The 288358-nt window shown below is 39.4% G+C and overlaps 3 protein-coding genes across 3 annotated transcripts; 1 reads left to right on the forward strand and 2 right to left on the reverse strand.

Annotated features, from left to right (window-relative positions):
* The first annotated feature begins 212 nt into the window (after window positions 1-212).
* On the forward strand, window positions 213-38344 carry SMARCA5 (SWI/SNF related, matrix associated, actin dependent regulator of chromatin, subfamily a, member 5). The gene is made up of 24 exons (XM_061142415.1): window positions 213-806; window positions 4336-4410; window positions 9444-9610; window positions 11623-11723; window positions 13451-13551; window positions 14328-14507; window positions 15771-15926; window positions 16024-16155; window positions 18332-18400; window positions 21141-21250; window positions 22960-23186; window positions 24733-24854; window positions 24936-25088; window positions 26341-26473; window positions 29672-29820; window positions 29998-30117; window positions 30967-31077; window positions 31415-31528; window positions 31711-31833; window positions 32581-32713; window positions 33694-33812; window positions 34239-34451; window positions 36180-36287; window positions 37069-38344. The coding sequence occupies exons 1-24, from the start codon at window positions 630-632 to the stop codon at window positions 37132-37134; spliced, it is 3159 nt and encodes a 1052-aa protein (XP_060998398.1). The 5' UTR covers window positions 213-629; the 3' UTR covers window positions 37135-38344.
* A 4060-nt stretch (window positions 38345-42404) lies between these two features.
* On the reverse strand, window positions 42405-145131 carry FREM3 (FRAS1 related extracellular matrix 3). Its single transcript, XM_061140713.1, has 8 exons — window positions 139950-145131; window positions 138258-138347; window positions 80693-80839; window positions 73035-73265; window positions 69928-70053; window positions 55834-56085; window positions 46891-47040; window positions 42405-42646 (listed from the first exon to the last, which is right to left on the reverse strand). Exons 1-8 carry the CDS (start codon window positions 145129-145131, stop codon window positions 42405-42407), a joined length of 6420 nt encoding a protein of 2139 aa, XP_060996696.1.
* On the reverse strand, window positions 107719-108425 carry LOC133055801 (malignant T-cell-amplified sequence 1-like). Its single transcript, XM_061140904.1, has one exon. The coding sequence runs from the start codon at window positions 108345-108347 to the stop codon at window positions 107841-107843; it is 507 nt and encodes a 168-aa protein (XP_060996887.1). The 5' UTR covers window positions 108348-108425; the 3' UTR covers window positions 107719-107840.
* Window positions 145132-288358: the final 143227 nt, after the last annotated feature.

Here is a 288358-nt window from a genome sequence, read left to right on the forward strand (position 1 = left end):
CCGAGGAGCCGACGCACAAACCTACGTCTCCAAGCTCTCCCTCGAGGCCCCGCCCACCCCTTACCCAAGAGCCCTGTGGTGGTCTCGGAGGAGGCGTGGCCAAGGGCAAGGAGGGGAGAATGCGCATGCGCACTGGGAACCCAGTCTTGTAGCCAACTATCAATCTCGCGAGTGTTGATAGTCGGTGGCGTAGGTAGTAGACCTGAATGCTGGCGAGATAGATGATATCTACCAGAGGAAGAAGAGGAGGCAGCCAAACCAGTTCCCAGACTCTTCCCCTCTTTTGCTTTCCTTTCTTTTTCCCCCAACCCTCCGCCCTCCTTGAATCGGCCCGCCTTCCCTGACCTCAGTGACCCGAGTGGCCCCGCCCACTCTCGTCGACGTGATTCCCGCCGTGGGGTAAAGCGCCGGTCGAACCCGGAGCCCCGCGGAAGAGGAGGACGACTAGAGGGGGAGGTTGCTGGGCCTGGTCTGGGCTCGTCGCCGAGCCGCGGCGCAGGGGGCTTTCGGGTAGTCCTCTCGCTTCTCCATCTGCTCGTTGCGACGCAGCCACCCAGGCCTAGGCCTCCTCCTCCTCCTCCCTGCCGGGCCCGGCCTCTGGCAGCAGCGGGTGACGCAGACGGAACATCATGTCGTCCGCGGCCGACCCTCCGCCACCCCCGCCTCCCGAGAGCGCGCCCTCCAAGCCCGCAGCCTCGGCCGCCGGCAGCGGGAGCAACAGCAGCAACAAAGGCGGCCCCGAGGGCGTCGCAGCCCAGGCGGCTCCCTCTGTGGCCAGCGCCGGCCCCGCGGACTCGGAGATGGAGGTGAGGGCGGCTCGTGGCGTGGAAAGAGGGCAGGATGGGGAGGAGGAACTGGTTCCCTCGCCTCTGTAGCAGTAATGAGACGCAGAGCCAAACTTCACCCCTTCCCACTCCAACTCGGCCTCAGACCCTTTGGGTCGGAAATGATGCTCTCACCCTTGGGCTTAAGCTACGCAGGCAACCTCAAGTGGATTTCTGGCACTTCACATTTATATTATTTGTCTCTTTGGCGAACCTTACCAAATCCTCGAACGCTCTCATTAGACACATGTTCTTGATTACTGAGGCCGAGTGAGGAGCTACCCTTTTTTTCTTTTTTTTTTTTTAAGAGCTGGACTCCCATAATTCCCTCGCGCATCTCTGAATCTCGATTTTACTTTCCGCTAAACTTGGGGGGAGGGCGAGGGAAATTTCCCTCTAGGAACGGGGGTAGACAGGCGGGGTGGGGAAGGCATTTAAAAGCAGCGCATCCGAGGACTTGGGCCTCCTTTTCTTCATCCCTTTCTTTGCGGGGGCGGTATCTGTTCCGCAGAAACAATGGCGAGGGCTGGATGGCCGAGGGCGCAGTGGGGATATGCGGGGCACAGCTGCTCCCTTGGAGGGAGAGGAGGCTCCTCCCAGGCACTGTTCCGTGGGGAAGGAAAGCGACCAAGGCGGCAGCAGCTGTCTTGAACCCCCCATTTCATTTTTTGTGTGGGGGGGTGTGGTGGATGGATGGATGAATGAATTAGTGAGTGAGGGGGCGGGTAGTTTGCTCTCAGACCAGCGCATTTCCTCTTCGGGGGCCTTGGCCTTATTTTGAAAATTAGTGCCGCGCTCTATGGCTCCCTACCTTCTGGCCTGGGGCTGGCGGGTCAGGGAATGGTAACTACTGCGAGGGTGGAGAGATTGGGGAACTGCCAGGCGGGTCTCTTGGGTGTGCTCCAAGGTTTTGCGTTGTCTGGGAACAAAGTGTTGCTTGCTCCTTCCAATTTTATTCTTGGCCTTCGATCTGTTTTGAGATATTTTATAGTCGCAGCCCAGAGATTTCTGGAATTTTTCCATCCTTGGATAGATTGAGCAAAGGTAATACTGCTTTAAAAGGGAATGTTGCTGCAGAATTAACACAGTAAGGAAATGGTAGGGCAGTTTACCATAGAGCATTTGGCTCAGTAGTTTTATTTGGGTGCTGTACTAAGTCAGTTCAGTTGTGTCCTCTCTGCAACCAGCGGCCTTATCTAGGGTGAAGTAACGTGTTATTAGTTTTTGAGAGAACTTTTAGGTCAGAGTGGGTTTTGGTGGACTAGGACCTCTGGTATTCTATAGCTTTCAGCGACTTGAAATTTGTTTTCAGTCCATATCAGTGTTGCTTGTTTTCTTTTTCTTTAGGTTTTAAATGATTCTTTTGAATTGCCAGGGTTAACTTGGATTCCCGCTTCCTGGTTTAAAGGGGTTTGAAAGTTTGACACTGAAAGCAATGGTATGAAATACGCAGCTCTCAGGGCTTCCCAGGTGGCGCTAGTGGTAAAGAACCCGCCTGCCAGTGCAAGAGACAAAAGAGACGCGGGTTCGATCCCTGGGTTGGGAAGATCCCCTGGAGGTGGGGTATGGCAACACACTCCAGTGTTCTTGCCTGAAGAATCGCATGGATGGAAGAGCCTGGCGAGCTACAAAGAGCCTGGCCGGATGGCAAAGAGTCAGACAAGGCTGAAGCGACTGAGCACGCACTGCACTTCTCTGCAAATTGCTGTCCACTATTGTCAGCCTCTCAAGAGGCTGTCATTCAAATTTTGGAGTAGCAACCAAAGTCTCACTAGAAGTGTTAAGGAAATATCAGAAAGCAGAATAATTTAAAGCCTAAACTAAATATTTTGGCTTTCAGTTGCTGTTTTTAAGGTAAAGTGGAATTAGTGTTTAACTATAAATATTAATGTTGTAACAAGTACTGGATGACTGTCAGTAATATTTTTGCCAAATGGGTAAATTGAGTCTTCTTGTAAGTAGAATCTGTGATAGAACCCACATCTGGCTCTGAAGCTGCTGCTGCTAAATCGCTTCAGTCATGTCCGACTCTGTGCGACCCCATAGACAGCAGCCCTCTAGGCTCCCCTGTCCCTGGGATTCTCCAGGCAAGAACACTGGAGTGGGTGGCTCTGAAGCTGACCCTTTCCCAAATATCTTGCCCTGTCATATTTTTACCAAAAATGTGTTGTTTAACAATTTCATTTATTGAAAAATGGCTTCATTATTTTTCCCCTTCTCAGGATAGTAACATCAGTGATTTTATATTTTACCAGTCTTTTCACTGACTAGTTTTTGTTTTTTCCTTCACGTTATAGTGTGATTTTTTTTTTCAAGTTGCATTTTTCCAAAATCATTTAATTTCTGACAAAGCCCACTTTCCTAGGAATATTAGTTAGCTTTCCTGTGTATTAGATTAATTTTTTCTTTTTGGTTGGTATTGGTAGGCGTTGGGAGCAGTCACATTTTTTTATTAGTGTGATCTTTTTGGCAACCTGAATGGGGCCTGTCTTGGTCATTCTCATTTCTCATACCTATCTGGACTGATACATAGGTACACTATATACTAATAGCCATATGACCTCAAGAGTACTAAATCCAAATCGTTTGCCTGTTTAAGACTGTGAAAGAAATATTCAACTTTTCATGGTATCCCAGTACCACTTTAGGAATTATTCTAGAGAGGTGGCTTTGTCACTTTTACTCTGGAGACCAGAGATTTGTGATGAGCTTAAGGTCACACATGTTCATAAAGGTCTTAGCGCTGAAGTTAGACTTGAATTTGGGTCATTTGATTTCGTAATATTAGTGCTGTACCAGGCCCATCCCCTCAGCTTTTTAATCATAGGTAACTTTGTTTTGGTATGTAGCACCACAGACCAGCATATCATTAATGAAAATTGTACTTTTCACCAGCTGTTCTTGTGTTCTTTTAATGGATGGGTGGAACTTTGCAGTGAAGTTGGTGCTGTTTTTTTGGTTTTTGTGCCTTTCTGAATGTCAGGGTGAATAAACTTGCAAAAATAGCACATTTATTATCAATTAATCAAATTGTAGTTAAAGTATTCACTTTAGGGTGCATGATGAATTTTTTTAATGTTTTAGATGGAAATTCAGGGTGACTGTGACTTCCCAGGTATACATTTGGGTAGTAGTACAGTAGATACTGCAGTTTTATTAAAGGGGGACATTTCCTTCACAATTTATATTGTTCAATTTCACTTTATAATTTTTGGTTAGAAAACAAAACAGATTTGCTTTAAGTATTTTTGTTCTAGGATGTTGGAGATAATAACCTTGTGCTATAATCTTGGCAGTGGCCATGCGGTTTATGTATTTGGGTTAAGTGAATTGTTATTATTGTCATATTCTGCATCAAGGTTTCCTATGAGATAGGATGGCTGCCATTTAGGTATCTAGGAAATTCAGGACGGGAGTGGATTACTTTGAATGTGTTTTGGGCTGAAATCAGTGTAATAATGGTATGTTGAGTATTCTTGAAGAACAAACCATGGTTTTTCCCTCTTACCAGGAAGTATTTGACAATGCATCTCCTGGAAAGCAAAAAGAAATCCAAGAACCAGATCCCACCTATGAAGAAAAAATGGTATGTTCTAGGTATATGAATAGTCATAATAGTTTTTTATTAGGTGATTAAATTTACTGAAGTTGAGGCACAGATATCTAATTTAAATATGTGTAACATGGAGTACTGTAACTTTTTTATCTTACTCGACTTACTTGATTACGTAAAGCAAATACAGATGTATTTCATGAATTCACATAGTATATAAATATGTGGATTATATTAATACTCCTTTTTAGATTTAGCATTGGGAGTGAGATGAGTTAAAAGACCAGAGAAGTAACTATTCAAGATGTGTTTATTCTGCATCTGTCTAGCATTGTACTCTACTGGTTATAAAGCGAGTAAGACATGTGTAATTTATAATAACATATATAGTATATAATGAGCTTCCCAGGTGGTTCAGTGGGTAAAGAATCTACCTACAATGCAGGAGACACACATTTGATCGCTGGTTAGGGAACATCCCCTGGAGGAGAGCATGGCAACCCACTCCAGTGATCTTGCCTGGCAAGTCTCATGGACAGAGGCGCTGACAGTCCATAGGGTTGCAGAGTCTGACATGACTGAAGCAACTGAGCGCGCACTCACGCACGTATGCTCACAACAGAAAATACAAAGACATGTAGTATGTAGGAGAGGAATATTTCTTGCCTACTGACGCACGTATGCTTACAATAGAAAATACAAAAACATGTAGTATGTAGAAGGGTAATATTTCTTGCCTACTGCCTTTTTATAATATGGATGAAAGCTTTACAAAAGAGAATATGAATATTATACTTGCAAAAGATCCAGATCACGTTTCACATCCTCTTGGGAATCTTTATTTTACCATGAGTTGACCAGTACCTACAAAGAGCTTTGAATTTAAATTTAGATTAAATAATAATGACTAACAGTGAATGAATAGTATGTACCGGGCCCTGTTCTATGTGCTTTATATAGATTAAACTTAATTTTTTTTTTTTAATCTTAAAAAGTTAAAATAGCGTGTGTAAGAATATCATCACTACATAATACAGTATCCTCCTTAAGAGTGGAAACAGTGTCTTAGTCTCTCTGTCTTCAGCATCCAGAATAGTATCTGGCACATAGAATACTGATTTTAACAAGTATTACTTTCCCCTTGTTCTTTGACTTTCTCATCAATATCAGCAAATATTTTTGAAATTTCTAAAAATAGCTTCAAAGTCCTAAAAGTTTGCATATATGTATCTGTATACACATATATAATGTGCATAATGCATATTGTAATATGTGCAGTATAAGTGATGTATTACTCTATATGATTTCTGTTAGGTTTTGTTTATATACATTTTGTGTATATCTGTAACTGTCCTGTCACCTTTCTTTGCTGTCAGTCTTATTTGAAGAAAAGATGTTTTTCCATTTTTACTTTTCCCAGTCATTCCTCTAAACCTTCACAACTTAGATTCTGTCATTAACACTATATTAGTGATTCTCTACTTGATCTTAGCCAAAAGGCTAGGAAATGATACACTAGTAATTTTAATGGCCAATTCTTTGGCTTATTTTTAGTTACATTCTCCTTAATCATACTTGTATTTGACACCATTGGCCACTCCACAAAATTTTTTCTTACTTTGAGAGACCTTTTTTCTTTGATGATACCTTATTTACTTGATTATTCGTTTGTCCTTCATTGCATTTTGAACATTTGTTCTTGGACAGTTTTAGCCTTGTCACTGGTTTTCATCTGCCACGTTTAAATGAGTACTTCTGGATATTTAGCTCAGATGCCGCCAATCATTGTATTTTCATTTGCTTGTTGAACATTTAAATCCCTTTGGTAAGTCTTATTTAGGAATATCCAAAATTGAATTCATTATCTCTTTCCCACGCAGTTATGTAGTGTTCTCTCAATGAATGAAAGTTTTTCATAATAAATGCCCAAGCTGTTTATGACAGTGTGTCATAGTTTTAATAGTCTTGGCAGATTTAACTTCACAAATATTTCTTTTATCTTTTCCCCATCACCCTAGTTCATTATTCTCTGTTTCATGAATTATTTCATTGGCATCTTCATTTGGCTCCTTTCTCATGATCTAGCTTCTTCCAGATCTGTTTTTGTGAAGTCTGTGACACTGATCTGATTATATAATGGAGGTTTTCAGTGATTCTTTACAATGCTTCTCATCTCCACAGCTCCCTTTATTGCAATTTTTTTCTCACTTCCTACGAATTTTTCAGCCTCCTACTTTAATTTCCTTTTTCAAAATCATGACCTTGACAAGCAGTTTTCTTCTGAGCAGACTCCTTACCATCTGCTAGATCCTATTCATAGGTAAGTCTTGATACTCACTTTTTATTCTTGAACCCAAGATGCCAAGTACTGCTTGCGAAAACTAAAGTAATTACTCTGATTGGTACTGGGATAAATTTATGGTTTTCACTTTGTTTGGCTTTCACTGTGTTATTTCTAACAATCCTTTAGCCATTCTAAGACTTTGCCACTCTGATTAAGTTTCTTCTACTTTTCTGTCATGCTCTCACTTTCAGTCTTCCTCCACAAAGAATTACAGGCCCATTGTCAATTTATTTCCTCTTTATTTCCAAACATGCATGGCTTCTACTATCCTGGTCATTTTCTTAGAGAAAGATGCTTTTTCCAAGGCTATTGATTTTAACCTTTGGTTTAATTTTACGATTCATTTTTTTTTTTTTTAGGTTCTTGATCTTATTGTTTCTGCTCTTTAGGAAGTAGTTTTTCCTCCTTACACCTCTTATTTTAATTGAAGTATAGTTGATTTATAATGTGTCTATCTCTGCTATACAGAAGAGTGATTCAGTTTAACAGGTGTATACAATCTTTTAAATATTCTTTTCTGTTATGGTTTATTTGAGGGAAGTTGGATATAGTTCCCTGTGTTATACAGTAGGACCTTTAATGTTTATTCATTCTAAATGTAACACTTTGCAACTGTCAGCTCCAAATTCTCCATGCATCCCTCTCCTCCCCTCCTCTGCCTTGGCAACCGCAAGTCACATCTCTGTGTCTGTTTTGTAGATAGGTTCGTTTTCTTTACACCTCTTTTGTCATTTTTATCTTAACGTTTTCATTTTTCAAGCAATGAGGTCTTTGCCCGTTAATCCCCTTAAACCTTTGCTGCAGTTCTACTGAAAGCTTACTCTGTAAATGTTCTAAACTCCTTGTTTTTTTGCAACAGTTTGTAACTCCACCACTACTTGAATCAGTGAGAGGATTTTGGAAATTATGATATCTTTTGTAGAGCTCTGGTGAAGTTTATACTTTGTTCTTTAAGGTAGTAGTTCTCAGACTTGACCTTGTAGAAGATAACAAAGATTTTGGATATTTCTGATCTAATGGATTGTGAACCACAGTTTGAAAAAATACCATCTTAAGACAGCTAGAACCATTAAAAGATCTTGAGCACTAGAGAGGTGTGATAAGGTCTAAGAATTGGGAGGACTCCTCCCTTCTCTGAAACATCATCTCTTGGCATTTTCCTAATCATCCTGCTTAAAATTTGGTGCTATTCCCACTTCCCATGTGTTCTTACTGTGCTTTATTTTTACTTCTGAGTTTTTGTTTTCTGACAGTCTTCATAATTTACTTGTTATGTTTTATTTTCAATATTGTACTATAATGAAAACTTCATAAACAAAATACTTTTTCTGGTCTGCACACAAAAGTATTTTTTGAATTGAGTAGACATTTAAGAAGAAAATGTTGATTTGAAAACGTTTTTAAAGAAGAGAATATATATTCAGTGACTTGAGTACTGTAGAGTAACTTTTGCTTTAAAATATTTTACACTCTGATCTATCTGAATTTATTTCCAGAGCTTATTTATCTTGATCCAAACATAATTACAATAATAGAATAGTCTTTTTAAAATAGCATCATTTTCTCATTGCATGTTTTTGGTTTTTCTTTTACTATATATGTATTAGAAAATAAAATTGTGCAAAATACGTATATATGGATCTCAGTTCATTACTTTAAAACAGAAACGACTGAAGCTTGTCGTTGGTAGGACATTACTAAGGAGAAGCACGCTGACAGCCTGTTGTCCATGGTATGGATTGGGCTGCATTTCATCCAGCGACACGCTGTCTGCACGTGGCTTCAGTATCAAACTGGGCTTCAGTTTTACATTGGTGTGATGTTTACAATTATGTTTTCATGTAAAAAGCACATCCTTTGGTGGTTGCTAGGTAAAATGTTTTGTGATTCATTGTAAAGTTGACATTTTAAACATCTATAGGTAGAGATACTGAGTAACTAGTTTCTCTTTATTGAACTCTTGTCTTCTTGTTTCTCCTTATTTAAAATCAAATTATTGATGTGTCTGTAAAAAGTCTGTTGTCTAAAGGCTCTAGATTTCCATTGTTTATTTTGATAAGAACTTGATTTCAAGGTCTTAAGTTTTTTTGGTCTTCCGTTCTCTTTGTGTGATAATAGGAAACACTCAAATTAGCAGATCTTAGATATGAAAATAAGAAATGGTATTAAGAACTACATAGGGTTAAGGAATATTTCATGAATTTAATAGATGTTTTTCAAGCCTGATAGCGTTTTAAAATTTGGCACAGCATATCCCCCTCTTCTGAATAAATACACCTGTATTGCAGTGTCTTTATTTTTTTGATATTTTTTTCTTCAACTACATTCAAGTATAACTAACACGCAGTAGTTTTATGTTTTTAATTCAGTGAGTTTTGGCAAATAGCTGAGGCCATTTAAACATCGTACAGTCAAGATGTAGAACAGTTCTATCATCCCCGAAACGATTGCTCCTGCTCTCATCCCTTTGACGCTTCAGATCTCCTTTCTGAGAAATCACGATTTAGAATTTCATAGAGAAAATCACTACTTAGAATTTTGGATCATATAATACGTAGTTTCATGTTTGCTTTCTTTCACATAGTATAATACTTTTGAATCTCATCTATATTGTTGCAGTAGTTCCTTTTTATTGCTGAGATTGTTGTATGGAGATGTTGAAATTTTGATTTCTGAATTTTTATTGATATTCTGATAAAATGTTTTTTCACATTTCTTCCAGCAAACTGACCGGGCAAATAGATTTGAGTATTTATTAAAGCAGACAGAACTGTTTGCACATTTCATTCAGCCTGCTGCTCAGAAGACTCCAACCTCACCTTTGAAGATGAAACCAGGGCGTCCACGAATAAAAAAGGATGAGAAACAGAACTTGCTATCAGTTGGCGAGTGAGTAATAGTTGATAGTTAATAGTTGAACCAGACTTCATTAGAAGCACAAGATCATTTTATTAAAAAAATAGTTACAGTGCTGTTATTTATTTGGCCCAGTTGGCTTGGCAGGATATAGCCATACATGTATAAATAAATAAAAATAGGCATAATGGTTTTATTTTTATATGGATTGAGTAGGGAATTCAGATGTTACCTTCTCCTTGGAGTGGAAACAAATGCAGAGGTTAAGTGGCCTACTTAATATCATCTAGAAGGAATTAGAATAATCTGACTTTGAACTTAGATCTGACTTGGGGCATTCTCTAGTCTCCTAAACCATGTATGTGAATTGAGAGTACTGCTGTTATCTGAAGTCTGTGTTTGTGTGTAGATGGTATGATGATTTATGTCATGGTAGTCTGCTTAAAATTTTTGTTATATACTTAGTTTCTTTATATAAAGGGAGATGTCAAGTTGTATGGTGCCATTGTTAGGTGGTGGTGCAAAATTTTTAAAGTACTTCTTACATGTTGAATTATAGATTATTTCTTAGAATTTGTGCTGGTTGGATAACTAAGATGTTTGGTAGTGATTTAGTTGCTAAGTTGTGTCCGACTCTTGCAACCCCATGGACTGTAGCCTGCCAGGCTCCTCTCTGTCCATGGGATTTTCCAGGCAAGAATACTGGAGTGGGTTGCCATTTTCTTCTCCAGGGGATCTTCCTGACCCAGGAATTGAACCTGCGTCTCCTGTATTGCAGGCGTAGTCTTTACCAATTGAGCTATGAGGGAAGCCCTAACTAAGATGTTTGGTTAGTAATAATAAATTTAGGGCAATCTCATTGCTTGAAAGTAAGTGTTAATTGAAGTAACAAAGCATATGCCAACTTTTATCTTTAGTTTAACAACCATAATAATCAGTCATCTTGATAATACATTATGAAGGAGATTTTATTTTTTAAAAACAAAGTTAAGATTCTTTCTTAGTTTATGGAGAGTAACTCGGGGGTGAGGGGTAGATCTTTGAGTTAAGTTTTCATAAGATTGGAGTGCAGAGAAGCACAAGAAGTAAACACATGTGACAAGCAGGAAGGAACTTCCCAGGTGGTCCAGTGGCTGAGACTCCACACCTCCAATGCAAAGGGCCCGGGGTCCACTCCTGGTCAGGAAACTGGATCCCACATGCCGCAACTAAGAGTTTGCATGCCACAGCAAAGATCAGAGATCCTACATGCCACAGCCAAGATCCGGTGCAGCCAGATAAATATGAAAAAAAAAGCGCTGTTAAAAAAAAATTCTTGGATTTTTATTGCCTTCGCTTGCATTTCTGAGGAATGTTTCTCTATCTGGGAAGGCTGATTATCTTTCCCACAAAGCATGTAGTTTTAATAAAAATCAAGCAATAATTTAGATTTAGAGACCCACAAGAGTGGAATATAATCTACTGTTTTCTAATTTAAATGAAAATATTTGTTGAAAGTATACAGGTATAATTGGAAATTTGAAAACTGGGGAGTAAGTAGTTTTACTAACAGAGTCCTTTAGAGATTAAGAAATCTGGCAATATTATAGCTACAAAAATTTAGTTTTTAGGAAACTGTATCTGACTCTGTTGGGATGTAAAATCTGGGCATGTGTATTTAACAAGTTTCAAGTAGTTCTGATGAATCTGTAGTTAAAGAGTCATTGCCTAAGCCCTAAGTCTCTGTTCTGCAAATTCTGCAGCTTTTGGTGAAAGTTGTAGTTTTTAAAATGTGATTTCTGGGGGAACTATTTTTGGGGTGGGAGCAAAATACTTAACATTAAAATATAAACTATGAAATATTTTCTTACTGCAGTTTTCATTGAAATTAAGTTATCACATTTATGTTTATCAGGTTTTGGTTAACCTAAGGTATTACTCTATAGTCTTCATTTACATGCCTTTTAAGATACTGTGAAATATTGGTCAGCCTGTTGACTATTATGTTGAAAGCTGGTAATTAAAGCCAAGACTCAAATCGCTTGATTTCATTTTAAACTTGGCAGCTATCGACACCGAAGAACAGAGCAAGAAGAAGATGAAGAATTATTAACAGAAAGCTCCAAAGCAACCAATGTTTGCACTCGGTTTGAAGACTCTCCATCATGTATGTTGTGTATATTTAATTACTTCATCTTTAAAACATCTCCTTGTAGCCTTTGGTTAATGTTGGGGTTTTTCTTGGCTATAATTTATAAAGGGAATTTTAAGTAATCTTTTGAAATTTATTGATTGTAAAATGAACTTCAGATACTTTTTGGCTAGAAGTGATAGTATATCATTATGATAGTGATGCTATATTTCAAAAGGGCATAAAACACCATTGTGCTTGTTTCCTGAATGTATATGTAAAAATGGGAATGGAATTTGCCGTATATTTGCCCCAGGAAGAAAGATGTGTAGGAAAAGGTACTTGTTAAAGACTTTGTTTACTCATCTCCTGATTTTGTATTTGTTTTAAAGTTTATAAATGGTTTTCAAAAAGAAAACATGGTTAACCAGGTTTAGATTTTACTTATATATAATCTTGGGTTTCCCAAGTGGCATTAGTCGTAAAGAGCCTGCCTGCCAGTGCAAGAGACTGACATATTGGTTCGATCCCTGGGTCAGGAGGTCCCCTGGAGGAGGGCACGGTAACCCACTCCAGCGTTCTTGCCTGGAGAGTCCCATGGACAGAGGAGTCTGACAGGCTACAGTCCATGAAGTTGCAAAGAGTAGGATACGACTGAAGCGGCATAGCATGCATGCATGTATAATCTTGGTTGTCTGGTGGCATAGTTTTCTTTACTGAAGGCCAATAATTTTTTTCCCTGACCTCCTTTGTCTTTCTCACTTGATGACAAGTTTGTATGATCATAGTGGTTGTGAGCAAAAAAACAAATTTTATAATAGTATAGAATTTATAATTTGGATTGGTTGTTTTAATAATTAACTGTCACCTTGAACTCTTAGCAGACTAAACTTCAGGGAGGATAGGATCTGGTTAGAAATGCATCAGTCTGGTTAAAGTATGTATCTCCAAATTTTTTTTTTTTTTTCTTTTGGCTACAGAGTACCCAGTTTTCATTTCTTATAATGAAGCTAGAGGCCAGGGCCAGGTTTGTGGTGCAGAGAGAAAGGAAATTTGAAGTACTTGAGTTGTCTCTTCCTCACATTCTCACAGTGTAACCAGTTTTCCTAGTGTTGATTAACATTTCATCTCAGAGCAGTGTTTGTCAAAGGGGATGGAGTATAGAATATATGTTTTTTAAAAGATGTATTTTTTTTTAAAGTTGGGTTATTTGTGATCCATATATTTAGCAATTATTCTGGGATGGGAAATGTATAGTAAACCCTGAAAAAGATATTGTTCCTCTTTGTAGGACCTCTTGGAAGGGTAAAGGAAAAACAGTCTTTTATTAATAATTTCTATTTATTTCCCCTTGTTAAGAGAAAAACACAGTCCCCAGTGAACTTCTGATTTGGTCATCAGGGAACGTGAAAAACACTTGTTTAGAAACAATTGTGCAGACATTGAAAAAGGAACTCGGTCAGAGAGTCCCTAGGACCGATACATGATAACGTAAGGCGTGAGTGGCCGGGCACTCTGATGCCTTCCGTCGTGTTTCTTGTCTTCCGTATCCATCTGCTCCTTCTCTGCTCCACACCACAGCAGCTACCTTTCCTAACGTGGGACTTTGCAAAACTCGCATTCTTAAAATCTAGTGGAGAAGGCACAGTCAGAATAAAGATGTGTAGGCCTACGTTAAACCTCTGCGTATCAAATGAAGGAAGGGCTGCCCACTTGTATTTCTTGTCTTTAAAATGTGCTTGTCATTTTTCTTTTGTTCTTAGATGTAAAATGGGGTAAACTGAGAGATTATCAGGTCCGAGGATTAAATTGGCTCATTTCTTTGTATGAGAACGGCATCAATGGTATCCTTGCAGATGAAATGGTATGTGTTTGGTAGCTTTTGTAGAGGTCCACATTTTATAATTTAAAACCTTATACACCATTTAGATTTATAAAAGTTAAAATTTGTAAGATATAGTTTATTGATTATACTATAGACTGTTAGCAAAATAATCCTGTGTCACACTAATAAACCTCACTTTAGTTGCCTAAGTGGGATCTATATCTATACTTCAATTGTGAGAAATTACTACCTATGAAAGTGTAATAAATTTAAAAATAATACATTTTGAGAAGCATGCCTTTGGTTGACTTTTGTAATATAATGATTTGACCATCTCCCCTTGCTCCCTTCCCCCCACTTCTGAGAGACACAGGGGGGATTAATGGAATGTTACCAACAAATATTTTCTCTGTGATGGCACGTTGTACAGTTCTATCTTGTAAAACATTATATCTTGTTTACTGTTGACTAGTTATATAGTGAATGTTTTAAGTTTCTCTATAGCTACAGTGCTAAGACAACTGCTTGGAGAAAGTAATGGAGTCAGAAGAAATAGGTCTCAATTCTAGCTCTGCTGGGTGACCCTGGAAAAGCTTGTATCTGAGCTTTGTGGAGGTGGTAATGGTACATCCTTCACAGACTGGTGAAGGTTAAATGCCATAATGCTTGCACACTTGACACATATCAAGTTCTTGCTATTTGTTAGGTGTACATATAGCTTTTCTTTTAAATGTTTCTGTACCAGTCAGGAAATATAAATACAGGAGTCTGTTTTGTTCTCTGTTTCATTGCTTTATGGTTATTTTCTCTTTCAGGGCCTGGGAAAGACACTTCAAACTATTTCTCTTCTTGGGTACATGAAACACTATAGAAACATTCCTGGTCCTCATATGGTTTTGGTGCCTAAGTCTACGTTACACAACTGGATGAGTGAATTCAAGAGATGGGTACCAACACTTAGATCTGTTTGTTTAATAGGAGATAAAGAACAAAGGGTAAGCTTCTCATATTTCATTACATGTTTGCTATTAAAAGAATTTGAATTTAGGTTTGGGGAAAGGGGATAACTAGAGGAGGGATAAAAGAAGAGGAAGGGTCCCAGTAATAAGCCTGGTCTTCATAAATATTAGTAATTTGTAAGTGGAATGTTATCTTGATGGCTAAGATTCATACTGGGGAAAAAGGAATTGTAGACTATAGAAAGCTATAAGAGTATAGTTTGTTTCTCCTGCTCTTTGGGGGTGGTTATAAAGTTGAAGGCTTTATTCCCATTGTAGAGCAATTTCTTCATAATAAGGTAAGTGGTAAAAATGTAAATAGTAACTTGACAAGTTGGTATCATATTGATCAGAATAAGTTAAAATATTGATCAGTTAACACATCCTTTTTGGGAGTGGAAATGGAAATAATATGGGCTTCCCTAGTGGCACAGCGGTAAAGAATGTTTGATCCTTGAGTCAGGAAGATCCACTGGAGAAGGAAATGGCAACACACTCCATATTCTTGCCTTGGAGATCCTGTGGACAGAGGAGCCTTGTGGGTTACAGTCCATGGAGTCACAAAATCAGGCAACTTAGCGACTAAAATAGCACCACCAACAATGGAAATAATTGACACTATTAAGAATATAAAATTTGGATTAAAAAATGGACTCAATGTATTGAAGGACTATGTATTAAATTTTGTTTGCCCTTCATTCAGCTGTCAGTGATGACTAGATTTCTTTTCTTTTCTCCCTTTTTAACTGCTTCAGGTATTTTAAGTTACAGAATCCTTACTATGCTTTGAAACCCAGTGGTTTAACCAGTCTTTGCTTTAGTTTCCTCAGCTGTAAAATGAGAAAATTCATAGCAATGTCTTAATAGATCTATAAACTTAAAATGAATGAAAATGCTTACTGGAAACTAACCTTTAGTCCTTATCTATCTTTATGTCAGAAAACTCTTTATCCTTTTCTAAACCTGTGTCCAAAAAATTTCAACACTCAGTGGCATTGTGGAAAGAGACATTTTAAGAATTAGTCTATTGACTTTTGCACCAAAGAATTTTGTCAGTTATTTATTACATGGCTGTGACAAGATTAATGAAGTTACTTTGAGCTAGTTCTAGCTACTTGTGTACTATAGATAACTCTTAATTCTTTTTTCTTTTTTAATATTCCCACCCCCCTTTACATAGTAGATTATGTCCTTGTCATCAGTAAATTTAATATATAGTTTATTTCTGCATGATGGAATTTTTTTTCTTTTGTTAAACAGGCTGCTTTTGTCAGAGATGTTTTGTTACCAGGAGAATGGGATGTATGTGTAACTTCTTATGAAATGCTTATTAAAGAAAAGTCTGTTTTCAAAAAATTTAATTGGAGGTACTTAGTTATTGATGAAGCTCACAGGATCAAAAATGAGAAATCCAAGGTAATTTGATATTTAGATTCGAAAATCATTTGTGCCTTAGTTTAGAATTTGATCAATATGCAGAATATTCATTCTAATGATGAATTTGTTTTTTCAGCTGTCAGAAATAGTGAGGGAATTCAAGACTACAAATCGACTATTATTAACTGGAACACCTCTTCAAAACAACTTGCATGAGCTTTGGTCACTTCTTAATTTTTTGTTACCAGATGTCTTTAATTCAGCTGATGTAAGTATTTTGTATTATTTTCTTGGAGTAATTTTTTGATACTAAATATTTTTGTAAAAGAACTGGCCTGCTTCAAGAAACATACAAACTTATATAGAAAGAGATCAGAATATTGGTTACCAGAGGTGGGAACGAGGGGAGAAGCAGAATTGGATGAAGGCAGTTAAAAGGTACAAAGTTCATTGTGCTTATTTATCTTCCATTTATAAGGTAATTAAGTACTTGAGATGTACAGCATGATAAATGTAACACTGCTGCATGTTATATATGAAAATTGTTAAGAGTAAATAACAATAAATCCCAAAGTTCTCTTCACAATATTTTTTCTATTTATCAAAAATTTTGTATCTGTATTAAATGATGGATGTTCTCTAAACATTGTCATTGCGCTCTACACTTCAAACGTCATCCAAAGCTGTCAGTTTATCTCAGTAAAACCAGAAGAATTAAGGAGTTTGGCCTACCTTTTCGTACTGCGGAGTTTGGCCTACCTTTTTGTACTGCTTGAGATAATCATTACTTTTTCACTCTTTTAGGTAGTTAACCTCATGTAACCAACCAAGTTTTGTTTGCATCCCGAGAATTTATTTACTTTTGTGCCTTTGATTTCAGTCTCATTTTTGAAGTCATGGCTTGTTCTCTCAGGAATGTCCTAGGTTCGCATTCTTATTGGGTGGTCATGTTGGCCTGACACTGCTCTAGGTGGACTGCTTTTGTTCTTAAGGTGGTGCTCAGGATATTCCCCAAGGGAATTTGGGTACTTCCTGTTGTCTGAGTTTTAAGTCCCCAGGATGGCCTCTTCCTAGGATGGCCTTCAAATTTGGTGAAGTCTGTCTAGCCATATTTTCTTATGGTCTAACAAGCATAGAGACTAATTCTTACCTTTGATAGGTTATTTGTGGTGATAGAAATGATTGATTGATAATTTGAAATCTTGGTTGCATGTAACAAAATGTACATTATGTCGACAGTCTGTGCAATTAGTAATTTTGGTTTTCTGTCAGGCTCGACTTCATTTTTGAACCTTTGCTCCCATTTCTGGAGAGAGAGAGTGTGTGTGTGTGGCTTTGAAGAGCTTATTCAAATAAGTTCCAAAAAGGTGTTAATTTTGATTGGGTGTGTTATGTAAGGATCATTTTAAGAGTAGATTTTATTATTTTTATTTTTACTTTTTAAAATTTTTTTGAGAAGATTGTATTCTTGAAAGGCAATTTAATCAGTGTCAGCCAGCTCCTTTAGTTCTGCTTTTACGTATTTTGATTTTTCTTTTTGAGATAATTTTTCTTACCCCATTGACGTGTTTATTTGTTTAATAATCTCTGTTAAAACTTTGTTTTAGTTGACACAGTTCTAAGATTTTGTTTACTAATACAGCAAATACAGTTAATGCTTGAATGGTAGAAGTGGGTGGGTCCACGTGCACGAATTTTTTTCCAGTGGTAAATACTACAGTTCTGCATGATATGCAGTGGTTAACCTGACTATAAGTTACATGTGGATTTTCAGTTGCATGGAGTGTTGGTGCTGCTAACCTCTGTGGTGGTCAGGGGCCAACTGTATATAATACACATGCTAAAGAGGTAAAGCTAGGGAAACTGTCCTTTTTAAATCCTACCCAAATACTAATGAAATGTTGGTATTCTCAATTTTACTTTGAGTAAGTTTAACAAAAATTGACGTTGCTCTAGAAAAATTGTGTTTGAGGTATATGAGTGGTCTTAGAGAGCAAACTGTAAAGTGGTTTTAACTTTTAAGATTTTCTGAAACAAACTTTTTTTCAAGAATATTGATTTTCATATCTACAAACTGTCTCCAGTTATTTTCTTTTCATTTTGAAACTTGTCATCTTGATGTTTAGGAAATACATGATTCTAAAATGAATTGCTAACAATAACACACATTAAAAAAAGGAACTAAGTGATTTTTGCAGTTCACAGTTCAAATATTAATTTAGAAGTTGTTATGTGCTATATAACCTAGCACATAACAAATATAAGGTATTTGCAGTTACTATTATGGACATGAATTTGAGCAAACGGGGAGGTAGTGAAGGCCTGGAGGCTTGGTGTGCTGCAGTCCATGGGATCGCAAAGACTTGGACATGCCTTAGCGACTGAACACACATAACGTTACTATTATCTCTAATCTTGATGAATTTTTTTGTTTGTTAATCTAGGACTTTGATTCCTGGTTTGATACAAATAATTGCCTTGGGGATCAAAAGCTAGTTGAGAGGCTTCATATGGTAAGTATTTTGGAGTAGGGTTAAAAAAGCATGTTTCTAATGGGAAAAATGATACAGATTAGTAGATTATTTTTCTGTTAACAAAAAGCACAGTGGCTTTAGAGTCAGATCTGTTTGAATCTGCCCACTTTCGTTCTTATTCTTATGATGTGAGGAGGGGGTAATGTATGGCAGTTTCAGTCTTAGAACCTAGGGTGAAATTCTAACTTAGTAAATTAATTAATTAATCCCTTAGGGTTAACGTACAGTGAGGGGAAGAAGAGTTGCATAAGAACTTAACATGACCAAGTTTTGGAATCTTTAGTTCTATTTACCTTCCATAGGAGAATCTAACAGATTTGCTTCTGAAAGGCTAAAGGTCCATCTGTTGCTCTTAAATCAACTGATTGTGTACAAGCAACTGCTAATAGGGCAGTGTGAACAGAGTTGTTTTTACTGTGACATACAGCTTTGTTCCTTCCTGTGAAGATTCACAAGTGAAAGTTGGTAGGAAGATAGAAATTTCTCTAACAGACCCCAGATTATCATACCAGGACCAGCAGGATAAAGCATGTAAGCATGACATACAAGGCCTTTCATGACCTAACTCAGGGTTTCTCAACTTGTGTTGACATTTTGGTGCAGTTTTTGGAGGATGGGAAGGTGGTTTTCTTGTTGAGTAGCAGCATCCTGGAGATTTCTGCTCAGTATGTGCCAGTAGTGTGCCCTCACTTGTGACGATCAGAAATGTTTCAAGGCCCTAGAAACATGTCCTGTGGGGCACCATCACTCCTCCTTCAGAGAGCTAATGTTCCTGTTAGCAGTGTTCTCCAGCTGCTGTTTGACTTCTTAGTCAAGCTTTACTTCGCTAAAATTGCTGGCCCCACTGTCGGGTTTCTGTAGCCACTGTGCTAATTTCTGCGTCTCTGCTTATCTTTTCTTCCACATCTAGTATTCTCTTCCCTGCCTTTACGAATAATACTTCAGCCAGGATTCGGTGGTGATGTCACCTTCTCCATGAGTACCCAGGCTGAGGCCAGCCTAGAGTCTCCTCTCTAGCCTGTCTTTAATAATCCAACATTCTAACATTATAGGACTTTGCACAGGCTACTGAAATGACTCCTTTACAAATGCTTTCCCTCTGGATTGTAAACACAAAGCCAGGATGTGTCTTCTATTTGCCTTTGTATCCCTAGCATAATGCCTGGCTCAAAGTGGATATTTGATGAAGGGGAAAAAATTTAAAACTTTTGAGTATTCAGATATTTGTGTATAAATTAATTTTAAGGTTCTCTAAAATTCTGTGTACTGAAATTTTATTTTTCTACATGTTTGAAGGTAATGGTCTCCTAGACACCTTTGTTTCAGTTTAGATGGCATTCATGCATGTAAGCACTCAATTTAGATTTATTTGTTCAGAGGGTTGTGGGGTGTATGCGTAGACTTTGCTTAATAAATAGATAGGTACATGTAGGTAAAGCATACTAAAGCACAACAGAATACCAGTTTTGGCATTTGTTTATTTCATTTAGATAGTAGCATGAAGATGCTTCTCAAATCGGGCTGGGGCGGGGGGTACAGGTCCGGTAGCTGCCTCTCCACGTTGTCCTGAGATTCCCACCATAGCTCCTGTGTCTTGTAATGAAAGAGTGTGTTCACAATCACATGGTGTACTTGGGCATGAGAGAATTCTTCCTTGATAAAGCAGTTTTCTTTGGTTGTAACCAGTCCCGCACCAGAGCCTAACTTGTGCATGTTAGCCCCAGAAGTCACGAGTCAGCTGAGTAAGTTCTTTGCTGGTTTTGCCCGGTTTTGCCCAGCTGCACACACACAGACAGCGCTGGAAGAGGGCTCGTGGGACCGAAGGTCCTCGCTCACGTGCTGGCAGCTGGCGCCAGCCTTTGGCTGGGCTGCACCAGCTTCCTTACGGGATGATACTCGAGAAGCGTTGCTTATTTTCTCAACAATTTTTGTTCTTTGATCACATTTTTATAAGCTAGTGGTAAATAGAACAAAGGAAGACATAAAAGGGTATCTTTTGCTTTATAGCTGTCTTAAAATTACTTTATGAAAATTAATTAGCTATATGCAACAGGGGTATGTCTCACAAATATAATACTGTGTAAAAGAAACCAGGTATAAATTGGGCATATACTGTGAGTCTTTGTATATAAATAAAGTTAAAAACCGGCAAAACTAATGTATGATGTTAAAAACTGAATATTGCTTACCTTTGGGAAGGAAGGTGAGGGGATTGTGACTGGAAAGGTTACAGAAGGATTTATGGGATGTTCTATTTATCTAAGAGATAGTTATATGGCTATGTTTGCTTGATTAAAATGTATTGAACTATATATTTACAATTTGTATACTTTATATTTGTCTACTTCCATGAGAAAAAGATAAGAAATGAGGGAACAGGAACCATGATGACATCATAATGTGGACCTAGCCTTTTCTTAAGTAACTAGTTTTTAAATTTGAAAGGCAGTGAATGTTGAAAATATCATCTTTAAAATTTACTACTTTTTTTTACACTTTATGACAAGTGTATCAAGTGTTTACTTATTACATATTGAATAATCCTCAACATACTCTTTAGGAAGTCTGTAATAATAAATTACATATTTAGAAAGAAGTCCTAAGAATCTTTTGATATTCAAGAGGCACATTTCTGTGTACTTAATGGACACTTTTGAGATCCTGAAATATTACTTATGTTACCAATAAGGTCATCTCCATTTCTTTCTGCTCTTTTAAGGTTTTGCGTCCATTCCTCCTTCGTCGAATTAAGGCTGATGTTGAAAAGAGTTTACCTCCAAAGAAGGAAGTAAAAATCTATGTGGGCCTCAGCAAAATGCAAAGGGAATGGTATGTGTTTTGAGACGTTTTTGAAATCATTCTTAATTCTTCACTGACTTTCATTTGTACTTTGCTTTTGTGCTTGTGTCGTCAAGGGATTCAGTCTGCTGGTGTGCGCTCAGCCTGACCAGTTTCCCGGATATAGAACCTAGGACTTCTCATCAAATTTATGATACCAAGTCTTTGTTAAAGATGACAGTCAGCTTGGGAAGTTTATGAATTCAAAAGTTAAACTTGGCATTTAACAGAGATGGGTGTAAAGCCCTCTACATGGGTTTTTAAAAAAGAAACTATGGTGGCATGGATGGGAGACGTGGTTAATGTGGTGGGTCATAAATACCGGCCCATGGGCTCCTGCTAGTCCCTGATGAAGTTGGAGATTGTAGAGGTCTGAGAAAAGTTAGGAGCTTTCTCTTATCTCAGAAAGCTATATTTATTTAGTTTATAAGTCCATTTTGAGCTGATGTTTTGTTTTAGGTAAGATTAAAATGTCCTTTTGTGAAGTTACAGTAATGACACATGATAGCTATTTTAAAAGCACCTAAACAGGGCATACTGAGAAAACTGAAAACCTTCTAAGTTTCTGTTGTTTTTGTCTTTTCTGTTTTCCTTTTTTAAAAGTTTTATGGGTGTATGAAATCTTAAAAGGCTAGAAACTGCTGATTTAAGTGTTCAGAGGCGGGAAATAATCTAGCCACTCTGTTCTTACTGCATCTCAAGTATGTTCAGTTCAGTGCTCAGCATTGATACGTATTTTTAAGGGGCTGGAGTTGTTGGTAAACGGACAGAAAAGATACAAAGCAAAGAAATGGGCAAAAGGTAGTCCATTCTAAATGTCCTCAAAAATTTTGAAAGGTTTTAATAGAGTAGCAAAGAGTTAGGCTTGTCTTATATGGCTCTAAAATACAGAATTAAGACATGAATCAGTGCTGAGGTAAAGCAAACTTTTTTTTCATTTATAACCACATTGGTGAATTTTACATTAGAATTGTGATGGAAAGGTCTGCCTTGAATATTTTGTGCCTCCTCATTGGAGTTGTTAAGCATAGATGGCTTTGGTTATTTAAGTTGTTGCTCAGAGAATTCAGGGTCCTGAAACTTTGGTATTTGGACAGATTACTCTTTCCTTTAGGATAGTGTCTAACTTTTTAGTGTATACAGTCAAGGCTTTTCATAATCCAACCTTAGCCTAACTGCCCCCTTCTCTCCCCTTAGCCCATGCACTTTTAACATTTAAAGCTATTGTATTTTATTTTCATCATCATGCCTTATGCTCTCATAATTCTTATTTTCTCCTTACCCAAATGCTATACTGGCTACACTGAATAATAATGGATAGTAGCATTCTTCTTTTGGAAAAGACTACAGATTAAAATTATGTTTAAAACTTAACTTTTAAAGTTTGGCTTTATTACTTAAAAATGTTGTATCATTATAGTTTTGTTTCCGTTCATCCCAAGAAGATGAATTTACTCTTTTGGGCCTCTAGGCCCAAGCATTATAGGTGCACATTAGAACACTGAGAGTGGGGTCGGGGAAGGCAGCAAGGAGAAACAGAAGAAAAAGAAGTTCGGGTAATACACTCCTCAGCACACAATAGAAGTTGATGTGTTGTTTCGTATTGGTATTTTGGGGTTGAGATGGGATTAAGTATATAAAATGGCGGGGACCTGTCCAGGAACATTTGAGCCATCGTAAAATGTTTTTCTTTTCACTAGGTACACTCGGATATTAATGAAGGATATAGATATACTGAACTCTGCAGGGAAGATGGATAAAATGCGGCTGCTGAACATTCTGATGCAGTTGAGGAAGTGCTGTAATCACCCCTATCTCTTTGATGGGGCTGAGCCGGGTCCACCTTACACAACAGACATGCATCTGGTCACCAACAGTGGCAAAATGGTGGTGCTAGACAAGCTGCTCCCTAAATTAAAGGAACAAGGTACCTCTTGCTGGCATCAAACGGAGAAGCAGTGGTAACTTAAGATTCTGATGTTAAAGTGAGGGAGCTCCCCTACACTGGCACTTTGTAAATTTGAAGTTTGGACATTGAAAAACTCCTATCCATTGATCTGAGCTTCACACCCCACCCTGCCAACCCCCCAGTTTTAAGCCTCAAATTTTTCAGAAAGCGATCTGTAGTTAGGGCAGTCACACTCACTGGATTTTGAGGGAAAATTCTCATTTTCTATACACGTTCCTAGAAATACCATTTTTTTGTTATAATATGTCAAGAGTGCTCTTCCCACTCATACAGTTCACAGAGCCTTTGATAGACAGTGGTGGTGTGTTCATGGTGGTGGTCTTCACTTGTTTATGTGTGTTTTTAATTTAATTAAACATTATATGCATGGACCCAAAGCAATTTTATTTACAATATGCTGAGTTTTATATGAAAATGAGTATGTGTACAGATTTATTTAAATTACATGAGTGTAGAGCGAATTTTATATGAAGCCAGCTTCAACCAACTATAAACTAATGGCAAAACTTGTTTTCATCTGTACTGTACCTATTTCCTCCTTTTGGACTCTTGAACCATATCCTAGACATCAAGGCATTTCATGAACAAATTATTCATTCTATAAAATGAAGTACACCAGTTTCAAATTTCTCCATTTGTGTTTCTCTGTATATTTTTATAAGAATGATAATTGTACCAGTAGATGAATCTGTTTTAGGATATTGACTGTTGAAAACATTATTAGAGTTGTCAGTGAATTTGTTTTCTTTTTATACCTTTCTTGGGAAATGTATTTTCTAAAATGCTTTCTTTAAAAGTTAAGTAACTGAAGAAATTGAGTATGCAGGGAAGGGTGGCAAGAACTTGGTAGGAGACTACTGAACATCCTTACGCATTTCGGGCATGAGAACGTGGAACATGAGCAGATTATCAGCCTCAGATTCTGAGACAAGATAGTTTCATAGTTATTATTTTCGAAAATGATCCACTGGTCTTCTATCCTACTGAAGGCATTGTGCAGCTAGCTAAAGAAATGGAAGCATTGGATAATTTGAGTTGTGGCCTAAATGAAGGATGATGGTGCAGGTGTTAGGCACACCTGGATGGTCCTTCCATCTGGAGTGGGTCTTCAGAACTAGAGTGAAATCAGGGTACTGGATGTGTTTCGAGGGATGCCTGGGGCCTTGCACAGGGAAGGGTTGTTGTGGTGGAGGGTTATTTTTAAGTATGTGGGATATAAAGATGTCTTTGGGATGGTGAGATTTCCCAGGCCAGAGGCAAATAGCCTTTCTTGTTTACTTTAGTGTGTTTTTATAAATACTACTCTTTTCTGTTTGTGCCTTGATGGAAAAAATGTGGGGAGTGACTGGCTTGGATAATAAATGATGTGTAGTCTTTTCCTTGTAACTACATTACCTGAAATTAAGGGGTAATTGGTTAGTCTTGGTTTTGGTTAGCCGTAAATTTAAATAAATTTGTTTTACTTCCGAAGCTTCTGATAGTGGTCTGTTACATTTGCCAACAGGTTCGCGAGTACTGATCTTCAGTCAGATGACCAGGGTATTGGATATTTTGGAAGATTATTGCATGTGGAGGAATTATGAGTACTGTAGATTGGATGGACAGACACCCCATGATGAGAGACAAGTGAGTAGAATCTGGGGAGGGAGGGGAGATTACAAAATTACCAGATAAAATACTTTTCTGACTTGTATTTTGTATCATTAGGAGTCCATCAATGCGTACAATGAACCAAACAGCACAAAGTTTGTTTTCATGTTAAGCACACGAGCTGGTGGCCTTGGCATCAATCTTGCTACTGCTGATGTTGTGATTTTGTATGACTCAGATTGGAATCCCCAAGTAGATCTTCAGGCCATGGTAAGAGATAACAAATATTCTCTGTGCTTAATAGATGTTTTCACTTAAAGTAAGCTAACGAGCAGTCTACAAATGTCAGTGACTGAATCCAATAGAATTGTACTTTCTCTGACTTAATAGTTCAGTGAGGGTATTTTGCAGGTGATCATCCATCTAAATCAAGGTATTTCCATCTTACATCTTTGCCATATCTTAGGACCTTAGAGTCTTAGTATATCCTTTGCATCAGGAGAGAAAACTGGGAATTGCCCAGGGAATTTTTTATGGGTCAGAACTGACAGTGTCCCCACTTTCATTGGCCAGCACTTAATCACACAGTATAACTTACTGCATAGGAGTTGGTAACTAATAGTATAGTTGTGTCCTAGGAGAGACGGTAAACAGGTTTGGGGAGCTGCTAAACTGCCTGTCATGTTTGATTTTTAAACTTTTAGACCCATGCATCTTGAGTATCTTGGCCAGATCAAGAGAATCGTTCTTATGTTGAGAAAACTTATTGATCTATAGAGTAATACAAAAACATAAAAGTTCGTAAGTTGGTACTGCTAATAACTTGACCTGTGGTGTTTACATCTTTCTTGACCTGTGGTGTTTAATCTTTCTTGTTGGCCACTTTCATCCTGTGACTCTTTGTAAAGGTGGCTGGGGGAAATCGATAAATTAGAAATAGGGATTCTTTATAAGAATGTGTTTTCTGAACTTAACAGAAGTGAAACAGAAAATGGAATTCAAATTAGTTTGACTTCTTATATGGAGTTGATTGGGTACTATTTAGACTAGGATTTTTATATTGTTTGTGGAGTTTGTTTATTCATGTCACTTTTTCCCCTTAATTGGGGTGAAAATTTAGATTTGATTTAGTAGAAAAACATTTTGAATTTAAACTTAAAAAGAAAGTTTTAAAAAGTTTTATTGTCATACTTAAAGATTATAATTTTGTCTGTGTTGTCTGAAGACACTGTATTTTATTTCCATATAACCTAGTAAAATTAATATGGTAGTTTCTCACAGATTCAACATGTTCTATACTTCTGGAAGGATTTCTTGTGAGATAACTGATTAATTTGATTGAAATTGAGACTTGAAGAAATGTTAATGAAATGTTAATGAATATGAATTCATCAGTGTTTTTCATATTTCTAAAACCATCTTGTACTTGAGAATATTTTCATTTTCTTTCTCAAGATACACATTCAAATGTTATTTATGTGAATTTTCAACTGGATTCAGAGTAACCTAGTTATTTTCCTAGGACCGAGCACACAGAATTGGACAGACCAAGACAGTCAGAGTGTTCCGTTTCATAACCGACAACACTGTAGAAGAGAGAATAGTGGAGCGCGCTGAGATGAAGCTCCGGCTGGATTCAATCGTCATCCAGCAGGGTGAGCCTAGGACTTTGAACACTTACCAAGTTGAATTTATAACACTTTCCCCTGGATTTCCTAGTTCAGAATTATTTATTGAACAACCACAGATGCCAGGCGTTGTTCTCAGTGCTGAGAATACAAAGGTGACTTGAAACCAACCAGTGTTCTTACTTTCAAGGCATTTATAATTCAGTGAGAGTGAGATACATATATGTAAGTAGGACTAGATGGTGAGAGTGGGATTTTATTTTGGATGAACTGAAGGGAACTGCAGGTTCTTGTGCCAGATCAGCTTTCAAGGAAGACATTTGTGTTTTCATGAAGCTTAAGATAACATCTTTTAGTGATGGGATATGTAAAATGTAAAAATGAAAACAAACCCTCAGCCTCTTGCCCACATTGGTGTCTTTTCCTCCCAAACTGTTGTGACCAAATACATTTTCTCTGTCCCTGAAGTGGAGAGGTATACTGTCGTGTTGTCGTGGCAGTCGCTTGGTCTTGTCCAGCTCTTTGCGACCCCGTGACTGTCGCCCACCAGGCTCTCTGCCCTTGGAATCTCCAGGCAAGAATACTGGAGTGGGTAGAAATTCCCTTCTCCAGGGGAATCTTCCCAGCCTAGGGATGGAACCTGACTCTTCTGCACTGCAGGCAGATTCTTTACTGCCTGAGCCCCCAGGGAAGCCCCCAGGGGACGCTGTGACAGCGAATGTGGGCCTCCCACGTGGCAGGCGAGAACTCTCCACTGAACCGCCGGTACACCACAAGTGTTAGTCGCTCAGTCGTGTCCACCTCTTTGCTACCCCATGGACTGTAGCCCACCAGGCTCCTCTGTCCATGGAATTTTCCAGGCAAGAATACTGGAGTGCGTTGCCTTTCCTTTCTCCATGGCATCTTCCCTACCCAGGGGTTGAACCTGTGTCTCCCGTATTGCAGGCAAATTCTTTACCGTCTGAGCCACCAGAGAAGTCCAAATGAACTTTGTTGAAATTAGAAAATTCTGTACATCAGAACTTCTTTTTTTTTTTGCCATGTAGTTTGTGGAATCTCAGTTCCCCGACCAGGGATTGAACCCAGGCTGCAGAAGTGAAAGCCCAGAATCCTAACCTCTGGGCCCCCAGGGAGCTGTCATGTTATCTACTGATTATTCTGTTTGTGTGTTTTGGTTTTGTCAGCCAGTGTCTTAGGTTCCTTGTAAGGAAGGGAATGTTACATTTCTTTGATATCCCATAATGCGCCATCACTTCAAGGCAAATAGATGGAGAAACAGTGGAAACAATGAGAGACTTTATTTTTGGAGGCTCCAAAATTACTGCAGATGGTGACTAAAGCCATGAAATTAAAAGACCCTTGCTCCTTGGAAGAGAAGTTATGACCAACCTAGACAGCATATTAAAAAACAGACATTACTTTGCCAACAAAGGTCCATCTAGTCAAAGCTGTGGTTTTTCCAGTAGTCCTATATGGATGTGAGAGTTGGACTAGATAAAGAAGGCTGAGCGCTGAAGAATTGATGCTTTTGAACTGTGGTGTTGGAGAAGACTCTTGAGAGTCCTTTGGACTACAAGGAGATCCAACTAGTCCATCCTAAAGGAAATCAGTCCTGAATAGTCATTGGAAGGATGAAACTTCCCAGTACCTCTGGCCATCTGATAACGAAGAACTGACACATTGGAAAAGACCCTGATGCTGGGAAAGATTGAAGGCAGGAGGAGAAGGGGACGACAGAGGATGAGATGGTTGGATGGCATCAGCGACTCAATGAACATGAGTTTGAGTAAACTGGGAGTTGGTGATGGACAGGGAGGCCTGGCGTGCTGCAGTCGTTGGGGTCGCAAAGAGTAGGAGATGACTGAACTGAACTGAATTGAATGCCATCCATAGAGTTAGCCATGTGTCGTATACATAAAGACAATACATGATTGTATACTGTTAGTTATTTTTGTTAATAATTGCTTAACATAATGGGCTTATTTTGTACCAAGTGATGTGCTCAATATTTAAATACAGAGTACTATCTTTAGTCTTCATGGCAGCTGGAGGTTGGCGTCAGAGATAGAAGTGAGTTGCTTCTCTGTCATGTATACGGCTAGGAAGTGACTCATCCAGGGCCTCCAAAGCTGTATAAATTATTACAGTGAAATGTCTAATTACGAAAGTCTCTGGGGACTTCTGGGGACTGCCAAACAGTGAAATTTCTCATGAGTGATGTAATGGTCCTCACACTCATCCATGGTTTTAGAAAGATACCTGCCTTGTGGTTCTTGTCAATTATTTTCATCTCTGAAACAGCCTTTTTTTTTTTTTTTTTTTTAAAAAGGTTAAAAAACTAATTCTTTTACAGTCAGCTGAGAGAAAGTCTTTTGACTTTTTTTTTTTTTTCTAGGGCAAATTTTGGAACAAATTTGTGCTAATAGCTTTATTAATCCCATTTATAGACATACTAGTCAAACAGCAAGCCTTTGGTGTATGCGTCTGGGTTATGTTTTGTGTGCTAAGGGATATAATAAAAAAATATGGGAATATGTAGAAGTACTTACATCTGAAAAGTTCCTTCCCACCAAGAGGAAAGTAATTCCTGTAAGCTTAAGAACATTTTTGTAGCATTGAGATAGCTTTCAAGAGTCATGTTCTTTATATTAAATATGTGTCTTAACTTTGAAAGTCACAAATATTTGATGGTGTATTCTGTGAGGGACCTAAAACCATGATACAAGGATTTAAGATCCCAGAAAACAACTTGTATCTTTATCCACTCATTACAAGTTGATTGAAGTAGAAAAATTGAAACACAAGTAAATGTGAATAGCTCTTGTAGTTTGGCAATGTGAAGGTTTTTGTACTTCATTTTCTAAGTAGAAAAGGCTGATTTGGGATTATTAGTAATAATACTAATCAGTTTCTGCTTATCAGAAACTTCCTGTGTTTATAATACTCTCATCTAGGTTTTGGTAATTGGATTTTCAGATATCCCAAATTACTGTTATTCTCACACGCGAATAATTTTATTGAGATGGTATTCAGTAGACTTCATTACATAACATGTAAGCTTTAAGAAATATTTTAAATATTTACAACTTAAAATTTGGCATTTTCTGTAAAAGTGAAAATTATCAAATGTAAATAAACAGAAATGATTAAGAAATGATTGAGGGCTTGTATCTAACATTTAAAATTCCAGAAGTTTGATTAACATTACACAACATCTTTTTTCAGGAAGACTTGTGGATCAGAATCTGAACAAAATTGGGAAAGATGAAATGCTTCAAATGATAAGGCATGGGGCAACACATGTATTTGCTTCAAAGGAGAGTGAGATTACTGATGAGGATATTGATGGTATTTTGGAAAGAGGTGCAAAGAAGGTGAGATGCAGATTAAATGATATTTCTAGTATATAAAATATTTTAAACCAGAACTGAGGAAATGGCTATGTAAGTTATACTTCCACAGAAGTTATAAAGTCCAATTCATTTTGACTACAGTTCTCATGCTTTTTTAAAATTCTCAAACCTAATAAGATGTTTCTTTTGTTTCCTTAGACCGCAGAGATGAATGAAAAGCTCTCCAAGATGGGTGAAAGCTCACTTAGAAATTTTACAATGGATACAGAGTCGAGTGTTTATAACTTTGAAGGAGAAGATTATAGAGAAAAACAAAAGGTAATTTAGAAAGAGATTTTGGTTACTTTAAGACTTAATATTTTAGTCTGGAATTTAAGTGGAATATTAAGTCTGGAATATTAAGACTTAATATTTTAGCCTGGAATTTAAGTGTTAGGTGTGATGCCTTATCTCAAATAGCAGTCAATTCTGGTTACTCACATCTAAATTATTTTCATTTGTGTGTTAAATTTAATGCCACATTTTCAGTTGGTAAACGCTGAAATGTTATAAAAATGTATGTATACTGTTACAGTAAAGTATATTGTGTGGGGTGATTATAGTAATTGGGGATATTTGGAAATTAAAACTACTGCCAAAAGTAAAATCTGTCACAACCTTATTAGTTTTGGGGTTTGTTTTTTTTTTTTTAAGCAGAATTGGCTATTAATAATTAAAGGGATGAACTTCTCATTTCTAAATTGCTATTTCCTTCCTAATTGGTATTATATAGTGAAATTAGAAAATACCTGCTGGGCAGAAGGAAAATAATTCTACCTAATGATTTCCCTTTTAACATTTAGACATTTATATCCTTTGAATTTTTTCTAGGCTAAATATTTATCTGCATTTCTCTCCTAATTTTGGTTCTAGCATACCGTCCGTAGCATTTCTTTTTTCAGCCAGTTATCATTCATTTGGTCAGGAAATAATCACTGAATGTTTGTGCTGTTCCCTAGACACCCTCTTGTGTGTTGGTTGCATAGTCCCTAGCCTCGTGTAGTCTAGGGTGTGTGGATGTCTGCATTCATAGATAGGTCCTATTGATGTTCAGTAGGAGGTGTGTTCATGTAACACTTGTGACTGTGTAATACAAGCTGGTGATCTGAATCGTCTCCCGGGGGCCAGATTGCTTTCACAGAGTGGATCGAGCCTCCTAAGCGGGAGAGAAAAGCCAACTATGCTGTCGATGCCTACTTCAGGGAAGCGCTTCGCGTCAGTGAGCCTAAAGCACCCAAGGTGAGTTGACGGAGCACAAATATCTAAAAATATTGGAAGTGCAGATTATTTTTCTTGTTATATTCTTGCAATAAAATCAGATTGAGAATTAAATTTTATGTGGTTTCTTCCAGTGTACCTCCTTCAACTTTTGTTGAAAGTTTTCTAAAAGTTAGTTTTAAATGTAAGCATTTAACATTTGCTTGATGTTTGTTAAATTTTATGGAAGATGCATTCAGTTGCTTGGAGAATTGGCTGTCATGGTTTTATAGAGTGCAAAAAGATTTCAGATAGATTTAAAGCAAAATAGGTTTGTGTTTTTCTTTTTTATTTTTACAAACAATGCTTTTTTTTTTAGGCTCCTCGACCTCCAAAACAACCCAATGTTCAGGATTTCCAGTTCTTTCCTCCACGTCTATTTGAATTATTGGAAAAAGAAATTCTATATTACAGAAAAACAATTGGTTACAAGGTAACAGAAGTAACACTTTGTAACTAATCTCATTTGTTTTTATTTACTAAATGCATGATATCAATATATTTTCTTGGATTAAAACTTATAAAATTTCATGTAGTTGGTTAAGAGTTTAGTTCATCACATATTTCCTGAAATATATTGACTGATGACATAGAAAAAAATACGTATATTTTTAGGTCCCTCGAAATCCTGACCTACCAAATGCAGCACAGGCACAGAAGGAAGAACAGCTTAAAATTGATGAAGCTGAACCCCTTAATGATGAAGAGTTAGAGGAGAAAGAGAAGCTTCTGACGCAGGTAGAGCTTTCAATCAAAACCAGATTTAGTAATGGGTATTTTGTAGGTACCCTGTTAGGTTCTGTGGGGATAAACAAAAGAAGTAAAGTTTCTGCTTTCAGAAGTGGAATAATTGGAGATGATGAGCATGGGCATATGGGTATAAGCTGCGTTGTGATTGTTGTTAGTTGTGGAGGTAGAAGAAAAGAGGGTAAATTTGCACCAAATCTATTGTTGTGGAGTCAGTATCTTTGATCACCTTTCTTCCAGCGCTCCCAACTCCCCTTTTCCTGGGGATCTTCTCATTTTTACTATGTCGTTGTTCTCAATTACAAGTATCTGCTTGGTGCTTTTTTTTAAACATCCTTTAGGATTCAATCAAGGCCTTTGAGAATCTAGCTTTAACCTACCTTTAAAGCTTTATTATTACTTTGTTTTGCCGCTTGGTTTATGTTTGCTCTTACATTCATTCTGGCTCTTTACATTCTTTCCTCCTGACAAACAATTTCTCCTTGAAAACGCAGTGAAATTGTCACTTTTTTGTGCAGCATTTCTTACTCTCTGACTCAGACTTGGTTGGTTGGCTGTCTAATGTATTTGATGTATAGCTAAAGTGCACATCTATGTATATGAATAGTTACCACTTTAAAATAACTTAGAACTTGGAGCAACTGAAATTTTTCTATAATACTTAGCAGGATTGGTAAAGTTTTAATAGCTTTTCCCCCAAGCTCAGTGACTATATGCTTTGTTTCCTTGGCTTTGAAGGGATTTACCAATTGGAATAAGAGAGATTTTAACCAGTTTATCAAAGCTAATGAGAAGTGGGGTCGTGATGATATTGAAAATATAGCAAGAGAAGTGGAAGGCAAAACTCCAGAAGAAGTCATTGAATACTCAGGTACTTCTGTTATTTTAATAGGTATAAGAATGTTCTCAGGCTTTTGGAGGGCGGTTGGAAAGTTGAGATTTTCTTACTCTGAATGATGTATTTGTTTTCCTAATTTTTAAAAAATTTTGGCCACACATGTGGCATGTGGACTTCCTGGTGGCTCAGATGGTAAAGAATCTGCCTGCAGTGCGGGAGGCCTAGTTGCGATCCCTGGGTTGGGAAGATCCCCTGGAGGAGGACATGGCAACCCACTCCAGTATTCTTGCCTGGAGAATCCCCATGGACAGACCAGCCTGCGGGCTACAGTCCTGGGGGTCACAGAGTCAGACACGCCTGAGAGGCTGGGCACAGCACACATGTGGCGTGTGGAGTCTTGGCCCCCTGGCCAGGGATTGAACCCACACCTCCTGGGCTGGAAGCACAGAGTCTGAGCCTCTGAACCACCAGGGGAGTGCGTGAATGATGTTTTGATAAGCTAAAGTTTGCCACAATGGTGTCTCATTTTGTTTTTTAAAAATTGAGTTAGAAAATCTCCCCTTTAAAATGGCATCATTAATTTTTCTTTTTTTACCCTCGTTAACTAACTGTAGCCAAGAAAACAAGAATAGGCCACTGGATAATTGTGCTTCCTTTTTACTTCATTTCTCTTTATAACTTTTCAAATACTATATAATTCTGTTTCCTGAAGTCTGTTGGGTTGACAAGTGGATATGTGTAGTTGTGCTGTGGTGATTGCTGAAAATTTCAAAAAGCAGAGAATTAAATGTTGGGAGATACTTAAGTCATGCAGTTCACCTTTTTTTTTTTTTTTTTTTTACAGTTAAGGGAAGAGAGATAATTGTGTGACTTACTAGTGTTAGATGTGGGAAGAAGGGAAACATTTCTTAATCCTTAGCAAATAAAATAGGTGAGAGCATTTATAAAAACAAGCTACTTATATTTCTTCCCTTTCTCCACCTATCCCCTCTGCCCAATTTTACTCTTAACAGCTGTGTTCTGGGAAAGATGCAATGAGCTGCAGGACATAGAGAAGATTATGGCTCAGATTGAAAGAGGAGAGGCAAGAATTCAAAGAAGAATTAGCATCAAAAAAGCACTTGACACGAAGGTACTTTGAACATTAATAAGTATTGTGGTTAATAAAGTAACTCCTGTCTGTAAGTATAAGAGTTAAAGTAACTTTTTAAAAGGAAAAGAAATGATTTAAAATTAAAAATTTCTTCAGAGAACAACATTCAAACTTCATGGGGATTCTCGACAGAATTTACCTCAGTATTTCATTTGTTATGTGTGAGTCAGAGTCTCTGTGATTTAGCTCTTTGCTACATAGTACTAGAAAGTCTGAGTCTGTATTTCTTTTTAGAATAATAAAGACCAAAGTTGTTTCAGGACAAAGGTTACGAATGATGGAAGTGCTTTGGATAGAAAATGGATGTGAAATACAACATTTATAGCTAACTTTACTAAAACTGAGTTTGAAATATATGTTATGTAGGATTTGTATTTTATATAATGGGAAATCTGATTTTCATAGATTGGACGGTACAAAGCACCTTTTCATCAGCTGAGAATATCTTACGGTACTAACAAAGGAAAAAACTATACTGAAGAGGAAGACCGCTTTCTGATCTGTATGCTTCACAAGCTTGGATTCGACAAAGAAAATGTGTATGATGAATTGCGACAGTGTATTCGCAATTCTCCTCAGTTCAGATTTGACTGGTTTCTAAAGTCCAGAACTGCAATGGTGAGTACTGGGGGCCTTTTTGTGGAATGAAGCAAATAATTCAGAGGAAGTAGATAATGTAATATTGTTTAAGGTAACTTTTAAAATTTTATTAAGAGAAAATTTGTGTATCTTTGAAGTAAATTTTTGTTAGATTTCTGTTTGTATCATAGGTTAAAGTAGTTCCTTAAGAAACAGTTCACCTCCACAGTTATAAACCTAATGTTATAAGTCACTTACAAAGTTTATTTTTTCCATCGTTTGATAGCACTTCTTTTAACATCACTATATACAATAGGATTAGTTTTTTTGTGTGAATTTTAATCAAGCTTTAAGTAGAAGGAAAAGTCGCATCAATTAACTTGTGAATAAGATGGTCACAATTTAAAATTTGACTTTTGCTTTGTAAATAATACACATTTTTATAAAGAAAGGACTTCTACTCATGTATCTGCCCGTCGGAATACTGAATTTTCAGTTAATTAAAAAGAGCTTAGTGTGGTGAAACAGTACTGTTTTAATGCTAGGTTCTGATCAGCAACTTCCATTTTTATGACCTAAAATTAGAATTCAGAAAAATAGCTTTGATGAGTTGCTCTTCCCTTATGTATTTTACCACCTTTGAATTTTTAGCTTCATCTTTTGTTCTTCAGGATTATATTAATGCCAAAAAAAGTTCTGTAGTCTTACTTTTGAGACTTAATTTCTCTCAGTGTATCTAAAATACATTTTTGCTCTTCAAGATGTGATAGTTTGCAATCTCTAAGTGTTTGACCACTGAAGGATTTTTTTTTTCCATTAAATGTCATTGGAGGCTGGTGTTTTAAGAAACTCTAGGTTGGGAAATGTTGCACTATAAATGCATTATAAATACACAGTCAGAGGAGACAGATTCAGTTGCTGTAAGCTCTGTTTTGTGTCTTTTAAAGTAGGAACAATTTATAGTTAGTGAGTGATTTTATATTAAGTGAAGCAAGGTGCAGTGTCACATTAATTTACTGGTATAATACCATGGTCTAACACTGTGTTATTTCCTAACTTGTTTCATGTAAGGCACACATACAAAATGATAATATGTGTATGGCCCCTTCCCCTTGTGATGAAACAGTTGAGGCATAATCTTTGTCTGTAAGCCAAGCAGATTCATACCATAGCACATCTGTAAAACATTCTGGTGTGTGTATCTCAGTAAATTCAGAACTTGGATGTAGTGTACCTTCTCTCTATATGTACTATTGCAGATATTTCCAAACCTTGTATGGTTGTGTCCTATATGATATTTTTAAATGATTTTGCTGTGATTGTTTGTGTAGTAATGTCACAACAAGGAAAACAACAGTTTTACAGTTTATGTTGGTTTTAACCCTCAAATATTAATATTAATTGGCAGTATTTTAAGTTTATATATAGATGACAGTTCTCAGGCATTGATGCTAGTAGCAGTATTGCACATATTAAGAGATGGTCATTTTCACTGCTTCAGTTCCTGAGTGAAGGAAGGATGTATGTGGAATACACAGTAGCATGGCCTTAAATAATGAAGTGAAAGATGTACACATCTTTTTTTTATCCTCCTGGCATGGAATGTGTATGAAAATTAGTAGTTTTTTGCTTTTAAAAATTTTAATCTATTGGGGGTGTAAGTGATATTATGCTACTAAAACATACCTTTGGTTTTGAAATTGTATTCATGAAAACTTACAGATGGAGAATACAGATTTATCATGTAAAGTTGTGTTTATAACTTAGGAACTGCAGAGGAGGTGTAACACCTTAATTACCTTGATTGAAAGAGAAAATATGGAACTAGAAGAAAAGGAGAAAGCAGAGAAAAAGAAAAGAGGACCAAAACCTTCAGTAAGTACTGATGAAAAATGTAAATGTTTTCTTGGGAGACTTAACTATTTTCAAGAATTTGAATATTACTTGGCTTACCACTGATGCATTAATCTTTTTTTTTGGTAGATAGCATAACCTAAATTGCTTAAAAAGTATAAACAAACTTGATTGCATTGTGTGGGGAATATCATGTTATGGTAATTCACAATGTGGGGATTTGTAAAAATTTGATAAGGTCTGTCTTGTGAATGCCATGAGTCTACCCTTGACTATGAGAATACAGGTTACAATGTTAGAATATTTAAAGAAATATTAGGAAAGCAGTGACCTTTACAACCTTTATTGTTTACTTCTAAACTATGATTTCTTTCCCCAGTGATCTCTTAGCATTGTGAAGACAAAAATTACGAGAGAGAAAGTTTTAATTTTGTTATTTAGTAATAAGTTACAGGGTCATGAATAAATGAACATCTGCAGAAAATCTGGTGTTTATGTAACCTCATGAAGTATTTCTCATTACTGCTTTTTTTAATAAGAAGCATGTGTTGTACATTTGTTTGGTGTATTGACTTACTGTTGCTAATTGTAAATTACTCATTACTTCATTAATAGCAGTAAAATTTTTGTGTTAGTAAAATATGTAGATAAGATTATTTAGAGAATTAAGGTTCTTCGGGTTAAGAAAATTAATACCTGTTACCAAGTGGCAGTTATTAGTAAAGTGCTATCATGTGTCTTCCAGTGTATTTCATGTTAATATTACTCGTGTGATGAAGGAAATCCTTTTGTTTGTTTCTAGACACAGAAGCGTAAAATGGATGGAGCACCTGATGGCCGAGGAAGAAAAAAGAAGCTGAAACTATGAATACATATTTGTTTCATAATCACTAACTTTAAACCAGTAGTTCTTTAATTTACGGGTCTTCATAAGATGTACTGTACAATGCTCAATTGTTATGTCATTCAACGACATCAGGTTCATCTGTTTACCGAGCTAGAAACATAGTATGTAGTTTCACTTTTTTAAATGCAACAGCTGTGCTGAAATTTTTTTATCATTAACACTTGAAGTAATAAAATAGGCTTCATTTATTAATAAATGTTTCAGTTGATTTATTTTTCTATTATAGTTCCATTTGTGAGGATTGTGACTTTGTTTATGAGCTATAATTTCTATACTTGTGACGCTTAAAAAGAAGCAAACAAGTTAAAAAAAGAAAATTGCAGATAACACTTGTCCCTTCAGTCTTCACTTAGTTGTGTAATTGTTTTAATTCACTTTGCCTTTGCAGAAGTTTGGGTATCTTCTTTGTAGTGCTATTGAGTCTCATCCAGGAAGATTATGTACATTGCATTCTCCTTGCTTGTTATATGGGTAGAATGGGAAAAAAAGGCAAGACAAATTCTCATTAAATTCTATGCATATTTCTGTTGCGCTGTTTCTATAGTTCTGAGGTGAATATGCCCTATTCTGTTTGGAAGAATGGCCTTTTAGTTGTATAGCCAAAGACATTTAGTATTTTCTGGTTCCTTAAGGTGTTATTGTACCATTTTGTAAAAGGAATATTATTATTATTTTTTTTTAATTGTTTGGTAAATATTTTTGACAAATTACCTTCTGAAGCAGCCACAACTTGGAAAGATAATGTCAAAACTTAAAGATGATTGTTCTTTTTTTAAAAAGACCCAGCCAAAATAAGATGTCAATTTGTCATACTGTTAAATTGAAATTGGTAACAAAATGTATCCCCTTCCGGTTTAACCATTTTTGGGTTTTAGAGTAATTGAAAATTTTATTTTATTATATTTAAAATAATTTCTAAGTGTGAACAGCAAGAATGACTGAATTCCAGTTTTTATTTTCTATGGACAGACTTGATAAACTGGAGACCCTGAAGCAGGATTACCCAAATTGTAGTGTCAGGATTTTAGCTGTACCAGAGGCCTTTATGTGCTACACATAATTTGTATAAAGTTTTATATGTGCAAATTGGGTACCTAAATAGTTCTCCATTTTTCTAAGGGAATGCAATAAATGTAGCATCGTGAATAAATATAACTTTTATAATCCTTAAGTGGTCTTTTCTTTCCATTTCTTTAATTTTCTTTTCTCATTTGATTTTTATTCACTTTTTTTCCCTTGGGATGTTATCTTTTTTCCTTAGATTTCCTCCCCATATCAGTTGCTTTTATCTGCCCACACTTAATTGAGATTTCTATTTATAATGCTGATTTCTATAATATTACTAATACTGCTTACTTCTAAAAAGCGGGATTGTTGCCGGCGGTGTCAAGCAGAATGCAGTGTTTATAGCAATTTGTGGAGTGATCTGCGTGTGTTTTCTGTCCGCCCCCCCCAACCCCCCATTGACTTCTCACCTTGGATTCGTAAAAACAACAATTACAGATCTAATGTATGGAAAATTGAGGAATGGTTACTCTTTCCATGGAAAAAGCTACTAAGAGTGGTGGCTTTATTTTGGAAGAAATAATGGGGAAAAACAAGGTTGAAGAAAACTTTACAGAGATCACAGGAAAAGTGTTTTCAAGACAAAAACAGCCTAATGCCGGGTGTGTGTGTGGTGGTGGTGGTGGTGGAGATGGGAGGGAAGTAGAGAGTGGAAATGTAAAAGGAAGCAAGTGCCAGCCCTTCAGAGCTCAGGGACACTGGGAAGTACATGTGTAAATTGAAACACTTGAAAAAAGCATGAAAAGAAACAACTTATCAAAGTTTAGCATTGTGGTTCACAGGTCAGTTAGGGTATCACTGTTGCACGTTTATCTAGAATAAAGCCAAGTTTTTATTTATATTGCTAATTAAGGAAAAATGATGACTAAGTCCAACCAACTATTTTAAAAGAGGAATTGATGGTAGAGGAGACTCAAAATTGGAACCCATTTGATTTCCTCAGTTTACAGTTGAGGAATAGGAAGTTTAAATGGGTGAAATGAATGGTCCTAAAGCCAGCTTAGAAGAGGCTGGGTGTTTACCTAGGTGACCACAGGGTCACAGTCAGTTGTTAGACTATTTCATTTAATAAATAATTATGTATTACTCTGTTGGGAAGATTATATTTTATTGGGCAGGTATCTAGTAAAATTAATGTTATCATTTCAACTTCAGTATTTTAAATATTAAAGTAACCTTGGAGGAAAAAATGGAAAAATTTCCAGTAGCAAACTTTTTTTTAATTTAGGGTATTTCAAATTCATATAGTAGACTTAAATAAAGTATGTGCTTCAATTTTATTGCAGGGCTTACATATGCTCATTATAATGTGTTAATAATCTGAACTCAATACCCTAATATAGGGTAAGTGGCGTTTATGGATACCTAAATGTTGGTCTTTGTAGAACATTCAGTATCAAGTGTGACAGATACATGATAGACAGTAAAAAGGGTCAATATGTTAATATTAAACCAGCTAATACCAATTTGTTGGTTTTAAGTAATTATTTCAAATGTGATTACGCTTTATAATATTTGACTCTGTGAACATGTGATTTTAAAAAATGGTTAAAGACGTCTTAGTGTTGTGGATAAGTTCAGTTGTAGTGACATTTTAAGGAACATACATAAATCTCATTTCTGAGAAACCACCAGTCCTTAACACTGGACACTGTTCCTGTCAGTTTCCCTGGGGGAATTAACTCTGGACAGGCAGGTTCAAATTGGGAAAATTAGGAAGAGACAATCAAGTCCAAAATAATGCACTTGTTTCAGGCATAGAACAGTTATCCTGGTTCCTGTAGCCATTTTAAAGGCAGGGGCAGCTCTTCGTAAAAATAATAGCATAACCTATCTCTGTCTGAAGCCAGAATACAGCATAGCCCTCACACGTGGATTTGTGCACGTTTAACGTTACTGCGTGTGTTTAGGCAGTCACTCACTGAACATTGGCGGAACTTGACAGCAGACACCATCAGGGTAGGCCTCTGCTATCCTCACCATGTATACCTCTCTCTGAAGCCACTTTTCTGCTTGTGTCTCAGGTATCACTCAGTACTGCAAGTTTCACTTGGAAAAATGTATCACCCTGAATCTGATGTATTTTGAAAACGAAGAACATGGTCATCTTTGTACTTGCAGTGATAGACTAAAACCTTCACATGGGAGCTTGTTAGAAATGTAGAATCTAAGGCCTCATGTCAGACCTGCTGCACTAGAATCTGCATTTTAATAAGATGCTCAAAGGTGACTCATGCACAGGAAAATTTGAAAAGTACTGCTTTAAACTCATTTTACCAAAGCAAAATAATGAAACCTTAATAGTTGTTTAATCCAAGTGTCTTCATATTAATGTGAAGATTAACATATAACAACAGGGTAACATTTTTTTAGTTTAGGTGAGGAAGATCCAGTATTTCAGAGTGAAAGACTGACTTCAGTCATGTTCAACCCTGCCACCCTGTGAACTGTAGCTTGCCAGGCTCCTCTGTCTGGGATTCTCTAGGCATGAATACTGGAGTGGGTTGCCAAGCCCTTCTTCAGGGGATCTTCCTGACCCAGGGATAGAACCCACATCTCACGTCTCCTGCAATGGCAGGGTGGGTTCTTTAGCACCACCTGGGAAACCCCAAGATGCTTTGATGTTGAATTTTGGATCTGCAGATAATTTTAGAAGAGATTTTTCTGGTGAGTTGTAATGGTACTAGCATCAAAGTCATTACCTCTCAGTTACCTTGGGACAGTTATGTGGTTGGAGGAACAGCAGCAGTGGCAACACCTGGGAGCTTGTTAAAATTACAGATGCTCACTCAGATCGTCCTCGATTTTGCTGAACTGAAATCTGGTGGAGAGGCTTTGCATTTCTGTCTCAAGCCCTCCCGGTGATGCTTTACCGAAGTTGGAGATGCACCGAGTTAGCACCTCTCACTACACTTGTTGGTTTCCCTTTCCTTTACGTGGGACAAATGTTACATAACTTTGGATTGTGACTTGCTTTTTTCTACTCAATTTTGTAAATCCAGTTATGAAACTATAAAAGGCAGCATGCTGAGTGTGTGGGTCATTAAATAAATGATAGCTGAGTCATCTCATTTTTATAGCGAAGATGAGATGTTCATTGGTAGAGCGAAAAGCGCCTCTCCTTATAGGGATGATGTGATGGATAGACAGTGGTCAACTGGACTTGGTGACAGAATGCTTTTGGTTGATTGTGTCATCTTTCACAGAAAGGACCATTTTTTTTTTTTTTTTTTTTTTACCATTTTTACCATTCTCAGCACGTTTTCCCTGTGTATTGTCACTTTGGAGACATGATTGATCTGGTCTGAAGTCAGAAACATGTCTCTGTGTTGATGCACAGACAACAATATCTCCTTCTAGGGATGGCCAAGGTCAACTTGGAGAGAAGACCTTTCACCCTGCAGCGCAGAGTGTGCGCTGACTTCTGGGGAGTCACCGTAACCTCCAAGCAGAGTTACTGTCTGGTTGCTGCTAAAGCAGCTTACAGATAGGTCATTTTCCTCATCTGTGGCATCAGCCTTAGGTCTGAGGAGAAGGGAGGCCGGTGACAGGAGGCAGCTCAAGAGCAGGAGCCCAGATGCACCCCACAAATGGACATGGTGCTGCCTGAAGGATCCCAACTGACAGCTTCCATTCCTGTTTGCTGATGAGCCGCGCCACCTGGGAACCAGTCTGGGAGGAAGTCTGGCTTTTTTAGAGTGGTTCAGGGTGATATGCTGAGTATAGTGCCCTTGTTTTTATCAGCTCCTGTATCTGGAGAGAGAGTCAGGAACGAGTGCTAAGGGCACTCTCAGCACTATAACCTGAAAAGCTGGAAGAGGCTGAGGGCATCACTGTAGTTGAAATGTGCTTTTTGTCCAGCATCAGTGGACAAAGAAAGGTTCAGCCTTTTGTTCTTAACTGTTGATTTAATTGACGACAATGGGTTTCACTGGCCTTGGTGACAAAAGAAAAAAGGAAAAAACAGAGCCCAGTCTAATAATGCTTTGTAGGCTTATTCTTCCTCTTTATGTTTTCATACAGTCGTATAAACTACACTTGCACACATCACCAGAATATATGTAACACCAAGGACAGTACAATACCAATGATATCCCAGGGTTGCAGTGATCTGGAAACTGTTGTTCGGAGAACTGTTCTGGCTGCTTCCTCTCCTTTAAAGTCTTTCAACCAAAAGGAGGACAAGCACTCTGCTTACAGTCAGCGATGGTGTCATTGATGAAAATGGTGGTTTTACTGGGTTCTCCAAGTGCTGCACCCAGCGGCATCTGAAGAAGTAATTCAAACCGCTCTGAATCCTCAAAGATGGGCTGTCCCAGGTCAGCAAGGATTGTCACTCGGAACATCTGAACACGCACTCCTGGAGCGAAGTTCAGTTTTTGGCTGACGCCAATATAATCTAATCCAGCTAGTGGGAAAGGAAAAGCCAAGAGTAAGATGCAGGAGTCACCACCCGAAGTTTTCCTTCAGAGAAAGATGGGTGGTCCTTAGCATTGTCCTATGTATATGGCACCTTCAAACTCATATTTTTTGGCTTGATCCTCAGAAAGGGGCAATTTCCACATTCTACAAAATGCCACAACATCCACACATCCGTCACCACGTGCGATCCCCACCAATGCTCTCCATCAGCTTCCAAGCACTTCCACAAAAATCCCACCGATACACTGAAGGCTCTCAAGGCAACTTCAGTTTTAATGAAGGCATTTCCCTTTTCTATTTGGAACCCTTAAGACAACGATTGTGACTTTCGTTTTGACCAGGTTTCACTCATTCACCTTTCCCAGACATCTAGTTTAAACTTAACAATATTCTGCTCAGTTTTATTGGGCCATGAAGTTCCTGCCATTTTCTCAATTATTAATCATTTTGTAAGCTGGCTCACCTCATTGTATCACTTATTTGCTATTTATTTAAAAAGTCATCCAATTTGTCATGACAAATTATAGTCAAAGAGAATAGAATAAGAAACCCTGAGTAATATACATGGATAAATGGAAGAATAGAATATTTACATTGTCTCAAATTATCTCCCCATAAAAGACTTCTTGGGGGCTACCCTTGTGGCCCAGATGGTAAAGAATCTGCCTGCAATGTGGGAGACCTGGGTTTGACCCCTGGGTTGGGAAGATCCCCTGGAGAAGGGGATGGCAACCCACTCCAGTATTCTTGCCCAGAGAATCCCCATGGACAGAGGAGCCTGGCAGGTCCATGGGGCTGCAAAGAGTCAGATGCGACTGAGCGACTAACACAAAAAGACTTCTCAATTACAAAGGAAGAAAAGTAACTTCATAGTAAAGAAACCTGGCACATACCACCTTAACCACCCTAGCCAAGTGATCAAAGTTAATATCACCAATGGCGGGATAAATGGCAATTGTGTCCCACTGGCTAGAAGGCAGTGAAAAGGCAGTACCATTTCTGTGATATTCCTTCTGAAGATGCAGAGCCTGAATCTAATGATGAGAAAAATCAGACACGCCCAACCTGCTGGGTATTTTACAAAACGAATTTGTAATATTTCTTTTAGATTTTTATTTTATATTAGAGTATGGTATAGTTGTGTCTGACTCTGTGACCCCATGCACAGAGGAGCCGGGTGGGTTACAGCAGCCCACCCGACTCCTCTGTCCATGGGATTCCCAGGCAAGAATACTGGAGTGGTCACCATTCCTTACACCAGGGGATCTTCCTGACCCAAGCCTCGAACCCAGGTCTCCCACAATGCAGGCAGACTCCTTACTGTCTGAGCCCCCAGGGAAGCCCCGTAGTTGGTTCACAATGCTGTTAGTTTCAGGTGTATAGCAGGGCATTTCAGTTACACATACATGCGTATCTATTCTCTCCCAAAGTCTTTTCCCACTTAGGTCATTACAAGACTATTAAATACAATTCTTTGTGCTATACAGTAGGTCCTTGTCGATCATCTATTTTTATATATAGTAGTGTCCATCTGTTAATGCCAAACTCCTAATTTATCCCTCCCCCTGGTTTATAATCTTGAAAAATATAAAAGTCGTGAAAGTCAAAGAAAGGCAAGAAACTGTCCAGATGGTATACAAAACTAAACGACATGGTACTAAATACAATGTGATTTTGAACTGAACTTTTTTGCTTTACAGATGATTTGGGGGACAACTGGTAGAATTTGAATGAGGTCTGAAGATGAGGGTGTAGTCATGTATCAATATCCTGATTTTAAGCTTATATTGTGGGTACACAGGAGAATGTCTCTATAGGAGTTGACCTCCACATTTTTGAAGAGATGGTTCCAGATTTATTGGCAACCTGCTCTCAATGGTTCAAGAAAAACAAAGTTTTTTTTTTTTACTGTACTTATTTCTTTTCTGTAAGTTTGAGATAAGAAAAAAATAAGACAAGATGATGGTGAAAAGCACCAAGGCAGGAGAGTAAAGGAAAGGGGATTTGGGATCTTATGAGTTTTGGTTCACATGTTAATTCTGCTGTTTACTTGTATAAGCTATTTCATTGTTTGAGTCTCAATTTCTTTAACATCAAAATGGGGAAGATTATTGCTATTTTCTAAAGTTGTTGTGAAGACTAGAGATAATACAGCAAGGATGCTAGCACAGAGTCTGTCAAATAGCAAGCATTCAGTACATAGAAATTATAATTATTATTTATGTCATAAATAATAATGATATATGTATGCATCATTATTATTGCTAATTCACCAGCCTGAGCAGATGTCATTTTCTAGACTCTAGAGATTATCAAGTCTAAACTGTTACCTTTGCATAGCTCCGGTTCGAACCCATGAGTCATGACCTCAAGCATAGATCACTTCTGTCTGTCCATCCCTCTCTGAGGGCTAGCAGAGAGTCATTACTGGTATAAAAAGGAATTCACCTAAATAAATTTTAATTTTTTTTCCAACCATAAAAATAGTCCAAGGAGCCCACTGGTCTATTCACTTTTGGTTTCACAAATATGTATAGAGTGAGAAAGAGCCTGGCCTGAAAATTAAGCAAAGAAGGAAGGAAGAAAGAAAAGCCAAAAAAAAAAGCAAGACAACAACAAAAGAACTCAACAGAAGCCCCATCACTGGCGTCATGTACAGTATGATGTGATATATTCACTTATAATATGGTAATTCTCCCAAGAGCAAGTTGTCTTCCATTCCCTTAACAGTTTCTTGGGTACATGTTGAAACCGGGCAGACATTTTCATAGGCACATTTTCTCTTCATGTCCTGTTCCTGCAGGTTTTTAGATTGCTGGGTTTTATTTGCAAGATTTGTGCTTTGACTTAGTTTTTATCTTAACGTATCCTCATGTGTCTTGGACTGTACGATACTAATCCTATGCTCCCTGTCACATCCCAGGAGATTAAGGTCCCTGGTAGCAATGAAAAAAATGTGGATTTCAACGCAGATGGAAATTTCCCTTTCTCTTCCTGAATCCCACTGTGTGTTTTTTTTTGTCTTTGTTTATTTGTTTTGGTTGGTAAAGCAGCTGACAGCCTCAACACAGGGAAAGTGATGTTCAGAACCATTTAACTCTACTGCCAGCCAGGCTTTGATTGTCCACATCAGGAAAGGCAAAGGGGAGTGGGGTGTGAGAACATGCTGCCTGAAGCCAAGGAAAATGCTGGAGAGTCAGACGTGAGAGCCTCCTACCCTCCCGGGGGTCCAATAAGTGCCTGGAGACTCCCAGGAGCTGGCATACCTGCTCAGTCATCACAGGGACACCTTGGTATGACATAGTATTTCTGAGCAGCTTCTAGTATCTACAAGTACTCTTTTTTAAATTAGTTAATTTTGGGCTGTGCTGGTCCTTGTTCCTCCACGCGTGCATTCCCTAGTTGCGGAGAACGGGCTCCTCGCTGTGTGGCTTCTCTCGCTGGGGGCACAGGCTCCAGGGCACGTGGTCTCAGCGGTCGTGGTGCGCAGGCTTAGCTGCCCCGCGGTGCGTGCAATCCCCCCGGCCCAGCGAGGGACCCATGTCCCCTGCTTTGGCAGGTGCAGTCTTACCTGCTGGGTCACCAGTGAAGTCCTACAAATATTCCTTTTTCAAAAATTTATTTATTTTTAATTGGAGCGTAATTGCTTCACAATATTGTGCTGTTTTATGCAAATAAATCAACATGGATATACTTATGTCCCCTCCCTCTTGAGTCTCCCTCCACTTCCCACCCCATTCTACCTACGCCTCTAGGTTGTCGCAGCAAATAGCTCCGGAAGTCCCAAGCAAGTAGTTAGTGGGACTTCCCTCGTGGCTCAGACGGTAAAGCGTCTGCCTACAATGCAGGAGACCTGGGTTCAATCCCTGGGTCAGAAAGATCTCCTGGAGAAAGAAGTGGCAACCCACTCCAGTATTCTTGTCTGGAAAATTCCAAACTCCCATGGACGGAGGAGCCTGGTGGGCTACAGTCCATGGGGTCGTAGAGTCGGACACGACTGAGCTACTTCACTTTCCTAAGTAGTTAATGAATGAATCAGCAAGTCATAAGGCTGCTACTTGAATATTCTGTTTCTTCCGTAAACAACAGAAGTCATTCTATATGCCCAGGGAAGAGAAAATTTAAATCAGAGCCTCTCCACAAAGACTTGGCATGCTACACTTGAACAGACTAGACCTCACCCTATAGGAATGTCGGGATGATGACACATTTTAAAAATGGGCTGCTCACCTTCTGCTGAGGCCGGCTCTGTTCTCTTGGAACGCACGGTGACAGAGGACGCTTGGGAAAGGTCCGTGCCTGTCCTCCGGACGCAAACCTCCACGGAGCCAGCACTTTCATCAACGTGATATTCAGCGTCCCCAAAGTGCAAGGCAGGCTCTGGGGAGACATGAAGGGACCAGTAAGAATGCTGCAGCCTCCCAGGACCCTCTTCTCCTCTGGCCCTGCGTGAGCCTGGGCGTTTCTCACAATCACCAGACTTGACAGGTCCCACAGGCTTGAGAGGAAACAGGCAAAGCACACAAAAGACCACATCAAGGAGTCTCATGCCATGATGGCTTAGATTCCAGGAAGTGCAGTGAGAGAAAATCACAATTCTATTCATTTTCCTCCTTTAAGAGAGATCTGTCGTGCAAAGAAGTTTCCCAGTTGGGGGAAACTGGTCAACTAGCTGTTAACTCCGGCAAGCCAGCTATCGTTTGGGAAGAGATGGTGGGGAATTAGGGAGGCTTTTTTTCTCAAGGGAGAAGGGCCCTTCATGCTGAGGCACAGTCCAGCCAGGGGTCTGAACTCGGAGTCTGCTGCTGCACCTTATCCCATATGTTTGTTTATCACAAAGACAGACAGAAATTCTATTCCTGAACTGCTACCTGCAGAGGCAGGGAAGGGGTCCCCTGAGGGCAGCCAGGGTGGGCATCATGCTCTGAGAGCAGGTAAAAGTGAATGTGTTAGTTGCTGAGTCATGTCCGGCTCTGTGTGACCCATGGTCTGTAGTCCACCAGGCTTCTCTGTCCCTGGAAATTCTCCAGGCAAGAATACTGGAGTGGGTAGCCATTGCTGTCTCCAGGGGATCTTCCCCACCCAGGGATCGAACCCGGGTCTCCTGCATTGCAGGCAGCCACTTTACCGTCTGAGGCACCAGGGAAGCCCAAGAGTAGGTGGAAGAGAGGAAAACATCTAATGGGGGGAAAAGTTTGACAAGCCAAGACTTAGCCAAGCAGATGTACTCATCCACTGCCAGCTCTCTCGGTTCTAAAACGCAGCCTATGAGCTTAGCTGACTCTTCAAAGCTTACACAAGGTCCAGCTGTTACATTTGACATGATAAAGGTCAGAAACGAATGCTTTTCCTCAGACTGTGAAATTCAGAGGCAAAAAGATATCATCAACACCAGGCAGCAGCTTCACCACAGAGGCATGACCACTGAGATGATAAATGGAAAATCAACATGACAGAGACGAAACCTCGGCAAGCACGATACAACACAGAAGCATGTCAGAATGGAATTTGGATTTTGGAAGGTAGAAATCCACTGTAACAAGCAGTATTTGCCCAAGATATATTTTAGCAGATCTCTTCGTGCTGCAGAGAGTTTTACCAAACATTTGACGGTAGTGTGCAAGAGCTCTCATAATCTGACTAGCGTCTGTTCTTTCTGGAGTCTTCATGTAACATTCCTGACCCTGTTACACAGAATAGCTCTCCAGGCAGCCAGCACTGCATGTGGTCAGGGCCTCCATCTTCACTGGTGATGTCCTCTGAGCTGAAACTCCCTTCTCAACATGTTAATTTCACACACTCCTTTTGTAAGACTTTGACTGAGTAACCTGCTCTGGGAGGTCATGTGCGTGCGTGCGTGCATGCTAAGTCGTTCAGTTGTGTCCGACTCTTTGCGATCCTATGGACTGTGTAGCCTGCCAGGCTCCTCAGTCCATGGGATTCTCCAGGCAAGAATACTGGATTGGGTTGCCATGCTCTCTTCCTGACCCAGGGATTGAACCCGTGTCTCTTGTGTCTCCTGCATTGGCAATCAGGTTCTTTACCCCTAGTGTCACCTGGGAAGCCCCTGGGAGGCCGTATATGCCCTTAAGGGGGGAGTTGTTCCTTATCCCGTGCTCCCCTGACACTCTGCACAGCTCACTAGTTGCAGTGATGGGTCACTCTGGCTATTTGCTGTCCTCAGCTGCATCGCAGGTGTGGGTCTGCACTCAGAAAAGGGTGTGGGGGAGGTCATTCTCTCTTAAGACTTTTTGTTTCTTTTTTTGGCTGCACCATGTCTTGGTTGCGGCATGCAGGATCTTCAGTTGCTGCAGGTGGGGTCTAGTTCCCTGACCACGGATGGAAGCCAGACCCCCAGCACTGGAAACACGCCAAGTCTTAGCCTCTGGATCACCAGCCAAGTCCCCATCCTCTCTTTTTGACTCAAAAGTTTCATCCACCTCCCCATTGTTGCTGGCGGATGTTTTGGAGGCCTCTAAGCTTGGACAGGAAACAGGGTGGAGAAGCAAGAGAAGCAGACAAGATCTTGATGGGTTTTTTTATGGTGACCACACTCTTGGGTCTTAGAAGATGGAAGAAAGCAGATTCTGTTTCTCATGGGCACTTTGGTGTGTTCTTTGGAGATCTCTCATTCCCATGGTTGAGTGCTTCTCATCTGCCATCCCCTTGATAAGGATGTGTGCGTGCTAAGCCCCTTCAGTCTGTATCCCTGTCCTGGCTGATCACTAAACCTTCTTCATATATTAGGGTTTGGCGGTGCTTCTGTGGGGATTGTTCATCCCTCTAGATGGCGCTGTTGGACAAGACCTAAGACGGTCCATTCTGGATCTCTGCTGCGTGCGTGGCTCACAGCTGGTCCAGGACAAGCTTCCTGCATCCTTTGCTTGATACACCCAAGGGATACTGCCTCATCTTAATGCATCTCTTGTTTGCTCATCTATCAGAGCAGCTAATCAGCATATCTCCTACACTGAGATTTTCCAGATAGAGCCAGTTTCCTCCACACTGCAGGTGACACACATCACCCTTATCACCGTCTCGTGACTCAGCACCTCTTTAAAAAGTTAAAATGTTAAAGCCGCCATACTCACACACTGTTCTGTGTTATCAGAGCCTTACCAATACCTCAAGACCAGGGACCACATTCCACATCCCCTTAGAAACAGTTCGGTTGCTGTGTTATAAGTATTAAAGAATTTGTCGAGTGGCTAACTTTAACTCACTTCTGATATACTTTGAACTTACTATAAATAATATTTTTTAAAGTTGAGACTAATGGATCTGCTTATTTAGCAGAGAATTTACTGTGTGTGGTATTAGGGAAGGAAGAAAGGTAAGAAAGATAAAAAAAATTGAGTTATGTCGCTGTTCAGAAAAAAAAAAAGTAAGAATCAAGCCTCTCTGAATACCTTAAGATACAGAATATAAGAGGAGGACAGCGTTACTTAGAAGAGAAATCACGAAATTATTCTGAGATGCTCTGTATACTGAGCATAAGGAGATTTGTTCAAACAGAGGAAAGAGATGCCCTGTGCAGCCCGCAGCATCTCTAAGTAGTTGTCACTCAAGGTCTGTTTAAAAATCTGAGATGCTGGCAATGATTCTTATGGGTGGGCAGTTATGAGAGTAGAATGTGTTGGCCACTTATGTTAAGTGGATTCCACAGCCATAGCGGTGTTTTTCTCTCCTTTAAAAGAAAATGTCCCTTAAATGGAAATAAGTAAAAGAAATATGACCAAGTGGAAAGGGAAACTTTCGAAAGAGATATGACCATCATTTTAAAATGAGCTCACTGTGCACATTCAGAGAAATTTCACACCAAGATCCAAAGAGGACTTACAGGTGAAGGCACAGACATGCTGCTATTAAACTTTGACAAACCACCCTGAACAGAATAGATGCCGAGAGATGGAAGATTGCAAAACGTTTTTTAAGTTACCTCGGAAGACAAAATAGATTCTGGAAACAAGAAGGTAAGCTTAATCACTAGAAAAATTCTGAAACAATTTATTTCAACAGTTTCTGGATCTTTAGAAATGGAAGAGGTAATGCCGATGAGTCAGTATCGGTTTTTTAACATCTGGTTTCATGAAGTTAAGTTTAGTGTTTTTTAGTTCAGCTAAACAGACATCTTTTGAGCATCCTCTATGTGTTCTAACTATGGGGATGTAAAGAGATGTATGTTCTTCCTGTTAAAGTGTTTCTGGTATAACAGGGCAGCCACACTCATGCCCATCAGCTAACCCTGAACGCTCTGACAAAAGAAGGAACCACCTCAAGGCTCAGAAGGAGGAGTCTTGGAAGAAAATAACTGTGCTAGACTCAAAAAATGAATGAGAATTGATCCAGGAGAAAGGTGGGAAGAATGTCCCCAACAGAGTGGCTCATATGAAAAAGTAAAGCCCAGAAGCACGACAAAGCCTAGTGTTTGGGAAGGAATAAAAGAGGGCATTTCTTGGAAATGTTTAAGGTGACAGTGGATGAATGAGGGGATGAGTTTTGAGAGGAAGGGAGAAATCAGATCCTACAGAAACTTGGATCCACGTTAAGTAGATAGGACTTCACATTCTAGACTCTGCTTAGAATATAGGGGCCAATTTGAAGCAGTGGAAAGGTGGTTGGTTTTTTTGTTTTCTGTAAATCTGTCCAACTTTGGTTTGGGTCACAGATTTAAGGAAGAGCTAGGGCTACTGATTAGGAAGCTATTGCAATTATCCAGGTGAGACATGAGGATGGTTTGAAGTGTTCACTGGTGTGTATACTAGTGATGGAGTGGGAGAGATGGATGTAGTTAGTGTCCTGAGCAGCATCCAGTGATTGGACATAGATGGCTTCTAGGATGCCCCACCAGTGTGCGGATGGGATCATCATAGACTCAGTTGGGAAGATAGGCGGGGAAACAGTCTTGGCTAGGGGTGGAAAGGCTTTAATGTGTGAATCTGGAGTTCGAGAATCAAGTAAGGGCTGGAGATTTAGGAGCCGCTAGTGTACAAGTTGTGGACAATCTCGTACTGTTTTAGAGGGTATGATCATCCAACGTGAATGAGTAAAGAGAAAGGTTGTAGGGGTGTCAACCACTGGGGAGACTGGCAGAGGGGAAGGAGCTCAACAACAGAGACAGAGGAAGAGTGATGGAGACAAGAGTGGGTCCAGGAAAATCGAGAGAGTAGGAAAAATTGAGAAATATAAGTGACCACAATGTTAAATTCAGCAAGTATAGGCAGAAAGATGTGTGTAAGCCAACAGTGGTAATCAGTGGCACAACAACCAAAATACACCTTATTAAACTTAAAACTGTGTCAACTGAACTATAATGCCTAAATTTAAAAATAAGAAACGAAATAATTTTTTTTTTTCTGCATTTAAAACCTTTAACATGGGTAGAGAGGGAGGTGGGAGGGAGGATCGGGATGGAGAATACATGTAAATCCATGGCTGATTCATGTCAATGTATGACAAAACCCACTACAATATTGTAAAGTAACTAGCCTCCAACTAATAAAAATAAATGAAAAAAAAAATGAAACCTTTGACAACTGTATTATAATATGACTAACCTTCTAAAGCATAGTGTTACAGTTTCTTCCAAACAGTTTTCTGGGTTTTACAGTACAGCAATCTGTCTTTCTAGTTTTAAAAACATTTTGTGTTGAAGTTTATCTTGGCACATAGCAATAGTATTAACCACACCGAAAAAAAAAAACAAAAAACTGGATGTGATTTCACCAAAATAACACTTTGTTTCTGTGCAAGTTTTCCTTGCAGCGTTTTCTTAAATCTGTCATTATTCTGTTAAATGCCCATTACTGACAAAGACACTAATCTAGCTGGCAATCTTTACAGGCAAATTTAAACTTAATTTTTTTTTGTATTGTGGTATAGCCAATTAACAACGTTGTGATAGTTTCAGGTGAAGAGCAAAGGAACTCAGCCATATACATACATGTATTTATTCTTCGCCAAACTCCCCTCCCATATAGGCAAATTTTATGCATGTTTATACAAATCTTATTACCTCAGGACAAAACTAAGAGCCATCTGAAATTGGACGTCAATTCTTTTTTGTGGCAGATACAAGAATTTTCAAATTGCATGTTAAAAGTGCAATGTCTTCAGCAGCTAGGTGGAGACCTGCTACAACCTGTTTACAAACAGAACAGACACATTGTGCTAATTAACTAGGGTCTTTAGTTTCATCTTGACCTTGTGAAGTGCAAGTGGAAGCTAAGGTCTTTAGTAGGTGAATGCACAGGAAGCTCACTATGCATTAGTTCAGTTAACACTTACTGGCCATATTCTGTGGCCTCTGTCTGCACGGAGCTGACGTATCATGACTTTCCTGTCAGTGCAGGGCCAGGGTCTTGAGCTGTTAGATCGTCTCTGCTCCTGTGCCATTTCTTTGCTTAGCATCACTCCATAGTAGTTGCCCTTACAAATACATTCCTGCAGGTGACCCATTTGACAAGGGGATAGTTGATCTCTGTTTAAGGAAGCTAAACATTTCCCAGAGTCTAGCTAAAGAGAATAAAAACATTTCATCCCAGTTCTAACTCTTGAGCTGCTTGGCTACACCTTTATGTTGCTAGATAGCATGTCATCACTTGGCCTAAAGGAAAACCAGCTTTTGCTATAGGATGATGGACTTAATACTTCTGAATAAAGGAAGCATTGCTGGTATTTAACATGTGCTCAGACTGACCTTCTAGACACAAATACTTAGCCAGAAAATGAGTGTGGACTTCTCCCAATTTCTTTCAAGTAGCCCGTTTTGTAGGACACATGTTTTCATTCCTGGTTGAAAGGGCAATGGAACTACTTCCTGAGCTATGATAGAATTTGATCAATGTTTTTGCTTAAACGCTGAATTAGGGGACTTGTCATTTCACAAAAGTCGTCCAAAAGATGATAATCATGTAGTAGGTGTGCTAGTAACCACTGTGGTTGTTTCCTCAAGGCCAAAATACAATGGCACCATTCAAAGGAACCATTAGTGTCATGAATAGCGAAATTTGTTCTTAGTAGTCAGCCCCTAATATGTCTTTGGTTTCACAGAGAATATAATAGAAATTCTAAATTTCTGTTGAGTATACTGAAAATTGAGTACACTGAGCAATATTCCGTGGTATGTGTATACACACCACATCTTTATCCATTCATTGGCTGATGGACGTTCAGGTTGCTTCCATGTCTTGGCTATTGTAATCAGTGCTGCGTTCAACACTGGGAAGCATGTATCTTTTCGAATTACAATTTTCTCCGGATTTAGCCAGAAATAGGAATGCAGGATCCTATGACAACTGTGTTTTTGATTTCTTCAGGGACCGCCATACTGTGCTCCGTAGCGGCTACACCAATTTGCATTCCCACCAACAGTGTAGGGGGGCTTCTTTTTCTCCACACCCTCTCCAGCATTTGTTAGTTGTAGGCTTTTTGATGGTGGTCATTCTGACTGGAGTGAGGTGATGTCTCATTGCAGTTTTGACTTGCCATTTCTAATAGTTAGCGACATTGAGCAATTTTTCATGTATTTATTGGCCATCTGTATGTCTTCTTTGGCTACTGCTGCTAGGTCACTTCAGTCATGTCTGACTCTGTGCGACCCAACGGACAGCAGCCCACCAGGCTCCTCTGTCCACAGGATTCTCTAGGCAAGAATACTGGAGTGAGTTGCTACTTCCTTCTCCATGTCTTCTTCGGAGAAATGTCTATTTAGATCTGCTTATTTTTTGATTGAGCTGTTAGCATCTTTTATATTGAACTGTCATATGTGTTATTTTAAGAAAAACGACAGTTATCTTAATTCTAAGGGGGCAATTTTTAAAAAGAAATTACACAATGAAGAATGCGTAGACATGAGAGTCTATACTTACTCTTAGCTCTTGAGACTTGTGAAAATATATTTGGGAATTGAACTTAGTCCCTGGCAATTTTTTTTTAAGTAGAGCAAAATTGGCCTTTCACAGCATTCTGAGATCTTGTCTACAGGATGTAATATCAAGAAACAAAATTTAGGAGACCAAACAAACAAAAACCAAACCAATTTTAATCTCACTCATATTTTCCTTTGTCCTAGAACAATAGGACCCTTGGACTGTAGCCCTCCAGGCTCCACTGTCTGTGGGATTTCCCAGGCAAAAATACTGTAGTGGGCTGCCATTTCCTTTTCCAGGGGATCTTCCTGACCCAGGGATCAAACCTGGGCCTCCTGCTTTGCAGGCAGATTCTTTACCATCTGAGCCACCAGGGAAGCCCCAGAATGATATAATACATGATAAATTTTCATTCCCAACTAAACAGCGCATACACTTTTCAGCCTCTGCTCCATCTGGTTTATCTCTTGACATGGCTCTCAGTTTCATGGAAGCTCTGCACTGTATCTACGCATTCACACAAATTTTGGGTCTGTGATAGCTGCCCAGTCTGATCCTATCTAGATCTGAACACAGCAACGCACAGCCACTCAAATCCTGACAGAAGTATATTTGAGAGATGAAGTGGTCAATCGAATTTGAGACTCATAATAAAATAGTCAGATCCTGGCCTTGTCTTTATCAATATTTTCTCTTAAAAGTGCCTTTTATAGAAAGGGCAATTAATAAGAAAGTAATACTGGGCTTAGTATTGGGAGTCAGGGGTTGGGAGGGGTTGGTTTCGAGGCGTGAAGAGCATCCTATTCTTTTCTGGTTCTGTGCTTCAGCTGGGACTAGAGCCAAACTCCCAGCTGGGTAGGGCTAGGAAAAGAGATCTGGATGCCTGCTCATGGGAGCTTCATGGTACCCCATACCACTTGTAGACTCCTGCTCCTGTTGTTGGAGGGAGGGTCCTTGGATGGCTAGGATGAGTGTCCTGTGGGGCAGTCCTGGTTGGGTGATCATTTAACCTAGGTCCTCTTCTTGGCTTCCTGAAAGGCTTAGGTCACTTCCTTGGGATGTTCTTTTTAAAAATAATTTAACACACTCACACACAAATATTTAATCTTTCTGCATTGCTGCATTGTCCTCGGTATTGGTGAAAACTATGTATCTGACAAGCCACTCAGAGATGTTAGAGAAGGAGCAACATCAACAATTCCTTTCATAGATCAGTTAAGCTTGATTTATCTCTCAGCTGTTGAGGGAAAGCATGAGAAAAAAGCAGCTATTACTAAGAGTGGAAAACAGGAAATAGGCTTACCATCATCACGATCAGCCAGGATAATCACCTTGGCGGTGGGGAATTGGGCCCCCAGTTGCCCTCCCTTTGGCAGGCTCAGTGAAACGCTGAAGGATTCCTCCTCTTCATAGAGAGAGTCATTGATGATCAGGACCCGGCAGGTGTTCTCAGCCTCATCCTTGTCAAAGCGGAGGATGCTGGTGTGGTCTTTCGGACGTGAGATGTAGTCAGAGAAAGATAAACCTGCAGAAGAAATGGTGCCTATGGCAGAACCTATGGAGACAGGAGATAGAACAGAGGAAGTAAGAAGAAACAATTCTGAACAGGAAACCTGTTCCCCATGGGGTTTTCAAACTATTTTTAGATAATAGAGAATGAGAATAGTTGCTCAACCGTGTTTGACTTGTGTTCAACTGTAGCTGCCAGACTCCTTCGTCCAAGGGATTCTCTAGGGGAGAGTACTGGGGTGGATTGCCATTCCCTTCTCCAGGGGATCTTCCTGACCCAGGGATTGAATCCAGGACTCCTGCGTTGCACGCAGATTCTTTATTGTCTGAGCCACCAGGAAATGGCATTTTTAAAATAACAGCTCTATGAATTATAAGGCACACTTATCCCTTACAGTCATGAATATTAATATGGTAATTAGAAGACTTGGCTATTTTGGCACGATTCACAGTGGTCTTTGAACTGTTGTTATTCAGTCGCTAAGTCTTGTCTGACTCTTTGCGACCCCATGGACTGCAGCACGCCAGGCCTCCCTGTCCTTCACCATCTCCTGGAGTTTGCTCAAACTCATGTCCATTGAGTCGGTGATCCCATCCAACCATCTCATCCTGCCCTTTCTCCTCCTGCCCTCAGTCTTTCCCAACATCAGGATCTTTGAATAAGGTATACACTGAATAAGTTTTGTTTAGATTAGGGGCTAAATAAACTGAAGGATCAGAGGGTGGTTTAGCTTAATTTGTTCATATTATAGACTGGAAAACTGAAGTACAGATAAATTATGACCAGAGAATCTATACCATGATAATGTGTAGATTTGCTCCCGCCCCTGCCCTTCCCATGGCAGCAGAGCTGTAAGTTGTCATTCTTGTTCAGTCTCTAAGTTGTGTCTGACTTTGTGACTCCATGGATTGTAGCATGCCAGGCTACCCTGCCCTTCACTATCTCCCTGAGTTTGCTCAAACTCATATCCATTGAGTCAGTGATGCCATCCAACCCTCTTGTCCTCTGTTGCCTCCCTCTTCTCTTGCCCTCAATTTTTCCCAGCATCAGGGTCTTTTCCAATGTGTTGCATCTCAGTAATCTGACTCTCACGCCCTGATGGAGTTCTTTGTGTGATACTATAATATAGTATCACACTATAATAATTATATAATAATTCCATGGAATTATTTGTTATTTTATAAAGAATACAAGATTGACTGACTTTCAGTTTAGAGACAGTGCATTGAAAATTTTACTATAGTAATTTACATATGTCAAGATTCCCTAATTTAAATGCACTATTTGATGAGTTTTAACAAATACATATAATCATGCACCCATTACCAGAAGCATAGTATAGAATATTTTTTATCCACCAACACATGTACCCCTTGTAATCCATCTTCTTCCCTGTCTCCAAGCCCTGGAAACCACTCATCCATTTTCTTTCTCTCTAACCCTAACCCCAATCTTAACCCTAATTTTTTCTGGTGCTATAGATTTTTTCTGTCACTATAGATTTATTGGCTTGATGAGAATTCCGTGTAAATAAAATCATGCATTTTTTTAGTCTTTTGATTCTGATTTGTTTCATTTAGCATAATGCATTTAAGATTCATCAATGTGTCAGGATTTTATTCCTTCTTACTCTTGAATAGGGTTCTCCATTGTGTGGTTATATCACAATTTGTTTTTCCATTTACCAGTTGATAATTTAGGTTGTTCCCAGTTTTTTTTAGCTATTCTGAATAATAGCTAAGATATAATGCCACAGATATCCAAGTTCAGGTCTTTGAGTCAGTATGTCATTTTTATTTCTCTTAAGTAAATACTTAGGAGTGGGATTTCTGGGATCTAGTGCATTATTTTCCTTGTGATAAAATAAACATACCCTAGATGTACCATCTTAGCTATTTTTAAGTGTATAGTTCGGTAGGATTGTCTGTTCATGTTATTTAACAGATCTTCATATCTTTTTTCATCTTACAAAAATACTGAAAGTACATGCCCATTAAACACCTTGCCACTCCCTCCTGCCGCCATCTCTGGCAGCCACCTTTCTACTTTTTGTCTCTATGAATTTGTCTCCTCTGGGTACTTCAGTTAAGTGGAATCTTACAGTCCTTGTCTTTGTGTTACTGGCTTATTTCACTTAGTGTAATGTCTTCAAGTTTCACCTATGTTGCAAGAATTTTCCTTCTTTCTTAAGGTTGAACAATGTTTCATTGTATGGATGTTTATCTATTCATCCGGTCATGGATACTTGGGTGGTTTCACCTCTTGGTTATTACGAATAATGTTGCTACAAACACAGGTGTGCAAATATATTGAGACCTTGCTTTTATTTTTCTGGATATATACCTAGATGTATAGGTATATGTATTGGGCTTCCCTGGTGGCTCAGCTGGTAAAGAATCTGCCTGCAATGAGGGAGACCTGGGTTCAATCCCTGGGTTGGGAAGATCCCCTGGAGAAGGGAACACCTATTGCCTCCAGTATTCTGGCCTGAAGAACTCCATGGACTGTATAGTATAGTCCATGGGGTTGCAAAGAGTCAGACATGACTGAGCAATTTTCACTCACCTAGATGTAGAATTGCTGGACCATGAAAGTGAAAGTCGCTCAATCGTGTCTGACTCTTTCGGACCCCATGGATTATACAGTCTATGGATTCTCCAGGCCAGAATACTGGAGTGGGTAGCCTTTCCCTTCTCCAGGGTATCTCCCCAACCCAGGGATCAAACCCCAGTCTCCTGCATTGCAGGTGGATTTCTTTACCAGCTGAGCCACAAGGGAAGCCCAGGAATACTGGAGTGGGTAGCCTATCCCTTCTCCAGCAGATCTTCCTGACCCAGGAATTGAACTGGGGTCTCCTGAATTGCAGGCAGATTTTTTACCTACTGAGCTATCAGGGAAGCCATATGGTAGGTCTATGTTTAATTTTTTGAGGCCCCTTTGTACTGTTTTCCATAGCAATTAGATACCATGTTACAATCCCACCAACAGTGCAATTTAATGCATTTTTTTCGGTGTTAAAAACATAGTAACACACAAGTATAGAGCTAAAAGACTAGAGAGTAGTCACAGTAATTGAAATGTTTTACAACAGTTTTAGGAGACAAAGACTGTTTAAAATAATTCCACAGGGACTTCTTTGGTGGTCCAGTGGTTAAGACTCCATACTTCCACTGCAGGGGACACAGTTTTGAATTCTTGCTGGGAAATTAAGATCCCACATGCTGTGTGTGGGGAGCAGGGTGAGGGGGGAGACTCTGACTCCAGAATATACAATGAACTCCTACAATCCGATATCAAAACTGGAAACACCCATTTAAGAAAAAAAATAACTCAATATATCAAATAAGTGATTTTTGTAAAGCACAGTTATTTCCCACCACACTTCTTAACAAGAAGCAATGGGGATATGACAGTGAGCTTCTAGATGGGGCATTCTAGGTCCTGCAAGGGTCTGTCTTGCTTATAGCTCAGGTAAGTGCATATATGCATGCTGACACAAATATCCACCTTCTTTTTGCTAATATGAATCAACACACGTGCAAGTTGACGCCTGTGAGTGTGCACTACACATATAAATATGGCTTGTTAAAAAATAAGAATTGTTTCCAAATTGACTTCAGAGGACGTGCCCAGAAGGGCACTGACTCACAGAGCGTCTCAGGATGATTTTTCGATGGAACAAGTTTTAAGAATTAATAGGAAACAACAAATTAACTGTTTTGTCATTCCAGGAACCTAGAAAAGACTAGAGCTGGAAAAATCAATGAGCGTAAAACACATTGGCTAGGGCAGAGAGAGAAACTGTTAGAAATGGATGGCTTACAAGGGGGATTATCACGCGGTGAGGAAATCAGCCACGTTCCAGGGCCAGCCTGTGCTCTGAAATTTTATTCCTGTATGACATTTCCACCCTGCTCAGTCCTGGGATATCTACTTATGAAAGCGCTCTCTAAGCTCAAGTAAGGAAGGAGAAGCTGGTTCTTAGGATGTCAGAGGCAAGAGCTATCAAGTACTAGAGACAGGCAGTCCCCAAGTAAATAAGAAAGTAAGTGGCTGGCAATCTAGAAAGCCCATAGGAAGTGATGAGAGGCTCTGTCAAGGAGACTTTTTATGTTCCAAGGTATACACACAAAAAGGAAAAAAGTCATAAATTCTTAAAACAATCTGATTAAGTGACAAGCAATGGTTGATATGCTTTTTATGAGCCTGAAATTTAAAAAGACACATACATTGGAGAGTATACTTTTTTATTTTCCCCTAGTCATCTAGAATGCAGAATGTTGGTAAGAAAGGTGGTGTAAAAAAAATCCCTGTCAGAAACTACACATTTAGCCATTTTGAATAAATATTAAAAGCAGATACACACTAGATACACACTAGACTTGCAGATACCCAATACTATCTCTATAAATCTTTATTAAATATATTTCTCAATATATTTCACCTAATGAATAGTCAAATATTGATTTATCACAATTCATGAAACAAAAGTGATTGGTATTTTTCCCCTTCCTGTTTAACTTTCTTTCAGCTGACAGCTCCACTGGTTGAAATACAAATGCATTTAAGTAGGTAGATTTCTGGGTTAAATAATAAGGCTGAAATATAACTCTTATTGAAAATTATGACTTGAAGAATTCTGCTAAAACAGAAAGCAAAACAATCCATACAAGCTTTTAACAATGAGAGTTGACAGGGGAAAAAAGATAGTTTAATTATGTCTCAGGTAATCAAAATATTCACTTTGCCTAAATGGCCCATTCTTCCTAGGATTCTGGAAATTTTACTTTGGGAAACCATTTGATCAGTTATATGGAACAGTCAAGAACATGGAATACTGGTATTTATTTTAGTTATAAAAAAGGCTCTATTTTATGGATAGCAAATTAAGAATCCCCAAGAGCTAGAGGAGAAAGTTTTGTTCCCAAAATATCAAATGTAACTTGAGATATAAACTGAGGTCTCTGGTTATGATCTGGACAAATCCCTTATTTAACAGAGTCTCCAAGGAGTGCTGGTGTGTCATTTCCAGGCTGTTTTCATAAAGACACGTTAGCAGCTGGGTCTCAAGCTGTGAGGGAAGCTTCTCAGGTGGCGCTGTTGGTAAAGAATCCACCTGCCAATGCAGGACATGCAGGAGACACGGGTTCGGTCCCTGGGTCAGGAAGATCCCCTGGAGGAGGAAATGGCAACCCACTCCAGTATTCTTGCCTGGAGAATCTCACGGACAGGGAAGCCTGGTGGGCTACAGTCTGAAGGGTCCTAAAGAGTTGGACATGACTGAGCGACTAAGCATGCAGGGTATTTTATCAGTGAAGAAACTGAGGCAGAGAACACCCCAGTGTCTTGTCCAGGAGTCAAAGCTTCATCTTCTGATTAGAGTATTTTTTAACTTCCCCACTTTGTCTTACTATATTACTTGATTATACAATCTTGATTATACATTATACATTCTTTTAAGCACACAAAATTCCTTTAATATGTATTTTTAATAGAGCAGTGAGACAAGAAATCACCTTTCTTTTAAAGCACAGCATCTAATTCCTGATTAAATCAGACAGTGTTAGAAGCCCCCGGCACAGTTCATTTCATGTCTAGAAAAGTCCATGACTTGGGGGAGACAGGGGACAGGGTTGGAGCAGCATGGGACTGTCTGTCTGGAGGAGTCTTTGAGACTTCTGTTCCCAGCAATTTGGCTTGGCTAGGTATGCTGAGATGCTCTTCCACTACAAAATATCTAGAAGAACTAATTATTCCACCTTTTCTGTGCTCATAGGAAGTAAGAGAAATTATCAAGGGGGCAAAACAAAACAAAAACAATACCCTAAAACCACAGAGCCCTAACCCCTCTATAGCTAGAGAAGCAAATCCCACTCCAGCTGGAATTCAGAGTTGACACTGAAGGGAGATTGTGCTGTGGCCCATCAGGGAGCTGAGCCTGAAACTCTGGGATCTGGTCCGGGATGCAAGGGAGCAGGAGTGTTTCTGGGTCAGCATTGTTCTCAGATGCCAGATGAAGCAATGCAAATCCTCCTTGGAGAAAAACTTTCTCAAGGAAAGCCCCCAGATCTTTCATAGATTCAGATCAAATCATGTGAGAAATATCTTAAATGCATAAAAAAGACAATTCATTACAAGGATGACTTTTAGACTAAAAGCAGACTTCTTGACAAGACAATGGAAGCTGGAAGACAATGGAATAATAACTTCAAAGTGGTTTGAGATAGTAACTGTCAATCTAGAGTTTCAAGAATGAGGTTGAAATAAAGACATGTTTTGATATGCAAGAGCATTTACCCTCAGTAGACTAGAGTCAAGGAGCTTTTAAATCATCCAAAGAACTCCTCTGAGGTGCAAGGTATAACTTCTATAACTTAACATACACAACTATGACTAAATAAATAAACAGATTTTTTTTAAAGGAAAGAAAAAAGAAAGTCTTTTGCTGAATGTGCTTGGAAACTGCTGTTCACTTCCTCCTTAACTTTACCCAGAGACACAGCCAACAGAGAAACAGCCAATCAGAGAAGTGGGGTGACACATGACTGTGGCTGACCACACCATCCCTTTCAGCTGGATGAAGTTGATTATTTAAAAGCCTCAGCATGTTTGACTTGGGGTTGACCAAAACCACAGGATGATTCAACACTGTTCCTGTTCTCTCGGTTTTACATCCTGTGGTTTGCTCTTCACTGGCTGTCTTTCTAATAAGAGCAATCTCCTAATGAGAAAGTGACTAATGAGAAGAAACAGACAGATGACATTTATCTTGAGAATAAGACAGGGCTAAGAAGTGTCTAATTTGCATGTTCTTTTCCAACATAGCCAATGAGGGAGAATTTATTCCTCTAGCTCTTTTCCTCTCCCAAACAGTTTTTTTTTTTTTTTAACAATACCTCTACATCATTGTCTGAGAACACTGATAACATTTTGGGACCTTGAGGTTCCCATGAAATCACAGCATAAAACTAGTTACTTCTTTCACCTCTTGTAAGTATAATACAGGTTTAGCATCTGTAAATTATTATTAATGTACAAAGAATAAGCCTGCTTTCCATTCAACTGTTTATACATCAGCTCATGCTTATTTTAGTCATGAAAATAAGTAATTGGTAAGGATTTATTTTAGCAAGACTTTCAGAAAGGTTTAAATAGCCAAATTAAACTTTTATGTATTGAGATACTTAAGTATCTATGGAGAGTAGGTGACGATGACTACCACAATGCTACTTGAATGTGCATGCAAACTGTACAAGTCTTGCTGTCTTATAATCTCACAGAGGGGTAGAAGAATCAGGATGTGACTATGCATGTCCTGGTTTCATACTCGAGGTAAGGACCCTGGCTCTGTTATACTGTCTCTCTTTAAACTTTTTACTGTAGGCATTAGAACAGTCCTTAGGGTAAGGAATCAAAGGTTAAAGCTCTGGTGCCAAGCGGTCTGAGTTGTGTGTGTCAGCTATGCAGGGAGTTTTCTGGGAACACCAGCTCTTTTGAACCTAATGCTCTTGTGGGGAGGCGAGTTTGTGTGTAACTTTTCCCACTTGAGGTGGAGACATCTCCATATCACACTTTCAGGCCCTCTGAGCTCTCTATTTCCTCTGCATGTCATCCCACAGGGTAGCTCTTTCCAGAGGCAGAGGGGTGGCCTCTCACATTTTAGCAATTATATACAATCTTCCAAATTGGATTGTTTATCACTTTATTTCTCCCATGCATAGAATCATTGTCCTCCAGACACTCTGCTTGTGGACTCAAAATATGCCACTGGTACCGGAAGTAGCCCAGCGGGAATCCTGAGCGGAGGATGAGGGCACTTCCTCCATCAGCGGCTCCGCCCACCTGCAGCCACTGTCCCAAAGACCCAGGCTCTTGTTCCTCTGCAAAGACTCTGACTGAAGCTCTGTGTGGACTTGGGAGAGAGGGCTGGCACATCCTTCTGAGGATCAACTAGCCAAGAAGTCCTCAAGGACTACCTCACCTTGTTTTTCTTGCTGCCTTTCCCGCATGGGGTAATATCAGGGAAAAAGTTGAGTCATCCTGGAGTGTGAAGTCAAGTAGGCCTTAGGAAGCATTACTACAAACAAAGCTAGTGGAAGTAATGGAATTCCAGCTGAGCTATTTAAAATCCTAAACGATGATGCTGTTAAAGTGCTGCATTCAATACATCAGCAAATTTGGAAAACTCAGCAGTAGCTACAGGACTGGAAAAGGTCAGTTTTCATTCAAGTCTCAAAGGAATGCCAAGGAACATGCCAAGCAATGTTCAAACTACTGCACAATTGCACTCATTTCACATGCTAGCAAGGTTATGCTCAAAATTCTTCAGGATAGGCTTTAACAGTGCATAACTGAGAACTTCCAGATGTACAAGCTGGGTTTCAAAGAGGCAGAGGAACCAGAGATGAAATTGCCAGCATTCGTTGGATCATGGGGAAAGCAAGGGAGTTGCAGAAAAACACCTACTTCTGCTTCATTGATTACACTAAAGCTTTGACAGTGTGGATCACAACAAACTGGAAAATTCTTAGAGAGATGGGAGTACCAGACCACCTTACTATCTCTTGAGAAACCTGTATGGAGGCCAAGAAAGAACAGTTAGAACAAGACATGGAACAATTGACTGGTTCCAAATTGGGAAAGTAGTATGACAAGGCTGTATAGTGTCAACCTGTTTTTTTAACTTCTGTGCAGAGTACATCATGAGAAATGCCAGGCTGCATGATTCACAAGCTGGAATCAAGACTGCTGGGAGATTTATCAACAATCTCAGATATGCAGATGATAACACTTTAATGGCAGAAAGTGAAGAAGAACTAAAGAGTCTCTTGATAAGGGTGAAAGAGAAGAATGTAAAAGCTGCCTAAAAACTCAGCTTAAGAAAACTAAGATCCTGGCATCCAATCCCATCAATTCATAGGGGCAAATAGATGGGGAAACAATGGTAACAGTGACAGATTTCATTTTCTTGGGCTCCAAAATCACTATGGATTGTGATTGCAGCCATAAAATTAAAAGACACTTGCTTTTTGCAAGGAAAGCTATGACAAACCTAAACAGCATATTAAAAAGTAGAGACATTACTTGGCCAATAAAGATCCATACAGTCAAGCTATGGGTTTTCCAGTAGTCATGTATGGACGTGAGAGTTGAACCATAAAAAAAGCTGAGCACCAAAGAATTGATGCTTTTGAACTGTGGTGCTAGAGAAGACTCTTGAGAGTCCCTTGGATAGCAAGGAGATCAAACCAGTAAATCCTAAAATAAAGTAACCCTGTATATTCATTGGAAGGACTGATGCTAAAGCTTCAATACTTTAGCCACCTGATGTGAAGAGCCAACTCATTGAAAAAGACTCTGGATGCTGGGAAAGATTGAGGACAAGAGGAAAATCGGTGGCAGAGGATGAGATGCTTGGATGGCATCACTGACTCAATGGACATGCATTTGAGCAAACTCTGGGAGATAGTGAAGGACAGGGAAGCCTGGCACACTGCAGTCCATGGGGTTGCAGAGAGTTGGACACAACTTAGCAACTGAACAACAGCAGCAAAACTTGAGTTGCTGAAGTTACAGGTAGTTAGCATATCTGGTGCATTTGTGAGGGGAGTAGACTATAGGGTTACCCCTCTAAACATAGCCAAACACAAACATGAAGATCCTGAAGATCTTGTCCTTGTCCTTGTATTTGGTTATGTCCTATGTAATAAGGTAGTAGTCATGAAACAGTGCAGGACCCTATGGTCCTTACCTCCCCACTGTGTCCTTTACCTGCCTTTTGTCTGTGAAAACCTTTAGTCAAAAATAATAAATTTAATCAGAGAAGTGAAAAATGCAGAAACAAAGGAAAACAGTCAAAGGAGACAAAATAAGAATAATGTAGTCATGAAGCAAAGTCAGGGACCTTTGGTTCTTTCTCAAGGGCTATAGATAATACTTTGAGCCATATCCTATCAATGGTCTTATGCATATTAGAACACCAGGGTGAAGAAGCTAATACATGATGACCAGACCATACCCACGGCATAAGCTGCCACAATTCTGAGAACTGGTCTCAAAGTAATGGGAACAAACAGATCCTGGAACTGAAGATTAACTGTGCCTCAAACAATCAAGATGATGCTGGTCAGACCACCGACAACCAAGTTGAAGATGACTGTCAGAGCTAACTGTGCTATTTCTGCAGGTAGCCCCCTCCCTCTGTCTATAAAAGCTCTTGCCACTCTGGATGCCAGTTGGGGGAGAGTAGGCCTTTGGACAGATGCCTGCCATCCACCCACCCCAGTTGCTGGCGTCTGAAATAAAGCAAACTTTCTTTTCTACCAACCTGACTTGTCTCGTGGCTTTTGAGTGGCAAGCAGCTGGACCCTACCTCACTCTTTCAGTAATAGCTGATATTTCAAAATAAATTCCTGACTTACTGCCAAATCCCCTGCCCCCTGGGGCAGAGGAGAATTTATTCCTATTTCTCTGCTCAACTTGGGCACTACTGATATTTTAGACAGTAGTCGTGTTAGTTTCTCAGTTGTGTCCGACTCTTTGTGACGCCATGGACTGTAGCCCATCAGGCTCCTCTGTCCATGGGATTCTCCAGGCCAGAATACTGGAGTGGGCAGCCTTTCCCTTCTCCAGGGGGTCTTCCCAACCCAGGGATTGAACCCGGGTCTCCTGCATTGCAGGCGGATTCTTTACAGTATGAGCTACCAGGAAGTCCCTGTATTTTAGATAGATAATTGTTTATTGCTGTGGCTATGCTGTGTGTTGTCAAATGTTTAGCGAGCGTAAGCATAGATTCTGGCAGAATGGACACATGGAAGGTCGGATCATGTATAAAAATAGAACTCTGACACATAATCTGCAGCAGCTAGCATAGGACGTCAAACCACAGCCTCTATTAATCATCTGCCCCGAGTTGTCAGAACCTAATCAATAACCCCAGCTTTCCTGACTCACGCCTGGCTTCCAATTTGGGAGCAACCAGAGAAAGCCAAATGTGCTCCCCTGTCCATCCACAGGCTGCCTCCAGTTTACCCACGATGACAGCATCTAATCAGGGCATACCCTTTCTTCACTACGAAGCTTCCCACTCCTCTGCCTACCTTTGTCATTATTGTCATTCAACCACTAAGACTCCTCTGTCCTTCACCATCTCCCGGAACTTGTTCAAACTCATGTCCATTGAGTCAGTGATTCCATCCCACCACCTCATCCTCTGTCACCCGCTTCTCCTCCTGCCCTCAGTCTTTCCCAGCATTAGGATATTTTCCAATGAGTCAGCTCTTCCCAACAGGTGGTCAAAGTATTTGAGCTTCAGCTTCAGCATCAGTCCTTCCAATGAATATTCAGAGTTGATTTCCTTTAGGATTCTCTGATTTGATCTCCTTGCTGTCCAGGAGATTATCAAGAGTCTTCTCTAGCACCACAATTCAAAAGCATCAGTTCTTCAGCACTCAGTCTTCTTTATGGTCCAACTCACATCCGTGCATGACTACTGGAAAAACTGTAGCTTTCACTTATATGGACTTTGTTGGCAAAGTGATGTCTCTGCTTTTTAATACATTGTCTAGGCTTGTCATAGCTTTTCTTGCAAGGAACAAGTGTCTTTTAATTTGATGGCTATGGTCACTGTCCGCATTGATTTTGAAATTCAAGAAAATGAAATCTGTCACTGTTTCTACTTTTCCCAGTCTATTTGCCTGAAGTGATGCCTGTCTTTGAGTCTCTGCCAAGTGCAGTGATGGTGTTTGACCCTCTGGCTATAGTGAACTCTGAATAAATTAGCCTGTGATGTAATAAAGTTTTGGTTTTTGTCCCAATTTCCTGACACACAGTTCATAAGTCTTTGAAGCCAGGTACCTTTTGTATTCTAATGAAATGATGGGCTTACCTTGTGGCTTAGGAGTAAAGAATCTGCCTGCCAATGAAGGAGACATTGGTTCAATCCCTGGGTCAGGAAGATCCCCTGGAGAAGGAAATAGCAACTCGCTCCAGCGTATTCTGGCCTAGGAAATCCCGTGGACAGAGGAGCCTAGCAGGCTACAGTCCATGGAGTGGCAAAAGAGTCACGACTTAGCGACTGAAAACAATGAAATGACTGGTAGCTGGCGCTCTCAGGGAGCCACTGGATGGGGACTGGTTGCCAGGGAAACCAACCAGGTGATCATTGTAGCTTTCAGTCCCGCTCCCTGACCTCCAGGGAGAGGAAGGGCTGGAGGTTGAGTTAATCACCAATCGTGCCTAAGTAACGAAGCCTCCATAAAATAGTCCTCGTGAACAAGTTCAGAGAGCTTCTAGGTTGCTGGGAGGGTGACTTACTCAGAGGGCATGAAAGTTCTGTGTCCCTTCCACCCACCTTATGTATCTCTTCCTTCTGCCAATACTGAGGCTCCTCTGTTCATGGGATTCTCCAGGCAAGAATACTGGAGTGGATAGCCATTCCCTTCTCCAGGGGATCTTCCTGACCCAGGAACCGAACCCAGGTCTCCTGAACTGTCGGCAGATTCTTTACCGTCTGAGCCACCAGGGAAGCCCAACCTTTCTATAAACCTGTAATCTAATAAGTGATCTGTTTTCCCAGGTTATGTTAGCTGTTCTAGAAAATCACTGGACCCAAAGAAGAGGTGGTGGGAACCTCCAATTTATACCCCATCAATTAGAAGCATAGGTGAGAACTTGGACTTGCTTTTGGCATCTGAAGTGGGAGCAGTCTTGTGGGACTGAGTCTTTAAACTTTGGGTTCTCTGTTGTCTCTGGGGAGATAGTGTCAGAATTGAATAGAATTTTAGGATACCCACTTGGAGTCTGCATAAACTGGAGAATTACTTGGTGTGGGAAAAACCTGCACACATCTGGTGTCAGAAGTGAAATGAGTACAGGAAAGTGTAGCTAACTTTTACAGAATTTGCATGTGGTTCCATCATTTTTGCCCATCATATAATTCTAATGAGCTAGAAAACATGACCTTTAGGGAGTGGACACAGAATAGCTAAATTCTGACTGTACAGTAGTGGTGAGGTCAGAAAGAACAGGGCGTTGTGGCCTATAATTGGGGGGCATTTTTAGTTATTGGGGGGCTGGAGGGAGGAGAAGAAAGAGACTGAGTATATAGAGACTATTTCACATTGTTTCCAAGATGCAAACATGACTATTAAAAATAAGAATCCTTATTATATTTTCCACCAGCATATATAAACTAGTTTACATAAAATGTCTCATTTGACCCTCACAAAATTTTGTGGGTATTCATAATTGAAGTTTTTTTTATTACTGTTATTATTACTGGCTGCACTGGGTCTTTGCTGTGATAAGCGGGCTTCTATACTTGTGGCCCATGGGCTTCGTTGCTCTACAGCACATGGGATCTTATTAATAGTTTCCTGACCAGGAATCGAACCTGCATCCCTGGCATTACAAGCTCAGAGTCTTAACGACTAGACCACCATGGAAATCTCACAACAGAGGGGCTTATATTTTAAATTATTTTGCTTTGCAATATTGTGATGGTTTTTGCCATACATCAATATGGATTGACCATAGGCACACATGTGTCCCCCACATCCTGAATCCCTCCCTTCCCATCTCCCTCTTCACCCAATCCCTCCAGGTTGTCACAGAGCACCTGCTTTGGGTGCCCTGCATCCTACATCACACTTCCCCTGGCTATCTATGTCACCTATGGTAATGTAATGTAATTCTGATTTTGAATACAATTTTATCCCTGATCTCGGAGACCAGGTATCTTAGGATACCTTCACGGGGTTGCATGGGAGTCACCGTGAATGGTCCAGGCTTCCCTGTCCTCCCCAGCATCTGACTCACCACCCAGCCACGCCCAGCATCACCGCCAGGACCCTGTTCCTGGATATCAGTACCAGCAAAGTCTCATACCTTGATGTGTAGCGCAAATGACTGTGAGTTCCTGGCTTATGTCTCCAGACCGTCTTACAGGAATCAAAAGCTCCCCAGCATCCTCCTCTATTTTGTATTCTGCCTCTGGAATATAAACTGTTGATTCTAGAAAAGAGGATAGATAACTTTTTAGCAAGACTTAAGTTTGATTGGTGATATTGGTGATATTTCAACCTGAGTGGAAATGTACATGATCTTGACCTCTATATATTCCAACTCTATGGAATATAGTAAGAATAGGAAATATCTGTCATTAAGTGGAGCTGGGGAGGTAGTGAAATTAAGTTTAGGAGGTTCCCTTTGAAATGTTAAAAGGGTTATCGAGCACTGAAATGGGAAGGAATATCAGCAATCTGGTTTCTTTTTTGGAGGTCACATTTCAGGTTTTCTAAATAAAGATCACAGATTTCCGTGTTTTACTTTTAATGTTTATTTTTTTAAATGCTTTTGAACAATCAAGTCATCTATTCATGAGTATAAAGAAATGTTTTCTGCTTTATTCAACAAACACTTGATTCAACACTTATCAAGCAGACACCATGGGTAAGACACAGGGCTGAGAAAAATAAGCTACTCATTCTGCTCTTAATTCTTAAGATAATATTCCCATTGAAATTTTCTGAGCTGGATGTGTGTGTGTGAACACCTGTTACATTACCGTTCTCTGTCATGCAGTTTGGGATGTAAAAACATACACATAGGCATCATCAGAACAGTTGCTGCAATATGAGTATGAATACTGGTCACTTCTTGATGTGTACTATTTTTCTTGGGGTTTTTCAATGTTTTCCAAGGCTTTACATTAAGAATGCAATGCATAGTTAAAATACCTGTGTTTGTTTTTTAAAAAAAATAAAAATTTGAAGTGGATTGTTTCTACTCATAGAATCAAGTGGCGAACTGAAGTGACTTTCTGAGTGAAACCACATTTAATAGACTGAAATATCTCCTCTGTATATATACATTTATTTATTTATATTATATATATACATATACACAAACAGTGTCCAGTCTGCTCAGTCATCTTTGACTCTTAGCGACCCGAGGCACCTTTGTCCATAGGATTCTCCAGGCAAGAATACTGGAGAGGGTTGCCATGACCTCCTCCAGGGGATCTTCCTGACTCAGGGATAGAACCTGCTTCTCTTGGCAGGCAGATTCTTTACCACTGCACCATATGCACATACACAAATTCTTCCTCTTGACAATGGAAGCATGAAGGAAAAATACTGTAGTACACCATCTGTTCTTCTTTTGGAACTGAGTTTGGGCTTCCCTATGGCTCAGTTGGTAAAGAATCTGCCTGCAATGCGGGAGACCTGAGTTCAGTCCCTGGGTTGGGAAGACCCCTTGGAGAAGGGAAAGGCTACCCACTCGAGTATTCTGGCCTGGAGAATTCCATGCAATGTATAATCCTGGGGTTGCAAAGAGTCAGATAGGACTGAGTGACTTTCATTTTGCTTCACTACAAGTTTACCCAGAATTCAATGTTGAATTATCTAGTTATCATATGTTAAGTTTTTTCTCCTTTATTTTCCTGCCTAAAATGATCCTCTGTGGTATTCTACTGTCTGGACATCTCTTGATTCAAAAGATTGTCACCACGGAAGAAGCTAAAAGTAATGTTATTAATGTTAAGTGAAAAAAACTGATACGTTGGGACTCAGTTATCCAGCCACGTTCTCTATTTTCCCATTCTGAAAAGCTGCTCCTATCCATCTATGAATCCAAATCCCATTTTATTCTTCAAGATTCAGCTGGAATCCTGCCTACTACAAAAAGCTTAATAGTTTGAAATGATGGTGATCTTTCCAGTTTCTTAGCTCAGAACACTGTTTTTGCCATGTTCCCTCACACGTAGCTTTCTTAATTGATTAATGTGTTTAAGCATTGTTATCAATAAAACTCATGAAATACCTTCATTGGGTGGTGAGGGCCGTGATTTCTATTTTTGTCTACTGGAGTGCCAAGCATGTGAAAAACAGTGTTTCTCAAATTGTGTTTCAAGAAAACTAGAACTTAAAGATTTTAAAAGATATTCCTTGGGTACAACAAATTAAAAAAAAAAAATCTATATTCTAATTTGAGAAAACTGGTTAAACAAAGTCAAACAGATTTCTTTTTTTTTTTTTTAAATTGAGATATAATTGATTTACAATGTTGCCTTAGTTTAAACAGGTTTCTTTGTAGAAGAGTTTTCTCAGGAATCTAATAACCTAGTGTGAATTATGATGCTTCAAAGGAGATATTTGAAAAGTTTCCTAGACTTCTTTGGTCCATGGAAAGTTTACTGACCATACTGTATAAATTGTATTATATTCTCTGCTCTGCAGTTTGGGACATGCTGATACAGGGGATTCTTCAACGATTCTTATGGCATTTAACCAAGACTTCCTTTCTGATAGTTAAGTCACCCACTTCTGGGGGGTATGCAAATTCTTTCAGTTCTCATGATAATCGATACGTCTAACATTCAGATGTGAATACTGAAATCCTCTTTTAGGACCTATTCTTCTACTTTCACAAAAAGGAGCAGGAAAAAAAGTCACAATCACTGGCTAATTACTTTTCTTTTTTAATTTCTCTGGGGAGATATTTGCTGAATGAATGAACCGATAATGAACTGATGAATTTAAGAGTGTTATGCAGAGCTATAACAGAACTTTGTGGAACGCATGCTAAAGTGAATCAGTTGGCTGGTTCCCAGCAGCCGCATCTAGGGTGAGGGATATGTGAGGTCCCCACCTGATCTGGTGGGGAGCTCCCAGAAAATTGTGAGAAGATGGAGCAAGCCCTGAGGCTTAGCCATTTGGGGTCAAAGCTCTGCCATACTGAGTGTGCAGATACTGGGAGGGAGGATTGGGCATTTGCTAGAGTAAGCTTGGCAAAGTCTTGTCTGTTTCACTCTCCTACATCCCTATTCAAAGATCCTAAAAACAAAAATGACTGCATTGAGGTGCTTTACTTAATTTGAAATCCTAAGTGATATGAATGTGTCCAGTGGCTTATGGAGCTTGGTGGAGATACAAATATCTGAAATGAACCCAAGAACCCATTAATAGATTGTACCAATAGGAATCACATACCGTCTTCAGGGTCCACAATTTCAACAACTGCCATTTCTGGAAACTCCAGTACAGCCCTGACAGGGTTTGTCAGAATGATCTGGAAGGTCTCTGAAGCCTCGTATTCATTGTCTGATAGAATTCTCACTTTCCACGTGGCTGTAGTCTGTCCGGGATTGAACTGGACTTCTTTCTGGGCCTTTCCTTTAAAATCTTTATCTTTTTTTGCAGTTTCATCTTTCATTACAATGCCTGAACAAAAATCAGGAAACTATGAATATAAAGCCAAGTACCTGAAGGGAGGATTTCACAGTGGGTTCTACTGTTGATGAAATGTTAACAGCACAGAAATTGCTTCTTTTAATGTTCTCAGCAGACACTTGTAAGCTAAATATATATTTTGGCTGTGTGGCATGTGAAATCCCAGATCCCTATCCAGGGACCGAACCCAGGTCATAGCAGTGAAAGTCTGGAATCCTAACCACAGAGCCACCAGAAGCTACCACTCTTGTGATTTTTTTGGATTGAAATATAGTTGATTTACAATATTGTGTTAGTTTCCCATGTATAGCAAAGTGGTTCAGTTATATATATCTATAATATATATTTCAGATTATTTCTGATTATATGTTATCATGAGATATGGAATATAGTTTCCTGTGATATGCAGTAACTCCTTGTTGCTAATCTAGTTTATGTATAGTTGTTTGTTAATCCCATACTCCTAACTTATCCCTCCCCACTCCCTTCCTCCTTTGCTAACTATAAAGTTACTTTCTGTGTCTGTGAGCCTGCTTCTATTTTATATATCGTTTTATTATTTTTTAGATTTATTATTTACTATTTATAGATATATTTCATTATTTTTTAGATTCTATACATAAATGGTATAACACAGTATTTGTCTTTCTCTGTCTGACTTACTCAACCAAGTACAATATTCTCTAGGTTCATTCACGTGGCTGAAAATGGCATTATTTCATTCTTTTTTAGTGGCTGAGTAATTCATGCATTGGAGAAGGAAATGGCAACCCACTCCAGTGTTCTTGCCTGGAAAATCCCAGGGACGGCAGAGCCTGGTGGGCTGCCATCTATGGGGTTGCACAGAGTCAGACACGACTGAAGTGACTTAGCAGCAGCAATATTGTATATACATGTACTCACATATATATATACATGTACATCCTCTTAATCCAATTGTCTTTTGATAGGCACTTGGGCTGCTTCCACATCTTGGCTATTGTAAATGGTGCTGCTAGGAACACTGGGGTACTTATATCTTTTTGAGTTAGAGTTATAAACTACTTTTGGCTAAGAGAGTGTATCTAAGCAGAGGGGCAGACAAAAAGAGGAGCGACAGAAAAAGGGAACAGGCATTCATAAAATAAGGATATTTTATCAAATGTCTACTGAGAGCATCTGATGTGCCACACTCTGCTGGATGCTTGGGATTCAGAAATGAGTATGAAAATGCCCCAGCTCTGGAAAGCTCAGAGCCTCTGTGAGTGAGGAGATGAACAGGCTGAGCTCACTCCATCTTGAAAAAGAAGGAAACTCGATCTTGCCCTTTCAGTGACCTTGGTACTATGTGCCTGGTAGCCATGGGGATAACATATGTACAGCTGAACTGGCCTCCCAAACTGATAACCACCAGATTCCATACCCAGGTTTCCCGTTGCCAAAAAGAATGTAATAACCCCTTGTGCAGTCAATCAGCTTTGTAATCTTCATGGTGTAGGCTACAATGAATGCATAACCAGCTGACCCTTCTGATTGTGAATCACGGCTATAACCTGATTGTGTCTCCCTTTAACACTTTCCAGCCTCGGTTTAAGGAATCTGGGGATGTGGGCTTGAGCAGTACACTTAAGGTATGTAAGATTTTCACAAAAGTCGCTCGGGGTGCTTGGCTAAGAGGAGACTCTGCCTTGGACCCGCCGGTGTAATAAACTGCACTCCACTATCTGCATTGTCCTTCTGAGTGAGTTGTTTCCCGGAAAGCACGGCTACAACATCTGGACTCTAGCATGTGAACCCCATGGAGGTAGAGACCTTGGGCTGTTTGTTTCACTGGAGGACTCCCGGTGACTACAACAGTGCTGGGCATTTTTGAGTTAATATTTTGTATCTGATCATTTCTGCAATCCCTGAGAGTATTTATTGTTTAGTCTCTTAAGTCGAGTCTAACTGTGACTCCATGGACCATATCCCGCCAGACACCTCTGTCCATGGGATTTCCCAGGCAAGAATACTGGAGTGGATTGCCATTTCCTTCTGTAGGGATCTTCTGACCCAGGGATTGAATGCACATCTCCTGCATTGCAGGCAAATTCTTTACCACTGAGCCACTTGGGAAGCCCTTCTGGGAGGATAAATATAGGTTATTTTATCAGACAGACATTTAGTCATGGTGGCTTGATTTTTCATGCGTTTACTGATTTTTTTTGTCTTAATCTACTGATGTGTTTCTTTTGTGTGTGATTTTTTTTTTTTTAAACCTTTGTAGTCATATTTTTTTAAAGAAAAACTTTATTTTTACTTATTTATTTATTTGGGATCTTAGTTCCCTGACCAGGGATCGAACTCCTGTCCTTGCAGAGGAAGAGCAGAGCCCCTATCACACTCACTAGACTGCCAAGGATTTCCCCTATGTGTGATTTTTTTAACCATTTAAAAAATTGAAGCATAGTTACTTTACAGTGTTGTGTGCTTACTGATTTTTGATGGTGAGAAAATCGTTAGTAATTTTCTAGACAATTAGGGCACTGTTGGTGGAGATGGAGAGCTGGGAATAGATTTCAGCAGTGTTAGGAAATAAGAACTAACCAATTACTGAAGCAAATGAACAACAACACAGTAGTTTTAAAATGACCACTGTGAGTGGTTAAGACTCTACCTTTCAATGCAGGGAACATGGGTTCGATCCCTGTTTAGGGAATTAAGATCCAACATGTGGCACGAGGCAGCCAAAAATAAATAAATAAATACATTAAAAAAAAATCAAGGGGCTTCCCCGGTGGCTCAGTGGTAAAGAATCTGCGTGCGGATGCAGGAGACGTGGGTTCAATCCCTGGTCTGGGAAGATGCCCCATGACGCAGAGCAGCCAGGGTAGTTAGTGCGCCATGACTATTGAGCCTGTGGTCTAGAGCCTAGCAAACACAAATACTGAGGCCATGTGCTGCATCTACAGAAGCCCAGCACCCTTGAGCTTGTGCTCCACAAAAAGAGAAGCTGTGCTCCCTGCAATGAGAAGCTGGCATACAACAGCTAGAAAGTAGCCCTCCCTCGCCACAGCTAAAGAAAGGCCCGAGCTGCAATGAAGACCCAACACAGCCAAAAATAAGTAGTTTTTTAAAAATCAAGAAAAATACTCAGTGTGAGATACAAGGGTGGCAGATGGTAGCCCCTCAAGCCTGAATTGATCATCCCCTCTCCACACAATGTTCAAGAAGTATTCTAGTATCATTTGGCTTTGATTTGACACCCCAGTGAATACCCAATGGAGCACAAACACCCATGTCTCATCACTTCAGGCTTCATTATAAGGTTTAGATTCTGCAGTTGTTTGAATGTGTGAAATCAGATATCATGACCTGACGCCAGTTATCACGAAAAAAGCTTTACATAAAATGAGCCTCATAACCCCTTTGCCATTCGCTCTGTCTCATTCTCAGAGAATCTGATCTCATGTAAAAGATACCCAAAGCTCTAATGTGTGAAAATAATTTCCAGGATAGAAGAGCTGGAGATGACTTTTAAAAAGTGTTGAAGAAAGTCTGCATTAATCCTGGTTTGGTAACTGAGAATGGATGTACAGTTTTGAAGCGCCTCCTTTGGTCCCATGTTGAGGTGAAGAAGATATGGAAGAGGGGTGTATCCTCAGCTACACTTTATTTTTACTCATTTTTAAAAATTGGAGGACAGTTGTTGTACAATATTATATAGGTTACAGATGTACAGTGAGGTACATGTACAAAATAGTCACAATTTTTAAAGGTAATTCTCCATTTATAGTTATAAAATATTTGCTATATTCCCCAAGTTGTACAGTATATCCTTTTAGCTATTTTACATGTAATAGTTCCTATCTCTTACTCCTCTATCCCTATACTACTCCAACCCCTACAGATAACCTACTAATTTGTTCTCTGTATCTGAATGGTTTCTCTTTTGTTATATTCACTAGCTTGTCTATATATATAGTGTCTATATATATATCAGTTCAGTTCAGTCACTCAGTCGTGTCCGACTTTGCGACCCCATGAATCGCAGCACTCCAGGCCTCCCTGTCCATCACAAACTCCCAGAGTTTACTCAAACTCATGTCCATCGAGTCGGTGATGCCATCCAGCCATCTCACCCTCTGTCGTCCCCTTCTCCTCCTGCCCCCAATCCCTCCCAGCATCAGGGTCTTTTCCAATGAATTAACTCTTCGCATGAGGTGGCCAAAGTATTGGAGTTTCAGCTTCAGCATCAGTCCTTCCAATGAACACCCAGGACTGATCTCCTTTATATGTATCTATACACACATACACACACACACACACACACACATATGTACACACAACACATCTTTATCCATTCATCTTTTGATGGACACTTTGCTTGCTTCCATGACTTGGTAATTGTAAATAATGCTGCTAAGAACATTGGGGTGCATGTATCTTTTTGAATTAGAGTTTTTGTTTTTTCTAGGTACATACTCAAAAGTGGAATTGCTAGGTCATATGATAGCTGTATTTTTAGTTTTCTGAGAAACTTCCATACTGTTTTCTTCAGTGTCCAGCCAGAGTTTAAACAGAGCTAGTGAGCACTGCTATATAAATTGTGTGGACAGGTGGCTGCTTACTTAATTTTTGGTGGGTACTGGCTACCAGGTGCTAAGGATGTAACATTGAATCAGGTCCGGCCACCACTACCACTGAGGTGTTTGCAAGTCTGTGGGGGAGATAAAGAGGTGATATCAATTCTGATGTACGAAAGCCATGAAAGAATAATGGAAGGTAACATTACTGAGTATTCCATGTGTGCTAGGGACCATGCAAAGTCAAGAACCTTTAGTTCCTTCTCAAGGGCTATAGATAATATTCTAAGCCATATCCTGGGAGCTGCCTTATAGATGCTGCCAGATGGAAGAAGTTAACTACAAGATGACCAGAGAGTAGCCATGGCATAAGCTGCCACAATTCTGAGAACTGGCCTCAAGAAATGGGAACAAAGCCACTCTGGAACTGACGATTAACTGTACCTAAAACAATCAAGATGATGCTGGTCAGACCACTGATGGCCAATTTCAAGGCGACTATCAGAGCTGACTGGGCTGTTCCCTCCCTCTATCTATAAAAGCTCTTGTCCCCAGATTGTCAGGGGGCAGTTGGCCTTTGGACAGGCATCAGCACCTCCTCCCACCTCCTCTATTGCTGGCATCGAAAATAAAGTGAACCTTCCTTTTCACTCACCTGGCTTCTTTATTGACTTTTGAGTGGTGAGCAGCCAGACCCTGTGTTCAGTAACAGATTTTGGCACTCTGCTAACATTTAGACTACTAACCCCAGCATCAGGTAGGGTGGGGGGATTAGGAGGGCTTCCTAGAGCCCTGAGTAAGGTATTTTATACATTCTCTTCCATGGTTTGACATGTTTGTTTGTATTTAAATATTTATTTATGTATTTTTTTTTTGGCTGCATCAGGTCTTAGATACATGTGGACTCTAGTTACCTGACCAGGCATCAAGCCCAGGTCCCCTACTTTGGGAGTGTGAAATCTAAGCCACTGGAGCACCAGGGAAGACTCTGATGTCATTTAAGTGGCATTTTAGAGAACAAGAGAGCTGACTGTAGTTCGCATAGCAACAAATATTGGGTGACTACCATATGTCCCAGGCTGTTTTGAGGGTTGGCCATCACCCAAGATGTAGTTCCTGCCCTTTTGGAGCTGGAAATCTGCTGAGGGAAACAGTGGACAGTTGAACCTGAGATGCCTGTCAGGGATGGTTAGTGCTCTGAAGAAGCAATGAAGCAGGGCATGGAGATAGTGTATAAGGAGATGCTGAATCAGATAGGAAGACCTTTGCACCTCTTTGAAGAGTTTAGTGAGAGTTGGACGGTGAAGAAAGCTGAGCGTCAAAGAATTGATGCTTTTGAACTGTGGTGTTGGAGGAGACTCTTGAGAGTCCCTTGAACTGCAAGGAGATCCAACTAGTCCATCCTAAAGGAGATCAGTCCTGGGTGTTCATTGGAAGGACTGATGCTGAAGCTGAAACTCCAGTACTTTGGCCACTTCATGCGAAGAGCTGACTCATTGGAAAAGACCCTGAGGCTGGGAAAGATTGAGGGCAGGAGGAGAAGGGGACGACAGAGGATGAGATGGTTGAATGGCATCACCGACTCGATGGACATGGGTTTGGGTGAACTCTGGGTGTTGATGATGGACAGGGAGGCCTGGCATGCTGCGATTCATGGGTCTCAAAGAGTCGGACATGACTGAGCAACTGAACTGAACTGAACTGAACTGAGGAATTTAGTTCCTCTACAAATATTCAAATGACTCTGGGAAGATGGACAGTTTTTCCCCCTGAGTCAGACAGGATATAAAAATTCCGCTTGACATAAAAACCCAAATCTTTGCCTATGAGACAACCCCAAAATAAAGAATCGTGGAGACAGAACCCTACAAGAGAAGGGAAGAGTGTTTCAGCTGAAGTTCTTGGCAGAAAGTTCCCCTGCGTGTTGATGAAGTAACCTCTGGGAAGTAACTGAGACCAAGGGCCATGCAGAAATCATGGTGCTCTCTGGCTGACCTCGTCTCCTAGGAGAATAGTCCTAACTCAGACACCCTGAGCCTGGAGAATAGATCTGGGAAAAGCTTGCCTTTCCTTGATTGCCTGTTCCCAGCCATCTCCCTCTTGGCTTCTCTCCAGTGGTTTTGGCAGGACTCTAATTAGACCCCAAAGGTCTCAGAAATTCACAACGCACACTTGTAAAATGAAGGCATTTTATTGTCTTCTATTTGTCTTCACAACAGATTGTGAAAAAGATAAAATGATCTCCGAAATTTCTGGCAGGTAGAGATGGTATAAAAACGTAATGCATCTTTAGAGCAATTACTGCTGATTATTAGTGATGATAATGGGATGTATTATGTAGGCATTATATATCCATTTACCCCAAAGAGGCATAGATCTTTATAAAACACAGAAAAATTTCACACTGTACACATATTGGAGGAATTTATAACCTGATAGCAGGGTGGAAACAATTATACATAATCAAAAGAAATAGCTACAACTAAACACAATAATGTGTCATGTACCCATAAATAATTTTTTAAAAGAAATACCTAGAACTGAGCATAATAATGTATTCTATGCTTAAAAAGAATTTTGAAATAAACTGAGTGATTTGGGGTTTGTGATATATGGTTATGAAATGTCTTAATTTTCTTAGAGTCCTTCGACTTGAAAGAGAAAGGGGGAAAATAGAAGAAGAAAAAATGGCCATATATAAACCTGTAACTCACATGGAGTGAAAACCATGGCATAATTTCACACATTAATTTTTTAGAGGTTCCCCCAGATCTGTTACTGATTCTCTTCCAATCTATTCTCCTATACTTAGTTTTAAGCTTTAGTTTCATGTTTCTGTTACCTTTGGCCAACAAGCAACTCAAAGTTACTTACTGATAAAGGATGTTTCTCCAAGGGATCCTCTGCGTGTCAGGGTCACTTCTAAGAACATGGAGTCTTCATCCACAATGTAATACTCTTTCTCTAATGCAATGCAAGCCCAGGAGAGGTGGAAAGGCTGATTTGTTAGCTTATTTCCTCCTGTAATTGACAGGGGTCAAAGAGATGTTACATGAACTATTGGATGAAAAAATATGAATGACCGAAGTTTGCATTTTGCTTCTGAAGTCAAGTTTTTAAAAATAAGTGCTCACTTTTATATAGAGAGGAAAAGGGCTTTGCTTTTTTTAGAGTGCTATGAGCATCATTTAGAGTCCTGTTTCCCCTGCTTGGTGTGGGATTATTACTGTGGGTCTGTTCCTGAAAGGCCTAAGGCACCAGAATTCTAAAGGGCTTCCCTGTTGGCTCAATTTGTAAAGAATCTGCCTGCAGTGCAGGAGACCTGGGTTCAATCCCTGGGTTGGGAAGATCCCCTGGAGAAGGGAATGGCAACCCACTCCAGTACTCTTGCCTGGAGAATCCCAAGGACAGAGGATCCTGGCAGGCTACAGTCTATGTGGTCACAGGAGTCTGACACGACTTAGCGACTAAACTACTACTAAAACTAGGCAGCTTAATTTTATTTTTTAAAAGATTTTTTTGGGTGTGGACCCTTTTTAAAGTCTTCATTGAATTTGTTACAATATTGCCTCTGTTTTATGTTTTGGCATTTTGGTTGTGAGGCATGTGGGATCATAGCTCCCTGACCAAGGATTGAACCTGTGCCTCCTGCATTGGAAGGTAAAGTCTTAACCACTGGACCACCAGGGAAGTCCCAAGCTTGGTTGTTTAAATTCAGTTCATTTAACGTCTCCATCCTTCCCTTGGTCTCCATCCTTCCCTTGCTGCCTCCCTTGTTTGCTTCCTTTCTCCATGCCTCTTTGCTTGCTTTCTTCCTCTGCCCTCTGATTTAATACTTTGTATTATTTGTGTATCCATTTGCTCCCACACTGGTCTAGAGGTTCCCTGAAGACAGTGCCCACTATATATTTTCTTATTTTATCACTATAGAAACCTAGTACTGTGTCTTGAACCCGGATGTGTAAAAGTCTAAAAATTATGCAAGTAGAGGGCAGCAGACAAGGCTATAGGGTCTCTATCTGATTTTACCTCACCCACGCTAGGTCACAGGTCTCTGTTGATGGTCAGCCTTATTGGCAATGTGCAATGTGTACATTATACAACATTCAAAAAAACTAAGATCATGGTCCCATCACTTCATGGCAAATAGATGGGAAAACAATGGAAACAGTTACTTTATTTTCTTGGGCTCCAAAATCACTGCAGATGATGACTGCAGCCATGAAATAAGAAGATACTTGCCCCTTGGAAGAAAAGTTATGACAAACCTAGACAGCATTTTAAAAAGTAGAGACATCACTTTGCCGACAAAGGCCCATATTAGTCAAAGTTATGGTTTTTCCAGTAGTCATGTATGGATGTGAGAGTTGGGCCATAAAGAAGGTTGAGTGACAAAAAATTAATGCTTTTGAACTGTGGTGTTGGAGAAGACTCTTGAGAGTCCCTCGGACCTCAAGGAGATTCAACCAGTCCATCCTAAAGGAAATCAGTTCTGAATATTCATTGGAAGGACTGATGCTGAAGCTGAAAGTTCAATACTTTGGCCACCTGATGCGAAGAACTGACTCATTTGAAAAGACCCTGATGCTGGGACAGATTGAAGGAGGGAGGAGAAGGGGACAACAGAGGATGAGACTGTTGGATGGCAACACTGACTCGATGGACATGAGTTTGAGAAACCTCCGGGAATTGGTGATAGACAGGGAAGCCTGGTGTGCTGCAGTCCATGGGGTTGCAAAGAGTTGGACATGACTGAGCGACTGAACTGAACTGAATGTTCTAAAAAGAGAATGTAAAAAAATAAAAATAAAAATAGACAGCTGCGTAGATCTGTCTCTCTCCTCTTGAGTCCCCCTTTTTCTCCTCCTGTTCATCTCTATCTCCCTCCTCCCTCTCCTCTTCTTCATGTGACTCTGTGAACCTCTCTGGGTGTCCCTAACGGGGGAGAATCTTTTAGCCATTAACCTAGAAGTTTTCTTATCAGGGCTGCATAGTTGGAGAAGTCCTGAGACTACAGGAAGAATAAAACTGAAATCCAGAGGCAGGAGACTTAAGCCCAAAACCTGAGAACACCAGAAAACTCCTGACTACAAGGAACTTTAAGTAATAAGTGACTGTCCAAAAGCCTCCATACCTACACTGAAACCAACCACCACACAAGAGCCAATAAGTTTTAGAGCAAGACATACCACGCAAATTCTCCAGCAACGCAGGAACATAGCCCTGAACATCAACATACAGGCTGCCCAAGGTCACACCTAACACATAGACCCATCTCAAAACTCATTACTGGGCACTCCATTGCTCTCCAAAGAGTAGAAATCAAGTTCCACGCACCAGAACACTGACGCAAGCTTCCCTAACCAGGAAACCTTGACAAGCCAATCGTCTAACCCTACCCACTGGGTTAATCCTCCACAACAAAAAGGAACCACAGACCTCCAGAATACAGAAAGCCCACCCCAGATACAGCAATCTAAACAAGATGAAAAGGCAAAGAAATACCCAACAGGTAAAGGAACATGAAAAATGCCCACCAAGTCAAACAAAAGAGGAGGAGATAGGGAATCTACCTGAAAAAGAATTTAGAATAATGATAATAAAAATGATCCAAAATCTTGAGAACAAAATGGAGTTACAGATAAATAGCCTGGAAACAAAGATTGAAAAGATTCAAGAACTGTTTAATAAAGACCTAGAAGAAATAAAAAAGAGTCAATTACAAATGAATAATGCAATGAATGAGATCAAAAACACTTTGGAGGGAATCAAGAGTAGAATAACGGAGGCAGAAGATAGGATAAGTGAGGTAGAAGATAAAATGGTGGAAATAAATGAAGCAGAGAGGAAAAAAGAAAAAAGGATCAAAAGAAATGAGGACAACCTCAGGGACCTCTGGGACACTGTGAAACGCCCCAACATTCGAATCATAGGAGTTCCAGAAGAAGAAGACAAAAAGAAAGGCCATGAGAAAATACTCGAGGAGATAATAGCTGAAAACTTCCCTAAAATGGGGAAGGAAATAGCCACCCAAGTCCAAGAAACCCAGAGAGTCCCAAACAGGATAAACCCAAGGCGAAACACCCCAAGACACATATTAATCAAATTAACAAAGATCAAACACAAAGAACAAATATTAAAAGCAGCAAGGGAAAAACAACAAATAACACACAAAGGGATTCCCATAAGGATAACAGCTGATCTATCAATAGAAACCCTCCAGGCCAGAAGGGAATGGCAGGACGTACTGAAAGTAATGAAAGAGAATAACCTACAACCTAGATTACTGTATCCAGCAAGGATCTCATTCAGATATGAAGGAGAATTTAAAAGCTTTACAGATAAGCAAAAGCTGAGAGAATTCAGCACCACCAAACCAGCTCTTCAACAAATGCTAAAGGATCTTCTCTAGACAGGAAATGCAGAAAGGTTGTATAAATGTGAACCCAAAACAACAAAGTAAATGGCAACGGGACCACACCTATCAATAATTACCCTAAATGTAAATGGGTTGAATGCCCCAACCAAAAGACAAAGATTGGCTGAATGGATACAAAAACAAGACCCCTATATATGCTGTCTACAAGAGACCCACCTCAAAACAAGAGACACATACAGACTAAAAGTGAAGGGCTGGAAAAAAGTATTTCATGCAAACGGAGACCAAAAGAAAGCAGGAGTCGCAATACTCCTATCAGATAAAATAGACTTTCAAATAAAGGAAGTGAAAAGAGACAAAGAAGGACACTACATAATGATCAAAGGATCAATCAAAAAAGAAGATATAACAATTATAAATATATATGCACCCAACATAGGAGCACCGCAATATGTACGGCAAACGCTAACAAGTATGAAAGAGGAAATTAATAGTAACACAATAATAGTGGGAGACTTTAATACCCCACTCACAACTATGGATAGATCAACTAAACAGAAAATTAACAAGGAAACACAAACCTTAAATGACACAATGGACCAGCTAGACCTAATTGATATCTATAGGACATTTCACCCCAAAACAATCAACTTCACCTTTTTCTCAAGTGCACACGGAACATTCTCCAGAATAGATCACATCCTGGGCCATAAATCTGGTCTTGGAAAATTCAAAAAAATTGAAATCATTCCAGTCATCTTTTCTGACCACAGTGCAGTAAGATTAGATCTCAATTACAGGGAAAAAATTGTTAAAACTTCAAACATATGGAGGCTAAATAACACGCTTCTGAATAACCAACAAATCATAGAAGAAATAAAAAAAGAAATAAAAATATGTATAGAAATGAATGAAAATGAAAACACAACAACCCAAAACCTATGGGACACTGTAAAAGCAGTGCTAAGGGGAAGGTTCATAGCATTACAGGCTTACATCAAGAAACAGGAAAAAAACCAATTAAATAACCTAACTCTACACCTAAAGCAATTAGAGAAGGAAGAAATGAAGAACCCCAGAGTTAGCAGAAGGAAAGAAATCTTAAAAATCAGGGCAGAAATAAATGCAAAAGAAACTAAAGAGACCATAGCAAAAATCAACAAAGCTAAAAGCTGGTTTTTTGAAAAAATAAACAAAATTGACAAACCATTAGCAAGACTCATTAAGAAACAAAGAGAGAAAAACCAAATTGACAAAATTAGAAATGAAAATGGAGAGATCACAACAGACAACACTGAAATACAAAGGATCATAAGAGACTACTACCAGCAGCTCTATGCCAATAAAATGGACAACTTGGATGAAATGGACAAATTCTTAGAAAAGTATAACTTTCCAAAACTGAACCAGGAAGAAATAGAAGATCTTAACAGACCCATCACAAGCAAGGAAATCGAAACTGTCATCAAAAATCTTCCAGCAAACAAAAGCCCAGGACCAGATGGCTTCACAGCTGAATTCTACCAAAAATTGAGAGAAGAGCTAACACCTATCTTACTCAAACTCTTCCAGAAAATTGCAGAAGAAGGTAAGCTTCCAAACTCATTCTATGAGGCCACCATCACCCTAATTCCAAAACCAGACAAAGATGCCACAAAAAAAGAAAACTACAGGCCAATATCACTGATGAACATAGATGCAAAAATCCTTAACAAAATTCTAGCAAACAGAATCCAACAACATATTAAAAAAATCATACACCATGACCAAGTGGGCTTTATCCCAGGAATGCAAGGATTCTTTAATATCCGCAAATCAATCAATGTAATACACCACATTAACAAATTGAAAGATAAAAACCATATGATTATCTCAATAGATGCAGAGAAAGCCTTTGACAAAATTCAACACTCATTTATGATTAAAACTCTCCAAAAAGCAGGAATAGAAGGAACATACCTCAACATAATAAAAGCTATATATGACAAACCCACAGCAAGCATCACCCTCAATGGTGAAAAATTGAAGGCATTTCCCCTGAAATCAGGAACAAGACAAGGGTGCCCACTCTCACCACTACTATTCAACATAGTGTTGGAAGTGCTGGCCACAGCAATCAGAGCAGAAAAAGAAGTAAAAGGAATCCAGATAGGAAAAGAAGAAGTAAAACTCTCACTGTTTGCAGATGACATGATCCTCTACATAGAAAACCCTAAAGACTCTACCAGAAAATTACTAGAGCTAATCAATGAATATAGTAAAGTTGCAGGATATAAAATTAACACACAGAAATCCCTTGCATTCCTATATACTAACAATGAAAAAACAGAAAGAGAAATTAAGGAAACAATACCATTCACCATTGCAACAAAAAGAATAAAATACTTAGGAGTATATCTACCTAAAGAAACAAAGGACCTATACATAGAAAACTATAAAACACTGATGAAAGAAATCAAAGAGGACACAAACAGATGGAGAAACATACCGTGTTCATGGATTGGAAGAATTAATATTGTCAAAATGGCTATTCCACCCAAAGCAGTCTATAGATTCAATGCAATCCCTATCAAGCTACCAACGGTATTTTTCACAGAACTAGACCAAAGAATTTCACAATTTGTATGGAAATACAAAAAACCTCGAATAGCCAAAGTAATCTTGAGAAAGAAGAATGGAACTGGAGGAATCAACCTGCCTGACTTCAGACTCTACTACAAAGCCACAGTCATCAAGACAGTATGGTACTGGCACAAAGACAGAAATATAGATCAATGGAACAGAATAGAAAGCCCAGAGATAAATCCACGAACCTATGGACACCTTATCTTTGACAAAGGAGGCAAGGATATACAATGGAAAAAAGACAACCTCTTTAACAAGTGGTGCTGGGAAAACTGGTCAACCACTTGTAAAAGAATGAAACTAGAACACTTTCTAACACCATACACAAAAATAAACTCAAAATGGATTAAAGATCTAAATGTAAGACCAGAAACTATAAAACTCCTAGAGGAGAACATAGGCAAAACACTCTCCGACATAAATCAAAGCAAGATCCTCTATGACCCACCTCCCAGAATATTGGAAATAAAAGCAAAACTAAACAAATGGGACCTAATGAAACTTAAAAGCTTTTGCACTACAAAGGAAACTATAAGTAAGGTGAAAAGACAGCCCTCAGATTGGGAGAAAATAATAGCAAATGAAGCAACAGACAAAGGATTAATCTCAAAAATATACAAGCAACTCCTGCAGCTCAATTCCAGAAAAATAAATGACCCAATCAAAAAATGGGCAAAAGAACTAAACAGACATTTCTCCAAAGAAGACATACAGATGGCTAACAAACACATGAAAAGATGCTCAACATCACTCATTATTAGAGAAATGCAAATCAAAACCACAATGAGGTACCATTACATGCCAGTCAGGATGGCTGCTATCCAAAAGTCTACAAGCAATAAATGCTGGAGAGGGTGTGGAGAAAAGGGAACCCTCTTACACTGTTGGTGGGAATGCAAACTAGTACAGCCGCTATGGAAAACAGTGTGGAGATTTCTTAAAAAACTGGAAATAGAACTGCCATATGACCCAGCAATCCCACTTCTGGGCATACACACTGAGGAAACCAGATCTGAAAGAGACACGTGCACCCCAATGTTCATCGCAGCACTGTTTATAATAGCCAGGACATGGAAGCAACCTAGATGCCCATCAGCAGATGAATGGATAAGGAAGCTGTGGTACATATACACCATGGAATATTACTCAGCCATTAAAAAGAATTCATTTGAACCAGTCCTAATGAGATGGATGAAGCTGGAGCCCATTATACAGAGTGAAGTAAGCCAGAAAGATAAAGAACATTACAGCATACTGACACATGTATATGGAATTTAGAAAGGTGATAACGATAACCCTATATGCAGAACAGAAAAAGAGACACAGAAACACAGAACAGACTTTTGAACTTTGTGGGAGAATGTGAGGGTGGGATATTTGAAAAGAACAGCATGTATACTATCTATGGTGAAACAGATCACCAGCCCAGGTGGGATGCACGAGACAAGTGCTCGGGCCTGGTGCACTGGGAAGACCCAGAGGAATCGGGTGGAGAGGGAGGTGGGAGGGGGGATCGGGATTGGGAATACATGTAAATCCATGGCTGATTCATATCAATGTATGACAAAACCCACTGGGAAAAAAAAAATAATAATAATAAAAATTAAAAAAGAAAAAAATAAAAAAAAATAAAAAAAAAAGTAAACTTTGTTAATAACTAAAAAAAAAAAATAAATAAAAAAAAAATAAATAAAAAAAAAAAATAAAAAGAGAATGTAAGCTCATAATAGGCGATGGGGGTAAACAGGGAGCAACATGCACCCTCCATGTGCCAGGCACTGAGCTAGGCAGTATAGTTTGCAAAGAAAAAAGAAAAGGCAGAGGCAAACAAGATGAAGGAGACAGGAGTTAGTGAGCAGGCACTGACCGGACCCACCAGGACAAGGAAAGCGCCTGAGTGAACAAAAGGTGAACTTTGGAAAAGGAATGATTTAAAAAGCAATAATTAAAATAATAATGGAGAAAAACAACCAAATGTGGAATTTATAGTTTGCTGAGTTTGAAAGGCATAATGCATTTATGTTTCACAGTTCTATCCTATTAGGTTAAAAAAAAGGAATCATATAAAAAGTATTTTATTTAAATACTGTGTTCAGGAATATTTCATTTTGATATAAATGATTTACTAATTCTTTAAAAAATGCAATGATTTAAAAATTAAAACTAAGTTTTAAAACCCCAAATAAGATATTATACATGCCTGAAGACAACTGTGAAAATGAATTTAATGAATGCAGATGCTCAAATAGGCAAAATCAAATCCTGAAGGATAAAGTAGCAGCCATTGTCAAATGTTAGTGGTTTATGACCCTGAACTTGGAAAAAGATTTAACTGAATAGGATATTTGATCTTAAATATTTAATAATTACCCAATAAAAATGTAATGTTGCATATACTTTTGTTTCTACTACTCCACGCCATTTTCAAATAGCTTCATTGTCAAGCGTTTAGCTTCTATGGCTACCTGCATAATATAACTTGATAATGTATTTGAACTCCATAAGCACCTATTCATCATGCATTTGGAAATAATACCTATAACTAACAATTGTCGCAAAGTGTCAGTTTATGTCATTAGTCATTTGGAAAATGCTTTGTGGTGCCACCTTGGGGGGAAACATGCTCCTGTGGATTGTGACTTGATATATACAACTCCATATATGCATGTCCACAGATTATAAATAGAGTGGGTTTTAAATATAGAGTTATACACTCAGGGAAAAGAGAGTAACTTGAGATAAAAGAAATAGAAAATAGGGTAAGAGGAAAAATCAAATTGCCTATCAGACAGATCACCATTTTCAACCCGTCTGTCTCCCTTTGATCTTGGAGCTGTAGGTGGTAATTTAAGAAATGTGCTTTGTTAGCTGAAATATGCCACGTCCCCTTCCTGCACAAGAATATTGATTATTCCATTCCTATTTCTTTTGTGTAATTCACTTCTATTCGGTGATTCCTTGGCCTACCTGCTTTTCTCCCTTTAGTAGGTGCAAATACTTGTGTTCCGGGACTGGGAAGGATAACTGTCTCCTCTTGAAATTTCCAGCTGCAAAAGGTCATGCCCATTCTCTTTTTGAGAAATGACTGGCTGTTTTGTGTATGCTCACATCAGGTTTTTCAGGAAAGAGTTGGCGGGGGTAATCCAGAGCAGACAGATAAGCTACCAGCCGCCATGGCTCTCGCTGGGTTCTCCTAAGGTACAGCAAGCTTCCTTCCATGCAGTGCTTCTAAATCCCCTTCTTCAGTCTTTGGAAATCTGGGGGCAGGTGGTGGAGGGAGAGATTTTTGTGGTCACCTACTGGGCAGGTGTGAACCACAGAGGGTGGCAGGTTTAATGTGTTTTAAAAAGAGGTATTTGGTATATTCTTTTTGGAGATATCCCCAAACTGTTTTGATGATATATTTGGCTCTCCATTTCAAAGACTATGAACTCAACATGTTACTGCTATGGATAACAATACAAGTTTTCTGTGCCCTTTGCGTCTTTCTTAGAGTTTTTCAATATAAACTCAGTGGAAGCAGGGTAAAAAAAATAGGCCACGAGCTTTTCTTAGATTCTTTTGTATGCCTCAGTAGGGGCATCACCATATGTTGCTTTTGGCACAAAATAAAATCACCCCCCAAATTCTCACAGCAAGACTTTAGATAATAATAGTAGTAAAGTTTAAAAAGTTTCTGTTTGTTAATTATATGATTACACAAATCTACATTTGTGATAAAAAAGATACAGACCCAATATATCAATGTCAATTTCCTATTTTCCAACTATTAATAGTAGGAAAGTAGAAATACACTGATCGCATGACCAGTTGCAAGCCATTTCTGTCTGGGATTTGGGGTTCCATATGGCTTAACTGGAAGACAGAAAACATTGTGCCTTCCTTCTCTAGAGTGTATAGGATTCAAGGAAGATAGGAAACATATTGTTCATTCCAGAGAATGTAATGTAATGTAGTATAGTATAGTATAGGATAGTACAGTAGTGTAGTGTAATGTAATGTAATACAATGTAATGTAATATAGCAACTTCCTATTTGGTGATCAGAGTAATCATTCTTATATTTGGATACAATCTAGATAGATCCATACAAAGTGTCAGGGTAACCTCCTGTATTGAACTAAAAAATCTTTTCTTCTAAATTAATCTCACCCTATTTTCTTTTCCCTCCCTGTTGGAGGTGAACACTATATTTGATTACTATGTTTTAAGTCAGGGATGTTAGGGGTCTTTGTTCCCTCAACAATCTAGCAATTTAAATAAGTTGCCCTCGCCAGAGTTCTTATTTATCATTATCAAGGAGACACATGTGACAAATTCCAGTTCCACCCACCAGACTAATGGGGGTGTGGAGGCAGGAAGAGGGGTCATGGCCCTCAGTATCCTGGAGAGCCAGTTTGTGCTGACTAGGTAAGTACCACATCCAGGCACATCATCTGTGTATCACATTTCATTTTCATGTTTCTGATTACTGAAACATGTTCTGATTACTGAAACATTGTGTGAAACAAACAATTTACTCTTATTTCTAAAATGTTCATTTGGCAATATCTTAACACAACTTTTCTTTCAGAGATTCTTCCCTCTGTGTTGAGATTGTTATGAAGATCAAGTGTGATAATGGATGTGGAAGCTTTGGAAAAGTTTGAATTTCCCTCAATGCAGCCTGGCAGGAGTCTGAGTGGGCAGAGAGCCTCCTCCATGGGCAGAGGTCACGGAGGAAGAGGAATTCAGGCAGTAAGCTGGCCAGCTGGGCAGGTGGTCCTATTAGATCAAACCACAGGAAATGCTTGTTTTCTTCAGATCAAAAATGTCAGCAATTTTGTGTAGCTCAACTTGACACGTAGCGAGGTGTCAGGATGCAGTAGGAAGGCAGCTGGACTCAGGGGAAGGAGACAGAGGCTATGGTCTTAGGGGCACCACGAACTAGAGGGGTAGCCCTGGAGGAGATGCTTCCTTCTCAAGACCTCGTTTTCCCTTCTCTCAAATGAGCATGTGGAATTAGAACCTTTCCTGTCCAGTTTTAATGTTTCATGATTTTTCTGCTTTACCTTGTTAGCTGGTACCATCACAGCTATAGAGAAAACATATTAACTTATTCTGTCCCAGTTTGGACGAACAATATTACTAGTCTAAGCTGGTGTACGGAGAAGGCAATGGCACCCCACTCCAGTACTCTTGCCTGGAAAATCCCATGGATGGAGGAGCCTGGTAGGCTGCAGGCCATGGGGTCGCTAAGAGTCGGACACGACTGAGCGACTTCACTTTCACTTTTCACTTTCATGCATTGGAGAGGGAAATGGCAACCCACTCCAGTGTTCTTGCCTGGAGAATCCCAGGGAAAGGGGAGCCTGGTGAGCTGCCGTCTATGGGGTTGCACAGAGTTGGACAGGACTGAAGCGACTTAGCAGCAGCAGCAGCAAGCTGGTGTAACTTGATACATTAAATGTGAGTGGTGAGCTCTCCTGAGCCCTAAGACAGGCAAGGAGAAGGAAATCTCTGAAGGCACACAAACTATCTGGGCACAGAAGTGCACTGGCTTATCTAGAGGCATGACTGTCACCCCAGCTGCATATTATAACCTGGTCCTTTCACATCCATTACCTCACATGAAAATCCAATCAGCACAGCAACCTTGAGGAGCGAGCCCACTTGACATTATACAAATGATATCACCTGCTTGACAAATGAAGTACTTATGGTTCAGTAACTATGCCTCACTCGAGGTCACAGAGCAAGTCAATAAACTAAAAAATATGAAAAGTTCTCTGCAATCTGGATCCTCTCCACCCCTCCATTATCTCCTACTCTCTTGCTGCCTTGGAATGTATAAGCTAACTATACTAAGCTATGTGCACTTTGCCAAACTCATGGTGCTGTTCTGAGTTCACCTCTGAAAACTCTTATTCACCCTTCAAAGCCCAGATTGGGCATTACTTCTTGATGAAACTTCCCTGGGTGATCTCTCATCTCTGCCCCTTATATACATACTTCCTTGGTAGTGCCTCTCGTGGTACTGCAGTTAATTGTCTCCATGTCCGATTCTCTTTCTATTGTATATTTGGAGTTGACAGCTTGTGGCTTTTCATAATGCAGTCTCTACCACATAGCATGGTGGTTTGAAGGTTTAGTCACTAAGTTGTGTCCGACTCTTGTGACCCCACGAACTGTAGCCTGCCAGGCTCCTCTGTCCATGGGATTCTCTAGGCGAGAATACTGGGGTGGGTTGCCATTTCCTTCTCCAAGTACATAGTACATAGCATAGTTCCCAGCAATTAATTGGGACTTAATAAATACTTATTGGATGACTAAATGACCAAACTAATCAAAAGGATCACATGGGCCACAGCCTTGTCTAACTCAATGAAACTATGAGCCATGCCGTGTAGGGCCACCCAAGACGGAAGGGTCATGGTGAAGAGTTCTGACAAAATGAGGTCCACTGGAGAAGGGACTGACAAACCACTTCAGTATTCCTGCCTTGAAAACCCCATGAACAGTATGAAAAGGCAAAAAGACAGGACACTGAAAGATGAACTCCTCAGGTCAGTAGGTGCCCAATATGCTACTGGAGAAGAGTGGAGAAATAACTCCAGAAAGAATGAAGAGATGGAGCCGAAGAGACAGAGCCAAAATGAAAACAACGCCCAGTTGTGGATGTCACTGGTGATGGAAGTAAAGTCCGAAGCTGTAAAGAACAATACTGCATAGGAACCTGGAATGTTAGTTGGAAGTGGTCAAACAGGAGATGGCAAGAGTGAACATCAACATTTTAGAAATCAGTGAACTAAAATGGACTGGAATGGGCAAATTTAATTCAGGTGACCATTATATCTACTGCTGTGGGCAAAGAAACCCTTAGAAGAAATGGAGTAGCCATCATAGTTGGCAAAAGAGTTTGAAATGCAGTACTTGGGAGCAACCTCAAAAATGACAGAATGATCTTTGTTCATTTCCAAAGCAAACCATTCAATATCACAGTAATACAAGTCTATGCCTCAACCAGTAATGCTGAAGAAGCTGAAGTTGAACGGTTCTATGAAGACCTACAAGACCTTCTACAACTAACACCCCAAAAAAGATGTCCTTTTCATTATAGGGGACTGGAATGCAAAATTAGGAAGTCAAGAGATACCCAGAGTAACAGGCAAATTTGGCCTTGGAATACCAAATGAAGCAGGGCAAATGCTAACAGAGTTTTGCCAAGAGAACGCACTGGGCATAGCAAACACCCTCTTCTAACAACACAAGAGAAGACTCTACACATGGACATCACCAGACGGTCAACACTGAAATCAGAATGATTATATTCTTTGCAGCTGAAGATGGAGAAGCTCTATACAGTAGCAAAAACAAGACTGGGAGCTGACTGTGCCTCAGACCATGAACTCCTTATTGCAAAATTCAGACTTAAATTGAAGAAAGTAGGGGAAACCGCTAGACCATTCAGGTATGACCTAAGTCAAATCTCTTACAATTATACAGTGGAAGTGACATAAAGATTCAAGAGATTAGATCTGATAGACAGAGTGCCTGAAGAACTATGGATGGAGGTTTATGACATCATATAGGAGGCAGTGATCAAGACCATCCCCAAGAAAAAGAGATGCAAAAAGGCAAAATGGTTGTCTGAGGAGGTTTTACAAATAGCTGAGAGACGAAGAGAAGTGAAAGGCAAAGGAGAAAAGGAAATATATAACCACTTGAATGCAGAGTTCCAAAGAATAGCAAGGAGAGATAAGAAAGCCTTCCTCAGTGATCAATGCAAAGAGACAGAGGAAAACAATAGAATGGGAAAGACTAGAGATCTTGTCAAGGAAATTAGTGATACCAAGGGAACATTTCATGCAAAGATGGGACAATAAAGGACAGAAATGGTATGGACCTAACAACAGAAGCAGAAGATATTAAGAGGTGGCAAGGATACACAGAAGAACTGTACAAAAAACCTCTTCATGACCCAGATAATCATGATGGTGTGATCACTCACCTAGAGCCAGACATCCTGGAATGCAAAGTCAAGAGGGTGATAGGAAGCATCACTATGAACAAAGCTACTGGAGGTGATGGAATTCCAGCTGAACTATTTCAAATCCTAAAAGATGATGCTGTGAAAGTGCTGCACTCAATATGCCAGCAAATTTGGAAAATTCAGCAGTGCCCACAGGACTGGAATTCCAATCCCAAAGAAAGGCAATGCCAAAGAATGTTCAAACTACTGCACATTTGCACTCATCTCACACAGTAGCAAAGTATTGCTCAAAATTCTCCAAGCTACGCTTCAACACATGAACTGAGAGCTTCCAGATGTTCAAGATGGATTTAGAAAAGGCAGAGGAACCAGAGATCAAATTGCCAACTTCTGCTGGATCATAGAAAAAGCAAGAGTTAAAAAAAACAAAAAAACAAAAAACTACTTCTGCTTTATTGACTGCACCAAAACCTTTGACTGTGTAGATCACAACAAACTGGAAAATTCTTTGAGAGATGGGAATATCAGATCACTTTACCAGCCTCTTGAGATATCTGTATGTAGGTCAAGAAGCAACAGTTAGAACTGGACATGGAACATCAGACTGGTTCCAAATAGGGAAAGGAGGATGTGAAGGTTATATATTGTCACCCTGCTTGTTTAACTTATATGCAGAGTATATTATGTGAAATACTGGACTGAATGAAGCACAGTTGGAATCAAGATTGCCAGGAGAAATATCAGTAACTTCAGATACACAGATGACACCACCCTTATGGCAGAAAGTAAAGAACTAAAGAGCCTCCTGATGAAAGTGAAAGAGGAGAGTGAAAAAGTTAGCTTAAAACTCAACATTCAAAAAATGAAGATCCAGTCCCAGCCCTTCATTGGAAATAGATGGGGAAACAGTGACAGACTTTATTTTGGGGGGCTCCAAAATTACTGTAGATGGTGACTGCAGCCATGAAATTAAAAGACACTTGCTCCTTGAGGGAAAAGCTATGTCCAACCTAGTCAGCATATTAAAAAGCAGAGACATTACTTTGCTCACAAGGGTCCATCTAATCAAAGCTATGGTTTTTCCGGTAGTTATGTATGGATGTGAGAGTTGGACTATAAAGAAAGCTGAGCCCCGAAGAATTGATGCTTTTGAACTGTGGTGTTGGAGAAGTCTCTTGAGAGTCCTTTGGACTGCAAGGAGATCAAACCCCAGTCAATGCTGAAGGAAATCAGTCCTGAATATTCATCAGAAGGATTGATGCTGAAGTTGAAACGTCAATACTTCGGCCACTTGATGTGAAGAACTGACTCATTGGAAAAGACCCTGATCCTTGGTGAGATTGTAGGCAGGAGAAGAAGGGGCCCACAGAGGATGAGGTGATTGGATGGCATCACTGACTCAATGGACATGAGTTTGAGCAAGTTTTGTGAGTTGGTGATGGACAGTGAAGCCTGGCGTGCTGGAGTCCACGGGGTCACAAAGTGTCAGACATGACTGAGCAATTGAACTGAGCTGAACTGAAATGCCTCCTGGAGGAAAACTGACATAAATGTAGATTTGAAGAATAGGATGAGAACTGCTAATAATTTATCCTGTGTACAATCTGTGAATGTATTACTCTATTGCCTTGCTTTGTGAGAAAGTAGATAATGATTTAAAAAATCTATTACTATCATAGTATAAAGCTGTAGTTTTATTCTGCATGCCTGCATGCCAGGCTTTTAGATTCTTAACTTTGAGCTTTTTTTTCTACAAAATACTATGGACATAGAGTATGAAATAATCTTTAAGTTTGATTGTTCTATAAGTTTGATTGTTCTACAGAAATCTTTAAAATGATTTAAAAAAATGCTTTACATTTCCAGAGTACCTATTATTTAAACTTCTCATAGTCAGAATTCTTCTCATGTTCTAGAAATTGATCCCATGACACTGATCACATAAATTTGTCCTTGACTGGCATTAGAAATGAGATAGCATAAGGAAAGGAGGAGGGAAGGAAGGAAGGGAGGAATGAAGAAAAGAAAGAAAAAGACCATTTTCTGAAAAGCCCTAATGCACTATATGCTTAAGGAAGATGTAATCCCTTACTAAACCAAGTCGCTCAGCTCCTTATAAGTGTCCAATGACACACACAGGCACCAGTGTGACTAAGGTCAGTGACAAGTGACTCAAATAGTGGACATGGCACCCAGAATCACCTATTCTCCTAAGAAGAAAGAGATCATTTTCACATCCCAACCCAGCTTATGAACATTTTATGCTCCAAAGAGATACAAGACTGTTCCAAGAGCAATTTGATTCATACATATTATCACAGGAAAGGAGAAACCACATGAAGTTTCACATGAAGAAAAAGGAGATCAAAAGGAAGCCTCACGGAGGTGTAAAAATAAACTTCTACTGTTCACAGACCAGACTTTAGAGCCAAGTGCATGGACATGCTATGGTAAGTGGGTTTGGTCAAAACTTAGAACCCTCCAACAAATCTCTAAATGAATGGAGGATGACCTCTGGATGAGAGCTCTTCTTGAGGTTTGACAAAACAATAATTAGGGAGGAAAGATTGAGAGTTAAAGTAAACCACAGATACAACTCTGTAGCAGTCATCTCCATTGTTAGTCAGCTTTTTACAGAAGTGGTCAAGCCAGAGAGCCAACAGATGTCATTAGCCTCTTTCTTGGCAAACACTTATCAGGCGAAGCATATAAGCTGAACTTTTCCTTCCAAGGGAAGTCTTCCATTTGTCAGCAAATCCTTTTTGCCAGACCACCAATCAACAATTGCTAGATAAATGAAAAGCTTCCACTCAACTTACAAACTCTTGGGTAGAATATTCATTTTCTAGAAAGTAAAAGTCCTTTTTAAAATAGCACAAGCTATAAACAATCCCAGTGGTTTCCACTAAAGCGATCAAATGTCAAATCCATAAATCTTGTGGGCCCTTAAGGAAAATAGGAAGGAAATGACTAGCAAGAATAAAAGATAGCAGAATGGGTCATAGCTCATAGGTCTGTGACAATCCAGACTGAATCCCTGATACTTGTCTATATTAATGGTAAAGGAAAATTCAGTTTAAAAAATCATTTACAGCATATTCTGAAAGTGGAAGTGTTAATTGCTCAGTCATGTCTGACTCCTTGCCACCCCCCAGGGGCTGTAGCCCACCAGGCTCCTCTGTCCATGTGATTCTCCAGGCAAGAATACTGGAGTGGGTTGCCATTCCCTTCTCCAGGTGCTTTTCCTGACCCAGGGAAAGAGCCCAGGTCTTTCACATGGCAAGAGGATTCTTTACCATCTGAGCCACCAGGGAAAAATTATTTTAATGACTGTGGATTATATGTATTATTGTTTGAATTATGTTGCTCTGTAATTGGATATGGGCCTACTATTATATAATGATCAGGGGACACTTAAAATGGAAAGAAATGTTGTAACTGGGGCCAAACACACACAGAATAGTCTAGGCTTTCCGTCTTCTGTGTTTTTCTTTCTCTCTTATTCCCTTTCTGATTGTGTGTGGCTGTGACTGTGTGTGTGTGACATGTATTTTTTTTTAAATTTTTTTTGCCAAAGCCCCTTCTCCTGTCTCTTTCATCTTACCCTGAGCGCGTGTATCTGCCTCTCCTTCTATAGTTCTATTTCTTTGTATAAACATGAACTCTTCCCAGCTCTAGAACACTGGTTAGTATTTCTATACACTCTCTTTTTAAAATTTAATATGTAAGAAATTATTTAATAAGCAGCGTCTGCAAAGAAGTCTCTTACTTTATTCTTTGCCTTTATACTACCACTGGAATCAAACTTAGTATTTCCCTTGAAGTTTGTGATAAGATCTCAAGGTAAATCTCCCTTATCTTTCGTTGAACAAAGAAACAGAAATGGGTATAATCTGTGATGTCATTTCCAGTCTTTAGGTCTATGATTTTAAGTGAACATAATAATAACAATAATAGTTTCTATAATTTTGCTCTTTTTTAAATAAAAAATGAAAGAAAAGCACATGATTTCTTTGGAAAAGTATGTCTTGGAGTCTGTAAGGAAAAGAAACATTTTTCCACTAAAAGTGTATTACTTTTTTATCATATGACTGCCCCTTAAGCCAAGGTCATTTCTTTGCCCAGCATGGAGCTTCCATTGTTATAGTAGAGTAGTTCTATGGTTATACACAGTAGGTGGATTTTGGGTTTCTCCAGGCAAACCCATGAAGAACTCATGAATCAAGAATTAAAATATAATGGGGACTTCCCTGGTGGTCCAGTGGTTAAGACTTCACCTTCCAATACTTGTCTATATTTATCCCTGGTTGAGGAGCCACATGCCTTGCCACCAAAAAAAAAAAAAAAAACAAAACACCAAAAAAAAAAGTTGAGACAGAAACAATATTGTGACAAATTGAATAAAGAACTTTAAAAATGTTCCACATTAAAAAATCTTAAAAATAAGAATTAAAATATGCTATTTTTGTCAAGACTACCCTTCCTACAATGATTATTTTCATCATTGCCCAGAGACTAGCCCACTCCCTTCATATCAGTAATGGGTGACATGACAAGCTGGGAATAAGTATCACTGGGAAAAAGAGGAGAAATACTTCTTTTATTTTTCAGTTTTATTTATTTATTTACTTTATAATATTGTATTGGTTTTGCCATACATTGACATGAATCCGCCATGGGTGTATGAGCCATGTGCATGGGTGCTAAGTCGATCAGTTGTGTCTGACTCTTTGCGACCCCATGGACCTTAGCCCACCAGACTCCTCTGTCCATATGAGGCTGCTTTTCTCAAGCAGCCTGTGTGCATGGGATCGCAGCTGGGCTGACATTTGACGTGTCACCTGACTTGAGATCAGGGAAACACCGCTTTGGGCGGATGGTGAGATGATCAGGGAAAGCACTGGGATTTTGCTGGGGTGAGTGAAGAGTTAAGCGGTTTCTGAACTTGCTTATCAGTTCTTTTGAACTCCCCTAGCAGTGAACAGCTTGAGAAAAAGAGACACTGATTGGCCCTGATTGTCTTTTCATCAAGTGAAGGTACTTCTATTTGCTTCAGAAATGGTTAGAACTTTTTGACAGAATCGTCACTGTGATGGTTAATTTCGTGTTAACCTGGTGAGGCTATTGTGCCCAGGTGTTTGGTTAAGCACTAGTCTAGACGTTACTGTGATTTTGTAGATGTGATTAACACAGAAGTTGACTTAAAAAAAAAGTTATTTAGTTATTGATTGAAGTATAGTTGATTTAAAATGTAGTGCTAGTTTCTAATGAATAGCAAAGTGATTCACTTATACATATACATACATATATATATCCTTTTCAAGTTCTTTTCCATTATGAGCTATTACAAGATATTGAATATAGTTCCCTGTGCTATACAGTGGGTCCTTGTTGGCAATCTATTTTATATATAGTAGTATGTATCTGTTAATCCCAAACTCCTTATTTATCCCTCCCCCCTTCCCTTTCAGTAACCATAAGTTTATTTCCTATGTCTGTGAGTCTGTTTCTGTTTTGTAAAGAAGTTCATTTGTATCATTTTTTTAGATTCCACATAAAAATGATATGATATTTGTCTTTGTCTGACTTACTTAATACAATCATTTCTAGCTCCAAACATGTTGCTGGAAAAGATATTATTTTGTTCTATTTTATGACTGGGTAATATTCCTCCGTGTGTGTGTGTGTGTGTATACACACACACGTGTGTATATATCACTCAGTCATGTCTAACTCTTTGCAACCCATGGACTGTAGTCCACCAGACTCCTCTGTCCATGGGAGAATTCTCCAGGCAAGAATACTGGAGTGGGTAGCCATTTCCTTCTCCTATATATAGATAAGTGCCTATCAACAGATGAATGATAAAGAAGGTATAAGAGATATAATAAATTGATAGACACTTGAGTTGCTTCCATGTCTTGGTCATTGTAAATAGTCCTGCTATTGAGTTGACCTTAAGTAAAGCACAGTGTGGGTGGATTTCATCCAATTAGTTGATGGCCAAAAAAGGACAGGCTGAGGTTTCCTCAAGAAGCAATTCTGGAAGAGTTTGAGTAGGATAGGTGTTAACTCTTCTCTAAATTTTTGGTTGAATTCAGATGTGAAGCCGTCTGGTCCTGGGGTTTTGTTTGCTGGAAGATTTCTGATTACAGTTTCGATCTCCATGCTTGTGATGGGTCTGTTAAGATTTTCTGTTTCTTCCTGGTTCAGTTTTGGAATGTTATACTTTTCTAAGAATTTGTCCATTTCTTCCAAGTTGTCCATTTTATTGGCATAGAGCTGCTGGTAGCAGTCTCTTATGACCCTTTGTATTTCTGTGTTGTCTGTTGTTGACTTCTCCATTTTCATTTCTAATTTTGCTGATTTGATTCTTCTCCCTTTTTTTCCTGATGAGTCTGCTAATGGTTTGTCTATTTTATTTATCTTCTCAAAAAACCAGCTTTTAGCTTTGTTGATTTTTGCTATGGTCTCCTTTGTTTCTTTTCCATTTATTTCTGCTCTAATTTTTATGATTTCTTTCCTTCTGCTAACCCTGGAATTCTTCATTTCTTCCTTTTCTAGTTGCTTTAGGTATAGAGTTAGGTTATGTATTTGATTTTTCTCTTGTTTCTTGAGGTAAGCTTGTACTGCTATGAACCTTCCCCTTAGCACTGCTTTTACTGAGTCCCATAGGTTTGGGGTTGTTGTGTTTTCATTTTCATTTATTTCTATGCATATTTGATTTCTTTTTTGATTTCTTCAGTGATTTGTTGGTTATTCAGAAGTGTGTTGTTAGCCTCCATATGTCTATATTTTTAATAGTTTTTTTTTTTTCCTGTTCAGTTCAGTTCAGTTCAGTCGCTCAGTCGTGTCCGACTCTTTGCGACCCCATGAATCGCAGCACGCCAGGCCTCCCTGTCCATCACAAATTCCCTGACTTTACTCAAACTCATGCCCATTGAGTCGGTGATGCCATTCAGCCATCTCATCCTCTGTCGTCCCCTTCTCCTCCTACCCTCAATCCCTCCCAGCATCAGGGTCTTTTCCAATGAGTCAACTCTTTGCATGAGGTGGCCAAAGTATTGGAGTTTCAGCTTCAGCATCAGTCCTTCCAATGAACACCCAGGACAGATCTCCTTCAGGATGAACTGGTTGGATCTCCTTGCAGTCCAAGGGACTCTCAAGAGTCTTCTCCAACACCACAGTTCAAAAGCATCAATTTTTTGGCACTCAGCTTTCTTTAGAGTCCAACTCTCACATCCATACATGACCACTGGAAAAACCATAGCCTTGACCAGATGGACCTTTGTTGAAAAAGTAATGTCTCTGCTTTTTAATATGCTGTCTATGTTGGTCATAACTTTCCTTCCAAGGAGTGAGTGTCTTTTAATTTCATGGCTGCAGTCACCATCTGCAGTGATTTTGGAGTCCAAAAAAATAAAGTCTGACACTGTTTCCACTCTCTCCCCATCTATTTCCCATGAGGTGATGGGACCAGATGCCATGATCTTAGTTTTCTGAATGTTGAACTTTAAGCCAACTTTTTCACTCTCCTCTTTCACTTTCATCAAGAGGCTTTTTAGTTCCTCTTCACTTTCTGCCATAAGGGTGGTGTCATCTGTGTATCTGAGGTTATTGATATTTCTCCCGGCAATCTTAATTTCAGCTTGTGCTTCTTCCGGCCCAGCGTTTCTCATGATGTACTCTGCATATACATTACATAAGCAGGGTGTCAGTATACAGCCTTGATGTACTCCTTTTCCTATTTGGAACCAGTCTGGTGTTTCACGTCCAGTTCTAACTGTTGCTTCCTGACCTGCATACAGGTTTCTCAAGAGGCAGGTCAGGTGGTCTGGTATTCCCATCTCCTTCAGAATTTTCCACAGTTTATTGTGATCAGAATTTTCCACAGTTTATTGTGATCCACACAGTCAAAGGCTTTGGCATAGTCAATAAAGCAGAAATAGATGTTTTTCTGGAACTCTCTTGCTTTTTTGATGGATATTGGCAATTTGATCTCTGGTTCCTCTGCCTTTTCTAAAACCAGCTTGAACATCTGGAAGTTCTCAGTTCATGTACTGCTGAAGCCTGGCTTGGAGAATTTTGAGCATTACTTTACTAGCGTGTGAGATGAGTGCAACTGTGCAGTAATTTGAGCATTCTTTGGGATTGCCTTTCTTAGCGATTGGAATGAAAACAGACCTGTAATTGACATCTAATCTTACTGCATTGTGGTCAGAAAAGATGTTTGGAATGATTTCGTTTTTTTTTAATTTTACCAAAACTAGATTTATGGCCCAGGATGTGATCTATCCTGGAGAAGGTTCCGTGTGCACTTGAGAAAAAGGTGAAATTCATTGTTTTGGGGTGAAATGTCCTATAGATATCAATTAGGTCTAACTGGTCCATTGTATCATTTAAAGTTTGTGTTTCTTTGCTAATTTTCTGTTTAGTTGATCTATCCAGAGGTGTGAGTGGGGTATTAACGTCTTCCACTATTATTGTGTTACTGTTAATTTCCCTTTTCATACTTGTTAGCATTTGCCTTACATATTGCCACCACACCCTGTGTTGGGTGCATATATATTTATAATTGTTATATCTTCTTATTGGATTGATCCTTTGATCATTATATAGTGTCCTTCTTTGTCTCTTTTCACAGCCTTTATTTCAAAGTCTATTTTATCTGATATGAGTATTGCTAATCCTGCTTTCTTTTGGTCTCCATTTGCATGAAATATCTTTTTCCATTCCTTCACTTTCATTCTGTATGTGTCCCTTGTTTTGAGGTGGGTCTCTTGTAGACAGCATATATGGGAGCCTATTTTACAGAGTGAAGTAAGTCAGAAAGAAAAACACCAGTACAGTATACTAATGCATATGTATGGAACTTAGAAAGACGGTAACAATGACCCTATATGTGAGACAGCAAAAGAGATACAGATGTATAGAACAGTCTTTTGGACTCTGCAGGAGAAGGTGAGGGTGGGATGATTTGAGAGAACAGCATTGAAACCTATATATTATCATATGTGAAATAGATCACCAGTCCATGTTCGATGCATGAGACAGGATGCTTGGGGCTGGTGCACTGGGATGACCCTGAGGGATGGGATGGGGAGGGAGGTGGGAAGGGGGTTCAGGATGGGGACACATGTGCACCCATGGCGGATTCATGTCAATGTATGGCAAAACCAATACAATATTGTAAAGTAATTAGCCTCCGATTAAAATAAATAAATAAATTAAAAAAGAAAAAAAAGAAGCAATTCTGTTTCAAGACTGCAACACAGTAAGCCTGCCGGAGTTTCTTGCCTGCTGGAAATGTCAGATTCACCAGTCCTACAGCTATGTGAGTCAATAAACCTATGTCTCTGTCACACACACACCCCTCTTGCCGTTCTGTTTCTCTGGAGAACCCTGACTAATACAGTCACCACAATATTCTCTTCCAGCTCTTTTTTTCTGATACATTACACTTTTCTGGAACTTTTCTAGATGCAAGCTCCTCCCCACATGTCTTGCCCTAGTTAATTTTCATCATATTTACATGTTCAGATTCTGTCTTCTTGTTCTATTTGCTTATTTTAATCCAGTCAGAAGTATTTAACATATAGGCTTTGTAGCAGAAACTCTCTGTAGGGAGAATTCTTGCCCTTCCCCAATGAGAGAGAGAAAACACTTTATTTAATGCTACTCAGTTAGCCGTGAGCTATCAAGATGCTTTAAACCCAGATCAATCATAAAAGAAAACATAATGGGTGGAAAGAAAAAGAAATCTATATTTCTAAAACCAATGAACATTTACTATGGCTTGAAAATACTATGAAAGATTGAAAATATAACACAAAGGCTTGAGTGTTTTTATATAAAATACACCTAATATATATAAAATACATCTAATATCCCTTCAAAGATCCTACAGAGGAAAACTTGAGTTGTGAAAGTGATGCATTAACAAGTTTATTTAAACTGTTGTGTGGGGATATGTCCCAGTGTATTTTCTGGAGCTAAGGATTGGTTTTTTATAAACTTAAATTCTGGGGCTTATGATCTTAATAAGGATAGTTAAATTAGGTTCCTGGCTGCAATTGTAACACATGTGTGGGAGGACTTTCCACATAACACCAAGGTGTGCAAAAGTCCAACTCAGTTCTGACACTGTCTACCCAGAGACAGCACTGGGTTTCACACAGCTATCAACTCCTCATGGTAACTAGATTCTCTCTAGTCACCCCGTGTTTCACATCCTATGATCCTCTGCTCATCTTGTCCCTCAGGCAACCTTCTGATCAGCACTTCAGTTTTCTGGAAACCTCTGCCTTTCTCCTGACACCATACATGGCTGTATAGACTCTTGTTTATTTTTCTTTGTAAAATTAAATACAGTTGACCCTTGATACGGAGGTTAGGAGTGCTGACCCTTGTTCAGTCAAAAACCCATGTAAAACTTTTGACTCCCTCAAAATATAATCATTAATAGCCTATTGTTGACTGAGGACTTCCCTGGTGGCTCAGATGGTAAAGAATCTGCAGACCCAGGTTCGATCCCTGGGTTGGGAAGATCCCCTGGAGAAGGGGATGGCTACCCACTTCAGTATTCTTGCCTTGACAATTCCACAGAGAGACGAGTCTGGTGGGCTACAGTCCATGGGGTTGCAAAGAATCGGACGCAGCTGATTGACTAAGCCTACACTGTTGACTGAAAGCCTTATCAATAACATAGTCAATCAACACACACTTTATACATTATATGTATTATATATTGTATTCTTACAATAAAATAAAGAAAAAATGTTACTAAGAAAATCATAAGGAAGAGAAAGTATATTTGTATACTGTACTATATCAATATCATAAGTTAAAAATTTTTTTAAATTATTTATTTCTTTGGCTGCACCAGGTCTTAGTTGTGGCATGAGGGATCTTTAGTTGAGACATGTAAAATCTGAGGGCATGTGGGATCTAGTTCCCTGACCAGGGATCAAATATGGGCCCGCTGCACTGGGAGTATGGAGTCTTAACTGCTGGACCACCAGGAAGTCTCAATATCACAAGTTTGTCATCCATTTACAAGATGAATCGTCTGTTGGGATCTACATCAATATTATCTTATACAAAACACTGTAGATGTTATATGTATTTTTAACATCAGATACCAAAATGAAAAGATAATGTGAAAAAGAAATTCACATTTATTTACAGGTATAACAGTTCATGCATCGATAACAAAGAAGCAGCAAAATGATAGCTTTATGGAAGTTGAGTGTAATCAATACATGTGGAACTGCATAATTCAAACCAATGTTGTTCAAAGGTCAGCTGTGTATCCATGCCAACCCAGAAATAAGGAATGTCAGCCTGAAAATGTTAATAAGCCCTTTCACAAGATTTAAATTTCCCATTGCCTTGAGGTACCAATAATTCATGCTGATCACAATTTACTCATTTTGCTTTAACCCTTCCTGGAAGAGTTCGACATCAGACACTTGGAATGAGGCTTTCTTCCTTGGCTTTGGGTAGTTGAGTCAGAAAGCTGTGTACACACCAATCTCTCACCTTGCCTGTCAAATGGAACCCTATTTGCAGTCCAGGAGTGACCAAGGTGCCTCCATACTCCTGCTATAATGTACCAGGCAACAGAATTGCTCCATACAATTTACTGGCGAATCAAGGCTCTGCTTCCATGCTGGTTAATAGCTTCTGTTGCTTCTGGATGAATGTTTCAGGACCAGTTGAGGGGAATTTGCATAAAATTTAAAATTTAAGAACAAACCAATTGGTTGTTCAAATTGAGTGAATTATCAATGAAAACATGTTGTCTGCCATATTAGTAAATAAAGGCTGTTGCAGCCATCAGTTCGTCACACTGCAGACACCCTCAGTGATGTACCCTGAGGAGAGTCTGGATGAGAAGGCAGAGGATATTTGCCTCACGTAGCTGAGGTGCATATCAAAGGAATAATTTCAGTAAGCCCAGACTCTTGCATCTTCCCAGCATGGAAAAGCACTAAATTCTTTAACTTGGGATGCCTGGTTTTTTTAATTAAAAGTACTCTTTGATGTTCTGACAATTTGGTCTTCGCTGCAAAAACTTCTTTATATATACCCTGGCTCCTCCCTTACTTCTTTGGTGCAGTCCCTTAGAGGTATATGAAAGGCTATGTGTTAGACTTAAGCGGCCAGTTTTGTCCACTGAATAAAACATGACTCTCAACTTTTAGATTGTGATTATTATTTTTTTTTTTAAGTTGACAAAACCAATCCATGACATCTACATTCATGGCTTGGACTTGGCACATCAGGAAGTTAATTGGGAGTATTCTATCCAGATGAATTACACAGCCTCTATTCCTGTTCCTCATTATTGTTATGGTCAGGTTAGGTCAGTTCAGTTCAATCGCTCAGTCATGTTCAACTCTTTGCCACCCTATGGACACCAGGCTTCCCTGTCCATCACCAACTCCCGGAGCTTGCTCAGATTCATGTCTATCAAATTGGTGATGCCATCTAACCATCTCACCTGCTGTTGTACCCTTCTCCTCCCACCTTCAATCTTTCCCAACATCAGGGTCTTTTCCAATGAGTCAGTTCTTCACAGCAGGTGGCCAAAGTATTGGAACTTCAGCTTCAGCATCAGTCCTTCCAGTGAATATGCAGGACTGAAAATATTCAGGACTGATTTCCATTAGGATTGACTGGATTGATCGCCTTGCAGTCCAGGGGACTCTCAAGAGTCTTCTCCAACACCACAGTTGAAAAGCATCAATTCTTCAGTGCTCAGCCTTTTTTGTTGTCCAACTCTCACATCCATATATGACTACTGGAAAAACCATAGCTTTGACTAGATGGACCTTTGTGGGCAAAGTATTGTCTCTGCTTTTTATTTATTTATTTTTTTTAAATTTTAGCATCTGTTAAATTTATTCAGCATAACCACAGAGGTAGTGTATTCATGCTGTCACACATAGACACAAACACAGATACAGAACAATATCCATTTTTAGCCCAAGTGCATTTCTTCTGAGGCTCATTTATATGTCTTCATATGCCACAACCCATCATTTAATAATGGATATTTTCAATGCCAATTCCTTTGTTGACTTTCTCAATATCTTCTGCAGACATCTTCATGACTCCAACACACAGAGCATGCTGTTTTCCTTCTGCCATGATTGCAACAATCGTATCTACTGCAGCAGGGTAAAGTTTAGCTCCAGGAGAAGTTAAGCCTGGACACATGTTTGCTCCACTGAGTACAAATTTGATGGCTCCTTTGTCAACCTGCTGATGTGGCAGGATAAAAGGATATTTGTGAAGTAATCTTAGGGTTGGATAACAAGGCCCTTCTCTTTGTCTAAAAAATAGTAACTCTCCATTTACTGTAAGGATTTCTATATGTTCATGGCATCGCACTATTTTGATAGGATCTTTCTTAGGCATGATTTGATTAAGCCATGGTTCAATACCTAGAAATTGTTCTATCAATTGATTCTTAATACCCTTTATAATTGAGGTTTTCAACTGGATGCAATTGGACACATTTTCTTTTTCATCAAATTTCTTGAACATGATCCAAGGTGAAGGGGGCGACGATAGGGAAGGGCCCGGAATGGGGAAGAAAAACTGAATTAGCAAGGGTCCGGCAGATCCCCTTACAGAAGGAAGGCCAGCACTGACAGTCAGAGCTGCTGTCTTGATTTGGAAAGGGAGACAGCCAGCTGTACTTTACGGTGTTCAGAGACTACTTCCAATCCTCTAAACACGTCAGAGCTTTTGCTGGCCCTTTCTGGGTTACTGATCCCCATCCAGAGCCGGTAGCTGAAAGGGCGGGATTAGAGAAGGAAGACAGATAGAGCCATCATTCTAGTAGCAAAAAGAGAAGAACGGAGCACACCTGGAAATCAATCAAAGCCCTTGTCTCTGCTTTTTAATATGCTGTCTAATTTGTCATAACTTTTCTTTCAAGGAGCAAGCATCTTTTAATTTCATGGCTGCAGTCACCATTTGCAGTGATTTTGGAGCCCCCCAAAATAAAGTCTGTCACTGTTTCCATTGTTTCCCTATTTTCTATGAAGCGATGGGACCAGATGCCATGATCTTAGTATTTTGAATGTTGAATGTTAAGCCAGCTTTTCACTTTCCTCTTTCACTTTCAAGAGGCTCTTTAGTTCTTTTTTGCTTTCTGCCACAAGGGTGGTGTCACCTACGTATCTGAGGTTATTGATATTTCTCCCAGAAATCTTGATTCTGACTTGTGCTTCATCCAGCCTGGCATTTTGCATGATATACTCTGCATATACATTAAATAAACAGGGTGACAATATACAGCCTTGATGTACCTCTTTCCCAATTTGGAACCAGTCCATTGTTCCATGTCCGGCTCTAACTGTTGCTTCTTGACCTGTATACAGATTTCTCAGGAGGCAAGTAAGGTGGTCTGGTATTCCCATCTCTTGAAGAGTTTTCCACAGTTCATTGTGATCCACACAGTCTTCCCCACCAGGACTTCCCTGGTGGCTCAGACGGTAAAGTGTTTGCCTACAATGTGGGAGACCTGGGTTCAATCCCTGGGTCAGGAAGATCCTCTGGAGAAGGAAATGGCAATTCACTCCAGTACTCTTGCCTGGAAAATCCTGTGGACTGAGGAGCCTGGTAGAATATAGTCCATGGTATGGAAAAGAGTCGGACATGACTGAGTGACTAAACTTTCACTTTCACACAGTCAAAGGCTTTGGTGTAGTCAATAAAGCAGAAATTGATGTTTTTCTGGAATTCTCTTGCTTTTCCTATGATACAATGGATGTTGGCAATTTGATCTCTGGTTCCTCTGCCTTTTCTAAATCCATCTTGTACATCTGCAAGTTCTCAGTTCATGTACTGTTGAAGCCTAACTTGGAGAATTTTGAGCATTAATTTATTAGCATGTGAGATGAGTGCAATTGTGCAGGAGTTTGAGCATTCCTTGGCATTGCCTTTTTTTGGGATTGGAATGAAAACTGACCTTTTCCAGTCCTGTGGGCACTGCTGAATTTTCCAAATTTGCTGGCATATTAAGTGCAGCACTTTCACAGCATCATCTTTTAGGATTTGAAATAGTTCAGCTGGAATTCCATCATCTCCACTAGCTTTGTTCATAGTGATGTTTCCTAAGGTCCACTTGCCTTCACTTTCCAGGATATCTGACTCTAGGTGAGTGATCACACCATCATGGTTACCTGGGTCATTAAGATCATTATTTGTATAGCTCTTCTGTGTATTCTTGCCACCTCTTCTTAATATCTTTTGCTTCTGTTGTTAGGTCCATACCATTTCTGTCCTTTTTTGTGCTCATGTTTGCATGAAATGTTCCCTTGGTATCACTAATTTCCTTGACGAGATCTCTAGTCTTTCCCATTCTATTGTTATCCTCCATCTCTTTGCATTGATCACTGAGGAAGGCTTTCTTATCTCTCCTTGCTATTCTTTGGATTTCTGTGTTCAAATGGTTATATCTTTCCTTTTCTCCTTTGCTTTTCACTTCTTTTCTTCTCTCAGCTATTTGTAAGGCCTCCTACGACAATCATTTTGCCTTTGTGCCTTTCTTTTTCTTGGGGATGGTCTTGATCACTGCTTCCTGTATGATGTCATAAACTTCCAGCTATAGTTATTCAGGCACTCTATCTGATCTAATCTCTTGAATCTATATGTCACTTCCACTGTTTAATCATAAGGGATTTGATTTAGGTCATACCTGAATGGTCTAATGGTTTTCCCTACTTTATTCAATTTAAGTCTGAATTTGGCAATAAGGAGTTCATGATCTGAGCCAGGGTCAGCTCCTGGTCTTGTTTTTGCTGACTGTATAGAGCTTCTCCATCTTCAGCTGCAAAGAATATAATCAATCTGATTTCGGTATTGACCATCTGGTGATGTCCATGTGTAGCGTCTTCTCTTGTGTTGTTAGAAGAGGGTGTTTGCTATGACCAGTGTGTTCTCTTGGCAAAACTCTGTTAGCCTTTGTTCTGTTTTGTTTTGTACTCCAAGGCCAAATTTGCCTGTTACTCCACGTATCTCTTGACTTCCTACTTTTGCATTCCAGTTTCCTATAATGAAAAGGACATCTTTTTTGGGTGTTAGTTGTAGAAGGTCTTGTAGGTCTTCACAGAACCATTCAACTTCAGCTCCTTTGGCATTAATGGTTTGGGCATAGGCTTCAATTACTGTGATATTGAATGATTTGCCTTGGAAACGAACAGAGATCATTCTGTCATTTCTGAGGTTGCACCTAAGTAGTGCATTTTGAACTCTTCTGCTGACTATGATGGCTGCTCCATTTCTTCCAAGGGATTCTTGCCCATAGCATTAGATATAATGGTCATCTGAATTAAATTTGCCCATTCTGGCCCATTTTAGTTCACTGATTCTTAAAATGTCGATGTCTACTCTTGCTATTTCCTGTTTGATTACTTCCAATTTACCTTGATTCTTGGATCTAACATTCCAGGTTCCTATGCAATATTGTTCTTTACAGCATCAGACTTTACTTCCATCACCAGTCACAATCATGACTGGGCGTTGTTTTTGGTTTGTCTGCATGTCTTCATTCTTTCTGGAGTTATTTCTCCACTCTTCTCCAGTAGCATATTGGGCACCTACCGACCTGGGGAGTTCATCTTTCAGTGTCTTATCTTTTTGCCTTTTCATGGGATTCTCAAGGCAAGAATACTAAAGTGGTTTGCCATTGCCGTCTCCAGTGGACTACATTTTGTCAGACCTCTACACCATGACTCCTCCGTCTTGGGTGGTCCTATATGGCATGGCTCATAGTTTCATTGGTCAGGTCAATTGCTAACAAAGTCACAAATGCTATAGCGCAGTCACTATTCCATCCATTAATACAACTAATGAATCTACAATAAAGGAAATCTGGAGTTATGCTGATAAAGGCAATTGTATTGCATGAATTTAGCCCCTACCCCCCATCAGAATCCCTGGAGAAGGAAATGACTGCCAACTGTAGTATTCTTGCCTGGAGAATCCCATGGACAGAAGAGCCTTGTGGGCTACAGTCTATGCAGTTGCAAGAGTCAGCCACGACTTAGCAATTAAACCACCAGCATCTCATCAGAATAGTGTTGTAGACTTGAAAATTTGATGATTTTCCTATCCTGTAGTCACTTGGTTTTGTCAGAGATGAAAACCAGGAGAAGGGCCTGCAGAAGAATTTCCCAGTTGCAGCAGCTCTTGCCTAAGAGATATCAGAATTGGATACTGTACCACTCACAGTTTTTTCTAGCCAGCCAGAGAAAATAAATGACTATGAACTTAAACCTCCCAGCAGCTGAAGACCACCGATGACTTTGGTATGCTAGACCCTCACCAGACCCAGCTGAAGAGTCTTTCTGGTTGTTGAACAATGGTATTTGTTTCATCTATGATATCCATGCTATGGAATCATTGCACCGGCTCCTGTGTCCCTTCCTTAAATAGCACCATCACAATGAGCTGCCTCATTCTGGGGTACATGGGCCCCGTCATCTCCTCTCAGTGAACCTCTCTGAACCTCTTCATTTCCTTTCTTGGCAAGTCGGTGAACTCAGTGCTCACTGTTGTGCTGTTGTTTTGATTCCTGCAGTGGTCTGAACACTTCTTTTACTAATATTTGTATGCTTTCCTGTTACTCACTACTAAACAGGAGATAATGCTCTCTGGTTTTTGCCAGAAGCACTAATAAGGTAAGTCCACACTGTTAAACCTGGACTGGAGAAACAACGGAGCCTCAAGGGGTTTAAAAAACATCCCATTTCCCTGTTCTGAACTGTCACTTGTTTTACTCTAAACTGTCACAGTCTCCACGACCCAATAGTTAATGCTCACCGAGTAGTCGGCTTCTGTAATTACTGCTTTGCTACATCTCTTTAAGCATTTGGCTTACTGTACATGAATCAAGCAAGACACAGACCTTTGATTTCCAATGCATTCAATGGGCACTCAGAGGATGGGTGGAAGTACCTGACAAGAGACCAACATTTCAGTTCTCAAATACTCAGTGACGATGGGCAAATAATCCCATCGCCCTTGATGGGGATGTGGAGGCACACAGTAGCACAGAACTGGATGCTCTGGGGGGTGGGAAAGGGCTTGGAATTCATTTACCGCCAGAGGGTAATTTGGCTTTCATTTCAGGGGTTACTGATTAGTAAAGTGGTCAAATAAGATGCTATAAATCTGTTTCTTTATTAACAAGTTGGTCAGACCCTACAAAAGATCTAGTTTCTACATAATTAGAACTATGCGCGCTCAAGGAGAACATCAGAAAGTATTCTGACCCGTGAGAAAGCAGTTTCTCTTTGTACCTCTTGGAGGATGAGGGGAACCAGGGAGGTAAAGACAGCATACATTTGCTTTTATACAGAAGAATCAATTGAGGGCCGAATGAAACTGTATTTTAATTTAATAGTATTAATATTTTCATTTCAATGAGCCAGTTCTTGGAGCTACATTTTTTCAGTCTCTGAGAAACAAACAATTTACATTTTTTCCATGTTTTATATTTCTGTGTAAGTCTACAGCTGTGCATAGCATCTCACCATTTTGTGCTTAATTTTAACTGTTGCCAATTTCTTCCTTGTTTATTCTTTTTTTTTTTCTTGGTGTTACGTAAAGACATAGTTTTAAAAATAATTAAGCGATTCATTCAAAAGTGCTTTTATCTGCCTTGAAGAGAAAATAGTAAAACATGAGAGTTCTAAAAGCCATGATGAACAATAGAAAACGAAGCTGGCAGATGAAATGGAATATAGAAAAAAAGCCCATTCAGCCCCTCAGTCCCTTTGGATCTTGGATCTTGTGAGGTGGGTAGACTGAGGCAAAGACCATGCTTGTTATGATTCTGACACCAACTCCAGTGTGTGTTCCTCCCAACACCATCCAACAGTTCTTCGACGCTAGCTGGGTGTCCAACCGTTTAACACAGCTCTGATAACTGCTGGGTTGTGTGCTAAGTCACTTCAGTTGTGTCTGACTCTTTGCGACCCTGTGGACTCGAGCCCGACGGGCTCCTCTGTCCATGGGATTCTCCAGGTGAGGATACTGGAGCAGGCTGCCATGCCTTCCTCCAGGGGATCTTCTTGACCTAGGATCGAACCCGTGTCTCTTACGTCTCCTGCACTGGCAGGTGGGTTCTTGGCCACTCTCCCTACCTGGGAGGCCCAGTTCTGACACTGTCTACTTGGAAATAGCACCAGAGCGCTCAGGTTAAGGGCTCAGCCTTACAACACGGCACCCCCTCCCCACCTCTGCTGTCTTTAGAAGTTAGTCACAAGTACATGTTGTCACCTCTGCATCTGATCAGTGACTACAGATTGACGGTCCCGATGAACCCCTTCCTCGTCTTCAATTAACTTGATGGAGAGGCCCGCAGAACTCAGAGAAACATTTTCCTAGATCATCAGTTTTTAACAAAAGAAGGTGACCCAGGACAATCAGACGGAAGAGATGTGTGGGCAACGTATATGAGAAAGGCCAGGAGCTCATGATCTCTGGATGTGCCATTCTCCCCAAATCTCTGTGTTCACCAACCTGGAAACTCTTCAAACCCTGTCCTTAGGGCTTTATGGAAGCTTCATTCCACAGGCACGGATGGCCCAGTCACTGACCATTGCTGATGGACCCAGTCACTCTCCCTTCTGTGGAAGTTAGGAGGGTGGTTCTGAAGGTTCCAGCCCTGTAATCACATGGTTGGCTCTCTATGTGTGTTAGTCACTCGGTCATGTCTGACTCTTTTCGACCCCGTGGACACAAGCTCCACTGTCTGTGGGGTTTCCCAGGCAAGAATACTGGAGTGGGTAGCCATTCCCTCCTCCAGGGCATCTTCCCAACCAGGGATCGAGCCCACATCACCTGCACTGCAGGCAGATTCTTTACCGTCTGAGCCACCAGGGAAGCCCAGTTGGCCCTCTACTGCCATGTAAAAATTGCCACAAACTAAGGAGTTGAATCAAACACATATTCATTATCTCATAGCTTCTGTGGGTCAGGAGTCCAGACTAGGCTTCCATGAGTCCTCTGCTCAGGGTCTCACAAAATAGCAATCAGAATGTGAGCAGCAGTACTGCATTCTCATCCAAATTCTTGACTAGGAAGAATCTGCTTCCAAGCTCTCTCTAGTTCCTGGCAGAATTCATTTTCTTCTGGCTGTAGGACTGAGAGTCCCAGCTTCTTACTGTTTATTGGTTGGAGGCTGCTCTTACTTCCTAGAGGCCTCCAAAAGTCCCCTGTCATATGGATCTTTTAGCAGGTAGCTTACTTGCAACATGGCAGTTTGTTTTTTCAAGGTCAATGGAGAATCTCTCCAGCATGTGCTAGTAAGGTGGAGATTGCATATATATATACATACATACATATATATATATAGGCTTCCTGGGTGGCTCAGTGGTAAAGAATCTGTCTGTCAATGCAGGAGATCCAGGATACATGGGGTTGATCCCTTGATCAGGAAGATCCCCTGGAGGGGGAAATGGAAACCCATTCCAGTATTCTTGCCTGGAGAATTCCTTGGACAGAGGAGCCTGGCGGGCTGCAGTCCATGGGGTCGCAAAGAGTAGGACACAACTGAGTGACTGAGTACATGAGTGCACACACAAACACACACACACACACACACACACACACACACTTCAAGAAACAAACGGATCCCACCTACACTCAAGGGAGAAAAGTTATATAGGAAGTGCACACTCGGGTTATTTCAAAATTTTGCCTACCACAGTTTCCAACTTGACTACACATCACATTTGCCTATGGAGTTGCTAACAAACATTGATGTGTAGGATTTACTTCAGACAAATTAAATAAGTGTATTTGGAGGGCTGGGAACAGACTTAAGTTTCTATAAAACTTTCCAGGTAATTTAACTAGACAAACAAATATTGTCACAAGGATAATGTATGTCTATTAAGTAATTCTGGAAGTAGGGACCCTCCTCTTTTGCTTGCCAGAATGATTGAAACATCAAAAATTTTTTAAAAAAGCTCTTTTCAGTAGGTGGTACATACAGTAGGAATTTTTATACAAGCTAAACAATGGCTAGCAGTGGGCTAATATCCTTAGGAGGACTACTGGTTTAAATATATTTAGTATGACACATTTTTGTCTACAAATTAACATTAGCAACTTGGAGTGCAATGGAAAAATAATAAAATGATTGTTGGTAGATGTAAAAGGAAGAGATAATCAGAGTGAACCCAATTCTTTCCAGTCTTCTAGCTTTACTTGCTTCCCATCAAATGTGGCTTATAGATTTTGGCATGTGATGTATATACCATGTTCTTCCTAAACAACTATGACTAAGGTAGTGCCAACCACTAATCTGGACTGGCCTCATTTTCCTTGACATTTGGAATTCCTCCTTAAAGAAAAGGAAGACTCAACCATCCTGAACTTGCCCAATGGTAACTTGTGAAACAGTATTTCCAAACCTGTGTTTTTTCCATTATGCCATGCTACTTTGCGATAAACTGTGCAGAGTACGTTGGGCCAGGTAAGGAACTGGGTTGGAATTAAAGAATACAAGGAGCAAATGGCTGGTGGGAATGGTCATAGTAGAGCTGTTCTCTTCATTCCCACATCAGCTGGTTCTTTCAGGTCAGTGAGTCCTAGAACTGTGAGGCTGTGGCTAGGACCTACAGTCTCTGTAGAAATGTCACAGATCCCCTCCAGATAACCCTATCATTCATGCACCAGCAATCCCCTACTTGGGACTCTTTTTCCTAACAAATGAATTCATGGGAGAGAAAAATCAAAGCTACAAAGGAAAATCAATTTAAAGCATGAAAGATGAAATTATGTAGAAAAATATCACCCCTTCATGCTTAATGAATCAAAGAAAATGTGTTTGCCAGCATGAAGCAATTTTATCAGAAAATAACCCAGGTGAAACAGTGAGAGGAAAGGGCATTACCAAGTCCAACTCTGTCACATGTGACAAGTTAACAGAAGAGAAACATTGCAGACAAACTAAACTGTGTTCAGAGCTTCGTAAAGTTGGAGGGTTTTACGTATAGAAAGTACTTTTTCATGAATCTCTTCTCAGTGCACCAAAATTAACATTTGGATGATTTCTAATTAACTGTTCCAGGCAACTTAATTTTTGAAATGAAGAGCAAGGGTGTAAACTCAGAAAACAACCCCGTTTACAATGGCAAAAAAGAAGAAAATACCTAGGAATAAATTTAACCAAGAAGGTGAAAGGCCTGTACACTGGAAACTGCAAGACACTGTTGAAAGAAACTGAAGATGACACAAAGAAATGGGAAGATATTCTGTGCTTGTAAGAATGAATGGAAGAACTGACATTGTTAAAATGGCTAGAGCAATCTACATTACCCACAGCGATCTACAGAGTCAACGTAAGCTCCATCAACATCTCAATGACATTATTCACAGAAATAGAACCAAAAAAAAAAAAAAAAAAAACCACCCTAATTTACATGTAACCACAGAAGACCCTGAGCCAAAACAATCCTGAGAAAAAAAGAACAAAGTTAGAGGTTTCACAATGTTATATATTTACATTATATTATAAAGCTATGGTAATCAAAGCAGCATGGTATTTGGCAAAAAAAAAAAAAAAACAAAAAAACGAAACAGACACACAGACAAATGGACCAGAACTGACAGCCCTAAAATAAATCCAGATGTACCTGGACAATTAATTTACAACAAAAGGGAAAAGAACATGCAATGGAGAAAGGATAGTCTCTTCAGTAAAGGGTGTTGGGAAAATTGGACAGCCACATGTAAAAAAGTGAAACTAGACCACTGTCTCATACCATACACAGAATTCAACTCAAAAAGATTAAAGACTTGAATGTAAGACCTGAAAGCATAAAACTCCGAAAGGAAACATAGGCAGTATGTTTGTTTCTGTCTTTCTGGATGTCTCCTCAGGCAGGGGAACAAAAGCAAAAACAAACAAATGGAACTACATCTTAAACTAAAAAGCTTCTGTAGAGCAAATAAATTATCAATAAATTAAAAAAAAACTTAATGGGAGAAGAGATTTGCAAATCATATATCTGATAAGGTGTTAATATCCAAAATATATTTAAAAACTCATACAACTTAACAAGAGTAAGAGAAACAATCTAATTTAAAAAAAAAACTGGGAAAAGGAGCTGGAATCTGGTTCCATCACTTCATGGCAAATAGATGGGGGAAAAATGGAAACAGTGACAGACTTTCTTTTCGTATGCTCCAAAATCACTGCAGATAGTGACTGCCATGAAATTAAAAGATGCTTGCTCTTTGGAAGAAAAGTTATGACAAATCTAGACAGCGTATTAAAAAGGAGAGACAATACTTTGCCCACAAAGGTCCACCTAGTCAAAGTTATGGTTTTTCCAGTAGTCATATATGGATGTGAGAGTTGGACAACAAAAAAGGCTGAGGGCTGAAGAATTCATGCTTTGGAACTGTGGTGTTGGAGAAGACTCTTAGTAGTCCCTTGGACAGCAAGGGGATCTAATCAGTCAACCTAAAGGAAAGCAGTCCTGAATATTCATTGGAAGGGCTGATGCTGAAGCTGAAGCTCCAATACTCTGGCCACCTGATGTGATGAGCTGACTCATTGGAAAAGACCCTGATGCTGGGAAAGATTGAGGGCAGGAGGAGAAGCGAGTGATGCAGTGGATGAGATGGTTGGGTGGCAACACTGACTCAGTGAACATGAGTCTGAGCAAGCTCCAGGAGATGGTGAAGGACAGGGAAGCCTGGTGTGCTGCGGTCCACGGGGTTGCAGAGAGTCAGACACGACTTGGTGACTGAACAACAACAAGGACTAGGACTTTCCTGGTGGTCCGATGGCTAATACTCAGTGCTTCTGCTACGAGGGGTAGGGGTATGATCGCTGGTCAGGAACTAAATCCCACATGCCACACAGCGCAACCAAAAAAAAAAAAAAAAAAAAGAAAGAGAGAAGATTACAAATACTATATGATTTCACTCATATGTGAAATATAAGAAAATAAATTCTTAAAAAAATGAACAAACCAAACAACAGCAAAGATATAAATACAGAGAACAGAGCAGTGATTACCAGAGGAGTGACTGGAGTGGGATGGTAGGTGAGGGTGAAACAGGTAAAGGGGATCAACTATATGGTGATGGATGGAAAATAAGCTTTTAGTGGTGAGCACCCTGTAGTGTATACAGAAGCAGAAACATAATATTGCACACACAAAACTTATATAATGTTAATCCTCACCCCCCCAAAAGGCAAAGTGGTAATTTTGGCGAAATGTCTACAGGTTTGTGGGCCAGTGACAGTTTAAAGATCATACCAGGTGGTTCTAGACTTTCATTTTGATCAAGAGCTAAGAGAACTCTCTCCACCATCTGAGGAGTTTTAAATAAAAAAACAAAAAAACAAAAAAAACACCTATTTGATAAACCCATTATTTCTTAAATATACTTAAACACAGGATTTTTTTTTTCCTTTAATGCAAACTCCTTTTAACAACTAGTTCTACAGGACTCCATTCAGTAAATAACATTTAAATTATTTTGAAGTCTTTGAAGTTTTAACTACCTGAAGAAAATAGATTCATTCCATCAGGGTTTCTCAAAACCAGAATAACTCTCGGGGCATATGAAAGTGAACCAGTTCTGAGGAGGGGAAGGGAGCAGGACCTGGGGCATAGCTACAGGCTGTGAGTTTTGAAGTCTCAGAGATACTTTTAAAAATTCCCTATGAATTTTGTACTCTCCTTCAGAAGGAAATGGCAACCCACTCCAGTATTCTTGCCTGGAAAATCCCATGGACTGAGGATCCTGGTAGGCTACAGTCCATGGGGTCGCAAAGAGTCGGACACGGCTGAGCGACTTCACTTCATTTCACTTCATAACATGTGAAAGTGAAAGTCACTCAGTCGTGTCCAACTCTTTGCAAACCCATGGACTATACAGTCCACGGAATTCTCCAGACCAGAATACTGGAGTCGGTAGCCTATCCCTTCTCCAGCAGATCTTCCTGACCCAGGAATTGAACAGGGCCTCCTGCATTGCAGGCAGCTTCTTTACCAACTGAGCTATCAGGAAATATAAGCACTTGTATTCAAAGAAAAGTAAAATTCTGCTTGCTGGATTTGTGCCAAATTTACTGAGTCTTCCCACACCCTCTTGCTCATGGACACAACTTTTATTAAAGACCAATAAAGGGCTTCCCTCGTGGCTCATCCTCTGTCATCCCCATTTCCTCCTGCCGTCAACCTTTCCCAGCATCAGGGTCTTTTTCAATGAGTTCGTTCTTTGCATCAGGTGGCCAAAGTATTGGAGTTTCAGCTTCAGCATCAGTCCTTCCAATGAATATTCAGGACTGATTTCCTTGAAGATTGACTGGTTGGATCTCCTTGCAGTCCAAGGGACTCTCAAGAGTCTTCTCCAACACCACAGTTCAAATGCATCAATTTTTTGGTGCTTAGCTTTCTTTATGATTCAACTCTCACATCCATACATGACTACTGGAAAAACCATAGCTTTGACTAGATGGACTTTTCTGAGCAAAGTAATGTCTCTGCTTTTAAATATGCTGTCTAGGTTGGTCATAGCTTTTCTTCCAAGGAGCAGGATGAGATGGTTGGATGTCATCACTGACTCAATGGACATGAATTTGAGCAAGCTCCAGGAGCTGGTGATGGACAGGAAAGCCTGGCGTGCTGCAGTCCATGGGGTTGCAAAGAGTCGGACATGACTTAGTAACTAAACAACAACATCAATCACTTGCAACAAGTATTGTCGAAGCTTTGAAGTCTCTTAAGAAAAAAAGATCACTATATATATATATATATATATACACATATGTATATGTATCAGTTCAGTTCAGTTCAGTTCAGTTGCTCAGTCATGTCAGAATCTTTGCGACCCCATGAATCGCAGCACGCCAGGCCTCCCTGTCCATCACCAACTCCTGGAGTTTACTCAAACTTATGCCCATCGAGTCGGTGATGCCAACCAGCCATCTCATCCTCTGTCGTCCCCTTCTCTTCCTATCCCCAATCCCTCCCAGCATCAGGGTCTTTTCCAGTGAGTCAACTCTTCGCATGAGGTGGCCAAAGTATTGGAGTTTCAGCTTCAGCATCAGTCCTTCCAATGAATATTCAGGACTGATATATATATAAATACACACAGACACAGACACAGACACAGACACACACACACACACACACATATATATAATATATGTGTGTTTATGTATAATGAGTGATATTCCTATACAAACACACTCTCTCTCTCATACACACACACATCACATCTTGTTAAACCAATCATTTGTTGATGGGCATGTGGGTTTTTTCCCATGTCTAGGTTATTATAAACAGTCCAAGCTCACTCTTATTCAATAATATAGCATTTACATAGCCTTTTAACTTATCCCCAGTTAAACTGCAAGTTCCTTGAAAGCAGAGGAAACTGTCTTTTCTTATTTCCTGTCATATACCATGTGTCTGGAGTAGGACAGGCACTCAATAAATATTTGTAATTAACAAATATGGATGAATGATGCTACAGTCAAGTCAGAACAGGACCATGCATAGTCTAAAATTCGAGCTGTGTGTCTCTTTCTACACTTGATGATAATCATATTCTGAATCCTGGGCAGTGAAATTAAGTGGTTAAAGAAGTTTTCTCATTTAAAACAGAAGTTAGAGGAAGCCCATAGCGATGGCAGAGTAAGATACCATGTAATGGTTACAGGGTATTGGTTGCACATTGTGAATGAACGTGCTTCATGATGTTTTACACTGACTACAGCTCTACACAAGAGATGCAAATTGTTGAAACACTGTATTTTTCGCTTTTTTTGTTGTTCATTCACTAAGTTGTGTCCAACTCTCTGTGACCCATGGACTGCAGTATGCCAGTCTTTCCTGTCCTCCACTATCTCCCAGAGTTTGTTCAAACTAATGTCCCTTGAGTCACATGCCATCCAACCATTTCATCCTCTCTTTTCAGAACTCCAATAGAATGATTAAATAGATGATTAAATGATTAAATCAATGATTAAATAGATGATTAAATCAACCACATTTTAGGAACTGTCTCACTTCTCAAAGTGTATTCACCTAACTGGCCCTTAGGTTCTGGTATATTTAAAGGCCTGAACTTCTACTTATTCATTGAATTGCATGTTTTGTTTTCTTAGAATATGTTTATTGGTAAAGATGCTTATTATGTTACCAATCAGGAAAACTTGGCTCTGAAAGCATTTTTAAAATGTTATTAGTATAGCCCACTTGTACTGTACTTCTAAGATAATGCAACATCATTATTTTTGTAATGACTATACATTTTAGTTCCTGACACCAAATACCTGACAGGATTTTACAGATTTAAATTATTTTGCCTTAGATGAAAGAGAAGGCAATGTGCAGAGGTTCTGGACATTTTTGGGCCACGGAAGCCCTTTGGCAGTCTCCATTCTTAGAACAACATCTCTAAACGCATAGGATCATGTAAATGCATAGATTATAGAAAATGCATAGGATTATGTAAAAACCAATTATATTGTAACACAATTATCAGAACATTAAAAGAGAAATTTCTACAGCTGCTGTGGGAAGCAGTTTGACAGTTGTTTAAAAAAAGGAAATATAAAATAAGTATGAGACCCAGCAATTCCACTTTAAGGTGTATACCCAAAGGAACAGAAAGCAGGGACTTAAATAGACATCTGTACATCAGTGTTTATTACAGCATTATTCACAACAGCTAAAAGGAAGAAACAGCCGAAATATCCATCAACAGGATGGATAAATAAAACATAGCATATGCAGGTACAGTGGAATACTAATAGCAATCTATTACAAGTCTTGCCCCAAATAGTCATTGAATTCCAATAGTTATATCCAGTCACTTAAAAAAAAAAAGACAAAACTAGACTGCCATTGTCTTAAGAAACCCATTTTCTTTTCTCCTAATTCCTTGCCAACTAGTGCATATTCCACATTTCTTTCATCACAGGAAGCAGAGATCAAAGGCCATTTTCAGTCTACCTAAACTTTTTCAACTGAGTCACTGCCAGCCAGAGACGCTTCCAGATGCAACACTGCCAGTCTCCAGAGGCTCCGCTCTAAGGATGGCTTAGTGCCTTCCCTGATTGCTAAACAGAAGATGGGAGCTCCCTGAAGCTCACTGAACGAGTGAAACATCTTATGTACCAATCTCAAAGCGAATTCAGCTTCCCTCTCTTCCCTAGGACTTTATTTTCTAGTAGAGTTTTCTAATGTTCTTGGCTTTTTTAAACATCATCACAACACATTCTGTTTCAGAGAATGTTTACTTCTAAAAATAGTAAATTGGGACTTCCTGGGTGGTCTGGTGGTTAAGAATCCACCTTGATTTGTAGGGGACTCGAGTTCAGTCCCTGGTTGGGGAACTAAGATCCACATGCCACGAAGAAATGAAGCCCATGCCCGGCAACTAGAGAGTCTGCATGCCGCAGGAGAGATCCCGCAAGATGCAAAGAGGATCCTGCATGCTTCGTCTAGCACCTCAGAGCCAAATAAATGAATAGTAAAAAAAATACCCTGCACACCTTCCTCAGCACATTTATTAAATATGACTGAGGTCAGAGAGTTGTTATGTCAGGATTATTTTAATAGCAGAATTGTTAGCTTTCTGCACTCTTTCATAAATTAATCAGAGGATGCTATAGCTCCTGAAAACTATTTTGCCAAATGAAAAATTGGGTGTAAGTAGGATTGAGTAATGTGAACAAAACCGCAGGTGAAGCATAGGCGGGGCTGGAAAGGGAACCAAGAACAGCGGAATAAGACAAACACAATGTACATCCAGAGCTCATTCCACACACTGGGCTGAAGAAATGAAAAATGAGGGAGAAAATGAGAGTAGAGAATAGCAGGAGAGTCAGGAAAACCATGACAGTAAGGGCCAAGAATTGGAACACTGATGATGTCACTAACCACGATCTGGAGCCCTAACGCTCCCTCTGCCATGCCACGCCGTGTGCCAATAACTTCTGTATTCACCATCTCAAAAGACAGGCAAGAAACATAAGCAAAAACAGAACATTCTACTTGCATGTCGATGACAAAATACTGTGATGCTTGATCACCTAATCAGTTATCCCTTACCTCTAATGTTGGCTTGAGATTTTATCAAGGGGCTGATACATATTGCTACTGACCTTCTAGTTTTGTGCTATTTCTAGGAAATTCAACCAGGTTAAAATATCAGCCCTATTTTACATGTTTTACTGTATGTTAAATGTTTTACTACATGTACAGGGTTTGATATCCATTCTGCACTTCTTACATATATTTTGTTTCTCTGCCAGCGTCTCATCAATTTAGGCTGAGATAAACTGTATAGATGGATACACACATATTCATTCCTTTTTTTTTTTTTATAAATCACTTTAGAAGGGCCTGAGTCATTGTCATACAGGGAGACAACCCAGTGTGTCTGGGTCCTGGTGAAGAAAGACAAGCAAAATGTCCAGCAGCTTGATTAATTTTAAGGTTAGTCAGAATGCAATCTGCAGATAATTTTTCTTTTAAAAATATTGGCTTCAATGGCTCCAGTCATTCAAAACTATGGATGGGTCATCCAACCCGCTGTGATTTCTGATTCCTGAAAGTGGAAATGGCATCATTCAGGCATTCATGCCCCTTGTCATCCCCTTACAAAGGATCTGTTTTATGTCTGTGTTGTACATAAACATCTGCCTCCAGATGTTAGCCTGTAATTTTTCTTATAAATTAAATGTCTTCTGCCTTCCAGAGAAACATGTAATTTTTGAACAAAAACCAGATCAATGCATTAAGGATAATTTTTATAGTGACTTAGTTTTAGAAGGATTAGGATTTTGTGATTTTCTTATCTTTCCACATGACTCCCTTAGAATGTTCAAGTGCTAATAACTTTAATAATAATAATCATTTTACTCAATGCCATCAAGGTTTACTTTCTTTATGCATAAAATGGGAAATAATATCTATCTCATGATTTTTGGAGATTGAATGAGAAGGCTTCCCTGGTGGCTCAGATGGTAAAGAATCCTCCTGCAATGTAGGTGATCCAAGTTCAATCCCTGGGTCAGGAAGATTCCCTGGAGAAGGGAATGGAAACCCAATTCAATATTCTTGCCTGGGAAATCCTATGGACAGAGGAGCCTGGCGGGCTACAGTCCATGGGGTTGCAAAGAGTGGGACACAGCTGAGCGACTAAGACTTCCTTCCTTCCTTACTAAGGTATTTAAATGTCTAGCATGATACCTGGGACAAGAGTTGTTTAATTGCTACGTCATGTTCCGCTCTTTGTGACCCCCCTGGACTATAGCCCGCCAGGCTCCTCTGTCCATGGGATTCTCCAGTCAAGAGTATTGGAGCGGGTTGCCACTTCCTCATTTCCTTCTCGAGCGGATCTTCCCGACCCAGGGACTGGGCCGGTGTCTCTTGTGTCTCCTGCCTCGGCAGGTGGATTCTTTACCAGTAGTGCCACCTGGGAAGCTACATATGCATGCAGGTGGAATTTAAGACTTAATCTTGAGGTTGTAAACCTTTATTTTAAATTTATCCCTGAAGTGACTATTCAAGGGCCCAGATAATGCAAGGCAAGATCAGTCGTGATGCTTTCAAGCAATAAATTCTCTTTTCAAGCAATAAAATGTTTCTTAAATCAATTTGAGTGCAAATCAGGATATTTAGCAGCTGGAAAAGGAAAAGCAAGAGGTGTGCAACAGTGTGATCAAAATTACACACTATAGATACCCGAGGATAGCAAGCATTGCTTTACTGGTAGAGAATACTAACAGACCCATCATCCATAGCACTTTTTTTCCTTCACAAATGGTTTCTCCTTTCATTAATCATTTTTGAAAAGTGTGATGATTTTCTCGTGCTGAAACTTTCTTAGGTTATTGCATGCTCAAACTGGCTTTCTATTTATGTGTGTGAAATTGCATCATTTAAAAAAAATAAACTGATGAAAAATAAACTTGTGTTTTATATTATAGGGAAAAACATTGAACAAAAATGTTTTCATGCAATACTCAAAGAGACCAAAGCTATTTTTCTTTGAGGCTCCTTATTGTTGATAAGACAATACACGTTTATTTATTTATAAAAAGTCTCCTTACAAATAATCCACAATTATGATCAATGTTATTTAATTTTTTAAAATTAAAAATATTTAACTGAGGTATGGTTGATATACAATACTATATGTTCCAGGTATATGACACAGTGATTCACAATTTTTAAAAGAGCACACTTCTCTTTTAAATCACAGCTACAATTAAACATTCAACCTCTATCAGTCATAAAATGAATTTATCTTTGGAATTTTTTTCATGAATTTGTGTTTATTCGTCTATCAACCAACATGTTTGCACATCAATTATATGTCAGGCACTGTCAGGGAGGCATTTCAATTCTAACACAGACCAGTATTATATTATTTCACTGTTTGAATCAATTTAATTAGCCTGGTTATCTTCTCTTCCTCTTTTCCTAGTATATATAGGCCTAGGTATGATTCTAAACAGTTTCCTCTTACAGGAAGATTAAAACTTCACCAATAAGTAAAGTCTAAGTTTATCTACTATCTTCCAGGCTTCCAGGACTTTAAAAATTAATGGAAGACTAAGTTACAGCTAGAGCTATGTATGTGTGCGTGCATGCGTGCACACCCACACACCCACACACAGAAAGAGTTTTTGGCTTCTCGTGGAGTAGGAGCATAAGTGGGAACAGGAAAGAAAACTTTTGTGTTTCATCTTATACTTTTGTGCATTATTTGAATTTGTTTTATTTGAGCACATACTTTTATTTTTTTAAAATACTGCAAAACCCAGACGGTTTAGCACTAGCAGCATCAAATAGAGAACTGAGAAAGTTCTCTGGAAATCACTTCACATTTGCTTCAATGAACGAAGAGCTTTTATCTTGAATCCCCACTTAATTTTCTATGTGGAAATGAAGTCTAAAGAACTCTAATTGTTATAAGGACATGGGAAAAGCAGCTATTTTTTTTCAAGTGCTGGCAAGCTACATCATATAAAATAAAGCATAGGCATTGATTCAAATTAGAAGGCTTAAGAGCCATTTGTTCTTATATCATGAATAAGGTACGAGAGTCAAGCACCCAGGACGGATGTGTAATATTTTATAGAGGGTGGGGATTACACCCAACTCTGCTATGTGACATGTAAATGGACGAGGTCTCCTGTCTCTCTCATTGTACCTGCGCATTGGTGCCCACGACCCCACTGAATAGAAATTAATTACCAAAACTTGTTTTGATCTGTACTCAGACAAGAGGTCTGTCTTGGGGCACACTGTAACTGCAGACTTAATTCTAAATTGCAGACTCAAATCCTTGCATGTTCAACACGACATTCCTTGAGAACACTCAAGGTAAAGACTCTTCCAGGGCCAGCCCTGGCAGAGCCAGGTAAGCAAGAACTACCACCGGTCTACAATTCCAGAGGTTTCTTGGTGCCTCTAACAGCAAAAATGCCTTTGTTTATTTTTTTTTCTCTTGCTCATACTTTTTTTTTTAACTTCTAAAGGTTAGAAATAAATTTAACTATTAATTTTGGAATAAACTGCTCTCATATTTTCTGCCCCAGTTTCACGTCTGTTTGGGCATGTTTGTAAAAAAGTTTGTAATGTCTGAAGCAAGTATGATGTTTAAGTAAATGTGAGAATGTTTTAAACATTCAAATAGCCAGGTTAAAACAGCATTTTCACTGCTAAGTAAAAGTATACATTTGTATTTGAATGTAAGTTAACAAAAAGTTCATAGTAGCATTGAAACTGAAAAAGAAAAAAATGCCTTTCACTCAATAACCAGTTAATTAAGCAAAATACAGCCATAAAATGAAATATTATATAACTGTTTAAAAAGAATAAGGCTGTTAAGGTATATCTATTTGTTCTAGTTCATAATTTATATGGACATATATCATATATAATATACATACATTTTAAGTTAAAGCAGGCCAGGCTTAGAACTGAGAATAGAAAATAATTTCTTCTGTGTAAATAAAAAGGATATTCTGCTATGAATAATTTTCTTTTTGTAAGGAAATATAATGAACAGTTCCTCTTTGGGGAAAGGGACTAGGTATCAATACAGTTTAATTATTATTATTCTTTTTAAAAATTTTATTAAAATTAAAAAAGATTTTTGGCTTGTGGGAGATCTTAGTTCTGTGAGTGGGGATTGAACTCATGCCCTTGGCAGTGAAAGCTTGGAGTCCTAACCATTGGACTACCAGGGAATTCCCTATTAATTATTATTCTTTAACCAGGTACATGCATTTATTTAAAAAAAATATTGATAAGACATCTGGGGAATTATAAGCACTTACATATTTTTAGATTAGGTATACTACAAATGCTTATGCGTTCATGTATTTTAATGCAAAATTTTAGACTTAAAGCTTTCAGTTGTATGTATAATTAACAACGCTGAAAACAAGGCTGTGGTAGTGTGCCATTAAGGTTGTTAACAATATGTTCTTTTATCATTCTCCCATTCATTGAATGGGTTCCCCAATATGACTCAATCCTGGGACTTGTAAAAAGGTGTTGCCACTTCTAAAATGATTAATTTGTAGTAGAAACAAACCAAAAAAATACCAGCAGTAACCGTCAGACTCCAGCCCTGGCCTCTATAACAGAAGAAGGAAGTGAGGCTGAGGGGGGACTCTGAATAGCTTTTGAGGTGATCTAAAGATAAATAGGGAGTACCTTTTCTATCTTTCTATAGAGAATCAATGGTTTCTAACCTATAAGGGAAAAGAATCTAAAACATATACATATACATAAAAAATATATATAAATGAATTATTTTCCTATACACCTAAAATTAATACATTGTAAATAAACTACAATAAAAAAAAATCAATGGTTTCAGTATAAAACAAAAATGGACAAAATCTAATTGAATCATGAATGACACAAACAGACGTTATCTAGCATATAGATAGTATGATAGCTGATACAAAATTATATTTACACCAAATCAGCAAACTTGGCCCTGTGTGGCTGTATATTTCACAGCTCTGAACAAATTCTTCCAGAGATTGGCTCTACTGAACATGGAAACCCTGGTGGTGAGCTCCCTCTGCCCCTCCAGCTGTCTTCTCTATTCCTCCTGCTCCTGCCTTGCTTGTAGATCACCCAAGCGCTGGCAACTCATTTTTGGCCACCTTTTGCAAAGGAATTAAAGAAACAGCCAGGAAGGACTCATGAAGGAAAGAGTCAGCAAGCCTAACTGTTGATTACTTTCTGCCTGAGAAGCATCTGCCCTGATTTTTTTGGTTTGAATTTTTGAATTCTTTGCATTATTAAGTGGGACATTTTTGAATCATTTATAAGCCAATATCACATGGTTAGCCACTTAAATCAATATTATTGAACCAGATGGTTCTGATGTATTCAAGAGTACATTTTTCTTAAATGGAAACTGAATTTTTCAGATAGTAATCGTGGTCATTGAAAAAGCATTTACCCAAGCAAATGTAAGGAAAAATCAAAAGAAAATAAAAACAACTTACAATCCATCATTGCCGTTGTAAATCATTTTAACACCTTTCTATCTATGTTTTAGACATTTTCATGTTTATGTAGTATATAAATGTATTTTATATGAAAATGTAACATCCTTTATGACTTTACACTATATCCCACTGGGCTTTCTTCATTTAATGATAAATATAGATTTATTATGACATCATCTTGAAGGCCTGCAAAATGTTTTTTAGTCTTACTGCAGTTCTGACTTCTGCTATGTGTATTATAAGTAGTTGTAGACATACATTGAGATATATCCCGTTGTTACACTGCCTTTTGAATTCTCATGGATTTGAGTTCTTTATCTGCTTATTTTAACCTATGTCTTCTGCATTCTGTGACTTTTTCTGCTTTTAACTCCTACTCACTTTTTCCTGCTGCTTTTATTTAAAATAAAATTACACTTGTTTGGGAAATAAGAGTAAGCAGACTCTAAGTAAAGGCTTCTTTGAGTCAGGTGTGAAAATTTCAGGCCGCAGATTTTGATAATTTGACTACTCAGTGACATTTCTGCCTTGCTTTCGAATTTTTCAGTGGATTTTAGAGAAGTTAAAGTTCTAAATACATGTGATATTACCTTAATTGCATGTTAGACAGACATACTGGATTTATGATTAGTTCTATTATTGTTCCCCAAAACTCTTTTTATTTGTTATTATGTATTTTATTTTCACACTTGCTTGAAAAAGTCAGCTCATTGAAACAAAAAATTAGTACTCACATGGACCATGAGACAAGTATCAGGTCAAATTCAAATACTAAAATGCATAGTGTTGATCAAATTGGCTTTAAATACTGAATAATTTAAATTAAGAGAAAAATGAAACAATCTGTTTTTGGTCTTATGAACACAATTAAATATCCACAGTACATCCTCAAACTAAAATTGCCTCACTGCCATTTAGCTATTAAGTTTGACTTATTAGAAAGAATTGACTTGGTTCCTCTGATGGTTTCCTTCTCTGAATCCTTTAACTCCTCAAGCTCATTTCCTCATCTTAAAAATCTGAAATAATTCCCATCTCACAGGTTATGGTGAGGATCAAATGGAATAACATTTGTGAAACACTCTGTAGAAATATTATTGTTGTGGTTTAGCAACTAAGTCGTATCCAACTCTTTTGTGACCCCATGGACTATAGACTACTAGGCTCCTCTGTCCATGGGATTCTTCAGGCAAGCATACTGGAGTGGGTTGCCATTTCCTTTTCCAGGGGATCTTCCTGACTCATGGATCAAACCTGCATCTCCTGCTTGGAAGACAAATTCTTTACCACTGAGCCACCTGGTAAGTGTAGAAATATTAAGTCATATATAAATTTAAGGTAATATTATTCTATGGTAAGTGGAAAAGACTATTCATCATTATGTATAGCAGAGTTATGCAAAACTTCAACATAAATCTGTGAGTATAATAACTTCGGGAGAGGATGATAGATGAACTTGACACTTTGCTTAATTGGCACAGTTCAGAGCTTTAGAAATCTAAAATGTATTTCCCATCTACCAGTGGCTTTCATGATAACCTTGAACATAATGAAATTTCCCATCAATGTTACAAAGTAGATGGTGATTTTGTACTGAAATAATCTTAGGCTGGATAATTCAAAACTTCAGAAATTGATGGAATCTACAAATTAGGTACATTGTAAAAATTTTTTGTTTGACTTCCCAGTTTATCTGTATACACAAGTATAGTTATGTTCATAAGTACGTGAAAGGAAAGAAAAAAAAGAAAATTCAAATTTATTAGAGAATAATAATGCTAGGCCTTATATTATATTTTTGGTATGTGTTACTTCATGTGACTATAGCAGAGCAGAAGGGAAAAGGCACAACTGAGAGGGGAAACAAGGTGAGAACAGGCGTGACATTCCCGTGTAAAGCAGCTTAGTGTGTAGTGGAAAAGACAAGAACAGTGGATTTACCTTACTTCCTCTCTTTCCTTGGCCCCTTGGTGAACTTCCAAATATGAAATCAGTTTATAAGTGGGCAGAGAAAAAGAGATAAAAAATCAAGTTTTCCAGGCAGCACCCCAATAAAGAAACTTACCCTAATAGTATAAAATTTGACCTTTTATAATCAAGTGATCTAATTATAGATTTCTAGGAATAAATGATTAAAATTCTCTTTATCTAGAAGAGAAATACAAAATTTCGTAGGCCAAGTGATAATTCTAAAGATAATAATATTTATTGAGTGCTTGCTATGTGCCAGGAGTTTTTAAGTGCCTGATGTGTGTTGATTCCCTGAATGCTTGTGGTAGGCAGAATAATGGTCCTCTAAAGACCACTAGACCATTCAGGTATGACCTAAGCCAAATCCCTTATGACTATACAGTGGAAGTGAGAAATAGATTTAAGGGACTAGATCTGATAGATAGAGTGCCTGATGATCTATGGATGGAGGTTTGTGACCTTGTACAGGAGACAGGGATTAAAACCATCTCCATGGAAAAGAAATGCAAAAAAGCAAAATGGCTGTCTGAGGAGGCCTTACAAATAGCTGTGAAAAGAAGAGAAGCGAAAAGCAAAGGAGAAAAGAAAAGATATTCCTGTTTGAATGCAGAGTTCCAAAGAATAGCCAGGAGAGATTAGAAAGCCTTCCTCAGTGATCAATGCAAAGAAATAGAGGAAAACAAGAGAATGGGAAAGACTAGAGATCTCTTCAAGAAAATCAGAGATACCAAGGGAACATTTCATGCAAAGATGGGTTCGATAAAGGAGAGAAATGGTATGGACCTAACTGAAGCAGAAGATATTAAGAAGAGGTGGCAAGAATACACAGAACTATGCAAGAAAGATCTTAATGACCCAGATAACCATGATGGTGTGATCATTCACCTAGAGACAGACATCCTGGAATGTGAAGTCAAGTGTGCCTTAGAAAGCAGCACTATGAACAAAGCTAGTGGAGGTGATGGAATTCCAGCTGAGCTATTTCAAATCCTGAAAGATGATGCTGTGAAAGTGCTGCACTCATATGTCAGCAAATTTGGAAAACTCCACAGGGGCCACAGGACTGGAAAAGGTCCGTTTCATTCCAATCCCATAGAAGTGAAGTGAAGTGAATCCCAAAGAAAAGCAATGCCAAAGAATGCTCAAACTACCGCACAATTGCACTCATCTCACATGCTAGTAAAGTAATGCTCAAAATTCTCCAAGCCAGGCTTCAGCAATACATGAACCGTGAAATTCCAAATGTTCAAGCTGGTTTTAGAAAAGGCAGAGGAACCAGAGATCAAATTACCGACATCCACTGAATCATTGAAAAAGCGAGAGAGTTCCAGAAAAACATCTATTTCTGCTTTATTGATTACGCCAAAGCCTTTGACTGTGTGGATCACAATAAACTGTGGAAAATTCTGAAAGAGATGGGAATACCAGACCACCTGACCTACCTCTTGAGAAACCTGTATGCAGGTCAGGAAGCAACAGTTAGAACTGGACATGGAAAAACACACTGGTTCCAAATAGGAAAAGGAGCACGTCAAGGCTGTATATTGTCACCCTGCTTATTTAACTTATATGCAGAGTACATCATGAGAAATGCTGGGCTGGAAGAAGCACAAGCTGGAATCAAGATTGCTGGGAGAAATATCAATAACCTCAGATATGCAGATGACATCACCCTTATGGCAGAAAGTGAAGAGGAACTAAAAAGCCTCTTGATGAAAGTGAAAGAAGAGAGTGAAAAAGTTAGTTTAAAGCTCAACATTCAGAAAACTAAGATCATGGCATCTGGTCCCATCACTTCACGGGAAATAGATGGGGAAACAGTGCAAACTGTGGCTGACTTTATTTTTGGGGGCTCCAAAATCACTGCAGATGGTGATTGCAGCCATGAAATTAAAAGATGCTTACTCCTTGGAAGGAAAGTTATGACCAACCTAGATAACATATTAAAAAGCAGAGACATTTCTTTGCCAACAAAGGTCCATCTAGTCAAGGCTATGGTTTTTCCAGTGGTCATGTATGGATGTGAGAGTTGGACTGTGAAGAAAGCTGAGCACCGAAGAATTGATGCTTTTGAACTGTGGTGTTGGAGAAGACTCTTGAGAGTCCCTTGAATTGCAAGGAGATCCAACCAGTCCATCTAAAGGAGATCAGTCCTGGGTGTTCATTGGAAAGACTGATGCTGAAGCTGAAACTCCAATACTTTGGCCACCTCATGTGATGAGTTGACTCATTGGAAAAGACCATGATGCTGGAAGGGATTGGGGGCAGGAGGAGAAAGGGGAGGACAGAGGATGAGATGTCTGGATGGCATCACCGACTCAATGGACATGAGTCTGAGTAAACTCCGGGAGTTGGTGATGGGCAGCGGGGGCCTGGTGTTCTGTGATTCATGGGGTCGCAAAGAGTAGGACATGACTGATGTGACTGAACTATCTGAACTAAAGGTGCCTGGGCTTCCCAGGTGGCACTAATGGCAAAGAACCCATCTGCCAATGTAGGAGACACTAGATGTGGTTTCCATCCCTGGGTTGGGAAGATTCCCTGGAGGAGGGCATGGCAACCTACTCCAGTATTCTTGCCTGGAGAATCACATGGACAGAGGAGCCTGGTGTGCTACAATCCATAGGGTCAAAAAACGTCAGACATGACTGAAGCAACTTAGCACAAAAATGTCCATATCTTAATCTCTGGACTTTGTGAGTAAGTTATACTACATGGTAACAAGAACTTTGAGGATATGATTAAATTCAGAATTTTAAGATGAGGGAAATTCAGCTGAATTACACAAGTGAAACCAATGTAAATCACAAGCGTTCTTACAAGTGAAAGAGGGAGACAGAAACATGTCACCGTGAAGCTCCTTGAGAAAGACCCAGCTGCTTCCAGCTTCAAAGTTGGAGGAAGAGAACAGCCTTTAGCAGCTAGAAAGGGCCAGGAAATGGGTTCTCCCCTAGAGTTTCCATAAAGAAATACATCTTTGTCCAAACCTTGATTTTAGCCCAATAAAAGCCATATTGGACTTCTGACCTGCTGAACTACATGATGATAAATTTGCATTGCTTTAAGCCACTAAGTTTGTGATACTTTGTTATAGGAGCAATAGGAAACAAATAATATCCTTGTAGTTATCCTATGAGGCAATTGCTATAATTACCTCTGGTTCACAGATGAGGAAAAACCAAAGCAGAGTTTCTCAAAGATACACAGCTACTGAGCAGTGAAGCTGGGATTTGAATCCAGGTAGCCTGGTTTCAGAGCCTATGAGCTGGAAGCCTTCCTGCTTTCAGTCTTGGGGTTTCAATAAGTTGCCACTCTAGAGTCATCTTGCCAGTACTTCCACGTGTAAGACTCTGGTGCAAGGCCTCACATGGACAGGCCTACTTCATAGTCCTGGAGGCAAGGGACAGCCTTCTAATGGCTCTAACACTGGTACCGCAAATAACAACAACAAAGTCTGTTTCCAACCCAGTGGTGAAAAATACATCCCTGGAAGTGTGTCCATCCAAATTCCTCGAATAACTGGAAGCAGTACTTCCTGCCAGTGCTATATGTTATTAGGAAAGAGAATTATTAATAGATCACATTGTGTTCATTGTAGCACTATTTACAGTAGCCAAGAAATGGAAGCAACCTAAATGTCCATCAACATAGGAATGGATAAAGAAGATATAGTGTATATATATACAATGGAACACTACTCAGCTATAAAAATGAATTAAATAATGCCATTTGCAGCAACATAGACTTAGAGTTTGTCATACTAAGTGAAGTAAGTCATAAAGAGAAAGACAAATACCACATGATATCATTTTTAGGTGGAATCTAACTTATGACGCAAATGAACCCATCTACAAAGCAGAAAGAGACTCACAGACATAGAAAACAAACTTGCCGAAGGGGAAGCAGGGGAGAAATAAAAGAGGAGCTTGGGATTAACAAGTGTACAGCACTATATATAAAAAAGATAGACGAGAGCCTTCTGTACAGCACATGGACTATACTCAATATCCTGGGAGAAACCATAATGGAAAAGAATATAAAAAAGGATATACACATGTATATGTATGTATGTATGTATATATATATATATATAAAACTGGATCACTTTGCTGTACAGTAGAAATTAATACAACCTTATAAATCAATTATACTTCAATAAAATAGAACAAACAAACAAAAAATAGATCACAGTGCAAGTTTCATTAAACATTCCATTTGGAAAATACCTTAAAAAGTGGGGATATTTTAAAAAGAAAAAAAGATTAAGTTGGCTATTGTAAAGATAGACATTCATAAAATTTGAGAATAGCAAATACAAAAAAGTTTAAAGGGAGTCTTTCATCAGAATTTGTAAGCTATTCCAAGAATGCTCCACATAGGTAGACATGGATTTTAGCTCTGTGTATAGTACTTAGAAAACAATTAAAAGCATCCACTGAATTAAATGAATGCTAAAGAAATAAATATTAAAAAATATTTAATTAGCTTATGGATATGCATACTTTTCAAGATCCAACTGTGAGCAAGCATGTCCTCAAATGTTCTGGAATCTGTTTGGCCATTCTGACCACTTGAATTTACAAGGTGCTTCTTTGCCAGGTTAGGCAGTGCTGTCTGCCCTGTTCTCTGACTTCTGCTCATGATTTCAGTTTCCCAAAACAAAAGCAGCCTACTATTAGTGGTTAAAAGCCCTGGCTTTGAAATCTGTGAGATCTGGGTTTAATTCCAGTTCATTTGCTTATTACGCATATGACTTCAGGCAAGTTATTCAGCCTCAGTGTCTTCATTTAAAAATGGGCCTAGTAACATTTGCTTTTTATTTTGCAGTGACTGGCCCACAAAAGCACTCAACAATGGTAGGTATATAAAATTCACATTATTACCATCACTGATTGACCCTTGTCTCTGATGTTGCCCAGAAAGCACAGTGTTCAAGTCAGATGTACATCTTTTTATATCATCCTCAAAAACAGAAAAAAAATTCGTTATAAACCATCTGAATCTTACAAATGTTTTACTTTAGTGAATCAGTTGAGAAGGCTTAAATTCATCTTCATCTTTGTAGTAATTTTGATTTTTGAGAACTTAGGGAAAGAAGCAAAGATCTGTAAACTCTAAGTGAAAAGATAGAGAGGAGGGATCAGTGGTTGCCACTGTGGTCAGTCTCATCAGAAACAGAGAAGGTAACTAACTCTTATTACGCATCTGCTGTGAGCCAAGTATGGCCTTCCCAGGCGGCCCAGTGCTAAAGAATCTGCCGGACAAGAAGGAGATATAAGCTCAATCCCTGGGTTGGGAAGATTCTTTGGAGAAGGAAATGGCAACCCACTCCATTATCTTTGCCTGGGAAATCCCATGGACAGAGGAGTCTGGTGGACTACAGTCCATGGGGTTGCAAAGAGTCGGACATGACTTAGTGACTAAACAATGTGAGTCGAGTGCTTTACATACATTATCTCATTTATTTCTCTTAGTGACCCTTTGGAAGAGGTATGAAGACCCATCATTTAATAGATGAGGGAAATGAATCACCAAAAGGACAAGGTAACCTGTTCAAGGTCACATGGGGCCAAGTGGGATTCAAACTCGGTATACCATATTGCCACTCATTGAAGACTGTTTTTCAGTAAATATAGTTCTGACTGATTGCACATGATTTAGGCAGAAAATTCATGTTATTTACTGAGAATGAGTAACGATTTCTACTGAAAGAGGTTATAGAGTGGCAAGCGGTACATGGACATAATTTCTGCAATTATCCTGTCTTACTGCAAAATAATTGTTCTTGACCACATAATCAGTACATCCCTGACTGAGTAAAGAAAGTGCCTTATGTTAACTAGTTGCTGCCCAGTATGCTACTTTGAAGACACAGTGCATGCACAGAGGCGCAGCATAAATAAGCATGTTTTTAAATGAAGGTTTTCCTGTGTGCCAGTCATTCACCCCACCCAGGAATATTTCACTTCTAAGATCAAGGAGAAGCAATGGCACCCCACCAGTACTCTTGCCTGGAGGATCCCATGGACGGAGGAGCCTGGTAGGCTGTGGTCCATGGGGTTGCTAAGAGTCGGACACGACTGAGCGACTTCACTTTCACTTTTCACTTTCATGCACTGGAGAAGGAAATGGCAACCCACTCCAGTGTTCTTGCCTGGAGAATCCCAGGGACGGGGGAGCCTGGTGGGCTGCCGTCTATGGGGTCGCACAGAGTTGGACACGACTGAAGTGACTTAGCAGCAGCAAGATCAAGGAGTCACTAAGATTCAGTACTGGGGCTAAAATGCCTAACAACATCTAATGATCAATTTTTAGATTTATTTACTTTCATGTTTTCTTTTCTTTTATTTAGTGTATAGTTGCTTTACAATATTGTGTTAGTTTGTGCGGTACAGCAAAGTGAATCAGCTGCACATATACATATATCCGCTCCCTCTTGAACCTCCTTCTCAACCCCCACCCCCATCCCACCCATCTGGGTCATCACAGAACATGTAGCTGAGCTCCCTGTGCTACACAGAAGCTTCCTACCAGCTATCTATTTTACACATGGTCGTGTAAATATGTCAGTGCTAGTCTTTCAATTCATCCCATCCTCCCCTTCTATAGATTTGTTTTAGTTTTAGAGTAAGACACACTACCAGCTACATTCTCAGATCCTCTTGAAGAGGAAATTTACTTGCCTATACGATGTCACGCATCACCTTGGTCAGGTAAAATACTCCATATTGATTACTGAAATTTTTCATTGCTTTGCACTAAAAAGTGATTTGTCAAGGATGCTTTGGCAGAAGACTACAAATAAAACCAAAAGAATTCATTTGGTGATATTATGGCATTACTGATTGTGATTACTATGTACATGATTTAATTTTTTTCCATCTCGTATTGACTTTAGTTAACCAAGACTGCTGGGTATGGTCTCAGTACTGACTTACCATTGTCTTCAGCAGAGAAGTAGAAGATGTCTTTAGTTGCCTTGCTGCCTTCATTCAAGATGTAGTAGATCCTCATGTCATCAATGTCAGCTAGTAAAAGAGCAAGCATCATACATACACCATGTTGGCACACAGAAAATGAGAACTTCAATGTTTTTTATAGGGCATGAAAATACTATAATTAGTAAATTTAAAAATGATTAAATGAACACGACTCTAACTTTTAAAAAAATAATGAGGTTAATAAGAATTTAACTTTTTCTTAAAGTTGCAATAGTAAAAAATGGAACCTTATAATTTTGAATTCTGTAACTGCGCTACTCTGTCTATGATCTCTGGGATGACGAGATGGGCATCCAAGAAGGATGCCCAGGTTCTACCTATGCACACTTCACAATACCCCAGTCCTCTATAGACAGCTTAATCCAGCTGGTGTTAGGTCTTCTATCCAAGGTTGAAATACTCAGATACTCATGAACTATTTGTTGAAATGAATTTAAACAGGAATAACTATTGCATCCTCAGTAAAAAGGAAATAAGAATAAAATCATGATGTTTTTCTATTTCCCATTCTCTTGGATATTTGAGAATGTGTCAGTTGGGTCTATAATTGTGTTTTTGTATTGCTAAAACTAGTATTTTCAAGACAATTTGCATTTTGGGGTATTCATTTGCAAAAACAATTTTTATAGAACCTCATATGATTTCAGTTGGTTTGGAAGCAATTCTGAAAATGTAAAGAAACTGTTTTTTAAACAACCTTCTTTAGTTTTACTCTAAAATTGCATCCAGCTTTATGTGTATTGGATGTGTAAAATCCCATGTATCTCTTCACATCTCATGCACAGAGCTACATGAAAAAGTTTTATGACTATGTGAAGAGCAGCCCAAGGTACCAGTGTCTTATCACCTGGGAAGCCAGAGGGACCTGCCTTTAGTTCACCATTAGTGGTAAAAACAAACATAAAAGAAAAATGATCATGAAAACATATACTCCCCTAGTTAGGCAAACTTGTGTGCATGCGTGTGTCTTAAGTCATTCAGTCCTGTCAGACTCTGCTTTGGACTATAGTCTGCCAAGCCTCTCTGCCCATGGGATTTCCCAGGCAAGAATACTGGGTTGCCATTTCCTTCTCCAGGGGATTTTCATTATCCAGGGATCAAACCTGTGTCTCCTGCATTATAAGTGGCCCTTGGCAAACTTAGTTCTATGCATTTTCTAGATACAGAAATTGAATTTGAACAGTACAATAAAGTATGCAGTATAATTTTTATATCTGAAATCAAGACACCAAACCACTATCTTCAGAAATCCAGACTTACTGGTAAACTATGCAAGTGATTCCTAAGTATGTCATTCTTTACCAAAAATTCAAACTTTAACTGATCTTTTCAAAATCATTGTAATCTTATAATATTTCAGAAGCAGAAGCTGTCCACCTATATTTGGCAGTTTTAATATGTAACTACAAAGCTGATTGAATGCCTGAGAGTTCCAGTGTAAAGAGCATGCTGATGAAAGAGCTGATAATGGGTTTGTTGCCTTTCATTGTTAATTTCTCATGCCATTGTATTTCATTAGAATTAGAATCTTTCTGCTAAAGCTGAGGTCAGGACAATTTCAGGCAGAGCTGGGAGATCTGATCTACTTAAGGAGCAGGACAAAGGCATCAGGGGACACGGTGTACTAACCTTGTGTAAAAACTCGCGTGCTCTCATTTCCAAGGCCAGTGTTGATAATGAAGCCGTGCACCGGTCTTCTGGTCACTTCATACTTTTGGAGCCTGTGGGAACTGTCCCAATCCTCTGTCTTCAGAGACCTGCTGGTGATCAGGAAGGCCACATGCCCAGGGGGAAGGTGTTTCAAGGCCAGGGCATCTCTGTTGAAGGCAGTCTGGGAGAACCTGTTGTCGAGAGAGTTTCTTACGTGAATCCACATTACCTGAGGTCTGTGTGTCTCCACAGCAGTGTTTGGGAAGACATAGAAATCAGCATGAGTGCCATCCATCACAGTCAAGAAGAATCTGTCTTCAGTGGCCTCACTGCCATCATGCCAGTAGCAAACCAAGTTCTCGTTCAGGTCCCGTTGGGTGAAGGTGGTCACAGGATGACTGCCATTATACAAAATCCTGCCATGGATGGGGACCTCAGTGATGGTAAAGAGGAGGAGGTCATCTGGGGTGTCCTTGTCTTCTGCTGTCAACTCGAAGGGAGTAATGCATTTTCTTTCCCCTTCTTGCAATATCAGTTTGTGGATGGTCATGATAGGTTTCTTATTATTCACATCCATGATGAAGATCCTGAAGGTTTGAAACACGGGATTATGTTCATCAGCCTCTTGAAACTCAAAGCTGTCCATCTTTATCTCATCATTCGAAGTGCAAACATAGACTATCTTGTTGCCAGCCAACTGCCGCTGAGTGAAAGAGGTAATGGGCTCCCCAGGGTGGTCAGAGATTTCCAAGTGTCCCAGGCTAGGAGCCCGTGTGATGCTGAAGTGCAGCTGTTCATCAAAGCTGTTGATGTCATTGGTGCTAAGCAGATCTGTGGTGAGGGTCACTCTGCCACCTTCTGTCAAGGTGACCCCTTTGCTAACCACCTCAGGGAAGAAGACCCTGTCTAAGCTACCAATGATGATGTTGAAAGAGCGGTCTAGCAAAGGGTTAATCCCATCAGTCACATCAAACTTGATAAGGTCACGAAGCCCTTGGCCTGTGTGGGTGTAACAGATGAGGCCTCGGTCAATCTCACCCTGGGTGAAGTTCATTCCCAGGGTGAGGTTGTTCCTCACTTCCCCTCTGGGTTTTCTCAGTCGCTGTAGAAGCCCTTGTTGAGGCCCAGAGCGGAGGATAAAACGGAGGCTCTTATCATCTGAGTCGAGATCTGTGGCTTTGAGGACCCGACTGGTGATGACCCCAGTGTGGCCAGTCTCGACTTTCAGCCCGTTGTTGATGGTCAGCCGAGGGGTTTCATCGTCCACCAGGACCACCACAACGGGCACCGTCCTGTGGGTGGCGTGCTTGCCGTCACTCAGCCAGACCTCAAAACTGTCCTCTGCACTCTCAGAGTCATCATGCTCATACACAATGGTGGAGGCCTCCTGAATCTCCTGTAAGGTGAAGCTACGGACGGGCTGGCTCTCTGTGGCCAGCTGCTGTATAATTCGCCCATGCCGAGGGAGGGCTGTGAGCTGAAAGTGAAGCTCGTTTGGTGGCAGGTCAGCATCGGCTCCATTGAGCAGTGGGGTGTCTATGACAATGCTCATTCCCTCTAATACCACAAACTCACGGGCAAAAAGTTCAGGCTGCTCATCATTGGTGGGTAAGATCATTATAGGAAAGAGGACCTTTGGGGAGAAGTTGATGCCATCAGAGCAATAAAAGGTGAATTGATCTTTTTGTGGTTCTACCCCCTTATGGATACTCTGTACATAGTTGATATGGCTTAGCTGGACATCTCTGATGGAGAAAGCACTGATGGGATAACCAGCTCGGGTCTCTACTGATCCGGGAGCTGGTGTCATATTTTCCAGGTAGCCAGAGACTGGCTGACCAGTTACTGTACAGAGAATTTCATCTTGGGGAGTGTCTGCATCTTCGATGCTGAGATGTTGTAAGGTCAAGGCACCCTTCCCACCTTCATGGACAATGTAAGGCTCCCTGATCAAGACCTTGGGGGCCACATTGTTGACGGGCAGCACAACCACTTGAACCTGCACTTCTTCCACTGTGCTGTCTCCCATCATCTGCTGATCAGAATCCTTGGAGAGGGCAAGCCTGAAGGCATCATGCTGCTTCTGGAATCCAACTTCCCCTCCTGTGTGGACATAGACTACTGTCCCACTGATGAGGTCCTCTTGGGTGAACCGTTCTGTGGGTAAACCATTCACCAGAATAGTGCCCAATTTGGGGCTGTCTTCCACAGTGAAAGAGACCATCAAGTCACCTGTGTCCTTTTGACCATGGATGATGTCCATGGTGATCTCAGTGGCTGTATTTTCTAGTACATCTATGGACACATCTAATAATGAGTTACCTATAATAGAGATCCTGGGACTTTTGTCAGCTGCTGTGGGATGCACAGAAATCTGGACAGTGATAGGTATGTGATGTACCTTGTCACTTACCTCCAGATGGAAGGTATCACTGGTGGCCTGGTTTCTGTGGTTCTGATAAGAGATACTCCCATTAACAATATCAGCTTGCGTGAAATATTCCCCTGGGACCATACCTTTTTTTAAGTACTGCAAATGTCCGTGTTGGGGACCCCAAACTAATATGAAGACAATCTGGTCGATGTCTGTGTCAGGGTCTGAAACATCCAGCTCATTACTGCTGAGGATGAAACTCTCTCCTTCTAAGACAGTAAAGCCTCTGTTGGTGACTTGGGGAGGCTGGTTGTCCACAGGCTTCAGGAATAATGTGAATGTGCCAGGTACACTATTTCCTGCAGCATCCTCCACCTGGTAGGTGAACTGCACAATCCGTGGTACAATACCCAGCTTCTTCCGGGGAGGCTGGTAGGCAACTTCATGGTGATTTACCTGGGCCTGGGTGAAGCGCACAATGGGTGTGTCTGGTGAAGTGGTGAGCACAATTTCTCCAGTCCGGATTTGGTGGTTGCCATCTGTGTCAGTAGGGGGCATCAGTAGGGAGTACCACAGGTGCTGGTCATCTGAATCCCGGTCAATATATTGGAGGAATTTCTTCTGGAAGTGAGTGAGTTGGTATTGCTGCACGGTCATTTCTAGGGTAGTTCCTGGAAACAGCTCTGGACTCTGCAGATCCACTGGTTGGACTCTGATGGTGAAGAAATGTTGCTTGGATAGATTGGGTGGGTCATGGTCATCCTGCACGTGGAAAGTTATCTGGGCCATTATGGATTGAGGACCAAGGGGTCCAAGATGGCGGTAGAAGAGTCTCCCTTCCACTATGTCTTGTTGAAGCCATTCAGTCACCACCTTCTCATAAAGTCCTTCCTTTCCCACGTAATACCAGCCTTCATCTTCAGGAGCCTGAGGTGGTTCCGACCGCCGCAGCAGCATCTCCCCCAGGTGCTGACTTGAGCTGGAGGAACCGGGAGTCAGATCCCCCCCTCTTTCTCCCTCTTCTCCTTCCAGAGGCTGGTCCTCTAGCACAAAGTGGATGGTCGAGTCCTCAGAGTCAACATCTGTCGCACTCAGGACAAAGGGGGAGATCTGGACCACCTGCCCTTCGGTCACTGAGAGCCCGATGTTGGCAGTGACCATTGGCGGTTCATCATCAACAGGGATGATGGCGAGAGGGAAGAGGAATTCCACCTGGTGGTGCCCACTCTCCATCCGGAAGACGATGTTGTCACTGTAGGTGTCGCTGCCATCATGCTGGTACACCACTCGCCCTGCTGCCAGGTCTGTTGGCGTGAAATGCTTGCACCCTGCTGGCGCCCCAAGCACGACCAGCTCCCCATGTCTCAAGCCCCTGATGGCAGACACTTTCACCTCTCCCAGGTGATCACTATCACTGATCTGAAGGCTGTGGGCGCTGGAGAGGGGCCTTGACTGACCTTCAAAAAGTAGTAGTCCCCGGTCATAGTTAGCCACCGGGGCCAGGCTGTTCAGGGGTTTTACGACCACCATAAAGGTAAAGGGGTCCGAGGTGGCACCATCTGCATCCACCACCTCCATCTCCAGTTGGAAGAGGTGCTCCGCATCCGATTTCTCCGTAGGAGGCTGATAAGCAATTTTCAGTTCCCGCAGCTCCTGCTGGCTGAAGAACGACACTGGAAGGCCTAGGGGGTCGTCAGTGCTGACCACGTAGCCCTGGTGCTCCGGCCGGGTGATGGGAGCATTGAGAATGTTGAAGACCAGGTCATCGGCATTAGACTCCTTGTCCTCCGCAGCCAGGGTGTCGGGCGTCAGGGAGGTCAGCAGGAACTGATGGACCTCCAGCATCATCGGAGCTGCGAGGCTGGGCCTGGGCGCCGTGTTCTCGGATCCCTCGCGGATCCTCACCAGTAGCTGGAAATGCTCTCGGAGCAGCAACTCCCCTGACTCAGCTCCTGGGTCCCCTGGCCCTAGCAGCTCCGCCACCATGGGCACATAGTCCCGGTTGGGCGAGGGGGCGGTGGAGGTGTGCTGGTAGCGCGCGCCAGCCCGGATAAAAGCCTCGCAGTCTATGGCCTTGGCCCTGGGGAGAGGGGTCCCCGTGGCATCCACCAAACGCCCATACTTGGGCAGCGGGCCACCCTCGGGGGGAACAGGGGTGAGCCGGCACCTGCGGGTGGCCGCGGTCCCGGGCTCCGGGGAGGCAAAGGCCAGCACTCTCCTGTCAATGGCGTGGCTCCAGCCGCGCAGCTTCTCCACCGCCAAAGGCCGGTTGCGCGTCACCAGCGTCAGCCGGTGGAAGACCACGTCTACCGCGAGCATGAAGGGCAGCGCGAGGGTGGAAGTCCCGGCGTCGTAGCGCAGCTGCAGCCTCACCCGCGCGCGTCCGGGACTGCGGGCGCCCCAGTGAGTGTACCGGACCTGGCGGGGCCCGAAGGCGCAGGGGAAGCGGCGCGGGGAGAGCGCGCCGTGGCGCGGCGGCAGGGCATCCAGCACCGTCACCTCGCAGCGGTCCCCCGGCTGCACTCGAATCACCAGGTCCCGGAGCGGGTCGAGCCAAAGCGAGCGGCCCACGGGTACCCGGAGCCCGGGGTTGGCGATCAGGATGCTGGGGCCGTCGGGGCTACTGCGACCGAGGGCGCCCCAGGTGGGCAGGTAGGGCGCCCGAGGGGGCTCAGCCTCCGGCGAGGGTGTCTGTCCCTGCAGGGCAGGGCAGCTCAGGAGCAGGTAGGCGAACGCGGCGGCGAGCTGCCGGGGCGTCCCAGCGGGACGCGGAGAAGTGCCAGCCATGGGACCGTGGCGCTGGGCTGCCTGGAGGGTATCCTGTCTTCAGAGTCGCCCGTTCAGCAGCAGGTGCAGGCGGTGGAGACGGTGGCTGCTGTCCACTCTGGAGCGGGTGAGCGGACTCAACAAGAGCCTTCAAGGGGCTGCGCTTCAGCTGCAGCAGGTAAAAGCAGCGGGGGGGTGGATGGGGAGTGCCGGTGGGAGGGTGGGGGGAAGGGGCGCAGCCTCCTCTGCTCCTCCCCTTCTCCAGTCTGTCCATTGCAGGCACCAGGCGTTGTCCAGATGTGCCCCAGCGCTCGGAGACCTAGGAGCGTGCAGGAGCACTCCCCTCTGCCCCTTGGTACCTTTACCCAGGGTATCTTACCGACCCTCGAGCCTGGAGGGAGGGGTGCCCGGCCACCGTGCAACCCTGGGCTGCCAGCCTCCGACCAGTCGGTCCGGATACTCTCCTTCCCGGGCGGCTCAACGGGATTGTCCTCCAGGGCCGGAGACGGTGAACATCGCCGGGTCAGTTCTGCTCCTGTGAGACACTGCGCTCCCGCGGTCCATTCATCCAGGCTACGGTCTTTCTGAGAGTGGGGAGAAACCCCATTCCTCTTCCTTACCGCTGACAAGAGTGCATTTTCCAGCCAAACCTGAGTCTCACTTCGGACATAAAAGATGCTAGTGGGAGCTATTTTGCAAATAGGATTTTCTAGCTGTCTGCCTGATAAAGGAGCTTATTTCGGATCCTGTGATTCCTTGCTTACAAAATAACACCGACATTTCTCCTTCTCAGTTTTGAGGGGAAGAGCACCAGCATCTGACTGGTGAACAGCTTTTAACTTGTTTCTAGTCAGTGGGTCTCATGTACCACACAACTGGATGGACCGGATGGCTTTTATTTTCTTAGAGTGTGATTTCCATATCTGATCAACAGTGACTGCCTGTGAGTTTATTAGATATGCTATTTCCTAATTACTTTCTTTGTAGAAAAATATATCGTAGCCAGAGGGGAGGATGTCAAGAGAAACAGTAACAGAAAATGCTTAACACTTGGATCAATTTCTGTGAATTAACCTATTCAACATCTGTAATGGAATTTGGCTTTCAGATGAGGGATGCCTACCCTCCCTGGTGTGGGGTTAGGTTCTTAGCCTCATACTCATGTTTTAAGTATCAGAGGTGTCCCTTTAGCCACAGTGTGGAGTAATTTCTTCCTATAAATAAAATGTGATTTTTAGAAAGCAATTAATGTAAATGCGAGAGAGACCTATTGATGATGGAGAAATAGATGCAGCTAAAACTGTACTGATAAAAATGGCTTTAAGGGGAATTTAAATCTGTATAATGTCATCCTTAAATTATTATTTTGATTTTTTTTACAATTTTTTTTAACAGCCTGTTTTATTCACTTGAGCAGCAGCAGCAACAACTGACTGACTCCCAGAGCAGGAATAAACTGCTAGTGGATTGAAATAGTTAATTTTCTCCCTAAATATTTAATTTAACCAACCAGTGACATGTTATGGGTCTATATAATCCACCAAAGTAGAATACTACTTAACACATAGATTTGTTCATATAACAAAACTTTAAGAGATGGTAAGATTTGAAACAATATACGCTAGCCTAATTATACAGAGCTACTCTGGTGTGTCTGGAAAGTATTATTAAGAATATTTTAAATTGAACACGGGTCAAATTTCACTGTAAATGAAAGGGGCATTTTATTTTATAAAGCTCCTACCTTGTCCAAATTTTTTAAAAATAATAAAACTCTCATTTGTCTTCATATATTAAATTTTACCAAGTGAATATTCTTGTGTGAGTGTAATTTTGATTCCCATTCAAGCATCACTCAATCTGGGCAACTATCTTGTTCATGTGCTATTATCATTATAGGCAGAGATGGGTGGGCAGTTGAGCTGACAGTTAAACTATGTTGATGTTTTTGTCCTTGGATCTGCCCCCTCCAGCTAACATTCCTTTTCTTCTCCTTCACTATGAAGCTTCTTGAAGGTGGTACTTTTTCTTCTTGTGTTTTGTTTGTTTTTGCTTACTATCTCCATTTCATAACCTCCTACCAACTCCCTCTTAGCATGCTTTCATTTCAACAAAACTCCTGCTAAGGTCATTAGTAATCTAGATGGAAAAATCCAATAGCCATGGTTGGTATTGTCCATTTGCCATACCCTTCTGGTTTTCCTCTTTCCTTTCCACTCAAATCCTAATTTTTCAAAAGTCTTTTTTCTATGCTCCCCAAGCCATATTAAATCTCTGCAATTATACATTTACAGACCATTTGATTAAGATCTGTCTTTCCACTAGACTTTATGCTCCATGAGAGTGGGGAGTGTGCTCTGTTCACACCTGATACCTAATGCTATGCCCCCCACCCTGTAGAAGGTACGTGATAACCGTTTGTTGACTGAATGAATGAATAAAAGAAGGAAAGTCTCAGAATTAGTAACTGACATGCTATAAAGCCAAGTTGTTAGGTAGAAAAAACCCACTGCAAATGTAGGATCACTTCTTTCTTTCTGCTTCATACTATGACAGTTTATTAGAGGCTGGTGATTGTTCTGTTCAGAGGACATAAATTTGATTTCTAACCAACTATTTATTTTATTAGAGTTTTCTTTCCACAGGGCAATTTCAGTTATCCATATTGTATTTCTTTTATCTCTTACCTTCCCAAATTTCTCTTTTAAACCTGAGCTGCATTTCAAGTCTATATTAAGTGGGAAAGAAAAGAACTACAGCATATATATGTATATATATATATATAGAGAGAGAATCTAGAAGGATGGTACTGATGAACCTATTTGCGGGGCAGGAAGAGACGCTGACCTAGAGAATGGACTTGTGGACATGGGGCAGGGTTGGGGGGTAAGGAGAGATTGGGACAAATGGAGAGTGTAGCACTGACATATATACACTACCGTACGTACAATAGCTAGTGGGAGGCTGCCGTATAACACAGGGATCTCAGCTCCGTGCTCAGTGATGGCCTGAGAAGACTGGGATGGGGGAGTGGAGGGAGGCTCAGAAGGGAGGGGATACATTTATTCATACAGCTGAATTATTTTATTGTACTGCAGAAACGAGCACAACACAACATTGTAGAGCAATTATAAAGAAACAGAAAAGAAAAGAACTACAGACTGTGTGCTATGCTGGTGGTTTTCATTTGCCCTATGTCATTGGATTCTTTTGGAACCCTGCAAGGTGGCTATGTGTCTTATTTTTAATTTATCTGTAATGATAGACCCCATCTCATACAGCTATTGTAAACATTAAATAGATTACTGCACATAAAAAGCTTTGAATAGTACCTGGCACACAGTGTTCAATAATGAAGTTACTATTACAATTACAGATGAGAAATGGAGATTTACAGGAGTTAAGCAGGAAAATTTTACCTTGTAAATTAATTCAACTATCACTAAAAGTTGTCCTACTTTTAGTAGGACATGTGAGACGATGTGAGAGGAGTCCTCACATGCCCCTGTCACCCCAGGATACTTTCTGCCATGCCCACTCCATTAATAATTGGCTCTGCCTGAAGTTCGTAAATGGTATTTAATAGGTCACAGAAAAGAGACTATATATGCAAATATTGTCCTTGTGCTTTGGCAGGGAGACAATCCATTTTCAGTAAAGTCACATCCAACTTCAGGAGAAATGACTGAGACCAGGTGGAAGGCTGAGCCTCACGAACTAGGAAGTTCCACACCGGTATCTCTGCTTCCCATTCAAGGCTAACGGAGCCCAGTTATTCAATCTAATCTTTGTTGAAACTGCTTTTTCTCTACTAACTGGAGAAATAAAAGGGCCTAAACCCTAAATTTTGCAAGATGAATGCCTCACCACAGTAAAACCTAGCCAGAGGCTTTCCTCTAGTCGACCTTGGGGCCAACAATGGATTCTTGGACATTAAAGAACATGTTCCAGTAAGGCAACAGATTAAAAAAAAATAACCCTCTCCTCCCCAAAACTTTAAAATGACTTCCATTGGCTGTGTAGGTCCTTTGTCATCTGCCAAGACAATAGCTTCAAGAGGGGTTAAGTATACAGTCTGGCATTGGCCAAGCCAACTTTGCCCCCTATTACATATGGAGTTAATTGGCATCTATATTCCTATTGGTCCCTCCCAACCTGAAGAATGCAGCAGCCACGGCTCCGCCTCAATGGCTGTATCCCAGGACCACGTCTTCCTTTGCATGATGGACAAGGGTCTCCCTGCCTTGCAGGACGGCACTGTTTTCTGTGCCTCTGTATACTACAGGGTGTTCTTAAAGGCAGGCTCCACCCAGTTGGGCTACCCAACGGCAGTAGCCACACAGCTTGTATCAGAGATGTGATGCAGCTCTCATTCACTTAAACTCACCCAATAAATACTGCCGCTGTTGTTGTTTAGTTGCTCAGTCGTGTCCGACTCTTTGTGACCCCATGAACTGCAGCACGCCAGGCTTCCCTGTCCATCACCATCTCCCTGGAGCTTGTTCAAACTCATGTCTATTGAGTCAGTAATGCCATCCAACCGTCTCATCCTCTGTTGCCCCCTTCTCCTCCTGCCTTCAATCTTTCCCAGCATCAGGGTCTTTTCCAATGAGTCAGCATCAGGTGGCCAAAGTATTGGAGCTTCAGCTTCAGCATCAGTCCTTCCAATGAATATTCAGGACTGATTTCCTTTAGGATGGACTGGTTGGATCTCCTTGCAGTCCAAGGACTCTTAAGAGTCTTTTTCAACACCACAGTTCAAAAACATCAATTCTTTGGTGCTCAGCTTTCTTTATAGTCCAACTCTCACATCCATACATGACTACTGGAAAAATCATAGCTTTGACTAGATGGACCTTTGTTGGCAAAGTAATGTCTCTGGTTTTTAATATGCTCTCTAGTGTTTGTCATAGCTTTTCTTTCAAGGCGCAATCGCCTTCTAATTTTGCAGCTGTAGTCAGCATCTGCAGTGATTTTGGAGCCCAAGAAAATAAAGTCTGTCACTGTTTCCATTGTTTCCTCACCTATGTGCCATGAAGTGATGGGACCAGATGCCATGATCTTTGTTTTTTGAATGTTGAGTTTTAAGCCAGCTTTTTCACTCTCCTCTTTCACCATCATCAAGAGACTCTTTAGTTCCTCTTTGCTTTCTGGTATAAGGGTGGTGTCCTCTGCATATCTGAGGTTATTGATATTTCTCCCAGTTATTGAAATTGATAGTGCTAGTTATGCTATTAATGTGAAGTCAGCACATTTGTGAACTGGATGGTATGGGGAAGGAGAGAGAAGAGGGGATTCAGAATATATTTTCCTGCTCTTCTGAGATTCCAGCTAATGTCTGGAAGAGAGCAGATGGTTCTGGCTCTCTCATGCCAGAGAGAGCTTCCCTTCAGGCTGTTGGGTTCATGATCTCCCAAAGAAAGGGCTCCTATGCAGATTGTAGCTGCTCAGGGAAAATGCTTGAAGGCTAAGGGTTAAGGGCAGGGGAGCTTATGGAGGTGAGTGAGGAAAAGACTCTTCTATTTTGCATCAGGACAAAGAACTGATTCAAATGCTTTCATTCTTGTTTGAAAATAAGATCCTGGAAGACCAGAAGGGTTCTTCTAACCTGCCACATGATAATTGATTATCTTTATTTATTTTTTATTATTATCTTACTTTAAATCATACAACACTTAAGGAAGTAACTAAATTTCACTTCAAAGGAAGGCGTTAAAAATATATGTTAAAAAATAATCAGAGCTAAATAATTGAGTAATTTTCTAATCTAACTGATATTCTTTGTTCCTTGATTGTATATTTCGATATCATGTCTATTTAGCAGTGATTTCCTTTAAAGTAGTTTCAAAGATTTAGGAGCCAAAGCTCACATGATGAGGAAGAGTGATACTATTTAATTAGCTGTGTCGAAATCTTAGTAGAATCTGATGTCAGAATAATTTAAAGAGGGCAATATTTTGTTCTTTATCCTGGCTTTCCGTTAATAGAATTTGAATGATTTAATAGAAAGTCTGGCTTTTAAGCAGTTCTGTTTATTTGTCTTCAAGTTTTATGTGATGGGGAATTATTTATTTTTAGTGTCAGCATTTCTCTCTGTTAAGAATTGATCTGTTGCATTTTGTAATCATGGTTTCCACTCCAAAATTTACAGCTCAGCCAAATTCTAAAAATGATTCATTACGGTATTTATCAATTACATATAGTTACTATTGTTGCTGTGGTTCAGTTGCTAAGCCACGCTGTCTCTCAGCATTTTTTCTTCTGCTTAGCTTTCAGAGTGTTATATCTTGACTTTTTTTCTTTTAATCAATAAGATAAGTATGGAATATGCGTAGGAAATACAGAACTAGTAAGGTATGATTCTACCTTTATTAAATATATTTTATAAGGAGATTAAAAGTAGCACTAACTTACTGCAAGAAATTATCAATTGTTGTTAAACACGTTCAAATGTCACATAAACTCTATGATTTTAATATCAATATGTTTTCTATGTTAAATTGTTATAATTAAATGATGTTGTGTGTATTTTTTTGGCTGCTGTAACACAGTGCCACAGACTGGGTGATTTAAACAACAGAGCTTATAATCTCACAACTCTGGAGGTGCGTGGTTGGAAATCAAGCTTGATTCCTTCCAAGGGCTGCGAGGGAAGGCTCTGTTGCAGGCCTCTCTCTGTGACTTGTAGATGGCCATCCCATCCCTGTGTATCCTTTTTTAAAAAATTTATTTGGCAGTGCCAGGTGGTAGTTGAGGCATGCAGGAGCCTCAGTTGTGGCATGCAGATCTAGTTCTCTGACCAGGGATCAAGTCCAAGACCCCTGCATTGGGAACATGGAGTCTCAACCCCTGGACCACCAGGGAAGTCCCTTTCCTGTGTTTCTTTATATCATCTTCCCTCTGTGCACGTCTCTGTGCCCAGATTCCACTTTTCTTGGGACACCAGTCATGTTGGATCGAGGGCCACTCTAATGACCTCACTTTAACTTGATTCCCTGGGTAAAAATCTCATCTCTAAAGAGGATCTCATTCTGAGGTACTATGGTTATCTGGCACAATTTAACCCAGAACATTCATGCTCCGGTCCCTCTAAATTCATACCCTTTTCATATGCAAAATACAGTCACCCCATTTCACCGTCTCTGAAAGTCTTTAACCCAACCCATCATCAGCTCTAAGTCCAAAATATCCAAATATCATCTAAATCAGTTATGGATGAGGCTTGGGGTCTGATTTATCCTGGGAAAAAATATCCTCTACATCTGTGAACTTGTAAATCTGAAACTGAGCAGAACCCTGACTTTCCAGGGAGCAGACATCCCTTGTTTGTAGAAAAACTTTGGCCTCCTAAATTTCCCCCGGGTTCCAAAGAGCAAATTTAATCAAAGAAGTGAGAAACTGTAAACAAAGGGGAAAAAAATCAAGAAAGACAAAATAATAGTTTAGCCAGAAAACAAACTCAAGGACCTTTAGCTCTTTCTCAATGTCTGCAGATAATATCCTGAGCCATATGCCTGAGTAGTTTTGCAGATACTAAAATCCCTGACAGGTGGAGGAGGTCAACTGTGGGCTGAGCATCAGCATGTTGACTGGTTGGGACTAGAAGGTTGATGAATAAGATTCTTGAAACATAGCCTGTTACCTCACCATCAACAGAGAGTTGAGCACCAGCTGATCTTGCACCCTGTGACCCTCTCTCTCATACTGTCTTTAAAACACTTCCCTGAAAGCCGCTGAAGAGTTTGGGTCTTTTGGCCCTGAGCTGCCCATTCTCATGTTTGGTTCCTTCCCATAAACACAGTACTTTCTATCTGTGTTTCTCTCACTAAAATCTGGTGTTAGTGGATTGGCTTTGAAGTATTGTTGAAGTATAGGACAATGTTAAAGAAGTTATAGGTGTACAACATACTGATTTCAATATGAGTTTTAAAAGTTGAATTATTCCAAAATTTATGTTCAACTGTCATGGGTCACATGATTATACAATATTTTATAAGTGGATTTTTCCAGGCTTGGCATTATTCTCTGTATAATACACAGAAGAATAAATATGGTTTCTATTTTGAAGATTGTTTCTATTTTTCTATTTTCCTCCTCAGAACTTTTTGAAACAGAAATCTTATAAACAGAAGAAATATATAGTATACAAATTGCATTAAGTTTCAACCACATCCATTTAATATATTTGAACATGTAGACACTGCAATATGAACACTGCAACAGAACAATTAAAATTTATGTTTTCAAGTTTAAAAAGTTACATTTTTGAGTTCTAAGAGAAAATTGTTAAAGTAGTGCAAATGAATATCACATTTTGAAAAGTCTAGATTGCTCTGGTGTCAGTTGCAAAATGTAAAATTTTAATAATATAAAGCAGCTGCAGTGGAAGAGAAGCACACCGTACCAGCTGTTTCTTTTGTTATTGTTGTTGAATGGGTTTATTTTTAGTAATGTGACATGTTGATTATTCTTTTAAAGTGACTGTAAAAGCAAATGTTGAATAGATGCTCTAAGCATATGCATAAATTCCCTATGAGTTTTCTTACTGAACACATTATCTTGAATAATGTTTTTATTGGTTTACTTGCTCTCAAAACACTTATGGTGTTCGATACATTACTTTCACTTGTGTGCCTTATAATGTCAATGCTCTAAATTAAAGATGTGGTTGGTAATTACACAGCTATTTGCATTTGTGAGCTAAGTTTGCAAACTGTGGGCTTTATGAGAAAGAGTTGGATAACATTTCCAGACTTGGTAGAAATAGAGAATTTCCTTTTATGTAAAAAGGCCTACAAGAGCATTAATAGAAAATGATGAACAACTGAGAGAATGCTTCCAACTAAACAATCTGTTTTCTGGAATAAAAAACCTTGTTTTGGTTTTAAAATAGCTAAATTCATGGGTAGTTTAATTCAGTAACTATTTAACTATCACTCTGTACCAGTGATGCAGTCCAAGATGTGCTAGATACATTTCATGTTTGGCATAATTACAGGTCCTTGAAATCCGAGGTCTGTAAAGCCATTGCCAGGGTTATCTTTTATTTCCAATGTTTAGCAGACATTGGACCAGACGGCACTCCCACCTATTGGGCCTTTTTGGGTGCTGTAGTTTTAGGCAAAGCATGATCAATACATTTTCCCCTTTCTCTCCTTAATTCTTCATAGAGTCACAGAAGCTTTTAAAGGGTGCTAGGAAATGAGGAAAGAAGACCGAAGAAAGTACTGACTCCTATTATTGCAGATAAGATAGCAGGACCCAAGAATACTTCTGTAGCTCAATTACAGATCACGTGTGTTTAAGAGGAACGCGTGCTAAGTCACCTCAGTTGTGTCTGACTCTGCGATCCCCTGCACTGCAGCCGGCCAGGCTCCTAAGTCCGTGGGATTGTCCAGGCAAGAAAATTGGAGAGGGTTGCCATTTCCTTCTCCAGGGGATAACACACATCTCTTATGTCACCTGACTAGCGCCACCTGGGAAGCCTATTAAAGGGAATCGGACAGCAGAAGTATTCCAAGTTTACATCATCATGGAATTTCATTATAGTTTTTCAATCAGAATTCTCTCACCACTGATTTTTCCCATTTTAACGAATAGTGACATTGTTCTTCTAAGTGGCTCACATTCAAAAGTGAGTAAAATCTTTCCCTTCCCTTGCCTTCTGGACTTACTGGAGAATTCCATGGACAGAGGAGCCTGGCGGGCCACAGTCCATAGTGTCAAAGAGTTGGACACAACTGAAGCAACTAAGCATGCATGCGTGCATCTGGCCTGCAAGGGGCATAGAGTGTACTCAGACTTTTGGCTAGTTATTACTTCATTTTCTCATATCATTACCTGCCTTTCCCTTTCCCTTGTAACTACCCTCCTTCAGATATTGTCGCTTTATGCCTGGAGTATGATATTATTTTCCAAGTCTCTAACATCTTGCACGACTACTGCTCTGATCATGCGTCTCTCTTATTTGCCATGAAGTGGTACAGGCTTCGCATAATACCTTGTTTTCCAAATACTTGATTCTAATTTTGTCACTGTGTGTATATGTAGCTTGGGCTTCACTGGTGACACAGTGGTAAAGAATCCACCTGCCAAAGCAGAAGATGCAGGAGACAAGTGTTCGATCCCTGGGTCTGGAAGATTCCTTGGATAGGGAAATGGCGACCCATTCCGGTATTCTTGCCTGGAGAATCCCATGGGTAGAGGAGACTGGCTGGCCACAGGTTATAAGGTCACAGAGTCGGATACAACTAAAGGACTGAGCACTCACACACACATACACATCTCTATACGCATCTCTGTATATGCATATATACCTATATGTATGTATGTACACACAGACACTACTTAAACTGTGTTACAAAAGCAACAGGCACATTAAATTCTGTACCTTTGCTGTTGGAGACGATCAAGGCTACAATATGTGCGGTTAGCTTATCTCAATTTTGTGCAGTTGTTGGAAAAATGCCTTTCCTGCGATCTTTGTTTATTGGAATTTTCCTGAAATTGCAATGGGAGCTCTTCAAAACCTGTTATTTACGACTGTGTATCTGTTTGAAACAGATTTCTTTCCACGCATAAAAAGAAACAAATAGGATCCCAAGCCCATGAAACATCTAGAATTTTCATGGTAAGTAAGAGAAGCTGCAACAGTTACCAACAGAAAGTGTAGTGCCGTGGGTTATGACAGTTGGGTCCAAATCTGAGCTACTGGAAAGAGCCCTGGACTTGTGGTGGGAAGATCTGGGCCCTGCTTATTAGTGATGTTCCTGTAGGCAAGTGCCACAGATCACTGTCCCCTTCTGGGTCTGTGTCCTCCTGATGGCAGTCTATAGTTAATAATGCCTGAAAGTGAAAGTGGTAGTCGCTCAGTTGTGTCTGACTCTCTGTAGCCCTGTTGACTGTAGCCCTCCAGGCTCCTCTGTCCACGGGATTCTCCAGGCAAGAATACTGGTGTGGGTTGCCATTTCCTCCTCTAGGGGATCTTCCCGACCCAGGGATTGAATCTGGGTGTCCTACATTGTAGGTGGATTGTTTACCATCTGAGCCACCAGCGAAGCCCTTAATAATGCCTACCTTGACACAATGAAGTCTGGATAAAGTCATCTATGCAAAAGCTCTTCTGTGGTATAAATGACAACCAGATCCAGAACCCCTTTTTCTGTATCCTTACCCATGTTCTCCATTGCACAGTGACCTCTGTCCTCTGAGACTGTTTTCTGACCTCTGACCTGACCTGGCAGTTGGGAATTGCTTTGTTACCCTTGGTGCTCTTGGCTTCCCTCAACAAACTGACTCTTCCCTAAGCCTCCACGTCCCCGACAGATAGACAACATCTGTGGTGGGTTTTTTAACATTGAATGTTGGATTGTGGATTTGAGACATGAGATATGTTGTATTCCTGGGATGAGACATTTGGTAAAGGGCTATGAAATGCTGCCCTTACCATATTTCATCTTTGTCCTTTCAGAGATAACAAAAGATACAGCTTACACATTGGCATTAGATGATGAATTATAGGGAGAATTTGTTTGTCTCTGGGTCACTCATGTCTGGCACTGAAATTTTACCCAGATTTAGAAAGTCTCCTGGTAATAGTCCAAACTTTATGATTTTTAAATTCAGAAATGCATTTTTGAAGGGCAGTTAAAAATTTCTGAGTCTTCAGTGGAGATAAAGAATTTCAGTTCCTCCAAAGGAAGAAATATTATAATGATAGTGCTAATAGTTAAGAATTGATGCTTTCAAGTTGCGGTGTTGGAGAAGACTCTTGAGAGTCCCTCGGACTGCAAGGAGATCTAACCAGTCAATCCTAAAGGAAATCAACTCTGAGTATTCATTTGAAGGACTGATGCTGAAGCTGAAGCTCCAATACTTTGGCCACCTGATAGGAAGAGCCAACTCCTTGGAAAAGACCCTGATGCTGGGAAGGATTGAAGGCAAATGGAGAAGAGGTTGGCAGAGGATGAGATGGTTAGGTAACATCACTGACTCAATAGACATGAATTTGAGCAAACTCCAGGAGGGAGTAAAGGGCAGGGAAGCCTGGCGTGCTGCAGTCATGGAGTTACAAAGAGGCGGACTTGACTTAGTGACTGAATAATAACAATAACAGCAATTCTTTAGAAGGTAATGGGATCTTTGTCTCAGTCTCTATATTTGAAAAAATAGAAGTGAGTCAGAATTTTCACTGTATGTTGGGAGAAAGAACGAAAACTAAGCTTTCTACAATCTGGAGCAAGTAAGAGAGATTATATATCAAGTGTGTGCTAAAGGAGCAATTATTTCATAATTATATCCTCAGTGTGCTATGGAAAAATAATTTAAATCTTTGTGAACAGAGAGAAAGAGCATGTTTAATCTTTCTGCCAGAAGAGTAGGAACTATGGAATAAAATCAAGTATTTGTAGTTGAGAGTAGACCTTTTATTTGATAATTTGTGTTACATTTGTGAGTAATGTAATCTTCAATGAATTTGTGAAGCATTATTTCATGTGATGTCAGTTTATTGATAAAAATGGAATAATTTCACTGGGATAGCACCAGTTAATTTGGCAAACATCACAAATAAAATGTGTTGGAGAAAATATTTTAAAAATCTACAAACAGTAAATGCTGGAGAGGATGTGGAGAAAAGGAACCCTCTTGCAGTGTTGGTGGGAATGTAAATTGACACAGCTGCTATGAAGAACAGTATGGAGATTTCTTTAAAAACTAGGAATAAAGTTACCATATGACCTAGCAATCCCACTACTTGGCATGTACCCTGAGAAAACCAAACCACAATTCTAAAAGACACATGTACCCCAGTGTTCATTGCAGTATATTTACAACAGCCAGGGCATGGAGGCACTCTGGATGTCCATCAGCAGATGAACAGATAAAGGAGTTGTGGTGCATATATACAATGGGATATTACTCAGCCATCAAAAGCAAAGGATTTGAGTCAGTTCTAGTGAGGTGGATGAACCTAGAGCCTGTTATCCAGACTAAAGTGAGTAAACAAATATTGAATATTAACATGTGTATGGAATCTAGAAAGACGGTACTGACGAACCTATTTGTAGGGCAGCAGTAGAGATGCAGACACAGAGAATGGACTTGTGGACACAGTCGGGGGAAGGGGAGGGTGGGAGGAATTGAGACAGTAGCATTAAAATATATACATTTTCACATGTAAAATACACAGCAGTAGGAATTTGCTGTGTGATGCAGGAAGCTGAACCTGGTGCTGTGTGACAACCTAGAGGGATGGGTAGGAGTGGGAGGGAGGTTCAAGAGAGAGGGAACATACGCATACCTATGACTGATTCATGATGATGTGTGGCAGAAACCAACACAACAGTGTAGAACAATTATACTCCAATTAAAAGTAAAAAATGAACATCAAATCAAAACAAAGCAAAATGTCTACCTTTTACCATCTGTTGCATGCCATTTTAGCTAAACTTCCATTTGGCCACTGGTAGAAAGGATTTTATGCTTTCTTTATCTTTTAAAGAATTTCCCCTCAGCTTTAATATTCTATAGCTTCCCTGGTGGAAAAGGCAATGGCACCCCACTCCAGTACTCTTGCCTGGAAAATCCCATGGATGGAGGAACCTGGGAGGCTGCAGTCCATGGGATGACTAAGAGTTGGACACGACTGAGCGACTTCACTTTCATTTTTCACTTTCGAAATGGCAACCCACTCCAGTGTTCTTGCCTGGAGAATCCCAGGGACGGGGGAGCCTGGTGGGCTGCCATCTATGGGGTCTCACAGAGTCGGACACGACTGAAGTGACTTAGCAGCAGCTTCCCTGGTGACTCAGATAGTCAAGAATCTGCTTGCAAAGAGGGAGACACCAATTTCAATTCCTGGGTCAGGAAGATCTCCTGGAAGAGGAAATGGCTGCCCACTCCAGTATTCTTGCCTGGGAAATCCCAGGGACAGAGGAGCCTGGCATGTGACGGTTCATGGGGTCTCAACCAGTCAGACACGACTGAGCAACTAACACTTTCACTTTCTTTAACACTCTACATTTTGCCAAAAATACGCAATTTTCTTTTTCTTCCCAACCATGTTTGACTCCCTGGTCATTCACCTTTAAGAGGCCACAAAGATCCTGTTACCTTCATATTTTACAATCCAAGAAGTTCCCTTTTTCTTGTTCTTCTCGTTTAAAGCATGTTGCAACACTTTGTAATGATTTAGTTAATTAAATTAAGTTAAATTAATTTAATTAATTAATTATTTGCAAGTCTGGTTGATCTTTATCTTCTCTGCAGGACAGTTAGCTTTCTGAGGGCAGGGACCTGCTGTGCCTAACGTGCATGGTGTTCTGATGTCTGGTCCAGGGTCTGGCTGGACATTGTACACCGTGTGTGCACCACAGAATTTTATTCACCCACTTAAATGGTGGAGAAAACTCAGGCTCTGACACTTCAGTGAGAGAATGAAGGAATAAATCCTACTCCCTCAAGAACTGGCAAGTGTGCTTAAATGGGCTTATTCTCTATGAGATGAAAAATGATTGAGAGTATAGAATATTCACAGGGATGCTTAAATTGTTGTTGTTGTCCAGTTGCTAAGTCACATCCAACTTTTTGGGAACCCATGGACTGCCACCTGCCAGACTTCCCTGCCCTTCATTATCTCCCAGAGTTTGCTCAAAGTCATGTCCACTGAATCAGTGATGCCATCCAACCATCTCATCCTCTGATGCCCTCTTCTCCTTTTGCCTTCAGTTTTTCCCAGCACTAGGGTCTTTTTCCAGTGTGTTGGCTTAAACTGTTACAAGATGAAGATACTAAGTAATACAGACAGACTACCACTCAATATTTTAGGAATTCTGTGGTTTTCTGATCTAAGCCCCTAGAAATTCATTTATGGTAATTAAGGTGCAGTTAGAAGGAGAATCTGAATCTCAAAAATTCTCAAGTTCGAATAAAGAGGTAATTTGTGGAAGGAAAAATAATTTACCTGATTGATTTAATCTGACTAAGAAATTGTGTTCCTTTTCCTCACCCCCTTCAGCTCTATTAAGATATAATTGACAAATTAAATGGTAATATATTTAAAGTACACAATCTGATGATTTGATGTAAGTATACACTGTGAAAAGTTTTTCATCAAGTTAATAAACACATCCATCACCTTACATATTTACCTTTGTGTGTGTGTATGTGTGTGAGGAACATCTAAATTCTACTCTTTTAGCAAATTTCAATTACACAATACAGTGTTGTCAACTATAACCACCATGTTGCATGTTAGATCTTCAAACCTTATTCATGTTTAACCTGAAAGTTTGTACGCTTTTATCAAGTTTTCCCTATTTTTCCCCCACCCCCAAGCTCCTGAAAACCACCCTTCTACTCTCTGGTTCTATGAATTCGAATTTTTTTTCCTTTCTCTTTTCTCTTTTTAGATTCCACACACAAGTGATGGGCTTCACTGGTGGCTTTATTTATTTATTTATTTAATTTTTTAATTTCCTTTATTTATTTATTTTTTTTCAGTGGGTTTTGTCATACATTGACATCAATCAGCAATAGATTTACACGTATTCCCCATCCCGATCCCCCCTCCCACCTCCCTCTCCACCCAATTCCTCTGGGTCTTCCCAGTGCACCAGGCCCAAGCACTTGTCTCATGCATCCCACCTGGGCTGGTGATCTGTTTCACCATAGATAATATACATGCTGTTCTTTCGAAACATCCCACCCTCACCTTCTCCCACAGAATTCAAAAGTCTGTCCTGTACTTCTGTGTCTCTTTTTCTGTTTTGCATATAGGGTTATCATTACCATCTTTCTAAATTCCATATATATGTGTTAGTATGCTGTAATGTTCTTTATCTTTCTGGCTTACTTCACTCTGTATAATTCCAGTGTCATCCATCTCATTAGAACTGATTCAAATGAATTCTTTTTAATGGCTGAGTAATATTCCATGGTGTATATGTACCACAGCTTCCTTATCCATTCATCTGCTGATGGGCATCTAGGTTGCTTCCATGTCCTGGCTATTATAAACAGTGCTGCGATGAACATTGGGGTGCACGTGTCTCTTTCAGATCTGGTTTCCTCAGTGTGTATGCCCAGAAGTGGGATTGCTGGGTCATATGGCAGTTCTATTTCCAGTTTTTTAAGAAATCTCCACACTGTTTTCCATAGTGGCTGTACTAGTTTGCATTCCCACCAACAGTGTAAGAGGGTTCCCTTTTCTCCACACCCTCTCCAGCATTTATTGCTTGTAGACTTTTGGATAGCAGCCTTCCTGACTGGCATGTAATGGTACCTCACTGTGGTTTTGATTTGTATTTCTCTGATAATGAGTGATGTTGAGCATCTTTTCATGTGTTTGTTAGCCATCTGTATGTCTTCTTTGGAGAAATGTCTGTTTAGTTCTTTGGCCCATTTTTTGATTGGGTCATTTATTTTTCTGGAATTGAGCTTCAAGAGTTGCTTGTATATTTTTGAGATTAATCCTTTGTCTGTTTCTTCATTTGCTATTATTTTCTCCCAATCTGAGGGCTGTCTTCACCTTACTTATAGTTTCCTTTGTAGTGCAAAAGCTTTTAAGTTTCATTAGGTCCCATTTGTTTAGTTTTGCTTTTATTTCCAATATTCTGGGAGGTGGGTCATAGAGGATCTTGCTGTGATTTATGTTGGAGAGTGTTTTGCCTATGTTCTCCTCTAGGAGTTTTATAGTTTCTGGTCTTACATTTAGATCTTTAATCCATTTTGAGTTTATTTTTGTGTATGGTGTTAGAACACTGGTGGCTTTAATAGTAAAGAGTGGTGTAGCTGCTAAGTCATGTCTGACTCTTGCAACCCCATGGACTATAGCCCGACAGGCTCCTCTGTCCATGGGATTCTCCAGGCAAGAATACTGGAGTGGCTTGCCATTTCCTTCTCCAGGGTGACGGTAAAGAATCTGCCTGCAATGCAGGAGACAAATGGGTTTGATCCCTGGGTCAGGAAGATTCCCAGGAAAAGGGAATGGCTACCCACTCCAGTATTGCCTGGAGAATTCCAAGGACAGAGAAGCCTGGTGGGCTACAGTTCATGGGGTCACAAAGCATTGGCCATGACTGAGCAACTAACCCTTTCCCCTTTCATAAGTGATAATGCACAGTGTTTATCTTTCTTTGTCTGGCTTATTTCACCTTGTGTAATCCCCTCCAGGTTCTTCCATGCCATCATAGATGTCAGGATTTCCTATTTTTTTTAAAAAACTGAAAAATATTATATATATATATATATATATATATATATACACACATAAAACACTGTCTATATATTTTATATATGCATAGCATTTTTTTCATTCATTCATCTGTCAATGGATACTTAGACTATTTCCATGTGTTATGAATAATGCTGCAGTGAACACAGGAGTACAGACATCTCTTCATAATAATGACTTTGTTTCCTGTGGGTATATATGCAGATGTATATATCTGGGTATAATGCTGGAACAAATTATGTTTCTTAAGAGCAGTGTGAGCAATACTTTTTCCTCTGTACATCAGAATCTTAGTACTAAAATTGCGTTTATTATAAAGTGATCCTGTTTTGGACTTCCTTCCAAGGATTCAAGGTATTCTAAGATCTGAGGAAAAATTATAGAAAGAGTTTATGTGGCGTTTTTGTAGTCTGTGGCCTTAATGGCTCGTTTAAAATGAACTATTTTGGGAGGAGGGGAGAGAGCAAGTGTTCTATTTTAGGAGCAGATATATTATTTAAAATTTTTTCTTGATTTCCTTTTGAAACATGTTTTCAGAGCATTGACTCATGTAGAGTAGGGGATCTTTCCTCCCTCTGCAGACAAGTGGTGTCATCCATTTACAAACTGCCCAGTCTTTCATTCTCCAAGAACCCAACACATAGTTTCAGCATCATTTATCCTCTCTGGAGTACTTCTGGGACCATACTATTCTAAAGGTTTCTTTTGTGGGAGTCCTGGCTGTTTCCTCATCTTGACCCAGCATGCCTGTCTAAACTTTTTCTTCATCTATCGATATTTTTTATTACTTATTATTGTGAAAAATGTCAAACATGCAAAGTAGAAAGAATATCATAACGAACATCCGTATCTACAACCCTCAGATATAACAACTATTAGTGTTCTGCAATCTTGCTTCTTTTTTATCCCCAAAGAAGACTGTGTATACTGCCACACTCTATCTCTAAATATCACAGTGTGAATCTTCAAAAACAAAGACTTCTTTTTACACACTCAGACCACCACTGCCATCACCACCATCACCATACCAAATAACCCCTCCCCCTGGCAAGAACCCCATATTATACACTGTTTAACAAACGGTCCTTGTTTATATTTTTTAATTCATTCCAAAATGTCTTTTACAACTGTATTCTTCAGAATCCAATCAAGAACTACTCATTGCATTTGGTTCTTATATCTCCTATAAATGTTGATCTAGGACCTGAATATCAGAGAAGAAGAATGGAATTTGTAGCCTTGACAAGTCTTCTAAGCCAAAGCAAGACCCTAATGGAGAAGTAATGGGACTCAGAATTCAGAGAGAAATGTCAGGATAGATGTGCTGGGGAACAGTAACCCTCAAATGTGTGGAAATGGATGTTGAGGGGGCTGGACTAGGATGTGGAGACAGAAGGTAAGGCTGGTAAGGATGAATTTATTGATATATGTCATTCTCCAATGGCTTAGATTCAAGTCCTGAAAGATGATGCTGTGAAAGTGCTGCACTCAATGTGTCATCAAATTTGGAAAACTCAGCAGTGGCCACAGGAAAAGTTCAATTCCAAAAGTCTGGAAAAGGTCAATTTTCATTCCAATCCCAAAGAAAGCAATGCCAAAGAATGCTCAATCTCCTGCACAATTGCATTCATCTCACACGCTAGTAAAATAATGCTCAAAATTCTCCAAGCCAGGCTTCAGCAATATGTGAACTGTGAACTTCCAGATGTTCAAGCTGGTTTTAGAAAAGGCAGAGGAACCAGAGATCAAATTGCCAACATCCGCTAGATGATCAAAAAAGCAAGAGAGTTCCAGAAAAACATCTACTTCTGCTTTATTGACTATGCCAAAGCCTTTGACTGTGTGGATCACAATAAACTGTGGAAAATTCTGAAAGAGATGGGAATACCAGACCACCTGACCCGCCTCTTGAGAAACCTGTATGCAGGTCAGGAAGCAACAATTAGAACTGGACATGGAACAACAGACTGGTTCCAAATAGGAAAAGGAGTACGTCAAGGCTGTATATTGTCACCCTGCTTATTTAACTTATATGCAGAGTACATCATGAGAAATGCTGGGCTGGAAGAAGCACAAGCTGGAATCAAGATTGCCGGGAGAAATATCAATAACCTCAGATGTGCAGATGATACCACCCTTATGGCAGAAAGTGAAGAAGAACTAAAGAGCCTCTTGATGAAAGTGAAAGAGGAGAGTGAAAAAGTTGACTTACAGCTCAACTTTCAGAAAACTAAGATCATGGCATCCAGTCCCATCACTTCATGGCAAACAGATGGGGAAATAGTGCAAACAGTGGCTGACTTTTTTTTTCTGGGCTCTAAAATCACTGCAGATGGTAATTGCAGCCATGAAATTAAAAGACGCTTATTCCTTGGAAAGAAAGTTATGACCAACCTAGACAGCATATTGAAAAACAGAGACATTACTTTGTCAACAAAGGTCCGTCCAGTCAAGGCTATGGTTTTTCCAGTGGTCATGTATGGATGTAAGAGTTGGACTATAAAGAAAGCTGAGTGCCAAAGAATTGATGCTTTTGAACTGTGGTGTTGGAAAATACTCTTGAGAGTCCCTTGGACTGCAATGAGATCCAACCAGTCCATCCTAAAGGAAATCAGTCCTTCATTGGAAGGACTGATGCTGAAGCTGAAACTCCAATAATTTGCCCACCTGATGCAAAGAGTTGACTCATTTGAAAAGACCCTGATGCTGGGAAAGATTGAGGGCAGGAGGAGAAGGGGACGACAGAGGATGAGATGGTTGGATGGCATCACCGACTCAATGGACATGGGTTTGGGTGGACTCCGGGAGTTGGTGATGGACAGGGAGGCCTGGTGTACTGTGGTTCATGGGGTCACAGAGAGTCGGACACGACTGAGTGAATGAGCTGAACTGAACTGAATGGCTTTGATTATAATGCTCAGGCAGGGGCTCCTGGAGCCATCCTTGTACTGCTAGGATGATGCCTAACTTTAGAATAAAAAATAGCCTACATTAAATGTTGAGGAATGGCTCAGAGAAATATGAATTTTTGAATGAATTTATTCAATAAGATATATCTGAGAATCTCCAGATGATATTCTTTAGGAGGGTCCAGAGGACACTGCCTTCACTAAAGTGGTATCATTATATTACTTGTGTCATTTAGAGCCTTACTAATGGCTGTTGCTATACCAATGGCTTTTTGTAAGATTTTCTGAGACGGAATGTGACTTCCTAGTGCAATGGAAATGACAGGGTTTCAGAACAGAAGAGGTCAGATGATAGCACTGAATCATCAGAGGCAAAATGGAAATAAGTAATGGGAGCAGGGTCAGAATGGCAACCAAGAACATAGAGATGTATGTTGATGACTAATACATCATTACATTCATGAGGACATCTGAAGAGAGTATGACTTACTATATATAATCAGAAGATATCAGAACAGATGAGCGTCAAGTCAGATGTTGGCCACTCTAGGTTTTCATAAATGAGCCAGTTCTTAGACACAGAGCTCATGGTGCATGCTCTTGGGAAAGGACTTTGTAATAGCACAGCAAATGTGTACAGTAGCCATCCCCCTGGTGACTCCCCAAAGGGATCTATGGCCACTTAATATCAGGCCACTTAATATAAGTGCACCTAGGTGCACAGTACGCTAGCTGTTTTGAGGGTGCTTGGATACAGAGTCTGAGCTAACATTGACACCTAGGGACCCAAACTATCATCATGACCCCTGTGTTCGAGCAGAGGCACGTAGAGGTCAGCTGATAGACACATTCCTGGCCCTGGTGATTAGCCGTGAGACAGACGTACTTAGCAGTTGGAAGAATTCTCATTTTTGATTTATCAACTTATGAAATAAAAACTATCACTATAGGAGAAGGCTGAGTGGAAGCTCTTAAAATGAACCCTTCCCCTCGTGGTCCTGAAACTGCCAAGATTAGAAACAAAATCACCGAGTGGTGGTTGGTATGCAGCTTGGGTGGCCCCGCCAGCCGTCATTCTCTGTGACTCCCTTGGGGTGGGGGGTTGGCTTCTGCTTCTGGTTTGCTTAGGTTCTGTGGGTGGAGAGGTCTGCTTCCCAGAGGGGGGACTCAGTAAAAATGCGACCAAGGCTAAACCCCCAGTGGTGGCCTGGTCATACTTGGGGCCCCTCCACTGTTAGATCAACAGGCAATCGAGATTTAGTCCATCATGAGAAGGTATAATTGCTATTACATGATAAGGGCAGAAAGGATTGATTGTGCTTGGATTTAAGGGATCCATAGTGACATCTCTTGGTACTCCAATGCCTAAATAGTTTAACTGTGAATGGACAATTATGCAACCACTTCCCAATAAGATCATGGTCACCAGCAACCCCCCCTAGGGAAGAGGACCATGGGGGCTACATTTAAAGTCCTAAATGTAAATGGCAAAACCATAAAGCTTTTTGAAAAAATTATAAGAATATAGCTTTGTGACCTTGCTGTAGGTAAGGTTTCCTCAGACATGATATAAAAATCATTACCCACAAAGGAACTTATTGATATATTCTAGTAAGCAATATTCGGAGAAGGCAATGGCACCCCACTCCAGTACTCTTGCCTGGAAAATCCCATGGATGGAGGAGTCTGGGAGGCTGCAGTCCATGGGATGACTAAGAGTCGGACACGACTGAGCAACTTCACTTTCACTTTTCACTTTCATGCATTGGAGAAGGAAATGGCAACCCACTCCAGTGTTCTTGCCTGGAGAATCCCAGGGACAGGGGAGCCTGGTGGGCTTCTGTCTATGGGGTCGCACAGAGTTGGACACGACTGAAGCGACTTAGCAGCAGCAGCAGCAGCAGTAAGCAATATTAAGAACTTCTATACACATAAGAAATCTCTATAAAAAGAAAAACCAAGCTGTAGAATAGATTAAGCTAAATACAACACATATAGCTGACAAAGAACTAGTATCCAGAATAAATAGAAAGTACTCATAAGTTGACAAGATAAAAAGATATCCTGGTAGAGAAGTTGGCAAAGGACTTGAGTAGCCCCTTTATGAGAACCTAACTCCAAATAAGCAGTAACGTATAAAAAGACGTTCTAACTTTTTCACTAGTAATAAGGAAATTGAAAAATCATGTGTATTTTGATATTTTAAGGATCTACCAGGTTAACAATGAAAAAGTCTGACAACCAGAGGTATTGAGGAAGGTTTGGAGCTACAGGATTTCTTAAAACATTGCACCTGGGAGCATAAATTGGTAAAACCAGTTTAGAAAATCATACTTCATAATCTGCTGAAATTCATATATCCTACAACACTTCAATTCCTCTCCTAGTTATGTATCCTAGAAAAATAATGCACAAATGATTGTGCATTGATGATTGCAGTGCAAATGCTTTATACTAGAGAATAAAAGATCTAGATTCCAGGATACAAGTCTATTGGGTTTTAATAAAGTTTCTTTATTCCATGCTCAATTTGTAGAAGAGGCTGCCAAGCTTGTCCGCTCCCACCCAGGCATTTTGAATGGCCATTTCCCCAGCTATCCTTGCACTTGTGTGGCCCCATGACTCAATTCTGTCAATGGAAAGTGAACAGAAGCTAGATGTGCTGAGTCCTGGCTGAGACCCTGAAATTTCTGAAACACAACCTTCTTTCAGGTTGTGTTGAACACAACCTGGAAGCTCTTTTCACTTCCAGGTGGCAGGAATGGAAATGACCCCCATGGTGACCTTGGAAACCTAGTGTTGAAGAAGAGAACATAAGATGGAAAGGACTCATTGTCCCTGACACTGCAGGGGGGAAATCTACCTGACTAGAAATACCCAGAGATCAGATTGTTAGGGGAACAGGAAATAAACTCTTATTGTGTAAAATGCTGAATATCAGGATCTGTTTGTTACAGCTGTTAAGTCTAACCCTAACCTACACAAAAATATCTTCTTTTTCAGCTATTTGTTCATGAGATCTTTTCCTTTGAGCTTTAAAAAATGCCCAAGTAGAACTGACCCATGTCTTCCATCTGTATCCATCTTAGTAAGAAAAACAGAAGAGATCCATTCACAGCCAAGCTCTTTAGAAACATTCTCTCAGCTTATTGCCATCCACTATAGCTTAGCCTTTGTTGTTCAGTCGCTAAGTTGCGTCCAAATCTTTGCTACCCCAGGAACTACAGCACACCAGGCTTCCCTGTCATTCACTATCTCCTGGAGTTTACTCAAGCTCGTGTCCATTGAGTCAGTGATGCCACCCAACCATCTTATCCTTGTCCAAGTATTTTAGGCTGATTCACCTCTCTGTACATCCTTCTGACCTCAGGAAGGGGAAAAAGAGGGTTCAAAGCAAGAAGTTTTTAAATTAAGGTTGCACACAGCACTTCCTCCCCTATCTCATCAATTTGAACCTGGTTATGTGGAAAATGAACAGTGAGAAGTATCTTAAGATGGTAGACCTATGACCACCTCCTATTACTAAAAGGAAGAAAAAGAAAATAGATACAAGTAGCTCTTCTGACTACCTAAGTATTAATCCACACAACTATTTTCACTGTAGAATACCAACACCCTCCTGCTAAGTGCAATAATCCAAGTTTCCTTCAGGTTTCCTCTTCCAGCTCAGAGTCTAGGAACTCTAAGTGGTACATAGTAGTTTCCATTAGTTTCAAATGTGGGTCTTTGTGCTCTGGTGATCTAAAGAGTAAATACATGAGTTATTCATATCCAGCCTCCCATCTGTAACCATCATCTATTACTACATACAAATTGCTTGAAAATGTAGCAGTTTAAAGCACCAAACATCTATTATCTTGGTTTTTTTTTGTGGTCCAAGAATTCAGGAGGGGCTTTGATGGAAGGTTCTGGGTCAGAGTCTCTCATGAGTTGTCAAGACCTTGGCCAGGGTTGCACTGATGTGAAGGCCTGATTGAGGAATTGACTTCCAAGATGACTCGCTCATTTGGCTCTTGGTAGGTCTAACATTTTTTGCCACATGGGCATCCCCACAAGGCTGTCTGAGTGTCCTTATGACCTGGCAGCTGCTCCCCCTGCGTGAGTGATCCAAGAGATAACAAGGAGGAAGTTCAACACCTTTAGTGACCTAGCCTTGAATGTCACACACCATCATGTCCACCATGTTATGTTCATTAAAACAAGTTACTAAGTCCAGCCCACACTAAAAGGAAGGGGAATCTGGCTTTCCCTTTGGAAGTGAAAATGGTCAATAAATGTATAATCATATTTTTAAACTACTATACTCTGCTCTTTGGCTGTGTTTGTGTGTGTGTGTTTATTGTAGTAAAATAAAACATAAAATTTACCATTTTAAGTATTTTTGAGTGTCCAATTCAGTGACATTAAGTACATTCACGTTTTTGTGTGGTCATGTATATTACACATTCTGCCCACATTCAAACTACACACACTTCTTTCCATATCCCATTAAGATCTCACCACATAGCTGTCAGCTCTGGGGTTTGGTTTGACCCTCCTGAAGACACTTCAGTCAGCCTGTTGCTGTTTCATGGATGCTGGGTGTGAAATAAAGAATTTTATAACTCATAGAAGAGCAGGAGCAGCAAGTTTACAATGGTTCCCTGGCTCTCTAAGTCCTAGAGAGTGACTCAGAAGGGTCCAGGTGAGCCCCAGGGTGCCAGAAGGCAAATGCAATGGGTTTCTGTCGCAGCTGAGGAACCCTGAGTTTGGGGAATCCACCCTTTTTACAGCTAGCCGCTCCTCCTCTGGAGGGAGAGATTACTTCATCCCTTCAGGTTGCTTGCTGAAAATACAACCCCAGGTCTGGGAAGGACTGGCCACGATGTGGCTTTCCTGGTATATCTGGCAGAACAGGACAGGCGCCTTGGGTTTTCCCTCCAGCATCCTTCTTTCCTCATTTAGAGAAAAACTATGGTAAAAAACAACCATTTAGAAAAGCAAGAAGAGGAAACACATGGTAATTAACGATCCACAGTAAGAGGAAATCATGATGAAGAGGGCTTGACCTGGCTGTGGAGTTAATTCTCGGGTTAGACTAACTGGTTCTTCTCTCTGGATGGACACCAATATCTATTTCCCCCATTCCCCAGCTCTCCACTCTGCATGTTTCTTCATTTTCTATTGTCCCCCGCACACATATCTGATGAAGATGCTGGAGAACATGCCCTATAAAAGAGGTACAGAACTTCTGTGGCCTGTTCATTTCTTTCCCTGGTGCAGATTTAGGGATGTGTGCAGCTTTACTATTTGAAGGCCAAATAGTTTCAGGTTTTTCTTTAGCCAAGCTTGCTGTTTTCTTGACAATACAATTGCAGTAAGATTTAATAATCTTATGGGCTATTTGCTTCCAGTCATTTTCATGTCAAAGGAACAGCATATAAAATTCCCTTCTATTCATAGATTTTACATATTCTAAATCTCATCTTTCTAAAAAATTTACTGGCTTCTGTTCAGATCATTTCCATTTCCCCCAAATAAATGGAGACCACCTTGAGGGCGGGCTTTCCTGGTGGCTTAGATGGTAGAGAATCTTCCTGCATTGCAGGAGACACGGGTTCAGTCCCTGGGTTGGGGGGAATCCCCTGGAGAAGGGAATGGCTACCCTCTCCAGTATTTTTGCCTGGAGAATTCCATGGACAGAGGAGCCTTGAGGACTATAGTCCCAAAGAGTCAGACACTACTGAGCGACTAACACACACACACACACACACCCCTTGAGGGCATCTGAACCAATAAGCTTGTGTGCAAAGACAATAATCTGGTCTTCCTTTTTCTTTTCTAAGTATTTTGGCTGCACTGGATCTTCACTGTGGTGCTCGGACTTCTCTTGTTTCAGAGCTCGGGCTCTAGATTGCCCAGTCTCAGTAGCTGTGGTGTTCAGGCTTCCGTAGTTGTGCGCTGTGGGTTTAGTTGCCCAGCAGCATGCGGGATCTTAGTTCCCCAACCAGGGATCGAACCTGAGTCCTTTGCATTGGAGGGCAAGTTCTTAACCACTGGATCACCAAAGAAGTCCTATAGCAATCTGATCTTCATAGCAAAATCAGCTCCCCTTGACCATGTGGTGATCTTATCTCCTGTTATTTGGGGACCAGATACAGATGGATTTCCCAACCCTGCAAGACACTAAACTGACTATATTATCAGGTCACCTATCAAGAGCAGTCCTTAGGATAGCTGTGTTTCCTTCTACATCTGCTCATAAACTGGTTAATTCTTGCCAGAGCTCTTCTCCCTTTCACAGTGTCTTTCTAGAAGCAACAAACCACACACTGGCCTCCCGGCTTTTCCTAACCTCTTCTCATAGAACACACAGTTTGCATGGGTATGAGGGGCATGCTGTCTAAAACACTGTAGGTGACAGTTTCACCAGTTGCTTGCACAGAATAACAAGTGTCACCAACTTTGCAGCCTGCAATGCTTTTTAACCTGATCAGCTGTGGTCTGATATTAATGGCTCTGAAATTCTCTTTCCTCTTTTATAAAATGGGAATAATAACTTACTACCTATCTCATTAGTGTTGTTATAAGAATTAAATGAGCTAATACAGTATATAAAAATCTCTAAGTGTGTAGTAGGTACACAGTAGACATTGATTTGTTTTTTCTTCTTAGTAGGGTAATATTTGGATATTTTATTATTGGTGGTGTTGGGGTAACTTTTAAAATATAAATATAGCAATATAAATAAATAGATAAAAGTCAGTGAAGAGTCTGCCTGCAGCACAGGAGACCTGCATGCGATCCCTGGGTCAGGAAGATCTCCGGAGAAGGAAATGGCAACCCATTCCAGTATTCTTGTCTGGAGAATCCCATGGACAGAGGAGGCTGGCAGTCTATAGTCTATGGGGTCGCAAGAATCAGACTTGACTTAGCGACTAAACCACCGTATTAACATAGTATGCAGTGTATTTATCTATTTTTAAATTAATTTTTATTGGCGCATAGTTGCTTTGCAGTGCTCCGTTAGTTTCTACTGTAGAGCAAAGTGAAACAGCTGTCCATGTACACACACCCCCTCATTTTTGGATCTCCTTCCTATTTAGGTTACCACGGAGCCCTGAGTTTGATTCCCTGAGCCACACAGTAGGTTCTCATTGGTTTTTACTGGGTAGCTTTTAAAACTACTTGCTCTCAAATTCTCTCACATTTTTTATGAAAAATAAATTCAATAAAGGTATAGATGGCTGATTCATGTCAATGTATGGCAAAAACCACTACAATATTGTAAAGTAATTAGCCTCCAACTAATAACAATAAATAGAAAAAAAAAAGGTATAAGGGTCAACTTCGATGACCTCTTTGATTCTACAGAGAGCTGTCATTACCAGCTTTAACCTCTCTTTTCAGCTTTCCAATCCCTGTTCCTTCTACTCTTAACAGAGAAAACTAAGGCCATCAAGCTAGAACTCTCCCAGTCAACTTTTCTCCCTATTATAAATCAGAAACCTTCACTTAAAACTCCCTTACCCCTCTCATCTCCTCTCCTCTTATCTCAGAGGATGTGATGATTCTCCTGTATATGGTCTAAAATCTAAACTCTCTCTTCTCTGAAACTTTCCTCCCCAAACCATCACTTTTCTCTTCTATCGCCTGCATCACTGAAGCTCCATCAGTGATGTTCCCTCCTTCCTCCTAGCAGGGATTCTGCAGTCTCTTTTGTGTTAAAAATGTACATCAATCCTGCATCTCTCTTGAGCTCAGCTCCATCTGTAGCCTTCTTTTCCCTCCCAAGTTTTTAAAATGAATTAGTGCATTTCATTTCTCCTCCCTATTCTTTCCTTAATCCACTGAAATCTTAGCCTCCACTATGCCTCTCTCTGGCAGTTTGACTGTTTTAGTGACTTTGCCAATCTTGATCTAACTTATTTGATGCTGTGAATCATTATGGAAATGCTCCTTTGTTTTCTAGGGTATCACTTTCTAATCTATTCTCCCCTTACCCTGTGACTATCCACTATTAGTTCTTTTTCACAGGTTCATCTTTATTTGATTGCCATTAAAATTTGGTGTTTTCTGTGTCTATTCTTGGTCTTCTTTTCTTCTCATTTTTTAAAAAAAAGCCTTTATTGAATTTGTTATAATATTGCTTCTGTTTTACGTATTATTTTTTTTTTTTTCTTTTTGGCCACAAGGTATATGGGATCTTGCATCCCTGACCAGGCATTGAACCCACACTCCTTGTGTTGAAAGGCCAAGTCTTAACCACTGCACTGCCAGGGATATTCCTATCTTCTCTACTCATTTTATGTCTTCTTTCTAGTCTACTTTATCCTATTCCATAGCATCAATTCTCAGCTATAGACTAATGAATCCCAAGTCTGCACGTCCAATCTAACCCTCTTTCCGGAGCCCAGTTTGGCTAACAGACTTGTGGATGCCTCAAAGGCAGTAGGACACCGTGCTGCCCCTTTTGTGTTCTTTCTCAGTGAATGCACTACCACCCACTGTCTTAGCGGAAAGTTTGGACTCATTAGTAAGTGCTCTTCCCTTTTCTTCATTTACGTGCCTGGTTAATCCTCAACTTCTACTGACTCAGTTCTCTAAATGCGCCTTAATTCTCTAAACTTGTCCATTTATTTCATCCTATACCTACCATTCCCTTTGTCTGAAGTGTCCCCCCCTCCTCTTCTTTCCTAATAGATTCTTACTCATCCTTCAGATTTTAGCTTAAATGCAAATTCTTTGCAAATTTTGCCTGAATTTCAGATTGGATTCACTCCCACTGCTCTATGATCAGTTTCCTAGAGCTGCCATAAAAAATGTACCACAAATTGGGTGACTTAAAACAACAGAAATTTGTTTTCTTTTCAGTTCTGGAGGCTAGAGGTATAAATTCAAGATGTCAGCAGGGCCACGCTCTCTCTAGACTAGATAGAATCCTTTCTGTTTCTTTCTGGCTTCTGGAAGTGGCCTGCATAGTTGGCATTCCTTGGCTTATAACTGCATCACTCGAATCTCTGCCTCTGTCATCACATGGCTTCCCCTCCGTGTCTCTGCATTCAAACAGTGTTTCTTATAAGGATACCTATTATATTGGATTAGGGCCCACCTGAATGACTTCAACTTAATTTGATTACATCTGCAAAGACCCTATTTCCAAATACAGTGGCATTCACAAGACTAGGGGTTAGAACTTCAATATATCTTTTTAGGGGGCATAGTTCAATTCAGAAGACCCTTATAATTTTCTTTCAACAAAACTCATCACCCTGTATTGTAATTATTCAATGTTCACCTTCCGGGGTAGGCCTTTCTTCCCTATTTCAGTGTAGTCTCATTGCTTGAGATAATAGAGCTCAGAGGCAAAGTTATGGGCTGAAGACTGGAGAAGCAGGTCAACCAAGAAATTGATGCTGGAAATTTCCAAGCTGAAATAAACAGCAGGATTCAATCACAAATTGGAGTTAGACACAGAGTAGGCAGAGATGTGGGGGAGGTATGGAACAGGGTCAACTTGAGAACAAATTTTATAAAAGCAATTACTTCTTGCAATTTGCTACCTCTTTTTTTTTTTTTTTTTTTCTGGAGGTTTGCCAGCCTCCTGGGTGGGGGGCAGAACCCTAAATTTTTGGATTTTTTTCTCCAGAGTTGCAGAAATATTTTTTCTATGTCCTTACCCATCTCTTAGTCTAAAGGGTGTGATTATGTTCACACAATCTGGGTTCCTGAAAACAACTTTTACGATTCATGGGGAAGAGAACAGAACTCAGAGAACATGCACGATATTTATGAAGGCATTGTTTTGTTCCTTTAGCTTTTATTTATTGCCTTTTCCTGGAAAGAGAAGCTTGTATGTATGATTCAGCAGCTGATTAATCATGCCCTTGGCTCCCCATGTCCCAGCTCAGAAATACTTTAGCTTTCAATTCACTACCTGAAACAATTACAATCAAAGTTTCATAGTACATGATGTGAAATCGTTCAACTTTTAGTAATTTTTAAAACACTTTTACCAAGGTACTGGTAAAAAACTGATGCTATTGACTAAAACCAGTTAAAATATTTTGTCTGTTTATGTGTAATTTACTTTCATATTAGAATTGATCTAGACAAGGTGAGAATTCAGCTGTTTATTGATTGTAATAGAATTTCTTTTTGTGATTTTCTATAGGACATGGGATTTGGGTATCTAATTATAGAAGGGAGAGATGCCAATAAATAATAAGCAAACAAACAAGTAAATAAAATATAATTTGAGGGAAAATTTTGACAACTGCTCGTTTAATTAATTAAGATCTACTGGCCTAATGTTCTCTGAGATAAATCTAATACATATATGCATGTTTACATGTATACATATATATGATTACATTTAAATAGGGTAACTTTGGGGCTTCCCTAGTGGCTCAGCTGATAAAGAGTCTACCTGCAGTGCAGGAGACCCAGGTTTGATCTCTGGATCGGGAAGTTCCCCTGGCAAAGGGAATGGCTACCCACTCTAGTATTCTTGCCTGGAGAATTCCATGGACAGAGGAGCCTGGTGGACTACAGTCCATGCAGTCACAAAGAGTCAGACATGACTGAGTGACTAACGCTTGAACCAACCCCATATGCAATCTTACATATGTACATATATATGATTATATTTAAATTATTTATAATTTACTTAAAAGTGCTATTAGGGTAACTTTAGAGCAGTGGTTCTCAAGCAGGGGCATTTTTCCTCCAATGGGACACTTGGTAGTGTCTTGAGACATTTTTGGTTATCACGTGGATAGGGAGGAATGGGTGAGTGAGGATACTGCTGGCATCTACCGTAAAGTCCCAGGATGTAAGATGTTATGAAGTATCTTACGATGTACAGAACAACCCCTACAACAAAGAATTGCTGAACTCAAAATGACAGTGTTGCTGAGGTTGAGAAATCCTGGTTTAGAGGATAAACATTTAGTTGGCATAAAAAGGAATTTTCTATTTATTTTTCACAGTCTTCCCCTAACCCCATTTTCCCTTTTATTTCTACCACCCTGGAGAAGGGAAAGGCTACCCACTCCAGCATTCTGGCCTAGAGAATTCCATGGACTGTATAGCCCATGGGGTCGCAAAGAGTCAGACACAACTGAGTGACTTTCGGTCATTTTCTTCACTCACAGAAGAGAAGGTGCAGATAACCTTATTTATTGACTTTCAGTCCCTAGTTCCAGTTCTTTTTTGAGATTTGACTGTTGAAATTTACCCTTGAATTTTACAAGACATTCTTTTTTTAAAAAAAATGTATTTATTTATTTTATTATTTATTTTTTTGGCTGTGTTGAGTCTTTGTTGCTGTGAGAGCTTTTTCTTTAGTTGTGGCGAGTGGGGGCTACTCTCCAGGTGCAGTGCACAGGCTCCTCATCGTGGCCTCTCTTGGTGCAGAGCCGGGGTCCAGGGTGTGCAGCTTTCAGCAGCCCCGGTGCTTGGGCTCAGTCGGTATGGTTCACAGCCTCTAGAGCACAGGCTCAATAGTTGTGGTTCAGGGCTCCTTGGTGCGTGGGATCTTCTTGGGCCAGGGATTGAACCTGTGTCTCCTACATTGGCAGGCAGATTTTTTTTTTTTTTTTAATTGTTTTGGCAGGCAGATTCTTTATAACTGAGCCACTGGGGAAGCCCAAGAGACATTCTTACATTTCTTCTTTTGCTTAAACTTTATTCACTGAGTTTTGTTGACAGTAACCAAACAGTCCCTGAGTTAGAAAAAGAAGTAATGTTAACACCAAAGAATTTAAAAGTAGAGAAATAAAATGCAATTCATATATATATATGTATACTTATAAATAGCATATTAAAATTTGTCCTACATTCTATGGTACACTTTGAAATATGTTTATTCATGATTGGAATTGAAAGAGGTGATAATGTAGGCTTAATTAAAATGATGAATATTATGTATTCATAAAACTTTGAGACTAAAAAGACAACTGAGATCATCAGGTCATCTTATGTTCCCAACCTATTTCTTGTTGAGAAGGCATTATAGACATTGTAATGGACAAGAAATATTATTAAATATTAAACATTTAAAATTCAATACAAGAGTTAATTTCTTCTTGGCTTTTAAGAGGTTCCTTTTAAAACAGTTATTTCTCAAGGGTTAGAATCTCAGGTGTTCAATACAGTATACTAACACATATATGTGGAATTTAGAAAGATGGTAACGATAACCCTATATGCAAGACAGAGAAAGAGACACAGATGTACAGAACAGACTTTTGGACTCTATGGGAGAAGGCGAGGGTGGGATGACCTGAGAGAACAGCATCGAAACATGTATATTATCAAGTGTGAAACAGATCGCCAGTCCAGGTTGGATGCATGAGACAAGTGCTCGGGGCTGGTGCACTGGGATGACCCAGAGGGATGGGGTGGGGAGGGAGGTGGGAGGGGGTTTAGGATGGGGAACACATGTAAATCCATGGCTGATTCATGTCAATGTATGGCAAAAACCACTACAATATTGTAAAGTAATTAGCCTCCAACTAATAAAAATAATTGGGAAAAAAAAAAAGAATCTCAGGTGTTATTTCTCAAGCAGATATTTGTCAAGAGTTAGAATTTCCATTGGTATAAGAAGTTGGAATCTCCAAGATCATTTGTTGAATAGGCTGTATTCTATAAACACTTACTAAATGCCTCTGAGCATAGTCATAAGCCCATTTGGTGTTTAATAGCTTAGGCCCCAGGAAGTTGTTTTTAGATAAATGGAAAACTCATGAGAAAGCAAAGTTGGGGGGACAAACATAAATTGCCAGCCTGTGAGGATCAAATTCAGGTCAGATCCTATCTGGGTCAATTCTATCTCCTCACTTCCTGTTCAGTTTAGCCAGGGGTAAATCTCTGACCTTTAAATCCAAGGCTCCCAGAAGAGCCAAGACTTCCAGGAGCTCTTGAAAAGAACAGCAATTTGCAGGATGAGAAAATGGAAAAAAGTGGTTCAGAAAACTCCAAAGGGTAGCTGTGGTTCCTCTCAATAAGAAATCAGTTGGAAATGTGCCTCACCTAAATAGGGCCAAAATACAGAGTGCAAAATACAACACCATGACCAGTAAAATGAAACCATATGATGCGTGTGGGTAAGATAGATGTAAATGTGCTATTAAGAATACTAAGGTAAATTATGAAGTGCAACTTATTAAGATCTGTAGTGTAAGATATCTTATCTCTTGGAGAATAGATTTCTATTTCCTGCTTTGTTGTAATTGTATAGAAGTAAGAATTGGGAATAGATATCATAGGCCTCTTAAAGTATACTTTTAAAACTCTAAAGAAGAAAAAATATTGTAAATATTTCTGAGAGGTGGTGTCTGATTACATCCCTGCAAGAAACAATTGCAATCTGGACCCAGCAGCCTTATCTCTCTCAGTTTTTATTGCCTCTCCATTTATTTTAAAACTCAAGCCTAACTGGTAATGGATTATTGTTTATATATGAATAATTGTTCATACGTGAAATGATGTGAATATGAATATAATAACCACCCAATAAGTCGTCTTGGGGCTTGATAACAGTTTCTTCAATGTAAAATTGATACCACTTTATGCAGAAACAGGACATTTTTGATGACTTTTGTAAATTAACCTTGTATCTTGTGCTGAGTTAGGACATTAATTCTAGTAGTTATTTTTTATATTCTTTATGATTTTTTATGCAAGCAATAAACAATTTTATTGTTTATAAACAATTTTATGTTTATTGTTTATTGTTTATAAAACAATTTTATTTCCTCTTTTCTTGAATTTATGTCTTTTTCTTGCCTTACTGGAAGGGTTATGTCAACCAGCATAATGTTGAGTGGAGGTAGAAAGAGTCGACATTCTTGTCATGTTTCTATCTTAGGGAGAAATTACTCAGTATTTCAGTGTTAAGTATGATACTAACTTTAGGTTTTCTATATGAAAAGCTTTCACATAAAAAAAAAAAATCTGTTCAGAAAAATCTAATTCATCTTATATGTTATTAATTTCAGTTTTCAAGTATTTAAGTGATGAAAAACAAGTAATTTCTGTTTTAATAACACATTTATAGACTGAGCTTCAAAGACAAGGAAAAATTAATTTAAAATAATGTGTATTTATTTCTCTGTCCAAAGATATCAAAAGCAAGAAATAACACTACAATCACAGAAGTGGTATGTAACAGAAGAGAAAACAAATCGTTCAATGTAATGACTGTCTTCTTAAAAAAAAAAAAAAACAGCAAAACATATTGTCTTATATTATGTTTCTAACCAAAGAATATTCTAAAATCTAATGGGCTAAAGAAGAAAAATCAGAGCAAATCTATTGGAAATAAAGATAAGGCTGCTTTGCCAAATATTTTAAATTCTTTTTTCTCTGCACAAAATAATTACTAGCACTTGCCTCCTTTTTTGTACAGGAAGCCAGCCACAATATGGATGGAGGGAAAGGGAACTGGAGAGGGCATGTGTGTGGAGTGAGCTGCTTCTCTGCTGACAAGGCTGTGGGTAGAGGGGCACAGCAAACCCACTAACCCTGGGGGTCTAAAAAGCAGAGAGTCTCAGTAGAAAAGATCCCACTTATACTCTTTTGCCAGATCCTGATTATTCCCCTGCCTGCGTCTGCCATTGGCCAGATCTAACTGAAGGCCAAAGCAAAAGGAATCTTTTGATGCAATCTAAACAGCTCAGCCTCTCATTATATAAAGCAGGCTGGAAAGAAAGGGGCAAATTCTTGTGGGTCAAATGAGAATATCTAGCATATTTGTGTTTCTGAAAATTTTTACAATTTTTTTATGCCAAAAATTTATTTTTGGTATTTCAGATTAATTACTCTTGGATATATTTCCAACAGTGGTATTACTGGCCCAAAGAGGATGAAAATTTTGAAGGCTGCTGATGGACTTGTAAATGCCACATAAGTAATATTTAAAGTTTTGCCTATCATGGTTCTAAAAGCCTATGATTTCTCTGTTTCACCATAACTGTTGACATATATATATATACATATATATATATAGCTTCCCTGGTGACTTAGTCGGTAAAGAGTCTGTATGCAATGAAGGAGACAACCTGCAATGCAGGAGACCCAGGTTCAATTTCTGGGTCAAGAAGATTCCATGGAGAAGGAAATGGCAACTCATTCCAGTATATTTGCCTTTAAAAACCCCATGGACAGAGGGGCCTGGTAGGCTACAGTCCATGGGGTCTTAAGAGTTAGACAAGACTTAGCAACTAAATCACCATATACATACAAAATATATAACTCCAACACAATTAATTTTATATATTTCCATAGATATCATCATGTTTTTCTTTCATCAGTGGTTAATATTATTGACACATGGAAATTTTAACTTAAATTGGGGACAAAACTGTATATGACAGGGGTCCCCAACTTCTGAGATCTAATGCCTGATGATCTGAGGTGGATCTGATGTAATAATAATAGAAATAAAGTACACAATAAATGTGATGCACTTGGATCATTCCCAAACCATCCCCTCACTCCTTGCTTTGTGGAAAAATTGTCTTCCATGAAATCCATTCCTGGTGCCCAAAAGGTTGGGGACTGCCGTTATATGACGCAAGGGGCCAGGGACACATTAAAAACAATAATTAATAAATTTTTTTCTTTTAAAGAAGGAGTAAATTAAACATATCTATCTGTGTATCTACTGGCACACATAGAGTTGTTTTTTTAGAAGATAGTGGATAAAATGTTTTCATAAATGTATGGTAATTTGTCTCACTTTCAAGACATGACTATGGGTTTAAATGTGTGTTCAAATTGCTTATCTGTGTCTTTAACACTTGCTGGTTCCTTATGATAAGTGCATTGCTCATGAAAACTAAGTTTGTAGACTGTTTTTGTGTCTATTCATTTCAGGTTTTTTCCAGTAATGGTGATTTCCCTGGTATTGCCATGGGCTTCCTGCTCCTCTTGTTCTTATCCAAGTCTTCACTCCAACTAGAGAATATGAACAGCTCCAACGGTTACTGAAGGACGTCAATGAAGAGGCCACATGATTTTTAAAAATCCTTTGTTGTTTCTCGTTTCACAGAAATAGACATCTTTTCAGGCCACTGAACGTGTTCTTGCCAAGGTCACTGATGACTCATTTTTTGCTAAGTCCAGTGAACACTTTTGAGTTTTTATTTAATTATTTGACCTTTCAGAAGCATTTGGCACTGCTGATGATAACCCTTTTCTGGAAGCAGTATCATCCCTTGGCATTGGAGACTGTTGTCTGTGTGTTTCAGGTTTCTGAAGACAGGCTGTCTGGTCTCAGTTCTGACACTGATTAGCTGCATGACCTTGGGAAGCCACTCAACATCTTTGGGATTCAGTTTCCTCATGATCCTTAGTTGCTCAGTCGTGTCCAACTCCTTCCCACGCCATGGACTGCAATCCACCAGGCTCTTCTGTCCACGGAATTCTCCAGGCAAGAATACTAGTGTGGGTAGCCATTCCCTTCTCCAGGGGATCTTTCCAACCCAGGGATTGAACCCACGTCGCCTGCAATGCAGGCAGATTCTTTACTGTCTGAGCCACCTGGAAAGCCCCAGTTTTTTCATGGTTAAGAATAATAACAGGACCCAGCTCTTAGGGTAGGTGTGAGGACTCATGTAAAAGCACGTGTAAAATGATTTGAGATTATACTTGGTACTTCAGCACCCTTAAGTGACAGCATATGGTGTGCTGATAAACTGACTTTGTTTGAAAAACAAAGCCCTGATTTGTAGTGTTGAGCTTCTTTGGTGTAAATACTTCCATTGTGGCCTTAAATACGCCTACCTTTCTTTAGCGTTTAGCAATTGGCTTTCCCAGGAGTGGCTGACATGGTAAGAATCTGCTTGCCATGTGGGAGACCCAGGTTCGATCCCTGGGTTGGAAAGATCACCTGGAGGAGGGAATGGCAGCCCACTTCAGTATTCTTGCCTGGAAAATTCCACAGACAGAGGCACCTGGTGGGCAACAGTCCATGGGGTCACAAAGAGTACAGCATGATTCAGTGACTATCACACTCCCAGGAGCTGATTTCGGCACACCCCTGACAGCAACCTTCCCCCTTGACGTTTCAATTTCCTCTGCCTGGTTTCCACTTTGGGCTCCTCTTCTTCCATTTCTGACACATCTTTGCTCTTCAGGGGTCTGTCTAGGCTTTCCTGTTGTTTTCCTTCATACATTTTCCTATGATCAATCTCATCCACTTAAAAAATTGATATATAATTCACAGATTATAGAATTCATCCACTGAAAGTGTAGAGCTCACTGGTTTTTAGTATATTCATAGCATGGTGTAGCCATCACCATCTTTAATTTCAAAGCAATTTTATCATTTTCCAAAGAAACTCAGTACCCATAGACAGTTGGCCACGCCTCATTTCCCCCACTCCTCCCCATATCCAACTATTAAGCTACTTTCTGCTTCTAAAAATTTGCAAATTCTGGGCATTCCATGTAAATGGAACCATATAATATATGGTCCTTTGTATCTCCTTTCACTCAGCATAGTGTTTTCAACATTCAACTATTTGTAGCATGTGTCAGTACTTTATTCCTTTTTATGCTGAATAATATTTCATTGTCTTGCGATGCCACATCTTATTGTTCATCAACTGATGGATATTAGGCTTTTTCTACTTTTTGGCTGTTATGAATAATGCTGCTATGAATCTTTGTGTGTAAGTTTTTGTGTGGACATATATTTTTTCCTCTTGGATATATATCTAGGAGTGGAATCACTAGACCATAAAGTAAATCTGTGTTTGACTTTTTGAGAAATTGCCGAACGGTTTTCCAAAGAGGTTACATGACCTCACCTGCAGTGTACAAGAGATCCGATGCCTCCATATTCTTGCCAACATTTGTTATTTTTTTTTTAACTATAACCATGCTGCGCGGTGTGTTCAGTTACTCAGTTGTGTCTGACTCTTTGCGACCCCAGGGACTGTAGTCCCCAGGCTCATTTGTCCATGAAATTTCCAGGCAAAGATACTGGAGTGGGTTGCCATTTCCTACTCCAGGAGATCTTCTCGATCCAGAGATAGAATCCAAATCTCTGAGTCTCCTGTGTATTCTTTACCATTGTACCACCTAGGAAGCGCTATAGCCATGCTAGTCAGTGTAAAATGGTATCTGTTTGTCATTTTAATATGTTTTTCTCTGATGGCAAATGATATTGGACATCTTTTCACATGCTTATTGGTTGTTTGTATTTCATCTTTCATCTTTGGGGTTGCCTAGTGACTCAGTCGGAGAAGGCACTGGCTCCCCACTCCAGTACTCTTGCCTGGAAAATCCCATGGGCGGAGGAACCTGGTGGGCTACAGTCCATGGGGTCGCTAAGAGTCAGACACGACTGAGCGACTTCACTTTGACTTTTCACTTTCATGCATTGGAGGAGGAAATGGCAGCCCACTCCAGTGTTCTTGCCTGGAGAATCCCAGGGACGGGGGAGCCTGGTGGGCTGCCGTCTATGGGGTCACACAGAGTCGGACACGACTGAAGCGACAGCAGCAGCAGCGGCAGTGACTCAGTGGTTAAGAATTCACCTGTCAGTGCAGAAGACACGTGAGTTTGATTCCTGGGTTGGGAAGATCTCCTAGAGAAGGAAATGGAAACCCACCCTAGTATTCTTGTCTGCGAAATCCCATCAACAGAGGAGCCTGGTGGGCTGCAGTCCATGGGGTCGCAAAAGAGTTGCACGTGACTTGGCGACTAAACAACAAATTTCACCTTTGGAGAAATGTCTGTTCACATTTTTGGCCCTTTTAGGAGTTAGGTTGTTTCTTCTTTTATTATTGAATTGCAATCTCATCCACTTTTATGACTTCATTTACATTTTTACTCTTAAGATTCTGAAAATGTATGTTTTGAGTCTGGGTTTCTTATATGAGCTTCATAGTGCTGTAGAGCCACCATAAAGTCAACATTATTTTCAAAACTGCTCATCTTTTTGAGATTTTATTTCTTTAAAATTATCACTCTCCATTTAGAAACCTGTCATTCTTTCAACTCTCTTTCCCTCTAAATATAAACAAGTACTAAATATTGTTTTTTTAATCGCCTAAAAAACTGTAAATTTTTTGTTTCTATGCTAGCCTTGTCTAGATCACCATCAAAAAATTATACCTGAGTATCTGTAACAGTCTCTTAGCTGATTTTTTTTTAAAAGCTCTACTTTATTCTTTGCACTTTAGTGCATACTTTAAAGCATAAATCCTTTTAGTGGTTTCCTTTCAGTCTTAGGATGAAATTCAGATTCCTTAATGTGTATTCATAGCTTCCTAATAACTAGAGTTATCAAAAATGAATTGGATCAGCTTATCATGTAGAGAGTTTCTTGTCACTAGAAACATCTAGATAGAGGCTGAAAACTGATCATCTTTTAAGGGTGATATGAACAATATTCATCCTTTGCCTGGAAGATAAAAACCAATATCTATTAAACTTCTTACCTTTGTAAAATGCTATGATTCTAATTCATATGTATTGAAGATGGTAATAACCAAAAGTCTTGATTAATTAGAAACTCTCATGTAAATATAGATAAATATAGGTAAACAATTTTACATTCATAAAGAAAGAGTTGTAAAAACATGAAGTCATCTTATCTGAAAGACTATCATATGTGATAGGAAGCTACTGAGTACACCAAAGTCTGGTTACACAATTTGTCCTTGAACAAGAATTATAGTAAAATTATAAAATTGTCAAATTTATAATTCTGGGGAGTCAGAGAAATGTCACTATAGAACAAATAAAAATAAAGCCCTCTCCTTTGACCCCAAAATTGTTACCTTCACATTTCTAGTTCTCTGATATTTTTTGAACTGATGAAAAATTAGGGACTCTTTTGTTGAAAAATGTGCTTACTGCTCCAAATATTCAGAGTGATCATGACCTTCTGAGGTTTGACCATGAATTCACAGTAAGAGATCCTATATTTACAGAGTGACAAGATAAGATTTGAAGGGAAATACTATAAAATATATATGTAAGGTTTTTTTTAATGGTTAGCTTTACTATCATTAGTGTTTGAAAATTTTAAATAAATCATAAACATATAAAAAGACTTTAATTAAAATATATCCAAATCTTGTATGAATCTGTATTTGTCTCAGAAAGAAGGTGGTCCTGCCTTAGAAGTATAGCTTAATATCTAAATTATAGCTTAATTATCTAAATGGTAATCATGTGAGTTACAGAGAGGATTTGAAATGAAAGAATAGGAAAAAAATTCCATTAAGGATTTTTTCATGGAAGATTTTAAATATTAAAAAAAAATTTGATGCAGAGACATGCATATCCATGCCGTGAGACCTGATCTCCAGTTTTTAGAGTAATAACACATAAGTTGGTCATTTAATTTGTTTGTTGGATATTGTTTCTAAAATACAGTTGATCAGGGCTTCCCAGGTGGCTCGGTGGTAAAGAATCCACATGTCAGTGCAGGAGACCTGGGTTTGATCCTTGATCTGGAAAGATCCCATGTGCCTCGGAGCATCTAAGTCCATGCTCCACAACTATTGAGCCTGTGCCCTAGAGCCCAGGAGCTGCAGCTATTGAGTCCCCGTGCCACAGCTGCTGAAGCCTGAGAGCCCTGGTGCCTGAGCTGGGCAATAAGGGAAGCTACCACACTGAGATGCCTGCGCACCACAACTGGAGAGACGCCCCCACTCACTGAGATGAGGGAGGAAGCCCTGGCAGCAAGGGAGATCCAGCACAGCCAAAAATAAATAAATGAAATTATTACAAAGATGCCATTGATCACTATCATAGAGCTCACTATTACAGTGGCAAGATACGCTTTTTGTAGACATTCTAAGTTGAACAATAGTCTGATTTGCTTTCAAAGGGCAGAATTATAAAAGTCATGGTATGCCCTAGCCAACTAAGTGTCACAGATACAGTTATTGAACTCCAGCAAGGCATCACCCATTAGCCTTGTCACAGTGGGTTGAAATTACATCTTTAGGTACTGCCAACTACTTTAAATTTGATGTCATGGAGGGCACAACATTAATTTATTAAACTGCTTTGTCTGAGGAAATGAAAGATGGTTATATTATTTTCCTGAGTCTAAAGGGAGGAAAGAGGGGGAATCAGAATAACAAATGTCTCTTTTACTCACATTAGTTCAGATGTCTAAAATGAGGATGAATTCTGAAGAAATGTAGACTAACCTATTGAACTACAGAGGTAAAACTTACTGAACTTAGGATATATTTGGAGCATCTTGCCCCTAAAATCCTTTTAAATTGATTGTATCTTTAAAATATAAGCTGATTAACCTCATTCATCTATGAAGAATTTATATTGTAGTGTTTTGCAATCTTGGGGAAATTTTCTAAAATTACAATAAATTTCAACATATAGGTGAAATTTTAATATTTTTGTACATAGTACTTGTTTTGTCTCAGAAAACTGATAAAACACATGCTTCCAATAAATACTTCTCTAACTTTTTTGATTCTTAGAATTTACTCTTGAGTAAAATATGAAAAATTTGAATTGTGAATATAAACAGAATTGTTCTCACATTTGCACTTCAAGTGAACATTTAATATTTATAATTCTGAAATCATAAAAGAATGCTTTTCATTATAGATATTAAGAATACAGATAAGCAAAAGTTAAAAAAAATCTGTAATTGTACCTTCAGAGAAAACTTAAAACTGGCATTTTTATTTAAGATTTTTAATTTTACATGCTCCCCAGATGGCATAGTGGTAAAGAAATGGCCTGGCCAATGCAAGAGACATAAGAGACGCAGTTCAGTCCCTGGGTTGGGAAGATGCCCTGGAGGAGGGCATGGCAATCCACTCCAGTATTCTAGAGAATCCCATGGACAGAGAAGCCTGGCAGGCTACAATCCATAGGATTGTAAAGAGCTGAACATGACTGAAGTGACATCACGCACTCAGTCACACAGATGATTATATCAATTAAATAATGAGAACTATGTATGTTTCTTTTATTTTTTCATTTCCATTGTACATCAGTTAGAATTTTTAGAACATTGTTAAATATTAAGGACGATAATGCATACTGTATCTTGCTTTAATAATATTGCTTCTCACATTTTAGCTTTAAGCACAATGTCAATATTTGAAGTAATACAAAGGTTCTTTAACAAGTTAGTGTCTTTTCTTCTCTAATTTATTAAGATTAATTTTGAAACAGAAGATATTAGTACTTATTAAGATTAAGTGTACTTTATTAAATGAAGATTTAATTTTTTTGTACTTTATTAAATGAAGATCCCTTGGAGAAGGGAATGGCAACCCATACCAGTTACTCTTGCCTGGAGAATTCCATGGACAGAGGAGCCTGGCAGGCTACAATCCAGGGTGTCACAAAGAGCTGGACACAACTGAGTGACTAATACACACACATTGTTGATATAATTTGTATTTAACTTTATCTTTATCAAAATAATACACATAAAGTAACATTTTATATAAAAAAGAGTTAATCGCTCAGTTGTGTCCAACTCTTTGTGACCTACCAAGGCTCCTCTGCCCGTGGAATTCTCCAGGCAAGAATACTGGAGTGTGTTGTCATTCCCTTTTCCAGGGGAATCTTCCCAACCAAGAGATTGAACCGAGGTCTCCTGCATTGCAAGTGGTTTCTTTACTGTGTGAGCCATCAGGAAAGGCCCAATATTTATACTTAAATATATTTATATATATGTCTCCTACCACATCTCTTTCCCTCTATGAGTTCTCTTCCTTAGAGGTATCCGCTTTGTACTCCTTTAGCTATGCCAAATGGTATTTATTTCCATGTTTTTGTGGTTTGCCTTTTAACTCTCTTAGAGTTCTCTTTAAATGACATTAATTTTTAAATAATTTATTAAGATTTACAATATGGCTTAGTATATACTACATTTTGGCAAATGTTCAATGCACACTTGAATATTTTCTGCAATCACTGTCTCAGGCATGTGTGCTCAGAGATGTCCAACTCTTTGTGATCCCGTGGACTGTAGCCCACCAGGCTCCTCTGTCCATGGGCTTTCCCAGGCAAGAATACTGGAGTGGGTTGCTGTTTCCTCCTCCAGGGGATCTTCTCCACTGAGGGATCGAACCCACGTCTCCTGCATCTCCTGCATTGGCAGGGGAATTCTTTTACCAGTGAGCCAGCTGGGAAGCCCAATCACTGTCTAATATTTTCTAATATCAGTCAGAGCAGATTGATTAATGGTTTTGTTGAAAAATTCTGTCTTCACTAGTTTTTGTATGAGTTTTCTGTTAATTCCTGAGACAAGTGTTCTATATTTTCCATCTATGTTTTGCATTCAAAAAATTTCCTTTTAGTTTAGTTCAATTGCTCAGTCGTGTCCAACTCTTTGTGATGCCATGGACTGCAGCATGCTAGGCTTCCCTGTCCATCACCAACTCCTGGAGCTTGCTCAAACTCATGTCCATCAAGTTGGTGATGCCATCCAATCATCTCATCCTCTGTTGTCCCCTTTTCCTCCTGCCTTCAATCTTTCCCAGCATCAAGGTCTTTTCTTTGCATCAGGTGGCCAAAGTATTGGAGTTTCAGCTTCAGCATCAGTCATTCCAATGAATATTCAGGACTGATTTCCTTTAGAATTGACTGATTTGATCTCCTTGCAGTCCAAGGGACTCTCAAGAGTCTCCTCCAACACCACAGTTCAAAAGCATCAAATCTTCGGCACTCAACTTTCTTTATAGTCCAACTCTCCCATTCATACATGACTATTGGAAAAACCATAGCTTTGACTAGACAGACCTTTGTTGGCAAAGTAATGTATCTGCTTTTTCAATATGCTGTCTAAGTTTGTCATAGCTTTTCTTCCAAGGAGTAAGCATCTTTTCCTTCGTAGTTTTTTTCTTTTATAATTTTCTTTATAGTTTGATAAATTTTCAATTCATATATTAAGAAGCTAAGTTACTAGGCTCATATGTTATTTCTTTCAGATGATTCTTTTCCTTTTTTCTTTACCCCTGGTTAATACTTAAGTTTCCTCTCTGATATCAGTATAATCATACCCATCTTCCTATGGTTAGTGTTTACATAAAATATCTTTTTATATCCTTTTATTTTCAACCTATCTGTGTCCTTATTTTTAAAGTGTATCTTTTTAACTTAACTACCAATCCGGTATATACATGCGTCTGTGTTATGGTTTGTGCTTTCAAACCAAGTCTGACACACTCTAAGATTTATTTCAAGTGTTGACATTTAATATAATTATTGATATGATTGGGTTATTATTATTGTTATTTTTCCTTTGCTTTCCAGAGAGAGAGTCCTGACAGCATCCGAACTCCTCATTTTAGTTTTTCCTGAGGCTCAGTGCACTGCCATCCTTAAGAAGTCTCATGATATAATCTGGTATTATATTAATAAATTCCTCATTTTGCTGAATCATCTAAGAGTTCTGAAAAATATATTTACTACCCCTAGAGATCATTATTAGCAATTGGTGGAAGGATTTATTTTTTTATCTTGATTTTTAAAGTCTAACATTATATTCTGAACATTTAAATTTAAATATTTCCCACAGCACAGAGTTATTGAAAGAATAATGCTCTATTATATAGCTATGCCACAATTTCTTTGTCCTTATTGTATTTAGTTTCTTTTAACCACATTAGTTTCATGTGTTAAGTCTTTATGTCTCAAATACATTTACACACAAATGTATATAAAGGATATTTATTTGAAAAAGAAATTAAATTTGGTAAAATAGTAATTTAAGTAACATTTATGTTTGTTTTTTAGAACTTCTTGCATGCTGAACCACCCATAGAAAACATTACATGGATTTATATGACACCTGCTGTCCTCAAGGCATTTGCATTACCACTGAGAAAGAATTATGCATAAAATATGTAAAAAATAACATCTAAGAGGATGTATTTAAGCTTAAAAATGAGATAATCAGAGGAAACCTGAAGGATGATACTGAATTAAGACTGAGGAGCTGCTTCATATATATTTTCAAAGCAACATACATTGATAAAACCTTAAAACATCAACTCAAGCCAACTATGTGTCACAGCTGCTACCACAATACAATGGTACCTTAGACAAACTTATATACAAGGCTTAGTACCATTAGGACTGGGCTTCCCTGGTGGCTCAGATGGTAAAGAATCTGCCTACAATGCAGGAGACCTGGGTTTGACCCCTGGGTCAGGAAGATCCTCTGGAGAAGGGAATGGCGACCCACTCCAGTATTCTTGCCTGGAGAATTCCTTGGACAGGGGAGCCTGGAGGGCTAAGTCCATGGGGTCTCAAAGAGTCGGACACGACTGAGCGACTGACACTTCTACTTTCACCATTAGAATATCATACTGTGAGCTGGCTATTTGCAGAATAGTACCCACTCAGATGTGAAGAATCTGGGAACCACACAAGAAATAATGAAGAAAGTCCATTCTGGAAAGGAGATACATAACCTGGAACAGAGGAATCAGTAGGTTGCATGGTGAGCTGGGCTCCTCCCATAGTTTCAATAATAGCTATTCTGAGCGAGGCCTGGGTACTTCATTAGCTAATTTCCTTACATTGCTTACTTATCTTACAATCATAAGCTCTGGCTTGAAAAATCGACTTTCAGTCCTTTTACACTTAGTATTTAAGCTGAAGTGCCACAATAGTTCGTTAAATAATAAGTCAGCTTGGTGGAATCACCTTGTTTTTATTTATTGCCAAAACCCATGGCTGATTCATATCAATGTATGACAAAACCCACTGAAATGTTGTGAAGTGATTGGCCTCCAACTAATAAAAAAAATAAATAAAATAAAAAGTAGGCCCAGAGAATATGCAAGGAAATGATTTATTGTACACCGTATTTTGTTATTTGCATGTTGGTATCATTTCTCACAATCAATGTGACATACTTTGGGGTGAGACTCCTGGAGTTTGGTGAGATATATAATTGAGTAAAACCTGGAAATATTGACATCTGGTCGGGCTTCCCTGATAGCTCAGTTAGTAAAATATTGACCTGCAATGCAGGAGACCTTGGGCCTGGAAGTTTGATTCTTGGGCCAGAAAGATTTCCTGGAGAAGGGGTAGGCAACACACTCCAGTATTCTTGGGCTTCCCTTGTGGCTCAGTAAAGAATCCACCTGCAATGCGGGAGACCTGGGTTCCCTCCCTGGGTTGGGAAGATCCCCTGGAGAAGGGAGAGGCTACCCACTCCAGTATTCTGGCCTGGAGAATTCTGTGGACTGTACAATCCATGGGATCACAAAGAGATGGACACAACTCAGTGACTTTCACTTTCAGGCCACATGAAATTTGTTTGATGTTTATGCCACAGTGACAATCAAGAAAACAGAAAATGCACGAATAGTAGAAGTCAGTTTTAGATTTCATGAGGTTAAATTGAGAGATTTTTGAGAAGCAGAGCGGTTTTAGAGGGAAAACATTTAAAAATGAATACCTGAACAGAAATATGTTCTAAAGGATCAAAATCTTGATGATAGAGTCAGAAAGATCTCTGGACTTAAGAAAGAGGAATCCATGTGTGTGGAACATCTCCTAAGATGTTCTCTGGGATTTAACATGTTTCTTTGTGCTGTGGATAAATGTGTGAAGCTGTTTTGCCCTGATTTCCCAAAAGTTTTGAAGGAATCAACTTTCATGGATGTGAGAAGGAGAACAGCAAGGTGTGTGTGAAATATATAGGAAGTATGTTAAAGTAGAATGCAGAATGGCCAGTAGAAATTCTGGGCTCAAGATTTTGTATCTGTAAGAGATTGTTGGGTAGTGCCTAGAAAGTTATACAAGTTTATTGACACTTAATTCATTTTTAACTCTAAGTAGCTGATATTATTTTCCTTAACTCCATATTCAATAGATTGATTCCTCTGGCATGTTTGTACAGAATGCCATGTCCTAGAGTCTAAGCTTTATAAAAAGTCTGGAGACATTTCTTTTCTGGGTGGAAAGGTCAGGAAATTGGCATCAACCCCAAAGCTTGAAAGCTGTTGCAAGCTTGCTGACAGCTGGCTACATTTCAAATGAACACCTCATTTAAAAGAACAGAGGAATCAACAAATACTATATATTCTGCAACAGTCGAACCATAGTAGGCTAAAATCTTATTTGGCTCACAAAAATCAGGGCATTCTGTACTATGGCTCACCTATTCTCTGTGAGTTTTTGACCCAGTGTCTTCTAACCTTTTGTGTTCTGTGAACCAGCAAAGCCAGCATCATCTGGGATCATATGAAAAATGCAGGATCTCAGATCTCGTCATAGACTACCTAAATCAGAATCTTTGTATTAAAAAGATGCCTAGTTTGAGAAGTACTGTTCAAGCCAGTGTTGGTTCTTAGGCAATCTCCCTGGTAATCATAGTAAGAAGACCATGGTCACCTATTCATTTTTTTTTTAAATGTGGCCTCAGAGGTGAAATAGAATGAAGGAATCGATCATTTATTCAAACAACCAACATTACTAGTCACTTATTACAGAAAGTCCCATATATTTGGAGACCATGTTTGTAAGTCCAATTTGTTTGTAAGTCCAAAAGTTAGCCTAGGTACCTAACTAACACAATCAGCTATATAGTACTATTCTGTAATAGGATTTGATGCTTTCCACTAAAAAATACATAGATAAAAAACAAACACAAGAAATAAAGAAAACATTTAAAATCTTACAGTACAGTACCTTGAAAAGTACAGTGGGGCAGGACAAACAGCTGGCATACAGGGGCTGGCACACATGCTCATATCTTTGCAAACTTTGGAAAGTTTGCAGCTTTCCATAGGGGACTTACTATGATAAACACTATGTCAGAAATACAGAGATAGGGATTCTTGCCTGGAAAAATCCCATGGACAAAGAAGCCTGGAGGGCTAAAATTCATGGGGTTGCAAAGAGCTGGACATGGCTTAGGAAGTAAGCCGTTTAAATAGTGTTAGAAATATAGAGAAAGGGATACAATTCTATGTATGTACTCTATATGATAAGCACTATGGAAGTATAAAGACAGGGATAGAATTCTTGCCCAAGAAGCCCATACCTCATGGAGAAGCAGTGGACTGGAGGTTGCTCCACACATCTCCCACCCTGTTGAAGTCATTATTTCCTTTAGTGGTCAGAGTAAATCATGTGGCTTCCGCCTATGCTACCATACATAAAACCAATGCCTTCCTTAGTATTTCAGAGGGTTGCTGGGCATACTGCATCATCTTCTTCCAAAAGATCTTGAGGACCACTCCCCAGGAATCTCAGTTATTTAGAGCTTCTGTCCGCTACCGTTCCATGTCCACCCACTTGGCCCTACATGCGCTTCATGGGCAGGACCTCTTCTGTGGAATATGGGGGTGTAAGGATGGACAGAGGGGAGGAGTTAGAAATGTGGGCAGAGCTCAGAAGCCTTGCTCTAGTTAAGCCAAAGTTCACAGATCAACATGGCAGTTTCTGTGGGTGGTGCAATTGGAGTTGAAAGCAACTGAATAAATATTTAATTATATATTGTAAGCATTGGTTTCAGGAAGAGGCTGGAACTTGAAGGGGACGGAGGGCTCATGTCCAATACAGTAAACACTGCAAATTTTCTCCCAGTGCCTCTGACTTTGTCTTTATGCTTCCATTTCCTATTGTTTCTCTCAAATTGCAGACTTCCTTTAAAAATATTACTGTGTTCCATTGCTGACCTGTGCTCTCAGGCTGATGGTTGAAGCAGCTATGTAGAGAAACCACAGGCAGGTTTTACGTGCAAGTCTGAAGCTGAGATAAATTTCTGTATCTACAGGTTTGTATGTGGTGGATAAGCAGGAAGTGCTTCTTATCTGGGGACAAATGCATGGGTTTGGGCAGTTTTGCAGAACTGTGTGGCAATGGCAACTGTTTCTAAACAACGTGCTGACCTGATTGCACTATGTTTATTTATCCCTTAAATAGAGGCCCCTTTTCTCTCTGAAAGGAGACGACTTAGAGAATACACACAGATTCAGTCATCCTAGATACATATAATGAACGGTGATCTGGCTATAAAATGGAAGTGACAGTCCTTCAGGCCAGGTATTTCAAGGCTGAATGTTTTTCCCAAGGCTGAGTGCTTGACTGAAAACAAGAAAACAGGCTGGCAGTTGCAGACAGTACTTGACACATTTTTAGTATAAATGATGAAATGCATTGCAGTCCTGTGGTTCATCTCCTTGAGGCATCTGAGAAGCAGTGAGGTGTCTGGGTCACGTGAACCAAGCAGCAACCAGTGGAAATGCAACATTTATCTTCTTGTCATCAGCCGCAGTCCCTGAATAAAATCAACTGAGCCCCAAACTCCGGCTTAATGAGACAAAGTGCCACTTCATCAATATCAAGTCACTCTACTGGGACACACTTAATTTCCTATTTTCTCAGGAGAAAGACGAGAAAAACAAAGAATTATTGCTCAATACATGAGGCTGACTTTTGCACTAAGCATAAAAGCAAAATCTAATTCCTCCTTCAAACCCTGGGAGATCAAATCTGGGTTTATGCTCTCACCACAAATTGGAAGACACATTTATTTCAGAATTCAACAGAAAATAAAGGAAGATTAATGGGGAAAAACAAATACATGCACAAGAAAAGCTAGTACCCTCCAGTGGAGGGAGAGCTAGATGTCTTTTCACATTGTACATAAGATTGTTTCATAAACATTAACGAAAGATTAAAAACTCTTGAGCACATAAAAGCATATCTCTGCATTTATAAGGCATTATCAAGTTATGACTTGGAACTCTGGGCCCTAATCAGGTAAGTGATATTGACAATAGATGTTAAGACTTCCGGAAAAGTTTAACTTTGAATAAAAAGGCTCTATTTATCTGCTTGTGTATGGATGTGCATGTGTGTGTCTGTGAGCCAGCCAAATAATTATAATCGTTCACCATATAATCAGATTCTTATTCAGCTAAAATCAGACAAACCACCAGGCCTTCACGTATGTGACCTGAATAAGCCTCCCAGAAAGCCTGTGCTCACTAGCTTTAGTCGTGTCTGACTCTCTGTGGCCCCATGGGCTGTAGCCCACCAGGCTCCTCTATCCACAGGATTCTTTAGGCTGGAATACTGGAGTGGGTTGTCATTTCCTCCTCCAGGGGATCTCCCCAGCCCAGGGATCAAGCCTCTGTCTCTTTTGTCTCCTGCATTGCAGATTCTTTTTTCTTTATTTTTTTTTTCTTTTTTTTTTTTTTAAATCTTTTTTTTTTATTAGTTGGAGGCCAATCACTTCACAACATTTCAGTGGGTTTTGTCATACATTGATATGAATCAGCCATGGATTTACACGTATTCCCCATCCCGATCCCCCCTCCCACCTCCCTCTCCACCCGATTCCCCCGAGTCCTCCCAGTGCACCAGGCTGGAGCACTTGTCTCATGCATCCCACCTGGGCTGGTGATCTGTTTCACCATACATAGTATACATGCTGTTCTTTTGAAATATCCCACCCTCACATTCTCCCACAGAGTTCAAAAGTCTGTTCTGTATTTCTGTGTCTCTTTTTCTGTTTTGCATATAGGGTTATCGTTACCATCTTTCTAAATTCCATATATATGTGATAGTATGCTGTAATGTTCTTTATCTTTCTGGCTTACTTCACTCTGTATAAGGGGCTCCAGCTTCATCCATCTCATTAGGACTGGTTCAAATAAATTCTTTTTAACGGCTGAGTAATATTCCATGGTGTATATGTACCACAGCTTCCTTATCCATTCATCTGCTGATGGGCATCTAGGTTGCTTCCATGTCCTGGCTATTATAAACAGTGCTGCGTGCATTGCAGATTCTTTACCCACTGAGCCACCTGGGAAGTCCCACAGTAAGCCTATGAGGTGGATATTAAGATTATTTCTCTTTTGGAGATAGAGGAAGTTGAGTTTCCTTCCCGAGTGGTTGAGGGTCACATGACTACTAGGGTAGGACTGGGGTCCCTGGGTGCAATGACCTTTCACTGTCCTGGGCGCTAGCATTCATTCACTCACCTACCATTAATTCAATACTTCATCCATGAAGTAAGGCTTTGTATGTTGTGTTTCATGTAATTATTACAACAGCCCCACAAGGTGTGTGTTTATCACCATTCCCACTTTACGGAGGAGGAAATCAAGATAGAAGTCGTCTGGGGAGCTTGTCTTTAGGAAGTGCAATGCCATATTGTCATGGAGGATTTCTGATGCCAAAGTAGCTGCTCTTCCTACTACAGCATACTGCCCAAACACATTTCGTAAAAAAGAACTCTGTCCTTTAAAAGTGAAAGTGTTAGTTGCTCAGTCATGTCTGACTCTTTCTGACCCCATGGCCTGTAGCCTGCCCAGCTCCTCTGTCCACGGAATTCTCCAGGCAAGAATACTGGAGAGGGTAGCCATGCACGCCTCCAGGGGATCTTCCCGACCCAGGATCGAATCCGGGTCTCCTGCTCTGCAGGCAGATTCTTTACCATTGGAGCCACTAGGGAAGCTACCAAAAAAGGACAGAAGAAGAAAAACAAGTCAACAAAAACCTGACAAGTTTCAGACAAGTACAATCATAATGAAGCCAGGTTTCTAGTTGGACACAAAAATAAGGCTTATGGGAGAATGTGACTATGTCGGATAATGAGTAGAGTGTGGTTTCAGCTTTCTCATGTCCTCCATTTAATGTTTCTTAAGATCCTGCTTCAGGGAGCTTCCTATAAGTCTAGTCTTTCCTGCAGTTTCTGCCAACATTTTCCTTGGCTAAGCATCAGAGCATTCTTTATTTGCTGTGGGACCTTTGGACATTCAGTAGGGTACAGCTCATATTCCCAGGGAGCAAAGTGAAGGAAAGCATCCTGAATAAAAGTCTGTAGAACATACTTTCTTTGATCCTTCAAAGTAAAAATGCTATTGAAGTGCACAAAATTAATTTTCCATTAATTTAAAAGATGCTAAACAACAGAAGACCATGTCTAATTACTTGGATGCCTGAATCTCATATTGTTGACTCCATTTACTTTTGTAAAGACAAGTATTTCCATGAAACAAAATTCTTCTGCAGACAACACTGGTTTCCTGAGAGAGGAAACTAAATACCCAAAGCATGAAGAAGATGAAGAAATTAAAAGATGTTCCAATACATGCTGTCCCAGACCTAAATGGTATCTTCCAGAGACTCCTCACATTTCCTCTCAGCCTCACAGCCCTTTCTTAGAGATCCTACTCTGAAAGCTGCCCCTACTGTTTTTGCTGAGACCCCTAGGGACCAACTCTACCTCCCTGGGTCCAGAGTAGACAATAAATGTTTGTTGATTTCTTAACAAATTAACACACACTTCATGGTTTAAAGCAATTTATTATCCTACATTTCTGGAGGCCAAAGCCCAAAATGGGTGATGAGATCAAGGTGTTGGCAAGAGCAGGTGCCTTTTGGAGGCTGTAAGGAAGATTGATTCCCTTGCCTTTTCCAGTTCTCGAGGTCACTTACATTCCTTGGCTTGTGGCCCCATTCAATCACCAGCAATGTCACACCAAGTCGTTTCCATGCTGCCAGTCTCTTGTTCTCCCTCATCTGCCTCCCTCTTTCACTTTTAAAGACCCTCGTGATTATATTAGGTTCACCCGCTGGTCCAGGTTAGTCTCCCCATCTCAGGGTCAGCTCACTAGCATCCTCAATCCCATCTATAACATTGTTTCTCCTTTGCCATGTCACATAACATAGTCATGCATCCCGGGGATTAGGACACAGACACCTGTAAGGAAAAGGAAGAGTGTAGGTACAGATTGCACACCTTGATGAGCTGAATGAACTAGATCAGAAAAAAAAAAAAGCTTTGTCTAGTCATTTGTCTTTGTGGTCAAACCATGATTTTGAATTGACAATGATCATAGACCTAAAATTTAAAAATAACCCCAAAGACTGAAAGTTTGCATTTATCCCTTTGAAAAGTCCATTGACTAACTTGTGACTTAAAAAATAACAAATTGTAATGATAAAAGAAGATCAAATGGTTGATGTCATAGAGTATTTAAATCTCTGTGCTATAGAAATAAAAATCAAACACCATCACCAGAAAAAATAAACTATGCAAAGACTCAAAGTCACTCTATTTTACACCTGGCTTCCTATCATGATACTATAATTAACTGACCATGGAGATAACACAAATTCCAGGTATATCACTTCCTATAATCCTTGGATGCAGATCCTCATTAGAGCAAAGTCAAAGGAACTGCACTGTTTTATCACTATCCTGCCAGGAATACTGTTTACACATATGTGTTAGCAATACATTTTTAAGAATTCTTGTAACATACAGCAGTGAACGTGCTTCTTTCCTGCAATAACCTCGTTGATGCCCATTTTAGTAGAGAGCAAAAAGCGAAGCATTTAGTTGACTATTGCCACCCTTACCTGGATGAGTTTCACATCACAAAGTATCTTATTTTTATATGTTTTTCCCATGAAAGAAACAAAATCCTAGAGAAATGCAGCTTTCTCTATCCAATTTGAAGGGCATGTAAAAGCAGACATTGAAATTCTTAAAGACATTTAAGGTTACTATGAGCACTTAGTATTTGGCATCCTTTCACATCAAAATAACGTTTTGGATGCAGTTTTCCCAAACCTTATCAACATCCTGATTCATTCTGATATCTGTTACATCTATGTGACAAAATTGACCAGATGAAGAGAAACAATCACCTTATTTGAAATTTAGAATCTTACATGATCCCTTTAATATAATGTTGGTTTCAAAAGTCCTTCTTTATCAAGTTTCCTTTTGAGATTTTATTGTTGTGGATGACTTCTAGGTTTTAAAGCACAGTTGAAAGTTGCTCTCTTCCTCCCCCCAAAAAAGCGCATGCTTTTGCTCCATCGCTTTAGTCATGTCTGACTCTTTGCAACTCTATGGACTGTACCCTGCCAAGTTCTTCTGTCCATGGGATTCTCCAGGCAAGAATACTGGAGTGGGTCGCCATGCCCTTCTCCAAGGGATCTTCCCAACCCAGGGATCAAGCCCCTGTCTCTTATGCCTCCTGAATCAACAGGGGAGTCTTTACCACTAGAGTCATCTGGGAAGCTCCCCAAGAAGTGGGTTCCAATTAAATTTCTAATCATTGCCATGTAGCTTGTATTTGTGGACCCTTGTCACCTGCCATTCATGCAGGCGTATTTCTGAAAGCCATCAGTTTTAGCCAGTAATTTCCCATCTCCCAGATTATTCTTCTTCTTGTTACAATTCAAATTACTCAGTTAAGAACACCATGCACTATCTTACTTACTTTAATACTAAGAAAACTATCCTCAATTTACAGATAAAGATGAGGCTAAGAAGAATTAATATACTTAAATCTTACTGCTAGTAGTGGTGGAGGAGTGACTTTGACCCAGGCTACCCAAGACCAGCATCTGTGACTTTGAACCAAGTAAATAAACCTGACCACTTCTACAAGCTAGTATGTTTTTGGCTTATTCTTTTATAAAGAAATGCAATAAAGTAATTATTAAATATTTAATATGCTCTATGGAAGAATAAGATCTTTTCAGAAGCTACCCTAAACTGTCATGCATCATTGCTGGTATACTGTTAACTTTGCTAATAACTTAAGTATATCTTTGTTGTTGTTCCGTTGCTAAGTCATGTCCAACTCTTTGAGACCCCATGGACTGCAGCACACCAGGCTTCCCTGTCCTTCATTTTCTCCCAGAGTTTGCTGAAATGCATGGCCATTGATTTGTTGATGTTATGGTAGCAAATAATTTGAAATAAGCAATTCAAGGAAATTCAAGAAAAATTTCAGTCTCTAGATCCTGTAAAATGACAGAATTTTCTCTTTATTTCTCCTTGAATTTTCTAGATTTTACTGTCTTGTTTCAAAAATCACAAATAGATACACTATGGGACTATGTATCATTTTGATCTTTTAAAATTTAAGCAGGTATGTTATATAATTGTTTGTATTTATAGGTGACATATTCAAAATTGATTTTAATTATAGGGAAATACCATAATTTAAAATTTACCATCTTAGCTATTTTAAATGTACAATACTGTTAGTTTTATTCACATTGTTGTGCAACAGACCTCCAGTACTTTAATCTTTGGAAAACTCTATCCCTATTAACTTAAAAAAAAAAAAAAATCACCATTTCTCCCTCTCCCCTCACCCCTTGGCAACCACCAATTTATTTTCTATCTCGATGAATATGACTACTTCATATACCCTATAAAAGTGAAACCATACACTGTTTCTCTTTTGTCACCAATTAATTTTACCGCAAGCTTCATCCATGTTGTAGCATGTGACTGCACTTTTTCCTCTTTTAAGGCTGAATCTACCCTTTATATGTGTGCACTGCCTTTTGTTTATTCATTCATCTGGGGGTGTGTCCTTGGTTTGCTTCTGCCTCTTAGCTGTTGTGAATAATGCTGCTATGAAAGTGAGTGTGCAAGCATCTCTCTTTGAGGCCATGCTTTCAATTCTTTGGATCATATGCTAATTCTAGTTTTTATTTTTAAGGAAGCTCCATACTGTTTTCCATCGTGGCTGTACCATTTTCCTTTCCTATCAACAGTGCACAGGGTTTCAATATTTTCAGATCCTCACCAACACTGACTTACATGCACCAGAATGAAACTGTACTTCTCCTGACACCATTTACAAAAACTATCTCAGAATGGATTCAAGACCTAAAGGTAGGACCTAAAAGTATACAATTCTTAGTAGAAATAAGGGAAATTCTGCACAATACTGGATTTGACAATAATTTCTTGAACATGATACCAAAAGCATAACAAGACAATATGAATAGAATTCCGAAGAGCCAATTATGTGTTACGACATTTTGGCCATAGAGACAATTATCCATTTGTTAGGGCAGGATTATGATCTTTGGCAATACTCTACCTGTTTGGAGGGTTTTGCTTGAATTTAACATTTATATGCATCTGAAGTCTTATTATTCATTTGTTTTCTTCTTCTTCTATTTCTTTTCTTCTTGGAAGGCATGATACAGAATTCTCCTCTGCTCAGAGAATTAAATACTTCAAAGAGCAAGTTAATCCATTCTTAGTGTGCCCAAGCTGGTACATACAATACAGGCCAAATGGATCTTGTTGAGCGTCTGACTTAGTCTTACAAATGAGAGGAGCCGTAGCTCTTGATATGAATGGATGGAACTGAATCTTTATGCTTTGGTTATTTTTAATCAACCTTTTACTCTAAAAAGACCATTTCAGGCCACATGTAAATGGATAAAAAAATACTGAAATGTTAAGACCTTGACTTTCTCAGAATGAATTGTCAAATATATTATAATCTATCAAGCACTGAATGTATCTGAAGTTAATTTGATGATTCCAGAGGGTTACTCACAAGGAAAATTAAGAGTGCAATTTAAAACAATAATTTTTGAAGCAGCAAAATTTGTATTTTCTTCTTTGTATTCAATATTTTAATACTTATAAAGGTATTACTTACATCTGAAGATGTCTTTATAGTTAAAATGTCACATGAAGGAAAACATGCAAATTAATAAATAATACTCATTCTTTAAGTATATTGGTTGCTCTGCCACACAATTTTGGTTTTTGTGTTGTTTTTGTGCTATCAAATCACTTAATAGTTCAAAAGAGTGAGATAAAGAAGTTCAGAGGTTTCTCTGAAGTAATTTAAGTTTGAATCTACACAGATCAAGAGACTGCACTTTCTCACTAGAAATATATTTCCTTGGAACAGGAGGTGTTTCCTTAAAGTTAAGACAGCCTGGGAAACAGACACAGAGGTGCAAAGATGAATTGTTAGTCTTATCTAAGAAACATGAGATCTCACCACTTCAAACAAAAAATAAATTGTTTTTATGCATATTTTCATCTCTGTATGTTAATTATCTTCTTAGTCAACCAAAGATCTATCTAATCGGAATGTCAAATACTACTTTAGGTATTACTGATTGCAGATTGTAAGTCAGACCTTATTAGAAGGCTTTTGGTTTTACATCTTTCATAGGAAATACGATTTAACTCCAGTTTTGCCTACTTGCAGGGGCTTGTAAATCTATTGCTAAAAATGTTTAGGAGTATTGATTGGTTGATTATTGATTACCCTTAGCAAACCACTGGGCTGGAATACACCTAAATCAATCTTCATGCTTGCCTGCTTTGACTACCAATTCCATCACAGACAGATTTATTTACAAAGACAATGGGCAGTTTTGCTTTAAGATTTTAGATTAACTTTGGGATAGCTGTGCTTGACTGTGCTAGAGCACAGTTATTCTTTAAAAAATTATGAAATGACTACAGTATACTGTAGTCAGAGTATACTCTGAGAACCAAGAATTCAGAATGTGTATTGTGTGCTTTGATTTGTATCGGAGAAATATGTTTCTCAAAAGGCATAATGATATTATACATTCAGTGTAGGTATGACTTTTCCATAATTGATGTGGGCAGAGATGGGATTAATAATAAAAGAAAAAACCTCCTATCACTATAAAATTACTCCTTCTATTCTATAAAAATCATCCTATCCTGTAAAATCACTGCAGATGGTGACTGCAGCCATGAAATTAAAAGATGCTTGCTTCTTGAAAGAAAAGCTATGACTAACCTGACAGCATATTAAAAAGCAGAGACGCTACTTTGCCAACAAAGGTCCGTCTAGTCAAAGCTATGGTTTTTCCTGTAGTCAGGTATGGATGTGAAAGTTGGACTATAAAGAAAGCTGAGGGCCAAAGTATTGATGCTTTTGAACTGTGGTGTTGGAGAAGACTCTTGAGAGTCCATTGGACTGCAAGGAGATCAAACCAGTCAATCCTAAAGGAAATCAGTCCTGAGTGTTTGTTGGAAAGACTGATGCTGAAGCTGAAGCTCCAATGCTTTGGCCAGCTGGTGCGAAGAGCTGACTCATTTGAAAAGACCCTGATTCTGGGAAAGACTGAGGGCAGGAGGAGAAGGGGACAGCAGAGGGTGAGATGGTTGAATGGCATCACCGACTCAATGGATTTGAGTTTGAGCAAGTTCCATGAGTTGATGATAGACAGGGAAGCCTGGTGTGCTGCAGTCCATGGGGTCTCAAAGAGTCAGACACGACTGAGCAACTGAACTGAACTGCACTGCAAACCTCCTAGAAATTTAACAGGGCTTGAATAATATTTAAAACATTCAATCATTTTGATGTATAGCCAATCCATAAATTCTAACTCTGGGGCACTGTATTTTAAAGCTTAAAGAGACTACATATTCTAGTTCCCTTACTTTACAAATGGTGCAACTAAAGATCAGAAAAATAAAATAATCAATGGCCAAGTGAGGATTGAAACTAGGTAGGGTCCCTGGCAGAAGAGATACTTTTATTTCAACCATCACATTCTAAAGTAGCAATTTGGTACAGATACTGCTGGAAGATCTTTTCTGAAAATGCTCTGTAAAATAGAAGGATTCTTGTTCTCTAAGAATAACCTGGATAACCTGAATAAAGTGAATGCTCCAACCTCTGAGCTCTGTTGTCCGGTGATCTACCTGAAAATTTTGGAAGGAGACAGGGAATACTGGTTCCCTGTGGACTTTTGAAGAGAATTTGAATACAGGAGAAATGGGAGCCTTTCCATGGAGAATGGGCAGCAGATGACAAAATGGGAAAGAGATTAGGAAAGTAGATGGTGGAAAAATTATTTACAGAAAACCAAAGGAAGCTGGGGTTGAATATGGGATTGGGGTTAATTAGGGGTCTTGAATGAGTGATGTATTCAGTATGAGTTACCTTATTAATTAGGCAACCTTGGGACCAATCAAATGACATTGCGGTGAAGACTGAAATTAGCTCACTGTCTGAATCTTTTCTTAAAACAATCAGAGTCAGCTAGTGCAGTGTTGAACTAAGCTGAATGAACTTTTGCAGGGTTTGGCTATTGATATGGTTTTTCTCTAAGGGTACAAGTTAAGGAACATACACATCATTTATTCCCTATTGAAGGGGAAAGTTGCTCAATTGTGTCCTACTCTTTGCAACCCCATGGACTATACAGTCCATGGAATACTCTAGGCCAGAATACTGGAGTGGGTAGCCTATCCCTTCTTCAGGGGATCTTCCCAACCCAGGAATTGAACTGCGGTCTCCTGCATTGCAGGCAGATTTGTTACCAACTGAGCCATCAGGAAAGCCCTACTAAAACTGGGTAATTGTTGTGAAGCGTTGTAACTATTGTGTGAGTTGAGTTAAAATTTTTTGTAGCATGAATTATGGCAAAGACTTGAATGCAATAGTTGCCAATTAATAAGTAAATGACTCCAAGCAGCAAGCCAGTTTAATCGTCATTTTTATTAAAAACTTTTTGTAGAGGTACACTCTCTGATTGTCTGAAAGCTCAGTTCATTAATTTTTAAAAGAGTATCTAGAAGTTTGAAATACAGGTTAGGAGAAAAAGGAAAGAAAAATTCTAGTTATTTATCTTTTTTTCCATTTGTTTATGTTGAACTTTTTATATTGACCCTGCAACCTTCTTTCCATAATCACTTTGATTATCTTAACACTATGCTTCTGAAGCTTTTGAAATTCAGGATTTTATATAAACAACCTCTGGAGAAAGAAACACAATGGTAATGTGACAAAGGACATACTAATTGGCAGGGTCCTAAGAAGTCACTAAAAATAAATTCCATAGTGTGAGAACTGTCATCTTTTAGGCAAGTAGTTTTCAATTCTTTGAACATTTACTTTATTGAACTATTGAGACAAAGGGGTGTAGTAGTCAATTTAGCTATGGCTTTAAATGTAAGACAGCATGAATATAGCAGATATGGCAGGAAAAAAAAAATCTTCCTGGTCTGAACCTCATTCATTATAAGAGCTAATGTACAGTTGAATCTCTGCTGTACTTTATACTCATTGCTTTTCAGGCATTAGCTCATTTTATTTTCCAACTCTATGAAATATGTAACATTATCCCCATTGTATAGAGAAGGAAACTGAAACTCAAGGATGTTAAGTAGCTCTTCCAAGTCCCAATGAGCTGGGTTTTGTGTGTAAACACAGTGATAAGCTTTCTATGACCAGGATGATATCTGTGGTAATCGTGATCTCAACAGGCAAAGTATGTAGAAAATCTGAAATAACTGGGAAAGACCTTCTAGCTCTAGCTCAGGTGCTCTGATAGAGAATCCTTTCGTTTAAGGGCAAATTCAGACACACAGGCTTCAAAGCGTGAAGAGAGGGATAAGGGCCTGCAGTGGACATTCAACCGTCTTTACTAAGTGGCTTATACTCGGGTTTTTCTTCAGATCCTATAAATCTTTTGCCTTTTACTAAGTGGCATTTCTGAACCCCTTGTAAAGAAACAATGACTCTTCCACAGGAATTACAGTCTTGCAGCTTTGTGGAACGTTTAAGGCTATTTTGAAGGGAAACTCAAGAAAGAAGTCAAAGAGAGTTTTCTTCTATTTGTGTTAGGGAGATAACCATGTTTACACTCTGTTAACTTTCCTCCATTGTAATCGTGGAAGGAATTAAGTTCATTATATTGTTTTAACATAGAATTGCCTTGTGTTGACAAAATGTTCTGAGTTGGCTTGCTAATCCTGTTCAACAAACCAACTGAAAAGGCTATACATTATGTATTTTAGCTCCAGAGGACTCCCGTGAGTGAGGTTGCATTTAAAAAGTATGCCCCTCAAACCCTAGTTGAAGTGAAAAGCTAACAGATTCCATATACAGACAGGATGAGAATACATTTATGATGCTTTTAGTTGATTTTATTCTACCTGATTTTGGATCGCTAAACAAATAATAGAAAAACAAACATTACAAACTGTTCTTCAAAAAGAAAGAGCATTGCCAAAGTTGCCTGTAACCAAACCAGGTTCATTGGTCAAACCCTGAGATGCCAAGATTTTTTGGCAACAAAGATTTTTTTTAGGAGGTGGGAAATGGAAAAGAGGGAGAACAAGCTTCAGATCTGCCAGCATGGAGGTGAGGGGCTTAAAGTATTTATGAGAAAAGGAAATAGGGTGATCTGAGGTGTAGGGAGCTTGGGTAGAAGTGATCGAGATAAGAACAAAGTGCAGCTAAGCCACAGACTTCACAGACGGATGTTCAGAGAATGGCTGGGCCAGCAGGTTCAGAGGGTGGAGGTTTGGATTCTCTGATGTCAAAAAGTCACCAATATGAGGATTGCACACGCACAGTTGGAGAGTCAGTGAGCCTAACCAAACTTAACTGGCTTGAGCTCAAATTGTTCATAGCCGACTCCGAGTTTGTGAAGAATAACTCTGGCAACCATCTTTATTGTTTCTAAGCTATGTGATGACAAGTTTTTGTGAAACAAAGCCAGTTTGGGCTTTATCAGTTACAGTTCATTATTTATTAAGTAAGTAACAATTTTAAAGAACAGTTTGTAATTTTTTTTTCACTTCAACTAGAGCTTGAGGGGTGTGTTTTTTGAAATGCAGTCTCATTCACAGGTGTTTCTTGGAGCTAAAATACATAACAGGGTCTAACTGATGACTATTCTCGGTTTCAGATCTTGAATAAAATGTTGTTTTTGTGGGTGTCTGAGTGTGTGTGTTCCACAAAGAATTCATCTGTATTTATTCTAGGAAATAATTTTGAATCTGTGCAATTTCCTCACCCTGACTTAAAAAAAAAAAACTCTTAGACGTTTAAAAAGTTTATCCACAGTGTTTTCCAAAACTTAAAAAAAATTACACTTCCTTTATATTGATTTGTCCTTTCAAAAATCTATATATTTCTGTAGCACATTATTTTGAAAGAATGTGATCATCATTACACTGGCAGCATTTTCTCATTAGCATTATAGAACAAGAGAAGAAGCTTCTTGACAAATTCCAGCCATGGAAAATGAATAAAAGAAAAGGGAATATGTGTGAGTCCAATTGTGCCCTAACTGCACCAAAATTTTTTAGTTTGTTGGCTGGTGAGTACATCTTCTTCTGCTATAATTCCACTCTCCTATTTCCTTGGGGATAGCAAAGAAGAAATGAACCAGTCCTCTAGTGAAATATGAAGCCACAACTCAGTCAATTCAAAGTCTCCAGTTCATTTTAGAAAAATCTTAAAAAGTAAAGAAGGTATTGAGTTTGTCTTAGTAACATGAGTCTTCCCTGGTGGCTCAGATGGTAAAGAATCTGCCTGCAATGCAGGAGACCCAGGTTCAATCCTTGGGTTAGGAAGATCCCCTAGAGAAGGAAATGGCAACCCACTCCAGTATTCTTGCCTAGAGAATTCCATGTACAGAGGAGCCTGGCAGGGTGCAGTCCAAATGGTTGCAAAGATTGGACACGACTGAAGAGACTTAGCATGTGTGTATGCAAAAATTATCAAGGTTAAAATTTCCCACCAATCAGGTTTTCTTTTTTTAAAAAAATTATTTTATAAGTTCCTATACATTTTTAACATGAGTTCTTTGTTAGTTATATTTATTGCAGGTATCTTGTCCTACTCTGTGACTTTCTTAATGATGTCTTCTGATAAACAGAGGTTCTTAATTTTATTACAGTCTGTTTTCTGTGCTTCCTCTTATGGGTAGTGCTTTTTGTGGTCTGCTTATGAAAATCATATCCACCAGAAAGTCATGAAAAATATTTTCCAATATCATTTTCTAGAACCTCTTATTTCTTTCACATTGGTCTTTAATACAACCAAAGTGGAGTATGTTGTAAGGAAGCATTAATCTTAACAGTTACCACTATGAATTTAATTGACTAAGCATTATTTCTTTAAAAATACAGTTACATCTCCACTGTTCAGAGTAGTAGCTTTGCCATAAATCAAGAGCTTGTGCATGTGTGAGCTTGTTTCTGAATTCTTTTCCTATGCACTGTCATATGTGTTTATCTTTAGTTCTGTCTTAATTACTGTACCTTTATGATGCATATTGAAATCTGGTAATGTAGGTCTTCTGATTTGTTTTTCTTCTTCAACATTATTTGAGTTGGCTATTTGCATTTTCATTTAAATTTTATAATCAACTTGTCAATTTCTATGAAAAATCCTGCAGGAATTATAATTGGGATTACTTGAATTCTATAGAACACTTGAGGGATAATAGACACCCTTAGGATACTGCCTGTCTTTCATTTATTAGGTCTTTAAAAATTTCTCCAAATAATGTTTCATGGTTTTCTGTATAGAGTTTCACATGTTAAAGTATTGCTAGATATTTGATATTTTTGATGCAATTGTATGTGGTATAATTGAAAACTTTAATTTTTAATTGTTGGCATAGAAATTTACAATGTATTTTTATGTATAGACCTTAAACTCTGTGGCTTTTCTAAATTCATTTATTAGTTCCAATACTTTCCCTATATATTAATTTGCATTTGGTTGATAATACAATCTATAAATAATGATTTCTTTCTAATCCTTATACATTTTATTTTTCTTGCCTTACTATATTTGCTAGAATCTACTTCCTATTAATGTTAAATAAAAGTGTTGATAAGTGCCATCTATCTCTTTTCCAAGAAGAAAAGAGCTTTGAAGAAAGCTTTCAATACTTCACTGTTAAATATGATTTATTACAGGTTTTGTAAATCCTCTCTATCGTATTATTGAAGGTCCATTCTATTACTAGTTAGGAGTTTTTCAAATTGAAAATGTATGCTAAATTTTGTCGAAAATGTTTTTGTGTCTATTGAGATAATATTTTACCCTTTACTTTATGAATGTAGTAAATTACATTGGTTGAAATTTGAAATTCTTTTCCTAGAATAAAACTTACTTGGTTGTGACAAATTATTATTCGTAAGTATCACTGGATTAGATTTCTACTATTATTATTTTCATTATTATCCTAGAGATAATGCATGCATTCTTGGTTTATTAAAGTCTAAAATAAATGAATAATTTTACCACTTTTTGGACAATCTAAGGAGCTTAGAATGATTAATTTATTTTCCACCTCCGTTTTCTTTTTCTTCAATTGTTGGTATATATTTTAGTTCTGCAAGTATTTTATTATACAAACCTTTAAATATATTATTATTATATACATTTAATGTTCCTTTAGATTAGTTGATTGTGTATTTATTTTTTATTATCATGCTTTTGTTTGGAATCTTTTTTTTTTTTTCTGCTTAAAGAAATCCCTTTTGGTGTGGACCTGCTGGTAACATATTCTTTTAGTTTTTGTTTGTATGAAAATATTTTAATTTAACCTCCACTTTGGGGGATATTTTTGCCAGATACAGACTTCTAGGAGTCTGTTTATTTTCTTTCAGCATTTTGAGGATGTCACTTGTTGTCATCTGGCTTCCAATGTTTCACTGTGAAATCAGCTGTCAGTCTCATTATGTTCCTTAAAGCAATGTTTTTTCTTTTTTCCTCAACTATCTGAGATTCTTTGTTTTTTTCAAAATCTTTATATGTCAAGATGTGATTTTCTTTGAAATTATCCTATTTGGGCACTACTGTATTTCATGAAGGCTTCCCCAGTGGCTCAGCAGTAAAGGAACCATCCACAATGCAGGAGCTGAAGGAGGTGTGGGCTCTATCCCTGGGTCTGGAAGATCCCCTGAAGTAGGAAATGGCAACCCAGTATTCTTGCCTGGAGAATCTCGTGGACAGAGGAGCCTGCAACCCAGTCCAAAAGTGTGACAAAGAGTTGGACATGACTGAGCAACTGAGCACAGTATTTCATGAATCTGTGACTTTTTTTTTTTACCATTTTGGAAAATTTTCACTATTATCTCTTCACACATTGCTTCTGCTCCATTCTCTATCCACTAATCACATGTACTTGAGATCTTTTCACAGTATCCCACATGTCTCTTATGCTCTTTTCTGTGATTTCTCATATTTTTTATTTTTTTCTTCTTGTGCTTCAGTCAGGAATCTTTTTTCTGACTTATTTCCTAATTTCTCTTCAGCTGTTAATCCCATCTATTGGTGTCTTATGAAGTATGAAAGTCACTCAGTCGTGTCCTACTCTTTGTGACCCCATGGACTGTAGCCCGCCAGACTCCTCTGTCCATGGAATTCTCCAGGCAAGAGGACTGGAATGAGTAGCCTGTTCCTTTCTCCAGGAGATTTCGCCAACCCAGGGATTGAACCCAGGTCTCCCGCATTTCAGGAGATCCTTTATCGTCTGAGCCATGAGGGAAGTCTACACTGATGTCCTAATTATAGTTATAATTTTTGGTTCCTTTTTATGACTGAGTAATACTCCATTGTATATATGCACCATGCTGGAGGAGGGCATGGCGACCCATTACTGTATTCTTGACTAGGAAATCCCACGGAGAGAGGAATATGGCAGGCTACAGTCCACGGGGTAACTGACAGTCAGACACGAGTGAGCGACTAACACTTTCACTTTCAGTGTTACTTCCAGAGGCTTCATTTTTCTTCTAGTTGAAAGGATAGGTGCAGATAATTTAATCCAGACAGGGACTGAGTTGATTAGAAGGGTTTGTATCTTCACGAGAGTCCTTTTGTTTCTGGTCATTCTCATTCTGAAGATGAAACCCATTTGGGGTTTCAACTGACAATCCTGAGCTATTTTGTCTGCTTCTTATTGCATCTGACTGCAGTTTCATCCCTCAGTCCCATAAAACTCCGAGAACATTTGCTTAGCGTCTTCATCTGAGTGAACTCGCTCAGTTGTGTCTGACTCTTTATGACCCCATGGACTGTAGCCTACCAGGCTCCTCTGTTCATGGGATTTTCCAGGCAATAGTACTGGGGTGGATTGCCATTTCCTTTTATAGGAGCTGGCAAATGCCTCAAGGAAAAGTGAAATTAAAGGTTAGGCTCATTTCTCTACACATCCCTTTTTTCTGGAATTTTGGCCCCTCAGAATTCTGGGGGGAGAAAGAAGGTCTGGAGTGGAGGTGGAAGTAGTTAAAGGAGACCTCAGCTAGCCCAGAACACTCTTTCTTCTCTGGCAAGAGTAAAACATATGAATCGGGTGATTTTTCTCATCCCCTGCTGGGTCATAAATACTGATGGCCAGAGCCACGAGCCCCTTACCAGGGCCTAGAACAGAATTGCTGAACTCGTTGCTTCCCGTCCCTAGGTATTCCTGAATATGAATTTTATCGCAGAGTCTAGAAAAATGTGGAACATTTAGTTATAGGGAAGCAGATTAAAAATAAATTGTGTGGTCTCAGCTTGGGCTGAGGCTGTGTTCATCTCAGGATGCAGACGTATCTGGAGGAGATTGCCTACTGTCTTCAGGAAGGGTTAAAAACTCTCCTGGGGAAATGTATACACACACACACACACACACACACACACACACACACATATATATATATATATATACTTATACACACACACACACACACACACACACACACACATGTATCTGTTCTTTTTCAAATTCTTTCTCTACTTAGGTTATCGAATATTGAACAGGGTTCCCTGTGCTATACAGTAGGTCCTGGTTGGTTATCTATTTTAAATATAACAATGTGTGTATATCATCACAAACTCCCAATCTATCCCTATCTCTGACCTTTCCCCCTGGAAACCATAAATTTGTGCTTTAAGTTTCAATTTAAGTCTGTGAGTCTGCTTCTATTTTATAAATAAGTTCATTTCTATCATTTTTTAGATTCCACATATAAACAATATCATATGATATTGTCTTTCTCTGTCTGACTTACTTCACTTAATACTATAATCTCCAGGTCCATCCGTATTACCACAAATGGAATCGTTTAATTCTTTTTAATGGCTGAGTAATATTTCATTGTATATATGAAGATCCCTTGGAGAAAGGAAAGGCTGCCCACTCCAGTATTCTGGCCTGGAGAATTCCATGGCTGTATAGTCCATGGAGTCACAAAGAGTTGGACATGACTGAGTGACTTTCACTCTGGACCATGTCTTCTTTATCCATTCATCTGTTAACGGACATTTAGGCGGCTTCCATGTCTTGGTTGTTGTAAACAGCGCTGCAATGAACACTGGGGTGCATGTATCTTTTTGAATCATGTTTTTCTCTGGATATATGCCCAAGAATGGGATTGTTGGTAGTTCTAATTTTAGTTTTATAAGGATCCTCCATACTGCTCTCCATAAAGGCTGCACCAATTCACATTTCCACCAACAGTGTAGGAGGGTTACTTTTTCTCTGTACCCTCTCCAGCACTTATTGTTTGTATATTTTTGATGATGGCCCTTCTGACTGGTGTGAGGTGATATTTCATTGTAGTTTTGATTTGTATTTCTCTAATTCTTAACGATGTTGAACATCTATTCATGTGCCTGTTGGCCATCTGTATGTCTTCTTTGGAGAAATCTATGTTTAGGCCTTCTGCTCATTTTTCTATTTTTTAAAAAATATTGAACCACGTAAGCTGTTTGTAAATTTTGAAGGCTAATCCCATGTTGATTGCATTGTTTGTTAGTATTTTCTCCCATTCTGTGGGTTGTCTTTTCATTTGGTTAATGGTTTCCTTTGCTGTGCAAAAGTTTTTGAGTTTAATTAGGTCTCATTTATTTATTTTATATTTATTTCCATTATTCTAGGAGATGGTTTGAGAAAGATATTGCTGTGATTTATGTCAAAGAGTGTTCTGCCTACGTGGAAAGAGTTTATTTAAAAGAAAGAACAAGACAAGGGTGCCCACTCTCACCACTACTATTCAACATAGTGTTGGAAGTTCTGGCCACAGCAATCAGAGCAGAAAAAGAAGTAAAAGGAATCCAGATAGGAAAAGAAGAAGTGAAACTCTCACTGTTTGCAGATGACATGACCCTCTACATAGAAAACCCTAAAGACTCTACCAGAAAATTACTAGAGCTAATCAATGAATATAGTAAAGTTGCAGGATATAAAATTAACACACAGAAATCCCTTGCATTCATATATACTAACAATGAAAAAACAGAAAGAGAAATTAAGGAAACAATACCATTCACCATTGCAACAAAAAGAATAAAATACTTAGGAGTATATTTACCTAAAGAAACAAAAGACCTATACATAGAAAACTATAAAACACTGATGAAAGAAATCAAAGAGGACACAAACAGATGGAGAAACATACCGTGTTCATGGATTGGAAGAATCAATATTGTCAAAATGGCTATTCTGCCCAAAGCAGTCTATAGATTCAATGCAATCCCTATCAAGCTACCAACGGTATTTTTCACAGAACTAGACCAAAGAATTTCACAATTTGTATGGAAATACAAAAAACCTCGAATAGCCAAAGTAATCCTGAGAAAGAAGAATGGAACTGGAGGAATCAACCTGCCTGACTTCAGATTCTACTACAAAGCCACAGTCATCAAGACAGTATGGTACTGGCACAAAGACAGAAATATAGATCAATGGAACAGAATAGAAAGCCCAGAGATAAATCCACGAACCTATGGACACCTTATCTTTGACAAAGGAGGCAAGGATATACAATGGAAAAAAGACAACCTCTTTAACAAGTGGTGCTGGGAAAACTGGTCAACCACTTGTAAAAGAATGAAACTAGAACACTTTCTAACACCATACACAAAAATAAACTCAAAATGGATTAAAGATCTAAATGTAAGACCAGAAACTATAAAACTCTTAGAGGAGAACATAGGCAAAACACTCTCCGACATAAATCAAAGCAAGATCCTCTATGACCCACCTCCCAGAATATTGGAAATAAAAGGAAAACTAAACAAATGGGACCTAATGAAACTTAAAAGCTTTTGCACTACAAAGGAAACTATAAGTAAGGTGAAAAGACAGCCCTCAGATTGGGAGAAAATAATAGCAAATGAAGAAACAGACAAAGGATTAATCTCAAAAATATACAAGCAACTCCTGCAGCTCAATTCCAGAAAAATAAATGACCCAATCAAAAAATGGGCCAAAGAACTAAACAGACATTTCTCCAAAGAAGACATACAGATGGCTAACAAACACATGAAAAGATGCTCAACATCACTCATTATTAGAGAAATGCAAATCAAAACCACAATGAGGTACCATTACACACCAGTCAGGAAGGCTGCTATCCAAAAGTCTACAAGCAATAAATGCTGGAGAGGGTGTGGAGAAAAGGGAACCCTCTTCCACTGTTGGTGGGAATGCAAACCAGTACAGCCGCTATGGAAAACAGTGTGGAGATTTCTTAAAAAACTGGAAATAGAACTGCCATATGACCCAGCAATCCCACTTCTGGGCATACACACTGAGGAAACCAGATCTGAAAGAGACACGTGCACCCCAATGTTCATCGCAGCACTGTTTATAATAGCCAGGACATGGAAGCAACCTAGATGCCCATCAGCAGATGAATGGATAAGGAAGCTGTGGTACATATACACCATGGAATATTACTCAGCCATTAAAAAGAATTCATTTGAACCAGTCCTAATGAGATGGATGAAGCTGGAGCCCCTTATACAGAGTGAAGTAAGCCAGAAAGATAAAGAACATTACAGCATACTAACACATATATATGGAATTTAGAAAGATGGTAACGATAACCCTATATGCAAAACAGAAAAAGAGACACAGAAATACAGAACAGACTTTTGAACTCTGTGGGAGAATGTGAGTGTGGGATATTTCAAAAGAACAGCATGTATACTACCTATGGTGAAACAGATCGCCAGCCCAGGTGGGATGCATGAGACAAGTGCTCCGGCCTGGTGCACTGGGAGGACCCAGAGGAATCGGGTGGAGAGGGAGGTGGGAGCGGGGATCGGGATGGCGAATACGTGTAGATCCATGGCTGATTCATGTCAATGTATGACAAAACCCACTGAAATGATGTGAAGTGATTAGCCTCCAACTAATAAAAAAAAAAAAAAAAAGAAAGAAAGAAAGATATAGGGCTTCGCAGGTGGTACTAGTGGTAAGAACCCTCCTGCCAATGCAGGAGACTTAAGAGACAAGGGTTCAGTCCCTGGATTGGGAAGATCCCCAGAAGGAAGGCATGGCAACCCATTCCGTATTCTTGCCCAGATAGTCACATGGACAGAGGAGCCTGGTGGGCTACAGTCCATAGGATCGCAAAGAGTTGGACAGGACTAAGGTAACTTAGCATGCTGGGTCTGAAATAAGGTCACACTTGAGGGGTGGGGTACAGAATCCCCTAGCATGTCCTCCAGCACAAACTGGTCTGCCAGCCTTGGTTGCCATAGGTGGTTTGCTTGCGCCAGTCTTTGCTTCCACCCCCTTGCTGATGCTCTCTGAAACGGCCTGATGCCTCATTAGTGCCGTGCTTCCTATGCCCACCTTAGAGTAACAACGTTAAAGCTACATGGATTATTGTCTGATGTTCCCAAAGTCATCAGCCCTCGAGGTGCATAAGGCATTTGTTTCATCTTCTCAAGTGGGTTTCCTACTTTATCCCTTAGGACCTTAACAAAGCTTGTACCCCGAATCTCACATAGTCCTTCCAATCGGCCCCCCAGCATCTCCATCTTTCATTTCCCCTCTGATACTCAAGTTCTTTTCTAAAATCTTCATCATCTTCTTTTATCCAAAATCAAAGTCCTTGTACAAATAAGCTTATACAAATGCTATTGTTTCAAACAGCTGACTGCCTCTCCAGTGTACTCTGTGTAACTAAAGATAATCCCAAATGCCAAGAGTGTGTCAGTAGCAGAGATCACGCTCCAGTTTCAAACTGGGATTCTTGTATCATAAACCTTTGCCATAACAGTAATCTCTAACCTTCTTAATAGATTCTTATTAAACTCATTATAGCATGTTATAAATGCATCTATTGCCCCCAAAGCTGCAAGATCTGTATTAAGATACATGACTATTACTAGTCGTATGTCACCTTGAAAGAGTTTGTTGTACTCAGTCAGAATAAAGGCTAACCTTCTGCTTTCATCCACACACAAAAAATCCATGCAAATTCCATGAAATTAGAAAGTTTATTATATTTAATCTAGTATGGTGGTGTTAGACTAGGAATACATCAATTTCCTTTTATGATAAAGCAGGATTAAATCCTCTTACTAAAAATATTTTCTGAGATAAAACACAAGGCATTTGCATCAGAAACAGATTGAAGTCCCCCATCATATGTGTATATATACAATCCAAAGGACAAAAGAAGTTTGAAGCGGAGCTCCACGACAAGTGTTTCAAACCACCTGGCACTACTACAGTTCTCTTTATTGGCCTTGCAAGGTTTAATTTTAGCAAACTTGCGGAGATATGAATTTTTCCAGAATAATTTTTTGGAACTGCTTTGTAATTTTCTGGTATTTTTTTGCATCAAAAGATAGAAAAAGATTGGTCCAGGTGGAGTTTCTATCACTTAGATTTTGATAAGTGAGAGAAAGAGAGAGTAATTTTAGGGGCACTATAAAACGGCAGATAGGTGATAGTTCTATTATTATGATGATTATCATTATTTGTGTAGAAATGTTTTTGAGAGTTCTGAAATTAAAATTCTGGCTGAATGAGTGGATGCAGATGGGGATCACGCTTGCTGAATACTCTTGAAAATACTGGAAAAAATAACAAGTAACAAAACCAAAAATGATCCTGGACCAACCAGACAAAAAAGAGAGAAAACCTTGGATGCCATAAGCAAAGTGAAGTGAAATTGTTAGTGGCTCAGTCGTGTCTGGCTCTTTGCGACCCCATGGCCTGTAGCTCACCAGGCTCCTCTGTCCATAGGGCTCTCCAGGCAAGAATACTGAGTTGCCATTTCCTTCTCCAGGGTATTTTCCCAACCCAGGAATTGAACCCAGATCTCCTGCACTGCAGGCAGATTCTTTACCGACTGAGCCACCAGGGAAGTCTAAGGAACTTAAAAGTTGGAATGTGTTCTAGGAGAGACATTCTGTAAGAAAACGTTCACATCTTAGGACAAACAGAGCTCCTGCAGAATAAAATAAATGCACTGAACATGAACTCATAATAAAACATCAAGGAGACAATGAGAAAGCACCATGAGGAAGAATCAGCAAGTTCACAAACATCTCCTCTCACAAAGGCTTTCTAAGAATTGCAGATATAGTAATCTGAAAGAGGCTACAAATTAACAAAGCTGGGAAAAATTATGGAGAAAGAATAAAACCTACAATGAAAGAAAGGAACACTAGGGAAAATGTATGGGGTAATTTTCTATATGTCATCCTTTAGAAACATTTCCTCCTGGATTTCCAGTTCCTTTGCATCAACAGATATGTTTGCCCCTTAAAGACACCAGTATACGTTTGCTAGAGCTGCTGAAAAAAATTACCACCAGATTGAGTCTCTTAAATAGAAGATATCTGGTGGTGGTGGTTTAGTTGCTAAGTCGTGTCCGATTCTTGCAACCCCATGGACTGGAAACCTACCAGTCTCCTCTGTCCATGGGATTCTCCAGGCAAAAATACTGGAGTGGGTTGCCATTTTCTTCTCCAGGGGATCTTCCTGATGCAGGAATCAAACCCAGGTCTCCTGCAACACAGGCAGATTCTTTACCAACTGAGCTACAAGGGAAGCCTGGCAGATAGCTATTGTCTCACAATTCTGAAGGCTAGAAGTCTGAGATCAAGGTTGGTTACTCTGAAGCATATAAGGGAGAATTTGTTCCATGCCTCTCTCTTAGCTTCTAGTGGTTTGTTGGTCATCTTTGGTGCATCTCTATTTTCGTCTTCACATGGTGTTCTCTCAGTGTGTTCCTGTCTGTGTCCAAATCTTATAAAGACACAAGTCGTATTGGACTGGGGGCCACCCTACTCTGCTGCTGCTCCTAAGTCAATGTCAGTTGTGTCCGACTTAGTGAGACCCCATAGATGGCAGCCCACCAGGCTCCCGTGCCTGGGATTCTCCAGGGAAGAACACTGGAGTGGGTTGCCGTTTCCTTCTCCAGTGCATGAAAGTGAAAGTGAAAGTGAAATTGCTCCGTCGTCTCCGACTCTTCGAGAACCCATGGACTGTAGCCTACCAGTCTCCTCCGTCCATGGGATTTCCCAGGCAAGAGTACTGGAGTGTGTTGCTATTGCCTTCTTCCACCCTACTCTAGTATGACCTTATTTTAATTAATTATATATATTGTTGCAGTTGTTCCATGGTTGCTAAGTCATCTCCAACTCTTTGTGACCCAATGGACTGAGTATGCCAGGCTCCTCTGTCCTCCACTATCTCCTGGAGTTTGCCCAAAGTCATGTCCATTGAGTTGGTAATGCCATTCCCTTCTTTTGCCTCCAATCTTTCCCAGCATCAAGTTCTTTACCAATGAGCTGTCTTTTCATATCAGGTGGCCAAAGTATTGGAGCTTCAGCATCAGTCCTTTAAATGAATATCCAAGGTTGATTTCCTGTAAGATTGACTGGTTTGATCTCCTTGCAGTCCATGGGACTCTCAAGAGTCTTCTCCAGCACCATGGTTTGAAAGCATCAGTTCTTTGGCACTCAGCCTTCTTTATGGTCCAGTTCTCACATCCATACATGACTACTGGAAAAACCATAGATTTGACTATATGGACCTTTGTTAGCAAAGTGATGTCTCTGCTTTTTAATACACTGTCTAGGTTTGTCATAGCTTTTCTTCCAAGGAGCAAGCAGTCTTTTAATTTCATAACTGTAGTCTCTGTCTGCAGTGATTTTGGAGCCCAAGAAAATAAAATAAAATTGCATATGCAGTGACCCTATTCTCAAATAAAATTACCTTCTAAGATTTGGAGGTTAAGTCTTCAACATAGGAATAGGGGGGCACACATCAATCCATAACAGCATTCAAATAAAAAGTGATTATTTTTAGAATTTTTCAGTCTTATTAGAGCAAGAGAACTGCAGAAATCCTCCAAACTCCTCATCCTGTACCAAAAATGGATTGCTTTTGTGTAGATAAGAGAGATATTTCAGACAACCTCCAGACTTGCATAGTATGAACCATCAAGATGCAAGACCCTGCCCCACAGTAGCCAGAAAGACAGGAAGCTTCTCTATTACAAGCTCCTAGGACTTACAATGTTCAATTCAGTTCAGTTCAGTTGCTCAGTCATGTCCGACTCTTTGCGACCCCATGGACAGCAGCACATTAGGCCTCTTTGTCCATCACCAGCTCCTAGAGTTTACTCAAACTCATGTCCATTGAGTCGGTGATGCCATCCAACCATTTCATCCTCTGTCGTCCCCTTCTCCTCCCGCCTTCAATCTTTCCCAGAGGGAGAACTTATAATGTAGCTTTCAGAAAACTACTTTTGTCACTAAGTATTTTCAGAATTCTTGTGTCCAATATAGATCTGAACAGATATCAGAATTAGTAATATATTTAATGTTTTTAAAACAATGAAAATGGACATTTAAGATATGCTCATTTGCTTTTTAAGTCCTAGCCAATGACTGGATGAAAATATCAATAGTGACTCCAAAACATTTATATATTTTGGAGATCATTCCATTGCTATTGACCTGACACCAACCCTCTGCTGCAGTAGTCCCCCAGAGTTGCTGTGGTTGCTCATTACTAAATCATCTTTAAATAATAACATTAATAGAATTTTCTGGAAAGAAATATGGAGAGGGTCAAATAGATATGAATATGAAGTTCTTACTAGACTACCTGAATCATAGCAACTGCTCAGCAAATGCTAGCTTTTATTCTTAAAATATAGCAGGAATCATATTAAAAAAAAAATTCTCCATGATGCATTTCCCCTTCCTGGTAATATGATTTATTCAGTGGCATTCCTATGCCATTTTTTTTTTTTTTCTCAAAAGAAAGAAGGGTCAACTTCCCCCAGGGAATGGAGAGTCTGTAATATAGTGAAGTCAGAAATGTAAACATAGGAGTAAATTATGTGAATGGTCTAGGAAGTGGGGAAGCCACTTTGACCTAAAGGGAAAAGGTGGTGGGTCTGTATATGTTAGATCTTGAGGATAAAGAGGGCTTCGCTAGCGGCTCAGACGGTAAAGAATCTGCCTGCAATGCAGGAGACCTGGGTTCGATCCCTGGGTTGGGAAGATCCCCTGGAGAAGGGAACGGCAAACCACTCCAGTATTCTTCAGTATTCTTGCCTGAAGAATCCCATGGACAGAGGAGTCTGGCGGGCTACAGTCCTTGGGGTCACAAAGAGTCAGACACGACTGAGCGACTTTCACACTTTTACATGTATATATAGAGAAAGAGGGGAACGAAGGAGAATTGGAGAGGTTCTTATCTTGCAGTTTCTATTTTCTCTGTGAGGTGTGAGACAAGATCATTGGTGGAAAATTTAAAGTGGAAATGGAGTAGAGAATTTTTTTCTTTTGGCTGCATGGCATGTGGGATTTTAGCTCTCTGATTAGAGATCAAACTCATGGCCCCTGTGGTGTAAGTGTAGAGTCTTAATCACTGGACTGAGAAAAGTCCCTGGAGTAAAGAATCTGAGAAGGTTAAAGAGCTGGAATCACTAATCCGAAGAATATAAATGTCAGACACATCAAGAAATTTCTGAGTTCAAATAGACCAAAGAGTCCAATCGAAGCCACGATTTTTTAGCTGAGACCAGTAAAGACAGTGTTATTTGCTTAACTTTATCCTATTCTGTCTTATCTTATACTCTTGGGTTTTTTTTTTTTTTTTACTTTACTTTACCCTATTTGATTTAATTTGTAAAGGCAAAGTTGGGTGTTGTGGACACAAACTGAGAAGTGATTAGATTCGATCTGGACTGGGTGGACTGCATGGGAGCAGAGGGAAAAGGGGAAGATGAGGGAGCTTGGGGTGCAGTTGAAGCCGTTGACTAACCAAGTAGGAGAGAAGGAGTTCAGACCAGGATGCTCTGACAGTGGGAAGGCAAATATAATATCTCCATGGAAGAATAATATATTTGATGTCAGGAAAGGGAAGAGGGAAATGGAAGGACAGGAGGTGTTGCCAAGAAAGTGGGAGTTTTGAATTCAAGAAGCTGGAGTTGGAGAAATTCCAAATAGTTGATCCAGGGTCTGAGATGCAGAAAATGGAGTGTCTCCAGGCAGCGAGGGGACGGGGTAAAGAAGGATGCGATCCTCAAGAAGAGGTGAAGGTGTTCACAAAGGCAAACTGTCCATCTCCCAGTCCTAAAGTCCCTGGCTCTTCTCCTGTGAGAGCGTGATCTCACAATAAGTTGCTTTCCTTACTTCTCACTCCTCGCCAGCCCCTGTCTGGCATGTTATATCTTTTCAAGGTCATGTAACAAATCACATTCCCAATCAGGAGCAGCACAGGGACATAAATCAATGTAATTTGTGCTTGCTTCTTTCTTCCTCAAAGACTTGTCTAAATGAAACATTACTATATATTTGAGTTACACAAATTAAATGCTGGCTTAAAAAAACTTAGTGCTTGTACTTTTTAACCTTCAAAGAACTTCATAGATATTAAGGTCATTAATCTTTTAACACTCCTAGAGGTAGCATAATTCAGTCTTTGCGTTGAACTTGTTCAAAAGATTAGCACAGAGGGTGAGGAACTATTTGGTTACCAGATGCAATTTTCAGCTGCAAGAACTGGTCTTGGCGATGGTATTGCTTTGGCCACTTCTGACATTTCTCACATATTCAAAATCGCAGAGGTAGTTTTGACAGGGATTTGTATAACATGTTGGAGTATGAAGGGTAAACAGTAGAGGATGAAGTAAGGAGGTTCACTGTGTGTTTTGCAGGAACCATGTCCTAAGGAAGAATTAAGACCCCACAGCTGAGATGGGAATTGTTGTCCCAAAGTTCTCAAGTAGAGCAAACTGGTGCCTCGTGATTAAATAGCTGAAAAATGTACAGTTGCCTCTGTTCTTGGCAGAGGTGGGGAGAACCATGAACTGCTGGGATGGATCTGCAGATGGGAAGCTTCAGGAAACAGTGCTGATGAGAAAAGGCACAGTGTAACTCTTCAGAATTTCAATAAATGAGACCAGAACAGCAACCACTGCCCACAATTTCACTCAAATCTTAGTTTTTCACTTTTGTAACTTCTTGTTAGTGAGGCAAGTAGTTGCATATACCCACCTTTTCTGGAATTCCTGGCAGAAAGAGGTGCTTAGAAATCTTATTTGACATTAATGGTTCTTTCTTTTCTTTTTTATAACTTAATTTTAAAATGTTTTATTTAATTAAATTAAATTTCTTTTTTTTGGCTACTCGATTCTCATCTGGAGCAGAAGCAAAAGGAACAGAGAATCAAAGTTTTTAAAAAAGAATTGAAGATGAAATTTCAATTTTTTAAGCAGTTGTGTCTATGAAGAAGTAAGAACCAGGAGATGGTGATGGAGGAGTTAGATGCAGTCCCTGTCCTCTGTGGCCAGGGTCTGGGAGAAAGCCTTTGATGGTTCCTTGAACACAAAACTCCAACTGGTGGACACTGGAAATATGCTAGGTTTGGTGGCATTTCTTTTGTGTGTTGCTCTTCCTAAAAAGGACAGAAACTATGGAATAGACTCACAGGCAGAAGGTGAGAGCAAAGAATGATTATGTCAAGCAGCTCGTCCTTGTGAAGAATCAAAGCCAGTTGCTCTTTATCTGTGGATGGCTTGACTCAAGAGACCCATGAATTCAATGTCTACTTTCCTGATCTTTCTCTTCCTGCCTCCATTCAGGATGAATAATGGAGGCAAGACAGCAAGACAGAAACAAATTCTTTTAATCCTGGGTGTGTACAAACCCCATTGAAAATAGATCATAATTTGACCTAATTTTAAATAATCACAAGAGGCCATCTACAATAAAAAAACAGTTTAAAAGCATGACTGCTACAAGCTGTGAGCTATGGGAAGAAGAGTTAAGTGACTCATTAGCAAGAGGAAAACCAGGGTTGGTAATAAATATCACCTACTACAGGGAAAATGTGTCTTGGAGACTGATATTTTTTTTAACTCCTCAGATTGTCAGTATTTAAAAACAAATGATACAATCAAAAGGTTTTTTGGATTGCTTGTTTTTTATTTTCTGGTTTCCAGGTACAATTTTTTCCAAAGGCCCTGAGAAAGGTACTCAAATTTACCCTCCATTCTAAGTGGGAGAGATCTTTTGTGTGGGTGGCTGGGAAAGATTGTTTGGTAGTGGTTTAGTTGATAAGTCATGTCTGACTCTTGCAACCCCATGGACTGTAGCCCACCAGGCTCCTCTGTCCATGGGACTTCCCAGGCAAGAATGCTGGAGTGGGTTGCCATTCCCTTCTCCAGGGGATCTTCCCAACCCAGGGATCGAACACCAGTGTCCTGAATTGCAGGTGGATTCTTTACTGAATGAGCTACCAGGGAGGCTTGAAAGATTGTTTAGTGGTCTTCTATTCCCAGGGTGCCTACCAGGGTAATTCACTCAAAACTGACTGGCATAATTATTATACCATTTTGGTGAACACTATAATATTCTATAGAATATTGTTATTGTTGTTAGAATGACAACAAAATGAGACATACAGTTCCAAATATACCTAGTCATTTCCAGAAGGGGTGCAAATTATTTTGCATGGAAGATTCAAGGGACTGTCTGTACCATCAGTGAAATTTCCTTTCTGATTTTGCCTGATATTAACATTCCATGAGAGTCCATACATAATTGGGTTTTTGGAAAAAGCACAGAGGGTGATTTATTGATATTTCATTCTTAGGTATAGTGAGAAGAAACTTTCCTCTATTTGAATTCCTGAATTGAAGGCTCCAGAAGACTCATCCTTCCTCCACCCCTTTCCTGCCAAGGTTCAGACTGAGAATAGGCACAGATTTTCCCACTTAGGACACATGGCATGTTGGCCAGGAAAGGGCAAGCTGTGCAAGAGTCTGAGTTACCATTACCAAGCCTCTTTTACTGTGGGAGACCTGGGTTCGATCCTGGGAGTGGGAAGATCCCCTGGAGAAGGGAAAGGCTACCCACTCCAGTATTCTGGCTGGGAGAATTCCAAGGACCATATAGTCTATGGGGTTGCAAAGAATCGGACATGACTGAACGACTTTCACTCCCCAAATCTGTCCCTTCTTCTGCATTTCTACTGGATTTTCCTCTGATTAGTGTTGCCACATTAGAATAGGAGCCAGCATGCTCTAGTATGTGAATCAGAGAGGACACCAGAGTCATTTATCTTTGGCTTATAGGTTGGCCACCATCTTGTAAGCTTCCCCTGGCCTTCAGAAACCTCACTTGACACAGGCCTGCTTCCTTTAGATGCTTGGAGAATCCTCAAGGGAGAATTCTGACTCCTAGCTCCATAGTTGTGAATCCACAGTTGTGAATTACAAGATTTCAGGATAGCACTTAGTCATGTTTTTTCTAGGCAGTGGCCAGAAATCTTATATGCTCAGTACCTCTGAACTTGGCAAGAGGAAGAGGCTTGAATAGCAGGAGAAAAATGATAGGATATCATTCCCCCTTGCCACAAATATATTGCATTTATTTAGCTTTTCCCAATTTTCCTTGAAAGGAGACATATGGGAAACTTAAGACCTAATTTCTTCCAAGAAGAGAGTTCTAGTTTTGGAAACTTGATTCATACCATAGAAGTAACAAAACTCGTCATCCACAATAGTGAAAATTATACCACATAAGCTACTTTACAGAACTCTTTAAGGAGAATTTGTTTTATTTTTTTTCCTACTTGGCCTTTTCTCTTCCTTTTGGCTCTGGGTGTCATAAACTCTGGGTAGTAGAGGGAGAAATATTCATAGGAATTTTCAATTTTATCAGAAGCTTTAAACCTGAATTAAAAAATGAAATATTTTAGAATTTTTATTATCTATTAGTGTGCAAAGATACCTCTGAAGGACTTGGAGGGCAATGCTCTGAGCCTGACACTTCTTGAGTGATGGCACTGCCTACTGATTTCTGCGAGAAACTTGTGGTTGTAGTTATACCATCGAGTTTTTTCTAAATCAAGGAGATCTTACTTACTTTAGCTAAGAATGTTAAAACTGAGGAGTTTGGATCAAGATGGTGAGGTAGGAAGATCCCACACATTCAACTTCAGAATATTATTTTGGTGATACTTAATAGCCCTTTAAAATTACTCATATATGTACATATATAATGAATATTAGCCATAAAGAAGAATAAAATCTTGCCATTTGCAACAAGCTGGATGCACCTAGAGGGTATCATGCTAAGTGAGATAAGTCAGACAGAGGGGTTTTGGGAATTAGGCAAAATATGTGAAGGTGATTAAGAGATACAGACTTCCAGTTATAAAATGACTATTGCTGTTGTTGTTGTTCAGTCGCTAAGTCGTGTCCAACTCTTTGTGACCCTATGGACTGTAGTCCACCAGACTCCTCTGTCCATGGTATTTTCCAGGCAAGAATACTGGAGTGGGTTTCCATTTCCTGCTCCACCACTATCTCCTAGAGTTTGCTCAAATACATGTCCATAAAAGACAGAATGTAATATACATCCTAGGGAACATAGTCAATAATATTGTGATAAGTTTTTATGGTGACAGATGGTTACTAGACTGTATATAAATGTCAAATCACTATGATATATACCTGAGACTAATATAATATTGTATGTCAACTATACTTGAACAAAAAAAAAAGGGGGGGGGGAGAGTTTAAAATGTTGAGGCAGGTAATTGGAAGGTGGGTGTGATTAGCCAAAAGGGATTAGAGAGAAATTGTGTTATTATAGGTAAGCCAGCAGTTGCCAGTATTTTAAACATTAAGTCTTATAATGGAAAAGTGTTTTATACTTTATAATTTTGGAAAAATAACCATAGCATGTTGGAATTTGAAGGACTTTAAAGTTCACATTAAATGATTTATTTGAATTATTGGAGACTTCAACAGATTTTATGATACTGTGATCAGTCAAGGTAATTGTCCAATCTATGCTTGAATACTTTCAGTGGTGGGAAATGTACCACTTTATTCGCTTAATCCTGGTCAATTTAGAGCATTAAAAGCTGTTTCTTGTAATAGCCAAAATTTGATTCTCTAATATATATATATATATATATATATATACACACATATATTTACACATATATATATATCTTAGATCCATATCTTCAGCCTTGTAGAACAAATCTACAATCTTACAGTTATTTCTAGATTGCTCAGTTCACCCAGAGATTTTTCACTTCCACATAAAACATCTCTACTTTATATGAAAAGACTATGTAGTTGTTGGTGATCTGGTTTCTTTCTACTTTTCCCATATCTGGGTATGATCTTTTCATAAGGAACAGAATGGTACATCCCCTGCCTATATCCTAGATCTTGAATTTCATTATTGCAACCTAAAATTAGTGAGGGCTTTGGATGGGGAATCATCAATGGGTTTTATGTGGAGTAGTGCCATGGTGTGACTTTTATTTTAAGTTATCTGGTGGCCTTGAAGGGACCCATTTAAAGAGAAGAGATTGGAGGGTGAGAACAAGTTACTGCAGTGGGAGAATTTGCATCAGAGAAGCAGCAATGGTGAGGGGAAAGAGACTGTATTTTAGAAATAATAGAATATTGAATGGAGTGAAGAAGGAAAGAAAGGAATCAGGACGATGTCAAGATTTTTAGCTTGGATGTTTGGTGGTGCGTGATAGCACTGCAAAATAAAGAAAGAAATCCCCAGAGAAAGAGACAGTTTTAGGTAAAAGATAAAAATTCTTCTAATTTTATTTAGCTCATATTCCTTCACCTCTCTACAAGAATATAAAGGAAAAACAAACCCTCTTTTTTTTTTTTTTTTTTTTTTACAAATACACCATGTGGCCACGTTCTCCTACTCTACCAACCTAGCAATCCTATTGGAAAAAGGGAGTGGGTTTTTTTTGACACAACTAAGTTTTGACCGCTCTTTACATTCCTCTTCTGTATGTTCCTTGATCGATACTAATTGACTGTTATTAAGCACCTGGATTTGGAAGTATTTTATATTTATTGTCAAGTGAAATAGTTTGGAATATAGTTTGACGATTTTACAAACGTGTGTTTCTGAGACACAAAAAGATAGAGAGCATACTAGTTGCTTTGTGTCTCTGACACTTCAGTTAACAGTTACACCAAGGCCTTTATCAGCAAGATAGAGCAGGCCTGGATTTTTATTGAAATTTTAGGAGACATGAAACTGTTCATCTGAAATACAATTCTTGCTGCAATTTAAGGGCAAGATGTTTGGAATAATAACACCTTGTAAAGAGGCATTACGGTAAATCATAAGGAAATGACACACGAAGCACTATTCTTTCCTAAAGTTGTAAAATATTCTCTATTCTGCTTTTTTTCTGTGGACAGTGTGTTCATACCATCTATATTCATTTCCAAGTCACTTTTTTTTATATTTGGAACTGTTCTTACTTATGCCAACCATTTATTTGCTTTGTGGACGTAACAGAGGCTTGAGAAACTCTAGCTAGGTAATTTAAACTCACAGGAAGCGTGAGGCTGCTCTCTGTCCTATGGTTAACTGAACGCTAAACAGCTTCCAAGCTCAAGTGTCCATAGGCACAAAGCGGGTTCTTTAAAAGTGTAAAACAGGGCTGGTGGCCACTTCATCCACGTGGGAAGCATGCCTTTTCTGAAGGCAGCAGCTGCTGGTCACTGTTGTCATGAGGCATTCTGGGGTCATTTACTCATAGATCTTTGATATTTCAAGGGAAACGAAAACCTTTCATGTGAAGTCTGCCTGCGTGCTAAGTCACTTCAGTCATGTTCGACCCTATGCGACCCCATGGTCTGTAGCCTGCCAGGCTCCTCTGTCCATGGGATTCTTCAGGCAAGAATACTGGAGTGGGTTGCCATGCCCTCCTCCAGGGGATCTTGCGGACCCAAGATCAAACCTTCATTCTCTTTACGTATCCAGCATTGGTAGGAGGGTTCTTTACCACTAGCGCCACCTGGGAAGCCTATGTGAAGTGTTGTCAATTAATTCACGTTAAACCAAGGGCTGTGCAGTCCACAGATACCTTGCCCTCAGACCAGAAATGCCCCATTGGTTTGCAGCACTGGTATTAGAACATTTCTCAATATGACCAGTTAAAGAATATGCATCTTTACCATTGTAAGCATTTATGTTAAAGTTTTAGGGGGAAAAGATAGCATATGAATCCTTATTGTTTAACTCATTTTACTAATTTTGCTAGAATCAGGGCTGATATTTAGCTGGTCTGCACTGTTATATCAGCCAGTAATCATTCTAATTAGTTGATACTATGTGGTCTAAGTGATTAAATAGTTTGAATATTATCCATGCTAGAAATTAATAAACAACACATACCACTAGCTTGGTTAGATATGGTTTTTCCTGAATGTTGAAAGTTCTTCCAAAACTGTAAAATTTTAATTATTCTAGAATTTCTCAATTACTTTAGATTTAAAGGTTATATTAACTTAAATAATAATTCACTAAACCATAAGTCCCACATATTCAATTTCAGAATATTATTTGTAATTCTTACTCAGCAGTCCTTTTAAATGACCTGCCTGACATAGGTTGATTTGAAATATTTGGTAAAAAATAGATTGATCCTCTTTATCAGCATTCTTCAAAGATCATAATGGAATATTGGTTTCCTTTTTGTTTGAATTTAGTCATGTTTTCAGTCAATTAATTGTGAAGTGTCTTCAACTTAATAGGAATATGATTGATTGTCAATTATGTTAGACTTAAAAAATGAATTCAAAATATGAGATCATATTATGCTTGTAACACGATTCCCCCAATACATTCAGTTCAGTTACGTCGCTCAGTCGTGTCCGACTCTTTGTGACCCCATGAACCACAGAGCGCCAGGCCTCCCTGTCCCCAATACATAATTTTTATTTTATATAAAAAATATTTGGTGGCTCTGAGTGGCATGTGGGATCCTAGTTCCCTAGCCAGGGACTGAACCTGAGCCCCCTGCAGTGGAAGCATGGAGTCTTAATCACTGGCCCACCAGAGAAATCTCTCCTCCAATTTTTATTTTAAACATTAATTTACAGGATCTCAATATTGAAGACAATTACTTTGAAATGCTGATCTAAAATATTGAATAAATAGATGGCCAGTTACTTCTCCAACATTTGTTTGGGATCAGGAAAGAATTGTAATTTGGGGTCTGTAATCGCAGTAAGTCTTGTACAAGTCCCCAAAGAGCAAGAAAAGGAGAACCCTTATTGAGAGGAAAAGAAAGTTGGGAGGATTACATTAAATAATGAGTCCATGTTGTTTCACTGGTTGAGTTATTGCCAAGAAAGCAGTCTTTTTCCTGTTGGGCTCTGCTATCTTCACAGGGTGTGAGATCTCCTTTTTTTGGTCTCTCAATTTTATTTAACTGAGGTTTTTGCTTATTAAGTTTTTTTGCAGAAATTATTTAGGGTAGTAATGATCTTTATAGTACCTAAAACATCCAGTCAAATGAGGCTGTAGTGGAAACAGCCCTGGATTACAAGGCAAAAGACATGGGCCTGGTCTCTTTTGCCAGTCAATGTGACTCTCTGTGTTTCTTTAAGCACTATTATTTTTAAAAAATAAGTTAATTAATGTATTTTATTTTGGTTGTGCGGGGTCTTCATTGCTGGGTGGGCTTTTCTTTAGTTGTAGTGATCAGGGGCACTAATCACTAGTATCAGTAATTTCTAGTTGCGGTGTGTGGACTTCTCATTGCAGTGACTTCTCTTGTTTTGGAGCACAGGCACTAGGGCAAACGGGCTTCAGTAGTTGTGGCATGTGGGCTTGGTAGTTGCGGCTCCTGGGCCTAGAGCAGAGGCTTGGTAGTTGTGGCCCACGGGCTTAGTTGCTCTGAGGCATGTGGGATCTTCCTGGCTCAGAGATCAAACCTGTGTCTCCTGCACTGGCAGGCAGATTCTTTACCACTCAGCCACCAGACAAGCCTAAGCATTATTACCAATATTAAACGTTTTTAAGTATTATGAGCCAGAAATGTAACTATTTCCATGGTAGGATTTTTATATTTATCTCATACTTGCTTTTCTCAATAAGAAAGAGGAAAACTAGAGTCTCTGGAGTTTGAAGTGTTTGAAACTTATTAACTATTGCCTCTGGCTATAGAGATCAAAGTGAGATTTTCAAGCTGAGTTCAGAAGAGCAGTCTGTCTTTCTGAGCTGTAGTGTTGCCAATAATTGTAAACCAGGTGTTACACTTGGGAAATGAAGATATTTGATTACTAAAAAAAAAAAAAAAAAAAAGAGTATGGTGTGTGGAGTGTCAACAGCAGGGCTTGGAGCTGTTTACACGCATGAGGGACAACTTCTCAGGTCAGGAGTGATCAACAAATTATACTTTTCAGACTTCATCCTTCAGCCTTCCAAGATATATCTTTAAAAAGTGCCTTGCCTAAGGGTTCTCTTTCAACAGCTGTCTGCCATTGAATCTGGAATGTCTTAACTGGCTTTCCTGGTGACTCAGTGATAAAGAATCTGCCTGCCAATGGAGGAGACACGGGTTCAATCCCTGGGCTGGGAAGATCCCTTGGAGGAGGAAATGACAACCCACTCCAGTATTCTTATCTGGGAAATTCAATGGACAGAGGAGCCTGGCAGGCTACTGTCCATGGAGTCACAAAAGAGTTGAATATGACTTACTGACTAAACAACAACTATTGCAATGTCCTTTCTTAAATTATATTCCCTGGGCAGTCTGCCCTTGTGTTGTTGGTTTGTCAACTGTTAGACATTGATTTACAATAGCTTGAAAAAACATAAAGAATGAAAAATGAAGCCTGAAACTAACAATATGACAATGGCCATCTGCCAATACATTCTTGGCTCATTTCCAAGAGGTTGCAATGGTGGTATGATAGAAGGTATGAACTCCGGATCCCTACTTGGGTCTGACTCTAGGTCATCATTTGGGATATTTGCAAACCCCAGAGGGAAGAAAATTTATCTGGATCATCTCAGATTCTTTTCCTATTGTCTATTGTTTCTCTCAGTTCCTCTTTGTTACTGCATTGTTGTTTTGTTTTGCTTACTCAGTATAATTTTATTAACTACCAGCCATTGCATATGAAAATTTGGAGGTGATCTGGATTGTGTTATCTCTTTCCAGAAAGTTTACTGTATCCTCTGCTCGGTATGTCTAGTGGAGGCAAATCAACCTAATCAAGTGAACCAAAATATGGGTTTCAGTTTTCTGAGGATTTAACCACCTTCTTGATGGTTTCGAATGAGTGCGTTAAGTGGTCACTATAGTGCCTCTCCCTTGATGGATCATGGTCTCCAGTTTTGTCTTCTCAACACTAAAAGATTTTTTAAAAATCTGTCTTGATTTGCAGTGACTTTATGTTTAGCCTCTTAGCTTCTTGCCCTGATTAACTCAGTTGAGAAAATGTCTTGACAAGGAAAACCAACTGAGCGTCAGGCTCACCTTCTACACCTCTCTTCCCTTCAGTCTATACTCTCAAATCTTGGCTGCCTTGTCAGCACCAAGCTTAATTGTTGTTTACTGAGCCTTGTGAGATTACAAAAAGACTTACTTAGGTTATCTACTTGTGTGTGTGTGTGTACTCAGTCATACCTGACTCTTCTGCAACCCCTTGGATGGTAGCCTGCCAGGCTTCTCTGTCCAAGGAATTTTCCAGGCAAGAGTACTGAAGTGGGTTGCCCTTTCCTCCTCCAGGAAATCTTTCTGACCCAGAGATGGATCCTGTGTCTCTTAAGTCTCCTGCCTTGGCAGGCAGATTCTTTACCACTGTGCCACCTGGGAAGCCCATCTACTTTTTTAGCAATGGCTAAAGATTCTAAACCTATCTTTTGAAATCTCTAATTGGCAGATACCCTGAGAGGCAAGCCTCATTCAGAATTCATCTTACTTTTCTGCACTTCTCTATTCACCAGGATCTTGACCCTTTAAGTGTTGGTTGCCTTAGCAGTGTTCAAGCCTTTAAACAAATTGCTTAAAAAATTTTTTTTATTTGGCTTTTCTTATTGTTCTTGGCATGAGGAATGGTCTACAACAAACAACTTTCATTAAAGGTAAAAGTGAAAGTTCCTGATTTCCAATTTAAGAGTGATCATAGTCATTCAACTGTTGAAACAAATATTTATTAAATATTTGTTCTATTCCAAATAATGCATTAAGTGTCAGAGTTTTAAGGATGAAGAAAATATAATTTCTGGCATCAAAAGGTTCATATTTGTTAGGGGGGATAAGAACTGTAATCATGGATTATCTTAGTTGGATACTCCCATAGCCCCCAGATTAAGAGCACTGTTTAGATGGATACAGGTAAATTATGGGGAGAGGAGGATACTGGGAAATTGGAGGGGGAACACTGAGAAGAGTTAAATAGGGAAAGGAAAGAAAATTCAAGGGTATGAACTAAATTGGGTTACTGGTGTGGGCAACTGGGGTTCAATTCCACTGGGGTCTCTATGGGGAACCATATAAAATGTTTTAAGATGGCTTGCCCACAGTGTGCAAGAGGGGAATATTTGTCCCCTGGCTCTTTCCTCATGAATGAAGTATTCAGCCAAAGGGGATTAAATTCTCACTCCTCCAGATTTTCATATAAGTCAGAATGGCTGAAATGTTCCTGCAGTCACCCCCTACACTGAGAAAGAGCAGAAATACCAGGGAAGAAAGGAAGAGAATGGTTGGTATAACAATCACTGAAGAAAAATGGTAAGCCTAGAGGTTGTAAGACAGGGAATTAAAGATTCTCAACATAGGAGGCAAAGAAAGATGAGGGAATTTTAACATAACATGGGTGCATTTGTTCAAATTTATTTAATACTTTAGAACAGATAAACTCATAAATATGAGAAAATACAGTCTTGCATTAAAAAAAAAAAAAAAAGAGCCTGAGGCATTAAAATAGAAAAAACAAAACAAACAGATGGGTTAGCTTAACCCAAATAGTAGTATATAGTGTCTATAATAGTTTATGGTGTCTATTAAGTTTTAAAGGAAAGTAATTGTCTGGATTTTTGCATAGTCTTGACCACAGAAGGAAAATATGATGTGTACACACTTGAAAAGATAAAAAAGAATTTGCTTTAGGGTTTTACAACCCTGAAGGAGAAATTGATTAGGAACCTGAGAAGAGGAAGCACAAGGAAGCCATGCACCCAGGACTGTGGTTTTGTAGTAATATATAAATGGGCACAGCCTGGTTAGATAACTTTTGGGATGATACATGTATGTGGCTTCTTTTAATTCTTTTGATTAAAGAATTTACATAATTTAATATTTGAAAAAGTTTTTTAAATTGGTGTTATCAAAGAGTAGCCTTAGGTCACTTTTATTAAATCTGGTTGTGAATAGTAGATTATGAAGCCCTAGGTTGCATGCTAAGATGCTTCAGTAGTGTCTGACTCTTTGCAACTCCATGGACTAAAGCCTGCCAGGCTCCTCTTTCCATGGGATTCTCCAGGCAAGAATACTGAAGTGTGTTGCCATTTCCTCCTCCAAGGGATCTTCCTGACCCAGGGATTGAACCCATGTCTCTTATGTCTCTTGCATTGGCTGCTGCTGCTAAGTCACTTCAGTTGTGTCTGACTCTGTGCGACCCCATAGACGGCAGCCCACCAGGCTCCGCCATCCCTGGGATTCTCCAGGCAAGAGGACTGGAGTGGGTTGCCATTGTCTTCTCCCTTGCATTGGCAGATGGGTTCTTTTCCACTAGTGCCGCCTGGGAGCCCCTAGGAGAGTATAATGGACATATGTTTTGTTTGACCAGCCTCTGCTCGCCTTCTCCTCTGATTATTTCATCTTTCTGACTATATGGAAAGCCACTGCTTGTACACAGTCAGTCCAAGTGATTGGAGGTAGAACTGACATAGTCCCTGTGGCCTGATATTTGAATGTGGGTGGGTGTGGCAGGCATGTGATCCAAGTTGCCCAATAAGTGTGTGCTCCCTCTCTGATCAGAGGACTTGGTTCAGGGAAAAAAATGGGTAAAAGTCAGCACAAAGAAAGTCCATGCTAGACTTGTATCAAAGCTCCTTGGAGAAGTTCCCTGGTGTTCCAGTGGTTAGGATTCTGGGTTTTCACTGCAGTAATCCGGGTTCAGTCCATGGTTGGAGAGGTGAGATTCCACAAGCCATGCAGTGTGGCAAAATAAATAAATAAAATAAAATAAAATAAAAATGACTGGGAGAGAAGTACTGTTTCATCTGGGAGAATAAACCCAAGTTCCTGGTGGCCTTTTTGCCCCTGGAAGTGTAGGGCCTGTGAGTGACAGTATGGCAGGTGGAGCCTTCTGATGGAGACAATAGGGTCAGAACAATATCATTTGATCTCCTGAATTCAAATATACCAGGAGCTGGTTTTCCCTCTGAAATTTTTGGCTATGTAAATCAGTTCTTTCTTTTCTTCCTCAAGCCACTTGCAGTGAAAACAGGCCTGACGACATGGAGAGTTTCAGTGGGTGTGAGGCGAGGAGGTAAAGACCTCCTGGGAAGAGTCAAGAGAACCGGAAGACTTGATTGGTTGGATATGGAGGGTGTGGGAGAACGAGGAGACTGAGGTTAAGTCTGAAGTCATTTGAATAGTTCATGATGCTTTTAACCCAAGGAAAGACATGGTTGATGAAGAAGCAATTTTTCCTTTTGCATATCCAATCCGCATAGAAAAACATATTTAAATCATAGACTGTGTGTTCAGTCACTCAGTCATGTCCAACTCTTTGTGAACCCGTGGTCTATAGCCCACCAGGCTCCTCCTCTGTCCGTGGGATTTTCCAGACAAGAATATTGGAGTGGGTTGCCATTTCCTTCTCCAGAATCATAAACTATCATGTAGTAAATGAGAAATACATATCTGCTTCTCAATAGCATGTTTTTTCTTTACTTACAATTGGCTCAAAACTTTTGGTAGGTTTGTCTCTGAGATTATCAAAAGTTAATTTGTTATTTTTACACAGTGTCTTGTAGTTTTCAAATAACCCTGTAGCCTCTTATCTCATTTAATCCTCAGAGGAATTGTGTGTAGCAATTGGGATAGTTTTCATCATTCTCCATTTACCAGTGAGAGTATGAGGCACAGAGAAGTTAAGATAATTCACTACAAAAACTCAGCACATAACTTGTAAGAGTGGTGTGAGAACCCAAATTTCCTAATTCTGTGCTTTCCCCATATATCGCTCAGCTTTCCTATCCTTAAGAATTATAATTAGTTATACTCAGTGATAAAATTATCATCAGTGATTAAGTCACAAGCAGGTGGCATTCAAAAAAAAGTCATTACTTTTTTTTTAAACATTAAAAATATATTTAATCCAGTCAGAACTATTCTAAAAGAATGCTAATTTGAAGAAGTCTTGGATGACTGGCTTGGCCAGAGTCTTGATATGGATCTGAGTGCTCACCGTGGGTCATTTTCACTGTCCAGCACCTCCAATATTCTCTGGAATTCTGAGAGGGAGAGAGGTGGAAATGGGACAGGATTCTGGCTCAGAGGAGAGGGTCCTATAAATTGGGAAAAGTCAGTGTAGGTGAGTACACTAGAGAAGCAATTCAAATACTCTCTTATCTTCTAGTTCCCAGGAAACACAAGTTGTTTCACGTCTTATTGAGGAAAGCATAAAGGAACCTCAAGGAAGGAGATAAGGGCCAGTTGCCTGCCAAACTGATGATAATATGAGTCAGCCCCAAAGCCAGTTGAGCAAACAGGAGTTATTATATATATGTGTGTGAAGTTTTGGCCAAGGGAAAAATGTAGATAAAGTACATTGATAAAGAGCCATATATTGAATCAGTAAGCATAGCCCGTTATGCGGTCCATGGAACAAAAACACCAACATCAATGGAACTCATTTTCCACAATAACCATGTGCTAAATGTTCAAGCAATCAAAACAGGGGGCTTGATTTGAAGTAATACTGAATAATTTGATGCCATTGCCTATTTTAGCTTTTCTGTGGGAATGTGGGAAATGTTCAGGCTAATATAAAAAGACTTGCTTAGTAAAATTATGTGATTTGATATTTTGCTCCTGTAATGAAACTATTGTTTATATTATGCAGCTTCAGAGCCAAAATATAATATTGAATTTCATTTAAGTCATGTAGTTAAGCCCAAGTGTTTAAATGAAACTAACGGTCTGGCTTTATTTAAATATATTGATTCTGGATTCATAAGGTTGTGTCAAAATGTGATTACACATTCTCCAAATCCCTCCCAACCATTAGCTGTAAAGAAATCTTTGGTGTATTGATTCTTCATTTAACCTAAAACTAGTACTTAGGTAAGAAATATGAATGCAGCTCTTTTTCCACTCTTGGAAAAAAAGAAAAGGAATTCATCTAATAAATCAATGTTATCCTAAACAATAGTAAGATACAGGGAAACGCTTTTCTCATTCTTCTTGTATCCTGTTAACAACAACTGGAGGTGATCTCTGAGTTAGCTGGGAAGCAGACACTCATGGCTATCTCTAGAGAACTCTCCTTTTTTTAAACTGCTTTTAGAATTTTATTTTTTGTGTATTTTAGGTAGCGCTGGTCTTTGTTGCTGCTCGTGGGCTTTCTCCAGCTGTGGCCAGCGGGGCTACTCTGCAGTTGCAGTGCATGGCCTTCTCGGTGCAATGGCTTTTCTTGTTGTGGAGCCCAGGCTTTAGGGCACGCGCTTCAGTATTGTGGTGCACAGACTTAGTTGCTCCGAGGCATGTACAATCTTCCTGGACCAGGGCTTGAGTCTGGGTCCCCTGCATTGGCAGGTAGAGTCTTAACCACTGGACCACCAGGGAAGTCCAAACTCTACTTTCTAATTGAAGCAAACAATGAAACACACCGAGGGCCTGCAGAATGACATATCTTAATGTGAAAATATGAGGGCTGGCAAGTTCCAGATCCTGGCACTAGAAATGCCTTGCAGATGAGGACATCTTTTCTGTGAACAGCAGAAGGAGAAGATGGACTTCGCAGTTAGTTTTGTGACCTATGAGGAACCAAATCTGTTTTATTAATATTTCTCTGGGATAGACAGCACAGACCTAGTGATCACATAAGATATTTTCTCACCTGATCAATGATCTGCTGGAACTTGCTTATCTATTCCTACAACAGAGTTTTGTTCCTCTGTTACTGAAGCTTCCCACAGTTTTACAAACTCCATATTCTATTTTTCACATACAATTCTAGGTCAATCTTTATACATTTTCTTTAGAAGACAACATGAAATTAAAGAGGAAAAGTATCCCATATACACATAATACCTCTTGATGAACTACACTTTTATGGATGGGGGTAGGTGGGAGGATGAGAGAGTAGGAGACCCACAAGAATAAAAAGTGTGAGTAACTATCATTTTTAACTGTAGCCACTCGGACACCAACTTATTGCCTTTATAAGGGATGTGCATTCTGTTGAATCTCTTTATGTAAAAAAACTTGCTCCTATTTCCATGTTCCCACCCACAAAAGTACTTAGTTTTAAAGGGTATGAAAGACATAAGAACAGGATCTAGTTAATCACTATTCTTTAATAAGTTTAACCCTCATTTTTCTACTTTTTAATCCCCATCATAACATATTTTGTAATTTCTGTTTAGAATATAGGTAGATGGTAGAGTTTTAGTTTGAATTCCCCTCCCCGAGTTAAATGCTTTATTTATTTCAGACAACTTGGGGTCCTGTATAGTGTGTACGGTTTGTGTCTCTAATGGGGACCATTGTAGACATGTCTGAACTGCAGTGCCTTCAGCCCTAAAGTGGGCGTGATATCACGGCATCTTTTTTGTTAATTGTTTTTTGTATAGAGAAGGTCACACGTCAGAAAGAAACAAACAAGTGCCATACATTAATGCATATATGTGAAATCTAGAAAAATAATATAGATGAACCTATTTGCAAAGCAGAAATAGAGGAGACATAGAGAGCAAACATATGGACATCAACGGGGAAAGGCAAGGAGGTGGGAATAAACTGGGAGACTGGGATTGACATAAACACAGTACCATGCATAGAATGGATAGCTAATGAGAACCTACTGTCAAGCACAGGGGAAGTAAAAGAAGATACAGTCTGTTTATAGGACGTATGTTAAGTAACCTTAAAAATGCATTCCGATATACATTAGGTGCAGACAAATACTGTTCGATTCCACTTATATGAGGGACCTATAATAGTCAAATTCATAGAGTCAGAAATTACACTGATAGATGCCTGGGACTGGGAGGTGAGGGAATGGGATGGGGATGGGGAGTCAGTGTTTAACAGGGACTGAGTTTCAATTTAGGAAGGTGAAAAATTCAGGAGATATATGATGGTAAGAGTTGTACAACTTAGTGTCATTGAAATGTATAGTTAAGCATGCTTAAAATACTATGTTTTATATCATGTGGGCTGATTTTTTATTTGAAGACTTAGTCAAATATTTAAGGTACTTCTATAGGGCAGAGAAAGTTTGTATTTTATATTATTGTTGTAGCTCTGGATAACAAGAAAATTTCTGTCCATTGACAGACTATGCATATAAAAGTAAAAGAATGTGCCCTCCAGCTGGCTTAACCTTAAGAGAAAAACAATGAAGAAGACTAAAGTGTTTCAAATTGGAGGTATAAGACATATAAAGACATGCTCAGTCTAGATAATAAAAATCAATTTCCTACCCTTGTACTAAAACCTGGACCCCACACAGCAGCATGATGTAATTCTATTACCATGTTTAATTTCTTGGCATTTTCATGGCCTTTTTATTTTGTGTTACTATTATTCCTGGCAAATGAATGAATTTCCCTCAGCAGAAATAAATTAGACAGCCTGCCACTCAAATTAATCACTGTGGTGCTTTGCTTCCTGGATTCAAAAGACAGGCTGACAGCCCCTGGGCATTTCTCTAGCCATTTCTTGATAACAGAGCATCTATTTACACAGGAGTGTGAGGAGAGGTATAAAGATTTTAAAAGTAATTATTTGGGGGTCTCCCTAGGATTTGAAAGTCTAATTAAAGAAGGTTTAAGACATTGTAAGTCTTAGAGAATTAGGTCTACAGTGTGCAGGCCAGTCAGAACTTGAGATTAAATTTAGAACTGGGTATGCTGAAGAAGATGGAAGAAATGTTTATGTTAACCAGGTTTTAGTCACTCACAACACTGAAATTTCAATAAAATAAATGAAAAGTGGTAGGTGGAAAGACCCAGGGCTATGATTAATCTGAACAAAGAGAACTAAACCTGGATCTCTTTCTCACTGGCTTTAGGAAGTTGTCCTGGAACAGGCTTCTGTCAATGATGGATGTTGCCTTGTATTACACCGACCATAAAATGCACATAAGACCCAACCGGAAGCAGCCTAGTAGGAAGGGCTGCATCTATTCCTGCAGATGACATCTGCACCTGTGCATAGACTGTACTCTATCCTGTATCTGTGCGTGAAATTTACTCTTACAGCCTCTCTTTGCCTAGTTTCTTTTAGGCTACACATTTTCTTTAATATGTAAGCAAAATCTAATGGCTTAATGTACCCATTATCCTAACACCTAGAGGATATTAAAAAAGGCTCGAAGAACATAGGTAAAAGCCTAGAAGAAGGACTTCCCTGGCCGGCCAGTGGTGGGGACTTTGCCTTCCAATGAAGAGGTGAAGGTTCAATCCCTGGTCAGGGAGCTAAAATCCTACATGCCTTGTGGCCAAAAAATCAAAACATAAAACAGAAGCAATATTGTAACAAATTCAATAAAGACTTTAAAAATGGTCCACATCAAAGAATCTTTTAAAAAAAAGCCTAGAAGAAAAAAAATCGATAGATTTTACCTTACAGAAGTTCCATTTTTAAGGTCATTTTGTTGGAAGGTATGCCTTTGAAATAGCAGGATATATTTCCTTCAGGCAGATGCATTGTGACTTCTTGGGTTAAAAAGATGTAGAAATCAGTGAGAATCATGAGAAGGAAGGAAATTGAAACTTGTTAATTTGGCTGAGGTGATGGTAGGCAGATCTGTTTTAGTTTCTCGTGGCAAAGGGATATTTGAAAATTATTTATGATGTTATCTCATCTATTTTCCAAATAATATTCTTCATGTTTTCTAAACTTGGGAAAGCTTCATAGAAAAAAAAAAAAAAGAGCAATAAATAGATTCTGTATCAGACGGATGATCTTGCTAGTAGTATGACATGCATTTTCTTGTATTATTCATATTTAAGGATAAAATTTATTTCTAGATGTCTACATATTAATTAAATTTTTTCCCTTCACCCTTTTCTCTAATCAGTATGTTGTATAGTTGGAACTGTACAGTGTGTCCTTTTCAGAATGGACTCTTTCACTTTATAACATTCATTTAAGGTTCCTCAATGTCTTTTCATGGCTTAATAGTTCATTTCTTCTTAACACTGCACAATATTACATTTTTTGGATGTGCCATGTTTTATCTATCCATTCACCTACTGAGGGACATCTTGGTTGCTTCCAAGTTTGGGCAATTATGAATGAAGCTGTTATTAAAATCCAAGTGCAGGTTTTTGTGTGGATATAAAATTTCAACTCTTTTGGGTTGAGTTAAATCCAGGTTTGACACTATCCCAAGAACATTCAGCTATAGACAGCATTGTCAGTGTGGGCAAGAAGGTTGAAATTCCACCAGCTTCTGCTATTACCATTCTGTCTTTTGACTCAGGGGTGGTATTTAAAATGAAAAAATATAATAGTGCACTCAAAAAGTCACCTTGCTGAAGAGACAGAGCTAAAATTTTGTTTGTTCTCCATGTTCACAGCAATTTTTTGAATTTTAATATATACAAATGCAGTATCTACATGTACAACTTTTTCCTTTGATAGAACAGGCTGGAAATCAGAATCAGGAAAATGAAATAAAATCCTGAGTTTTCACTCATCCATATTCTCATGTATTCTCAAGAATCTCACTTTTGTCAGAAACTCTCTTTGTCATCACTTTGTTATCACTCTTTTTGATGACAGTGACAAAATTAACTACAGACAGAATGAATTAATATCCTCTAAGTTTTCTCCTTCGTTCCTGTACTTTCCTATGTTTTCGGAGAATAACACTTAGAAAACATCTGCATTGTGACCTCTGGGTTTATTGCACTGAGTGAAAAAGTTATTTAAAAAGGTTTCTCTATTTACTACGCTTTTTCATTTATGCTTTCTGCTCTTGACTTTAAACACTTGTTTCCATGAGGGACAAACCTTTTCTAATGTTCTGAGGCTTACTCTTCTCTCATGACTAGAAGACTTTGATGGTATCCAGAATTACCCTTGAAAGGTGGAAGAGCTGCAGGGTTATAATGAAAGACATCTTAGAGGCTGAGTTTCTATTTCTTTCACCTGAATTAGAAGCAAAAAATATTGATGTGTATGCTTCCTTCCACTAAAGAGCAAAAAGGGATCCATTTGAAGAAACAGCTTACAGAAAGGTCATAGCATTTTAGTGCTGACAGAGTCATTCCACCCCCACCTTTTCCTCTAAGTGAGAAAATGAGGACCCAGAGGAAGTTCTGGATGTTTAAACTGGTCATCATGTTATTAGAACAGTTTTGAAACATATGCCTCGTGCCCTCAAATGCTTGTGCTACTCAGGGGACGTCAGGAGACTCTGAGCATTTCTAGAGTCCTCTGTGCAGGATTTTCCTCCGGAATCCTCTGCCCTCTCAACTCCAGCTGCTTTAGCTTTTTGCTGGTCTCAATTCTGCCTTCCTATTTTGCAGAGACCGTGCAGGGGGTTGAGAAATGCTTCAGGCTCTAAGAGCTCACGTCCCCTCTCTTGGGAGTCACTGTCCTGCTGCTGCCTGGGGTTCAGTGTCTGAAAATCATTGCTCCATATATTTTGTTTGTCGGCTTGTTTATTTAGTAATGTTTCACACAGAATAAATCTCAACCGTGTTTCTCCATCTTCCCTCCAGCTGTCTGATCCAGGCAGTTCACCTTCTGTTTCATTAACTTCTGCTCTTTATTGTTCCGTTCCTTCTCCTTGCTTCTGGTTATTCTGTTGTTTTTCTCCCTAACTTTTAAAGTTCACATTTAGTTAACTTCTAGCTTTTTCCAAATGATGTACTGAATGGTTTAAAATGTTTACGTTTTTCCTGTTAGTTGCTTAAATTTTTTGTAAGCTATTTAATGATTATTTTGAATTCCTAGATAATTTTTTTTTATCATCACGTGGCAGTCCTCTTTATCTCTGAAAATGCCTTATTTGTAAGTCTATTTTGTCTGATATTGATATGGGTGTATCAGCTTCGTATACTTTTTACAGTCTCTTTACCTTTTTATTGAGATTTAATATACATACAGCAAAGAGCACGGAGGGCGCTAATCTTCAGGGTTGAGCTTGATGAAATTTTTCTTGTACCTGCCCCTTGGATGAAGAGAGAGAACTTTTCCAGTATCCCAGCTAGTCATCAGCCTTTTTTTTTGAACTTGGTAATTTCTTTGTACATCTTTCTCTACCTCTTTATGTTCAATCCCTCTGTGTTATCTTTGAAAGATTTTTCTTTTAAATAGTATGTGACTTTTCCCAAAGTTGTAATAAATACATATTTACATTCAATCAATAAAATGTTTTTGTTTACAAAATAATCACATGGATCACAGCCTTGTGTAACTCGGTGAACATATGACCCACGCTGTGTAGATCCACCCAGGATGGATGGGTCATGGTGCAGAGTTCTGACAAACTGTGGCCCACTTGAGAAGGGAATGGCAAATCATTTCAATATTCTTGTCTTGAGAACCCCATGAACAGTATGAGAAGGTTAAAACATATGACACCACAGGATGAACCCCCCAGGTCAGTAGGTGTCCAATATACTACTGGGGAAGAGCAGACCTTCTATAGCTAACACCAAAAAGAAGTCCTTTTCATCATAGGGGACTGGAATGAAAAAGTAGAAAGTCAAGAGATACTTGGAGTAACATGCAAGTTTGGCCTTGGAGTACAAAAAGGCTAACAGAATTTTGCCAAGAGAACACATTTGTTATAGCAAACACCTCCTGATCAAACCAGTCAATCCTAAAGGAAATCAGTCCTGACTATTCATTGAAAGGACTGATGCTGAAGCTGAAGCTCCAATACTTTGACCACCTGATGTGAAGAGCTGACTCATTGGAAAAGACCTTGATGCTGGGAAAGATTGAAGGCAGGAGGAGAAGGGGGCAACAGAGGATGAAATGGTTGGATGGCATCACTGACTCAATAGACATGAGTTCGAACAAGCTCCAGGGAGATGGTGATGGACAGGGAAGCCTGGCGTGCTGCAGTCCATGGGGTCACAAAGAGTCGGACATGACTGAGTGACTAAACAACAAGATTAGCATTTTGAAATTGAAATTGTTTTAACAACAAAAGAGACTAGAGAATTTATTATCTCTCCAAGATATCTCTAAGGACTAAGAAAAATATATTCCATATTGAGTAAATAAATAGAAGATTGAATGTTTTTTACCTTACCAGAAGGAGACTGGTAACCAGTTTACAGATAAACTGTAAGAGGATAGTCCTAGAGATTGAGTGTTATGAAGAAAATAAAGGAAAGAAAAGAGGTAGAATTGAATAGGGAGGGAAGAGAGGAAGCTGCTTTGGCTCAGCTTGGCTGGGGAGATTTAATTCATTCAACAACATTTTCTTGATTTTTTTGTATTCCACTCTCTATTCCCAGCTTTGGAGATACAGAAGTAAACAAAGCAGACAAAAATAAAACCAACAGTCTTGATTGAGTGTGTGAGATAGGAATGAAGTGAGGGAGGCAGCCCAGCAAAGGTATGAAACAAAAAAGAGGAAAAAAAAAGAATACAATTCTTGAGAAAGGAGCAAGTGTGTTGGAGTTTCAGGGAAAGGGTTTGACTGGAGACTAGTGAGCAATGAGAGAACTGGAGAGGGATGGGGCTGGCAGAAAAGGTTGGGCAAACCCTTGAAGAGCACGCTGAAAAGTGGGGTTACTCTGGTGTAATGGGAAGCCCATTGGAGATTTAAGTATGGGAAGTACATGACATAATTTATGTTCTAGAAAAATTATTCTCATTGCATTGTGATGGATAAAATGTAAGAAATATGAGTAGAAACTGCAAGACAAAATGTGGCACTCATATAGATAACCTCACCTATAGGTTTCAGTAAGAATAAATTATGTTGGTCATTGTTCAGTGCCCTCCTTTTCTTTATTTCAAAATACCTAAGGAAGGGAGTACTTTGACATGAGGAAATTAAAATATCCAGCACTTTTATGTTTGAGTGGGCCTAGAAAGGATCTCATTGATTTAGGTTAAGTAAGACTTACATTAAACTGATTGCATTCAGTTTAAAGATAATATCCTTCAAATGAGAATGGAAATAATTCTCATATGGTTGGAAATATTTTGAAATATTTCTCAACTTCAGTTGGAATAAAAAGGTCTAAAATTTACTTTATTATGTTTCCTCAGAGCACATCTTATTACAAATAATATACCACCATGAGAGAGAGGGGCCATGAGATGGGTGAAGGACATTCTATGAGTAACTTAAGTAGAGATTGAAATAACATTCTAATATATGATGCACTGATTGAATTTGGCAAAGTCAATTGGAAGAGACCCAAACTGAGGCAACAACCCTAGTTAATAAGCTCCATTGAGTGATGTTCATCAACTGATAATGTGAACTCAGGTTGAACTCTGGTCATAACAATTGGGAAAAGGGAAGTTTGAGAAATTGCATATTGTTCATTGCAAAATGATTGATCTGAGCATGAGATCAATTCTAAGAATGACTCGAAGGGGGGCAGATAAGTTTAAAAAAATGAGAACCACTCAACAGATGGTCATCATCTCCAGTTCTATTCCCAAACCCATATTTACTGAACAACTGTTTGGATCCCCACTGTAGAAATAAAACTCTGTGTTTAATATGAACTGACATTTTGAATTCTCAGTAAGACACAACTAACCAGTCTCTGAAACATTTCAGACATGCAACAGAGTCAAAGAACAAATTCAAATGATCATTTTTACCAATTATAAATAAAATCCCATGCAGATTAATGCAGTCTGTCCATTAGGGAAATGTGCTTAGCAACTATCTTGTCATGATTTTATTTTTTAACTTTAAAAAAACTTAATGACTTTTATTGTACTTCTTGAAAAATGTAATACAAGCTTACTATAGGAAATTCGGAAGCTAGAAAAATGTGCAAGTTGTGATGCCATCACCCAGATGTACACACACATCCATGAGTTCTTTAGGATCCATCTTTAAAATGGGGCTTCCCCGGTGGCTCAGATGGTAAAGAATCTGCCTGCAATGTGGGAGACGAGGGTTTGATCCCTGAGTCAGGAAGATCTCCCGGAGAAGGAAATGGCAGCCCATTCCAGTATTCTTGCCTGGAGAGTTCTGCCATGGACAGAAGAGCCTGGTGGACTAGAGTCCCTGGGGTCACCAACAGTTGGATATGACTGAGCAACTAACACACACTTTAAACATACCACAAACATCTTTCTTTATTACTAAATTTAACAAATTACAACATAATGTGACTGTGAGGTCGTGCCCTGAGGTTTCTAAATTACTCTAGATTTTATACATTCAAAGTAATGCTTCGGGTGGTCATAGTATACATTTATTCAAATGCTGGTCTTGAGCGGCACAGATATGTGATGGTCCTCTGAGCGCTTATCAAGGGGAGCACGTGGCTAGTGGCTAGGGCCTCCTCTCCTTCGGGACAGAAGAGCTGTCTCAGCACCCCTCAGCCCCACTCCCTAGTGGGGCAGTCATGATGTGTCTGGTATGTGTGTGGGGAAGGGACAGCCACACAAGGTTACACTAGGTCCTGCGGTTCTAACTTTCCTTCACGGACATGTGGGCCTCAAGGAGCCCCTAGAAGGTTTCTGACTCAGCATTCTCAGTGGGATCTGTGGTCCTCCCCAGAGCACCTGGGAGGTCAGCCCCTTCTCTGGGTGCCCTCATCCCTCTGCTTGTTCTACTGTTTATGGTTGTAAGACTCCAGACTTCAGCCACACGAATTATAATTGAGATCAATCCATACCAATGGAAGGCAGTCAGAAACCCTGGCTTAGAGACAAAGATTTGAATAAAACTCAGTCCCTGCCTTCAAGGAACTCACAGTATGAAATACTTGATCAGTGCAGTTTCAGCAGCCAGGCTCCTGTGGTACTTGAATGAATCTTAATTTTTCTGTAACATTCCTGTGTGATTTCACTTGCTCTGGGACAGTCGCCCAGTGAGAAGTCAGTTTGAAGCCTTCATTCCCTTTTTGCATGTTCTCTGCTCTTGTCTTTGAAGAGAACTTCATTCCATCTCACCTATCCTACTGCAGAGGGTTTCACATTTTAAAAACTGGATGAAAATAGCAAATCATCAAGGTAATATATGTACATTTTTTTCAAGTATATAATTTTTAATAATTTATTTTTATTGAATGAAAGACTTTAAAAATTCTATAGTGCTTTACAATTTTCAGAAATTTTACACACATGATTTCGTGTAAACCCATAATTAACCCATTTTTCCACCTACCCTTACATTGCTCCCCAACTGTTAACCACTAGTTTATTCTCTATACCTGTGTCTATTTCTTATTTGTTTTATTCATAGTTTGTTGTATTTTTTAGATTCCACTTATAAGTGATATCATATAGTACTCATTTTTTTCTCTTTCACTTATCCCATCTTACTATGATAATCTCTGGATCCAAACATGTTGCTGCAAGTGGCAAAAATTTCATTCTTTTTTATGGCTGAATAGTATTCCATCATATGTATATACACCACATGTTCTCTATCCATTCACCTGTTGATGGACCCTTAGGTTGCTTCCATACCTTGGCAATTGTAAATAATGCTACTCTGAACTTTGGAGTGCATGTGTCTTTTTGCATTAGTATTTTTGTTTATTTCAGATATACACCCAGGAGTGGAATTGCTGAGTCATGTGGTAGTTCCAGTTTTAGTTTTTTGAGAAACCTCCATACTATTTTTCTAAGTGGCTGCACCAATTTACAGTCCCACCAACAGTGCATGACAATTCCCTTTTCTCTACATCTATACATGGACATTTTTAAAGAGACATTTCCCAACATTATATAATGAAAACTTTTGCTGTATAGCAAAGTGATTCAGTTATATATATATATAAAATATTATATATATTATATATAATAATGTATATAATATATATAATATTTAAATAGCATATATATACTTTTTAAAATATTCTTTTTCATTATGGTTTATCACATGATATTGAATATAGTTCTCTGATCTATGCAGTAGGACCTTACTGTTTATCTATTCCAAATGTAATAGCTTATGTTTGCTAACCCAAGCTCCCAGTCCATTTCTCTTCCAACCCCCTTCCCCTTGGAAACAGCAAATTTGTTCTCTTTGTCAATGAGTCATTTCTGTTTTGTACATAGATTCATTTGCCTCATACTTTAGAGTCCACATTTAAGTGATATTTTATGGTGTTTGTTTTTCTCTTTCTGACTTACTTCACTTAGTATGATAATCTCTAGGTCCATCTATGTTGCTACAGATGACATTATTTCATTTAGCTCTTTTAAACTAGGATTTGAGTGATGCAAAATTTGTTGAGTTGATGCAAGATCATATACATACCTTCTGCTAACATTACAACAAATAGATATACGTCTTAATATGAAAAAATAATTTTTAAGACTGCATTCCTGCTCAGTTGTGTCCAACTCTTGTGACCCCATGGACAGTAGCCTGCCAGGCTCCTCAGTCCATGGATTTCCCAGGCAAGAATGCTGGAGTGGGTTGCCTTTTCCTATTCCAGTGGATCTTCCTGACTTAGGGATTGAACCCAAGTATCCTGCATTGGCAGGTGGATTCTTTTCCACTGAGTTACCTGGAAAGCCCAGTTTTTAAGACTACAGCACATTAAAAACATAAGATTATATTCTTCCTAAGGTGTACAGACTAAAGTATCTTATTGATGAATTAGAAACAGAAATCTTTCTATTTCACCCTTTTTTTTTTTTTAATTAGTTGGAGGCTAATTACTTCACAACAATTCAGTGGGTTTTGTCATACATTGATATGAATCAGCCATAGATTTACACATTTTTCACCCTTTTTTGAGGCATTTTTTTTCAAGGGCTATTTTTGCCATGTCACCACACATTTCAATCACACCCCAAAAGACATGTTTCATGAGATACAAATAATGGTATCCCAAAATGTCTCTGATGTTCAGTTTTGAAATAGAGCTCTAGCTTTAACTTAGAGATATTTAGCAGGAACATACAAACACTGGTAGCATTCCACTTTTAAACCAGCAGCCCTAATTCTTCAGCAACAACAGGAAGAAAGAAACTATTGAATATTGGTACCCATTTTCCCCTGAACTTGTTTATTTTTTTTTTTTGAACTTGTTTATTTATGCACCTATACTTCTGCTTTGTTCAGAGTAACCATGCTATGTTTTCTATCTTTTTGCTTGAAATTAATTTGTGTACACATTTTTGCATGGAAACAGAGTAAGCTTACTTGTTACTTTTCATGGTTATGGAACAGTCTATTTTGTTAATGTACTAACAAGAAAATTGTGACTGACACATAGACAGTACTGAGTTGTTGGACATTTGAGCTATCTTGTTATTAGCTTCTGCCATGAATGCACACAAAAATTTATAAAATAATAAATTCTAAATTGTTCTTTTCTGTTTTTATTAGTGTACATTCTTCAGAATGAAAATAGGAGCCAAAATATATGAATAAATTTGTAAATTTGGGGATACATTTTTCTACTGTTTCTGAGTCAATTTACAGAGTAATTCTGACAATGTGTAAGTGTTCTTTTCATTATGCCTTATCTATTTTCCACCAACAAGTCATTTTGCTACATTAATAATTCTATCAGTACAACGGTTGGGACTTCCCTGATGGTTCAGATTGTAAAGAATCTGCTTGCAATGTAGGAGACCTGGGTTTGAAAAGCTACTTTGTTCATAGCAACATGATTTACAGTCACCAGGATATAGAAGTAACCTAAGTGGTCATCAATGGATAAGGAAGATGTGATATATATATGTATACACATGTGTTGGCTTCCCTGGTGGCTCAGACGGTAAAGGGTCTGCCTACAATGTGGGAGACCTGGGTTCAATCCCTGGGTCTGGAAGATCTCCTGGAGAAGGAAATGGCAACCCACTCCAGTATTCTTGCCTGGAAAATCCCACGGATGGAGGAGCCTGGTAGGCTACAGTCCATGGGGTTGCAAAGAGTTGGACACGACTGAGCGACTTCACTTTCACTTTTGCTTCATACATGTGTTCAGTTATAGATATGTTCATGTATATATTGTTAACATATATAAATGCACACACAAACATTTTATATTAACACAACACACACTATATATGTGTATGTGCATATATATAACATATATGTGACATGACATATATGATATACATAACATGCACCACATGTTAGCAACATATATAGTATACCATATATGTATATGTCAACACATATGCATAACACACACATATGTGATAATAACATGTTATTGACACATAACATGTTATATAACATATAGCATACACACATACAAACAACATACATGTATCAATGTGTTAAGAACATATATACATACGTTCATATATGTGTACACATATACATATGTATACATACATACACACACAATGAACATTATTCAGCTATAAAAAGGAACGTAATTTTGCCATTTACAGCAACATGAATAGACTTGGAGGGCACTGTGCTAACTGAAATAAGTCAGACAGAGAAAGACAAATATTGAATGAAATCAGTTATATATGAAATGCAAAAAAAATACAGCAAACTAGTGAATACAGCAAAAACGAAGCAGATTCACAGATACAGAGAACACACTAACAAACTAATGGTTATCATTGGGGGGAAAGGGCAATACAACGGTGAGGGAGTGGGAGATACTATTGGGTGTAAGATAAGCTACAAGGACATATTGTACAACATGAGGAATATAGCCAATATTTTATAAAAACTGTACAAAAACTAAAAATTTTTTATTTTTAGTTGATTTTGATTACCAATGCAGTAATCAAACTTTCCATTCTGATTTTAAATTGATGTCTTTACTCCTTCCACCTCCCTAGCTTTAGGAAAGAGAGAGTCATCTTCCTTCTCCCATCCTACCTAGAGCTTTCACTTCTCTTCCTGCATCTTGATATGTGAAATTTCTGATCCCTCCCCCTTGCATTGGAACATAGTAAGGGAAAAATAGGTAAGAGAATGGGAAAGTTTTGACTACACCAGTATCTTCACAGTGGCCCAGCATTCTACTCTGCAGAGATTTTCATTTGAATGTTTCTCTTGTAGGTGCTTTTGCAGGTTATGCAAATTTCCCATCACTGGGGACCTCTCATTTATCATCCTCTTGGCATTTCTAAATCCATTTCTACCTCAATTGGTTGCTTCCATCTTGTTCAGTCCTTAGTTGTCTGGCTGCACTTCTATTTTCTATTAAAACCTGTTCCTTCCTCTAGGAAGTCATCTCTGCTATACCCAACAGCACCCCTCCCCCAATCCATCCCATATAAAGCCCACAGGAAAGCCTTTTTCTCATTGCCCCTCCCCCACCAACTTCAGAAATGCCATCACACCTGGCATCACTACCATTCCTGGCCGCACCATCAGCAGCACTAGAGCACCTGCTGTTTAGATTTCTCAAGTGAGAATCAGACGTCTATAATGTTCAGAGGACACAAACACCCCCTTGGTGCTGGCCACCCTATAGACTTCATTTTGAATAAACCTCAAGATGTTTTGCAAGATAATTATTCTCATCCTCACATTGCAGACCAGGAAACAGAAATTATGTGAATAAATAAGCCAAGATTTAAACTCTGGCATCAAGATCGATTCTCTTTCCATATCATGCTGTGTGAAATCTTTATGATATTACTATGCATAATGTCATTTTAAATATTAAGAAAAGTGTCATGAAATAAGAAACAAGTTTTGTGAAGCCATGGAGGAATTACGAAATGAATGAAAGTCCCATCGTCCAATGACACCCAGTTAAGGAGGGAGAGAAGTGAAGCCGCTCAGTCGTGTCCAACTCTTTGTGACCCCATGAATTGTAGCCTGCCAGGCTCCTCTGTCCATGGGATTTCCCAGGCACGCATACTGGAATGGGTTTCCATTTCCTTCTTCAGGGAATTTTCCCAACTCAGGGATTGAACCTGGGTCTCCTGCATTGCCGGCAGACTCCTTACTGGCAGAGCCATGAAGGAAGTCCATTAAGGAGGGGAAGGAACTCAAATCATAGGACAAGCAACACATGAGCATTTAGATGCCTTGTTTAAAGCTAGTGGCGTAAAGTCCTTTTTCAGTTTCCAGTGGACGTATTCCAGCTAAATAGAGCTAAGGGCACAAACACATTAGCACTGGGTTAACATAATAAGAAGTCTATACATAATCAGTTCAGTTCAGTTCAGTCGCTGAGTTATGTCCGACTCTTTGTGACCCCATGAATCGCAGCACACCAGGCCTCCCTGTTCATCACAAACACCCGGAGTTTACTCAAACTCATGCCCGTCGAGTTGGTGATGCCATCCAGCCATCTCATCCTCTGTTGCCCCCTTCTCCTCCTGCCCCCAATCCCTCCCAGCATCAGGGTCTTTTCCAATAAGTTAACTCTTCGCATGAGGTGGCCAAAGTACTGGAGTTTCAGCTTCACCATCAGTCCTTCCAATGAACACCCAGGACTGATCTCCTTTAGATGGACTGATTGGATCTCCTTGCAGTCCAAGGGACTCTCAAGAGTCTTCTCCAACACCACAGTTCAAAAGCATCAATTTTTTGGCGCTCAGCTTTCTTCACAGTCCAACTCTCACATCCATTCATGACCACTGGAAAAACCATAGCCTTGACTAGATGGACCTTTGTTGGCAAAGTAATGTCTCTGCTTTTTAATATGCTATCTAGGTTGGTCATAACTTTCCTTCCAAGGAGTGAGTGTCTTTTAATTTAATGGCTGCAGTCACCATCTGTGGTGATTTTGGAGCCCCCCAAAATGAAGTTTGACACTGTTTCCAATGTTTCCCCATCTATTTCCCATACTGGGTAGAATTTTGTACTAATTTTTGCCTAAGTGCTCTTAAGATTTGCTTGTGTGAAATTTGCATCATTTGATAAGACAAATGCTTAGATTAAATCAGAAGACTCTTCCTCAATTACTATTATGGGTACACTACAATACCCCTTTCACCACATCATTCCTTGCCTCTCCATGTTCTGCCTTCCAGCATCTCGCCCGTTCTCCATTCATTTTCTGTCCACTGTAGACCCTTTGCTCACACCTATACAAGAAAACACCCAGGCCTGAAGGATGACATTTTCTAATCAGCTTCACTCACACCCCATGGCTCTAGTCCCAAAGTTTAAGAAATTCCAAGTTCGCAATTTATAGGGTCATGTTACCTTCGTAGATAAGATTTCTTTACTATAATCTTAACTCGCGCTGTTTGCAGATGACATGATCCTCTACATAGAAAATCCTAAAGACTCTTCCAGAAAATTACTAGAGCTAATCAATGAATATAGTAAAGTTGCAGGATATAAAATTAACACACAGAAATCCCTTGCATTCCTATATACTAACAATGAAAAAACAGAAAGAGAAATTAAGGAAACAATACCATTCACCATTGCAACAAAAAGAATAAAATACTTAGGAGTATATCTACCTAAAGAAACAAAAGACCTACACATAGAAAACTATAAAACACTGATGAAAGAAATCAAAGAGGACACAAACAGATGGAGAAACATACCGTGTTCATGGATTGGAAGAATCAATAGTGTCAAAATGGCTATTCTACCCAAAAGCAATCTATAGATTCAATGCAATCCCTATCAAGCTACCAACGGTATTTTTCACAGAACTAGAACAAATAATTTCACAATTTGTATGGAAATACAAAAAACCTCGAATAGCCAAAGTAATCTTGAGAAAGAAGAATGGAACTGGAGGAATCAACCTGCCTGACTTCAGACTCTACTACAAAGCCACAGTCATCAAGACAGTATGGTACTGGCACAAAGACAGAAATATAGATCAATGGAACAGAATAGAAAGCCCAGAGATAAATCCACGAACCTATGGACACCTTATCTTTGACAAAGGAGGCAAGGATATACAATGGAAGAAAGACAACCTCTTTAACAAGTGGTGCTGGGAAAACTGGTCAACCACTTGTAAAAGAATGAAACTAGAACACTTTCTAACACCATACACAAAAATAAACTCAAAATGGATTAAAGATCTAAATGTAAGACCAGAAACTATAAAACTCCTAGAGGAGAACATAGGCAAAACACTCTCCGACATAAATCACAGCAAGATCCTCTATGACCCACCTCCCAGAATACTGGAAATAAAAGCAAAACTAAACAAATGGGACCTAATGAAACTTAAAAGCTTTTGCACTACAAAGGAAACTATAAGTAAGGTGAAAAGACAGCCCTCAGATTGGGAGAAAATAATAGCAAATGAAGAAACAGACAAAGGATTAATCTCAAAAATATACAAGCAACTCCTGCAGCTCAATTCCAGAAAAATAAATGACCCAATCAAAAAATGGGCCAAAGAACTAAACAGACATTTCTCCAAAGAAGACATACAGATGGCTAACAAACACATGAAAAGATGCTCAACATCACTCATTATTAGAGAAATGCAAATCAAAACCACAATGAGGTACCATTACACACCAGTCAGGAAGGCTGCTATCCAAAAGTCTACAAGCAATAAATGCTGGAGAGGGTGTGGAGAAAAGGGAACCCTCTTACACTGTTGGTGGGAATGCAAACTAGTACAGCCACTATGGAATCCACAGTGTGGAGATTCCTTAAAAAACTGGAAATAGAACTGCCATATGACCCAGCAATCCCACTTCTGGGCATACACACTGAGGAAACCAGATCTGAAAGAGACACGTGCACCCCAATGTTCATCGCAGCACTGTTTATAATAGCCAGGACATGGAAGCAACCTAGATGCCCATCAGCAGATGAATGGATAAGAAAGCTGTGGTACATATACACTATGGAATATTACTCAGCCATTAAAAAGAATTCATTTGAATCAGTTCTAATGAGATGGATGAAACTGGAGCCCATTATACAGAGTGAAGTAAGCCAGAAAGATAAAGAACATTACAGCATACTAACACATATATATGGAATTTAGAAAGATGGTAACGATATAACCCTATATGCAAAACAGAAAACGAGACACAGAAGTATAGAACAGACTTTTGAACTCTGTGGGAGAAGGTGAGGGTGGGATGTTTCGAAAGAACAGCATGTATACTATCTATGGTGAAACAGATCACCAGCCCAGGTGGAATGCATGAGACAAGTGCTTGGGCCTGGTGCACTGGGAAGACCCAGAGGAATCGGGTGGAGAGGGAGGTGGGAGGGGGGATCGGGATGGGGAATGCGTGTAACTCTATGGTTGATTCATATCAATGTATGACAAAACCCACTGAAATGTTGTGAAGTAATTAGCCTCCAACTAAAAAAAAAAAAAAAAAAAGACACAATAAGAAGAGTAAAAAAAAAAAAAAGATTTCTTTACTATAATCTTATGATGACTTAATTATAAAAATATGAAGAGTCAAGGTCATTTCTTCCCACAAACATTAAATTTAAATATGAGAAATTCATCGATAGAAGTACAGAGAAATTGAGGAAAAGTTCAAGGTTAAAGTAATTCCTATTTTAATTTTTCTCTGGACTCTTGCTCTGGTATAGATGGCAGGGCCATCTGATGTCTTATTGTCTCTGATCTGTAAATTGCTTTAGAGACAAGGTTAGTCACGCGTTCTCTCTTGGTTCAACATTTTGTTTTTATTGAAAAGAATATATTTAAAGTTGTCTTAATGCTTGGGCCATTCACTTGATTAATTTAACACAATAATATTGTTATAACTACTTTCAAAATATATATATCAACAGAAATACATTGTTCTTATTGTTTATTTTTCTATAATCAATTTAGAACAACCAACACTCTCTGAACATGCAAGTAGATTAAGAATTAGATTTTTCATTGTTAGTATATAGGAATGCAAGGGATTTCTGTGTGTTAATTTTATATCCTGCAACTTTACTGTATTCATTGATTAGCTCTAGTAATTTTCTGGTAGAGTCTTTAGGGTTTTCTATGTAGAGGATCATGTCATCTGCAAACAGTGAGAGTTTTACTTCTTCTTTTCCTATCTGGATTCCTTTTACTTCTTTTTCTGCTCTGATTGCTGTGGCCAGCACTTCCAACACTATGTTGAATAGTAGTGGTGAGAGTGGGCACCCTTGTCTTGTTCCTGATTTCAGGGGAAATGCCTTCAATTTTTCACCATTGAGGGTGATGCTTGCTGTGGGTTTGTCATATATAGCTTTTATTATGTTGAGGTATGTTCCTTCTATTCCTGCTTTTTGGAGAGTTTTAATCATAAATGAGTGTTGAATTTTGTCAAAGGCTTTCTCTGCATCTATTGAGATAATCATATGGTTTTTATCTTTCAATTTGTTAATGTGGTGTATTACATTGATTGATTTGCGGATATTAAAGAATCCTTGCATTCCTGGGATAAAGCCCACTTGGTCATGGTGTATGATTTTTTTAATATGTTGTTGGATTCTGTTTGCTAGAATTTTGTTAAGGATTTTTGCATCTATGTTCATCAGTGATATTGGCCTGTAGTTTTCTTTTTTTGTGGCATCTTTGTCTGGTTTTGGAATTAGGGTGATGGTGGCCTCATAGAATGAGTTTGGAAGCTTACCTTCTGCAATTTTCTGGAAGAGTTTGAGTAAGATAGGTGTTAGCTCTTCTCTAAATTTTTGGTAGAATTCAGCTGTGAAGCCATCTGGTCCTGGGCTTTTGTTTGCTGGAAGATTTTTGATGACAGTTTCGATTTCCTTGCTTGTGATGGGTCTGTTAAGATCTTCTATTTCTTCCTGGTTCAGTTTTGGAAAGTTATACTTTTCTAAGAATTTGTCCATTTCATCCAAGTTGTCCATTTTATTGGCATAGAGCTGCTGGTAGTAGTCTCTTATGATCCTTTGTATTTCAGTGTTGTCTGTTGTGAAAAAGCAGGAATAGAAGGAACATACCTCAACATAATAAAAGCTATATATGACAAACCCACAGCAAGCATCACCCTCAATGGTGAAAAATTGAAGGCATTTCCCCTGAAATCAGGAACAAGACAAGGGTGCCCACTCTCACCACTACTATTCAACATAGTGTTGGAAGTGCTGGCCACAGCAATCAGAGCAGAAAAAGAAGTAAAAGGAATCCAGATAGGAAAAGAAGAAGTAAAACTCTCACTGTTTGCAGATGACATGATCCTCTACATAGAAAACCCTAAAGACTCTACCAGAAAATTACTAGAGCTAATCAATGAATACAGTAAAGTTGCAGGATATAAAATTAACACACAGAAATCCCTTGCATTCCTATATACTAACAATGAAAAAACAGAAAGAGAAATTAAGGAAACAATACCATTCACCATTGCAACAAAAAGAATAAAATACTTAGGAGTATATCTACCTAAAGAAACAAAGGACCTATACATAGAAAACTATAAAACACTGATGAAAGAAATCAAAGAGGACACAAACAGATGGAGAAACATACCGTGTTCATGGATTGGAAGAATTAATATTGTCAAAATGGCTATTCTACCCAAAGCAGTCTATAGATTCAATGCAATCCCTATCAAGCTACCAACGGTATTTTTCACAGAACTAGACCAAAGAATTTCACAATTTGTATGGAAATACAAAAAACCTCGAATAGCCAAAGTAATCTTGAGAAAGAAGAATGGAACTGGAGGAATCAACCTGCCTGACTTCAGACTCTACTACAAAGCCACAGTCATCAAGACAGTATGGTACTGGCACAAAGACAGAAATATAGATCAATGGAACAGAATAGAAAGCCCAGAGATAAATCCACGAACCTATGGACACCTTATTTTTGACAAAGGAGGCAAGGATATACAATGGAAAAAAGACAACCTCTTTAACAAGTGGTGCTGGGAAAACTGGTCAACCACTTGTAAAAGAATGAAACTAGAACACTTTCTAACACCATACACAAAAATAAACTCAAAATGGATTAAAGATCTAAATGTAAGACCAGAAACTATAAAACTCCTAGAGGAGAACATAGGCAAAACACTCTCCGACATAAATCAAAGCAAGATCCTCTATGACCCACCTCCCAGAATATTGGAAATAAAAGCAAAACTAAACAAATGGGACCTAATGAAACTTAAAAGCTTTTGCACAACAAAGGAAACTATAAGTAAGGTGAAAAGACAGCCCTCAGATTGGGAGAAAATAATAGCAAATGAAGCAACAGACAAAGGATTAATCTCAAAAATATACAAGCAACTCCTGCAGCTCAATTCCAGAAAAATAAATGACCCAATCAAAAAATGGGCCAAAGAACTAAACAGACATTTCTCCAAAGAAGACATACAGATGGCTAACAAACACATGAAAAGATGCTCAACATCACTCATTATTAGAGAAATGCAAATCAAAACCACAATGAGGTACCATTACACGCCAGTCAGGATGGCTGCTATCCAAAAGTCTACAAGCAACAAATGCTGGAGAGGGTGTGGAGAAAAGGGAACCCTCTTACACTGTTGGTGGGAATGCAAACTAGTACAGCCGCTATGGAAAACAGTGTGGAGATTTCTTAAAAAACTGGAAATAGAACTGCCATATGACCCAGCAATCCCACTTCTGGGCATACACACTGAGGAAACCAGATCTGAAAGAGACACGTGCACCCCAATGTTCATCGCAGCACTGTTTATAATAGCCAGGACATGGAAGCAACCTAGATGCCCATCAGCAGATGAATGGATAAGGAAGCTGTGGTACATATACACCATGGAATATTACTCAGCCATTAAAAAGAATTCATTTGAACCAGTCCTAATGAGATGGATGAAGCTGGAGCCCATTATACAGAGTGAAGTAAGCCAGAAAGATAAAGAACATTACAGCATACTGACACATGTATATGGAATTTAGAAAGGTGATAACGATAACCCTATATGCAGAACAGAAAAACAGACACAGAAACACAGAACAGACTTTTGAACTTTGTGGGAGAATGTGAGGGTGGGATATTTGAAAAGAACAGCATGTATACTATCTATGGTGAAACAGATCACCAGCCCAGGTGGGATGCACGAGACAAGTGCTCGGGCCTGGTGCACTGGGAAGACCCAGAGGAATCGGGTGGAGAGGGAGGTGGGAGGGGGGATCGGGATTGGGAATACATGTAAATCCATGGCTGATTCATATCAATGTATGACAAAACCCACTGGGAAAAAAAAATAATAATAATAAAAATTAAAAAAGAAAAAAAAAAAAAAAAAAAAAAAAAAAAAGAATTAGATTTTTTTAACATATAAAAAAGTAAATCTAAGTTGCCAAGCTCAAATAGGTACATACTATTTACTTAATTATCATGCAATAATGAAAAGCCATATGGATGTTTAAATGAAATATCATAAGAATACACAATGTTTTTACATCGCTTTTTAAGTTTTACTGCAAATGAGTGATAACTGTACAGTCACAAAACCTTAGTCTCCAGGATTCAGAAATTTCTTTTAAGTTATTTAAACCAATTTCCAAAACTTTATTAAAAATAGAAACTAGGATTGGACAGATTAAAGCATTTAATTGAGAATACAGGGTAAACTTTTTATATATTCAACTACATGTCAAATTTACATATCTTATTGCATTTACAGAGTTATTCAGAGGTTTCTTTTTGTAAGCAAAGTCATTAAGTCTTTTACTCAGGATACTCTGCCCACAGACAATTAAATATTCCAGTAGAACACAGTTCATGTCTGTGCCCTGAATGAGTTAACAGTTTAGACTTTCAGACAAGTTATCGTAAATGAGTCATTTATACATGTGTAGTATCCCACTTTTTTTAATAGGAAAAAACTTCTGTGTTGATTTATGCATCAAAGGATGAATGTGTGTGTCATTTTATATATTTGTATCTATTCCATGTCTTTATCTATGTATATGTACATATGTGTATGTATGTATGTATGAAAGGCATTTCCAAGTACAGGATTTATTAGTGTGACTAAAACATCATTTTTAATGTAACACCTACCTTGCCTGTTCGGCAATGAAGGAAATAATAGCATTTTGCTCTCCTTTTAATTTATTCAAAATAATGAAAATAGACTCAGAAGTTTAGAATGAGAAGAAAACTTAGATTTTATCTAGATGTTACAAAACTGTTCATTTGAAAGCATAATCATTAAAATGCCAAAGAATAGAATGTCAGTCTTAAAGAACTGTGGACGAAGCCAACTAAAGTTTTGAATAAGAATTCTAAGTCATTTAATTATAAAAATTGTGTTAACATACAAAAGCAAGCCTGAAAGAAAACATTTGTCATTGGACTCATTATGATGAAATTTTTATCCTGAAATTGTACAATTTGGGAAGGTATACAACACATTGGTTTTTTGACATGTTCATTTTTCACTTGACCAAAATGTCCATGTTTATTTTTCACATGGCTGAAGTCTTGTCTTCGACTTCTCCTGAAGCTTGAATTGTTGAATCGCCTGCCATCGGTTGCTGTTCTGGATCTTCTATAGAAAAAACAAAACAGTGGTATAAAACACAGTTATATTTAAATACAACGGGAAGTCAATTCATAAAATAAATTTCAGGATTCTATATTCTTACAGAGTTGTCCTTGAATACAACTGTTAGGAAATGAAAGGAATTTCTTTTCAGATTAGCTCTATTAGAGTTTTGTGTAGTGAAACAGAATTTCTTAGAAAATCTATTCTAAAAGCCTTAGAACTTAAGGAACAAACATAACTGCTCTTTTCCTAACTTCTGCAGAGATGAGAAACTAATAGAGAACTTGTGAAGGGGTGGAATAGAGTGGGAAAGCGGTAAATGATACGTAAGTGGAATTACACATATGTGTTTGAATTTAAGACATGCTTTCTAGTTTGTAATCTTGTTCAGAAGTAACTGCTTTTTCTCAGACATAAGCACGGGCAAGGCTGTACAGAAACTTGCTGCTAAATTCCTCTCTGATTCTAGCATGTGAAAGAAGGGCCAGCCTCACCCACCAAGTGTGATGTTCCACTTTCCTTAGCTGGTAGGTTGGATTTATGTTACTTCCGGAAACTGTGTGAAACAGATGGGCTGAACCTTTGCTGTTATGGAAGCAGAGCATTTTCCACAGTCTCCTTCAATCGGGGAATTACAGGAATGGTGCACCCCCAAATTCTGCCGTAGCAAATGGACTGGTAAAAGTCACATGTGGCCATCACTGTGGGCAGCTAACTCAGATTCACTTATTCTCATTTCCCACCAACCATTAATCCTGTGCAAGTTCAAGGAGGTAAAAGCAATTCATTCTTTATACCCCAGCATCTCTTGTTCCTGTTGAGATGGCATGATCACTCCCATCTCTTATTGCCTTTGACTTGTAAGTTGCTTTAGCGCAGTATTCTACAAAAATAGGGCTAACCCACTTTTTGGAATCTTGTGTGTTTTCCCAAATTTCCTATGAAGTGGGGTCTGGTTTGATAACCCATTTTGTTAGAGCAGGCAAAGAGCTAGAAATGAGCAGACAAAGGGAGGCACAGGCCAAATGGCAGGAAACCCCACATGTTGTAAACAAAGCAGGTCCTTAGGCAGACAGAAAACAGGAAACCTTTGGACTGACAAGAACCCAGACATTTTGGGGTAACAAGTGTCCTGGAGGCAGACAAAGAAAGGTAGGGAAAGGTGGAATCTCCAGTGTCCAAATGTAAACTTTTTCTCATTATGTTCTTGTTACAATAAAATTAGCTGTGCAGATAAGAAGTTTCCATCATGTACTGATGCTGTGACACTTCTGATCAAGACTGAATAAGGACAAAGATCCCTCCTTTTCTTAGAAAGGTGGAGCTGGGGTGAAAATCAGGAAATATCACTCCAAACCTCTCCCCTCCCAAATGAACATTCTGCCCACTCATTTTTACACCCCATATAACCAGTTTGTTAAAGGAATTCAGAGCAGCCACCCACCTGAATATACTCATGCTCCCCCTGAAAACATCCTATCACTTAAACTCTTTATTTTCTTGACTTATGTGTCTCATCTCCTATTTCTTTCTGCCAAGAACTTACTCTCTGGTAACAATTTCACTAACTTACTAGGATACATTTAATAACTTCATTTCCACAAATATGGAGAGATGAATTGAACCTAAAATCTGATTCATCTCACTTTCCACTGCCTTTATGTATATTTGAGACATAAATGAAGAACTGAGGCATTAATCTTGCTAATATGGAAATCCAAAATCACTGCAGATGGTGACTGCAGCCATGAAATTAAAAGACGCTTACTCCTTGGAAGAAAAGTTATGACCAACATAGACAGCATATTAAAAAGCAGAGACATTACTTTGCCAACAAAGTTCTGTCTAGTCAAGGCTATGGTTTTTCCAGTAGCCATGAATGGATGTGAGAATTGGACTGTAAAGAAAGCTGAGTGCCGAAGAATTGATGCTTTTGAACTGTGGTGTTGGAAAAGACTCTTGAGAGTCTCTTGGACTGCAAGGAGATCCAACCAGTCCATCCTAAAGGAGACCAGTCCTGAATATTCATTGGAAGGACTGATGTTGAAGCTGAAACTCCAGCATTTTGGCCACCTGATGTGAAGAACTGACTCATTTGAAAAGACCCTGATGCTGGGAAATATTGAGGGTGGGAGGAGAAGGGGATGACAGAGGATGAGATGGTTGGATGGCATCACCAACTCAAAGGACATGAGTTTGGGTAAACTCCGGGAGTTGGTGATGGACAGGGAGGCCTGGTGTGCTACAGTCCATGGGGTCGCAGAGTCAGACACGACTGAATGACTGAACTGAACTGACTGAACTGAATGTGGAAATATACACAGTTCCTTGACTACACCATATTCTTCCTTCTTTTATGATTTTGTTCAAGCTGGACTTTTGTCTATAACTGACTCTTCTCTAGAAACATCTATCCGTCCTTAAGACTGACCTCAGGTGATTTCATCTGCAGAAGCCTTTGCTATTAAGGCCCGCCCCAGTCTTTTTAGATACTAATGCCTCTGCTACCTTAAAACCTGTTCCCTGCAATGACCACAGTCTGTTTACCCAAAGAGATGCTCAGCTTCTACAGGACAGAGACTCCTATTGGTATATCTAATAAGTGTGTAGGTGACCAAACCACAGTAAGCACTTGGAAAATGTCCGTTGCACTTAAACTTACAAGGATATTTTAATGAACATTGATGGGTTAAATTGTCCCAAATTTTGTGGGCTATTGCACAGAAAGTTTCGAGATTATACAGGAAAAAAAAGCAGACAAAAACATTAAACACTAAAATTGTCACCAAAATAAATCAGTAGTTAAAAGCACATAGAAATTTAGGTAACCAAACATTAGGTCTTGGCTAGTAATTGCTCCATTTTAAAAACAGCTTCAAAACATTTTTTTTTTGAAACAATGCAGAATGTAGGTAAAAGAAATAACACATATTTGTCCTAGATGCAAATCCTATAATGAAGTAACCCTAGTTAAAACAAGTGAATCTGGTTCAGGACTCAAAATGTTTGTTGTTCTAGGTATCTGCACGTTGGGGTTTTATTAACCCTGCTAGCTGAGAATGACATGTACGCCATTCACCCTACCAAGCATGAACCTTCTAGGACTAAACAATTATATACTAATCATCTTCAAGCTTTAAGAACCTACAAGATAGTGATGAACCTAGTTTTGAATATATGTTACGTGGCTGGGTTGGAGAGTTTAAAATTCTCTGTTTTTTTATGATCCCAAAGTCTAAAAACCTAGCAAGTCCTTTGACTTAACCCTAGGTCTAGGGTTAAATATTGGAATCTATAAATTTACAGCCCCTAAGATCTGTCATGATTTTTGATAATTATGGGGAAAACTTCAATTTTGTAGAAAGCAGAATCATTTCCCTTTTGCTTGAGCATTTAAAGCCCAATCTGTAGCGACTTGTGTTTGGTGATTATCTCCCCAAACACATGTCATTTGGGTTCACATCTCAGGCAAAATTTAATATTAATAGAACTATATACTCAATTAGTGAGATTATGTAATAGTTCCTAACTAATAAAATTAGTTAGGTATTAAAACACATAGTAGAGGCAGCAACTACTGCTTAGCTCTTATGAACTTGCTCTCATGCTGCTAATGGATACTCCAGTCATGTTAGAGTTTACATTTTTTTCTTTTTCTGCAAGAAAGTACTAATATCTGGATGTTTGTAAATGTAAAAATTTCACACTTTTTAAGGTTGTCTCTTTTTGGAAAACACTACTTAAGTCAATACTGTTCTGGGTCAATAAGATACACCTGCTGTTTTCGCCATGTTTATGTATCCCTTTTCCACTTGAGAGTGGAAATGATAAGGGAGCCAAGTGACTGGCCATTTGTGCAGAGATCATTGGCTGCAGAGCCTGCAATATTTATAACAACTACTAGGCATTGGGTGCTTACTCTGGCCAAGAACTGTTCTAGGCACTCTACTACTTGTGGTAGTTCATTCAATCCTCATGAAACTCTGAGATGAACACCATCATTATGCCCATGTTGAATTATCAGCCCACTCACTATTATTATCTCCATAAGAATTGCTGGTTTAGGGTTACACAGCTGCTAAGTGGTGGAGTATGGATTCAAACCAAGGTCTGGCTCCAGATTTGGGGCTATTGAACTAGCCCCCTACAGGTTCTTCTATACTCAACTTTGTAGTGGAAAATAAAAAGTACAGGAAAGAACTTGGTTTTTGCTTTATGTGCAGTATTTTTTTTACTTTTTTTAAAAGATACTTTGCACCTAAGACAGAATTTCATTATATTGAAGAGTATAAAAGTAAGTTATTAATTTATTTTCCTTACAAAATGGCAAAAGGCAATAAAAATATTAGCACCAACCTGTTCCTTCTGTTTGTTTAGGAGTTTCAGAAGTTTCAGGTTCAAGAATACTTTGTTGTCTTTGACTTCTCTATGAATAAAAGGCAGAAGAATGTTAATGCCACAATTTTATAAACTTAGACACAGTAAGAAAAATACCTCAGGTTAAAAGCACATTTATTTGACTAAAGTTTGTTTTCTTTCAATTAAAATTCATGTTGTAGAATTCTTTTGTGGAAAAAGCCGTTATTTCATAGATACCTACAAACTTTGGCTTAAACTTGTATTTCTAAATGCTATTTGTTATTTCCATAGGTGAACTATTACCCCAAACATTGACTGTGTCATAGTTCCCTGCTGTAATGAAAAGCTGAATTGAAAAATTTTTTTAAAGTGATAGTTCTTTTAGTTGTAATAACCATGACCCAATTCTACTATATTTGTATGGAAGATGTTCTCTGAATTTTGCCAACCAAGTATGTCATTGTCTTTCAGATTTAGATCATCAGCTAAGAAAGAAGACAACTAAATTTGTCATCTGTGCCCAAAGACAAGGGGATGACTTTGTCCCCAACATTTAAACGGCAAACAAGAGGAGTCATCTTCCACTCAAGTCCTTACAAAATCTCTCATATTAGAGCAGACACTCTCAATCACTTTACTTTCAATAAGAAAATATTATTTAGAGAAGATAAATTTACATGGAGTAATGCTAATCAACCATAGGTTTGAATGATTATCAAAGTCACCTAACAAAAATAGTTTAAAAAGAAAAGGGCAAAGGAACTCTATGTAGATTTACTATCAATCTTGTTACAGCTCTGACATTGCCATTTTGTGAGCTCTCTAGGCAAGCATTTTATAAAGAATATACACATACATAGAATGGATGTGGTATGGAGATCACAAAGAAAGATAAAAATAGAGGGCGAATGAGAACTCAATTGCACCACTCTTTTGTGACTAGGTACTTAATGACCTATGCTTATAATTCCAAATTACTAGCATTATAATCACACACACAAATGTTGTGTCCGAACTACATTAAATAGGAGGTTATAGCAAAGGTGCTTTGGAATGCTGTCATACAGACTCAAAACTATCTTTAGTGATGAATAAAATCACTCATGCCTGAAAATTCATAGGTGGAATTTGAAAAATCTGTCCCAGGAAATAGAATAAAAAAGCAAATGTTTTCAGCATGAGTAAATATATGATGTTATTTTAAATATTTTTCATATGCAAATTAAACTAGATACTATAGTTAGACATTTGACTATTTCATCCACATCCATCAATATATAAAAGTAAGTTAGAAGCCTTGGAGGATGTTTCATTGGAAAAACGGGTAGATTTGTGTTTGGGGATTCTTTATAGACAAATACAAAAAAAAAATTCTGCTAGAGTAACTCAGTGATTTCTCTGCGTCCAGTTGAAAAAGATGGAGTTTCACGCAGTTTTGTTTCTCTTTGGAGTTTAGTTGAACCTGGAGAGTTAAACCCTCCTGGAGCTATTTACACCAATGCTTACAGCAAAGTTAAAAACTTGAGTTCTCACCCTTTTCAGTAGCTTAATAAGGATCGCACTTCCGACGATAATTCCAATGATACTGGCAATCACCGCAAAAATAATGACTACCATTACTATAGGAGAAAAATAGAGCAGCAAATTACAAAAGTGTGAAGTAAATGATCACACAGTATTTGTAAAATAAAGCAGGTAAAATCAGGGTAATATCACTTTTTCTTTTATAGGGGAAAGTGATAGTCCTCAAATACAGCATTGGGAAGGTAGCTCCAAACTGGTAGCACAGGGTCTAAAATGAATCTGGACTAAGACATGAATGGTCTGTATTTATTCTGGATGTACCCACAGTTGGTTAGAAAGCTCAAGATATATAACTTAAAATAAAAATGATGATTGGATTATACACTGCTGTTTCTAAAATGTTTAAGGTAATTGGAAATGCCTATTTTGATTTTGAAAAGAGTATATTTTATTTGTTTTTACAATTTGTGTGACTGAAATCAGTAACACTCTTGTTTTTAAAATTAGCTAGTGGTTACCAGTGAGGAGAGGGAAGAGGGAAAGGCAATATGGGGATAGGAGAATAAGAGGTACAAGCTGTCATGTATAAAATAAATTGCAAGGATATATTATTGTACAGGGCTTCCCTGCTGGCTCAGACAGTAAAGAATCCGCCTATAGTGCAGGAGACCTGGGTTTGACCTTTGAGTTGGGAAGATTCCCTGTAGAAGGGAATGGCAAGCCACTGCAGTATTCTCACCTGGAGAAACCCACGGACAGAGGAACCTGGCGGGCTACAGTGCATGGGGTCATAAAGAGTCAGACACGACTGAACAACTAAGTATAGCACATATATTGTACAGCACGCAAGGAATGTAGCCATGTTTTATAACAACTATGAATGGAGTATAACTTCTAAAAGTGTGAATCATTATAGTCTACACCTGGAACAAATAATAATGTACAGTAACTATACTTCAATTAAATTTTTTAAAGCAAAATCAGAAAGTAAACTTAAAAAATAAAATTGATGCTTCTAGTTCCAAGGCATTTAAAACTCGCAAAACAAAATTTTAAATGGAATGATCATTTGTCAAATATTAACATACCTGACTGTGAGATGTCATATTGTATTTCTTGGTATGGTCCTAAAAAGGCAATGTTTCAAAATAAGGTCAGAAAACACACGGCATGTTTAAAAAATACCCCTTTGGAATTAGACTGTCTAGTGGGTTTTTGTTATTTCTTATCTGTGTTTAAAGAACTACATAGTTCAACTTTCAACAGTGAGCAAGTAAAATATAGGAGGTAATGTGTCAGTCTTAACATTAATAATCCCGATATCTACTTTCAGCTACCCAACGAGTTTCCATTCATCAGGAATTAGTAAACTACCTCATGCAGTAAGGGGAAGGATATGACAAACTGTTGGAAGAACCATCTATGAACTTCCACAAGAAGCAGTGCATTTTTAAAAAACGTAAAAATGGTGATCAGAAAGAGACACATTGAGCTGTAATCCCACATGAACATCAGTCCAGTACTCAAAAAGAGCTGGACAAGACTGAATGTAAGTTCAGTCATGTTCCTATCCAGTTTCCACCATCAGAATCCAAACCCTTACTTTGTCCCAGCTGTGTTTTTGCCAGCAGTCTCACTGGATTCCTTTCTGCAAACATACCTAATATAGTTGCCCTAAATGGTATGGACCTAACAGAAGCAGAAGATATTAAGAAGAGGTGGCAGGAATACATAGAAGAACTATACAAAAAAGATATTCATGACCCAGATAATCACGATGGTGTGATCATTCACCTACAGCCAGACATCCTGGAGTGTGAAGTCAAGTGGGCCTTAGGAAGCATCACTACAAAGCTAGTGGAGGTGATGGAATTCCAGTTGAGCTATTTCAAATCCTGAAAGATGATGCTGTGAAAGTGCTGCACTCAATATGCCAGCAAATTTGGAGAACTCAGCAGTGGCCACAGGACCAGAAAAGGTCAGTTTTCATTCCAATCCCAAAGAAAGGCAATGCCGAAGAATGCTCAAACAACTGCACAATGAGAGGAGAGTGAAAAAGTTGGCTTAAAGCTCAACATTCAGCAAACTAAGATCATGGCATCCGGTCCCATCACTTCATGGCAAATAGATGGGGAAACAGTGGAAAGAGTGGCTGACTTTATTTTGGGGGGCTCCAAAATCACTGCACACGGTAATTGCAGCCGTGAAATTAAAAGACGCTTACTCCTTGGAAGAAAAGTTATGACTAACCTAGACAGCATATTAAAAAGCAGAGACATTACTTTGGCAACAAAGGTCTGTCTAGTCAAGGCTATGGTTTTTACAGTGGTCATGTATGGATGTGAGAGTTGGACTATGAAGAGGGATGAGTGCCGAAGGATTGATGCTTTTGAACTGTGGTGTTGGAGAAGCCTCTTGAGAGTTCCTTGGACTGCAAGGAGATCCAACCAGTCCATCCTAAGGGAAATCGGTCCTGGGTGTTCATTGCAAGGACTGATGTTGAAGTTGAAACTCCAGTATTTTGGCCACCTGATGTGAAGAGCTGACTCATTTGAAAAGACCCTGATGCTGGGAAAGATTGATGGCGGGAGGAGAAGGAGATGACAGAGGATGAGATGGTTGGATGGCATCACCGACTCAATGGACATGAGTTTGGGTAGACTCCAGAGTTGGTGATGGACAGGGAGGCCTGGTGTGCTGCGGCTCATGGGGTCGCAAAGAGTCGGACATGACTGAGCTACTGAACTTAACTGAATGGAACACACACTAGTAAAGTAATGCTCAGAATTCTCCAAGCCAGCCTTCAACAATATGTGAACCGTGAACTTCCAGATGTTCAAGCTGATTTTAGAAAAGGCAGAGGAACCAGAGATCAAATTGCCAACATCTGTTGGATCACAGAAAAAGCAAGAGAGTTCTAGAAAAACATCTATTTCTGGTTTATTGACTATGCCAAAGACTTTGACTGTGTGGATCACAACAAACTGTGGAAAATTCTGAAAGAGAGGGGAATACCAGAGCACCTGACCCACCTCTTGAGAAACCTGTATGCAGGTCAGGAAGCAACAGTTAAAACTGGACATGGAACAACAAACTGGTTCCAAATAGGTAAAGGAGTACATCAAGACTGTATTCTGTCACCCTGCTTATTTAACTTTTATGCAGAGTACATCATGAGAAACTCTGGACCGGATGAAGCACAAGCTGGAATCAAGATTGCTGGGAGAAATATCAATAACCTCAGATATGCAGATGACACCACCCTTATGGCAGAAAGTGAAGAAGAACTAAAGAGCCTCCTGCTGAAAATGAAAGAGGAGAGTGAAAAAGTTGGCCTAAAACTCAACATTCAGAAAACTGAGATCATGGCATCTCGTTCCATCACTTCATGGCAAATAGATGGGGAAACAGTGGAAACAATGGCAGACATTATTTTCTGGGCTCCAAAAAAACTGCAGATGGTGAATGCAGCCATGAAATTAAAAGACACTCACTCCTTGGAAGGAAAGTTATGACCAACCTAGACAGCATATTAAAAAGCAGAGACATTACTTTGTCAACAAAGGGTCCATCTAGTCAAGGCTATGGTTTTTCTAGTAGTTATGTATGGATGTGAGAGTTGGACTGTGAAGAAAGCTGAGTGCCGAAGAATTGATGCTTTTGAACTGTGGTATTGGAGAAGACTCTTGAGAGTCCCCTGGAGAGCAAGGAGATCCAACCAGTCCATCCTAAAGGAGATCAGTCCTGGGTGTTCATTGGAAGGACTGATGTTGAAGCTGAAACTCCAGTATTTTGGCCACCTGATGTGAAGAGCTGACTCATTTGAAAAGACCCTGATGCTGAGAAATATTGAGGGTGGGAGGAGAAGGGGATGACAGAGAATGAGATGGTTGGATGGCATCACCAACTCAAAAGACATGAGTTTGAGTAAACTCTGGGAGTTGGTGATACACAGGGAGGCCTGGCGTTTTGTAGTCCATGGGGTCACAAAGAGTCAGACATGACTGAGCGACTGAACTGAACTGAACTGAATGCCCTGATAGAGTTAATCCCCCCTTACCAGTCCACAATAATATTTATTTTTCTGCTGTCTCCCAATGCCATTTTATGTCAATTCTTGAATTTGCTACAAGTAATTATTGCACTACATTACATGACCTTGTCAAAGACTTGATTATATTTGGTCATTCTTTAGCCATCCATTATTTATTGGATATATGGCATGTTGTGCTATGTGTGTCTGCAGTTGACTCATGAATGTTTTCTGGTTTGACACTATCATGTTGGCTTTACACTGAGATCACTTTGAAAAGTAGATTATTTAACTGGATCCAGAAGTCCAGTAATTGGTTCTAAGCACTTAGCCTAATTTTCCTCTCTTGGTCTCCAGCCATCTGAAAAGACATTGCTTCCCTTTTTCTCAGTGTTTCCACTAGTTAATGATCCAGGAGCTATGCTAAGTCTTCTTTGAGATTTTACTTTAAATCCAGAGGACCCTGCCTAAATCTCACCTACAGAAGGCCGCCTTCTTTCAACCTGCTCTTTCAAAGTCATCTTCTACTCCATATAAAAATAATCAGAGAGACAGTGAATGCCACCTGATCATCCTTATCTCAGGACCCAGATGGCTTATACTTTACTGGGCACATATGATGTATTGGGCTCTCAGTCAAGCAATTTTACACACATTTTCTTATTTAATCCTTAGAGAAACACTGTGAGGTAGGTATAATGAGCCCCATTTTAAAATTAAGAGATGGAGACCCTTTGGAGAACTCGGGGTTCAATCTACTCAGGGTCAGCACCTGGGACAGGGCCAAGGTCAGGGCTGAGTCCAGCCAGGTTTAACCATAAGCCCCCTCTCACCACTGCACTACTGGATCCCTTTTATCTGGCCTACCATTTCATGGTCACATTCGTCATTTATGTGTTTTGCTAGAATGCTTTAATTTCTTTAATCTACAGTATTATGCTTGTGCAACATTCCAGAAGCAAGAATTCCTCTAGAGGAGAGAGGCTTTGTCTATTTTGCTTCCATTTCTCGGTCTTTGTCAGTTTCCCTGCAGTAGTCAGTCCCATTAAGTAGAGCTGCATCATCACAATGACTCCAGAGAAAAACTATTTTAAAACATGAACAAACCTGGTGTTGTTTCAACAATTATATCCTCAGGGGCGGGTGACTCTGTAATAGAAATGGCACTGGTCGTAGAAGCTGTACAAAAGAGAAGTTGAGAAAGGGATTAAGGTTGAGGTAATGAGTGGACCGCAGAGCTCATCACAAAAGACAAATTCACCCACATCGCTCCCAGTGGCAGCGCCAGAATTCTTATGTGGCAGGGCCTTACAGGTGAAGAAGGCGAGCCTTGATTTCCCCATCTGTAAATGATAATACCTACTTCAAAATGTCATTGAGAGGACTAAGTTAGTTTAATATATAATTTGTGTGCCTTCAGGTACACACGTCAGTTAGTATAGTGTGTACTTAGTCACTCGGTTGTGTCCGACTCTTTGTGACTCGTGGACTGTAGCCCATGAGGCTCTTCTGTCCATGGGATTTTCCAGGCAAGAATACTGGAGTGAGTTGCCATTTCCTTCTCCAGGGAATCTTCTCAACCCAGGGTCTGAATTTGCATCTCCTGCATTGCAGGTGGATTCTTGACCACTGAGCCACCTGCCAACCCCACCTGATTCATTACATGTATGTAAACAATTGTCACACAAATTAGGTATATGGTGTGACAAATGACTAGTATCTCTAAGTTATCCTTCATCATTCAGATGCAAAGCTGTAAAATATAATGTAAGAACAAGAGGTTTTCTCAATTGAAATATAGTTGATTTCATATAATTCAAAAATAACTAAAAAGTCTCTTGATGAAAATGAAAGAGGAGAGTGAAAAAGTTGGCTTAAAGCTTAACATTCAGAAAACTAAGATCATGGCATCTGGTCCCATCACCTCATGGGAAATAGATGGGGAGACAGTGGAAACAGTGTCAGACTTTATTTTTTGGGGCTCCAAAATCACTGCAGATGGTGACTGCAGCCATGAAATTAAAAGACACTTACTCCTTGGAAGAAAAGTCATGACCAACCTAGATAGCATATTAAAAGGCAGAGACATTACTTTGCCAACAAAGGTCTGTCTGGTCAAGGCTATGGTTTTTTCCAGTGGTCACGTATGGATGTAAGAGTTGGACTGTGAAGAAAGCTGAGCACTGAAGAATTGATGCTTTTGGTGTTGAAGACTCTTGAGAGTCCCTTGGACTGCAAGGAGATCCAACCAGTCCATTCTGAAGGAGATAGGTCCTGGGTGTTCATTGGAAAGACTGATGCTGAAGCTGAAACTCCAATACTTTGGCCACCTCATGTGAAGAGTTGACTCATTGGAAAAGGCCCTGATGCTGGGAGGGATTGGGGCAGGAGGAGAAGGGGACGACAGAGGATGAGATGGCTGGATGGCATCACCGACTCAATGGACATGAGTTTGAGTAAACTCTGGGAGTTGGTGATGGACAGGGAGGCCTGGAGTGCTGTGATTCATGGGGTTGCAAAGAGTCGGACATGACTGAGCCACTGAACTGAACTGAAAAATAATTCAGTTATACATACACACAGACATATATGTATATTTTCAGGTTCTTTTCCATTAAAGTTGTTACTAAATATTGAATATAGTTTCCTGTGCTATACAATAGGTCCTTGTTGTTTATGTATTTTACATATAGTAGTGCATCTGTTAAGAGCAAGTGTTTTTAAACAATAACTAGATCATAGGAATGTTGAGGTTCAGCAACTATTGAGATTAAAATTATGGAAAGAAAGATTTTCACTAGGAATCAATGAAAGTATGTAAAAACAAAAAAGAATAGCTAATGAACAAAAATGATCTGTCTCTCTTAGTTAATGTTACATCTTCCTTTACACCTTTCAGTTCAGTGCAGTTCATTCACACTTAGGGCACACATTTATAACCCCTGTGGATACCCATGAGCTTTTCTGAAACAAGCTTCCCTGGGCTCCTAGATTCCAGGCCTGGCGCATTTTGAATCTCTTTCACACTAGAACAGGGCTCTGTACATAGCAAGCATTCAGCGAAATACTAGCAGTTGTAAATGTTTGGCAAATTTCCTTTCTTTTTTAAAAAAGATCTTCTCATTTTCTTGAAATAGAATTGACATACAGCAATGAATTGTTTGACTAGGTTCTTACAGACAGAAAGGTAGGTGAGTGTCTGGATTGCACCTTAAATGAATGTAATGATGAATGAAACAAGCCGCGTGCCAAGGGGCATGCACAGAATGAGTGTGAGAATAGTGGAAACCTGCCTCCACAGCAGACTGACACAATATTTTTGATGTTTCAATAAAAAGCACACAATTTTACAACTAGAAGAAAAAAAAATCCCAAAGTGAAAAACAAAAAAGAAAACCACACCAAATTTAAAGTTTTTAAGTAGTACATGCATGCCAAGTCACTTCAGTTGTGTCTGACTCTTTGCGACCCTACGGACTGCGGCCCACCAGGCTCCTCTGTCCGTGGGATTCTTCAGGCAAGAATACTGGAATGGCTTGCCATTTACTCCTCCAGGGGATCTTCCTGACTCAGGAATCGAACCTGTATCTCTTGTCTCTTGCATTGGCAGGTGAGTTCTTTGCCACTAGTGCCATCTGGGTAGCTAAAAGTTTAACTGAAGCCATCTAGAGTTATGACTGAGTGTAAAGATTGCACTACTCCAGGCCTTCTGACTGTCTGAGTCAGGAGTTTCAGTGGTTAGTTAGGGAGGTGTGCTCAGTCTATGGGACGGTGCCCCCTCCTCTTTATGAACACCCACAAGACCCTGCGTGCCCCAGCCCCTGCCTGCCTCCCCATCAATGCCTGTAACTTCACCCTCCCCTTGGGGTCTAGGCATCTGGACAGCTCTTGGTTCCTCAAATGCAGCATACTCTTCTCCATGCCCACACCTTTGTACCTAGTCTTCTCTTTGCCTGAAATATCCTCCCATGATCCCCTTCTTGACTAGCTATCCACTTCTCAGGGGCCAGTTCAAGGCTACTTTTATTGGGAGGCCTTCTCTGACCTCCCCTACTTCGGTTTAGGCTAAAAACTCCACAAGATCCCAGGGTTTAGCATAGTGTGTTAGAGCTAAATGAAATCTTATGATTGACTGTTTAGAATCCAGATGTGTTTCATAGGCCTTGATGGTGTGGATGAAAAAAAGTTGCTTGCCATATCAGTGAACAAAGGATGTTGCAGACACCAGGCTTTCAGCCATTGCTGTAGACCCTGAGGGGATTCAGCATGCAGAAAAGCAGGCTACTGGCTCTAGATGGTTAAGGTGTATATCAAACAAATGACTGTAGTAAGTCCAGACTCTTGCATCTTCCCGTACATGGAAAAGCACTAAATTTATTAACTTGAGATGTCTGGCTTTCTTTAATTAAAAGTAATCTTTTGACATTCTGACTACTTTACTTCTATTTTAAAATTTATATAAATCCTCCCTTACTTCTTCGATGCAGTCCCTCAGAGGTATCTGAGAGGCTTTTTCTGGGCTTAAGCCCTCAGAAATTCCGCCAAATAAAACATAATTCTCAACTTTAGGGTTGTGCATTCTTTTTCAGCCAACAATGGTTCCTGGGCCCCTTGGACATTTACTCACTTGTTTGTTCCTTTACATGAAGGTTTAGGCATGTCTCTTTTGTACTAGGGATACAAGGAAATAATAAATAATTCATGGTTTTTCCATCAAGGAAATCCCAGCTTAGGAAAGAGAGACAAAATTTTAATTTAAGTGTAATTAAGTATTTTAGGGGAATGGTGAAGTGGTCGGACAGGAAACAGTGGTCAGTTCTATTCGAAAAAGGAGGAAATGGAAAGACCTCATGGAGGGATTCTCTGAACTCACCTTGAAAGTGGTCTAGGGTTTCACCCGGCTGACTCTGTGGACATTTAGGTACAGAGTCAGCAGTGTCAGTGATGCCCCGGCACTCAAGACATCCTGGTGGGTTGGGGGAATCACAAAAATCTACGTAGCTGCACCATAGGGTGTGAGAAGCAGAGAAGACAGTGATGTACCAGGTGTTGTGGACCATGGCATGAGATTTCCACTGACTAAGGCAGCTGGAAAGATGATGAAGTGTTTGACCCAGACTTTCATTTGGGGAAGATCATTGTCTATGGCACGAAGGAGGATGTAGGGAAAACAAAAAACAAGCCAAAAAACCATGCCCTGAGCTCTTCATAAGAGGATCCCATCTTGTGTTCAGTAGTGGTCAAGATAAGCAGTCGTTTTGCAAATAGGCCGCTCCTCCTTACAGAGGGTCCTTATCACTTGTCAGCACAGCCTTTGGTAGAGAATGCCTGTAGACTAAGACCATAAAGGGACAGAAAATGACAGCAAGTTGTAAAAAGAATATGCCAAAGAGCCGATGGTAAGATCTCACACCTCTAAAAACTGGCACTTTCAAGCCTCTAATTTTAAGCAAAGTCAGAGAAGAGGATCATGGTGTTTGCCAGGGATAATAAGTTTGTGTAACTTTTTTGCTATCCAAATAAGAAAATGCTTAGGGAGAGAGAGAGCTCATTAAAATTAATTTGAACTTTAGCAAAACAATTTTAACACTCTAGCCTGAACCTCTTAGGGGCTGGATTCCAGGAAGCATTTCTTTCCTGCTTCCCCCCCCCCACTCCCCCTCTTTTGCTCTAGGCTCTTCCCTTTCTGTTACTTGCTGTTGTTCAGTCTCTCTGTTGCATCTCGTGTGTCTCTCTGTGCTCAGACTCTGTGCGACCCCATGGACTGCTGCACTCCAGGCTTCCCTGTTCTTCACTGTCTCCTGGAGTTTGCTCAGACTCATATTCATTGAGTCAGTGATGCCATGCAAACATCTCATCCTCTGCTGCCCCCTTCTTCTGCCTTCTATCTTTCCCAGCATCAGGGTCTTCTGTTTGCCTTGTTCGTTGACTAAAAATCAATCTACATTTTGTCCTAATTAATTCAGAATATACTTTTACATTTTACCTTCAAGTCCCTTGGAACAGTTAATCTAACTTTCTTACTTTATAGATAATAAATTTGAAAATTAAACAATTAGCTCAGTTTAACAAAGTAGGTAAGGAACAAAATTGAGACCGAATTCTGCTGTTTTCCAATAATATTCCAACTTCCCAGACCTCCACCTGGTTGAGATCTTGTCAGCGAGATTTCTTAGATGTTTTAGCATATTAGCTGGTGAACATCAGGGTGCACTGTACACACAAAAATGACAACTAAATTCCTCAAGATTCCCAGATACCCTAAGGGCTAAAATTGATATAATCACGTAGTCTTCATTTTGATGATTTTTTTCACACCAATCTATTGCATTACTTCCATTATATCTCTTAGACTTCCATATCCTCTTATTATAGCCTCTAAGGAAGACTGTTTTCTGCTCTAGCAATATTGACCTAAGGGTCTTTTCCTTAATCCTTTTATTTCTTTTTCAGGAACACATCCAGATTATACCTGAAAAATTCCACCTCTGTCACCAAGAGAAGCACTTTTACCTTGAGGCATAATGGAAGATGTGTCCAGTATCAGACTGCCTAAGGAGCACATGGGTCTTGGACCAACACGGCACATTTCCTTAGCTTCACTGGGCTCTGAAAACTACTCTGAAGTCCTTACCCTCTGCCTGCTTGCACTGAGGCACTGGTTGAAACTTAAAGGATGGGTAGAGTTTTAGGTGGAAATGTGGATGAGGTCAAATTACGGTGAAGAAGTGACCTTAAAATGGGCTAAAATATAAAGAAAGAGAATACAGTGTGCATTTATGTGGACATTAGAGGGCAACCAGTAGGCAAAGACTGGCAAGCTTCTCAGACTGACATGAGTTTCATGTTCAAGTGGCAAATTAGTGCAAACTGGAATAAAGGGGTAGGTTTAACAAGGCTTCAAACTCCTAGTTTAGAAAAACTTTTTATAGTGCCCAAATACTAAAATGACATTTGCCTTGGCACTTTGCACAAAGTATGTATTTATTACTTGGACTGAATCACTTAATTTTAGGTTTCGGAGGCAGGAATGAATGAATGAATATACCACCCAGAACATTAAATATTCCAGATTTGTGTGGCGGTATCATCTCATACTTGCATAACATCTGAATCGTTCCAGAATATTCATCTCTTTTGTCTCGTATTGTCACGGCTCTGACCTCGCAGTTGTTCAGAAAAACTCTACCAGCCTGAGATGTCTGGGTCTTGTGGGAGGGTGCACGACAGGCCCCCTGTTCCCAGTGTGTGGGAGAGGTGTGTTGGCTTGTGGGTTAGAGACACAGTTGGGCCTGGAGATCTAGTCTCCCAGCACTCTGCACTATGCTTTAACCGCTAGGCACACAGCTCTCCCAAACAACTGACTTCCTAACATGGAATGTCATTAGAAAGAATATAAAATGCAGTGTTGGACCAACACCCTGCAGTTTTGCTCTCTGCCCAAATTTCCAGCTGGTGAGCCCCTGTCATGATGTGATAAAATCATCTCACGCAGTCATTGGTTTTAGCTTGGTTCCCTCCTGCCTTGCAATTGATAAAAGTCTTATCTCAGTAAAGCAAACTCTTGCAAGGATACACCCCACCTACGAAAGGCCTTCAATAGTTTCCAAGTCAGAAAGTGACATTTCCTAAGTGTTAGAGTTTTCTGGCACTGGGATGACCATGAAAACTGGTCAGTAATGTATTTGTGAAAGTTCTGAACAACTAATTTATGGTAAAACAGGGAAAAACTCGCACTTGCTGGCTTCCAACTCAATGCCTTTTCTTCCAGACCTTATTATTTTTTTACAGAATGGACAGGGCTCTTCCTTATTCCAAAAGATATTTGGAGAAAGCTATTGCCATGAAGCAATATTTTAAAAGAAATACTCAGTTTTGCCCTTGAACCACACAGTTGACAACATCAATCTGATCAAGTTATGATAATATAGTTAGATGTCCCTTTTGTCTGCTGTTGTTCACTTTTATTTTTTTGGAGAGATTTTAGTAAGTCAAACTAGCTAGTTACAATTGAGAAAAATTGAACTTTCTAACGGATAAAAAAGTTGATGGGATAACATTGCACCTAGTGTTTTGAATAGCCTTCAAAATTTTGTGTGAAGTCCCTGGTTAATAACTCTTAGAGAGCATGTCCACTGGTGCAATCAGCAGGCCAGATATCAAAAGCAATGACCCAGTTTCTGCTCACCTACAGAGTGGGCTGCTTGGCCAGTTCCCAGCAGCCAATGGGTCACACCTCTGCCTTCCCCAGCCTGGTGGAGAACAGCTCCTCATTAAGTCTGCCTTGAAGCTGTTATTGACTAGGAAGAGAGTGGTTTCCCTGATGGAACTTCATAGCCTGGCTCCGTCTCACCCAGATTCTAGTCACTTTCATTGTTCCAAACTAGTACTGATCCAGCCAATGAGAGAGAAAAACCAGCCTATAATCTCAGCCACTGTGCGTTCTTTAGCCTGAACAGATAGAAAGCAAGGGATATTTCTGTTCATTGTCCCACAGAGAAAGGAGATCAGGATTCTAGTCCTTGCTTTGCCATGAAGGGGTGGGAGACCTGAGTAAGTCACTGACTTTTCTAAGCCTCATTGTCTCACTTATAATATGAGAGTAAAGACATAGGTGTCCTCAAAGGCAGAGGTCCCCAACCTCTGGGATCTAATGTCTAATGATCTGAGGTGGGGCTAATGTAATAATCATAGAAATTAAGTGCACAATAAATATCATGCAACTGAGTCATCCCAAAACCACCTCTCCCACTCCAGGTCTATGGAACAATTGTCTTCCATGAAACTGGTTCCCAGTGCCAAAAAGATTGGGGACCGCTCCCTAAGGTACTTCATTATTCCAAAATCATAGACATTTGCATGTCTGAGACAGCAATATTCATAACAAGAAAACTGTGTATTAACTACATTCTAGGCATTTTTCTCTTCAAAACAATTACCTGAGAGTATATTTACATATTAATTATTATGTGTAGAGGAAAAAAAAAAGATAAGAAACATCACCTAACTTGCCTAAGATCATGAAGCTGATAAATGGTGCAGGTGGAGTTTGAATTCCCACCTATTTGATTGCAGAACTGTATGCCAAGCTCTGCCATAATCTATGCAAAATAAAGAGGTTGAGAGCACCAAATAAGTGTCATTGAAAGAAGATGAAATTCTCACCAAGTTATGTAACTAACTCTCAAGTAAGCTTCCCTTCTAGCAAATCAGAGTTAACTGAAAAGATGCAAAAATAATAATTTACCTTGTGCAGAAGCTGAGGATGGGAGGGTTATTCCCTTAACATACAGAGGTAGAGTGACCTCCAGTGTCAGATCCAGCTTATGGAAAGACAGATATTTTCGGTTGGTAACAATTTATAACGTGAAATCTCATTTTTTTGCTGCTAAATGTCTTCCAGTCCAGTTACTCTTGCTTTACCATGAATCCTCAGAACTAAAGAAGCTTTCACGTATTTTAGATGTGCCAGCTTTATTTTAAGATATTGGCATTGTGTAGCTAAACTCCCTAAACATATTAGATATGGGATTAAGTAAGTTAGGATGGATGAGGAAAATTCTAATTAAAAATGAAAGTTCTCACGCCACTGATACTTCTCATCACTGGCTGGACAATAATGAATGGGACAAATAGAAACTAGATCAGTATGTTCACTCTTGATGCTGTGTCCAAGAATCATCTGTGTACTCAGACATTGGAGTCTAATGCACTGCCTGCAGTAAGAATATTGCTCTAGACTAGATAAACTGTAGAAACTTCATTTTCCTAATCTTTAAGATCTTTTCTTAAATTTTCAAAGGTTCTAATATCAGTAGTTCCCAATCTTTCGGGCACCAGGGACCGGTTTCATGGAAGACAATTTTCCCACGGACAAGGTTTGGGAGGAGAGGGTTTTGGGATGGATCAACCACATTACATTCATTGTGCACTTTATTTCTATTATGATTACCTCACATCTGTCAGAATGGCTATCAAAAACATCTACAAAAGTTGGCGAGGATGTGGAGAAAACCGAATCCTTGTATACTGCTGGTGAGAATGTAAATTGGTGCAGCCATAATGGAAAATACTATGCAAATTGCTCCAAAAATGACAAATAGAGTTACCATGTGATCCAGCAATTCCATTCCTGGGTATATATGCAAAGAAAATGAAAACACTAATTTCAAAAAATATTTGAACCCCAATGTTCATAGCAGCATTGTTTACAATAGCCAAGGTATGAAAGCAAGCGAAGAGTCCATCAACAAATGAGAGGAAAGAGAAGATGTATAACACCCCCACTCCCTACACACACAGACACACACAGGAATATTATTCAGCTGCAAAAAGGAATGAAACTCTGCCATTTGGAACAACATGGATGAGCCTAAAAGGTGTTATACTTAGTGAAATAAATCAAACAAAGGAAGACAAATATTTTTATTATATCATTTATATGTGGAATCCAAAAAATAACATGAATGACTAGAACAAAACAGAAATAGATTCACAGGTTACAGAGAAGAAACTAGTAGTTAACAGTAGGGAGTGGGGGGCAGGAAGGGCAAAATAGGGGTGAGAGATTAAGAGGTACGAACTGTTATGTATAAAATAAATAAGCTAAAAGAAGATATTGTAGAGAACAAGGAATATAGTCAATATTTCATAAAATTCTAAATGCAGCATAATCAATAAAAATTTTGAATCACTATGTTTTACACTTGAAACTAATATAACACTGTAAATCAACTATATTTCGATTAAAAAAAACAGAAAATGGGAAAATATTAACCTTGGGTTATCTCATATGTCTACTGTCAATTCTTGCTCTTTTCTCTATCAGACCTCCAAAATCAATTTCAGTATACATCACAACCAAGTTTATCTGAGCAGTAAATAAGGACAATGAAATGAGCATGCTGATATCTGGGTTTTTCTCTGTTAATGTTCACTGGCATTGCTTAATGTTAGAGACAGCTTAGAAAGCACAGGTTGTATGCTTTGGCTTAATTTGAAAAATTTTAAACATTTTTCTAATTATATTTCATGATTCATTTCACAGAGAATTTAGAAAGTATTAAAAAGCAGAAAAAAATTACCCCAATTCCAATAGCCAGAGTTAACCCTGAAATGTTTTTTTTCAGTGTTCTTGCTTTAATTTGTCTCATGTATCATAGAAAACCACACAGACAGGTGCTTATTCAATACATAGATATGACAATAATGGCTGGAAATCTATCACTTGTCTTCTTTGGTTGGTAACTTACCTGGTGAAATATGAGTCTCAGTTGCCACTGTAGACTGTGTTGCAACAGGTTTTGTAAAAATATAACCTATAAAGACATTTGGGAAAATTATCTAAGCTGTGCTTCCCCAATAGGTTCATAGATGTTTTCAGTCATCCTCTAGAGACCAAAGTACAAAGAAATTCATCAAAAGAATGTTAAATCCAACTTCCCGATTTAAAACCAGTGCAGATTGATTTTGAGATACTGTGCCTCCTTCCCCGTCTTAGAAATCCTTCTCCAGGAGTTCAGAGTGAGAGTGTTCTTTTTTTTTTTTTTAAACCCAATTTCACATGAAGCTAGAGATTTATAGATTTGGAAACTAGCCTATGGATCATCTCAGGCTGACCTTTGAGGCATCACTGAAGTTTAGAGATGAAAAGGATTTTGATACCATCTAGTCTGTGTTTTATTTGATAGGTAGGACAAAAATGAGACACATGGGAATCAATCAGTTCTCCACACTTAAACTACTCTGCAGCAAAATTCTAATCATTTGTCATTTCTGAAACTATTACTAATCGAGTGCCTACTACATGCCTAGCAGGCTTCCCTGGTGGCTCAGATGGTAAAGAATCTGCCTGCAAGACAGGAGACATGGGTTCGATCCCTGGGTCAGGAAGATGTCATTGAGAAGGGAATGGCAACTCACTCTAGTATTCTTGCCTGGAGTATTCCATGGACAGAGGAGTCTGATGGGTCACAAAAAGTAGGATACAACTGAGAGACTAAACACAGACATAAGCCTAGCAGAGTGGGGGAGACAAAAATGAAGACACAGATTTGACTTTTAAGAAATTTAGAGTGTTGTAGTCCCTGAAACCCAGTTCAGAACTCATTCCTGTAATAATTAAATTAAGAGAAACGTTCTCTTCCTAGATTACCGAAGGAAAAGGAGAAGCCTTGCTTCTTTGCTTGGTCATTCTAACGGTGTGCCTGCAGACACATGTGGTGAGATGCACAGATAACCAAGGTCTATGGACCCAGAGCTCTCTCCAAGTGCTTTTTAGCATCAGGACTCTATACTCAAGTCAGAGCTTTGGCTTTTCCTTGAACACACTCTGTCTTCTTCTGCCCCAGAACTTTCGTCCTTCCTCTCCCTTCTACCTCCACCACCCTTCTCCAGATTTTGCAAGTTTGGCTTCTTCTCACTGTTAACTCTCATCAGAAATGTAACGTACTCAGAGAAAAAGGTCCTGCTACCCTTCTCTATGTGGCCTTCTGCATTATGTTCATCACCTTCCCTGGTTTATTTCTGTGTGCTATTTTTCACTTTTTTAAATTTTAATACTTTTTCTGCTGAATGTCTCTGTTCCCTCCCTCTATCTGCCCCCACCCACCCTGAACATGAACTTGGGAGCTCATTCATGTCTCTGTCATGGCCTTGGCATAGGGAACCTCATACGTACTTATTGAATGCACAAATGAGTGAAGGAATTCAGGGATTGGGCATCAAATCATAGAAAAAAAATTACTCTCCACAGGAGGATGACCTCTGATACACTTAGAAATACTGGCTCTATCCATTAGATTATTGGAGAAAGCAAACAAACTCTTTTCCCCCCATTTCCTTACACTTTTCATGTTCTCTTCATCTCATGAGTGAGGGTGGTGGCAGTCATTTCCAACACCTTTCTAGTATTCTATAAAGTAGTCACATCAAGAGAGTTTTTTGGGAGGATTCCGGAAATGCAAAGCTGATGACAGCCTTGGCACTGGATACCAAGGCAGTCTTTGGAGTCACTTAAACTTGCTGACCTCATGAAGTCTCACTGACGCCTTGACCCATTCTCTGCCTGAGCATTTGTAGCATGAATTTCTTTCTTTTCCAGGAGTCCTCTCCAAATATTGGGTTCCTCCCCTCCCTCAAATGGGTAATGTGTCTGCTTCGGGGCAGTAACGCCACTCTGCTCCACGGAACCACACTGTGAATACCTCTGGTCTCCTCTGTGTGAAAGCTTTACATATATTTGAATATATTTCAATATTATGCCATATTCCTGCCATGTATTTCCTTTTCCTCAAGCTAAATATTTTTATTCTTTGCTATTTACAAAAATTCGAGTAACTGTGCGTGCACGCTAAATCCCTTCAGCTGTGTTCAACTCTGCAACGCTATGGACTGCAGCCCACCAGGCTCCTCTGTCCATGGGGTTCTCCAGACGAGGATACTGGAGTGGGTTGCCATGCCCTCCTCCAGGGGAATCTTCCCGACCCAGGGATCAAACCCGTGTCTCTCATGTCTCTTGCTTTGGCATGTGGATTCTTTACCACTGGTGCCACCAGCGTACCTGCTAAGTCGATCCAGTAGTGTCCGACTCTTTGTGACACTGTGGGCTGTAGCCCGCCAGGCTTCTCTGTCCATGGGATTCTCCAGGCAAGAATACTGGAGTGGGCTCCCATTTCCTTCTCCAGGAAGATAACTCTGCTAGTCTTCTGTTTTCCCGAAGTTTCCCCCTTCTCCTTCACTTCTCAGAAATCACCATCCTATACCCAGGTTTGTTTCCTAGTTTATAGTTGTTGTCATGGCTAAATATTTATTTACTACAGCCAGATGCTGGAGTAAAGACATTGTGGTAATTATTTTGTTTATTTCTTAGGTGACTACTTGTAGGCAGCAGTAGGCAGGTACCAACATTTTCTGCATTTTACAGACAAGAACACTGAGGCTGAGGGAGGGAAAGTAACTTGCCTTAATGCTTCCTGGCTTTCAGATGTGAAGCCAGGCTTGAAACTAGTTCTTTCATGTCTCTGCTTTAACCATTACACTACTTTCTCCCCTAGTGCAGGGTCAGGCAAAAAAGTTGTTCAGATATCTCCATAACATCTTATGAACGAGTGAATGTTTTAGCCAACTTAACATCTAAGAAATTTCTGAATCCCTCCTCCAATTCCTAGAGTGCTCAGTTGATGCTTGAGACTCTCCGTAACTCGAATTACAACCATGTCTGAGGGGGCTAAACACATTTCAAATAATTGCCTGCTCCTTATCTAGGTGCTGGGCACTAGTATTTCTGACACATAAATACTGTATTTGAGAAGAACTTTTAATCCTAACACTCTCAGGAAGAGGCCAAAGATAATGCTAATTTGAAATCACTTTATAAAACACTTATGTTACTTTTTTATTTTAATGACTTGATTTCCATTGATTTCTAAACCACAAAATCCCTCAGCCAATAAGAGTTCTTTCTTTTTTCCCCTGTATCATGTCTCAGTAACAGACCACAAAGTGGAAAATAACGACCCCCCCACCTCCACTGCCAAGGATTCAGGGTTCATACTTGTGGCTTGTGATTTTTTGGCAGGAGAAGGAGGAAATTATAACTTTTGGGAAAACTTTTTGAAAAATGAGGAACATAGACCCACCGTTACCTTCATTAATGACTCTTTAATTTAGAAGTTAAAGTCATGAAAATGCCAATAAAGCAACACATTCTTTCATACAGACTTGTTTTTCAGAGTATTTGATTAAATTGTTTCAAGGCTGGCTAGGCTTAGAATTGAACAGCACGCCTCTCACAGTGATCCAGCCGTGGGTACCTTCCCCACCTTACCAATCCACTCTCAATAAAAATTCCATCCACCAGACTGGGCTGGGGTCCTGGTGGCTCAGTGACCAAGGATCTACCTGCCAATGGAGGAGACGTGGGTTTGCTCCCTGAGGCGGGATGATCCCCTGGAGAAGGAAATGGCAGCCCACTCCAGTATTCCTGCCTGGGAAATCCCATGGACAGAGGAGCCTGGCAGGCTATAGTCCATGGGGTCACAAAAGAGTCAGATGTGACTTCTTATAAACAACAAGACTGGGATCTGAATACTACTCATTCAGTTATTCAGTTAAGTCAGATAGGCCTAAAATGAGAGTTTTTCTTTATCTATAATCCTATGTCCCATATAATAGCATCCTGCTTAAAAAAAAAATCCACCTACCTGACAATAGCAATACAAAGATCATTTTTCGGTCCATCCTGAGATCATAAGCTGGCTTCCTAAGGTCAGTGCAAGAAAACCGCCAAAGATGACTGATGTGACATCTGTGGCCTCAGCCTACACACTGTTATCTTTCAGGCTCATGTTCTCCAGGCATTAGTTGATAGGCTGGGTGGCATTTTTAAATGATGCAAAGTTGCGCACCATCTGTCCATGTAGATATGTGGGTATCTGCTTAGCCAAGATTATTAAAGCCTTCAGTTGAGTCTCCACTTCAGGGAACTGGCAGACACATGTTAAAATTACTTTGCGTAAATTCAGTGGGCAGTTCAAGGTAACAGCAGACAGGAGCCACCCGACTGGACAAATGAGAATTAGACTGTGAAGGACTGAAGTTGGGCTTCCTGCTGGCTCAGCTGGTAAAGAATCTGCCTGCAATGCAGGAGATCCCGGTTGGATTCCTGGGGTGGGAAGTTCCCCTGGAGAAGGGGTAGGCTACCCACTCCAGTAGTCTTGGGCCTCCCTGGTGGCTCAGATGGTGAGGAATCCTCCTGCAATGCGATAAAGAACCCTCCAGCAATGCCAGAGACTTGGGTTTGATCCCTGGGTTGGGACGATCCCCTGGAGGAGGGAATGCCAACCCACTCCAGTATTTTTGCCTGGAGAATCCCATGGACAGAGGAGCCTGGCGGGCTACAGTCCATGGGGTCACAAAGAGTTGGGCATGACTGAGCGATTAAGCATACACACGCAGGCCTGAGACTAAGGGCCCGAGTCAGGCTGAGGTCGCCAGGAAAATTCTGTTTTAATGTGGAGATTCTTGTGGGCCACAGAGAAAATGGCTTCTTATATGAAATAAGTATGTTTGAGAACCGGAATTACTATTAGCGTACTCTGAGGTTTGAAAAACTCTCTAGCTCATGGCAAGTGATACAGCAATGTAATAATACATGAGATGCAAGGAATCTTTAATTCACAATAGAATTTGAATGGAACAGCTAGGGCCCACACCCAACCAGTGAGATGATTTCTCTCCAAACATGCCTCATTAAGGAGGCATAGGGTGGATAATTAGGAGATGGGAATTGACATATATAAAATAGATAACCAATGGGAACCTACTGGATAGCTCAGAGAACTCTACTCAATGCTCTAAATGGGAAGGAAAATCCAAAAAAGAGGGGATATATGTATATGTATAGCTGATTCACTTTACTGTATAATGGAGGCTAACACAATATTATGAAACAGTTATGTGGTGATGGTCAAGTCACTTAGTTGTGTCTGATTCTTTGTGACCCCATGGACTTAGCCCATCAGGCTCCTCTGTTCATGGGATTATCCCAGCAAGAACACTGGAATGGGTTGCCATTTCCTCCTCCTATAGTTGATTCACTTTAGTGGAGACTAACACAATATTATGAAAAAAGTACACTCTAATAAAATTAATTTAAAAAATTCTAAGCCATTTTAGACATGTGTCAATCTCAAATAAAAAAGATTTTTGTGCTAGCAAAAAAAAAGGAAGCATAAATGAACGATAAGACAATAAATGTGAACACTCAAAGTAAAAAACACCACTCAAAAACCCAAAAACTCATTGCAAAGCAGGTTCAAATGAGACGTATGGTCATTCAACAATCAGTTTTACAAGGAGGTGGAATAGCAACAACATGAACTAGATCTGAAACAGCCCCAAATAAGGTGTTTGGATACTCTATCACAAATGTCTTACTTCCTCTAAGAGTTTGTGGCAGTCCTTCCTGCTTGACTCGGAAAACAAATTTGCTAAGTCAGCAAATTTGTTAACTAGAGTCTATGTCTATTTTTACTGTATATATATATTTTTTGGCTGTGCTGGGTCTTCCTTGCTGTGTGGACTTTTCTCTGGTTGTGGAGACTGGGGGCTACTCTCCAGCTGCGATGCCTGGCCTTCCCGGTGCAGAGACTCCCCTCGTTGTGAAGCATGGGCTCTAGGGCACACGGGCTTCAGGAGTTGTGGCACGTGGGCTCTAGAGCACAGGCTCGGTAGTTGTGGCAAACAGGCTTAGCTGTTCCATGGCATTCGCGATCTTCCCAGATCAGGGATCAAACCTGTGTTGTCTGCATTGGCAGGAGGATTTTTTTTTTTACCACTGAGCCACCAGGGAAGTCCCGCATATGGTTTTAAAGAAAACTATTTATGAAACTGATATTTGCAGCTTTAGGAAATGGAGCCACCGCGAAAAACATGTTTACTGGGGAAAAGATGGAGATAGATCTCTGCTGACATCCCAAGCTCCCTGAAACTGGGGAATAGATGAGGTGTTGAGATGCAGACTTGGAGGAGGCCGGGGGAACCAAAGGGGAACCTAGTGACCAGTGCAAAGTCTGAAAGCCCTGGAATCCTGGAGCCCTTCGGAAGGCCCCACCGAGGCACACGAGACACCTGCAGCGAAGTTTACAAATAAATGCAGTTTAACTGATCTTTAGCAAACCAATAACTTGTTTAAATTCACTATTTGCTGCCGGGGTAATACCAGGTTGGGCTGCAGAAATTTTCCCCAACAGATAACCAAGTCAAAGAGACCTTAGGGGGAATTAATATGAGCAATAAAGATTATTTCAGATAGACTACATTTTGAAGAGGAGATATTAACATGAGCCCTAAAATGCTTATTTCCCTTTGAAAATGAGTACATAAATTAGCTATTATCCCCACAAGAGACAATTAAGCAGATATTAAAATTGTGTTTTCAAAAACAGTTGATATGGAGACTCAGGATAAAATAGAGAAGTGGAAAACAGCAACCTCAAAAACTGTATATGCAGAAATAAAATCCTGCTTGATTCTTTTCTTCCTCTGTGCTGTTACTTTTGCCTTTATACTCTTCTCACATGTCCTCCTTCTCTTCTGCTTAAGATATCAATTTGATAGTTCCTCCTCCAGGAAGACTTCCCTGACTTCCAACATCTGCATCAGGGATCCCAGCTCTGTACTCATATTGTATTCTGTTTCTCTCTTTTTATAGGACATACCATATTGCACTGTAATTATTTTTGCATCCCCAGTGGACTGTAAGTCCTAAGCAGGCACGCCCTGCCTATGGCTGTCTTATTTACCACTGAGAGTTTGGGACACAGTTGAAAATACTAATGATATTTGTCAAATCAGTCAATGACAAATGAAAGTTGTAATGCAGAGGAAAGTAACTAATCTCAAGGAGTCTTGAGGCGTGGCAACTGTTCTTTAGGTTAGGAAGATTCCCTGGAGAAGGAAATGACAACTTTACTCCAGTATTCTTGCCTGGAGTCCCATGGGCAGAGGAGCCTGGTGGGCTACAGTCCATGGGGTCGCAAAGAGTCAACACGACTGAGTGAATGAGCAATCACGCTGCATGTATCGAGATAGACAGAAATCAGTCAGGAAATCAGTCCTGAATATTCGTTGGAAGGACTGACGCTGAAGCTGAAACTCCAATACTTTGGCCACCTGATGTGATGAACTGACTGATTGGAAAAGACCCCGATACTGGGGAAGATTGAAGGCAGGAGGAGAAGGGGACGACAGAGGATGAGATGGTTGGATGGCATCACCGACTCAATGGACATGGGTTTGAGTAAGCTCTGGGAGTTGGTGATGGACAGGGAGGCCTGGCGAGCTGCAGTCCATGGGGTCGCAGAATTGGAC

Source organism: Dama dama, chromosome 5 (assembly GCF_033118175.1).
Source record: "Dama dama isolate Ldn47 chromosome 5, ASM3311817v1, whole genome shotgun sequence".
In the NCBI taxonomy this organism is placed as follows: Eukaryota; Metazoa; Chordata; class Mammalia; order Artiodactyla; family Cervidae; genus Dama; species Dama dama.

Coding starts and splice junctions, on each gene's coding strand:
- FREM3 (XM_061140713.1), bottom strand. CDS start 145,131: ATGGCTGGCACTTCTCCGCGTCCCGCTGGGACGCCCCGGCAGCTCGCC. Junction 70,054..73,034: donor AATTGTGGACCCTGAAGACG/GTATGTGATTCC, acceptor CCTCTTTTCTAG/AATCAACAGTTTATATTCCA. Junction 42,647..46,890: donor AGAGCCGGCCTCAGCAGAAG/GTGAGCAGCCCA, acceptor CTTTCCCACTAG/CTGGATTAGATTATATTGGC.
- LOC133055801 (XM_061140904.1), bottom strand. CDS start 108,347: ATGTTCAAGAAATTTGATGAAAAAGAAAATGTGTCCAATTGCATCCAG.
- SMARCA5 (XM_061142415.1), top strand. CDS start 630: ATGTCGTCCGCGGCCGACCCTCCGCCACCCCCGCCTCCCGAGAGCGCG. Junction 16,156..18,331: donor ATGTCTTTAATTCAGCTGAT/GTAAGTATTTTG, acceptor TTGTTAATCTAG/GACTTTGATTCCTGGTTTGA. Junction 23,187..24,732: donor CCCTAAATTAAAGGAACAAG/GTACCTCTTGCT, acceptor ATTTGCCAACAG/GTTCGCGAGTACTGATCTTC.